This window comes from Lynx canadensis, chromosome B4 (assembly GCF_007474595.2).
Source record: "Lynx canadensis isolate LIC74 chromosome B4, mLynCan4.pri.v2, whole genome shotgun sequence".
Taxonomy (NCBI): Eukaryota; Metazoa; Chordata; class Mammalia; order Carnivora; family Felidae; genus Lynx; species Lynx canadensis.
The window spans coordinates 121579090-121867447 of NC_044309.1; the positions used below are offsets into that span (position 1 = coordinate 121579090).

A 288358-nucleotide genomic window follows, 5' to 3' on the forward strand; every position below is an offset into this window, starting at 1 on the left:
CATTGTGAAGCAGTAATGTGAGCAACCCCTATGTAAATACCCATTTTAATCAGAAAATATATTTACACATTATCGACTAAGATATTTTATGTAAAAGAAACCTGGCATCTCTGTAACGTCAAGAAGATCATATCCTTATGTGCGAACCCAATAAACAACTGTCTGGCAAAACTAATTGGTGTGGGCCCCTGCAGCCCAGCTGCTTGGTCTGAACTCCAGGACAGCAACTAAACTGGTTGCCTAATTCACTCATTGACTGATTTTGCCAAGTCAGGGTCAAGTTTGTTAGGCTTTGTATAAACATTGCCTAAAAGTGACTGTAAAGTATCCTTACAAAATATTGGTTCCCAGTCATGACTCATGCTCTCAAATATATTTTGTACTAGATAATGTTATTTTTCTACATATGACCTCTTTAAGGGTACTCATGCACCACAAAATTCCAAAAAGGAAGAAAAAGTCTATTTTGAAATGACAAAGAGCAAAAAATGTCAGAAGCTGTCATTGCTATTACCTTTCGTATAACTTTGTTCTAATTTTGTTTGAATTTGACTTTATTAAAGAAAAATTATATGTCACAGGAACTTACCAAGAATTCTTTTTGGAAACTAAACATTTATTAAATGTTGTAAAGGATCATATTTATTTACTTACTTTAGAAGAAAGCTTAATGAATGTTTCATCTAAATTAATACAGAAATAGGAGAAAAACCCACTAGTTCCAAGAAACATTGGAACAAGGTAATATATCCTTAGCCACTCGTTTTTAATCTTTCAGAAAAATTCTATTCAGCTCAACAAATGAATTATTGAATGTCTGATGTGTACATGGCACTGTGATGAATTCAGCTAGAACCCAATGATGAATAATCCACTTCATGCCTTCAAAGAGTTTATAATGTAGAAGACTAGTAAACAAAGGGGAAGACATAAACAGGGAAGACAGCAGGTGTAAGAGATCCCTATAAGGATTCAGAAGTTGGATAATGTGGTTTATGTATTTGTTATTATCCATGTATGTATCACACTAGAATGAACTATAGGCCATGCCACATGACTTTATTTTTCTAAATCAAATTAAAATATGAGCTCTCCACTAGCTAGATGAGCTCTCCACTACCTAGTGAAATTGAGAAATTCTCTCTGTCCTGTTCGGGGGTCCTACCTCAGGCCCTGGGTCAGCTGGAATATTTTCTGTGCCTAGAAAATGGAGAGAAGGAAAGTCTCTCCATTTTATTCCATACTGGTGGAATGTCTGTGTCCAACCCACTATGGTCCACTCAAAGACTCTGAACTTCCTGGACAAGTGTGGATATAAGTGTGGACCTCTAAGGCCATAGCTTCACTATTTACCTGCTACTTTTAAAGATGTTCTTTGTGGGAACACTGGACAGTTCTACCACTTAGTACTAGCCTTGGACCTGGGCAAGAGGGAATTCTACACTTTCAAGAGCCTCACTCTGGCCCTCCTCCACCCATTAATTCCCTCCACAGGGCAGGAGGGCCACAAAGCCAAGGGGATGTGCCTACTTAGAATCCTTACCACATCCTCCTTATAAACTGCACCCAAGCTAACTTTTAGGGAATTTGTGGGCCTTTTCCCTGAGTTCAAACCCCCTAAAAATAAACACATGGCCAGTTTATGCACATTGAGGCTCAAAGGTTAGGACAGAGACACCTATTTGCCAGGAGGCAGGGGTGTGGGGATGTGACTAGAGCTTGTGCATGAGGTGGGGCATCTGCTCATGTGGGTCTAAGAACCCTCCTGGTGTGGTGCTGGAAGGAGCTAGGATGTAAAGAGTGGGGAGACTGGCAGTGGGTCACCATATTGTGGCAAGTATCTCTGAAGAATCTGACAGTTCTACAATTCAAACCTGGCCTTCCAAGTCATTATGGATTCAGCTCATGAAGACTGGAGAATACAACTAGTTTATTAACCATCCATTAGCTTCATTTATAACTTCTAAGTATTTATGTACATGAGCTATAGAAGTTAGGAGTAGCCAGTCCTCAGCATTACCTTGATTCCAAAACCAGACAGACTCCACTAAAAAGAAGAACTACAGACCAATTTCCCTGATGAACGTGGATGCAAAAATTCTCAACAAAATACTAGCCAACTGGATCCAGCAATACATTAAAAGAATTATTTACCACAATCAAGTGGGATTTATTCCTGGGATGTAGGGCTGGTTCAATATCTGCAAGTCAATCAATGTGATACATCACATTAATAAAAGAAAGAATGAGAACCACATGATCCTCTCAATAGATGCCCAAAGATAAATCAAGGAATCGATCCCATTTACAATTGCAACAAAAACCATAAAATACCTAGGAATAAACCTTACCAAAGAGGTGGAAAATCTACACACTGACAACTGTAAAAGCTTATGAAAGAAATTGAATAAGACACACAAAAAATGGAAAAAAAAATTCCATGCTCATGGATTGGAAGAATAAACACTGTTAAAATGTCGATACAACCCAAAGCAATCTACATATTCAGTGCAATCCCTATCAAAATAACACCAGTATTCTTCACAGAGCTAGAACACACAATTCTAAAATTTGTATGGAACCACAAAAGACCCTGAATAGCAAAAGCAATCCTGAAAAAGAAAACCAAAGCTGGAGGCACCACATTTCCAGACTTCAAGCTGTATTACAAAGCTGTAATCATCAAGACAGTATGGTACTGTCACAAAAACAGACACATAGATCAATGGAATAGAAAAGAGAACCCAGAAATGTACCCACAAACATATGGCCAACTAATCTTTCACAAAGCAGGGAAGAATATTCAATGGAAAAAAGACAGTCTCTTCAGCAAATGGTGTTGGGAAAACTGGACAGTGACATGCAGAAGAATGAACCTGGACCATTTTCTTACACCACACACAAAATAAACTCAAAATGGATGAAAGACCTATATGTAAGAGAGGAAGCCATCAAAATCCTAGAGGAAAAAGCAGGCAAAGACCTCTTTGACCTCAGCCACAGTAACTTCTTACTTGACATGTCTCCCAGTGCAAGGGAAACTAAAGCAAAATTGAACTGTTGGGACCTCATCAAGATGAAAACTTCTGCACGGTGAAGGAAACAATCAGCAAAATGAAAAGGCAACCAACAGAATGGGAGAAGATATTTGCAAATGACATATCAGATAAAGGGCTAATATCCCAAATCTATAAAGAGCTTATCAAGGTCAACACCCCAAAAACAAATAATCCAGTGAAGAAATGGGCAAAAGACATGAATAGACATTTTTCCAAAGAAGACATCCAGATGTCTAACGGACACGTGAAAAAATGCTCAACATTGCTCATCATCAGGGAAATACAAATCAAAACCACAATGAGATACCACCTCACTCCTGTCAGATAGCTAAAATTAACAACTCAGGTAACACCGATGTTGGCAACAACGCAGAGAAAGAGCAAACCTGTTGCACTGCTGGTGGGAATACAAACTGGTGCAGTCACTCAGGAAAACAGTGTGGAAGTTCCTCAAAAAGTTAAAAATAGAACTACCCTATGACCCAGCAATTGCACTACTAGGTATTTATCCAAAGGATACAGGAGTGCTGTTTCGAAGGGGCACTTGTACCCCAATATTTACAGCAGCACTATCGACAATAGCCAAAGTATGGAAGAGCCCAATGTCCATTGACAAATGAATGGATAAAGAAGATGTGATATATATGTATACACACACACACACACAGTGGTATGTTATTTGGTGTTCAAAAGGAATGAAATCTTGCCATTTTCAACAATGTGGATGGAACTAGAGGGTATTATGCTAAGTGAAATTAGAGAAAGGGAAATATTATATGACTTCACTCATGGGTGGAATTTAAGACACAAACAGATGAACACAAGGGAAGAGAAGCAAAAATATGAAAACAGGGAAGGGGAGAAACCACAAGAGACTCTTAAATACAGAGAACAAACTGAGGGTTGCTGGAGGGGTTTTGGGTGGGGGGATGGGCTAACTGGGCAAGGGGTATTAAGGAGGACACTTGCTGGGTTGAGCACTGGGTGTTATATGTAGGTGATTAATCACTGGATTCTACTCCTGAAATCATTATTGCACCGTATGTTAACTAACTTGGATGTAAATTTTAAAAAATAAGTTAATTTAAAAAAAATAAAAGGAGTAGCCAGCCCTGAACCACCTCTGTTTCCTTCCCTGTATCTCCATCCAATTTCTCTCCCACTCCAGCCTTTCCCCACTCACCAAACTCCAAGTCTGACCCTCCATCTCCTTCCTCACTTAAGTTTTATAGAAGAGAATTCTAGAAATACAAGTTTGGTCTCTTTTTCCTGGAAGTAGGAATAGAATCAGAAATAATAATACCAGTACCAATTCTCCTATGATATTAATTGAACTCTAGATTGAACCCCACATTTATTTTATTTTTATTTTTTTTATTTTAGAGACAGAGAGCATGCACAAGTGGGGGGAGGGGGCAGAGGGAGAGAGAGAATCTTTTTAAAATATTTTTTTAATGTTTATTTATTTTTAAGAGTGAGAGAGACAGACCGCAAGCAGGAAAGTGGCAGAGAGAGAGAGAGAGAGAGAGAGAGAGGGAGACACAGAATCCAAAGCAGGCTCCAAGCTGTGAGTTGTCAGCACAGAGGCTGATGCAGGGCTCAAACTCGAGAACCATGAGATCATGACCTGAGCCAAAGTCGGACACTTAACCGACTGAGCCGCAGAGAGATAGAGAGGGAGAGAGAGAGAGAGAGAGAGAGAGAGAGAGAGAGAATCTTAAGCAGACTCCACACTCAGTGCAGAGCTTGAAATGAGGCTTGATGCAGGGCTCAATCTTAGGATCCTGGGATCATGACCTGAGCCAAAATCAAGAGTCAGAGGCTTAACCAACTGAGTCACCCAGGTGCCCGTGTTTTAGTTCTTATTTTAGCTGAGCCATTAATTACCATCCTTGTACCAAAAATTCAGGTGCTTGCTACATGTATATATTTATAAAATCCTTTGTTATTAAACTTTGATAACTTAGAATGGACTAGAGAAACAAACCACTTGATGAACAACCAACTGCTCTGGTCTGAGGAACCTATGGCCTAGCTGAATATTTTTCTACTCTCTGGAGTAGATTACTAGGAACAAAATACCAGAGAGGCAGCAAAACAGTTAAACACTCCCAGAGAAGTCACTCAGGGTGGCTTGGGGCACTGGCTGACTCTAGTCATGAAAGGAAAAAACATCGCACTCGAGCGCATAGTCCACCATAATTTCTTTCACTCCCAAGCAATAGCTTTAGAAAGCATCTTTCTGTTCTTGGTAGATAAGCACTTACACAGCTATCCACAGGCAAGAGGCTCCCTCCCTTATTCCTGAACTCTCACCTTCATCCTAGTCTTGGAGCCCAAGAAAACATTTTAAAGACATTACATACCAATTTTATTGGCGTGTATATCGGCTTTTTTTTTGTTTTGTTAATGAAAAAATAAATAAATAAAAAAGAACTAGGGGTTACCAGAAACACTGTGGCAAGGAAAGGAACCATTATTTGGACTCTGTAAGGCATCTTTCTTGGATGATTAGGACAAGGGGTAATTGGAAAGAAGCCATGTTGCAAAATAAACCAAAACTGATTTGGAGTCATGTGGTCATTTGGAAAATTCCAGACACTAGAGACCCAAGTAATGTATCCCCTGAAGTGCCATTGGACTGGTCATCCCAGCCACACTCCTGAGTGTCCACTGGGGGTCATTGTCCATTCAGTTCCCATTCCTGCCCTGGGGAGGTACCGCTGAGCTGGAGCTGGGTTGGGTGGTAGCAAAGACTGCCAGGAAGAGGCAGAGCATCTCTGCACAGGGTGACTTTATTCACTTGTCAATAGCTCTTAGTTAGGGTTCAACAAACATTAGGTAGCAATAGTAGGAGTTCCTTGGTGAGACAAGTTTCTCCATGATTGTTGAGTCCTCATAATAGCAAGCATGGACTCTGAACCAAAGTGTCACCAAAGTAGTAACTCCACTCTCTGAGGAAGTTAAGCAAGAGTGATGGACAGATCAGCAGGAGGTGGCAAGAAGGGGCTTGGTGGAGGGCAAGACCAAGAATCAACATCAAACCAGGGGGAGAAAGGGGCGCCTGGGTGGCGCAGTCGGTTAAGCGTCCGACTTCAGCCAGGTCATGATCTCGCAGTCCATGAGTTCGGTCCATGAGTTCGAGCCCCGCGTCGGGCTCTGGGCTGATGGCTCAGAGCCTGGAGCCTGTTTCCGATTCTGTGTCTCCCTCTCTCTCTGCCCCTCCCCCGTTCATGCTCTTTCTCTCTCTGTCCCAAAAATAAATAAACGTTGAAAAAAAAATTAAAAAAAAAAAAAACAGGGGGAGAAAAGGAGAACCAACACATTATTATTTTCACCAAGGGAGGGGAAATCAAGAGCAGTGAGATAAAAATGAAGCCAGAAATAACCTCACAAGGCAAGGAACTAAAGAAAGGGGAAATGGCAAAGAGAAAATCAACAATAAAAAAAAATTAAAAAAGAAAAAGCACCTACTTCTGTGTTTTACAGGCATTATCTCAGCAGTGGTTTCTTAACCTGTCCCCCACCAGCCTCCCTATTCCTCTTTGCAGAAGAAAAGAAAACCTTGGACAGAACCTGAGAGCATAGCCTGAGACTACCACCACAACCCCTTGTATGCTTACCCATTGAACTTTATGCACATGTTATATTCTTCCTGTGATATAGGAGTTTATTTTAATACAAAACACTTTTTTATTCCCAGATCTTCCAATGGATGTTGTTCCAGACACACTGTCAGGGAGCTAAAGGTGTCCCAGTTCTTGGAAGCATGTCATAATCTTAGAAAAGCCTCATCAACAACCAGCAGCCAACACCTTCACCAGGGACCAACAAGTGGATCTCAGTTCCACTGGTGAGAACATTATGTAATGAGTTTTAAATAAATATATACATATATATGTAATATAATATAAAATCAGAAATATAAAATAAAATACAAAATCTTAAATATCTATCTATCTATCATCTAACTCTTCTTTGTCCTGGAAAAAAACAGCTTTAAACAGAATTAAGCGAGCCAAACTGGTCTTTCTTTTCTTGTTCCTTAACTGCCCTGAGTGCTTTCTCTCTTTGTTCTGCCCTAGCCCCCTTCCACCTGGGGTTTAAAGGGCTTCTTCAGAGCAATGCCTATACCCAAGCCTTCTAAGAGTGGATGTTGCACTTGAAATGTGGTCTTGTGACCAGCAGCATGGGCATCATCCAGGAGCATGTTAGGAAAGAAAACTCAGCACCATGCACTCTCCACATCTCCTCACTTGGAACCTTTATTGTAACAGGATCTCCAGGTAAGTCCTGTACCTGTTCCTTCAGGACAGGTGTGGCTCCAGCCCTCTTTCTCTCTAGCTCCTTATATGGATATTTATTTGGGGCCATTGTCTCTCACCTGCCCAAAAGAAAGTCAGTCTGATAAAAGTGTCCCTCCTAAGGTATTCCTGATAACAACCTAACTTAACACTGACATGTGACCTAAACTGTCACTCCTAAAAGCCCTAACCGGAAGACAGGAATAACTCTTAGGATTTCAGGCATCCTAGACTGCTGAAGAAGGAATTTTTGAGGAAGAACATTCCCACTACTGCTCCTCAAATCATATTGTGGAAAAAATCTTAAAGCAGTAGGATGTGAACTCAGAAAAGGTTAACAAATTAAAAAGGTTAAAGGATATAAAAAAAGAGTGCTAAGAACTGTCTCTGAGGGAAATCAGTTTCCTTAATCCTAAATTGCTTTCACAATTTCAGATAAAAGCACAATTACAACATCTCAGGGACTATATTGTGAAATATTGTTTTCTGATTTCGTTCAGGAAATCAAGCATTTGTAAAAGAAGAGAGCAAAGGGTTTTGGCAACCTACTATTAAACACTGCATGTCTGCTCATGGATTTTGTAAGGTATCATAGTTCTATAAAGTACGGACTTTAAAGTCTCAAAGTACAAAACTATAAAAACATAAATTAGATCAAAGCAAGTAAATGAAAAAAGAACTGCAGAACCATACTAATCTTTATAAATACTCCATCCTATGAGTCTAAACCTCTAAACACACAGCTTGACTCCCTAAATGATAACATTCTGCTACACCCCAAATCTAGCCAGTGATTTCTTTTTTTTCAAGTTTATTTTTTTATTTTTGAGAGGCATGGAGGGGCAGAAAGAGAGGGAGAAAGAATCCCATGCAGGCTCCCCGCTGACAATGCAAAGCCTGACAGGGGACGTGAACCCACTAATGGCAAGATCATGACCTGAGCCGAAATCAAGTGTCTGAGGCTTATCAGACTGAGCCAGCTAGGCAACCCTAGCCAGTGATTTCTTGATTGCAACCCATGCCTTTTTCCAAACCAATGGAAATCAGTGGCTTTTTGAAGCCGTTATATCACAACAGATGCACCTGATCTGACTACATGAGACTATGTTACCTTTTGTGGGAAGTTGGCTGAGATGCTGAGGAAGGAGTTTTGAAATGTAAATGAAAGTTACATACACAAAGAGAAGCAGCAGTAAAACCAAGATATCCTTTCTCTTTTGGGAAAGAAATTCAGTTTAGCTAAACAATCAAGTAAAAATTTGTGGACCTATTGTACTGTGAATATGTTAAGATGTTACCATTGGGGGAGGGTAGGTGACGAGTACGAGAGACCCCTCTGTATTATTTTTGCTACTTTCTGAGTCTATAATTATTTCAAAATGAAAAGTTTTTTAAAAGCATGGATGTCTATTGAGTGCCAGGTATTGAGGAACACACTCAGTGCAGGAATGTGATCCTAGTACTCTATAAGCTGGGTGAGAGGTAGGTTGGTATATAAGTAAGTGACCAAAGACAGAGTGGAATACAAGTACAAAGGCTCTGGTTGTGTGGAAGCAGGAGAGGTCAAACTGGAAGAATGTGCAAGGTCATCTCAGAGAAGATGGAATTTAAGCTGAGCCTTGATTGGCGGGCAATGTTTTAGGGGTAATGAGGGATGGAAGGTACTCCCCAAGCCCAGGGAGAAAATCAGGACATGAGAAAATGCTGGGTGTGTTTGGCAACAGCTAATGAAAGTTGGAGCAGGAGACTTAGAAAGGGAAGTGAGGTTAGAGGAGATATTTGGGAGGTAAGACTGGAAAAGTAGATTCAGTCTTCAAATGCCAAGCTAGGGAGGTTGGACTTTACCAAAGGCATCTGAGCAAGGGAATTCTTCATCAGTTTCAGTATTTAAATAAAACCATTTTTTACATAATATCTAGAATGGCATAAAATCTACATGATATATAGAAACTGGACAGTTGAATATTGACAAAAATATCCATCTAAGTCCAATATTTATATATGTAATTTAGTAGGTGGCATTTAGCTATGGTTAGCAGTATAGGCTCTGGAATCAAACTATGTGGTCTTGAATCCTGGTTTTACCACTTTTCTAGTTGTGCAGTCATGGCAAGTTATTGAACCTCAGTGGGATCCAATGACAAAAATCTGCAAATGGGGATGAGAATCATACCTACTTCATAGGATTTTTAAAATATTAAATGAAATAACTCCTGATGCTTAGAACAGAGCCTCACTGGAGCTCATAAATGTAAGCTACCATGTTAGTTCAAAAATGGAAAACTTGTGAACATCAATCACTATGTGATAAACCATGATAATCAAAGGAAGCCATGATTCAAGAGGTGAAATAATAGGAAATCTCTAATCTACTTTTCTTTGACATTAGACAGGTAGGCCTTAATAGGTCTTGAATTCATTTGAAATTTCCAAAAATTTTCCCCAAAAAACAAGGGTAGAAAGCAGCTTAAGAGTATGAGTATTAGAGAAAATGTGCTTTTAATTTTTTATTACTTTTACTCCTTTTTGATGATATAATATTCCACATTTGCAAAGAAAAATGATTACACATATATAGCATAAATAAAATAAATACCATGTTCCTACTACCTAGTTTAAAAATTGTGGCTGAGAGGGGCGCCTGGGTGGCTCAGTCGGTTGAGCAAACGACTTCGGCTCAGGTCACGATCTCGTGGTCCATGAGTTCGAGCCCCGCGTCGGGCTCTGTGCTGACAGCTCAGAACCTGGAGCCTGTTTCAGATTCTGTCTCCCTCTCTCTGACCCTCCCCCGTTCATGCTCTGACTCTCTTTGTCCCAAAAATAAATAAACGTTAAAAAAAATTTTTTTTTAATTGTGGCTGATATAGCAAAAGGGCCCTTCAATATCCATTTTCCAACCTTTCAGTAATAACAGAAATTATTTACCGGGGAAAATGGTGAGCCAGCTAAAGACTACGTTTCTAGCCTTTCTTGCAGCTACACATAGCCATGTGACCAAGTTTTGGCCAATAGGATAAGAGCAGAAGAAACAGGTACAATTTTAGGCCACGCCCTAGCAAGGAAAAGAGCACAGCTTCTCTTTTTTCCCATTTGAATTGGTTGGAACTTGTGGTTAGTCATTTTTGACTACAAGGACAAGGGGCAACATCCTGAGGGTGACAGACTAATAAAATGGACCTCTAGAGCTTGTTTGGAGGTTCTAGCAGGGGATCGCAACTACTCCTATACCCTTGACCGAAGAATGATCCTCCTGTATTGGGGAAGGTTGTCCTCTTCTACAGAGTGCACAGCTTCAGGAGGGATGCACATGGAGCAGCGAGGGAAGAAAGGGACACCCGCCTACCCAGCCAGATAAGCCGAATCAACCCTGGTGATCAATGGGGTGACAGATGTCACAGCCAGATCACCATCACGTCCTAATAAAATGGAAGGAATCAGTGTTCCTGACACTTTGGAGTTGCCATACCAGCCCAGAATTGCCTGACAATAGGTGAGAAAAATACTTAGACCATGGGGTTTTGTATCCTAATTAATATAATTACCAATACTTTGGAATCAATCTGTGTGCCCTCCTTCTACAATCCCATTTCTGGAATTTTATATATCATTTTTTTTCCTTTTCTTCATAGCTTTTGTCACATATGTACATATTCCTAAATGCAAAGTCATACATGTTTTTGAACTCTGTGTGAATTAAATAAATCATATTATGTGCATTTTTTCTGTAACTTGCTTTTTTCCCATCTCTCAGTATTATACTTGTGCAATTCATGTTAATAAGTGTAGCTATGGTTTATTAATTTTCTACTGCTATATTAAACTTGCTGTATAATATTAAATTGTGTGAAAATACCTCAGCTTATCCATTCAGTATTGGTGGACATTTAGGGTATTTATAGTTGTTGATTATTGTACAAATATGAATATTCTTATACCTATCTCCTAGGACACATGTGCAAGAATTTCTCTAGGATGTACTCCTGGGTCAGAATTGTGGTGCTAGAGTACGTGCATATTCAACTTTACCAGATAATGCCAGATTATTTTTCAAAATGGTCCCCTCCTATTCCTCCTTGTTCATACTTGCACTCAAGGCCACGTGATTAAGTTCTGGGCTAGTGGGATGCATGTAGAAGCGTTGTTTTGGAATTTTAGAAAAGCACCTTATTTTGCTGGCTCGGCTGAGTGGTATCCAACTTTTTTTTTTTTTCACTCCCTTTCTCTTTCCGTCTACTTGAAATGCAAATAGAATAGGTGGAGCTCCAGAGGCCATTCAGAACCAAGTGATGACCTTAAGGTACAAGTCAGAGGATGTTAGAGGAGAAAGACAGAAGAGCCTGAGTTCCTGATGATCATGAGGCCACTGCAATTATAGATTTTTATGCGAGAAAGAAATAAACTCTTATTTTGTTTATGTCACCAGATTTTGGGGATTTTTCTTACAGGTATCTGAATATAAGCCCAGTTGATTGTTTTTCTGTTTCTTGTTAATTTTAGGAATTCTTTATATAATCTGGGTAGTAGTCAATGTGGATTTTATTTGAGGGAAATACCTTTTCCTGGTTTATGGCTTGTGTCTTTTCATTCTCCTTTGATGTTTTGATGTGCACTAGAAATTATCTGTAATATAGTTAAATTTATTGATGTGAAAAAGGATTTCTCCCTGGATTTTTCATGGCATTGATAAATTAAAAAAACAGATGTCTCCAAGTTTACTGTACATAAAACCAGCATAGTTAAAAATGGATCTCTGTCATTCTAATTCCTTTCCTGCATTTTTCAGCACTTTTTTCTTCACATGAAAGATTAGGAGGTATATACCCAATGAATGGTTTGGTCTATAGACACCTAAGGCAGGGGTCACCAAACTTTTTTCTGTGAGGGACCAGACTGTAAATATTCCAGGGTTTGCAGGCCCGTGTGGTGTCTGTCACAACCACAGAACTCAGCTTTTGAGTGAGAAAGTAGTTTAAACAATATGTGAGGCATAAACGTGGCCTTATTTGTGACACTGAAGTTTGAATTTCATATAATTTTGCATCAAAAAAATTCCTTTGATTTTTTTCAGCCATTTAAAAATGTAAATACCATACTTAGCCCGTGGGCTGTACTAAAACAGGTGGTGCGCTGTTAGTAGTTTGCTGACTCCTCTCCGAGGTGTCATAATGTGAATCCTGCGGGACAAACTGCATCTGCTGATACATGTTTCTTAACACACTGTCTTGAAAGCAGTCTCTGAGCTTGTTCTATGCCTTAGAAAATTGCATAAAGATCAGAACCAGGAAGTAAAAAAAGGCAAGAGGGAGGCTTATCTCAGGCTGTGCAATGTTTATGGCAGGATGTCCCCTGTGTAAAGAGGTGCATTGTGAGGTAAGGGGCTGGTGAACTACCATTGTGTGGCAAGTGTGCTCAGTCCACTGTATAGTGAGAGGACGCTGCCTGGATCCCTGTCCTCTATCGCCAGAGAAGGCTGCGTGTAAAAATGCCCAATTAGGGGCGCCTGGGTGGCGCAGTCGGTTAAGCGTCCGACTTCAGCCAGGTCACGATCTCGCGGTCCGTGAGTTCGAGCCCCGCGTCAGGCTCTGGGCTGATGGCTCAGAGCCTGGAGCCTGTTTCCGATTCTGTGTCTCCCTCTCTCTCTGCCCCTCCCCCGTTCATGCTCTGTGTCTCTCTGTCCCAAAAATAAATAAAAACGTTGAAAAAAAAATTAAAAAAAAATGCCCAATTACTGGTACTGGATGCTCTGAAAAAAGGGCATTTGGGTTTCAACCATTCAGTCCCCTTGTTAGCAAGCCTTTTCAAGTCCTGATTTTTCCTTTCAATATCTTGGTCTTTGAACCCACAGCGAGAGTTCTATAGAGCTAAAGGGCCCCTGTTCTTTGGGTTGGAAGAATTGTTTTTGTGGTGCGTTTATCAAGAAGGACCTCTTTTTGGACAGACAGATGGGGCCATGAGGCCGGTGACCCAAGATGTGCAAAATCATGTTCTCACACAACCAACCGCCCTCCCCTCCCGCCAGACTCCACACGCAGCGACGTCCTTCAGTAGTTAGCCAAAGGCCAGGGCACACCCACACCAGGAGAAAAGAGTTGTGCACAAGACCACAGGTTAGAGGAACCAGCCTCTAACTGCCCAGCTAGCGAGGAGTTTTTCCTCACGGGAGCCCGACCAGACATCCTTGGAGAAGAATCGAACTTTAGAGGCAGGTGCATCAGCCCCTTGGGGAAGTCAGGGCCCTTGCACGCCAACCAGAAAGTTACTGTTGGCGGGACCCTAGTGGTGACCTGGTGGCCAGCGAGAGCCGGTCCAACCCTCCCTGACACCTCGCCGGACTCTCCCCAACCCCTCCCCCAGGTCCTCTCCCCGGAGGCCCCGCCCTTACTCCACCCCCGCGGTCGCAAGAGCGGCCGGGCCGCTCTGGGGGCGGGGGCCCCCGGGACCTGAGGCGGCCCCGCCTGACCTCGACCTCGGTCGAGCGAGCCCGACTGGAGAGTCCCACCCGGCAGCCACAGGCCCCGGTCCGCAAGCCCCTCCCTTCACCTCTCCCCGCCCTGGCGCCGGGCACGGGCCGCGCTCCCTCGAAGCGGCAGGGCCCGCAGGCGGCCATGGCGGCGGGCGCCGGAGCCAGGCCGGCGCCGCGCTGGCTGAAGGCGCTGGCGGAGCCGCTGAGCGCGGCGCAGCTGCGGCGGCTGGAGGAGCACCGCTACAGCGCGGCGGGCGTCTCGCTGCTCGAGCCGCCGCTGCAGGTTTACTGGACCTGGCTGCTCCAGTGGATCCCGCTGTGGATGGCTCCCAACTCCATCACCCTCCTGGGCCTGGCCATCAACCTGCTCACCACGCTCGTGCTTATCTCCTACTGCCCCACGGCCACCGAGGAGGTAGGGCCCACCTCCCGCCCGGCCGCGGAGGAGGGACCCCCAACTGCTGTCCCGGGAGCCCCGATCCCCCGCCCGAGACCCGCCCGAGATGCCCCGCCGTCCCGCAGCTGGAGGTGCCCGGGAGAGCCGGGAGACCCCCGCGAGGCTGAGCCTCGGGGGTGGGGGGGTGGGGGTGGGATACCGCCACTGCCCCGCGCTGCGTCCGCCCTGAGACTCCCCGGGCCACAGGAGGCTGTCGCGCCGCTACCCTAACCCTGCGTCCACCCCGAGCCTCCCGGGGCGGCGGAGGGGTTGTCAAGGTCACTGCTTCAACCCGTTATGCACTCAACCTCCCCCGGGCCACAGCAAGCCTGCCTGCCCGGCCTCCATCCCATCCGGCGCCGAGCTGTGGGATGGGCAAGCTGTCGGTTACTTTGCACACTGGGGACTGAACGCCCCCAGTCTCTGTCCTTCCTGTCTGGCACCAGGGCTTGAGGTCGGGTTGGCCAAGCCGGAGTTACCCTTTGGACACTTTTATAATCGTCTGTTTCTCACGGTTGTGCTAGTGATCCTGAAATTACTGGTAGCACTGATCAAAGATAAGTTACTCCCAAGAGGTAACTTCCACTTTGCCTCATTGACCTGCAAAACAAACTAAGGTATTATTAGCAGGCGATAATCCTTATTATCACGACCCAGGGGTCACAAAAGCCAACAGATTTTGTTAGCAATGCGTATTTGACATATATCTGAAATAAGAGTAAATTAAAAAAAAAAAAAGTAGATAACGTGGGCTTTGGACAAGTGTTAATCAGAAGCCCCCTTGGGCTCAGTGTGGATGGGGTAGGAGGCAAAGGGGGTTCACTCCCATTTGTAGCTTTAAGGCATAGTACATGAGATAAGTATCACATTGCACATTCTGTGACACAGCTTTCTTGTCTTTTTTCTCCAAATAGTGAAATCCCTTTTATAATCCTATTTGAGTATAGGTTCTATGGGGAATTAATTCAAGTTGAAATTGGATAGCAGGAATACAATGGAAATATTTTATGCCTTCCATACTATCCGTCCATTAAAAAAATATTTAATGGAGCCTACATTTTAAACATATCTTGCCGATTGATGGTTATGTTTATTACATATGAGTTCTTGGCAGATGTTTCCATTGTTATTCATTTCCATATTGTTTGCAAAAAGTAAGTTTCTTTAGTTTTTCATTTTTGCAGTCTGTTTGCAGAATTTCCCAGTTGGTGCACTGGATTTACAAGTGGAAGGTTTGAGTTCTCATGGGGCTCCACAGCACCATAGAGATAACTGCTGGTCAGTTTTACCACATGTGAATTAGAAAATCATACTTGCCAAACCAATTTTACAAGGACGCAATGAGAATTAAATAATACATTACCTGCAGATAAATGTAGAAAAAGGTAGTTTACCCAACACAATTAAATATATTACTCAACACATTAAAAATACCACTATTATTAAAAATGTCCTGAAAATATATAATAAAATTTAGTTTTTATTGGGCCTAGATTTGGCTAACCGCATTTGGATGTTTCTGATACTTGCCAATTAAACTGTGAACTTGTCAATATTATTAACTTTAGAAGCATTTGTTGAGCACTTACAAAGAGCAGGACACATAAACAAGTCTAATAGATTATGTTTAGGAGGGTCAAGAGGGGCTTGATGGAAGAGGTAAAATTATGATTAATTAATTTTAGGCTTAACTGCCTTTAAAAAAATGGTGATGGTGGGGGGAAATCTCAGACAACTTAAAAAAAAAAAAAGTGAAAAAATCAGAATGGCCCTAAAAGGAGGCGTAAGGGTTAAAATAATAAGGTGAAACTGACAAGAATTTCTGAAATGTAAGTCATTAGATCCTGTAGGTGCTTGTAAGAGGCTGAAGCAGTGAGGGAAAAAAACCATTATAGGACTGACATTGTGTATTTGGTAAAATCTCAGCAATAGCAGGAAAGAAGCACAGTAGTTCAGGCTGTTTTGCTTTCAGGTCACAGAACTTGTATGACAGGCCCTGACAGGATTCAGATCTAAGTCAATCTGACTCCAAAACATATATATATATTATATATATAATATATATAATATATATACACATATATATTTAATATATATTATATATATTATATATATATTTATATATATATCATACGTATAGTATATTTATATAATATACATATTCAGATCTAAGTCAATCTAACCCCAAAACTTTCATTTATATATATGTAATATATATATTATATATTATATATATTATGTATTCTACATAGATATGTATATAATATATAATATATATATATAATCATTTACCACCACCTTCTGGTCCAGAGTTCCTGCCTTTCTGTATGTGGTATGCAGGAAAAATTCCTTGTGTTTTATATAAGATTTATCAGGTATGTAAAATGCTTTTACATCAGTTGTGGCCTTTGTGTTTTATGTCTACCCAAGGAGGTTGGCAAGTTTTTTCCCTTCCTACAATAGCCTTACCACCATTCTAGCATTTCTTCTATCCATCCATCCTGAAGTAATAGTAGTATATACATTTTTTATTAAGAGAAGATTGAGGCCCAGAGGGTTAAGTGACTTTTACCTGGCATGGAATGTGTTTTCTGATTCTTAGTCTTAAGAATTATTAGTGCTTTTTCAAACTTGACAGATTGCTTCCAGAAAGGCTCAGGGAAAATACATAAGGTTTTTGGATTTAGATACTTTGGTTTATGTACCCATATAGGATGTAATCCTACCCGAATAGGATTACATATATGTAATGCTGACTACATTATCTATATTAATAATAACACTTCATCTAATTTTTACTACTGTTAATTTCTAGGCCATAAGTGGGGATGAAGGGAAATTAATAGAAAAAAATTAAGTGATTTATATTAAGTTCTACAGTGGTGTTCTGAACTGCATATCATGTCACTGTTTCTATTTTTTAATTTATTTTATTGCTTTGTATAGCTCCTTTTTTTTTTTTTTTTTTTTTAATGTACTCTCAAGTTAGTTAACATATAGTGTAGTCCTGGCTTCAGGAATGGATTCCAGTGATTTATCACCTCCATATAACAACCAGTGCTCATCCCAACAAGTGCCCTCCTTAATGCCCGTCACCCATTTTTCCCACCCCTCCATACCCCCTCCCCCATAAACCCTCAGATTGTTCTTTGTATTTAAGAGTCTCTTAATGGTTTGCCTCCCTCTCTGTTTTTATCTTATTTTTTCTACCCTTCCCTTATGATCATCTGTTAAATTTCTCAAATTCCACATATGAGTAAAATCATGTGATATCTGTCTTTCTCTGACTGACCTATTTCACGTAGCATAATACCTTGGAGTTCCATCCACATTGTTGAAAATGGCAAGATTTCATTCTTTTTTTCATTGTTGATAGTATTCCGTTGTATGCATATACCACATCTTCTTAATCCATTTATCAGTTGATGGACATTGGGCCCTTTCCATGATTTGGTTATTGTTGATAGTGTTGGTATAAACATTGGGGTGCATATGCCCCTACAAATCAACACTTCTGTATCCTTTGGATAAATTCCTAGTAGTGCAGTTGCTGGGTCGTAGGGTAATTGTATTTTTAATTTTTTGAGGAACCCCCACACTGTTTTCCAGAGTGGCAGCACCAGTTTGCATTCCCACCAACAGTGCAAGAGGTTCCCCTGTTGTTTCCTGAGTTGTTAATTTTAGTCACTCTGACCAGTGTGAGGTGGGATCTCAGTGTGGTTTTGATTTGTATTTCTCTGATGATGAGCAATGTTGAGCATCTTTTCATGTGTCTGTTTGCCATCTGGATGTCTTCGTTGGAAAAATGTGTATTCATGTCTTCTGCCCATTTCTTCACTGGATTATTTGTTTTTCAGTTGTTGAGGTTGGTAAGTTCTGTATAGATTTTTGATGCTAGCCCTTTATCTGATATGTCATTTGTAAATATCTTCTCCCAGTCCGTCAGTTGCCTTTTAGTTTTGTTGATTGTTTCCTTTGTGGTGCAAAAGCTTTTTATCTTGATGAGGTCCCAATAGTTCATTTTTGCTTTTATTCCCTTGCTTTGGGAGACATGTCAAGTAAGAAGTTGCTGCAGCCAAAGAGGTTGCCGTCTGTTTTCTCATCTAGGATTTTGATGGTTTCCTGTCTCACATTTAGGTCTTTAATCCATTTTGAATTTATTTTTGTGTATGGTATAAGAAAGTGGTCCAGGTTCATTCTTCTGCATGTTGCTGTCCAGTTCTCCTAGCACCATTTGCTAAGAGACTTTTTTTTTTTTTTTTCCATTGGATACTCTTTCCTGCTTTGTCAAAGATTAGTTGGCCGTATATTTGTGGGCCCACTTCTGGGTTTTTAGTTCTATTCCATTGGCCTATGTGTCTGTTTTTGTGCCAATACAATAGTGTCTTGGTGATTACAGCTCTATAATACAGGCTAAAGTCTGGGATTGTGATGCATCCAGCTTTGGTTTTCTTTTTGAACATTACTTTGGCTATTCAGGGTCTTTTGTGGTTCCATACAAACTTTAGAATTGTTTGTTCTATAGCTCTGTGAAGAATGCTGGTGCTATTTTGATTGGGGTTGCAGCCACTGTGTCTGTTAAGGAACTTTCCACTCCAGCCAAATTGAACTACTTGCTACACCAAGGATTTCTCTTTGTTTTGTCCCTCTCTTTTCTCCTTCCTTTTCCTTCCTACTGTCCTGTTTCCATCTGTCAATGCCCAGTTCTAACATGACTTCCTTATGAAATTTTTCTTCCTTCTCTGGAGTCAAATCAACCACTTAATCTTCTAAACTCCAATAAAAACTACAATAACAACTAACATTTACTGGGTATTAACTGTGTACCAGGCATTATTTTAAGGTGCTTTAGCCTGTTTTCTCATTTAATCCTCTCAACAACTTTATGAAGTAGTACTATTATTATCCCCATTTTATAGATTATGAAACTGAAGGGAATTAACCTCTTCTATGTAGGTAGCTTTAAAAAAATTTTTTTTAACGTTTATTAATTTTTGAGAGACAAAGTGCAAGTGGGGTTGAGGTAGAGAGAGAGAGAGAGAGAGAGAGAGAGAGAGAGACAGAGAGAGAGAGAGAGAGAAACTGAAGCAGACTCCAGGCTCAGAGCTGTCAGCACAGAGCCCCATGAAGGGCTCTAACCCATGAACCATGAGATCATGACCTGAGACGAAGTCAGACACTTAATCGACTGAGCCATCCAGGAGCCCCATGAGTAGGTAACTTTAAATGGAAACCAGCTTTCCAAGCTAGAAAGCTATGCTTCAACCACTGGGTTTTATAGGTTTCCTGTGGAACTTCTCCAATTTTTTTGCTTATGTGTGTCCTTACTGAGCAGGACAACCTACCAACTTTAAAGTTCAGAGATTGCCCATTTGTACATTCTGCACTGCACAGCACCTTGTATAAAGCAGAGGCATGGTAAATATTTGCTAAATTATTGACTGCATGAATGAAATGTCATCTTGGGAGGTAATGTTTTTCTACTCTTATTCAGTTCAAGCTGGTCTTGGAATAAATACTTATCAGTTTGGCCTGGGAATTTTAAGAAGAGTAAGCAAGAATTAGGGCTACTAGAGAAAACAGAAATTGAATTGCCCCCTCCTCACCTCAATGAAGCATTTCTATCTGAATTTTACTCTGTATGGAGTCCTTGGCCCCCATTCCTTGCTACCTAATCCTAAAATAGGATCACAGACTTCTACATAAAGGACTTTAGAGCTTATTTAATGCCATTCCTACATTTATATATAAGAAAACTCAGTGATTTGAATCTAGTTCTTTAGGCTCCAGCCTAATAACATTCTTTATCACAAAACACCCATACACTTACTTTTGACTGGTATAAAGTGTGGCTCCATTCTCTTTTAAGCTTACTTGAGTAAATGTCGGAGACACATCAGTGTCTCAGTTAAGAGTAAGAATTATAGGGGTGCCTGGGTGGCTCAGTGACTCTTGATTTCAGCTCAGGACACGATCTCACGGTTCGTGGGTTCAAGAACCATATTGGGCTCTGCACTGGTTGTGTGGAGTCTGCTCAGAACTCTCTCTCTCTCCCCCTCTTTACCTGCCCCTCCCTCATGTGGAGACGCCCTCTAAATAAATAAATAAGTAAACAAACAAACATTAAACAAACTTAAAAAAAAAAGAGTAGGAATTATAGCAAATAGGTACCTATTGGTCAGGGAATTAATACATTTATTTTATTTGTGATGATAAAAAGTTGAACCAAAAAGGAAGTTTTTCTGAAGAATCAGAAAGACTTTAAGAAATGGTTTATTCCCTCTATAAATAATTCAGATTATAGTTGCCTTTGCTTTGTAAAGGGTTATTTGTTGGGGAATATTAAGAAAAGGAAAATAATCTTTAGATTCCTATTCAGACATTTTTTTTAAAGGTTTTTTTTTTTACGTTTATTAATTTTTGATAGAGAGACAGAGCACAAGCAGGGGAAGGGCAGAGAGAGAAAGAGACACAGAATCCAAAGCAGGCTCCAGGCTCCGAGCTGTCAGCACAGAACCTGACATGGGGCCCGAACCCACAAACCGCGATATGATGACCTAAGCCGAAGTCAGACTCTTAACTGACTGAGCCACCCAGGCTCCCCTAGACATTTTTTTAATTGGGTTTGGTTTCTTTGAAATCTAGTGTTTTCTTTTTTCTTACTTATCTCCCTCTTTTTTTTTTTTTTTTTCTTAATTTTAACCAGCTCAATAAAATCAAGCATCATTTATTAAGGCAGGACTCTTGTAAGGGAGTGGCCTCCCTTACTAAAACAAAATATAAACTCCAATTCCTTTCAGGATTTGAAAATTCTAGAATCTGGACAGGGACTAAAGTGAGGCAAGCAAGTACTCGGGCCTCAGGATTTAAGGAAGCACATGTATGATCCTGACCCTGGGGGTAAATGCAAGCCTCTGCTTCTGAAGCCTGGATGCCTCACTTTCCTCACGGTAGAAGGAGCTTCTAATTGCCTTGGGGTTTATCCTTCTGATTCCTAAGGCTTGCCTTAACTTGATTCCCAAGGTATATAAGCTCTTCCTGTTTTAGACTTTTGACCTGGGCAGAAAGGCTCTGACCATTTGGGTTTTGCAAAGTTAAAGAACAGAGCAGATGTTAAAGCACCCAGTACAGTGGATGTTGATAGATCTGACCCCAGGGAGTCTCTTCATATCCCTCCTCCTTCTTGTTCCCCTGAGCACAGTGAGAGGCTGGCATTTTCAACAAGAACTCTAGTAAGTACTGAAGAAGGCTTAAAAAAAATAGGGAAAAGAAAAAGGACTATTCCCCAAAATATGAAAAGAAAGAAATCTACATTTCAAAGTACAAATTTCTGTTGTCATGAAAGAACCCTTTGGTCCCAAAGTGTTGGTTGAACTGCATTTGTATAAGCTGCTGGCTTTCCTTCCCCCATTTTATTACCCGCTTCATTCCCTGAAAATAGGTATACTCTTCTCAAATGCTGGCCCCTAATCAGAGCTGAGGCCTGAAGGTCTGGGTTGAAACCAGAAAGCCCCCAAGGCCCTTTCTGATTGGCAATGAGAATGATCTTACCCTTGCTGACCACCAACTGCTTCTGGAGCCTTGGAAGCCTCCCTTGGGAGCCCTCCCTCTGTAAACAAGGAAGTGCTCCACCAGCCAGAGGCACACAGTAAACAGTCTCTTAATCCTCCTTAATCACTGTTAGAACAGTGTCAGACTAGTAGTCTGTTAGAAATTCCATGAATTTTCTTTTAAAAATCCACTTTTTAACACCACACTAGCATTACATTTTTCCACATGTGCATGATCTGTCTTCTAATTTTCTTTCTTCCTACCTCTTATAAATGCACTTTTCGTTTTTATGGAGAGAGAGGTCAGTTGCTCTTTTGATAATTGAAATCTCCCTGTTAGCATCTGATCCAGTTGTTACTGATTATATAATACCTTTTGCATGTGTCATCTCACACCCAAGGCCATTTAAAGCAAAGAGGTAACTTTTTCAAGTATAAAAATTTATATAAATAGGCATTATATAGTTCCAGTATTTCCTAGATTTTAATTTGGGAAGATTTTTACTTTTGTGTATTACCTATATATACTATTTTTTATTTACTATTTTTCTTTCCATCAGCTTTAAATCACTTTTTAAAGACATGGACTCGTTCTAAGCCTTAATATCTATAAAGTCATAGATTTGACAGCTATGCTAGCTATTTTTCAAATATGTTAAAATATTTCCAAAATATATTAATATAAAGTCATAAATATTAGAATGAAAAGTTGACCCATGAATCATCTAAAAGTGTCTTATGTAGTATCAGTAATAACAATAACAGTAATTAAAATTTGCTGAGCTCCTTCCACATGCTGGGCACTTAACACTTTCCGTATAATTCTTTCTTTTTTTTTTTTTTTAATTTTTTTTTTTAACGTTTATTTATTTTTGAGACAGAGAGAGACAGAGCATGAACGGGGGAGGGTCAGAGAGAGAGGGAGACACAGAATCTGAAACAGGCTCCAGGCTCTGAGTGGTCAGCACAGAGCCCGACGCGGGACTCGAACTCACAGACCGCGAGATCATGACCTGAGCCGAAGTCGGCCACTTAACCGACTGAGTCACCCAGGGGCCCCTGTAATTCTTTCTTTGATCCTCACAGTGAGACAGGAGCAGTGATTATTTTCATTTTTCATAAAGGGAGACTAAGGCACTGAGAGGTTAAGTAACTCATCCAATTCACTCAGCCAGTGATGAAAGCAAGGATCTGGGTACAGGTAGAGTCTGGGACTCCACACTTCTAACAGGTGTGCAAGAACAGCCCGGGGCATGAATTCTTCCCTTTGGAAACTGTTTTACCTGATAAGGAACAATTAGATCATCTAGTTATTTTAGCTCCTGTGGTATGGACAACAGATTTTAAAAACAGACAACATGTCTCATATCCTTGAGAGGATTATATTCTAATATGAAAGATGGGACCTTGGAGACTATCTAGTCTAGCATTTTCATTTACAAAAGACCTAAGGATGTGTTCCAGAAAATCAAGTAGTTTAAGGTCCAAGCTTGTAAGTGAAGTTTGTCCAGTGAGCAGAGATGTGCTCACCGATCACTTTCTAATAAGTCTTTTCTTCCTTTTCCTGATTCGTGTGTGCTTATTTAGATGCATGTATCAAAAGAGGATAAATTGGTTTATATGTGAGTGTTCCCTCTGACCCAGAGTTATTTTTAACGAGAACAGTTGCCATATGATCTGGTTCAGAACTCTGGTTTCTCTAATTATAAAATGAATAATAGCATCCTATAATTTAAGTAACCGAAAAAGTAAAATTTCCCACTTACTTTTATACAGCTGTTTTTTAGTGGTGTTACTGAAAAGCAATTTAAATTTATTAGTGCTTTAATTTAAATGACTAAGGGTTATGATTGATTCTTAGTAATTATTTTTGTTTTCTAGAATAAACTTACATAATAATTTTTAATGCAATAATGCAAGATTCATCATTAATGAAGTTATTACTTAAATTGTGATATAGCCACATCATTGAATACCATGTTGTCATTTACAAGAGTAATGTAGGTCTTCATGGTTTACCTGAAAAGATTCCTATGACATACTGTTAAATTCTGATCCTAAAAGATATTCTGATCCTAAAAGTAGATATTATGAAAATTACAGAATTTAAAACTTTACATGTTAGGAGTTTAATATTACCTGAAGAAGTTCTACTTTGGGGAATAGGTTCCTTCTGTAGTAGTTTTTTGATAAGTTGCTTATGACTTTATAATGCATAATCTAAGCCTGACTTTTCCATGCTTATGTTTAAAATTTTTGAAAATAAGTTCACATGAAAACCTGAAATGAATTGGGGTGGCTCTTGTAGATCCTCCTTACAGAAGACCCAGAGTCTTCTGTAATTACACCTGTTTTGAGGACTCCTGGAAGGAAGGGTCATCCTGTTCCTGGCCAGTGCATCTCTAACCTGGAGCTGGTTTTACAGAGATAACAGGTTAGAAAAGAAGATGACAGTTTGCAGCCTATTTAATAGCTTCCAGCTGGGGGTGGAGGTGATGACAGCAGGGAAGAGAGAAGGTAGGTTAGGTCCCTGTGGCCTTGGGAAGACTGGAAAGGAGTGAACCAGGTACTGGGGACCAGTGTGCCTTTCTGGGCTTAAAAGGAAGGAAGTGTCAACATGGCTCACAGCCATTTCCTAGGGCTCACTGCACTTGAAATTGGATTGTGTGAGCAGGAAAGTGCTTCTTAGCAGGTTTAAAGAAATAGGTAGTCAGTGAAGTAAGAATTCATGTCTGTGCAGCCTGCAGCCTGATGGATCCCATAGCCTGGGGAGGTCGGAAGACCTGATTCCTGGACCATCTGGCCACTCATCTGGATGGGACTTCGTCATCCCTTCCTAAGTTTTACTTTCCGTCTTTAATAAAGAGAACATGGTAACTGCCCTGTCTCTGTGGATTGCTGTATCAAATAAAATAATGCTGAAAAATGCCCTTTGTTGTACTGTTTTAGATAATGTTATTACCTTTCCAATCTGATCTCTTGGTCCCAAAACAGGGATCTGGTCACTGACTCATGAGTAAACCTTTCATTTTCCAGGCCTCAACCTTCGTTTCTGCAGAGAGTTCCTCTCTCTTTTTCTTGTCTAAATTCCCCTGCACTCTTACCTGTTTAAGCTCTAAACCTTTAATTCTTCTAGTATCCTAATGACGTATCTTAAACTAGTGAACCAGTCTTCCTTTATTTTTTCCAAATGAGGGGCAGAATCCACCCCCAACTGTCGTGTCCAGGAGTGAGCGAATTTATTTCAGTATGGATTTCCGTTAACACCTTGACCTTTCAATTTGCCTGTGGCCAGTCTCCCAGACCAGAGGTCAGAATTAAGCTTTTAATGCTTAATTGGACCTTGGCTCCAGTTGTTTCAGTATAAGAAGGTTCTGGGCATAGAAGGGAGAAATGGAATACGTCTCAGGTAGATGATGCACTTTGAGAAGTCTGTCATTTAGGGGGAAAGTATTTGGTGGAAAATAGGTGATAAAAAAGTGACTTTTTATGTCATTCCAGAAATTTTAATAATTTCAAGTTTCCAATTTTACATAGATTTGAAATGTCACTTCTCTCTCCTTTGGTTTTCAAAATGAAAACAATATAATTTTTCATAGCAGGAAAAAATGGGTAAGAATTTGCTTATTTGAAAAGTCACTGGGATTGTTCTCTGCAAAACACTTTGGGATTTTTTCAAAAAGATTCGAGGTGGTTTGTTTTGTTTTGTGTTTTCCACTCTTGTACTGTCAAGATGATTTAGCAATTCTCTGTTTTTTTGCCCTCTCTTAATTATTTCACAGTTTGCAGATAAGCTTTTAAAACCATGCTAATCAGAACTGAATGTGACATTTAATTTTTTAATTTTTTATTAAGTTTTTTAATTTTAATTCCAGTATGGCTAACATACAGTATTATATTAGTTTCAGTGTTATGTATAGTTTCTATACATTACTCAGTGCTCATCACGACAAGTGCACTCCTTCATCCCCTTCACCTACCTCACCTGTCCCCTCATCCACCTCCCCTCTGGTAACGCTCTTTGTTCTCCATCATTAAGAGTCTGTTTTTTGGGTTGTCTTTTTGTTTTCCCTTTGTTTATTTTGTTTCTTAAATTCAACATATGAATGAAGTCACAGTATTTGTCTTTTTCCAACTGACTTATTTCACTTAGCATAATTCTCTCTAGCTCCATCTGTGTGGCCAGTAGCAAGATTTCATTCTCTTTTATGGCTGAATAATTTATATATATATATATATATATATATATATATATATATATACACACACACATATAATGTATGTATGTATGTATATATAGTTATTTATGTGTATATATATGTACACACATATACACATATACGTATATACACATACCATATCTTTTTTATCCATTCATCAGTTAGTGGGCACTGGGCTTGGGCTTCTTCCATAATTTGGCTATTGTAAATAATACTGCAGTAAACATCGGGGCACATATATCCTTTCAAATTAGTGTTTTTGTATTCTTTGAGTAAATACCCTTACTGGGTCATAGGGTAGTTCTATTTTTAATTTTTTTGAGGAACCTCCAGACTTTTCCACAGTGGCTGCACTAGTTTGCATTCCCACCAACAGTGCATCCTCACAGACACTTACTGTTTCTTTGTGACATTTTAATATGCATATTCACAGCTCAGGTTACTTCTATTCTTAAATTTTTTCTAATTTATACTGTTTTTTTTTTTTTTTAACTAGAAGAGACTTGATAAGTCCTTTTAAGCAATTAGTAGTGTAATCGTTAATACTGGGCATCTAATATTAACAAATAATGAAACTTCTATTAAAGTTAAGTTCAAAGTAAACTTCTATTTACTTAAAAAGATTGAAGAATAAAGTAGCAGGTTGATTGGATATTTGTAGAATTACCACATAAACCATACATAGATTGGTATATTAAAACTTTTATTTGCCACTAAAAGTGTACAAAACAATTTAATGAGAATAGCTAACCTTTACTGAGCACCTACTTACAGTGTGCCAGGCTCTGTTAAAGAGCTATCTAAGAATTTTTTATCTGATACAACTGTAAGGATTATTCACATCTTACATGTGAGTACCCACAGTTTAGAGAGGTTAAGTGATTTGCCCAAGGTCATCTGGCTATTAAATGACAGAGTCAAGGGCTCAAACACAGATCCAACTTCAAAGCCTTACTTCTTAATAATTTTGCTATACTTCCTCCCCTAAGACATAGAAATCTGGCTTGACCATTGCTATCATCACACAGGTCCCTGAGGAAGAAGAGTATATTTATAAAGTGTGAAAGAAAAGAATGGTCATTTTAAAATCTCTTTTTCTCTGTCTTCTTCAAATTGAATCATTTCTATTCATCTGTATTCAACTTTACAGACTCTTTCCTCTCTCTCACTATTATCTATGCTTCTATATATGATGTTTCTGTTTTCCTCAGGCTTCTGATTATCATGTGCCTTGGTGGGTTTTTAAAAAGTATTTATTCTGTTGTGTTTGTTGAGCTTGTTGGATACGTGAGTGTATAAATTTCAAATTTGGAAACTTCTCCAGCCATTATTTCTTAACATTTTTTATGCCCAACCCTCTCTTATCTCCTCTGAGACTCCAATAAAAATATGTTAGAGTGCTTCTGTTGTCCCACTGGTCACTGGTACCCAGATCAATTATTTGTAGTCTTTTTTCTTTCTGTGCATCATTTTTGATAGTTTCCATCAGTATTCTGCAAGTTCACTGATCTTTTCTTTTGTGTTGTCCAATCTCATCCAGTACATTTTACATTTCAAATACCTTTTTTTCATATCTAGAGGTTTCACTTGAGTCTTTTATATTTTCCTTCACCTTCTTGAACATGCAAAACGTATTTATAATAACCTTTCATGTCCTCATCCAGTTACATCTGATTCCATTTTCTGTGTCATTCCTAGGTCTGATTGTATTGATTGATTTTACTATTAGTTGTAGTTCATATTCTCCTGCTTTTTGTATGACTGGTAATTTTTGTTTGTTTGTTTGCATGACTGGTAATTTTTTATTGGATGCCAAACATTGTGAATTTTACATGTTTGAGTACTAGATTTTTTTTTAATATCCCTTTGAGATATTGCACTTTGTGTTGGCTGTAGTTGAGTTACATAGGATCAGTTGGCTTCTTTTGAGGCTGGACTTTATGTCTGTTAGGACTCTTCCAAGAGGCCTTTAGTCTTGGGCCAATTTCTCCCCAGTGCTAAGGCAATACACTTCTGAGAACTCTACCTAATGTATTACAAAGTCTTTGTGTTGTGCCTCGAGGGAGCATGAAAAATTTCCAGCTTTGTGTGGCCTTCAAGAATTATATGGCCTTGGGGTGCCTGGTTGGCTCAGTTGGTTGAGCATCTGACTTTGACTCAGGTCATGATCTCACTCACAGTTTGTGAGTTCGAGCCCCGCGTCAGGCTCTGTGCTGACAGCTCAGAGCCTGGAGCCTTCTTCACATTCTGTGCCTCCCTTTCTCTCTGCCCCTTCCCCACTCATGCTTTCTGTCTCTCTCTCAAAAATAAATAAACATTAAAAAAATTTTTTTAATTAAAAAATAAAAAGAATTATGTGACCTTATACTGTCCCATGGTTCCTTCCTTGGCCTTGGTTAGTAGTTTTATCTCATTTAGGCACAGGTCACTTCTCAGCCAAAGACTCAAAGATACCCTTCTATAGATCATGTGTCCCTCTTTTCTCTGATGCTATGCTCTACAGATTCTAGCTGCTTTGACCTTCCAGAATTCGGCTACATTTCTCCTCAGCATAACAAGATCACTGGGCTCTGTTCAGGTTCCCATTCCTGTACTGTGGTCTGAAAACTGCCTGTAGGTACTAAACTAGAGCACTGTTGGGCCCACCTCATTTGTTTCCCTCTGGCAGGGATCACAGTACTGCACTGCCTGCCATGTCTAAAAATTTATTGCATTTGTTTTATTGCTTTTCTAGTTGTATAAGGTGGGGACATAGATCCAGTCCCCTGACACTCCATCATGAATGGAAGCACAGGTCTGTGATTTGTCTTTAAGATCTTTTTTCCTAGCAAAAACTTACTGAATAATTTCAAATCAAAAACCATATATAAATCATATATTGAAAGAGCTGTGAATTAGGAACCAAAATCAAGGTCCTCATCCTTTCTCATTTAACCGTGTGTTTCTCACTCTTTGGACTTCTGTGTCCCTCTACCCAGATGACCTAGAACAATTCATCTGATTTCTCAGTTTGGTTCTCACCTGTCAAAGGAGGCTTATGAATGGTTTTTATAATACCCTGAGGTGATATAAGGTGAGAACACAAGAAAATGTATCAATTGGCTTAGGTTGAAATATTTTCAAACAGAAGCTAGCTTGTTGTCACGTACCAGTATTTATTATTCACGTTTATCTTTAGGCACCATATTGGACATACCTTTTATGTGCACTGGGACTCTTTATCTACCAGTCACTGGATGCTATTGATGGGAAACAAGCCAGAAGAACAAATTCTTGTTCTCCCTTAGGGGAACTTTTCGACCACGGTTGTGACTCTCTTTCCACAGGTAAATTAGCGTTATTAGTGAAGGTTTTTCCCAATTTTGTTGTTGTTGTTGTTAATAATGGCTTAAAAACTAACATGAACTGAGCTGTTTGGTCAACTTTTTGGATAGGCATACATTTGGGGGCAAATTTTCACAGTGTATTTTGAAAGTATGTTCAAAAATTAATTTTGTTTGGTGTACCTTATTGTGATGCCAAGGTTACATACCCTAAAACTCTGTATTTCTGAACTCTGTATCTCTGAATGAATAATGGCAATTATTTCATTAATTATTTTTAATTCTTAATGGTTCTTAAACCTTGTTTCTTTCAGTATTTATGGCAGTTGGAGCTTCGGTTGCTGTGCGCTTAGGAACTCATCCTGACTGGTTGTTTTTCTGCTCTTTTATTGGGATGTTCATGTTTTATTGTGCTCACTGGCAGACTTATGTTTCAGGCGTATTGAGGTTTGGAAAGTAAGTATGTTTTTTAAGTTGTACATTTTTAAATATAATTCAATTTATTTTCACAATCTGTTATATTTTATTTATCCATAAGGAGAACAATGCTTCAATCAGGAATTTAAATTATCTTTTAATTTATTAGAGCATCCATAAATGCTACAGCTTAATTTAAGTCTTGCAGGGATTCTGCATGTTATAAATAGTTATGTATTTGATAGTAATTTTATTTCTTTCTCCCTTTTAGTAGCTTACTAACTCAAGCTTACATTATACAGGAGAAAGAGAAAAATAAGGGACCTGAGTAAAAAGTACTTAAGTAAACAGCATTTGACTTACATAATAAAATAATGAAATATGGAATCTAAGGGTCCTTTTTGGTCAAATCTTCATGTGCCCAAAAAGGGGCACCCCTTACATCAGTCACCAACAAGATAACTGTGAGACTGTTCAGTTGTGGTAGACAATTGATGAGATAATGTAAAAGCACCTTGAAAATGTTAGAGATAAACATCAGATGATAAATATGCCTCTGATGCCTTTCTTAGATACCAGGAAATAGTGCCGAAAACAAGAATTAGATTCTGTTTTCCTCTTTCCCATCAGCTCCCTCTCTGCCTGATCCTTCAAGAACTATCTGCCGTTGGCTCATTCTCAGCTCTTCCTTTCCGCATCTACTGATTCTTTGTAACCCCACTTTATTGCTGCATAGGAGAAACAGCCATGGAAAACAAAAACAAAAAACCTCTGATGATACTAAAAATATCATCAGGAGAAGCCCAAATCTATGAATCATGTAACAGAGGGAAGGCCTTAGGCAACTCATCACACTGATTCTAAATTATGGAATAATTGTAGTACCACCTAGTGCACTTGCATGTTTCAGGCACTGTTCTAAGTGCTTTACATGCATTAGCTCATTTGTTCCTCACAGTACCCTGTAAGGGTATTAACTCCACTGTACAAATGAGGCAGAGAGATTCTGTAACTTACACTGCTGTTAAGTATAGAGCCAGGATTAAAACTCAAGTCTATTTGACTCCAAACCCCACACTCTTAGCGACTGTTGTTCAGTTCCCTGGGACCAGCAATGTATTAGATTCTGTGGAAGGATACAAACTGCATTTTTAAAAAAAATTCCTGTTTTAGGAGCTATATAGTATAGTGTATCAAAGGGATGATATAATACTTCTGTGACACTGCTAATACAGTCCATTGCCAAGTGTAAAATGACTTGCGCTAGGTTTCCATAAGCACTGAAGAAATCCTACGTAAGGAAAAGGTAATTGTAGGTTGAATTAGTTTAAGAACACTTTTATGGAAAATCTGACTCTTTTGCTGATTCCCTATCTACTGATCAAGATCCCAAGGATCAAAAATCCTGGTTAAAAATTCAAGGCAACTATGGAAAATTAATCTGTATCTATTTATAAATTAAGATATGTTAAAATAGAAAAGTAACTTTGCAAAATCTAATGCATTTTAATTTGCCGAGCTTGCTATGGTAAACTAGAGTAATATAATAATGCAGTGTTCTGGTTAATTATTATTATTGTTGTTACTATTAATGACTAACTTACCTTTTTAGCTTCCAACGTCACTAAAAATCTTTCTGAAATGAATTAGTTCATCTTGGCCTAGATGTAAATTTTACATTCATTTGCTATTGATTGAGAGTCTATTGTGTGCCCAGAACTAGACATACCAAGATGAGTTACTTGTGGATGGACTATGCCAGACAGATGGGAGTAAATCTAGGCAGAAGCATGAGGAAAGAAAGTACTCAGAACATTAGGGAAATGGCTATTTCCTCCACCACGTAGAGGAAAGGAAATCCTGCAATGCTGGGGCAAGGCTGGAGGGGTGGGGACAGCCATTTAAAATACTAACACTGGAGAGATGCCTCAGCAGGTTAACCATCCAATTCTTGGTTTTGGCTTAGGTCACGATCTCTTGGTTTTGGCTTAGGTCACAAGCCCTGCATCTCTAACAGCTAACAGTATAAAGCCTGCTTAGGATTCTCTCTCCCTCTTTCTTCCCTTTCCCCGTTCATGCTGTCGCTGTCTCTCTCAAAATAAACAGGGGTGATTGGGTGGCTCAGTCAGTTAAGTGTCTGGACTTCAGCTCAGGTCATGATCTTGCAGTCGGTGAGTTCAAGCCCCATGTTGGGCTCTGTGCTGACAGCTCAGAGCCTGGCGCCTGCTTCTGATTCTGTGTCTCCCTCTCTCCTTCTCCTCCCCTGCTTACTCTGTGTGTGTCTCTCCCTCTTTCAAAAATAAATGTTTAATATATATATATATATATATATATATATATATATTTAGTGTATATATATATGTATATATATATATTTAGTGTATATATATATGTATATATATATGTATATACTAAAAGAAAATAAATAAAATACTAACACTGGATTGCAGAGATCCTAGGCACTATAGTTTATCATTTGGTCAAAGTAAAAATATCATGGAGCATTGAGGAGGATGATGGTTCAGCTTAACATTACAAGAAGGGTCTATATGTAGCACATCATGCCTTTAGAAATGTTTACAAACTGTGCCAGTATCAATGGTCTGTTGGCTAGAATGGATTTCCTGAAAAATTGTCACTGAGAGACTTAATTTTTTTTTAATTTTAATTTCAACATAGTTAACATATAGTGTTATATTAGTTAAGGCACATCATATCTAGTGATTCAGCAATTCTGTACATTAGTGCCCATCATGTACTTTTTTTAAAAAATATAATTTATTGTCAAATTGGTTTCCATACAACACCCAGTGTTCATCCCAACAGGTGCCTTCCTCAATGCCCATCACCTACTTTCCCCTCTCCCCCACCCCCATCAACCCTCAGTTTGTTCTCAGTATTTAAGAGTCTCTTATGGTTTGTCTCCCTCCCTCTCTGTAAGTTTTTTTCCCCCTTCCCCTCCCCCATGGTCTTCTGAAATAAACAAATCATGATGTACTTTTTAATCCCCATCACCTATATCACCCATCCCCCCACCGTCCTTCCCTCTGGTAACCATCAGTTTGTTCTCTTTAATTGAGTCCTTTTTTGGTTTGTCTCTTTTTTAGTTTGCTCATTTGTCTTATTTCTTAAATTCTACATATGAGCGGAATCATATGGTATCTCTCTTTCTCTGGCTGACTTCTTTCACTTAGCATTTTACCCTCTAGCTCCATTTATGTTATGGCAGATGGCAAGATTTCCTTCTTTTTGTGTAAGAAGTTGCTGCAGCCAAGGTCAAAGAGGTTTTTGCCTGCTTTCTCCTCGAGTATTTTGATGGCTTCCTGTCTTACATTGAGGTTTCTCATCCATTTTGAGTTTATTTTTTTGTCTGGTGTAAGAAAGTGGTCCAGGTTCATTGTTCTGCATGTTGCTGTCCAGTTTTCCCAGCACCACTTGCTGAAGAGACTGTCTTTATTCCATTGGATATTCTTTCCTGCTTTGTCAAAGATTAATTGGCCGTATGTTTGTGGGTCCATTTCTGGGTTTTCTATTCTGTTCCATTGATCTGAGTATCTGTTTTTGTGCCAGTACCATACTGTCTTGATGATTACAGCTTTGTAATACAGCTTGAAGTCCAAAGATTTCCTTCTTTTTTATGGCTGAATAATATTCTTGTGTGTGTGTTTATCTCATATCTTCTTTATCCATTCATCTATTCAGAGACTTAATTTTTATAGTATTTATATTATTGGAATATAGAAGAGAAATGTAAATGCTATTCTACTTGTAGCTGTTTTCATTGTTATTTAAAAATATGTGGGTTTCAGTGCAAATATGAATTTGTTACCTTGAATTAGATCATTTAAACTATAAAATGTTAATAAGTATTTTTAACTATAATTTTTAACTCTTAAAGATTTTTTTTTTTAATTTTTTAACGTTTATTTATTTTTGAGACAGAGAGAGACAGAGCATGAACGGGGGAGGGGCAGAGAGAGAGGGAGACAGAATCAGAAGCAGGCTCCAGGCTCTGAGCCATCAGCGCAGAGCCCGACGCGGGGCTCGAACTCACGGACCGCGAGATCGTGACCCGGGCTGAAGTCGGACGCTTAACCGACTGAGCCACCCAGGCGCCCCACTCTTAAAGATTTTTTTAGTCAGTGGCACATTAGTTAGTGTTTTCCTTAGCACAATATAGACTTACAGTTAAAATCTGTCTCTGTACTAATGCTTGTCTTGTGGGATAAGGCATATCTTATTTATAGCACATTTGCTCTCCTGTAGCAAATATTTTGTGTAATTCAATAGAGCAATGCTTAAAGCTTAATCTTAAATCCTAAACCATGTCCAATGTTCAGTTGTATTGTGTCCTATTTTGTTATTTACATGTGAACATTTAGACTTGGTGTTAATTTTTTTTTTATTTCAAAAGCATGAGGATTTCTATATGGTATTGGGTTCATTTGTCAAAAAAATTACAGTAAAGGACTAGTTTCTACCCCTACCCTCCATCCATGGTGGACTAATAACATGCAATTAAAAACTAAAAAACAAAAACAGGCTTACAAAATACCATCCTCAATATTTCATTTAACTTAACAAATGCAAAATTACTCTGTCAAATTACCACGGAAGTTTTTAAATGCTTAGTCTCAATTTCTCCCCTTCACTCCTTGCAGACTGGTAACTAACCCTAGATCACACTTTCAATAGCACTGTTGTAGACTGTCCTTCATGATAACAGTTTGGGGATTAAGGATATACTTACACAATATCCCCAGGGTCCATCTTTCTTGGATTTTTAGTATTTTTTTGGATCCAAATTTTAAAAACTTGGACCCATTAATGAGTTCTCATTGTAAACTGTTATACAGAATATTCTTTTATTTAAATATATTAGGCATAATATATTTCTCAAGCTTCAACTCTTTCTTCATAGTTCAAATATTTGAGTATTTGGTGAGTGATTCTCTCTTTTTATCATATTCTTTCATCTTTCTTGTTTCTAGACTCAAGAACTGTCATTAAGGGAGAATGAAACTTTGAGTTTAATATAAAATCTATGATATGATGATGCATATGTGAAACCCAGGTTCCTAGCTCAATCCTCGTATGTGTCATTTAGTTCATTGAGAGAAAATTTATTTTATAATCCCTGCCATCTTTCCTAGTTGCTTCTGGTCACTAGTCATACCCTGGGGAAATTATGGATAATTTAGTGTAATTCTACCCCTGTTACTGGAAAAGAGCACAGAACTCTGGTATGAGTTGTAAGTATAGTGGGAAGAGAGCTTGGCTATGAACTCATTTTCCTATAGCAATTGTCAGCTGTTCCAGTACAGGCATGGAAAAATCATTTCAGTTTCCCTTTCCAAAAAATAATTTATTGGAATAATTTATAGCTCATAAGACTCACAATAGATGCTCAGTGTTAGTACTTTTCTTCTTTTTACTCTACAAAATACTACATGTTATACTATTATGTTTACATTTTTGAGCCAACTTGACTATTTCTCTACGCAGCCTGGAGGCCTTGGTTTGCCTGCCACTGATCTTACCAAAAAAACAAAAAAAACTGGCTACCATTTTTATATTTTCCTTTTCTTTGTGGGTTGATGTTCAGTTCACCTTCTCCTCTTAACTGCCCCCAAGTAACTTAGTCTGGAAGTCTTCTTCCCTGCCTGGTTTTAATTTATCATCTAATCGACCACGCTACATGTCTTATATTTGCTGAGCAGTAAGTATTCCCGTAGCATCTGAAGACTCCAGGGCATCCAAGCAGAGACGTCAGGTAGGTAGACAGATATAGAAACCTGGAGCTTAGAAAAAATGATGTGAATTTGGAGATAGGAATTTTGAGGTCCTTAGCCTATAGATGGTAATCTAAGTATAGATAAAATCGTTCAGAAAATCTAAAAGGAGAAAAGATGTAATTATGGAAATGGTAGCATTTCAGATGTGGAAGAAGCAGCAGTCTAGGAAAGAGCATGAGAAGAGTTTCTAGCAAGGCAAGAGAATCAAGAGAGAGCATGGAATAAATAAGAACATAGCAAAACATTGAGAAAGGGAATGATCAGCATTTTAAAGACTGCAGAGAAGTTACCCAAGATATTAACTGAAATGTATCCCTTAGATTCGATCAATTGAAAGTCATTGTTTACCTTAAACAATTTTAGTAGAATGGGGCCAAAAACCAGACGACAGTAAAAAAGCAGCAAATATGAAGAGGAGGAAATTACAAATGTAGACCACTTTTCAGTTAGTCTGTTTATGGAGCAAAGGAGAAGAGGGGTCAGTAGCTTCAGAGAATGCAGACTAGAGACTGATGTTGGTTGGTTTAGTGGACTTTTGTTTTTTGTTTTTTGTTTTTTGTTTTTTTAAACTTAACATGTTCATGTAGGGGAAAATGTCTGTGGAAACCAAAAAACTATAATGACTATTAGTAACCTAATATTAGAACAGCTGTTTGAATTTTCCCTACTTTTTAAGTGAAATTCACTTGGGTGTTTAAGAATTTGTCCTAAGTTACCTGGTTGTTTTTATATTATTCTAATTTTTCCTCATTACAAGACTAATACATGATTGTTATTTAAAACTTCAAATGTTACAGAAGTACATGAAGTAGAAAGTAAAATCCTTCTGTAATTTCAATGATAACTGCTCTCAGCAATTTTATACATGATATACAAGCTTTCCCTCCCCCATGCATATCCTAATGTTTACCTGTATATGAGCACATACTGTTCAGTGTGCTCAGTTCAACAGTGTGAATTGATAATTCAGTGATAGACCTAAAGGTACAAATAAGCTAAACTTATAAAGATTCTTACATATTTGATATTTAACATATGGTTAACTGATCTTCATATTCGGGAATTTTATTTACAAACATCTTTTCTATTCTTTGTGCTTCCTCTTTAGAGTGGATGTAACTGAAATTCAGGTAGCTTTAGTGATCGTCTTTATATTATCTACACTTGGAGGAGCAACAATGTGGGACTATACGGTAAATCTGAATATTTAAATTTATATTTAAGTACTTTACAAATATTTAGGAAAATGCATTGTTAATTTTCTTTAGAAATTCTTCACATTGTAGTTACTAGTCATACCACTTCTTAACCTTTTTTCCTTCATTTTGTAATTTTACTATCCCTATATACCTTATTATGGCATTTTTCCCTATGCACGAATATATTATCACATAGAAGAAAATGACCCCATTGCCCTAATACAAAATTTAACACGCTAGTTCAACTACCTTTTCCAGACTAAAATTTATCTCATAAAACAGATATATGAAAGAGTAAATTCAGTAAAATATTTCATGTTTGAAACTTGTCCCTCAATATCAGGAAATAAAAGTTAATAATTTGCATTTTTTATAATCTACTATGAGGTAAAGTTTCCCATATTAAGGAGTGTTTTTATTTTCTGCTTGGTTGGCCTCAGTGTTTTGGTAAAAGTTGACTCTCAGGAGGCCACTGGGATAAATTCATGCTTTGCATAGAAAGAGAATTTATGAAGAAATAAATGATTCTATCTTTACAACCTAAGTCCATAACAATGGCTGACTCACAACCTCATGCCCATAGAGTTAAGAATAAGAAGGATAATATCAATAGCTAACAAATAACATTTACTGAACACCTTATGTTCCCACAGTTTAGCATCACTGTGACCCTCGGTACAATACATGAAATAGATACTATCATTATTTTGTTGTATAAATAAGTCTTAGAATGATTAAGTAATTACTCCAAGGACACATAGCTAGTAAGTACTGGAATTAAGAAATCAAATTCCAGACTCTAGGTTTTTAGTCATATATATATATATATATATATATATATATATATATATATATACCTCCGGAACAAATAGTAAGAGATACAAAACTAAACATACTCTTACCATAGGATCCAGCGACTGTGCTCCTTGATATTTACCCAAATAAGCGGAAAACTTGTGTCCACACAAAAACCTGAACATGGATGTTTACAGCGGCTTTATTCATAATTGCCAAAACTTGGAAGCAATCAAGATGTCCTTCAGTAGGTGAATGGATGAATTATGGTACATGCAGGCAATGGAATATTATTCAGTGTTAAAAAGAAAGCACTATCAAGACATGAAAAGACATGGAGGGACCTCAAGTGCATATTACTTAGCAAAAGAAACCATCTGCAAAGGTGGCTGCATATTGTATGATTCTAACGATATGACATTCTGGAAAAGGCAAAATGATGGAGACAGTGAAAAGCAGCAGTTGTCAGAGTTTACTGGAGAAGGAGGGTTAATAGAAAAAGCACAGGGGATTTTTAGGGCAGTGAAACTATTCTGGCATGATACTATAATGGTGGATATCTGTCATGCATTTGTCCAAACTCATGGAATGTATATACCATCAAGAGTAAACTGTAATGGAAGCTACGGACTTTGAGTAATAATGTGTCAGGATAGGTTCGTGTATTATAACAAATGTTAACACTCTGGTGGGGAATGTTGATAGTAGGGGATACCCTGGGGGTTGAGGGTAGAGAGTATATGGGGACTTTATGTATTTTTCATACAATCTTGTTCATGAATCTAAAGTTGCTCTAAAAATTAAGTCTATTAAAAAAACAGTAAGATTTCTCTAAGGCAGTTAATTTCAGAATTGCCAGCTACAGATCATAACACTGGGCTCAGACTTGGGAGCATATTTTTAAGTAGTGGTACATTTCCTGAGACATTCATATTCCTTCTCATCCTGTAAGAATGATAGAATCAAGGATATGCCACTATAGGCCTCTCAAATATACTAGAGGGATGCGATGTGTCTTTTATGTTAGCGGCCCAGCTGGTTCCCGTAAAAAGGTGAATGTTGACCTAGAGCAGTTGGGTTATTTATTAAGTCAGATGTGGTTGTCTTAAATTTAATTCTGATTTAGTTACAATGGGGAAGAATTTAATTTAATCTTAAAATCATTTCATTCAATGTTTTGACAATACCATAGGAAGAAAGCACACCTGCTTATTCTTACCAACAAGAATACTTATTTTAGATGTAGATTTTCTAAATTTGTTCATCTGTAGTTTCCACAAATGTTAGTATAAATTTCAGTCTATTTTCAAAACACATTAGCCTATAGCTTTTGGCAATTTATTGTTACTGTTTTTTAAATCCTTTGCTGCCTTTGGAAGTTTTCTTGAACAGCAAATTGACCAACAGGTAAATATACTGTTAGAGATTTAATCCTGGATATTAACTACACAAAATTCTTGCATGCACACACACTGTGATATTTGTCACATTCATGATGCAGATCATGGTGTCTGACTTTTCCTGTGATGCTACCTTTTAGAGGTACTAAATTCAAGTGAACTATCATTTTTCATGTTTAAATCAGATGAAGGCTTATGAGATTAAATATTTCATCACAGTTATGTAAGTAGACTTCCCTGAATTTGGTGGATTCATTTTTCACTTAATGAATAAAGCCACTAAAAGAAAAGTGACCACTTCAGGCTACATCTAGGAGTTAAGGCTTGCTTATACAAGAAAAAGGATAGCCTATTATACAGGGCCATATGATAATGTTTCTTTACTATTTAACAGGAAAATAAATTCTATTTTCTTAATGATTTGTTTCTTTCCTCTACCCCTAAAGATACCCATTCTAGAAATAAAATTGAAGATCTTTCCAGTTCTTGGAGTAGTAGGTGGAGCAATATTTTCCTGTTCAAATTATTTCAATGTTATCCTCCATGGTGGTGTTGGCAAGAATGGATCCACTATAGCAGTAAGATACTAATTTCATCATCATTTATTACTAATTTTATTCTAAATTTTATTATTAACCAGATACAGAAATACTAAAAATATGCTGGTGTTCCAAGAACAGGGAAGGGAACTATCTTTCTTTTTAAGCATGTAATACAAAAGCACTTTAAAACATATTAACCAATAAAGCATTTTTCCTCTTTTCTGAAGCCTTTTTCTTGTAGACTTTTCTGACATTCTATTTAATCATCTACTGTCTCATTACTGGACATAATTAAGAATTTCCATTCTCAGGGAATGAGTTCCTGATTTAATAGCGGGAAAGTTGCCAAAGGTCATGGCTTCACATACAGGGCAATTTATTACTCATCAAGTAAATTTTAGTGAAATTTCACTAAAATTTATTTTTGAAAATTATTCTACTATTGGAGCGCCGGGGTGGCTCAGTCAGTTGAACGTCTGACTTCGGCTCAGGTCACGATCTCACGGTTTGTTGGTTTGAGCCCATCAGGCTCTGTGCTGACAGCTCAGAGCCTGGAGCCTGCTTCAGATTCTGTGTCTTTCTCTCTCTCTGCCCCTCCCCCACTTGTGCTCTCTCTCTCTCTCTCTCTCTCTCAAAAATAAACATTAAAAATTTTTAAAAATTATTCTAATATTTTAAAAGGTAAAATTTTAAACCTTAATTCTTAAGTTGAATAGGTACACCATGTGTTTCTGTTTTTTTACATTTTTTTAAATATAATTTATTATCATATTGGCTTATGTATAACACCTAGTGCTCATCCCAACAAATGCCCTCCTCAATGCCCATCACCCATTTTCCCTCTCCCCCACCCCTCTGTCCACCCTCAGTTTGTTCTCTGTATTTAAGAGTCTCTTGTGGTTTGCCTCCCTCCCTCTCTGTAACTATTTTTCCCCATCCCCTTTGCTCATACTATAATACTTTTGTATTTATTTATTTTTTTAATGTTTTTTAATGTTTATTCATTTTTTGAGAGAGAGAGACAACGTGAGCAGGGAGGGGCAGAGAGAGAGGGAGACACAGAATCTGAAGCAGGTTCCAGGCTCTGAGCTGTCAGTGTAGAGCCTGACACGGGGCTTGAACTCACAAACCATGAGATCATGACCTGAGCCGAAGTTGGACGCTTAACCAACTGAGCCACCTAGGCACCCCATGTATTTATTTATATATATATATTTTAAACTTCAGTGCTTTTATGTGGGAAAGGGTCAGAATTCCTGCCAGCTTTTTAAGCAAATACAATATTTATATTTTTAAAAAGCCATATTGTCATCTTTAAGATAAACATAAGACGATAAAGGGGCACCTGGGTGACTCAGTTGGTTAAGCCTTTGGCTCTTGATTTCCCCTCAGGTCATGATCTCACAGTGGTTCATGGAATCAAGGCCAAGTCTGCACTGGCAGTGCAGAGCCTTCTTGGGATTCTCCCTATCTCTCTCTTTCTGTCTCTCAAAAGAAATTAATAAACATTAAAAAAACAAATAAACAACCTAAGAAGATAAGTACTTAGTCCAGTAGGACAGAAGACGTCATCTTCTGTCAAAACATTGTTGGAATGCCTTTTTAGAATCATTTGAGCTGTAACTTACTCTCCTTGATTTCCTTGGTATTGTAGTTCAAAATTTCTGTCCTTTCAGGATAGATTTGATTTTAAGAAAAAAAAAGAAAGTGATATGGAGCCAGATTTAATAAATAAGAGTAGTAAACGTGAAATATGACATTTTTAGTAAAAAAAAAGTCTCATTCTCTTAAATGACTTATAAACTAGCTCTCAAGACAATTTCAAAGGAATCCACATAATTCATAAATTATCAATATTTATGAATACATATTATGTACATAATTCAAAACCAAAATATAAATCATATAGATACATAAGTCCTGATATGTTTGGAAAAATTAATTTGTCGTTTTATGAAGTGTTTTCTTCAGTTGATCTCAGGACAGCACTGTGCATGAGGTACTTACGAATACTTGTTGCTTGACCGTGGATGATAGAGTACTACCTGGAACATGAATTCCACTAAAGAAAATAAGATTTAGTCAGGATCAATGTCTACTTTAGAGAATATTTTATTAAGAAATAATTGATTATATTTTGAAGGAAGATAAAAAATCAAACACTATAGCTAAGAAGTGGTTGATTTCTAACTCTTAAACTGGTGCTTTTCCGATGGTTTTAGCAGCAGATTTTCTTGAATAAAATCCACAGAACCATAATACAGATAAATGCACTATTTTTTTTAGTCTAAATTTTGTTTAGGATAAGCAGTACTGAGAGAATCCTGATTCACATAGGTAAAAATGTAATGGGCTGGATTTACAGTGTTACACAAGAAGACATTTGCAGTCTAAATGCAAAAAAAGGTGAGGGTGGGAGGTGTTGGTATATAGAGAGACCAGGGCAGAATTAAACTCTTCCTAATCAGTGGTTAAAATATTTTTTTAAAATTGGTAGGTTGGGATGCCTGGCTATCTCAATCAAGCATGTGACTCTTGATCTCAGGGTTAGAAATTTGAGACCCATGTTAGATGTAGAGATTATTTAAAAATAAAATCTTGGGGTGCCTGGGTGACTCAGTCAGTTAAGGGTCTGCCTTCGGCTCAGGTCATGATCTCATGGTTCGTGGGTTCGAGCCCTGTGTCGGGCTCTGTGCTGACATCAGAACCTGGAGTCTGCTTCAGATTCTGTGTCTCCCTCTCTCTTTGCCCCTCCCCCACTCATGCTCTGTCTCTCTCTCAAAAATAAATAAAAAAATTTAAAAAACAAAATGTTAAAAAAATAAATAATAAAAATGGCAGGCTAAGCTTTATTCCAGTATCTGGACAAAAATATGTTAATTTAGCAATCCAAATGTTGGATTTTTATTATGCCTTCAGCATAGTAAAATTTTGTATAGAATAGATCATATTGTTACTTTTTAGTGGTTGTTAGTTTAAAATGTGTGGTGTATATAAAACTGAAATCAAACATCTGTGGCACTGTATTACCTCTTTGTAACCCTATAGTTTTGTGGAAGTTTGAAGGCACAGTTAAGATCTACATAGTCCTTTAGGCCATGGACATCATTCTCCCTTCTTTAGGTCTCTAATTCTTAACACAAAATAGATATTCAGAAAATGTTTGCACTGTGATAAATGTAGTGCTAAAATATAATGCTGATTTTCTGATTTATCCCTTAGGGCACTAGTGTTTTGTCACCTGGACTCCACATAGGAATAATTATTATATTGGCAATAATGATCTATAAAAAGTCAGCAACTAATGTGTTTGAAAAGCATCCTTGTCTTTATACCCTGATGTTTGGATGTGTCTTTGCTAAAGTCTCACAAAAATTGGTGGTAAGAAATTAATTTATATTTCATGGTGTAAATAATGTACTTGGTCCTCAAATACAAAGCTGGAAAGTATTCCATACAATGGTTAGGTTTTTAATGATGTTATCATTACAATAAATAGCTATTCATGTTCTAAGTAAAACTGTGAATGAGTTAATGTTATATTCAGGGAGATAATTTCCTTTCTGTATGGTAAGTCTTTTAATTATCTGTTTAGCTGTAATTATCAACTATAACTTTTTGATATCAAGGAATTTAAATATTGGGAACTTTAACGAGCTACCTAGTCATGAATTTGAGAAGTTTTAGAATCAGTATTTCCGGATCAAATGTGAGATTAAATGGTCTCTTTATCTTTGTCTTAATAGTGAATTAAAGTTATGATTCTGTCCTGAAAAGTAAAAGCTAAAATATTTAAAACTTAATAGTGAAATTATTTTGTTTACTTTTTTATAGATAGCTCACATGACCAAAAGTGAACTGTATCTTCAAGACACTGTCTTTTTTGGCCCAGGTCTTTTATTTTTAGACCAATACTTTAATAATTTTATAGACGAATATGTTGTTCTTTGGATAGCAATGGTAAGTTCTTTTCTGCTAAGATTTTTATTTATTCTTAATAGATGTCAGATAACCCTATGCTTAAGAGTCATTTCAGTGAGATAGCAGATAGCCTCACTGTGTATACTGTAAATGTTTCTGAATATTAAAAATATACTCCTTTTAAGCCGTGAATCATTTTTGTGTGTGTATAGAAATGGCCCACATTATCTGGAGATCAGGCTTCCAACAACTTAAATCTTTAAAAACACAACTGTGTACCTTAAAAATATATTTTTCTCCCCTACCAAAAACAATACAAAGATGTCAAAAATGATTTCACTCTGCCCTGAGAACTGCAAATACTTATTAAGTGTCTGACTTTCACTTAATCAAGCTTGTTAGAATTATACCGAGCTTATAGCAGGTAACTGGTAAATTAGATGGAGTTAGTGTTAGCAAATGTGGGCACTTATTGCATCAAGAACTGTCAGCTAATAGTGAAGAAACAAAATAGAAAAGACAGTATTACCAAGTATGGGATTCTGGGACCATTTTGTGCTAGAATTAGGCAACCTGATGTACCTGTATGCCTCATGAGGACAGTGCATAATTTATATCAATAATGATGATTCATCAAGCAAAGGTTAAATTCTCATTGTCTACATTCTACTTAAGAAAGTGGTATATACGTAATACATATATTAGTTTCTATTCAAAATGATTATAAAACATAGAATTATGGTGCTTAAGAGAGAAGTTCTAGCCATCTGAAGAAAAGAAAATCACTATTGTTAACACCTTAATCACAAACATGGATAAAGGGAGCATTATTCAATTTTTTATTTTATTGAGATATTGTCTTTATGGTCTTCAGTTAATAGTGGTTCTGAACAACTTTGCTGTATTTTCCCCTATCTCTGGACCTCAGTGACTTTCACCTAATTGTTAGTGATACATAAACACATATTAAAGTGTGCTAAAAGAAATCCTTCAGTGAATCTCTTGGTAATTTGAATAATTTACTGTATTTGTTAGATTTAAGCATTAAAATATTATCTGTTCTGTGCATGGACCATAGTACATCTGATGATCCTTATACTATGTTCTACAGTATTATTTTTTTTCTGGAGTAAATAGCTTAATACCCATTCATGGTCCATTCAAAAATCTTTCATTTTTTAAATGGTAGTGAGATGTAAATCTTAATCCTCAGAAGTTTTTCAGGCAATAGTCTAAAAAGTGTTAAAAAATCAGAATAATTTTCTTTAATTTGCTATCCACTATACATATTTGTAGGGCTCCAAAACAATCTAAATTTTTAAAATAGGGGGTAATTATTCAAAATATCCAAAAATTCAATGTAGGGTTTCTTTTACTAAAGTTAAATATACATTGCCAAATGGAATTGTTAATGTAATTAAAACATCAGGTGTTAAAAATTCAAGAACCATGTGCCTGGCTGGCGCAGTCAGTAGAGCATGAAACTGTTGATCTAAGGGTTGTGAGTTCAAGCCCCACATTGGGCATGGAGCCTACTTTAAAAAAAAAAAAAAAAAAAAAAAAAATTCAGGTACTTATTTTGTCATGAGTTGGCCTGGTTTATGCCACTGGTAGAGATTATGGTGATGAAGGCAAATTGAACTTTTCTCTAAAACACTATGTCGATCACAATTAAAAAACAACAAAAAACACTATATGATGACATATAGTTTGGTTGTGGACCAAACAAAAACATAAGGTCCTTGCTTCAGAGACAAAACGGTCAGACAGAACTTTTCAAGTAAATGATATGGGAGATTTTCCCCTCATGGGTGAGAATTCCCTCTCCACTAGCAGAGCTGTGAGCCTCCTTTCTCTGAAAGGAAGCATTTGCCCCTGGTCTCTGATAAACTTTTCAGAGTGTGCCTTTCTCCTTAATTTTGTATTCAACACAATTTTGTATATACCTCTCCTCAACTATTGTGTCTTTTCCAGGCCTTTATTTCTTAAAACCATCTCAAAGGAAAAAGAAATGTATATGATGGGATGATTTTATTAAGTGACTAATAGTCCCTTCTAATAGAAAATTTATGACTTTGTTGCATAGCAGAAAATTGAAAGAATGTGGAGTCAGAAGACAAGTTCTGTTACTTTCCAGCTTTTGTATTTTTGTCTAGGTCTTTTACCATTCTGAGCCTGTTTTTATAACTGTGAAATATCCTGCATGTTCCAGAGGATTATAGTGAGGTCCAAATATGAAATATATGAAAGTACTGTAAAATGTAATTTTCTCGTTGAAGAATTTAGGTTAAGGTTTGAGATTCTGGGGGGGTGGGGTAGGGAAGGGGACAGAAAAATAACTGCTGCTTCAGAAAAGATAGGCCCTAATCCATTTTTTTTTTTTTGCTTCCAAAGGTCATTTCTTCATTTGATATGATGATGTACTTTAGTGCTTTGTGCCTGCAAATTTCAAGACACCTTCATCTAAATATCTTCAAGACTTCATGTCATGAAGCACCTGAACAGGTTCACAAGCATATTGACTAATAGCCCAAGGAAAAGAGGAGAAGCAGTTAGGGGAACCTATGAGTGAAGGAAATTCCCCTTTGCAGGAGGCTAGTATACAATAAATAAGGTTATATTTGAATGTAAAACATTAAGTCCTGTAGATTCCATTATGTTTATTTCAGTTGTAAAGCCCTCACTGTATATCGACATTTTTGATCACAGGTATTACCAGAGTATTACAATATATTAGTTAAAAAGAAAGCCAAAGAAAGAAATTTCAATTTTCTGAGGATAAGAAAGTAAACCACTGTGGTTCTAAAGATGAGTCTCTTTATCTCAGAAATCTTTATCAGATACTTTGGGTTTTCATTGCTAAGGGATTACATAAAAATTTAGGACTTGGGGCACCTGGATGGTTCAGTTGGTGAGGCAACTGACTTCGGCTCGGGTCATGATCTCGCAGTTTGTGCGTTCGAGCCCCGCATCCGGCTCTGTGCTGACAGCTCAGAGCCTGGAGCCTACTTTGGATTCTGTGTCTCACCCTCTCTCTACCCCTTCCCTGCTCACGCTCTGTGTCTGTCTCTCAATAATGGATAAACGCTAAAAAAAAAAAAAAAAAAATTAAAAAAAAATTTAGGACTTAAAGGATTTTAGCCATATTAAGGGCAATGCTTACTTTAATTGCTAAAAATTGACAAATGAGTTCATAATACCATATAAGTTCATGGATTATAATACTGTAATTATTGAGTCAAATGATGTTATGATTTTTTTTAATTAGCCATTTTTCAAAAGAGGTATGTTAACTACTGTTGTATAAAAAGAAATACTTGCTTGCAACTAGAATTTAAATGGGCTACTGGAATTTTCTATAATTTGTATTTACTAAAAGGAATTTGTCTTACCAGTTCAGAAAACAAATGAATCTTTATACATTCCTTGATATTCTGAGTTAAAATTAATTTTCACAAAAAAGTGGACTTTAAACATTCCCTTTTATGAATCATTAAACAGCAGCTAAAGCACAGCTGACATAAGAAAATTAGTAATTTATGAAAACATGGCAATATCTTCCCTTTAAAATTTCAGCAAAATTAACCTCAAATACACATGGGCTCATGATAGGGAGATGATATAATTATCAGTTGTCCCACCACTAAATACATTATGTACTAATTATCTTTCCACTCTCACTTAAAAGCATTTATGTTGCTCATTATGAAAATTAGAACTATTACAAGGATTGTTGTGATTCACACTCCCATCTTACCTTATTTTTAATTTTATCCAACAGTCTATAGACCTTAAGCCATACGATGAAATAATCAAAATTAAAGGAGTAATGAACACATACTGTGTCTTAGACAATAAAAAGGTATATTGAAAAAATAGTGAAAGGGGATTATTCTTTAAAAGGAAAAAAATATGTAAATTACGTACATAGAAATCACTCTGGAGTACTTATTTTGCCTCTGACTATTGGTAAACTTTTTAAAGTGTTTGGATAGGACTTTTTAAAGTGTTTGAATAGTACTTAAGATTTACATTCCAACTTTGGCTTAAAAGGGAAGTCCTTTACAAAATGCAAAAAAAAAAATTGGAACTGTCTCCTTAGATAATCATTAATTTTTTCTTGTATAACTTATCACAGCTAGAAAAAGAGAATCAGTATTTTAGGCTTGGAAAATCTTAACTAAGGTAAAAGTGGGTAATAGGGGTAAAAATTAGAATTTAAAACATGGAAAAACAGGAGAAAATCACTCCTTTTCCTCTAAGGGCATATTTTTGTTTTGACTGATTCAATGAAAGCAATTTCAGCAAAAAATAGTAAGTTTAACTTATTTCAAACAAATGTGAAACAATTTAATGTGTTTCATATGTTATGCTATGTTTAAAAAATGTGTATTTTTAGAGACAAGGTATAAAATCAACTGTTCGTTTGGAAATGAATGTAATCAAACTTCTATATATTTACTGAATATTAAAACTGAAAAACAAAATATTTTCTAGGCAACTTAAAGACAGATGTGAAGCATTTAAACCATAAGTAATTAAGTATGTTAGATATACGTTTAATCGTTACTAAGGGCATGTGTCATTTAATTGTGGACCAAATCCAATTAAATGGCATTTTGATGTTTTTGTGGAAATGACATATTCACAAATCCATGTCTTAAAACTGATTATTTATAGATCTTGTTTGGTTTTCTTAATAGTTTTTAGCAGTTTAATTTATTTCTGAACACAAACTTAGGTTTCTTTTAATAAATTTTATAAGTCAATAGAATAGATTTTCTTTTGAAATCTTAATTTCATTAGAATTGGTTGTGCAACTTACTGAGTATACATGATAGGATGTATATATAACATAGATTTTGTACATTTTTTCTTAAGGAAGAACAATTTAACCTTTTATGCTTGTGCTTTCTACCTTTTGGGACTAATGCAGATACACTGAAGCCAAAACCTGAAATTAAATCATTTTTATTGCTAAAAATTAATTGACAAGTGTTAAAGAGAAAAATTCACAATTACTATTAAAGAACTGAAGGCTTAGTATATATAATTTAGGAATTGCTACTACTCACATAACTGTTCAGCTTTATGTGAAGGTTAACAGAAAGGGGTTCTTGCACTGAAGCTAAAGATTAACACGATGTATTATTTTAAACTAGAATTTTTAAACCACTCTAAACAATTACATTCTTCTTAGCTAATGTTATAATTGTATCATATCATTTAGGTTCAAGTTCTTCCTTCAAAGAGTCATCAGAATAACATGGATTGAAGAGACTTTCGAACACTTGCCATCTCTTGCTGCTGCTGTTATGTGAAAGGAAATATTAAACATTTGTTTAATTTTTAGATAAGTGTTATACATATTTCAGCAAATAAAATATTTCAGTGCTTGCATTAATCCTTATTTTTTCTCAATTTAAAATATAGTGACTTACAGTTTCCATCATAATTTTTTTTTGCAACATAGCCATTTCTTTTCTAAGTTCATTTTGTGCGCCCGTAAGTAGATTATCATGATTCTTTTCCAAGTCCTCCATACTCTAAAACGCAAAAGGCTAGTTCAGTTACCACCACTTTTCATCTCAGATTCTAAACTTGTATAATTAGTATTCAAAAGTAGGATCTTCAGGGGTGCCTGGGTGGTTCAGTCAGTTAAGTGTCCGACTTGGCTCAGGTCACAATCTTGCAGTCAGTGGGTTTGAGCCCTGCATCGGCCTCTTGTGCTGACAACTCAGAGCCTGGAGACTGCTTCAGATTCTATGTCTCCCTCACTCTCTGCCCCTCCCCTACTCGTGCTCTCTCTCTATCTCAAAAATAAACATTAAAAAAAAAATTAAAGCGGTGCCTGGGTTGCTGAGTTGGTTAAGCATCCCATCTTGATTTCGGCTCAGGTCATGATCTCACAGTTCATGAGTTTGAGTACCATGTTGGGCTTTGCACTGGCAGCACAGAGCCTGCTTGAGATTCTCTCTCCCTCTCTCTCTGCCCCTCCTCTGCTCACACTCATACTCTCTCTCAACATAAATAAACTTTAAAAAAATTTTTTTAAAGGTAGGATCTTTAAATAATGTGCACTATTTATCTAAATAAAAATTTTCTAAGTAATAGAAGAAACCAAGACATGCACTAAAGGAATAAAAAGCATCAGACATGGATCAAATGTTATTATAAGAGGTACGACAGTAGTGTATTTTACTCAAAATAACAAGTTAATGAGCTGTTAAGGTCAAAATAGAACCAAAAAAAAGAATACCATAATTTTTAAAATTTCTAATAAGCTTTCAAAATATCAGGTAGTTATGTTATTATATTATTATGACTAATAGTGGGGTGTGAATTTATTAGAGGGAATAAAATGATCTATAATATACTTTTTTCAATTTATGAGAAACAAATTATGTTATAAATCTTTACTATTCATCTAACAAACAGTGATCTTAACTCCTACTATATAAAAAGTACTATATTAAGTGTATGGAAAAATTTAGAAATAATAATACATGATCACACTCTTATCACAGTAAGAAGAAACATATAAACAATGCAAAATTTTGTAACAGGAATGGAAATGCAACTTGCTATAGCTATGTAGTAGAAAATACATGATTAATTCCAATTTAGTTGTCAAAAGAATACAATTTCAATAGAGAAAGAAAAAGTAAAAGTATTTTAGGGCAAGAGCATAAGCATAATGGAAGTACATAGTGAGTGAGTTCAGAGAGCAATTATCTGGAGGAGTGGGAATTACCAGACAAATGTAGTAATTGAAGCATAAAAAGAAGATAACATTATGGGCTGGGGTGGGAGGGAGATCTTGAATACCTAAGAATTGAAAATGAGAAGTTACTGACTTTTTCAAGAGGGAAAAGATGTTTTGGGAAGATAGTATGACAGACCTATGAAGGGTAGTTTGAAGAACAGAAAGATCAGTTGAGGTTTAATAGTATAAGCAAAGAATGATGAGGTTGTAAACTAGGATAGTAGCACTGGGAATTGAGAGAAAGAACCACTGCAGAAGCAAAAATTACAGGACCTACTAATAAATGGATGTGAAGAATAAGGGAGATGTAGGAATCAAATATAATACTAAAATTCCTAATCTAAGTGTAATATTTAGTGATAAGATTTTTTTTTTAATTTTTTTTTCCACGTTTTTATTTATTTTTGGGACAGAGAGAGACAGAGCATGAACGGGGGAGGGGCAGAGAGAGAGGGAGACACAGAATCGGAAACAGGCTCCAGGCTCTGAGCCATCAGCCCAGAGCCTGACGCGGGGCTCGAACTCACGGACCGCGAGATCGTGACCTGGCTGAAGTCGGACGCTTAACCGACTGCGCCACCCAGGCGCCCCTTTAGTGATAAGATTTTTTTTTTTTTTTTTCTTCTCAACGTTTTTTTTTTTTTTTTTTTTTTTTTTTTGGGACAGAGCGAGACAGAGCATGAACGGGGGAGGGGCAGAGAGAGAGGGAAACACAGAATCGGAAACAGGCTCCAGGCTCTGAGCCATCAGCCCAGAGCCTGACGCGGGGCTCGAACTCCCGGACTGCGAGATCGTGACCTGGCTGAGGTCGGACGCTTAACCGACTGCGCCACCCAGGCGCCCCTAGTGATAAGATTTTTAAAAAATCTAGTACTTCATCTACCTTCACCAATTAGCAAATGGTTTTTAGAGTGCATTAAAGCAAGCTGATTGGGATCTTTTTTAAAAAAACGTGTATTTATTTTTGAGAGAGCGCAATTGGGAGGGGGGCAGAGAGAGGGCGACAGAGGATCCAAAGCATACTCCACGATGACAGCAGGGAGCCCGATGTGGGCCTTGAACTCACGAACTTAACCATGAGATCATGACCTAAGCCAAAGTCAGACACTCAACCAACTGAGCCAAGGTGCGCCTGATTGGAAACACTTTTAAAAATAACTTTGGTGTTCATACATATTAAACTTCTTTAAAAATAATTGTTTTAAACTATTTTACTAGTTTATTCAGAGCATCCCAATTCCTTTAAAAGGGGTGACATTTTAATATTTGAACAAGATTATCTAAAAGAATCCCCCACATCAAAAAAAAAAAAAAAAAAGTACGTGCAGGATACCAATGAACTATGAATTGATACTAAAAAAATATGTATCTGCATGAATAAGAGGGCAATGCCACAAACCACAATTTGCTAATATGCATATGTGTCGGCTAATTCTCAATCCACAAATTTTTAATCAACTGGCTTTTTCATTCTATTCTATGAGCCATCTCTTACAATTATAAAATGGCATATAAAGCTATTTTTAGTCACTGTAATAATCCTAAAAGCAAATATACCATAAAGCACATATATAATACAGTAGAAAATAAGATATTCCTCATTTTCAATTGGGTACTTTCTATTTAGCAAATATTAGAGATACAAAGATAAGTAAAAGACTACCTAGAAATAATTAATGGACATTCTATTTTTAGTTAAGATAGAACTATTACTAAAGTTAATAAAGTATGAATTTTATGCATAATATGTACATTTAGGTAAAATTCCCAATTCACCATTTCCTGTTTTTAATAATCCCCACGATAACATTAGAGTCTTGAAATGAAAATATATTTAACACTTGTAACAAAATGGAAAGTAAGAATTTAAAATATGTAAGCAAAATTTTTCCCTTAAACTTAGAAGGAAAAAATTATCTTCTATTTCCAAATATAATGTTATATAAGAATGTATTACATAACCAAATACAACAGACCTTTATGAACTGCTCATATAACTGTCTAATTGTTTTCAGTCTCTGGTTCTGAACAATTCTAGATTGTTGAAAAGCCTTTTGTTGCTGTCGAAACAGGTTCTACAAATGTAAAAGAAAAAAATTATAACAATTTGGATAAAATTTAAAATTTAACAAAAAATAATTCTGCATTAAATTTAAAAGGTATAGTTTTTGAATCAACACCGTTTTAAGGGGCACCTGGGTGACTCAGTCGGTTAAGCATCTGACTTCGGTTCAGGTCATGATTTCATGGCCCGTGAGTTTGAGCCCTGCATCTCACTTTATGCTGACAGCTCAGAACCTGGATGGAACCTGCCTCGGATTCTCTGTCTCCCTTTCTCTCTGCACCCCTCTCTCAAAAATAAACATTAAAAAAATTAATCAACACTGTTTTAACTATTATTACCAAGTTCACCACCATATACAACAATAATGTAGTAAACCTAACAGCCATTGAGTAGGAACACTTAACAATACACAAAATATGTTTTAATTCTTGGTGCTTTCAGTATCACCCTGGCTAATCCTTCCAATAATTTTGATTTTTCAGTTTCTTGGCCTACTTTCCACCAATGGTTTTTTGTCTCCCATTCTACTTTAGCCATTCATGCACATACTCATACCCTAGATTTTGTAATTGCCAGTATCTGCAACCTCTACACAGTATTAACAATAGCAAACTTCATAGTAACCATGTGTTAGATACTACTCTGAACTCTTTAAATTCAACTTTCCAGCTACCCTGTCTGTAGCTGGTCATGACTTCAGAAAACCCCACACTTATATGCTGGCAGGTCTCACTTTAAATCATGATCACTGTGATCACTAGCCTAAATTGGTCCTTAACGCTACTTGGAAATTACATTTTCCTAGTCTATTCACTGGCCCACTCTTCAGGCAAGTATTTTATACCTTCTCATTTGACTTCAAAAAGCAACTTCTTTTCTACCATCCAATGACCTTAATTATTTCACTAAATAAACAGAAGTAATCCAAAGAGAACTTTGGTCCCCATCACCATATCTACCTACACAACTACATCTGTGTTCACATACTCTACCTTATTTCCTATTTTTAAGGATGAACTATCCTTGTTCTCTGCTACAGCCAACTTTTTCACATGTCCCAACCATTCTAAAGAATTTAGCAATTGTCCCCCTCTTTCAATTCCTTATTTTTTCTCAAGATTATTCTTATCAGCACACAAACATGTTGCTCTTTCTCCATTCTTAAACAAAAAACCACACACTATTCCTTTTCTACTCAGGCTACCACCCCATTTCTATCTTTCCTATTCTCTCTTATTCTCATTCCAGTCAACTTTTTGTCCTCTCTTTTCTACCAAATCATTCTGATCAAGAACACCAACAACCTCCACATTGCCAAATCCACCCTATGTGGCCTATAAGTAGCATATGACAAAGTTTATCCTCTCTCTTCAAAGGCTTTCTTGACTTCACTTGGAGTCTTTTTTTCTACCTATTAGGCCACTCATTCTCAGTCTCCTTTACTGGTTCTCCCTCATCTTCTTGAACTCTAAACACTGAAGTACCTATTCCAGAGCTCAGTTCTTAGACTTACTTCTCTTTCACATTTACAATTGCTCCCTTGGTGATTTTATCCAATCTCATGGTTAAATGATGTATTTATGTTGAGAATTCCCAACTTTGTAAGTTCAACTCATGTCTCTTTCCAGAACTCCAGACTCATATAGCAATGGCCTACTGAACACATCCCCTTGGTTGTTTCGTGTTAACATTTCTAAAACTGAGCTGATCAACCAACCCCTAAGATTATTTAATATGAATAGTACCTTAGCTCTTAAATAAGAAATGTGTGATAATTTTATAAATGAAAGAATTAAATACAAGGATAGTTAACATAGTTATATATGGGAGGGGCTCACTTCCATCTCCTATAAAGATGGGCATGTAACAACAGTCTAGTCATGAAAAGTAAACCATGTTTTAACCATAATGACTCATTCAGGAATGGGTAAATAATGCAAACTAGATCAATGATATTCCTCCAATGGACTTTTCTTTCTGCAAATTATTGAGAAAGTCTATTTTAATCCACTGAGGTTACTAAACTTGTAGCAAGTTTACAAATGCAAGAAGCTATCTTGCTTACCACACTGAAAGAGCCTATTAAGAGCTCGAGACAGAGCCCAAATGACACTATGTAAACAATCCTTCCTTATACCCATCCTGCTATGCCTGAAACCAAACTACTCCTGGACTTCTTTTATATAAACCAATGTTTTTTGTACCTTGACAATTTCTGTCACTTGGAACTGCAAGAATCACAACCAATACAGGAACAACAGCTTTTATAAATACGGTGTGTACCCATAATTCTCTGGTTTACCGTTCAGCAAGGCCAAAACACATAGCCAGCATGGGAAGTGAAACCCAGCTGAGTGTTACGGATCTACTACACAGCTAGGCTCTCCATTCCTACTTGACACTTGGTTATAATAGACTATAAAACTAAGTGTGATACTAACAGCTAGTTTTTCTTCTTGTTCCTCAGCTTTCTGCACATCTATATCCCACTGATGAAACAAAGCCAGAAATTGCTGAGAATACTCTTGATTAAGCTTCTGCCTGTAAAACATAAGAATGAGTATTATCATATTTCATACCAATAATAGAAAAAACATTCAAAACAAAACTGATTTGACATAATTAATACTACAATAAAGGAAGGAAATAATGGCTCCTTAAATTTTCAGATGTGAAAACAAAAAGTAAAATAATGATTTATGCTGATTCTAGAAGTATTTATTTTCCTAACCAGCTGACAGAAAATCCCTCTTGTATGCTTTAGTTCTTAAAATCTATGGAAGTTTTATTATATATACAAATTTTCCAGAAAACTTCATTTTATCTCCATGCAGTTTATTTCTCATTTTCTCCAACTGAATATAGTTTCTGATATGATAAACAGATTCAATGAAGTTACTATGTTTATCATATAAGATTTCCAAATAGAAATATTTCACTTAATTTTTCCCCATTTTGGTATGACAATGATTTTGTAAACAGTAACATTAAGCCATCAGCTAAAATATACAGATTATTTACAATAAGATTGATATTTTTCTACATTGTTAAATAGGTAACTATCACAAGACTCATAATTTAGATGACATTTACTTTTTATTCAGTCTGTGAATTTATAGAATGAATATAAATAACCTTTATAGTAAAAAAAACTCAATGGTTATTTAAATGGAGAAAAAGATAATCATTGATTTCTAGGAAATCATCTGAAGTCTATGAAGGAGTACGGTTATAAGACTAAAGAAAGGACTTAGAAAAGTAAAGCCAAATATATTTTTTACTAGAGACAACAATAAATAGAAAATGATAGTACTTTTCATAATTTGCACCAATGGATACTAAGAAATGATACAAACACTGTGTCTGTGAAAACCAACAACCTTACCTTTGTTCTTGTTGGGTTTTCCAAACATGTTCAATTTTCTGGTTACTAGTCTTGAGAGAAGCCTTGGTATACATTTCTAGTCTTTTTCTCTTGGCAAGGAGAGCCTTGTTAATGTCAGCTTCATTGAAAATAAATACTTATTAAAACTTAATGTTGATGAAAATTATTTTGTTGCCACATGTTCAAATTAAATAGGGGTACAGTTGGTTCAACAGTTTTGGAAAGACATTTAAAATTAAATCTTAAAGTATAATATTAAAAAGCAAGACTGCTTTTTTTCTAAGAAAACTTTCAGCTATTACTATCCCTATTCTGACTTTCCTAACTAAATTTTTTAATTTAGAGATGATTTAAAAAAGCTAAACATGAAAAATAGATATCTCCTAAAACATACCTCCAAATCTTTCCAGCATATTTTGTACTTCACCCCTGTGAAATTACATTAAAAAGCTTTTAATTAAGGATCAAAATATCACACACCCAGTATTTTACATACAATAGTTGCAGACTTTTCTTTTTTTTTTCTTTTTTTTTTTTAATTTTTTTAACATTTATTTATTTTTGAGACAGAGAGACAGAGCATGAACAGGGGAGGGGCAGAGAGAAAGGAACATACAGAATCTGAAACAGGCTCCAGGCTCTGAGCGGTCAGCACAGAGCCCGATGCGGGGCTCGAACTCACAGACCGCGAGATCATGACCTGAGCCGAAGTCGGACGCTCAACCGACCAAGCCACCCAGGTGCCCCCCAAGTAGACTTTTCTTAAAGTACTTTATATAACAGGCAAAATTATTTTGAGCACATCACCCCATATCTTCAAATATTCCTGCAGAAGTCCTTTTCTTCCCGTGCTTATCAGTTACCGGAGTCTTCCCTGCATTGACAATAAGAAAGAAAAATATTTTCAAAACTAAGTATGCCATTTTTCATGGTAATTTTTCATGGTGTAGTATCTTAATTTTGAGGCCTTTTAGGATTTTTTGCCAACATTACTGTTTAAAGCAGACATATAAACACAGTACTTTCTCTGCAGTTTGGATGCAATTAAATCAGGATCCATGACCATTTTATAGGAACAATTTTGCAAGTCTTCCCGTCTTAATGTCATAATAGGCCAGGTTTTTACTTACTTATTTTTACATATTATATTTATTTATGCCATAAATGTTATATATTTTATTTACCAATCAATCAGACATCTGGAGAATAATGACTGTAAAGGCAAGAGATGCTGTGTAAGCTTTTCTAACTCCAAATGAGAAACATGAAGCACATCAAAATGCTTTACAAATAAAGTTTTATTATCGTTTAAAATGTAGTGCATTCAAAACAAGTGAAGTACAGGACATGGTCACTGCCCAACAATATTAGATATACTGTACCTTCAGTGACATCCTCCTCTGAACCACTCAGATCCTTTTTATCTTCTTTCTCAAAGTCATAGGCTCTTACCACCTGATTCTCCACTGATGTCTTCCCAGATTTCCCTGTATGCTTTCTTCCAGATGGCACCATATTTGGTTGTTTTCTGACTTTTAAAAAATAAGTCTCTCAAACCTTCTGAGTCCAAAGACACCATTTAAGTAAACCGGTAAATTTCAAAATTAGCGCTATCAAATAAAGATTATCTTAGGTGAGTAACATATGGGGAGTCTCCTCACTTAATCTGTTGGCCCGAAAGTTAACAAAGAAGATAAAGACAGCGTCGACGGTGAGTTTGCACCTGAGGACTGAGATCTGAATTTTAGTCCCGCTTCTGCCGGATTCTGGCTAAATTCGGGCAAATCTAGTTTGTGCATTTCAGTCACAGAGCGAAATTGTAGTTGTTGACAGGATCGGTCGTGAGCATGCCCCAAAATAAGTTTACAGCAAAATAAATATAAAATAAAAACGTTCTGCAATCTGTGCCTCGGAAAATAACAATTCCACCTAAGATTTTTCACAACATAGACATCGAGGACAAACGAAGAGACGCCCTCGGTTCATTTTAATTGTTTCTGACGGGTTTGGGGCGGGGACGAGGGAGGGATGCGCCCACAGACAAAGGCCCACCTCCTCCCCAGAGATAAATGTGCTCAGGGTCTCGAGACCTGTCAGAACCCACTCAGCCCGCGGCTTTCCACCTGGCCCTAGCCTGCTCAAGGCCCTGCCCTCGGTGAAGTTCACGGACTCGATTTTTCCGTCAGAGGCCCCACCCAGGTAGTGCCAGTCGGAAAGATTTGCCTCACAAATTAAGAGTAGCCCCTGGCTCCTTCTCCCGCGCTAGACAAAATCTTCCCCTCCTCACCCCTGAAAAAAACCCCAATGGCCGATGACCACAGATATAGGTCTTTCTACGGGTGTCCCCGCCACTCCAGCATCCTACAACCCAGCACCTCACCTGAGGTATCCGCCTGGCTGTCGCGACGTTCTTCTGAGGCAACTCAGAATTCCCGCGGGAGAAAAGCCAAGCGACCCTCGTCTGGGGGCGTCGCTGATTGGCTGGTGGTAGCGCGCATGCCTATAGAAGGCCACAGGTTCCGCCCCCACGGGCAACTGACCACGAGACTGCTGACCCAGAGTGCCTTGCGGGCGGTAGCCTGCGCGTCTAGTATGGTTGAGGTATGTTCTTTTCTAGTTTTGATTTTTAATTTAAGTTTCAAATTTTTGTAGTATTTGAAAATTGCAGAAGAATATGTAAGTAATGAAACATGGTTAAACACCATGTCATTTGTGAAGTAGAATTTTACCAGAACCCTTGAAATTTCTTCAGGATTGCCTTACCATCCCATCCCCCACCATTCCCCTTTCAGAGATTTTTTTTTTAATTATCCCGAATTTTGTGTAAATCTTCATCCTCCTGTTTTCTTATTTTGTTGCCTTACATATGTGCCGTTAAACTTGCTTGGTTTTGTTTGCGTTTGGGCCATACAAAAAAAAAGAAAAAATTGTACCGTATTCTTTGTAATATTCTGCGTCTCTTTACATTATGTCACTAAGAGAATCTATATTATTAGGTGTAGCCATAGTTCTTTCATTTTCACTGCTGTATAGTATTTTATTGTGACTCAGTGCTCCATAGTTCATTCCATGGACATGTGGATTGCTTTCAGAATATAGCCTGTATAAACAATGTCACTATGAAATTTTGATCTACATATATGCTAAAGTTTTCGCAGAGAATCTGGATGTGAAGTTGCTGGGTCATAGGCTGGATGACATTCAGTAATGGGGAACTGGTTTCCAATTCCACCGACAGAGTTCTCATTGTTCAATATACTCACCCCTTGGAATAGTCAGATTTTTTTTTTCTTTTTTCTTTTTAAGTTTATGTTTGGGAGAGGGAGTGCCAGCAGGGGAGGGTCAGAGAGATAGGGGGACTGAGGATCCCCAGCACACTTGGGGTTGACAGCAGCAAGCCTGATTTGGGGCTTGAACTCAGGAACCATGAGATCATGACCTGAGTGGAAGTCTGTCTTAGCCAAATGAGCCACACAGGTACCCCTAGAATAGTCACATTTCTTAATTTTGCCATTCTAGTATAAAATGATATTACTTTGGGGTCTTTATGTCTCTGTAATTACTTGTAAGATTAAGCTCTTGTTATGCTTATTGGCCATTTGCATTTCCTTTTCCATGAAAATCTCTTATTTGGGGTTTTTAAATTGATTTATAAGTCTTTATATATACCAGACATTAATCTTTATGACTGTTTTCTGTATCTTTTCAAAGAAACACATCTTTATCTTGAAGTCACAAAAATATAAAGGTTTTAACGTTTTATTTTTTAAGTGTTTATCTAGAATCGATTTTTGTGCCTAGTGTCAAGGTAGAATCCAGTTACTTTTTTTGCCCTATGTGGAACCCAATTTATGCTTTCCCTGCAACAGCCATGTTTGTATGACAGGTTTCTATATGTTTAGGTGTCTGTTTCTTTATCCTGTTCCACTGGTCAGTCCCTCTATACCTGTGCCAAAAACAAGAGTTTTTCATCATTCCAGCCTAATTAAATCTTTGTTGTCTAATAGGGTAAGTCTTACACTTTATTTATTTTCTTTAGGAGTATTCTGTGTATTCTTGAACTTTTGCTTTTCATGTAAACCTTAGAATCTGTTTTCCAAGTTCCATGGTGAGGGGGTGGGGTGGCGAATGTTGGATTTTTATTGGAATTGCAATGAATCTGTAGCTCAGTTTGAGTAAATGGGAGTCTTCTGTGCTTGAATATAGTATATTTTCCATTTACTTAGAACTTCTTTAATATCCCTCAATAAAGTTAAGTCTTTTTTTGTCTGTGCAGGGTTTGCACTTTAAATAGATTTATTTATAAATTATACTTTATTGTTATTTTGTTCTAACTGCTGTTGTTTAAAAATCCAGTTGATTTCTGATATGATCTTATATCCAGCAACTTGCTAAACATTTACTGCTTCTAATAATTTGTAGAGGCTGAGATTTTATAATCATATCATCTGAATAATGACATTTTTGTTTCTAATTCTTAGGCTTTTTTTTTTCCTTCCTTTTCTGACTGCACTTGCTAGAATGCTCAGTACAAAGATGAATAGAAGCAGCAATACTGGACATTCTTTCCTGTTTTAAAAGTTATGATTCTAAGATTTCCATTAAGAGAGATTTTGTTTGCTTGTTTTGTAATTCTGTTTTAAATCATGAATGAGTGCTACATTTTATTAAATTATTATATCTATTGAAATGATCTTTTCTCTTTATTTTGTTAATGCGGTGAATAAGATTTATGTTTTTTTAATGTTAAATCTACATTCCTGTGATAAACCCAAGTTGATTATGATGGATTAACTTTTTAAGCACATTGTTGTTTGGTTTGTACAGTATTTTGTGTCCATTTTCATGACTGAGATTGGCTTGTAATTTTCTGCCCTTATCTAGTTTGGAATCAAGTCTAGGTACATGGCTTACTTCATGTTACCAAGTTTTTGTTCAAATGCTACTATTCATATCAATGAGGACTTCTCTGCCCCTACTTTTAGATATTATAAATGCAAACTCTGCACCTTATTTCGCCTCTTTCCCTATTCCCCTTCCCCATGTACCCTTCTCCCAACACTTACCATTTTTTATTGTAAAGGTAACTTATTTACTTTATTGTCTCCCCCAACCCCCATTAGAATGTAAACTCTGAAGGGCAGAAAGAATTGTATATAGTGTGAGGAACAGATCTAATTCCATCTGTTTCCAAATATCTATCCGGTTATCCCAACATCATTTACTAAAATGTCAACATTTTTCCCCCACTGATTTGAAATACTGCCTTTATTATCACTGCCTTTACTTATTTCCATAAGGAGTGGGTCAACATCTGGATTTTCTGTTACATGCCATTGGTTTATATACCAGTACCACACTGAATTACAGACACTTATGAGTATATTTTAATATTTGATAGACCAGTTCCCCCATGGCTATTTTTTTAGAGTTTTTCTAGTTATTCTTACATTATTTAAATATGAATTTTAGCATCATCTTATGTCTAAGAAAGAAAAAACCTTGACTTTTTAAAGTTTTTTTTTAAATTCCAATTAGTTAACATACAGTGTGATATTAGTTTCAGGTGTACAATACAGTGATTCAACAATTTCATACAACACCAGGTGTTCACCATAGCAAGTGCACCCCTTAATCCCCATCATCTATTTTACCCATCCCCCCACCAACCTCCCCTCTGGTAACCAGCAGTTTATTCTCTATAGTTAAGAGTCTGTTTCTTGGTTTGCCTCCCTGTGTCTTTTCTTTCCCCTTTGCTCATTTGTTTTGTTTCTTAAATCCTGCATGAGTGAAATCATATGGCTTTGTCTTTTTCTGAATATTTCACTTAATTGTATGACATTGCAGATGGCAAGATTTCATTCTTTTTTATGGCTGAGTAATATGTATATATTATATTGGCACATTTTTTTAAGGGAGAGAGAGAGAATATCTTAAGCAGACTCCACACCCAGCATGGAGCCTGATGTGGGTCTTGGGTCTTGATCTCACAACTGTGAGATCATGACCTGAGCCAAAATCAGGAGTGGGATACCTGACCGACTGAGCCACCCAGATGCCCCTATACCACATTTACTTTATCCATTCATCAGTTGATGGACAGTCCAGCTGCTTCCATAATTTAGCTATTGTATATAATGCTGCTATAAACATCAGGGTGCATGTATCCCTTAGAATTAGTATTTTTGTATTCTTTGGGTACATAGTAGTGCAATTACTGGATCATAGATAGCTCTATTTTAACTTTTTGAGGAACCTCCATCCTGTTTTCCAGAGTGGCTGCACCAGTTTGCATTCCCACCAACAGTGCAAGAGGGTTCTGCTTTCTCTACATGATTGCCAACACCTGTTGCTTCCTGTGTTGTTGATGTTAGCCATTCTGACAGGTGTGAGGTGATATCTCCTTGTGATTTTGCTTTGCATTTCCCTGATGATCAGTGATACTGAGTATCTTTTCATATGTCTGTTGGCCATCTGTATGTCTTTTTTGGAAAAATGTTTTTCATGTCTTTGGCCCATTTACTTATTTTTTATTTATTTCTTAAATCTTTATTTATTTTTGAGAGAGAGAGAGAGAGAGAGAGGGAGACACAGAATCTGAAGGCAGCTCCAGGCTCTGAGCTGTCAGCACACAGCCCAATGCGGGGCTCAAACTCACGAACTGGGAGATCATGACCTGGGCCGAAGTTGGCCCCTTAACCAACTGAGCCACCCAGGCACCCCTTTGGTCCATTTTTTTTTTTTTTAATTTTTTTTTTCAACGTTTATTTATTTTTGGGACAGAGAGAGACAGAGCATGAACGGGGGAGGGGCAGAGAGAGAGGGAGACACAGAATCAGAAACAGGCTCCAGGCTCTGAGCCATCAGCCCAGAGCCTGACGCGGGGCTCGAACTCACGGACCGAGAGATCGTGACCTGGCTGAAGTCAGACGCTTAACCGACTGCGCCACCCAGGTGCCCCATGGTCCATTTTTAAATTGGATTATTAATTTTGTGGGCTTTGAGTTTTATAAGTTCTTTATATATTTTGGATACTCTTTATCAGATATGTTGTTTGCAAATATCTTCTCCCATTCTGTAGTTTGTCTTCTGGTTTTGTGGATTGTTTCCTTCACTTTGCCAAAGGTTTTTATTTTGATGAAATCCCAATAGTTTCTTTTTGCTTTTGTTTCCCTGGTCTCAGGAGACATATATAGAAAGAATTTGCTATGGCCAGTGTCAAAGAGGTTACTGCCTATGTTCTTCTATAGGATTTTTATGGTTTCAAGTCTCACCTTTAGGTCTTTCATCCATTTTGAATTTATTTTTGTGTTGGTGTAAGAAAGTGGTCTAGTTTCATTCTTTTGCATATTGCTGTCCAGTTTTCCCAATACCATTTGTTGAAGAGACTCTTTTTTCCATTATATATACATATTCTTTCCTGCTTTCTTGAAGATTGACCCAAGAGTTGTGGGTTCATTTCTGGGTTATCTATTTTGTTCCATTGATCTATGTGTCTGTTTTTGTGCCAGTACCATACTGTTTTGATTACTACAGCTTCATAATATAACTTGAAGTTCAGAATTGTGATGCCTCCAGCTTTGCTTTTCTTTTTCAAGGTTTATTTGGATATTTGGGGTCTTTTGTGGTTCCATACAATTTTTTAGGATTGTTTGTTCTAACTCTGGGAAAAATGCTGTTGGTATTTCGATAGGGATTGAATTAAATGTGTAGATTGCTTTGGGTAGTATAGACATTTTAATAATATTCTTCAAATCCATGAGCATGGAATGTTTTTCCATTTTTTTGTGTGTCATCTTCAATTTCTTTCATCAGTGTTTTATAGTTTTCAGAGTACAAGTCTTTCACTTCTTTGGTTAGGTTTATTCCTAGGTATCTTACTGGTTTTGGTGCAGTTGTAAATGGGATTGATTCCTTAATTTCTCTTTCTGCTGCTTCATTATTGTTGTATAGAAACACAACAGATTTCTCTATATGTTTTGTATGTGGCGACTTTACTAAATTTGTGTATCAGTCCTAGCAATTTTTTTGGTGGAGTCTTTCAGTTTTCTATATAGAATATCATGTCATCTACAAATAGTGAAAGTTTGACTTCTTACTTTCCAATTTGGATGTCTTTTATATATTTTTGTTTTCTGATTGCTGTGCTTAGGACTTCCAGTATAATATTCAATAACAGTGGTGAGAGTAAACATCCCTGCCTTGTTCCTGGCCATAGAGAAAAAGCTCTCAGTTTTTCCCCATTGAGGATGATATTAGCTGCGGGTTTTTCATATCTGGCCTTTATTATGTTGAGGTATGTTCCCTCTAAACCTGCTTTGTTGAGGGTTTTTACCATGAATGGATACTGTACTTTGTCAAATGTTTTTTCTGCATCTATTGTAATGATCATATGATTCTTCTTTTTTCTTTTAAGTTTGTTTGAGAGAGAGAGAGAACGTGCAAGTGAGGGACGGTCAGAGAGGGAAAGAAAGAGAATATGAAGCAGGCTCCATGCTGTCAGTACAAAGCCTGACTCGGGGCCCGATCCCATGAACCATGAGATCATGACCCAAGCTAAAATCAAGAGTTGGATGCTTATGGGGCGCCTGGGTGGCTCAGTCAGTTAAGCGTCCAACTTCGGCCCAGGTCATGATCTCATGGTTTGTGGGTTTGAGTCCTGTGTTGGGCTCTGTGCTGACAGCTCGGAGCCTGGAGCCTGCTTTGGATTCTGGGTCTCCCTCTCTCTTTGCCCCTCTCCCACTCTCACTTTGTCTCACTCCGTCTCTCAAAAATAAATAAATGTAAAAAAAATAATTAAAAAAAAAAAAAAGAGTTGGATGCTTAACCAATTGAGCCACTCTGCCCATATGGTTCTTGTCCTTTCTTTTATTAATGTGGTGTATTGATTGATTTGTAAATATTGAACCATGTTTGCAACCCAGGAATAAATCCCACTTGATCGTGGTAATTTCTTTAATGTATTGTTGGATTTGGTTTGCTAGTACTGAGAATTTTTGCAGCCATGTTCATTAGGGATTTGGCCTTTAGTTCTCTTTTTGAGTGGAGTCTCTGGTTTAGGTATCAGGGTCATGCTGGCCTCGTAGAATGAATTTGGAAGTTTTCCTTCCTTATTTTTTTGAATAGTTTGAGAAGAATTTGGTATTAACTCTTCTTTCAATATTTGGTTCAATTTGCCTGCAAAGGCATCCGGCCCTGGACTTCTGTTTCTTTGGAATTTTTTGATTACTGATTCAATTACTTTGCTGGTTATCAGTCTGTTCCAAGTTTTCTGTTTCTTCCTGTTTCAGAAAAACCTTGGTTTTTTATTGGGATCGCATTACACTTACAAATTTACTTAGGAAAAAAATGAAATCTTAATGATGTTAAAATGTTCCAACAAAGAACAAGGAATGTCTTTCCACTAGTTTAAGTATACTTTTGTGTCTTTAAGAAGTATTTTAAAGTATTTTAATGTAGGTTTTGAATGTTTCTTGTTGTGTGTTCCTAAATATGTTGTCTTTTTTGTTGCTAGTATAAGTGAAATTTATTTCCTCTTTCATTGTATAACCTAACAGATTATCTTTTGTGTATATGAAGGCTTTTGGGTTTTGCATGTTACTTTTATGTCCTGCCACCTTGCAGAATTCTTTTCACGTTTGAGTGAGTTTATTCACTGAGTCTTTAGAGATCTCCAGGTATTTTTCATGACATCTGTAAATAGAGAGCATTTTATTTCTTCTGATTCCTGTCTTTATTTTCTCTTGACTCTTTCATTAGCGAAAACAGTGTCAAATGGTTAAATAGTAGTTAAAACAGTGTCAAATAGTTAAATAGTAGTGGAGGTGGTGGGCATTTTGTGTTGTTCTTTACCTTAGTAAGAATGCCTCAGCTATTTTCCCATTATTAAGATGATGACTTTACAACTGTATTTTTATTTAAAATGAGTGTTAGATTTTGTTAGAGGCTCTTTCAAGCATCCATCAAGATAATCATACAATTTTTTCCTTATGCCTATTAATATAAATTATATTAAAATGTTTGCTAATATTACTTCATCTCCGTATTCTTAGAATAAATCTTACTTGGCCATGGTGTGGTATTTTCTTCTTGTAATATTGAAGTCTGATCAGGTTTTCTGCATTAACATTCATAAGGAATATTATTTTATAATTATCTTTTATGTTGCTGCAATTATCAGGTTTAGATCATGTTATACTTGCTTCATAAAAAGAATTTAGAAGTTTTCCTTCATTTTCTATGCTCTGAAACAACTGTGTTGGGATTCTTTGGTTCTAAATGCTTTTTTTGTAAATTTCTTTGTAAAATCTGAGCCTCGTGATGTCATGCGAAGTAGCTCCTTGATAGTTTTCTTGATTTCTCTTATGGAAATTGGTCATTTTAAACACTTGTCTTTATTAAGGTCAGTTATAGTAAACTGTCTTTTTCTAAGTAATTCTTGATGTCATTTAGTTTTGTAAACATATACATAGAGATGTATAGAGTAGTCTACTTAGATTTTTAAATTTCTGCGGTATTATTTCCTCCCTGTTCCTGTCTGTTTTGGGATTTTTTTGGTTTGAGTTTTGTGTGGAGTTGGATTGTTTTTGTTTTGTTTTTGTTTTCCCCTATTCCTGGGGTTTCTTTGTTTTTTGTGGATGGTGTTTCTAGCTCAAGAGCACCTTCTTCTGTCAGTATAATGAAGTGCAGTTTCTTTAAGTGATAATAACGTGGGAATGAGGAGGTTTGGTTAGGTGACTTGTTTAGCTTTTGCTTCTGCAGGATGTTTAATTATACCCTTCTAACTTTCTGGTATCTCCAAGGGTCACCACCCCTTCTTTATTATCTGATTCTCTCTGGAAGCAATGGGGCCCTGAGGCTGCCACCACTACTGGGTCATGCTTACCTTCAAAACCTAGCTGGTACCATGAACTACCAAATCCTAGGCCTGTGTTCTGTATTTTGGCTCTTAGTATTAGACTTTGTCTTGCTCGACGTTATTCTATCTTGTTTCATCTACGTGTTATGCTCCCCAGCCCACTTTTGTGTAGTCTTTTATGCCTCCCCTGCGCAGACTTATACCTGTACCTGTACTTATACCTGGGCTCGCAGCAATGGCACAAGCTCTGTTGGAATTTGTCGTTTCTCTACTTAGAGAAGTTCATTGTATTCTCTGTCTCCTGGTAATGCTGAAGGTATGGGTTGTGTATGATTTTATTTTCACTCTTTTGTTATCTTATGGTTCTCAGAGAGGATGTGTGGAGAGATTCACGTTCAGGGGGTCACCATTAACCTCCATATGCCAAATTCTCTCCTAAATCTTTCCTTGGTTTTTAAACATCACCAGGCTTAAAAAAATAACTTTTATATTTTATTGATCTTTTCTATTAAATCTTAGTTTTCTTTCATTAATTTTTGCTATTTATTATTTCCTTATTTCTATTTTCTTTTGTTGGTCTCTTTCTAACTTTTTCTGTTGGATCATTAACTTGTTTATTTTCAAGGCTTCTTTTCCAGTATATTCATTTGAGAGGATAAATTTCTCTCTATGTGCCCGTTAGCTGAATCCCACAAGTTGTGATAGGCAGTATTTTCATTACTATCCGGTGCTAAGTATTTTAAAATTTCCGTTATGAGTTCTTCTTTGACTCATGAGTTACCTAGTATGTTTTTAGACTTTTAAACAAATGTAGTTCTTCAGTTTTATCTTTTTTATTGAAATATTCTAACTTGATACCTATAATCTGGATCATACCTGTGATTTGAAATGTGTTACCACTTGCTTTATGACTTAGCACAAGGTCCATTTAAAAAATTATTCTAGGGGAGCCTGGGTGGTTCAGTCAGTTAAGCATCCAAGTCTTGTTTTCGGCTCAGGTCGTGATATTATGGTTTGTGAGTTCGAGGCCTATATCGGCTCTGAGCTGACAGTGTGGAGCCTTCTTGGGATTCTCTCTTTCTCCCTCTCTCTCTGACCCTCCCTCATTTGCTCTCTCTCTCTCTCCCTCTGTCTCTCAAAATATATAAATAAACTTCATAAAAATTATTCTACGTGTGCTTAATAAGAATGAGTAAGTCTAATTTAGAGATGTTGAGTTCTAGATATGTCCATTCAATCAAGTTCACTAATCGTGTCATTCAAATCTTTTATGACCTTGCTGATATCTTTGTCTCCTTGGTCTAGGAATAATGGAAGAATTATTGGATATGTGTTAAAATATTCTACATCAATAGTGGATTTGTAAATTTCCCTTATAGTGCTGTCAATTTTTGATTTTTGTATTTTGAAGACACTTAATTAGGTACATATATGTTTAGAATTCATCTTTCTGTCAGTTGAAACTTTAATCATTATGTAGTGACCTTAATAATGCTCTTTGTCTTAAATTCTATTTTGTTTAATATTAATAAAATGTCCTCATGTTTCTTCAGTATTTATCCAGGATATCTTTTCTCATGTGTTTACTTTTAAACTTTCTACATCCTTTTATATTTCATGTGTATCCCATTGTACATACCCATTTTTGTTTGATGCTATAATGTTTGGGAACATGTAGGCTGTTGGCTGGGGTATTTCAGTTTTTCTCAAAGTGGGCTCTCCAGGAAGCTAGTTCAAGCCCATCCACATCAGTTCCTAGGTTCTAACTGAAGCCAAAAGAGAGCAAGCCCCAAGGCACAATCATTTTCAAACTTCTGCATTTGTCCCATGTCCCAAAATTATTCAAACGACCAAGCCCAGCTTCAAAGAGTGAAGAAATAAATTCTCCCTCTTGGTGGGAGAAGCAGCATAAATCTATACTTACAGGGACACAGGCATTATTGTATTCATCTCTGCAAATAAGTTATTACAAACCTTTGTTTTCTATTTTGCACCTCCCTGTATCTCTGCTACAGTGTGGGCAATTATATATTTGGTTAAATCACTATGTGAAATGCAAGCAAATACAATTCTGAATGATACAAAAGTGCATAACTGAATTTTTTTTAACCCAGTTTGCATTAGCTAGGGTAGACTATTACTGCAACAAATAAAACCAAGTATGTATAATGACTAAAAAAAAAAGTTATTTCTACTATAACTATACTGGGAAAGTAAATAGGTCCTCAGGGCAGCTTTCATGTATGCAGGCATTTAGGGACCCAAACTGATGGAAACTCTGCCATCTTCAACTTGTGGCTTTCAGAGTTGCCACAGAAGTGGTCTCTATCCCAGCCAGCTAAATAGGAAAAGAATGGGGAGGAGCACCAGGTAGAAAGTTTTTATGGGCTAGACCTGGAAGTGACACACATTATTTCTGCTTACATTTTATCACCTAGAAAATCAGTCACATGTTCACACCTAACAGCAAGTATAGTGTTATTCAAGGAGAAATTAATAAAAATGGTTTAAAACATGACATGAAAGTACAGAACAAAATTAAATTAGGCTCTTCCACTTGTTAACCATGAGACCTTGGGCAAATTACTTGACCTCTCTAAACCTGTTAGTCTTCACTAACATAGGGGGAATAAAAATAATAGTATTTATCTCATAGAAGCTTGGATTTTAAAAAGTGAAATAAGGCATAAAAATTCTTAGTAAGCACTCAATAGTATATATCAAGTACTCAGTAAATACAAGTTATCAACATTACTAATATTATAATGGGTACTTGTTGAGTCACTGGTATACTATTTCCTGAATATCAAACATGTGAGTGCCTACCAGTGCCAGACATATTAAATAACATAGAAAATTTTAATCATAAAAATTGATGTTTTATTAACAAATGCAGATTTAGGGATAGAAAATATGAGTTTTTTTTTTTCAAAAATAAGAGTTACTTAGAACATAAAATGTTACAGGTCATTCTGAGTCTTTAAGGAAGTAGTTCTCAAAAAAAGACCTAAGAAGCCCACAGGTAAACAAAAGCAAGACTGCTTGCATAGGCTGGTTTGAAAGGACCCTGTGGTAGTTACTGCTCTCACAGTCTTTTTTTTTTTTTTAATTTTTTTAACGTTTATTTATTTTTGAGACAGAGACAGAGCATGAACGGGGGAGGGCCAGAGAGAGAGGGAGACACAGGATCTGAAGCAGGCTCCAGGCTCTGAGCTGTCAGCACAGAGCCCGACGCAGGGCTAGAACTCACAGAGCAGGAGATCATGACCTGAGCTGAAGTTGGTTGCTTAACCGACTGAGCCACCCAGGCGCCCCTCACAGTCTTGAGGCCATTCTCTCACATGTCCCATCTCATTGCACCTGTAATAGGCAAATGATACGATTTTATTAAGTTTAGTCAGGTGACACTTTGCATATCAAACAGAACAACTTCCTAGACATCTCTTTAACCAGGGAGCTCTTTCCCTCCAAGTCCGCATAAGAGGGCCTCATAGCAGCTATCCGTTCTCTCCCACTATCTCTCTTGCTTGCTTCCCCACTACACCTCTTGCCAAGTTTTCCTTTTTCCCGTTGCCTTGGATCTTCCCTTTTGGGTCACTCTATTACTTTCTTTAGTAAACAAGATAAGTTTCTCATGCTTCTGTTGTATTCACCCTGTAACTGCAGTCACCAAAACAAAGGACCCTCCTTAGAAGGTTTGAAAAGAATAAAATTATACATAACTAGTTAATAATTTTGCAATCACAGCTAGAATAAAGAGCACAATTTGGAAAGTTAATCTTTTAGGCAGATATCCCAAGCATCCTTGATATCCTTCTTGGTCTCCCTGTTCATTTACTGAACACGGTGATGTTTGGCACAATCTTCTCACCTTGACTCATGCCCTCATCCTTTGACCTCTCAGTTCCTTAAGGTCCTCATCTAAAATGACCTGGCCCTGCACTCCATTCAAAGACTCCATTCAAAGTCCCCCAACTCTTATGGCCACACATGAAGCTGTTCTACCCTCAAAATTCCTGTCAGATATCTTACCCTCACACCAATCAATACCTCCTACCTCTCCAGCTTAGTCTCATCTGTTTCCACTATAACAGATATATATATATATATATATATATATATATATATATATATATATATATAACTATAACCTGCCAGTCTCATCCAGACTTTCAGTCCGTTACTGTTTTACTTTTCCTTTTTCCATTGGCCCTCCTTTTGTCTTTGATTCAAATTCCATCATTTTAGTCAGTCTTTTGCAAATAACAACCTGTGCTTTCACTACATTTGTATGGCAAAATGTTATTTCTGCAAACAGCCAATTGCCTTTCTTTGTACTACCTACCCTTGCTCCAGTGCCTCTGGGGAAAATTAACCAAATTAACCAAATTAACCAAAGGAGCAAACTTGTAGCACTTTTATTTATGAGTTCTAGCCTCAGTTGGGCCCTCAACATTGCCCTAGATTCTCCCATTTCCCTGTAGCAATTCATTGTCCCCAATTACCATTTTAAAGCCTTTTCTACTCTACTCAGCCTTCAACACTGTCACCCCTCTTTCACTTAGTACTTAACCCTCCTCCTTTTTTTTCTGAGGGAATATTTCACACTGAAACCTCCAAAATTTTTCCATGAAAGCTACAACCTACCTACATCTGTGTCCATTCTTTCCTCCTCTTAGACTAGAGATGTTCGTCCTGTGTTCTGAATTCCATGGCCTCTTGTGCTCCAAGAATCTTACATTAGCCATTGTTTCTTTCCCTTTATCTGCTCTATCCCTTCCCATTAACATTTACAAATACTCAAATCTCTCCACAATTTAAATTCCTGGGCCTTATTTCCAAACAAACTGTTAGTCCCCTATGCCTTCCTTTTAGCATTCCAGATTCAAGAAAGAATTATCTAAGCTTATTGCCTCAAATTCCTCTGCTTCCATATACCCTTTAAAATACCCCAACCACCTTTGGCCCTTTCCTCTTTAAATTGGTGCTCACTCTAAAGTGACCAGTGACCTCCATGTCAAAGGGATGTTCTCTGGTCCTCATCTCATTTGCCTCTCAACAACAGGCAAAACTTTTAGCTACTTTTTTTCCCTCCTTGTCTTCCTTTGGCTTCTCTTATTCTCTTCTCATTCTGGCAACTTCTCAGTATCTTTGATAACTCCTCCTTCTTCAGTGGACCCTCAGATGTTGTAGTTCCCCAGAACTTGGTTTTTCTCAGTTCTCAATTTGTATTCTTTCTCTAAATGTTTTCATATATACCTGTGGCTTCAAATATAAGAGTTTCTCAAAGTGTGGTTTATGGGCCAGGCTATGTCAGGATCACTTGCAGAGGATGAAGTGGGGACATGTTGTGGTAGGGGGGTGGGATGGGTAGAGGAGTGTTAAAATGAAGATTCTTAAGCCCCATGTAAGGCCTAACAAATGAATAACTCTGTGGGTGGGGACTGGGAATTTGCATTTTAAATAGTTCTCCAGGTAATTCTCATACCTGGATGAAAGTTTGGAACCACCGGTGTGATTTGCCACATTAACAAGAACAGCTCAACATCTCCATCTCGTGTCTTACTAACACCAGTGCCTTATTTTTTCAAACGTTAGGAAACTTAATGATGTGAAAAACAGAAAGGAAATAAGAAACAAAAGATATGAATGAATTACCTGCCCTCTGAATAGCCAAGATTAGATTATGTCCTCTTTTGGCTTTTCTAGCTCCAAATGAGAATTCCTTTATATTCAAGTTTCAAATTTTAATCCTTATCCAACTAAATAAAAACATAAGGATTGGAATGACTGTTTCATTCATTACACAGTCTCCTAAAATGGAACCAAGGGTATTTTATGGATTTTCAAAGTTAGCTTTCTCTTTAGTTAGCTAATAAAACGCATTCTACTTCCCAGTAAGCATTTAATATGGGTCATTAAAATTTTACCTAAAATTTATTGTTAAATTGTTATCTTAGTTTAAAAAGTAATAAATATTCATTGTAAAACAACTTTTAGAAGATAATTATGAAGGAAATGAAATTCACTTGTAATCTCACTACCAAGAGATAATACACAATTAAATTTTAGGTATTTCATTTTTTCTGTGCATAAATGGATTTTCCCCTGGATAATTTAAAAATATTTTTTGACTTTTGTATCCGCCTTAATTTGCAATTAAACTCTGCAAACTTTTTCCTATTTTTAGCCATATATTTTACCACTTGTATCTAAATTTGGCAAACAAAGGCTTCAGGGTTTTATTGAGTTTGATCACACTTTGATTGCCTAAAGTCCCAGATAAAATTCGCATATAACAACATATTAGTTTTAGATGGATAACAGTTTGATATTTGCATATAGTACAAAGTGATCTCCACAGTAAGTCTAGTTACTGTCACTATGTAATTGACTCCCTTCACCCTTTTCACCCATCCAAACCACTTCCCCTCTGATAACCACCAGTCTGTTCTCTGTACCTATGAGTTTTGTTTTCCATATTCTACATATAAGTAACACCATATGATATTTGTCTTTCTCTGATATCTCACTTAGCATGATACTCTCAAGGTCCATCCATGTTGTTAACAAATAGCAAGATTTCCTTCCTTTTATGTCTGAACAGTATTCCATTGTATACATTCCATTGTATGTCCATCAGTGGACAGTTAGGTGTCCATATCTTGGCTATTACAAATAATGCTGCAGTGAACTCAGGTAATTCTTAGAAGACCACATTAATACTCCTCCATGTATATCATTGCGCATTTATTCTAATTACCTGGATTCCTGACAAAATGTCCTCTCCTTTTCTTTAGCAACCAGTGGTGTAGAATCTTGTCAAGGTCATTTGAAAGCCTAAATATTTCATCCCTTGGTTCCTTTTTCATTGCTTTAAAGAACTAAGGCGATATAGTCAGTCTCTTAGGAAACTTCTCATTAGATGAACGACTGATGATGGACTCCTACCTTGACGTAGGAGTAGGAGTTTAATGGATAGATAAGCAAGGAAAAGACAGGTCAACCAATAATATTATCTGCAAGGGTACAGAGGCATAACAGTGCACAACATGTTTGGGAAAATGCAGTGTGGCTGACAGTGTGGGCAGAGGTGAGGCTGGCAGGGGAGGAAAAGCAGATCAGAAAGACAACGTAGGACCAATTGTGAACCATACTAACCATAATTGTGAACCATTTAGGGAGTATTATGTGGCAGATACTGTACTGATGCTTTGCAAACATTTCTTTGAATCTTTCCAATAAAAATTTTATAAGGTTCACTGTATTATAATCAATTTTTTCTAATTTTTTTAACATTTATTTATTTTTTATTTTTTTTAATATATGAAATTTATTGTCAAATTCCATACAACACCCAGTGCTCATCCCAAAAGATGCCCTCTTCAATGCCCATCACCTACCCTCCCCTCCCTCCCACCCCCCATCAACCCTCAGTTTATTCTCAGTTTTTAAGAGTCTCTTATGTTTTGGCTATCTCTCCCACTAACCTCTTTTTTTTTTTTTTTCCCCTTCCCCTCCCCCATGGGTTTCTGTTAAGTTTCTCAGGATCCACATAAGAGTGAAAACATATGGTATCTGTCTTTCTCTGTATGGCTTATTTCACTTAGCATAACACTCTCCAGTTCCATCCAGGTTGCTACAAAGGGCCATATTTCATTCTTTCTCATTGCCACGTAGTACTCCATTATGTATATAAACCACAATTTCTTTATCCATTCATCAGTTGATGGACATTTAGGCTTTTTCCACAATTTCGCTATTGTTGAGAGTGCTGCTATAAACATTGGGGTACAAGTGCCCCTATGCATCAGTACTCCTGTAGCCCTTGGGTAAATTCCTAGCAGTGCTACTGCTGGGTCGTAGGGTAGGTCTATTTTTAATTTTTTGAGAAACCTCCACATTGTTTTCCAGAGTGGCTGCACCAGTTTCCATTCCCATCAACAGTGCAAGAGGGTTCCCGTTTCTCCACATCCTTGCCAGCATCTGTAGTCTCCTGATTTGTTCATTTTGGCCGCTCTGACTGGTGTGAGGTGATATCTGAGTGTGGTTTTGATTTGTATTTCCCTGATGAGGAGCAGTGTTGAGGATCTTTTCATGTGCCTGTTGGCCATCTGGATGTCTTCTTCAGAGAAGTGTCTATTCATGTTTTCTGCCCATTTCTTCACTGGGTTATTTGTTTTTCGGGTGTGGAGTTTGGTGAGCTCTTTATAGATTTTGGATACTAGCCCTTTTTCCGATATGTCATTTGCAAATATCTTTTCCTATTCCATTGGTTGCCTTTTAGTTTTGTTGATTGTTTCCTTTGCTGTGCAGAAGCTTTTTATTTTCATGAGGTCCCAATAGTTCATTTTTGCTTTTAATTCCCTTGCCTTTGGGGATGTGTCAAGTAAGAAATTGCTGCGGCTGAGATCAGAGAGGTCTTTTCCTGCTTTCTCCTCTACTGTTTTGATGGTTTCCTGTCTCACATTCAGGTCCTTTATCCATTTTGAGTTTATTTTTGTGAATGGTGTAAGAAAGTGGTCTAATTTCATTCTTCTGCATGTTGCTGTCCAGTTCTCCCAGCGCCATTTGTTAAAGAGACTGTCTTTTTTCCATTGGATATTCTTTCCTGCTTTGTCAAAGATTAGTTGGCCATACTTTTGTGGGTCTAGTTCTGGGGTTTCTATTCTATTCCATTGGTCTATGTGTCTGTTTTTGTGCCAATACCATGCTGTCTTGATGATTACAGCTTTGTAGTAGAGGCTAAAGTCATTGATTGTGATGCCTCCTGCTTTGGCCACCTTCTTCAAAATTACTTTGGCTATTTGGGGCCTTTTGTGGTTCCATATGAATTTTAGGATTGCTTGTTCTAGCTTCGAGAAGAATGCTGGTGCAATTTTGATTGGGATTGCATTGAATGTGTAGATAGCTTTGGGTAGTATTGACATTTTAACAATATTTATTCTTCCAACCCATGAGCACGGAATGTGGTTCCATTTCTTTATATATCTTCTTCAATTTCCTTCATAAGCTTTCTATAGTTTTCAGCATACAGATCTTGTACATCTTTGGTTAGATTAATTCCTAGGTATTTTATGCTTCTTGGTGCAATTGTGAATGGGATCAGTTTCTTTATTTGTCTTTCTGTTGCTTCATTATTAGTGTATAAGAATGCAGCTGATTTCTGTACATTGATTTTGTATCCTGCAACTTTGCTGAATTCATGTATCAGTTCTAGCAGACTTTTGGTGGAGTCTGTCGGATTTTCCATGTATAATATCATGTCATCTGCAAATAGGGAAAGCTTGACTTCATCTTTGCCAATTTTGATGCCTTTGATTTCCTTTTGTTGTCTGATTGCTGATGCTAGCACTTCCAACACTATGTTAAACAACAGCGGTGAGAGTGGACATCCCTGTCGTGTTCCTGATCTCAGGGGGAAAGTTCTCAGTTTTTCCCCATTGAGGATGATATTAGCTGTGGGCTTTCCATAAATGGTTTTTATGATGTTTAAGTATGTTCCTTCTATCCCGACTTTCTCGAGGGTTTTTATTAAGAAAGGATGCTGAATTTTGTCAAATGCTTTTTCTGCATCGATTGACAGGATCATATGATTCTTATCTTTTCTTTTATTAGTGTGATGTATCACGTTGATTGATTTGCGAATGTTGAACCAGCCCTGCATCCCAGGAATGAATCCCAGTTGATCATGGTGAATAATTCTTTTTATAAGCTGTTGAATTCGATTTGCTAGTATCTTATTGAGAATTTTTGCATCCATATTCATCAGGGATATTGGCCTGTAGTTCTCTTTTTTTTACTGGGTTTCTACCTGGTTTAGGAATCAAAGTAATAACTGGCTTCATAGAATGAGTCTGGAAGTTTTCCTTCCCTTTTTATTTTTTGGAACAGCTTGAGAAGGATAGGTATTATCTCTGCTTTAAATGTCTGGTAGAATTCCCCAGGGAAGCCATCTGGTCCTGGACTCTTATTTGTTGGGAGATTTTTGATAACCGATTTAATTTCTTCACTGGTTATGGGTCTGTTCAAGCTTTCTATTTCCTCCTGTTTGAGTTTTGGAAGTGTGTGGGTGTTTAGGAATTTGTCCATTTCTTCCAGGTTGTCCAGTTTGTTGGCATATAATTTTTCATAGTATTCCCTGAAATTGCTTGTATTTCTGAGGGATTGGTTGTAATAATTCCATTTTCATTCATGATTTTATCTATTTGGGTCATTTCCCTTTTCTTTTTCAGAAGCCTAGCTAGAGGTTTATCAATTTTGTTTATTTTTTCAAAAAACCAACTCTTGGTTTCGTTGATCTGCTCTACAGTTTTTTTAGATTCTATATTGTTTATTTCTGCTCTGATCATTATTATTTCTCTTCTTCTGCTGGGTTTGGGGTGTCTTTGCTGCTCTGCTTCTATTTCCTTTAGGTGTGCTGTTAGATTTTGTATTTGGGATTTTTCTTGTTTCTTGAGATAGGCCTGGATTGCAATGTATTTTCCTCTCAGGACTGCCTTCGCTGCATCCCAGAGCGTTTGGATTGTTGTATTTTCATTTTTGTTTGTTTCCATATATTTTTTAATTTCTTCTCGAATTGCCTGGTTGACCCATTCATTCTTTAGTAGGGTGTTCTTTAACCTCCATGCTTTTGGAGGTTTTCCAGACTTTTTCCTGTGGTTGATTTCAAGCTTCATAGCATTGTGGTCCGAAAGTATGCATGGTATGATCTCAATTCTTGTATACTTATGAAGGGCTGTTTTGTGACCCAGTATATGATCTATCTTGGAGAATGTTCCATGTGCACTCGAGAAGAAAGTATATTCTGTTGCTTTGGGATGCAGAGTTCTAAATATATCTGTCAAGTCCATCTGATCCAATGTATCATTCAGGGCCCTTGTTTCTTTATTGACCATGTGTCTAGATGATCTATCCATTGTTGTAAGTGGGGTATTAAAGTCCCCTGCAATTACCACTTTCTTGTCAATAAGGTTGCTTATGTTTGTGAGTAATTCTTTTATATATTTGGGGGCTCCCGTATTCGGCGCATAGACATTTATAATTGTTAGTTCTTCTTGATGGATAGACCCTGTGATTATTATAGAATGCCCTTCTTTATCTCTTGTTACAGCCTTTAATTTAAAGTCTAGTTTGTCTGATATAAGTATGGCTACTCCAGCTTTCTTTTGACTTCCAGTGGCATGATAACTAGTTCTCCATCCCCTCACTTTCAATCTGAAAGTGTCCTCAGGTCTAAAATGAGTCTCTTGTAGACAGCAAATAGATGGGTCTTGTTTTTTTATCCATTCTGATACCCTATGTCTTTTGGTTGGCGCATTTAGTCCATTTACATTCAGTGTTATTATAGAAAGATACGGGTTTAGAGTTATTGTAATGTCTGTAGGTTTCATGCTTGTAGCGATGTCTCTGGTACTTTGTCTTACAGGATCCCCCTTAGGATCTCTTGTAGGGCTGGGTTAGTGGTGATGAATTCCTTCAGTTTTTGTTTGTTTGGGAAGACCTTTATCTCTCCTTCTATTCTAAATGACAGATTTGCTGGATAGAGGATTCTCGGCTGCATTTTTTTTCTGTTCATCACATTGAAGATCTCCTGCCATGCCTTTCTGGCCTGCCAAGTTTCAGTAGAGAGATCTGTCACTAGTCTTATCAGTCTCCCTTTATATGTTAGAGCATGTTTATCCCTAGCTGTTTTCAGAATTTTCTCTTTATCCTTGTATTTTGCCAGTTTCACTATGATATGTCGTGCAGAAGATCGATTCAAGTTAAGTCTGAAGGGAGTTCTCTGTGCCTCTTGGATTTCAATGCCTTTTTCCTTCCCCAGATCTGGGAAGTTCTCAGCTATTATTTCTTCAAGTACACCTTCAGCACCTTTCCGTCTCTCTTCCTCGTCTGGAATACCAATTATGTGTAGATTATTTCTCTTTAGTACATCACTTAGTTCTCTAATTTCTCCCCTCATACTCCTGGATTTTTTAAATCTTTTTCTCAGCTTCTTTTTCCATAATTTTATCTTCTAGGTCACCTGTTCTCTCCTCTGCCTCTTCAGTCCATGCTGTGGTCGTCTCCATTTTATTTTGCAGCTCATTAATAGCATTTTTTAGCTCCTCCTGGCTGCTCCTTAGTCCCTTGATCTCTGTAGCAATAGATTCTCTGCTGTCCTTTATACTGTTTTCAAGCCCAGCGATTAATTTTATGACTATTATTCTAAATTCACTTTCTGTTATATTGTTTAAATCGTTTTTGATCAGTTCGTTAGCTGTCGTTATTTCCTGGAGGTTCTTTTGAAGGGAATTCTTCCGTTTCGTCATTTTGGATAGTCCCTGGAGTGGTGCGGACCTGCGGGGCACTTCCCCTGTGCTGTCTTGAATAACTTGCGTTGGTGGGCGGGGCTGCCGTCAGACCTGATGTCTGCCCCCAGCCCACCGCTGGGGCCACAGTCAGACTGGTGTGTGCCTTCTCTTCCCCTCTTCTAGGGGCGGGATTCACTGTGGGGTGGCGTGGCCCGTCTGGGCTACTTGCACACTGCCAGGCTGTGGTGCCGGGGATCTGGCGTATTAGCTGGGGTGGATTGGCAAGGTGCACAGGGGCGGGAGGGGTAGGCTCAGCTCGCTTATCCTTCAGTGATCTGCTTCGGGAGGGGCCCTGCTGCACCAGGAGGGAGTCAGACCCGCCCCCCCGCCGGAGGGATGGATCCACAGAAGCACAGTGTTGGGTGTTTGTGCGGTGCAAGCAAGTTCCCTGACAGGAACTGGTTCCCTTTGGGATTTTGGCTGGGGGATGGGCGGGGGAGATGGCGCTGGCGAGCACCTTGTTCCCTGCCAAGCTGCGCTCTGTTGTCCGGGGCTCAACAACTTTCCCTCCCATTGTCCTGCAGCCCTCCCGTTCTCCGAGCAGATCTGTTAACTTATAACCTTCCAGATGTTAAGTCCCGCTTGCTGTCAGAACACACTCCGTCCAGCCCCTCCGTTTTTGCAAGCCAGACGCGGGGGCTCAGTTTTGCTGGCAGGCTGCCCCTCCGCCCTGGCTCCCTCCCGCCAGTCTGTGTAGTGCGCACCACCTTTCCGCCCTTCCTACCCTCTTCCGTGGACCTCTCATCTACGCTTGGCTCCAGAGAATACATTCTTCTAGTCTTCTGGGGATTTTCTGGGTTATTTAGGCAGGTGTGGGTGGAATCTAAGTGATCCGTAGGATACGGTGAGCCCAGCATCCTCCTATGCCACCATCTTCCCAGAAGCCTTCTTCCTCTAATTTTTTTTTTAAAGTATGACAGCTTGCCTTCAACTTAAGTAACCCAGGAAATTGATCTTCCACATGTACCCAAACTTTATTCTGTGAAGCTAGTGTTTTTGTCACCCCAGCACCCCTCCCCTCTTTCTTTTGGTAAAAGTCTCCATCTGCCTGTCTATAGAAGTAGGCACAAATCACAGTAACTCCTCTCCATCAATGTTTTCTATACTGGAGCCAGAGAGGAAACTTCCTGCCTCTATGAGAGATATGAGCCAGGAGCTGCCACGACCCCACTATTGGGGAGAAATGCTGACATACAAGGCAGGGATGGGCTGTGTTGAACAACAGTCCTGGCAGGGTATCTGTCTCCTCCACCCTTGTTTATCCCTTAAGTGGGTTGTTCTTTTTGAACCTTACAGTCCCTTTTTGTATCTTAGTGGCTAAGAATTAATTTTGGAGACACTTGGGTCAAAAGCTGATGCTGCCACTTAATAGTTACAGACCTTGAGCAAGCCACTTAAACTAGTTAGGTCCCAATGATAACGTAGGGATGTGGGGAGGATGAAATGGGATTATGAACATAAAGCATTTAGCACACACAATGTGTTTACAAAGATGTAGCTGTCATGAGGGCAAGTGGAAGAAGGAGCAACTAAGACTGACAAGAAGCTCCTTCACCTCTCCTGAGACTTTGTACTCCATGAAGTTGGGATTTACTTGAAAATATATCAACAAAGAAAAACAAAGAATAGCTCAAACAAATGTGGCAAAATCTTGGTAACTGTTGAACAGATCGAAGTCCTATGCTAGACTCTACTTTTAAATTTTTTATAATCTTTTTTGAAAAAAGGTCCATTGAGATGGTCATGCAGTTGTCAGTCCTGCTGATGTAAACTGTACTGATTTTCTTTTTTTGTTTTCGGTTCTTTTTTTACTTATTTTTAAATTTATTTTTTTTAACTTACATCCAAGTTAGCATATAGTGCAACAATGATTTCAGGTGTAGATTCCTCAATGCCCCTTACCCATTTAGATGAGCCCCCCTCTCACAACCCACCAGTAACCCTCTGTTTGTTCTCCATATTTAAGAGTCTCTTCAGTTTTGTGCCCCTCCCTGTTCTTATATGTTTTTTGCTTCCCTTCCCTTATGTTCATCTGTTTTTTATCTTAAAGTCCTCATATGAGTGAAGTTATATATTTGTCTTTCTCTAATTTTGCTTGGCATAATACCTTCTAGTTCCATCCATGTAGCTGCAAATGGCAAGATTTTGTTCTTTTTGATTTCGAGTAATTCTCCACTGTGTGTATATATATATATATATACACCACATCTTTTTTATCCATTCATCCATCGATGGACATTTGGGCTCTTTCCATACTTTGGCTATTGTTGATAGTGCTGCTATAAACATTGGGGTGCATGTGCTCCTTTGAAACAGCATACCTGTGTCTCTTGGATAATATGCCTAGTAGTGCAATTGCTGGGTTGGAGGGTAGTTCTATTTTTACTATTTTGAGGAACTTCCATACTGTTTTCCGGACTGGCTGTACCAGTTTGCGTTCCCAAAACCTGTGCCGATTTTCAAGTGTTGGGTCAACCTTGAATTTCCTGAGTGGACTCAGTTTGATCAATAAAAAGAGTTGTTCCCCTTTGAAGGATAACTGAATCTGGCTTAGTTTTCATATGGGATTTTTTTTTTTTTACATTAATTTGTTCTTGAGAGACATAGCACGAGTGGGGGAGGGGCATAGAAAGGAGACACAGAATCTGAAGCAGGGTTCAGGTTCTGAGCTGTCAGCACACAGCCCGACGTGGGGCTTGAACTCACAAACTGCAAGATCATGACCTGAGCGGAAGTCAGATGCTTAACCCACTAAGCCACCCAGGCACCCCTCATATGGGATTCTTATAAGATGGTGTGTGGTTTTCCTCTCTTATGGTAACTGAGCCAGGCTTTGTGTTCACCTCAACGGATGAGGTTAGATGGTGTTTCCTTTGTTTTCTACCACCTAGATTTTTGTGGGATCAATGCTGTTTTTCTTCCTTAAATATCTTGGCCTGAGTTATGATTACACTTCCCTTTTAAATCCTTGAGCTGTTACTCATCATACTTTGTATGCTTTTTGGTATATGTAGATATAATTTTAAAAACACTCTTGGGGGCACTTGGGTGGCTCAGTGTGTTAAGCATCCGACTCTTGATTTTATCTCAGGTCATGATTTTGAGCCCCACATCAGGCTCCATCAGGGGCTGCTGGGCATGGAGTCTGCTTAAAATTCTCTCCCTCTCCTTTTCCCCCTCTCTTGCTTGTGCACTCTTGCTCTCTCAAAAAATAAAATAGTTTCAGAGAAACAGGGTAGGCAAAAAAATTAATTTTTTTAAATGAGAATATGTATAACTTTCTTAGCTAAGGGCAATGTAATCATTTCATCCCAATGAAATGGGATGAAAAACCTCACCCCTGGTCTAGATAGCAGTCCTTTACACACACACTTTCACCCTGCCATCATCACCAGACATTACCAGGTAGGAGTCATTTCCCAGGCACTGTGCTGGGTATACTACATCTGCTATTTATTTTCATCATCACCATAAGTCTCTGAGGTAAACCCCAGGTACTGCCTCCCACATTTTAGGAGAAAGCTGAATTGTAGCAAACAATGTCCATCAAATCCCATATACTTCTGACTACATATACTTCTGACTGTGAGATCTTAGACAAATCACATAATCTTCCTAACTCTGGTGTCCTTGATGATAAAATGCAACGGGTAGTCCAGGGAGTCATTTTGAAAATTTTTCCTATCAAGGCTGAGAGTTTGGAAGCATCAGCTTGGGGTCAAGCAGGATGAGGAGCTTTCCTTCTATATTATACACTAGTCTTCGGTAGGATTTCATTTGAATTAATGGTTCTGGGGCTTTAAAATTTTTGAAACTCATCAGCTTCTGAGGTTCTTCCACTCTAATAATTCTACAGGACCATTTAGATGAATGGTTCTATGAATATTCTAGGATTCTGTTTTCTATCACATTATCTGTTATGTTCTTAATTAGATATGGACTATTCATCTAACTACAGAATCTCCAGTACACCCATTCATTTCTCTATAATTTTTCTATAATAAATTCATGTTTAGAATACCCAGATACATCCTAAATTTTTACTGTATAATAAATCCCATTTAGAACTTATTTTCCCCCCTATAAAAGGACACTCTCCAGTATGTTCTAGTACTACCTTCCTACACTACTTTCCATTTATTATCAGTAGTGTTCAGTAGACACTGATACACTGTACAAGCACTCAAGTGATTATGGACTCTGGATAACAATAAACTCATTCCTCAAAGATTTAAAAATCAAAGCATCAGACAAAATGTAAGTTTTTATGAGATTTCACATTTTGAAATACATAACTCTTATAGCACAAACACTGTATTTACAAGTTTTTTTTACAAAATATGTGTGCCATTTTGAAAGAATACTGTTGAGATCATGATCTAAAATACCTGTTAGAGTTCAAAAAGGATTTATGGAATCTGGTCTCCAGAAATCCACCATATAATGATATAAATAAAATAGAGCTGAACATCGGGGCTTACTCATACATAAAAATACTAGTTCTCTATCCCAGTGGTCAGCAAACAATGGCCTGTGGGCCAAATTCAGCTGGTGGCCTGTTTTTGTACAGCTGCAAGCTAAACATGGTTTTGACATTTTTAAAAGTTAAAAAAAAATAAAACACCTAAACAATAAAGAAGAATATGCAACAGAGATACATATGGCCTGCAAATATTTACTATGTGGCTTGTTACAGAAAGTTTGCTGACCCCTGCATTATATGAAACCAGCTGAAAGAGATAGCTACTAGAATTATACTGAGTATTAAAAAAGACACCACTGTAATGTGCCAGTACCATCAGCATTACTCATTTCTAAAATGAGGCACTTCTGTTTGAATATGTACATTGCCAAAACATAATTACATCTGAAAGGTAGCTCTGCTACTTAATTCTAGCCCTTTGTAATTAGGCCTCCACATGAAATCACATTCTTAGGGGCTGAAGTAAACAAGCACAAAGTACTTCAGATGTCAGTCATTGATCTCCTCAGTAGTTGACCACTTACAGTCTTAAATGTTAATAAAATCCATAATTTAGGTATTTCCAGTAGGAGGTGGTATTGTTGCATTATTTAAATAACATCTATAAAAATGTGTTTAGACATCCCAATTCATTATTTTCGGAAGCAAGGGTAACTAGTTAACTTAGTAGCTACTTATTTTAAAAATAGGAAATGGGAAAAACAAAAACAAAAAAACCCAAAAATGTAAAACACAGCAAAAGGCTTTGGAATGCAAAGACTGGGTTCTCTTAGCAATGGCTCCCAATCTAGCCAAGGCTTCTCATGTGAAAGTTAACTGGCAATGGTTGCTATGGGAACTCAGTAGCTGTCTCTTGTCAGTGAGCCTTTTCAGTAAAAGAATGATGGGTCCAGGAGCAAATGCTTTAAAAGTAAAACCAGTCCAGAGCTGCTCAACACACAAGTTTTCCATGTCTTGGTTAAACAATTACTGGTCAGTAGGCTATATTCACACCACAAAACAAGTATTGTACTGGATGCTTTTCCTTCTTCAGGCCAAGCTGGCTGATGTCACGAAGACATCTCTGTGATGCCGAGTTTTAAAATGCTCAGTGAATGCTGAGGTAGATGATTTTCAAATGAAGATCTTCTATACCCTGATTCGATCGAGACTAGCTTCTTTCTGTATCCTCCTTCTCGGAAATACCTTCCGCTTTAGTGCAATTAACTAGATAATAAAGACAAAATAAATTTTCTCCATGTCGACACATGTTAAATTCTGATAGTCATATGACCTTAATCATTTCTAGTCTTCTACATAAAAAAAAAAAAAAAAAAAGCAAACAAGTCTCCATCATTCCTCCCCAAAATAAAACCAACTACTACTTTTGTTATAGAGTCAATATGCCTAGATATGTGCCCACAAAATATTTAAACCCACAAGGATTAAAATTATTTTGGCCCAGCTCCACTATTTAAAAGACCTATAACCACAAATTTTTACATAGTGATTACCAAGCATATTTATTTTCAAGATACCTGTTTGTCAAGTCTTTCTAGAAACCTGTGTAGCTTATTAAAACACTGCCTCTTGATCTGAAAATGACTAAATGTCAATTTTTTTTTAAAACCCTGTATTAAAATCCTATCACTTTCCCCTTAAACATAGCAATATCATTTGAAAATATAGATAATACCTAATTTGTGAAATGGGTTTTAACACAAATTGCTACTTTGTAAATTATTGGCTTAGAACTTGGATAAATACTTCTCATAGAAACCATTTATCCAGGGTGCCTGGGTGGCTCAGTTGGTTGAGCGACCAACTTCGGCTCAGGTCATGATCTCAGTTCGAGCCCTGCGTCGGGCTCTGTGCTGACAGCTCAGAGCCTAGAGCCTGCTTCGGATTCTGTGTCTCCCTCTCTCTCTGCCCCTCCCCCACTCATGCCCTGTCTCAGAAATAAACATTTAAAAAATTAAAAAAAAAAATTTATCCGTGATACATCTGAAATAAAAAACCTGACCCCCATCATAACAAAGTGTCAGTGAGAAAAACAAATGTGTTCTTTATGGTTTCAATTTGGGATCATACTGTCTACCCCTCCATCTCAAGGTAGAAGCAGGGCTTTGCCCAAGCACAGGCCACCACGGTTTGAGTGATGAGCTGGGACTGTGGGGCAGAGGAAGCAGCAGCACTGGCTGGTTTGTTGGGGAGCGTGGTAGAGGTTAAGGAATTTGCTTCAAGTAGGTAAAGAGCAAGGAGACAAGACAGGATTTATTCTTCCCTTTTCTCCCTCTTCCTCTCTAGTTCCCTGTTCTCTGCTGGTATAAATGACACAGATGAAAGACTGGCCCTCTTGTTCCTTCCCACTGCCATGAACTGTTCCTTTGAGCCGAGATGCCTCTCCTTCCCCATCACAGGCAGCACACAGCTGACTCCTACGTTCCTCATTGGACCTCTGTTCTAAAGCAGGAACAATTTTTTTTGAAGATTTTTTTCTAAGATTTTTACCCGCCAGGAATAATGGCAACAAATATCAAGAACAAGATTTACTGGGATGCAGGTGAAGATTAAATAGCAATCCTGTTCAACTGCCCAATCTCCATTTCCTCATTTCCTTCCATTTGCTGCAGAATGCCCATGCACTGCTTATTCTAAGGTTCTCAATACTTCAGCCTCTTCCTCCTTCTCAGTTTATGTAAACTCAGTGCAAGTTTCCCATAAGTGACAGCTAGAAAATCTCCACTCAACAGTCACCTCAAATGAAGGCTGAGGTGAGGTTTGCATGCCCCAGTAAGTCAGGTCAGCCCAGACACTGTTCCTTTTCTTCTTCAGCCCTTTCTGTTTAGAGCATTGCATGCCTACACCAAATAAGGATTCTTTGATCCCTTTTTACCTCACAAACCTCCCTTATACTCCTGAAGGAGTTGTGTGCATGCCTGCATGGAGAGAACTCCCAGCAATTCAAAGGAAATGTAACTGAGAGAAACACAAGCACAATGGGCACTGTCTACAGAACACTGGGAGACCTGAAGATAAGACACTGTGGTGGTCACCTTTTAGGAAGGTTATAAGAAAAAAAATTGGAAACCCATACAAAATCAGTATCAGATGAGGGTTCTAGGTGGTTTTTTGGTTAGAAATACTTAGATATTTTTTGTTTTAGCTTGATGTCTACAAGTTAATCTACTGAGTTCCAGGTAAAAAAGAATACTCATAGTGTATCCAGAAGGTAAACGAATAAAAAGCTATTATGTTTGTTGCCTGAATATTTTGAAATATGTTTGACATATCGACACCTGAGTGATATGCCAAAAGAAATTAAAATTTTCTTGTTGTAAATTAATGTCACTTACTAAAAGAATCAAATATTCACATATTAAAAAACAGTTTGATCCCCACATAAAATATGTAACACTTACCTGTTCGGCAAAAAATGAGAATACAGTAAACATAATCAATGTTGCTAGTACACAATGAGTCCAAAACTTCAATTTGTCTCGATATGCTCTCCTATTCAGAGAGAGAGAAAAAACAAATATGTTTGTCTTACAGTCTTTGGTTTCTGTGCATAGTTTCACTGTATTAGTTATATGCTAGTTTACCAAAAAGTCTTGAAACACAAAATCACTGGAGGCAATTTGAAAATGTTAATACAATGTACGTTTCCAACACGAGTTCAGATTTTTCATTATGTCATGGTAAACATTATATCTGAATTGTAAAAGTTATCCAGGCAGAAAAGAGGACTTCAAAAGAAAATTACTTCTAGCATTTAGAATTTAAACAAAAGCACACTTTCATTTACTTTTATTTATTCATTCATATCCATTTCTTCATAGTCACTCAGTCAATACTTCCTGTGGATACAGACGGATGAACAAGATGAAGTCCATGCTCTAAAGTGTTTACCGACCTGGGGAGTCACTGCCCTGCAGATGAACAGCCATCACACAAGATGGACCCAAAAATGTATTATCAAAAGCAAAGTCTTGGGGAAAACAGCATAATGAAGAAAGCACCTCAGGGATGGTGACATTTCATTCAAGCCTTGAAGCAGAGAGGGAAAGCATTTAGCTGAGTAAGGCTGTGAGCATCAGCAGAGTCAGATTAGCAAGCTGAGTCCTGCAGAATGAAGGAAGTCAGGCCTAGGGGGCATCAGGGAGAGAGCTAAGCCATGGCAAGGCAGGTGGGCATAAACTGCAGGTGGTCTGGAAAACCATGCAATGGGGTTTGGACATAATACTCTAGTGGGAAAGCATATGAAATGGCAGGTGTGTGTCTGTGTGAGAGAGAGAGACAATCAGGGTGAAAAAGGTGGCCATCTGAAGTATGCATGTCAGGTGACCAGAGGTAACCAGCCAGGCAGTCACATTAGTCTGGGTATGAAAACCTAGTGAAGGGCAGTGAGAATGAAAGAAGCAACAGAAGAGACAATCTGAGAGTAGAAGCAACTGGACTTGGAAATAGGATATTGGGGATAGAGGCAGTAAAGCACAGTTTCCTCATCTGTAATTTGGAAATAATTTATTATGAAGATTAAACATATGCTTTTAACATAGGCTTGTAAGATATATTAATGACTACCAAATTTAGGCCTTTGCACTGAGTTCAGAACCTCATTTACAGTTTGGCAGTGGATGTCTCTACTTCAAGTCCCGTATTGATAGTGGTACATCTATTTTTCCTCCTGTATTTCCTACGTCTCTTAATAGGATCACAACCAATGCAGTCAGTTCTAATGTCTACAGTGTCATTCAGAATCAATATGTAATTTAAAGAGCCAAGAAACCACAGACTGTAACACAACTAAAAAATTGTCCCAGCAACCAGAGAACCTTAAAAGAGCTGGAGGTTTCCTCAGTCACATCCACCAAGCACCTACCATGTGCTAGAGAGGCACTGTGGACTCAAAAAGAGTAAGACACCATCTCTGCTCCTGAAGTGGGCTCACAGTTTACCAGGAGAGACAAGTGCACCCTATCGACTGCTGTACAGTGCAGAAAGTGCTGTACCCAAGGAACAAGAAGAAAGCCTATCAGGAAACCAGAGAAAGGTAATAGGGGACACAGGAGCACGATGTCATGAAAGGAAAGAGAAAAAGTAAAGTTTCTAGAAGGTAGGATGGTGTTGGTGCTCAGCAGTGAGAGATGATCCAGAAGTGGAGCAGGATGAGGAAAATGAAGCCCCCAGATCAGGGAATTGAAAAAAGGTCCTACACCTCATTTATCTCATTTGTATAGCACAGAAATCAAAGTCCTCTCAAACTACTCTTAAGCCCACTCCTTTCTCACTCAATTAGGCCCGTGAAGATAAATTAAGTCACAAACTGGATTTGGGGAAACCATCCAGAAATCTCTTTCCTTTGAGCTAAAGGAAAATAAAATGAGGAGAAACCATTCCTAGAAGACAAGACCCACAATTTAGTAATAACTTCTCATTTCAAAAATAAAAATATATAAATATTAGCAATCTACATGCTGTCTCACTTTCCCAACTCCAAGACACCAAAGCATTCTAGTTGCCGAGATTGCTAATTTTCTCTCTACAATCTGTCCCAATTCTGTCTACTGCTTTCTCCTTATTTCCTGAACTGTGTGTCCTTGCTTCACACCTTGACTGTTTCATAACTACTAAAATGCTTAGTACTTGTATCCCTGCCTCCAGTTTCTAGACAATACTGCCTCACTCCAAACAACTTCCTCACCAGTCCAACCCCATACTATTAGTTATCTTTCCAAATCATGAAGTCTGATCACTACAAACATCTAAAAAAATTTCTCTGGGGAGCCCCATTCTCTAAAGAAAAAAAGCCAAAAAAAAAAAAAAAAAAAAAAAAGCCTAATTCAGATACAGCCCTTCACAATCTCTCCCTTCTCTCCAAAGCACTCTATTTTACACCTCTGTGCCTTGCACATGCCATTTCTTCTACCAGGAACATGCTTTCCTACCTGGAAATGTCCTTTTCATAATTCAAAACCAGGTCCAAATGTCACCTTCCCCTAACAGAATTAGCTACTCCCTCATCCAAACTCCAGTAGCACTGAACCATGCCACAGCACTTGGTATCACAACTGTTTGCCTGCAGCCTGTCTCCTTGAAGGGACTGTGAATGCCTCATAGCCTGGTACCTACCATACTCCTTTCGTCTATGTATTCCTAGCCCTGCATGGGGTAAATAGTAGTAAAATAAGACATGAAGGAAACATTTATAAAATAGCTTTGGATTACAGTGGAACTGGAGGGTTGGAAATCAGGCTGGATTTACCACTTCTCAGCTACTTCACCTTGAGCAAATCACTCAGCTTCTGTTACTATGTTCTCCTCCCATACAGCAGGTACTCAAGAAATAGGGTAGCTATTCTTATGGCAGAGAATGAGGCTCAGCAGATGTGCTTGGCCAGTAAGCTCAATAAAAACTTTTAAGTGTATTTTTCCAAAGTAACTATAGATCAAATAATACGTTAAAGAAATTTCTTCTCTCTAAAACACACACACACACACACACACACACACACACACACACACACACACCATATGTGAACATGAGACCTTACCATTCCTGCAGCTCATGCATGTGGAGGAAACGGTTTCGATACTCCCTTGGCAGCTCAAACTGGGATGGTATGGGGAACATAGACTCATAGAAGTCCCTGAGAACAGCTTTCACTGTCTGGGCATCTTTATGATTGTGGTCAATGTTGTCATTCAGGCAAACAAACTTCCTAGAGATAATAGAGATCTGGGGTTATTGGTTATGGTAAGAATGATCTTGACATAATAAAACAAGAAATGTAGGTTCCAAGTATATTTTAAATGAACTCATGTTCCAAGCTGTTGCATGTACTGATATGATTCTCTGGGAGCATAATATCCTATAAAATTTTCTTTGGATATTCCTCACCTATAAAACAAAGAAGAGCTAGGGAAGATAATCTTAAAAGTGCCTTCTAGCTGTTGGGAGTAAATTAATTTAATGATTTCTGTTTAGCATGTCCCCAGTTAAGTGTTTAATAAATGTAGTTTACTGACTACAGCATTTTTGTTGGCAGCCAGGGGAAAAACTGTTAAGCACCTAAAAGCAAGTTCTCTAAACTGCCACAGTTATAGTACTAAGAACAGTGACATAGATATTATCTTATAGCTATAGATTCTGTGAGTTTGATGACTTCTTAATATATCTCCAACGAACCTATAAGATACTACTGTTCTAGCAAAAAGCACATGACAGATGCTTCCCTACTTGTTTCAAGTTCCCTTCAAGGCAAAGTCACCCACTGAAACAGTAGTCAGGGATAACACCAGTTTTGAAGTACTTGTGCATTTTAAAATAAAAAAAAGAAGTAACAACAAAAATACCCCCACCAAATTTTAATAAAGCTCTCAGATTCAACTACCAATTTATAGGAAAAACAGAGACCTAGGAACATGTTAAAGAACTGAGACACACACACACACACAAAGAACTGAGACACAATCAGAGAAATCCTAAGTAAGGAAAACTACAGAATATATAACTGGATTTCTTCGTATACACACAAAAAATTATATGGCTAAGAGAGGTTGAGGGAAAACCTGTAGATTTAAATGCAGTGAATTTACTTGATACCACTTCAAATCAATAAACTTAAAAAACATAAATGCTTAGAAAAGACAACTGGAGAAATGTGTGCACTGACCAGATAGTTTATCATATTAAGGAATAAATAATGATATTTTGGTTATTTTCAAAGAGTTGTTCTAGGGGCGCCTGGGTGGCGCAGTCGGTTAAGCGTCCGACTTCAGCCAGGTCACGATCTCGCGGTCCGTGAGTTCGAGCCCCGCGTCGGGCTCTGGGCTGATGGCTCAGAGCCTGGAGCCTGTTTCCGATTCTGTGTCTCCCTCTCTCTCTGCCCCTCCCCCGTTCATGCTCTGTCTCTCTCTGTCCCAAAAATAAATAAACGTTGAAAAAAAAAAATTAAAAAAAAAAAAAAAGAGTTGTTCTAATTTAGAGAAATATATATATATATAAATCTGGAGATAAAATGATACAGTGTCTGAGATTTACATAAAAACAATCAGGAAGTGGTAGTAAAGGAATGATGTGTTTAGATGAAAGAACAACCATAAATCACTTCTTACTGAAGATGAGTGATGGGTGAAAGTTCATTATCCTATCTACTCTCTAAACTTGAGGATTGCTTTAAACTAAAGGAGTACTAAAAAGGCAGGTTAACAAAATAACAATGCATGAGCCTTGATTTAATTATATCCTGGATTTAAAAAAAAATAGCTATAAAGGGCATTTGGAGGCAACTAGGGAAATTTGAATATAGATGATCTATTAGGTGGTATTAGTCACCGTTAAGGTTCTCAGATACATGTTAATGGTCTTTGGTATAAAGGAGAATGGTTTGAGGGTTCCTGGTGGCTCAATCGGTTAAGTGTCTGACTCTTGTTTTCAATTCAGGTCATGATTTCAGTTTGTGAGTTTGAGCCCTGCGTCGGGCTCTGCTCTAACAGTGTGGAGCCTGCTTGGGATTCTCTCTGCCACCCCTCTTTGTCCCTACCCCACGCACGCACATGCTCCTTCTCAAAAATGTTTAAAAAATAAAAATAAAGGAGAATGGTTTGGCTTTAGAAGATATGTACTAGAATAATGAGAAGTAAAGTATATGGATGTCTGAAACTAATTTTCAGATGGTTAAAAAACCATCCAGTAACAAAAACAAAACCTGTGTGTGTATGTGTGTGTGTGTCTATGTATGTGTAGATAAAAAGACATCAAGCAAATATGACAGAATGCTGACAATTTTAAAATCTGGGTTAAGTATTTATGAGATTTATTGTACTATTTTTTTTTCAATTTTTCTGTATCTTCAAAATTTTTCAGAAAGTTGGGAAAAATGAAAGAAGAAGGCATGTGCATGAGACAAAGTGGGGGTGGATACAAGTAGCTAAAGCAGACCCTGCTGGGTGCCCAGCAAACACCACCCCCTTTCTTCCAAAGAGAATTTGCATTTTGTTCAGTATTTCTCTCCCCATGAGCTGATTCAAAGGGAGGCAAGCCCACTTCACCCCCGAGGCAGCTCCTGACTCTACATGAATCCCTCCTCTTCACAGTCAGTGACTGGAGTAAAAGTGGAGGGACAGCACAAAAGGGGCAGTCCCTTTCTGCCTCAGAGCATGGCTCCGTCTGCAGGGCCATCTAGAATTACTGTGGCTGCCCTATCTCCCGCCTGAAGATGAAGCCAAAACAAGCAGGAGGGCAGCAGAGATGAGGAGGCTGGAAGAAAAAGCCTGGATTCAGCCTAGCCCAGACTCCTTGTTAATGGTGCAAGTGTGTCCTTAAACTTTCAGTCAGAATACTGGTTTTCCACTCCTAACTTAAAAATGAGCACACATAGGGGCACCTGGGTGGCTCAGTCGGATGGGCAACGGACTCCAGCTCAGGTCATGATCTCGTGGTCTGTGGGTTCGAACCCCACATCGGGCTGTGTGTGGACAGCTCAGAACCTAGAGCCTGCTGCAGAGTCTGTGTCTCCTTCTCTCTCTTCTCCTCCCCCCTTGTGTTCTATCAAATATAAATAAACATTAAAAGAAAAATAAATGAGCACCCATAAAAGTAAAACAAAGCAAATCAAGAGTTAAAAATGGTAAGACTGTTCAAGGTCACAGGAGGTATCTGGGCCGGGGAGACACTAAGCCTGGACTGCCATGTGTCTTTCTAGTTAAAATCCTGTCTCTTTAAGTACTGTGTAGGTCTATGAACTGCTCATCCAAAAACTTTCAAACTGGCACAAAGACATAAAAGTATAAGGTACAACTGAAAACTACAAATTCTCACATGGTATTGCTATAGATAACTAAATGACTGAGAGAACACACCAACAAATGGGAGAAGCAAAAAGCAAGTATTGAAATTGGTTTTTAAAGTTATTTTTAAAACTTAGGGCAGGGCATTCCAGTCAGAGGGAACAGCAAATACAGAGAGCTGCAAGCCGGGTGATTATTATGATGGCTTACTGTTTGCTTGGCTTCTGGGAAATACTTGTTATTCTGCAGGAAGTATTGTACCAAATTACTGAATATACTAAATAAGCATTAAAGGTGTTTCCATTTTTCTTAAAATTCCCATTTCTGCCCCCACCCACAACCAGGAATGAGATTTTCAGAAAAAAATACCATGGCTTTAAAATGTCTAGAAATTTTATATCTTCTGATCATTTATAAATAAAATCATAATATAAGGAAACTAAAGACTTACAAAAGCATTTTAAAAGACTCAGGTGAGACATACTCAATTTTCCTGGAAAAAAAGACCTTTTTTTCCTGATGAAATGCTTCCCACTAAAGTTCAAAACTCAAAAATGCAGGTTTTAACCAATTTTTATCAAACTATCTTAGGCAAATGTTAGGGTGCCCAGGCTGGAAATTTTCAAGGCTAATATAAACCTGAACATTTATTCATCCCCAAGGAATGACTGAAGTTTACTGGATTCATTTTCACATTTATGAGAACATTTCTTTTTCCTCAGAAACTAATCTGAACTTTACTTTGAATTAAAAAGTCTAACTGCCAAAACAACTTTTCTAGAAGCACCTTTTTAGAAAGGCTACAAGAGTCCCAGCTGTCTGGCCTCACTCCCCACAATGGAGCCCACGGCTTGGCCTCACTGAATAGCTTATGTCTTAGAAGTCCATGCTAGTCCCTGTGCCTGGGGGAACCCTATCTCAACTCGCAACTGCTTTCTCTAGCTCAAACTCTACTTCACCATTAGACCTTTCCATCTACTCCAAACAAAACAAGCCACTTCCTTCTCTTGAGTCCTACTGCCTTTTTTTTTCCATGTTTGTTTGCATAATTAAAGGTAATTGTTTAAAGTTACGGGAATTCTCTATTTTCTGTTCAACTCTGCTATGAACTTAAAAAAGTACTCAAAAAAGTTTATGGGTTAAAAAAAAAAAAAAGTACCTGGGGTTTTTCCTTATATCATCCAACTGGCCAACCACATGAGAAACATTGGTACGAATCATTTTAAAAGCAATTTCTTCTTCTCCCATGATTTCAAACCTAATTATCAAAACATTTAAAGAGTTTAAATATTTATATGGGAATAAAAACAAAATTTCAATAAGAAAAGTAGTTTATAAAACTTTAATAGTCAACATCCTGAGAATGACTTAACCTTTTGGTATTACTAAAGAAAACAATTTCACATAAATTTTAAAAGGCTTAAGAGATAAACTATTGTAAAATTATGAAAATACCAGACTCCTACAATTATTCTTAAACAGAGAAAATGTACGTACTACTTACCTATATTTGTTTTTGTCCTTATATGCTTTGTGGATTTTATCAGTTACTGGTTTACAGTTGGTTACTAGACTCTTAGTGACTGGTGGCTATGAGAAAATACAGACATTGCATCAGGCCAAGACCAGGGTGAGGCAAGTGAAGCACTAACCTCATTGTAAAATTTAAGGGGGGAGGAGGGAACCAAAGGCTCAGTAATAAAGACAAATATTTTAATCCAATATTTGAAAAATACCTAATTGGCATGCTATAGCCTACAGGCTAACTGCCTGTTTTTGTAAATTTGTTTTTAATCACACATTATACTATCTGTTAAAATAGTCTCATAAGTTATTGTTACAATTTTTTTTTCAGAAAGAAAAATTTTTAACAAGCTGTTATGAACTGGTCTACATGATACTCATAAGCTAACCTGTCATTCTTAAAGTCTAATTAGAAAATAACCTACATGTAATCAGTTACTTACAGTAATGAAGCCAACATCTTGCTAAGAGTTCACTTGAGTAATGTTAACTTATATTGCCAGTACAACTGGTACTCATGCTCCAAGCAGTTTATTTGCATAAGCCTCAAGACTAACTTATAATCGTTAGCAGACTTTACTTAATTCTTAACATACAAAGGATATTTATTTGTTGATTCTAAATCTCATGCCAGAAAGCTGGCAAATACTGAAATGCTTTGCTAATAAAGGAAAATGTATGCATTTCAAAAGGGAACTAAAATCTCTCAATAATCTTTAATTGTGCCTGTAACAACATAAGAATAACTGCTTTCTATCTGTAAATCATATTCCTGAGAAACGTGCAAATTCTGTGTAAGTGCAGGGGTTTGGTAACTGTAAAGTCTTACTAAGAACCCAAAGTTTATAAGCTTTAGAAAGAAAACTAGAGGAGGAAAGACAGACAGTGAAGGACAGATACAGAAGTACAGGTGAAGTCCTGAATGAGTGTGAACACAGAATATGCCACCAGCAAAACTCTCTCAAGTATTTTCACTGGCTGTCTTCTGCTATACTTAGTGAACAGATGTCTGGTTACAGAATATTAGCAACCAATCTCAACATTAGTTTATCATCCACTAGGCAGAAGAAAAGCAAGATATAAACAATTCTGGATTATCTGGACTACTGTTTTCTACCAAAGATAAATACAGAGCCTGCTTCTACTGTTTAAAGTATATTTTCTGTTTTACATAAAGGAACTCATGCCACTTACCAGATTCGGATCATAGTAGGCTTCCTGAGTTGGTGGAATACTGCTTAGCTGAGTGATATTAGCAGGAAGCATTTTTGAGCAATTTATTAGCATGTGTTCCAGACCTGTTAAATCCTAACAAAGCAAAATAAAAGGATAAACCTATGTATAATGCAAGTAATAACTATGATTTAAAAATAAAAATTATGTAAATGTCTCCAAAACTTCTTTAAATGCTATCTTCTGGGCACCTGGGTGGCTCAGTTGGTTAAGTGGCTGACTTCGGCTCACGTCATGATCTTGCAGTTCATGGGCTCTGGGCTGATAGCTTGGAGCCTGGAACCTGCTTTGGATTCTGTGTCTCCCTCTCTCTCTGTGTTCCTTCCCCGTTCACGCCTGCCTGCCTCCCTCCCTCTCTCCCTCTCTCTCTCTCTCTCAAAAATAAACTTAAGGGGCACCTGGGTGGCGCAGTCGGTTAAGCGACCAACTTCAGCCAGGTCACGATCTCGCGGTCCGTGAGTTCAAGCCCCGCGTCGGGCTCTGGGCTGATGGCTCAGAGCCTGGAGCCTGCTTCCGATTCTGTGTCTCCCTCTCTCTCTGCCCCTCCCCCGTTCATGCTCTGTCTCTCTCTGTCCCAAAAATAAATAAACGTTGAAAAAAAAATTTTAAAAAATAAAATAAAAAAAAAAATAAACTTAAAAATTTTTTAATTTAACTGCTATCTTCAAAGAGAGTCTGACTAGATGATTCTTGAAATAAAAACACCCTAGGGGCGCCTGGGTGGCACAGTCGGTTAAGCGTCCAACTTCAGCCAGGTCACGATCTCGCGGTCCGTGAGTTCGAGCCCCGCGTCGGGCTCTGGGCTGATGGCTCAGAGCCTGGAGCCTGTTTCCGATTCTGTGTCTCCCTCTCTCTCTGCCCCTCCCCCGTTCATGCTCTGTCTCTCTCTGTCCCAAAAATAAATAAACGTTGAAAAAAAAAAAAAAAGAAATAAAAACACCCTAGAAAAAACAGAATGAGATAATACAAACACAAATATTTCATCTTCATCTAGAAGTAATACATCTTGGACTGTGAGGCTCTATTTTACACAGGATGGTCAGTGGAGTGCCCAGATGGGATGTCCTGTGATTAGATTCATTTTGGCACTCTCCATTAGCGACTCTCTCACTCCTGGGACTAGAGGATGCCGTGACACTGGGGATTGTGCAACAACCTAGGCCTGGCTGAGACATAACTCCAGTTGGCCACACCCAAAACTCCCGAATGAACTTGTCACAACAATCTTATATGCAGGGACAGTCTGGCTCTTCTCCAGATAATACAATAGCAATGCATAAAGCCTAAAAACATAATCTCATAAAATAACCTCAAATTTGGTTTAATTCTGGCACCAAAAATGGGCTAGTTGTGAACAGCTTCATTACATAATTAAGAGAATTACTTTTACCTGCATTGTACTGAAATATGTAAGAGAAAAGGGGAAAGTTTAGGGAAAAAAATACAACACCTGTAAACTTAAAGGCAGGTCATGAATTCTGGTAGCCAGTGTTCGGATTTCTCTGTCAGATAATACACCAGATTGGTCTGTATCAACTTCATCAAAAACTTGAGATATATTCAGTGGCTGAACTGCACTCATGAGATAATAAAAATACGAAAAGGCAAACTGCATATCCTCAGAATGGCGCACTTTGTGAAATGACGTCTTGTCAAATTCCTCAGGAAACCTGCCCAAACATAACATATATAGTGAGCTCTGGGCATTTAAAAAATATATATAGACATTCATCTACATTAAAATATATTCTAACATTTGTGGAGTTAGAATCTTTTTCTTTCCTGCTTATTTAGGTAAACCTTCAACACATCAGTCACCAAGTATTAGAGACATACATGTAGCACAGCGAAGTGTCAATTTTAAGCAGACTTAAAGCAGCTCTGAGCGTGTGCAAGCAGCTCAAACAATCAATACTTACATATCCTGAAGCTCTTGCATAACGATTCGGTCAATCATGTGAGGCATGTGAGCAGGGACTTTCCGAGATGTGAATCCAAACTTGCTGTTAAGAATTTTATTTACATATCGGAGGGAATCTGCAAATGTATCTTTTAGTTGCCTCCCAGTATGTCTGCTATCAGTGTAGTATGCTAACTGTGTCTTCAATGACTCTTCTTCCTGGAAAGAGAATTCCATGTAACACAGCGCTGTGTTTAGTGCACAAGTGTATACTCTGTTAACAGATAAAGGTACTATGTTATATAACTAGCCACTAACAATGGCAAATGAAATGAGCGCTAACAGGTCACTTTAAGGATCCTAAGTGCAGAACTAGATTTCAGTGAAAGTAACACCACTATTGGCTTGTGAACAACTGTTGTATGATACAGTTCTATTTATAGGGTATTCTTCAAGGATAAGCATGAAATTTTATAGCCAATTCAATGCAATATTTAGAAAATGTATTTAAAAAAAATTTGATAGCACTTTGTTTAAAAAAAAAAGGTTTATGATTTATTTTGGGAGAGAAAGAGAGCACGAGCAGGGGAGGGGAAGACAGAGAGGGAGAGAGAGAGAAAAAATCCCAAGCAGGCTCCACACTGTCAGCATGGAGTCCAGTGTGGGGCACAAATTCACAAACTATGAGATCATGACCTAAGCTGAAGTCAAGAGCTGGATGCTGCTGAACCAACTGAGCCACCCAGGTGCCCCTGATAACTTGATCAATATCAAGTTATTTCTACTGATGACACCAAAGCAGTCAGCACTTGAGTTCTGAACACAAAGACTAAAAAACTGTTTTGCCATCTTAATAGTGTTAATATTATAAATCATAAAGAGCCCTGTCAAAACCAGTAAGAGGCAGAACTAAGTGAATGGGTAAAGAATATTTGCAAAATATATGAACACACTTTATGAAGATGAAATATTTTTGCTTCTCAAACTGGTAAAACAAAACAAAACACCATAGACTGACATTAACTGCTGTTTGGCTAGCCTGTGGAGAAACAAGCACTCTTGTACTATACACTGTGGAAGTATGAAGCGGTACAGGGTTTCAGAAGGACACAGTCAAATTTAATTGTAACACAGCAATTCTACCCACAGAAGTAAAAACTTCCTCCAGAGTAAGATACATGTACAAGAATATTTATTGCAACACTATTTGTTAATTGCAAAACAAACAGAGCTATTAAAAAACAATGACATTGGCATGGGTTTGCTCACCACTAAATCAACAGGCAATGGCAGAGCGATATAAATAGTGTCATTTCACCATTGCAAAACAGGTATTATATAGTTTGTATGTTTGCATATCTATATAAAAATACCGGAAAAGTATCCACGAAACTTTTCACAGTGATTATTTCAAGTAGGGAGGTTAAGGAAGGAAAGATGCAGATCTTTCCCTTTTTCATTGTGTATTTTTTGGATTGCTTGCAATTTTTACCACTAGCCTGCAACACTTTTGTAACTTAAAATAAAGGGGTTGCCTGGTGGCTCAGTCAGTTAAGCATCCGATTTGGTTTCGGCTCAGGTCATGATCTCACGGTTCATGTTTTCAAGTCCCCACATTGGGCTCTGTGCTGATGGGGTGGAGCCTGCTTGGGATTCTGTCCCTCCCGCTCTCTGCACCTCCTCCACTTGCTCACTCTCTCAAAATAAATAAACATTTAAAACATAAAATAAAGAAAAGGGCTTGGAAAAGTGAGGAAATCATCATAAGCAAGAACTCCGCAGTCCCTCACTCAACAATTAGTAAATGACTACTGTGTCAGGAACGAATACTTTCCAAAGACAATGAGATTAATAAGTTCCCTTCTTCATCCTCTTTTTCTCCCAGCTGGACATCTACTCATGACTGTGCTCTGCTCACGATCCAGCTTAGACCACAGTGTTTTTCTTGGTCAACTCTTACACACCTTTAAAAGGTCAGCTTATGGGGCACTGCCTCACGATGCCTCCCCCAATACTCTCAGTGGAGTTAAAGAATTTTTCCCTTTGGACTCCTTGCCCCTACCTCAAGAGACCCCTATCACTTTGCTATAATTATTTACACACAAATCTGTCCTCCCAGCTTGCCCCCTGAGACTCCATGAGCTGTGTTCTAATAGTCTTGCATTCCCCAGCAGTGACCACAGTGCCAGCACTTGGCAGATGTACAAATGACACCATGACACCGTGGAGGCCGTGGTACAGGAGGGTGAGCACTCAAACTTTGAGGCTTGGCTCACACTGGAAGCTAATGAATATATCTGCACCTTGGGGTATTTTCCATCAGTGAAATTGGAGAAATATTAGGTCTGGCCCACACAACATACACAAAAGCATTTTTTTTTTTGAAATCACAACCTGCCAAGTGAAGGTAAGGTACTATCCCTGTTCCACTACTTACTCGGGGCCTGCTCCTGGCTAACTTCCCAACTCATTCACTCTAAGGCTGTTTCACTCTAAACTGTAGCATGGGGATCCTGACAGTAGATAACCTTATAAGGTATTTTTATGTTAAGGGTATTGGGACAATTATATTAAACGACCTTAAAAAAAAAAAAATTTAGTCCAATGGTTGGCACAGGAAGTCCTAAATAAATGGCACCTATTATAGTTATTACTCACAAGGTTATTTATTTCTTCCTGAGCATGGGACGCAATTAGGCTGGATGTAACTTACATCAAGAAGATCTTGGAAATATTTTTTTTTCTCCCATGGCAAAAAGCCCAGGTAACTGTCTGCGTGATGCTGCAGTTTTCTGCCAGGTAATACTTCATTAACATCGATATAATTGTTCACATTTTCCTCCATTCTGTGTTTCTCTTGTTCTTTCCCTGTGATTTTTTCTTTTGCCACCTGGTCTTGCAGTGGAACAATTCGAGATGAGAGTTTTTCTTTTGACACACTTTCGCCTCTTACTTCTTGGATCAGAATTTCAGATCTAAATTTGCCTTCCATTTCTAAGTCTGGGGGTGGATTCTGACTCTGGTAGTGGCCATTCACTTTTACTGTTGCTGCCGGAAAAGTTGACTTCTGTAATCTTTCAAATGTTCCCAAGCTATATGGCAAGATGCTTTTGTGAACCTGTTTTTCCAGTGGGGCCTCTACACTGTCATTTCTTTCATCTGTTATTATAGCTTGATTTCTTTTTATTTTAGCATCTGGTACGTTCTTCAGAAATGATCTCAGCAAAGCTGACTTGGACAGGTTGTACCCTTTCACAGTGATGTCTCCACGTTCTAGTTGCAAATCCAAGTTACTGAGACTCAACTGGGCCTCTTTCGGAAGGAGTGAAATATTCACTTGGGGAATTTTCATCTCCACTTGGAATCTTCCTGTTGTGTTGCCATCATGTCTCTTGAACTTTGGAAAACGTTTCTCTTCAGGAATATCTTCAAACAGGATTTCTGCCTCTGGTAGAAGTGTCGTGGGGCTAACCAAATTTTGGTAAGATTTCTGGGTTGTAGAATTCACTTTGGGTTCCTCTCTCGTGTCAACCTCTACTATTATCTGAATTTTGAACTCTTCATCGTTTGTATTTTGAAACGTGAGATTAAAATGTATTGTGGTTGCATTCATTCCACTGTGCATTATGAGGTGGATGGTTTTCCACTTATTGGCAATGGAAGCATGTCGAATTATTGGGTTGTCGCTATAGGCACCTTCAATTCCTCTTTTGGCTATTTCTGCAAAGCTGAAATAAGGCAGGCATTCACCTTTTGGAATAACATAGTGAGTCTGGTTTGGGAGAAGTGTTACTTTATACAATTCATGAAAATGATCTAGAGGAAAAAACACAAACATGACTTTAAAAAATGAGGCATTTTCCCCTCCTTTTCCTTTAATTCTGAGGGTTTGAGTCTTCACTTTCTAAGAATGACTTTAAATTGACTTCAAAATAGTCAAACATTCTAACACAAGAGCTGCTGTTATAGGGCTCATTTTACTATCTGAAGCAATCACTATTAACATGAAATGCAGAGTCTAACTTACTATAGAGATATGGCAAATTTCAGTGATGAACTTTCAGCTTTGTGTCCATTTGAAAAAGTATGACATTCTGCCCAAACGACCACCACTGATAAGCTATCAGCAAGATCCAGGGGCACGTGGGTGGTTCAGCTGGTTGAGCATCCAACTCTTGATTTCAGCTCAGGTCATGATCCAAGGGTTGTGGGACCGAGCCCCACATCAGGCTCTGTGCTGATGGTGGAGCCTGCTTGGGATATTCTCTCTCTCTCTCTCTCTCTCACTGCCTCTCTACCCTGCTTGTTCTCTCCCTCTATCTCTCTCTCACTCTCTCTCAAAATAAACACTAAAAAAAAAAGATCCAATATTCATTATATTGGATTTAGTACGTTATAAGGTCTCTTTTTATTATTTCTAAATTAAACCTTTACTATATATTTTCAGCAAAGGTATATCTGCTTAGTACAAAATCAGCCAGACTGGTGCAATAGCAGGAAAAGCAGCAGCTCCACTATCTACTATTTTTTAAAGATCTCTTACTTTTCACTTACTGCTAGTTTGAATGCAAGGATGGGTGAAGAATACATAGAGAGTAATTAGTTTAAATAACAACAATACAAACTCCCCTCTACTCATCAAGGATTTTGATCCCCTTATTCTAAATATGTTTTACGGCAATAAATATACCTTGCCCACAGTCGCCAGCATCAAACCCACAGGACAAGACATTGCAAGCCTGGTCACAGAACTTATCAGCAAGCCAGGAATTAGCACATCCTTGATTACAGTAAGAAACACTGTTTAGACCTCCGCCAAACTGCCAGGGCTGTCCAATTCCAATACTCCCAGTACCCCCGCCTCCTGCGACGTAGCGACTGCCGCCACTGTTACCTGTAGAGGAAGGAAGAGAACAGGATCCTGCTGTGCTTATCATCTTCAACAAAAGTTTCTCTTTCTCAATAGTGCTATTGAGATGAATGCCTACATTTCAGCCAGAAAAGGTTCACCCAGATTTCATGTACCTTAAGAAGAAAACAAACTGAAAAGGGGACATCACTTGCCAGAGGATTAGGCATGGGATGACCAGGCCTTGGCACTTACTAGCTGTGCAGCCCTGAAGTACAAACTTGCTCCAAGGGGCGTGTGGGGGGCGTGTGGAGGTTGTGTGGAGGAGCAGGGAAACAGGAAGAGGTTATTGAAGACTGACTGTCAGAACTGCCGAAACATGTCCAAATATGGGTGCCAATAATCACTACCAAATGTTAATGTTCTATTAGGGGCTGAGTTCTCTGGACTGCACAGATCCACCGGGTATGTCTGCATCCTCTCATTGCAGCTGCTTATATTTTTCAGTGCATCGGATAGATCTGACCAGACTACAACTTAAAGCTTTGCTTTTTCTAATACTCAACACGTTTCCAAATCTGTTTCCGCATGTGGAATATGGGAATGATACCTGTGCACATATTCTCTCTTCCTTAGGTGACTAAAAAAATTCAAGTGGATAATGGAGAATGCTTTATAAACTGAAAGGCAATCAACAAATGTAAAAACACGTTATTATCAACAAGTGTAAACATAACCATGTAAGGGGGATGCTGAAGACAGAAGATCTTTATTTCTCTTTAGTTACTCCCTAACAGCAAGCTGCTGCTGAAAACCACCAGCTGTGAGCTCCTACAAGACTGAGTCAGAGTGATTCTTGCTCTTGAGTTTACATAATTAAGGCTATTCCTGATTCTCGTATTTTAAATAATAAAAGGCATTTTCAAGTGCAGGGCCAGCATGGAAATATGCCCTCAACAATGGAGAATATGAAAAAACTGATCTACATGGGGACACTAGCCCTACTATCTCCAGAATCTATGGATTACTGATTGTTTTCATACAAGCAGAATGTTTAAGTCACTGTACATACTCAATAATGACTAAGAATGAAAAACCGTTCAGGGGTGCCTGGGTGGCTCAGTTGGTTAAGTATCTGACTTCGGCTCAGGTCATGATCTCGCAGTTTGTGGGTTCAAGCCCTGAGTCGGGCTCGCTGCTGTCAGCATGGAGCCCGCTTTGGATGCTCTATCCCCTCTCTTTCTGCCCACCCCAACTCTCACTTGCTCAATCTCTCTCTCAAAAATAAACGTTAAAAAAAAAAAAAAAGAATGAAAAAAGTCCATAAACATGAACAAATTACATGTGAACACACCCTTACCAGAGCAGTCACCACCATCCCAATCACAGGCTGAATTATTACAAGCCTTGTCACAATAGCCATCTTTGATCCAGGAACCCGGGCAGCCCTCAGCACAGTTTGGCACAGGCCATGTCAAATAAACCTAGGACAAAGCCAGAAAGAAAATGGTTTCTGACACGTTCCAATCTCAAAGTAGGATTCCTTTTAAAAAACAGAAGAAGAAGAAAAGGAAAAAAAAGAAAAGAAATTGAGTGAGCCTCTAGAAAAGGTTACAATTTTCCCTGGGCTGTCTGCATCCATGTGGCATACATTGCATTAAGTCTGCAGGTACCTGCAATAGTTTGCAAAGTCCTCCTGCTCTGTTGATGATTCTTACTAAGTACATTTACTCTTTTCCATTACTCAAGGAAAGCAGACAAGGACTCAATTCATGGGTTAGTTTTTCACATGGTCTTACAATGTATTTTGAAATAAAATAGCAACATGTCAGGCTTGAATGTGAATAAAAAACGTGACAAAGCAGGTGGAAAGTATATCATACAAGTCACTGCTTTTCTGTTAACAACTGTCATTAACTCCCAAATGTGTTTATGTATAATCTTGTCCCAAGGCTGAGAAAAGCAGCAGATGGAACTCTCAATATCCTTACGTCTGTGCATAAGGTCCTGTGATACATTATCAGCACAGTGTTCTGAGTTGTGAACTCACCTGCTTTCAAAATGAGTGACAAGGTACAAGGTTACTTTTTTTTTTTTTTAATGTTTATTTATTATTGAGAGACAGAGAGACAGACCATGAGCATGGGAGGGGCAGAGACAGAAGACAACACAGAATCTGAAGCAGGCTCCAGGCCCTGAGCTGTCAGCACAGAGCCTGACACGGGGCTCGAACTCACAAACTGTGACATCATGACCCGGGCTGAAGTCAGACACTTAACTGACTGAGCCACCTAGGCGCCCTTATTTTTTTTTTTTTTTTAATTTTTTTCAATGTTTATTTATTTTTGGGAGATAGAGACAGAGCATGAGCAGGGGAGGGGCAGAGAGAGAGGAAGACACAGAATCAGAAGCAAGCTCCAGGCTCTGAGCCCTCAGCACAGAGCCCCACACGGGGCTCGAACTCATGAGTGGTGAGATCATGACCTGAGCTGAAATCGGACACTTAACCGACTGAGCCACTCAGGCGCCCCACAAGGTTACTTTTTAAATTAAATTAATTTTTTAAAAAATGCACTCCATGCCTCTGCGTGCTCCATCTACTTGGAGTGTCTTTCTTCATCTAGTTAACTCCTATTTGTTCTTCAAAGTTCACTTCAGTTCAGATGGGAATTAGTCTCTGGCCCGGATTTCAGCCTCCTGAACTCCCACTCTTCGCACCAGGGCATACCTGCCGGCACGGAAATCGCCGTTCAAGGCCCTGATTCTGTACGTCTCCACTGCCGAGCCGCAGCTCAGCGTGGCAGCCCCACAAACACAGAGGAGGCAAGTGAACAGGGGAGGAGAGGATGAGCACTCTGGGGCAGCATAAACAGCAACAGGAAAGTAGCTTTGTGCAGTTAGCACTTCCACCTGCAGGGTTCTGGCACTTAAAATTTTTTTTTTTTTTCAACGTTTATTTATTTTTGGGACAGAGAGAGACAGAGCATGAATGGGGGAGGGGCAGAGAGAGAGGGAGACACAGAATCGGAAACAGGCTCCAGGCTCTGAGCCATCAGCCCAGAGCCTGACGCGGGGCTCGAACTCACGGACTGCGAGATCGTGACCTTGGCACTTAAAAGCTTATGACTAAGTCTCCAACTCATCACTGATTCCCTCCAACAGCGCCACAGGTGTACTCCTAGCTTCCGCACTTTGCAGACAGGAAACCCACATCTAGTCACTGGCCCAGGACGGTCCTCAACCGTTGCTCCGGGCTCTGTGCTCAAAGCCACTTCCCCATCATGCCTCTCAAAGCCAGAGTGAGACCACTGCCTTAAATGAAATTTTATCCATGGCTGTAAGCAGAAAAGTGAGCTCACTTTTATCCTGGCCATTTTGCTGATGTTCTAACCACGATTTCATATTTCATAGTGACTCTACTTTTTTCTGCTGTTATTGTAATAGAATAATTTAGAACGTGGGTTCTAGGTGTCTGACAGGGCAGAAAAGTAAAAAACTACTAGGGAACAGTTTTTGTACTCCCAAATTATTAACTCTCCTGAGCTTAGCACTCAAAACTGAATACAGTAGTACGCATACTCGATGTCCTGACCTACTGTTTATAACTTCTAAGTGACTTCTAAGCTAGGCATCCCTTCCTCTTAGGCACTCACCTTCTGACCTTTCGAGTGACTATAAAAATCATCTGGCCACACATCCTTCCCAAACATGACATCGTCGTTCAGATAAATAAACTTCTGGGACAGCCCTTCGATGCGATGAATGTGGCTTTCAATAGCAGGTGAACTAAAGGTAGGCAAGTGGCTCAAATTTCGAAAAACATCCTTTTAAGCAAATGACGACATAAAAAGGCAAGAGAAAAAGAGGGCGGATAAGAATCGTTTGGTTTTGGTTTTGGTTTTGGTTATGGGAGGAAGGAAGGGAGATGAGAAGAAAAATGAAGGGGATGCAGGTGGGGAGGGGGAGGGTACAGGGAATGAAATGAGGGATAGGTAAAGGTGCAGTGAGCAACAGAAAAACCACAGCCTTGTGATACATGGAAAGTCATGGACCTGGTGTGTGACTATTGTCACTCGAGGATTATCAAGGTTCAGCCAAGAGGGAATCTGCCCATTGGTGACAATGAAAATATTCCGAACCCATGGAGCATGCCTCTCAATGGATCGCAGGGAGTATCTCAGCTCTTCATTATCTTCAAAACGGCTGGCAGAAACATCTTCATCCTGCTTAGACTGAGAAAACCATTTCACACGTGAAGATGTAAAATACCACTTAAGTCATACCTTCTCCTCCTGGCTATCCCTCTGCCCAATCTGCTCTCAGGCTCTGGCAGACTTTTAAAGACCAAGCCCTACATTTGAACTTTACAAAAAAATGCGAAACACTTGGCATATTTAAAACAACAACATAAGGGTGCCTGGGTGGCTCATTTGGTTAAGCATCAAACTCTTAATTTCAGCTCAGGTCATGGGACCAAGCCACACATCAAGCTCCACCAGGAGTGTGGAACCTGCTTGGGATTCTCTCTCTCTCCGCCCCTCCCCACCTCTAAATAAATACATACATACATACGTACCCAACTTTTTTTTGTACTTTTTAATTTTTTTTAAGTTTATTTATTCTAAGAGAGCTAGCAAGTGTGTGCATGAGTGGGGGCACAGAAAGAGAGAATCCCAATCTCACAAACCCGTGAGCTCATGATCTGAGCTGAAATCAAGAGTTGGACACTTAACCAACTGAGCTACCCAGTTGCCCCCTTTTGCACTTTCTAAAGAGAGAAGTTTCTCGGATCTGATTCTAGGTCACTTCGGTTAATGTTAACCAATGGCAGTGATTGGAAAATTAGAAAAGTTCCAATCAACTCCTCTCTCTGGAAATCCTCTTCCTTCTAATATAATGACTTACAAATCTTTAACAATCTAAACCCTTGATCCAGGTTCATGCCTTACCTGGCTGATGGCACTCAGGTCCCACAATAAATACGCAGGACTTATAGTCAGTTCTTTTCCCTCAATGGTCATGTTCTTCTTGGTCTGCTTATTCAGTTCTTGGAAATCTTTGGGGTTATTCAGTTTCAGAAGTGCTACACTGGCCTCTGAATACAACTGCAACTGTAAAATAACAGAAGGGTTACACGTAGAAAAACTCAACCTCAAAGAAGAGACACGTTTGATCCCAGTTTGATCTTTAATCTTTAAATATATACATAGTGTATGATGCATACTTAAATATATTGTATATATATTTAAAGATTAAATGTATCTCTTTATATAGATTATGAACTAGTAAGGCTATTATCACCAAAAGAAGACCTGAACAGGCCAGACACACTTCCCAAGTGAACGGAAGAGACCAGGCATGTAAAGCAGAGCGAGTGGTGGAGTTGTGGGAAATGGGACATTTCAGGGCCATCCACAAGCTGCAGCCACTGCTCAACATTGACAAGTGCGGCCAGATCCTGAGACACCAGGATCCCCGAGTGTTGTAAGAAATCTCCCCATTTTTCAAGGCTGACTCGAATGTTTTTGATGGTCATGCTCTCAAACAAAACACAACTGGTCACCAATTGTGACCTTTGTTCTAGAATATTACCAATCTGCTTCTACTGGGAGAAACCTGCAAAGTAACTGCCCAGACTGGCAGAGAGCACGCCTGTTAGCAGGGCCTCCAATCGGCTTCTGTGCTCCACATTTAAGAGGAGCACCTTTGACAGGACTGACTGTAGGACTTCCATAGGAAAAGCGCTTTTGGGGGCAAAGCTTTCAAAGAAATCATGTCTAAGGGAACATCACAAACATCAACATGTTTTACAAACAGGCTTTCCCACCACTACCAGAGTCCACACCACCCTTGAGCTGTTTCATGTTCTAACTCTGTATCATTCAATTTCCTATGAAAAGAGGCTTTCAGACCTTAAAGGGTAGGGAGGATTAGAAACTACTAATCTTGGAAAGCAAAACCTTCTGCCCAACTGACTCTTCTAACAGGGCCAGTTCCTTAATTTATGGCATCCTTTATAAAACAGAGCAAACATAAATCATTATGGGCTCATTTTGAACTCTTGTATATGCCACATGACTATATTTACCTCATCTTTCAATGTTTCCTCAGCTTATTTATGCCAAAAACTAGAAGCTAAAGTTAGAATTTCATTTATATTTTTCCCCTTAACACAAATTGTGTGTGGGTGTATGGGCATGTCCATGCACAAGTGGAAACTGTCTTCTGACAGATTACTTTCTTCCATGCTAATGGCACCTGGCATATACTAAGCACTCACCGAAGGTCAGCTCCCACTGCTGTCATATCCTACCTTGCTATGTGGTGGGACAGGTAGGAGGCAGGGCAGATATTCTTCTATCCGGACATCTACCGAGTCTCACTGCCCACCCCAGCCTCCCCTACTCCTCCCCTCCCTCCCTCACTGCCTCCCACAGCACCTCTGAGGGCTCCCTGGAATATAAAATCACCAAATGTTTATAAATGTAGTGTTTTAACATTGGGTAAATATCCTTATCTTAATCTCTTCTATCCGAAATGATTGTAGTCTGGGAAACCATTCTGAAATTTCATAGACATTTTCCTAATTAGAAAGATAAAAGGTAAAGAGCTTCAGGAACTATTTACATGTTGAAACATGTTGAAACATGTTGAAACATGTTGAAACATGAAGCATGTTGAAACATGGTGAAAAAGTTGGGGAGGAAGTATCCTCTGATAGCCACTAGGTGGCACCCTAATCCTGGACACTTAATTACTTCTGCAGGGAGACAGGAGGTGGTAAGGAAAAGTGGGTGTAGTAAGTGCCCAAGGCTGGAGTTCCTAGTTTGGGCAACTATGGGCAACTGCCTCCATATATAGCTTCTTATGTGAAACTATCATTTCCTCTAAGTTCTTTAAATTATAAGTTTCTCAAAGAGAGAACAACTTCTACATCCACCCACTGCAGACCCACAACAGACATTTCTTTAACCTGATGGAGAAATAAAGGTTTGTTATTTTTAAGCCAGAGATTTCAGGATGTTTGTTTACTATAGCATTATCTAGAATAATGGATTGATATACCTATACATGGTGGCATAAGGTTAGGGGAAAAACATGCCAACTAATATAAATGAAAAATAAACTCATTCCAGTAATTAGACAACTCAAGAATTTTCTAAAACTAAAATCAGTTCCAGAGTTGTTTGTTTAATCTACTGAAGTGCCTACTTTAGGAATAAAACAGGCCAAAGGGTACTATCCTTTAAAAGAGCAGGTGCATAAGGTAATTTCAGGGAAGTCACTAAAATGGGCATCAATACAGTATTACAATAATTTACTGTTACCTTGAATGTGCCTTGAATAGAGGTTTGAGGGAACAGAGTCCAGGTAGGACAATATGCTGTTCTCACCCCACCCGCACTGTCCTTCCTGTCGGAACAAACACCCTGGTCAGCCTTCAAGGATCTGTACAGGCTCTTAGTCTTTGAAAACTTCTCTCATGTCTCTAATCCACATAGACCTTTCCTATCTCTAAATGCCAACCCGAAGCCTCTGCCACTCTGCTCGATACCAAATATTACACTGTCTTGTCTTGCTGCTTGAACACTTCACATGCACACATACTATCTCCAAAACATGATTCTAAGTAGCTTGAAGATAAGTCCATGTTCTCTACTTCTTTTGCACACTCACTCAGCAACCAGTAGTGCTGAATCATAAGCCAAATGGTAGAATGTACTTGAGAGCTTTGGGAAGATTTTTCCACATGCTCTAACATATGTTAAAGAAGTGAACAAAAAAATCAAAAAACAAGTGAAAACTCCACTATTAGTAAAAATGTCTGAAAATACAGAATGATTTAGAGTGAGCTAAAAATAAAGACCAAAGGATAATCTCATTTCCCAAAAGGTGAATTCTGTGTCCATCATGTACAAAAATTCTACAGATAAAGGGTTATTAATCACATCAAACTAGAAAGCTTTTAATAGAAAAGATTTATTTGTAAAACTATAGGCCACATAAAAGTTTTAATGAATTCAAATCTATTGTTCTGCAACTGCAACTACATTCAACCCTACTTCCCCTCCTCGGGAGTGAGGAGATTCTGGTTTTGCTCTAAACAGAACGATAAATGCAAAGTTGTACGTATATGACTATGGTACCAAAACCCAAAGTGACTTCTTAGAATAATCACACTGCTCAAACATTTCCCTTTATATTCCAGGCCATGGTACACGGCAGGTATGTTCTCAGTCACAGCATTTCTTCTTGCTCATGCCTTCCACAAGCATTTCTGGAGTGGGCCCCTAGGTGCCAGGCCCTGTGGTAATCATGAGGGGTACACAAGTGAACAGGCAGTGCCTGTCCTGGGCACTCATGCCCAGGCAGGGTCTGAAGGACAGAACCGAGCCCTGGGTGACTCAGAGGCCACAGGCCTACCTCAAGTCCTCCTGGAGGACCCTGGGAGGGCAAAACGGTCCAGCTCGTTTAGGTCCTGAAGTCCAGTGTCCAATAGCCCTCTTCTCCCACATGCCACAAAGCACCTCTAACATAACATGCCCTAAGCTAAGCTCTGGATTCCCTTTCCAAAAAACTTGCTTCTCCCATGGAGGCTCCAAATGTGGTTAAAGCCATCACTTCCATCTTCACTAGTAACATCCACTTCCCCTTTCATTTTTCCTTCCCTCTCACCAATGGCTAATAAGTCACTAGGTCATGCTGAGGATTTCTTGCAGATGTTTTTGGAACCATTCTCATCACTGGCACCATTGCCAAGGCACTTGCTGAACCTGAACATCTTGCTGGGCTATAGCCACAGTGGCTGAACTGGTTTTTTGCACAGCCTCATCTTGCTTAATCTCTGCCTACCATACCTTCACCTATTACATTCCTTAGAAACAGATTAAGTGTTCCTGGTTGCCCCCTGTCTCCAGGATAAAGTTCAGGCACCTTAACAGGAGGTCTTTCTCAATCTGGCCTCAATCTCTTTTCCCCTTTCTCAGCACCAGCAAAATCCCTGCCTGGTTTCTAGCCTCCGGGAACCAGCTGCCTTGGTTTTCAGGAAACCATTGACTTATAGGCCTCCAGTCCTTTGCTCAAGCTGTTCCCTACTGTTGGAATGGTCCTTCCCCCTCCCTTCTCTGCCAGGAGAACGGCTGCTGTGTTCAGGGCCCAGCTAAGATTCCTTCTATTCTGCAAAGCCTTCCTTGCCCCAGTACAACTAAAGCCCAGGTGTTCCTACAACACTGTATAAACACTTACTTGGAAGTGATCACCCCCAAAAATTATTTAAATGCTTTTATTCACTCAGTGATCCTTAGCACACTCCCTGGCAAACAGCAGACATTTACTAAAAGCTCACACTCTAAATGGACTGGGAACCCAGTGACAGGAAACTTCATTCTCAAGGTATTCATAATAAAACCAGGAAGAGGAACCTACAGAAAAACAGTCACTCGAAGAATTGGCCTCAACTGCTGATACACTCCTCTTGTTCCCCTTTGTCATTTTCTCTTTAGCCTACAAAAACCAGAAGTTCTAATCCCTGAAATTGATCGCATCAGGAAAATGACCTGTGATGAATGTTGTGGGTACTCAGCCTGACCCTCAGAGGGGGTGATAGCCTCCACAAAGACAAGTCTGGGAGTCCAAATAAAGCTCCAGCTGGGTGAATGAATGGTGGAAGGGGGTATCATCATGCACAGAGCACAGAGCTTGCTGGTACTCCTCGTCCAATTCAAGTTACTCCCCCGCCCTACTTCTACCTGCACACACCACTCCATACCCAAAATAGTTTGCTGAAGGGTTAACTGCTACTTGGATTGGCATTCTTTGGTGGCACACACCCATCCACCAACAGACGCACCAAAAGCCGTCAGCACTGGTGAGCACCTGCAGCAGCCAAAGAGCAGTGGGGTGGTCAAACCCGAGTGGAGGATGGAGATGTATCATGAACCTTCTTTCCTTTAAAAATGTATTACACTTGGAATCACATAAACAGATTCAAGAATGTCATTCTTTCTGCATAAGGAAGTTGAGCTAACAGTCAGAAGTACAGCTACACGTGTCTATAATTCTCGAACCAATAGCTTGGAAGCCAAGAAGCTAAATAAACATCGGGGGAAACGAATGCTAATCTATGCTTTTATCTGTCCAAATCAGTACGAAAAATAAGTGATGGGAGAAAAACACATGCACAACAGTGAAAAGAGGGATCCCTCCTTCCCACCACACACATAAATTGGCTACAAATGATCAGAGACTTAAACATAAGACTTGATACCATAAAACTCGTAGAAGAAAACAAAGGGAAAGATCTCCTCCATAGCAATCTTGGCAATGAGTTTCTGGAAGTGATGCCAAAAGCACAAACAACAAAATAAAAAATCAATAAATGAGACTACATCAAACTCAACAACTTCTACACAACAAGAAACAATTAACAAAATGAAAAGAAAACCTAAAGAATGGGAGGAAATTTTTGCAAACCATATATTGGATAATGGGGTTAATATCCAAAATATAAAGACCTCATACAGCTTAACAACAACAACAAAATCCAATTTAAAAAGGAGAAATAAATAAATAAATAAACAATAAATTAGAATGAACAGAACTAAGTAGACATTTTATGAAAGAGAACATTAAAGTGGTCAGCAGACATGAAAAGATGTTCAGTATCACTCATCATCAAGGAAATACAAATCAAAACCACAATGAGATACCACCTCATACCTGTCAGAATGGCTACTATCAAGAAGTCAAGAGACAACAAGTGCTGGCAAGGACGTGGAGAAAATGGAACCCTTGTCCACTCTTGGTGGAAATGTAAATTGGTCCAACCACTATGGAAAACAATATGGAGGTTCCTTAAAAAATTAAAAATAAACCTACCATATGATGCAGCAATTCCACTTCTGGGCATATATCCAAAGGAAATGAAAACAGGATTTTGAAGAGACATCTGCACTCCCATGTTTATTACAGCATTATTCACAATAGCCACGATATGGAAACAACCAAAATGCCCATCAACAGGTGAACAGATTAAAAAAAAAAAAAAAAAAAAAGATGTAGTATATATACATAATGGAATATAATACTATTCCATTTGGCCGTGAGAGAGGAGGATATCCTGCTATCTGTTACAACATAGATGGACCTAATGCTTAGTACATTACACTAATAAGTGAGGCAAGTCAGAGAAAGACAAATTGTATGTGGAGTCCAAAAAAGTCAAACTCATAAAAAACAGAGTAAAATGGTATTTACCAGGGGATGGGGGACTGGGGAATAAGACCGATGTTTTAAAACACAAACTTTGCAATGAGTAATAAAGAAGCCAGAGAGAGCTAATACACAGTGTAATCAATATAGACAATACTGTGCTATAATTATGTAGTGATAAATACTGCTACCATGGCAATCATATTACAATACACAAATGTATTTAAAGTAACATATCATAGGGGCACCTGGGTGGCTCAGTCGGTTAAGCGGACGATTCTTGGTTTCAGCTCAGGTCATGCATGATCTCACAGTTTGTGAGATTGGGCCCTGCATCAGGCTCTTTGCTAACAGCGTGAAGCCTGCCTGGGAGTCTCTCTTCCTCTCTCTCTGCCTCTCTCCTGCTCGCTCATTCTCTCTCAAAATAAACATTAAAAAAAAAAAAAGTAACATGTTGTACACCTTAAATTTACACAGTGTTATGTCAAACTTTTTCAATTTAAACAAAAAAAAAAAAAAAACTTAGAGGAAGGAGGAGTATCTATTTTTAAATAACTGAAGATAAGTAATAATTCAACCCTGATCTAGCTGCACACTACCATATTTCCAGGTACCATAAAAAAAAACTTAGGAGAATATGAAAAAAAGAAAGAATATAAATATCATTCTATTACCATCGCACTTACAGAGGTGATGTAGTATATCTTAAAACAGTGGTACATTTATGGAGAAAAGAAGTTAAAGGGAACTTTAGGGGTGGGGCAGGGTATAAAAAATATGGTCAAGACAGGAACTCAAGAACTCTCCAATCACTGCTCTCCCCCGCCACTGCTTCCTCATCTCTACCCTTTCACCTCTAAATTGTTAAACGACATCAATAGAAGGAAGTAAGAATCAGGAACCTAACCGTGGCAGAATTTAAAGAATGTTTCCTTGCAAAATCAAGAAAACCAGACCCTAAAAATTTCTGAGCCCAGAACTTTATGCCTTCTGTTCTAAGAAAAAGGCATTCATGTTTCATAACCCAGAATGTTTCTGACAGAACCGCAGGCGTCTTGACATAAGGTCAAAAGGAAAGAACACCCACACAATAGAGCAAGTGGCTTGAAAACAATAAATGTTAAGGAAAAGGCATGTCTTGGGTCAGCCTCCAGAGTCAACCCTAACAAATGGCATCACAGCATTAAGAGTTAGGGGTGCCTGGGTGACTCAGTCAGTTGAGCATCCAACTTTGGCTCAGGTCATGATGTAGCGGTCTGTGGGTTCGAGCACCATGTTGGGCTCTGTGCTGACAACTCAGAGCCTGGAGCCTGCTTCAGATTCTGTGTCTCTCTCTTTCTGCTCCTCCCTGACTTACACTCTCTCTCTCTCAAAAATTAATACATGTTATAAAAAATTTTAGAAAAAAAACAAAAACATATAGAGTTAATAGGTACAAGTTCTAAATACGTTGGTGGCTCAATTAGCTACTAGTGAAGAAGGCTTTCACGTTATCAAAATTCCAAGTATCTGACGCATCCTCCCTCTATGAGTGAAGGCTCTTAATAAAGGCTCAGGCTGCAGTCCCTATCTACTTACTGTGAGTTTGACCTCCCCTACTCCCTCCTCTGTGCTTCCATTTCCTTGCACTGTCAGCTCCACCAGGGCTTTTGTCTGTTTTGTCTACTGCTATACTCTCAGCAGGTGTAACAGCACCTGAGACACAGTAGGAGCTCATTTGTTAAACAAATGAATCATGTTTCTGTCTGGGAATCCAGTAAACCAAGTAAGACTCTGCAACTTTTGCCCAAATAAAAAGAGTAAGGATCTTCCATAAAGAAAGACAACACTGTGGCAGAATAGAGACCTGCTCTGCTTGTGACTATCAGCTATGCTAGAATTCAAATGGACCACAGAGAACAGTTGGGCATTACATGAAATGTGTTATACTCACTGCTCAGTTCCTATGCTCTTACCAGTTTTATTTTAGAAGAAAGAGTTTCTGGCAATTTTGTTTTTAGTTGATTTGTTTCCTTGAATGTCAGTGGAAATCCACTCAGGAAAGCCAAATCTTGCATTAGCACTAACCCAGGGACTTCTTTATCCGTGGTCTAAAATAAGAGAGGGAAAAACACAACTCACTCTCCACACCATATGGCTGGTAAAAACTTACAGCTGGGAAAACTAGTAAAGATTTACTACATCTATCTACCAGCTTCAAAATCAGAACATTACAGTTACTTAAATCGGCACTCATTAATACTTGTAAGCTAGGCTAAGAGGAAAAGTATCAAAAAGCCTCTCAAGGTAAAACAGCTTTATTACTTATACTTTTATTCTAACCTACTGTATAAATACAATTGATTTAAAATAACATACCAAATAGCCCCTCCAAACTGTCTGTTTGCTGTTTCCTTTAAACATTCCATTCTGGGCATCTTCAACTACAATAAAGAATACAATAAGCAAGCACATTCTTAATGAATACTACTATGATATCTGCCAGGACACTACAAAGCATTTTGAGACTGTATAGCAGACTGTTATATGGTCTCAAAAATAGGTAGCTGGGGGAAACAAAATTAACCCATCCAACAAAAGGGGAATGATGTAATACCAGTGTGCAATTAAATGCTAAATTTTGCAGTGCTGTAGAAGAGATTCATACAGGCAGCAGAAACATGAAGACGACAGATTGAGAGAATCGCAGATGTAGGAGCAAACATCGACATATTTAATAAAAAATAAAAAAAAAAGAATTATTTGGCACAAGTAAAACATTTGGGAGTGGTGGGTACTAGGAAAAAGGGGTAACCAGAAGAAAGGCCCTTGAAAGCCACGCCAATGGCATTATGATTAACAGCAGGGAACCACTGTAGGTCCTAGGGTTCCCTCAAGGGTGACAATTAATTCCTAAAATTCATCAGGTAAGGCCAAATAGAGCAGATTAAGTTGGAGGGTGCAGAGGGGCGATGACACAGCCCAACTGGGAGAGGGTTCTAAAGTGACAGGGACAAATGAGATCATCAGCTTGCTGCTGTCATCTGGAGATCCCAAGGATCTTGGAAAACAGGAGAGGTCAGAAGGCTGTCATCTTCAAAATGGGCATGGAAAGCAGGGTCTGGCCTGTCAAGATAGCTGTCGATCCTGGGAAAGAGTTTCAGAGGTACCATAAAAATAGAACTGGTGAGCAATGAAAAAAATCAAAGCCTTTGCAGTATACGGTTAATCTTTAAAGGAAGCACTGAGCACTAAGAATTATGAGTTCATTACAAATAAATTTATCAGATATGCACCTGTCTCTTTCTGTCTCTCTCCTATGCTGGCAGATCAGAGAACTCTGAGAGATGTGGTATGTCATCTGTGCACAATTCCAGCAAGGTAGCTAATGACATCTCATGTCATCTCTATGGACATAACAGAGACTTAGCCTAGATCCTAAGTTCAGTGGATTATAACCAATTCTGACTGAAGACTGAAATTATAAAGCCACAATTAACCTAGAGAGAGGTTTCGAAGATCGTGCCATAGGTTTGTGTTGTTCAACAGTCTTTCAAGGTTTTGGAAAACATAGAAGGCATGCTTCTATGAAATGTGTGGATTTACATAAAGCCAACAGAGAAGTGATTATCCTGGATAACATACTAGGGGTTCCCCAAAGTTCTTATTTGGAGCAATGAGTGAGACCTAACAAAATGAAATCTGCTACAAAGGTTAAGACCTTTAAGCTGGTACCAAAAACCAACTACACGAGCATAAATTAAGAAGTATTGGAGCATTAGCATGGATTGTTTCTTTAGAAAGACAGGTGTTTTAGTCCAGGGCAAGTTCAGTAAGAGTCAACAATGTGCTGTGGCCATACTGAATTTCTACTGTAATTCTGTGCTTGCTTGCTTGATTAATTTACTCACTCATTTATTTAATAGAGAGAGGGTGCTGAGTGAGGGAGGGGAGGGAGGGAGGGAGGGAGGGAGGGAGAGAGAGAGAGAGAGAGAGAGAGGGGTCCATGAAGGTCAGAGGGAGAGAGGGAGAGAGGGAGAGGGGGAGAGGGGGAGAGAGGGAGAGAGAGAGAGAGAGAGAGAGAGAGAGAGAGAGAGAGAGAGAGAAGGAACTGGGGCTCACCGAAAGCGGGGCTCTATTCCCCACCATCAACCCATCAGGAAATCCTGTTAGGTTGACCTTCAATCCAACCTGTTCTCTCCACTACTCTGATCCAAGTCACCTTCCCTCTTGCCTGAATCTTGCCTGAATGATTCTATCTTTGCCTCTCCTCAGTTTATTCCCACCACAGCAGCCAGACTGCTCCTTTTGGAACATCAGTCAGATCAGATCACTCCTGTACTCAAACCCTCTAATGACTGCTCACTGCACTCTGAGTTAAAGCCAAAGTCCTCACCATGGCTGCCAGGGCAGACCCCCTATGTTCCCCATTACTTCTCTAGGCTTATCTCTTGCCCCTCTCCCTTGTTCACCCTATTCCAGCCACACCAGCCTCCCTGCCAGACACACTCCTGCCTCAGGGACTTTGCAGTGGCTATTCCACTTAAGTGAATCACTCCTTCCCCATATATTCATGTTGCTGGTCCTCCCACCTACTTTAAATTTTCACTCAAAAATCACCTTCTCAGTGAGTCTGCCCCTATCACTTGATTTCCCCTGCTCAATTTTTCTGTACACCAGTTGTGTCCTACAAACTATATAATTTATTTGTATGCTGTATTTGTCTGTCTCCTTCTGCCAAGAGGTAAACTCAATGAGGGCAAAGATTTTTGTCTCTCTCTTCACTGCTTCATTTTCAGCACTGAGAAAAGTACCTGGCACAGAGTATGCACTCAATAATAAATACTTACTGAATGAACAGACCCACTCTCTTTGCAGACTGAACCACAGTGGGGAAAAAAAGGTTCTATTCTACTTGGTACACTATAAAAGTAACAGAAACTAAAGCTCATTCTGTGAAGAACAAACTAGAACACAAGCCCCTAAGAGACAGCTAAAGGAGTAAGAATGAAAAGAAATGTCACATGGGAAAGGGAGTATATTACATTAGTTCTGTAAGATCCCAAAGGGTACAAATTTAACCAGCATGAGAAAGCTACAAGGAAACACTTTATAATTCCTTGTAAAGGTCAGTGTAGTCAAGAGGTAAAGTGATCTATCACAGGAGAAAATTCAATTCCTATAGATCAAAGGGAATAAGCTTAACTGGAAAAACCACTTTGCTGAGGAAACCCAGGCCCAGGCTACAGGGCTACACTGTGTGGCTGTTGAAGTACTGTCCACTCGATAGGGTAGCAAAGTCATCGGAGGGGCAGAAATGACGTATTTCATAAAGAGAAAAAAAGTCAACAGTTTTTGATAATTAACTGAAAAGAGGTTAAATGAGATAAATGGAACATCAAATGTGGAACAAATGTTTTATCGAGATCAGGGTCGGCATTCCATGGCCAAAACTTAACCACTGCCTGTTTTAGTACAGCCCCAAGTGAAGGACAGTTTTGACATCTTAACAAGGCTAAATGTTAAATACTTATATAAATGCCTACATAATATCCTCCAGTTTGCCTCTTGGCCCATAAAGCCCAAAATGTTTATTATCTGATCCTTTAAGAAAGAATTTGGCAATCCTTCATCTAGATAATTGAGGATAAAGAATGTGTCTATGGCGCACTAGAAATATGAGCTCCGTGAAGGTAGGAATGTGTCTTTTTTGTTCTCTGCCATTTCCCTTTTTCCTGGAACAACCACAATGGCCCAACAAATCTTTACTCAACAAATGAGTAAGTAGGGCAGGCAAACAGAAACCCAGGTGGGAATTCAAAAACAATGTTTAGAAGACTATAGTTTAATACAGATTTTATTTATATCAAAATTTACAACCTCTTAAGTCTTTACTATGTTATAAAATTAGCAGAGGAAAAACCCAAGACTCTCTCCATAGATATTATAACTGAATTATTATAATTCTTAACATAATGTCATTCCTTTTTCTCTTCAGATGGAATGTTATCAGAGACCTTAACTATAGTTACTTAAAGAACAAAGCTAGGGGTGACTGGGTAGCTTAGTCGGTTGGTTGAGAATCTGATTTCGGCTCAGGTCATGATCTCACAGTTCATGAGTTCAGCCCCGCATCAGGCTCTGTGCTGACAGTGTGGAGCCTGCTTGGGATTCTCTCTCCATCTCCCTCCCTCGCTGTCCCTCCCACACTCTCTCTCTCTCAAAATGAAATACATACATACATATATACATACATACATAACAAAGCTGAATTTAGCCAAACAAGAAAACAGATTAATTTGCTATAATTTGTCCAAGATTATCCCTTTACTTTCCCTATATATTTAAACTGTAATTTAAAAACAAAAATATTTTATACAAAACAGTTCAGAAACAAATCTATAGCATAAAGGGGACGATATCTATACTTAGAAAGATTAACTTGGAAACTTGAATTTCCTTTCAAGTTACAAATACCTCATTAAGTACCAGGAAGATTGTGTGATGTTAGATAATGCTCAGGACACAAATTGGTAAGTGATAAGGTTTCTGCTCGATTAAAAAATTAGATGAAAATACCATAAACTCCTGCACAACCAACAACTAAGTTGTGAGTCAGGTGACAAGTACAGGGTTACAGAAAAGTCAAAATAAATAGAATCACTGTGAATGCACTGCTCGGGATCTTCATGGAGACAGAACTTGAGATGGGGTGGGAAAGAACAGGAGATGGGCTAGGAGGGAAAGGGGACCAGGAGAGCAGCACCACGTGTGATGACAAGGGCAGCCTCGAGGAGATGCTGGAGGGCTGGAATGTGAGGAACAATGGGCAGAGTCAAGGCAATCAAAGCTGAGTCCTGAACACCAGGGAAAAGGATTCTCTATCGTGTGAAAAACAAATACTACGTATTGTCTTCAAAAAAGGAGCCAACCAATAAAATCAGAGCTTTCTGGTTTATTTACAGTTATATGCAGGACAGACTAGAGAAGAACTTTATAGGTAGGTAGGCAGAGCAGCTAGGCGGCTATCACTGGAGCCTGTGTGAAGAAATTGGGTCTGGTGTGGGGGAGGTGAGATGAGTAAGAAAGGGGAGAATCATTTGCAGAAAGCAAAAGTAATAGGGTGAGGTCAATATACTGGTGATGGAGGATAAAAAGCAAGAACACATCGAAGATACTTCCAAAGATTTAAGCTGGGAGGTATGACACTGAAAGAATGGGAACTTGAGACTAGGCCTCAATGCTATAAAGGGAATGTGACAGCTTTCATTTTACACAAGTGAAAAACATAGAGCCTCTAAGGAGAGGGTATCAGTGCAGAGGAAGCATGAGAGACAGCACACCAGAGGAGACACAGGCATGGGGCTCAGCAACTCAGTGGCCAAGTAGGAGGATAGGATCTCTAGATGCAGGTATTGTTCTAGGCCGGAAATTACAATTTCAATTCTATTATCTAGCCAAATCAACTGTATAACCAGTTATTTCAGGACGTAAAGTAAGAATGTTCCAGGTATGTTCTGTCCATACTGTAGAAAACAACCTTGCTGAAGAGTTATATGGTGGTAATAATAATAATAATAATAATAATAATAATCCTCCACAATGACTCAGAGGCTAGAGAATAAGGTTAATCTATGTATCAAAGTTAAGGTCCTGACCACAGCACAGAAAGACAAGTGTATTACACAGAGTAAAATGTATGCAATCCCTTTCTGAAGTTAGGGCTGAAATACAGCGGCAGCTCTTCTGCCTCTCTTGTTATGTTTTTAGTTTATCGGACACTTCTTTAAAATTGAATCATGTCTGTTCCATTCAGAATTTTGTTATTCAAACTGCCAATGAGAACATGATTTTCAAATACCCATAAGGTGATCTTACCATTCTTAGTACTGTCGAAAACAACAACTGAGACATTAGTGGAAGGGTTTTTTGGTTTTGCAACGTTGAATACGTCACTGGCAGAATGAAAAGAAGGATAAAGAGATGGCAGGTCCTTCAGTGTGACGCTGGCTGGCAGGGCTGGGTCCAGGACGAGCATTGGCACCTTAATGCAGTATGTCAACAAACATTCCAACTGCTTCTCGCTGGAAACAAACACCAACATGCTCACAAACGTTCGTGAAAATGTGATCAACACTAAAAAGCTTGTTGGTACTACTAAATTTTGCAGATGTTTTTCTAGATCCATAAAAAAATCATAATTTTTTAATAAACAAAGAATTTTTATCTCAAGAATAGAAAAAGAGAGCAAGTAGGACATAAAATTATTAAACAAGTACAGCTCTCAAGCTTTCAAACTCCTATTAATATGATTGTCACCAAAATTTACTAACTCAAAGGTGCACAAGAAACTAAGCATTTCATTACTACCATCTTAAAGATTATTCATAATTCCAGTGAAGCCTATCATTTGGCAGAGCAGGAATAGATAAATTCTGTTTAACAGAGTATCATCCTACCAGATACAATTTATCAATTCTGATCAGAATACAATAAAGTACATTCGAAAGACAGGACACCAATGGAAACAACAGCAAATGTGACAAGGTTCTAATATGAATGTATAAGGTATTTCTATCTAAGTGTAAGGAATGCCTAGAATAAACATATTACCTAAATCAACAATGGACAAAACACGACTAGAGAATTCACAAAGAGAGAGCTATGACTAATTAAGCAATATATAAAATTGTCCAACCACACTAATATTTAAAGAAATGCAAAAAAAAAAAAAATGAGTTATCACATTTTATTTACTAAATTAGCATTGCTCAAAAAGTGGACTCAATGTTACTGCAAGCCCAGTAAACCTATCCCTTTCAAACACTGCTGGTGTCACTGCAGATGGGTGTTCCCATTTTCTCTCTGGAGAAACAATTTCATAGTATATGTGTGTATATTCATAGTATATGTGTGTATACTCAGAGCCATAAAAACTTACACATATGCTTCTACCTCAGTAGTTCACTTCCAGGAATCTAGTCCAAGTAGGAGAAGAGAAACAAAACAGGAAAAACAAACCCACATACAGAAAATGCCACAGACCCAAATATAAGATTGCAAACTATTTACAATAGTGAAAATACAGAAGTGCCTAATATTTAGTAAATTATAGCACAGTTACTTTACGGGATATTATACAACAATTAAAATTGATAAGTAAGAAGCATGAAGATAATTTATGAACATAGCTGTGTAGATTATATACAATTTTTAAAGCAGGATACAAAATTGCACAGAGATTACAAATTACAACTATAAATATATGCACAAAAAGGGAATAAAAAAATGATCACAGTTTGTTGAATGGGGGCTGTAGAAGTATCTTCTTTTCACTCCTCTCAATCCTTTGTAACATGGCATCATTACTTTAAATAATTAAAAATTTTATTTATGTCATTTAAAAATAACAGTTTTAACAGTGGTATATTTATAAATAAATATATAGAACATAAAGAAATGATTCAGAAGGTACTTCTAAATCTCAAAATTCCTCAGGATCATTTCTACAAAATAACTCTTTTATTTTAAAACTAATGGTTAAGTGAGAAAGTGCCATTAACAGAGATTTCTGCTTGTCAGTGAGGCAGTTTTGTTTTAAGGACCTACCAGAGTCTGGTAGGATTCAAATCACAATAGACACATCTGATTCTTGGCATTGGGCTAAATCCCCTTCCCAAGTCCTTAAATATAAGACATACAACTATGACAGCTTTTAAAAATAAGGAAATATATAATGAACACACAATTGAATGATGGATATAAATCCTATAAATGAAAACACTGGGTATAAGTTACACATTAAGTGGACCAAGAGAACAGCGCACCAAGACAGATTGATGGAAACAGCAGAGCAGAAAAACCTTACATCCAAAAACCTAACCCATCCAGAAACAATAAAGCTTTTGTTAGCTACAACCCAAACAAGAGTTCTCAATCAACTATGCCTCTGGCATTGCAAGATTTCCCATCTAAAAGAGGCAATTAATTTGGGGGTCAAAAGCTAGCAGATGAGGGATTAAACAGGAACAATAAACACAAAATACTGTATATCCAACAAAAAACAAGTAAGAACCTGGAAGTTTCACTTCAACTTCTATTCCTAAGAGGAAAATCAAAACACTTACCTCTTCTTGGTTGGTTCTGTTGCGTTCTTCCCAAGGATTTCTCTAATGAAAGCAAATATATTTCATTACATATTCATGAGCTAGTACTAGTCCTAAATGTGAACAAAAGGTAACGAACAACAATGATTTTCTTAGTTACTCCACTGGACTAACTAGTAGGTTAGGAAATACAATGCTTACAACATTTAATATGCATAATAAATTTTAAGTTTCAATGAAATATGCTCAACAATTATTATCACATACCTCCCACAGTAACCATGAAAGGTGACTTAAGCTTTTACATTTTACTACTAAAACATGGTACCAGGCTGCCAAAGTTATTTTCATGCACTGGGAAGGTATCCTATTCTCTGACACAAAGAGAAAGAGAAAATTTGTTGCAGTGTAACATGGCCAATGACCTGCAACTGGGGAGCACCCATCATATTTATGAAGAAATGAATGGAGAAATGGAGAAATTCTCAGAAAATGCTAAGGAATCAGAGGGGAAGTTATATCAGCCAGATTTTTAGCTCTTAAGGCTCTCCATTCAAGTACATTGTACCTTTCTCAGATAAAAGAACTAAAATGATCAAAATTCCACATATAAAAAAATTAGCAGTTTCTAATTCCATATTGTATGATTTAACATTAAAAGGGGTAAAGGGAACACGCTTTGTACTGTATTTATCAAACGGAAAAAAGTTAAGTCTGTAGGCCTGTTTTATTTTCAAGGGAATAATGGGTCTTACCATGAAACTTTTTTCCATAATAACACCTTATTTCATGAAGGTATCACACATGGGACTCAGACTGAGTAAGCAAGAACCCGTGGGAGACTCCTTTCCTTTCAGGCCCTCAGAGAGCAAGGCATCACTAGAATAGCACAGTCATAAAATGGCCATCTAACGAAGTGGCTGAGTCCTCACTGGGTACCAAGAAATAAGGGTCAGACACATGGGTGACAAAATCTTGTAATGGCATGAATTTGAGATGCAGGTTTTTGTTTTGATTAGCACTGTGAACATCACCCTACCTTCTGAAATGCACTGTTACTTGTGTTCATAGAACTTTGTGTGTTGTTGTTTCTTTTTAATTCCAATTATTGTTAGTTTTTTTTTTTTTAAAGTTCTATTTATTTTGGGCGGGGTGGGGGGGGGAGGGTGAGCATGTGTACATGCAGTGGAGGGGCAGAGAGATACAGAGAATCCCAAGCAGGCTCTGCACTGTCAGTGCAGAACCTGATGTGGGGTTTGATCTCACGAACCATGAGATAATGATCTGAGCAGAAATCAAGAGTCAGATGCTTAAATGATTGAGCCACCCAAGCACCCCAGAGTGTGTTTTGTTTTTTAAAAATCCATTTTACCTCATTGCTTTCTGCTCCTCCTCCATCTGTTCTCGGACTTGCTGTAGCTCCTTCAGTAGTTCAAGATCTGTGCCATTCACCCAGGTATAAACCACGTCGATTGGCATGGGCAGACAGAGCCTAGGGCAAAGCCACAGGTCCTTCAGCTTACATGCATTTTTCCAATACATTTAGGAATAAGAGTACATAACAGGACTTAAACTCAAAGATTATGAAAAAAAATCAATGAAAAGGTAATCTAGCCAACTGTATCACAGACTTGCATGACTTCAAGCTGGAGCTGGGAGACGACTTGTTGAAAACTTTCTCTGCAAGATGCACGCAGATAATTTCTGCAGTTCTGCATCATTTAATTCTCACAACCACCCTGTAAAGAAGCTGCCATCACTCCACTTCTAAGACCGTCAGGAGGTCCCAGAAGCTCAGTTTACACTGCTACATGCTCAGTTTGACAAACAAGGGTGTTGCAATGCAAATGCCCCCAAACAGAGAAATTAAAAGCAAAACAAAATTACCAAAAAGGAGTTATCCAACAGTCCATAATGAAGACCTAGCCCTATTTAATGCTGCAGTCCTCCTATTCCCTGCTGCCCCAAGCCCAGCCCCTCCCAACCCTCCTCACCCTGCCCTGCATTTTCTTGTCTTCATAGCACTGACCACCTTTCTAACATATTAAATAATTAACTTGTTACCTACACTGGTAATTGTATGTGTCCCTCCCCCAGAATATAAGCTCCAAGAGGGCAGGAAACTTTCTTGTTTTGTTCCCTAAAGTACCCAATCAATTAGAAAAGTGCCCAGCATACAGGCACTCAATATTTGTTCAATGAGTCTATGATATATGTGAGACACTAGCACAGACCTTCCTGATACTGCTAAAGTTTTTCCTTATTATCTTTTCCTCAAAATAAGGAGTGAGGCAGGCATCTAATTCTTGAGTATCCCACCTAAGCCTCATGTTTGTGTTCTGTTCAGGTTTTTTTTTTTTTTTTTTTCATTTTTCAACGTTTTTTATTTACTTTTGGGACAGAGAGAGACAGAGCATGAACGGGGGAGGGGCAGAGAGAGAGGGAGACACAGAATCGGAAACAGGCTCCAGGCTCCGAGCCATCAGCCCAGAGCCTGACGCAGGGCTCGAACTCACGGACCGCGAGATCGTGACCTGGCTGAAGTCGGACGCTTAACCGACTGCGCCACCCAGGCGCCCCTCTGTTCAGGTTTTAACCCTGCTGAAAGCTCTCTTCCTCTTTCTTTTACCAACTTAACCAAATCCTCCCCATCTTTCAGGTCTACTTCAGATCTATAATATAGTAGTTCATTATGACTCGTAGGCAGGTGGCATTTCAGCAAAGACGTGAAAGAGAGGAAGCAAGCCATGTGAGTAACTAGGGGAAGAATGGTCCAGAGAATGGGAACACCATGTGCAAATGTTCTGAGGCAGACACCCAACAGGCACAGTCAAGGAACTAGAGGCCAGTGTGGCACAGACAAGGGGAGCAAGAGGAAGAGCATAAGAGAAGATGGGGGTCCAAGAGGAACCAGGGACCCAGAGCTTCACAGGAAATCAGGAATCACCTCATACTCAGGCATATGTGATAGCTGAGCATCTACCAACCCTCCCGTTAATGTTCACTACTGTCTGCAGAATAAAATCTAAACTCCTCCATAATGTGCCCCTTGTGCTCTAGACACTCCAATTGCTTACCCAAGCAGGGTAAGACTTGCAAGCTTTTGCACCTTTGAACATGCCTCTCCCACTGTCTAAAATATCCTCCTTCCCCAATTGCCCTCTTCCCTCACCTCCCACAAAGAGAATGTACTGCTTACCACACAGTTTCCATTGTACTCTGTACTCTAAGGAACTCTTAGCATACTATGTTGTACTAGTTTTTATGCATGTCTATCTTCCACTAGATGGAGTATCTCTAGGGCAGAAATGGTACTATGCATTCTGTGCTCTGCTTCAATTACTTCCTCTCTTTCCCATATCTTCAGACTCTCTCCTCACCATAAGTAACAGTACACAAAAGCTTCCTCAGCTAGGTTTTTTAATCGCATTTATTATACCAATGGTTCTCAAATGTTAGCAGGCAACAGAATCACCTTCGGGCTTGTAAAAACAGATAGCTGGACTCCATCCCCAGAGTTTCTGACTCATTAGGTCTGGAGTGGGGCCTGAGAACTCACATTTCTAACAAGATCCCAGGTAATGCCAATGCTGCCAGTCCAGAAATCTGAGAAATAATGATTTATATGCAGGTTGTAGTTCACATTTTTAAGTTAAAAAAAAAAAAAAAAGCTTTCCCCACTAAAATGCCAATTCTATATGAGGTCAGTGAGTTTCTCTTGTTCATCACAAGATGCTTAAAAATAGGGCCTGGTACATGAATGGGATTTAACATATACTCATTGGCTAAATTAAAACTCTAAGTTCATTCCCTCAACATATAAATCAGTCTTTTGTGGAAGGAAGGAAGGAAGGAAGGAAGGAAGGAAGGAAGGAAGGAAGGAAGGAAGGCCGGTCTTGTATTACCCACATCTAAATTATCCAAGGTCATCTCACTCTCAATTTCTCAGACTAAAAATTAATTTGAAAAAACTGCTTAGATGACCTATTTTTTAAACTTTTTTTTTTTTAAAGAATTGCACTTTCCAAAGCTATCCTGTAAAAGTAATCACCTGCTATTAAAGATCTTTTAATAGAATCAAGAGATATCCATACATGTTCATTTGGGGAAATAATTACGTATATAATGGATTGATGTACTGGCTCTTCTAATAAGTTTGTATTACAAGATCAATTTAATTCTCTGGTGTTAAACTAACAAACTAAGGAGATCGTGTGATCTGCCCCAGGTCAGTGAGTCAGTTGTTTTTCTACTATTAGACATGGCCACGATGAGTTTGAGTCTTTATTTCTGACCACAAGACCACTATATCTAAGTTTCCAGATGAAAGAAAGCCTTTATCTTAGAGTTGAAGACTAAATAAGTCACCTGTGACTCAGAACCAAAGCCATGGTGACAGTAATACAGCTTTTATTTTAATCAGTTTGGTTTAAGTGAATACACAGGCACTATGACATGTAAAGGATACTACGAATGTAGTCCTTTGGTTCTACATTCTATAAAGTAGGTATGAAAACTCAGAACTTAAATGGTATCTTAGTGCCAAAGAGTTGGAAGAGATTTTACACTTAATCTAATACCTACATTTTAGAGATGACAAGACTAGGCCCAGACTGACTTAATGCCTTATAATTAGTAGAAGATAATTTACATATTCACTTGTTACTGACATATAGAATAGACTTTTCTTTTAAAGGGGCACCTGGGTCGCTCAGTCGGTTAAGCATCCACTTTGGCTTAGGTCATGATTTTGCAGTTCATGAGTTCCAAGACCCACACTAGGCTCGCTGTTGTCAGTGCAGAGACCTGCTTTAGATCCTGTCTCCCTCTCTCTCTGTGCCCCTTCCCCACTCATACTCTCTCTCTCAAAAATAAACATTAAAAAAAATTTTTTTTCAAATAACATTAAAAAGACTTGCAGAGAAACTGGCAAAATGATGAAAACTCCCTATAAACATTATGGTATTTTAAAATGTATTAGAACATGTGATATGTTATATATGATCTGTTTACTTGTCATCTTCAAACTTAGGCAATTTTGAGATATCCTTATATAAAAACCAAACTATATTTTAATGCAATCTAAAATTAGGAGGAGAAATATTTAACACCCATACACAAAATTTTTCAGAAAGAGAACAAGAATGGTTGATTAAGACCGCTGACCTCAATATCTGGATTTTCTAAAGCTACTTTTCCTTCTAAAATTTGGATACTCCTTCAGGGCAGGGATTCATGCAACTGCACCATCAGCACCTAGCACAGCATAAGGCACAGTAGGTCGAGTAGATGCTTGATAAATATTTGATTTTAAAAAGACAATCCATTTTGAGCTTTTCTTAGGAAAATCAGCTAAAATGAAAATGAAGAAGTAGGAAAATTGTATTTCATCAAGAATCCGTAGTATTCTCCGTAGTCACCAGACCTGCAGCTTCGGTACCACCAGTAAACTTGTTAGAAATGGAAATTCTGTGAGTGCCTGTAAGACCTCCAGACACAGAAGCTCTGGGGGTGGGGGAAACTGTAGCTTCTCAAGCTTTCCATGGCATTCTGCTGCACACTAAGGTTTTAAGAACTGCTATGTGAGAGAAATGGTTCTCTACCAACTTTTTACTTTCCAGACCCTTTACACTTAAAAATTAAGGATCCCCAAAAACTTTTGTTTATAGATTGTAACTATTCACATTTGCCATATTTGAAAATGAAACACTATAAAAATACTTAATTCATCTTAAAATGTTAACATGAATAACTTTTTTAATGAAAATAATACTCTCCAAAACAATAAAAAAAACAGTGAGAAGAGAGGCATTGTTTCACTTTTCTGCCAATCTCTTTAATGACTTAGTAGAAAAGAACAAGCACCTTGGATCTTCTGTCTGCAATCTGTTCCCACGTGTTGTTTTGGCTGAAGTGTATAAAGAAAACCCAGGCTCACACAGACAATGTAGCTGGAAAGGGGAGTTGTATTTTAATAGCCTTTTCAGGTAACAGCAGGTTTTCTTCTTTGATCCTACCAAAATAAGTGGTAGCTGCTTAAAAATTCGTTGCAGTGTGGAATGTGAAGCCACATTAAAGAACTTTTTGTGCTTTTACACCAAAGTCCATTGGTCTTTCTTACACTTTGAATGACTTTTTTACCCATGCAAGATTTTGTAAACACCTGTAAGGATCCTGTAACAATGTATTGGTTATCTGGAAAATAACAGCTTACTGAGTTATACACATCTGCCAAATGGTGACATATTTCCTTAATTTTCCTATATAATATTAATGAATGTGATTTTTGTGGACAATGCCACATATCTATCTAATCAGAGAAGTCTTTATGATATGTGAACTGTTAAGCTCACAGTGATAGAAACAAGTTTTCCCAAATTCTAATTTACATTTGAAAGCTCAAATTTTATCACTGGCAACAGATACTATTATTCATTTTCCTTTAAGAGACAGAATTGCTTTGTTCACTGTCAAGAAAACATCTGTCAAATGACCAGTGTGAGTAATCACACCGTCATCTCTCAAGTTATGACAGTGGTGTCCCATGAAACAGAAGGGCTGGTCTAGGTTGCAACTCAACCACACCAGGGTTTCCTCAAGACAATCACCATACGGTCAGGTGCATTTCATCACACAGAACATTAAAAAGATGTGTGGCCAAAGGGTCAAGATATAACCAAATGAATAACTTTTAGTGCTTCAACAAGAACATTTTTAAGTGAAACTAACTTTTATCTTACCCCTGCAAATATAGGGTGGTGAAGAATACAGTGATTCATGCTAAGGTCTGGCGATCTTACCCAGCACTGCTTTTACACCACCAGTGCAAATGTCAGCACAGTACAAAAGGCAAGTAACACCTTAGAACTCTTATAAAAAATAGTTTGGATTTTGCAGACCCCTAGAGTCTTTGAAAACTATCTTTAAGAGATCCTAAGAAAAAAGCCTAGAGTTTCCCTACTTCACTAATTACTTGCTTACAAGCCATTCTCCCTACCACACTATGAAATTCTTTACCACAGATAGTTATATATCAGTGTCTAAAACAGAGTAAGGCTTAAAGATTCCTTTTCTGTTAAAGGAGCAAATTGAGGGATGTCATTCACACATAGGGCACTGAGCAAAGAGTAAAGCTTTAGTCAATTCAAAGAATCCCATAGCCCTTCCTCCCTAAGATGGTCAGGACTATAACAGTGCACACATCTAATTAGCACACTAATTTTAAAAAACACTTATTTGATAGAAACCACATAGGGACTCATAAAAAGTGAACAGAGGGACAAGGAAGTACTTCTAAGCAGGGAGCAAGGGCTCCAGAGGAATTGGTGATGCAGTCTACAGATCCTCAGATAACTCTGAAGGTGAGCCAACCGACACCAAATGTAGTTATTTGCAGTTTCGTTAGGTTTTCCGGTTCAGTGAGAGCAGAGGGAAAGATTTATGAGAACTATCCTCAGGGGAAAATGGACAGTCAGGATCAAGGGAGGTTTGTGGTTATGGCCTCTGACATTTAGACTCTGGTCTAATGAGGTTAACTACCCCTGTTAGCTACCCCACATTTGTTCTGGTCACCTACTGCTCTTAGCCTCATAACGACTGGCTATGCACCATTACAATGGAAAAGAGTCAATAGATACTGCATAAAATGAATAAAAAAGGAGAGAACTCCACTTATTGTTTTAAAGTTAGAATGATGATTACCAAAAGAATCATTAACAAAAATTTGTTAACAGGGGCGCCTGGGTGGCTTAGTCAGTTGAACGTCCGACTCTTGATCTCATGGTTTGTGAGATCAAGCCCTGTGTCAGGCTCTGTGCTGACAGCATGAAACCTGCCTAAGATTCTCTCTCTGTCTCTCTCTCTCTCTGCCCCTTCCCCACTTTCTCTCTCTCTCTCTCTCTCTCTCTCTCAAAATGAATAAATAAACTTAAAAAAATCATTAACAACAGTTCCTCTGGATGAGGGGAAATTCAAAATGGAACAGAGAGGCTTAACTTTTTATTTTTATGTACTGTTTGAACTGTTTTCAACCACAGACATAAACTGCTTTTACGATATAAAACAACTTAAGCACTAATTTTATAGACAAAAACCAAAAAGAGCCCGTGCAAATCATTTTAGCTGCAGGAAGGGAAGGAAGATGTGGGGAAAGATTGAGTCCACTCTGAGGTCTGTCTTACGAAGGAGGAAAAAAATCTTGAAGGAAAAGGTTGAAGACAGCATCTAAGAGTGGCTGCACCAGGAAGCTTGGCCTTAAAGAGAAAAAGACGCAACCTGTAAGGCTTGCTCCTCCTCACAGTGAGGCAGCAAGATATGGTGACCACAGGGGTAGGTAGGGGGTCAATTCCAGTGGCTTCCACAGAATGGCTCTGGTTAACAGAGTGAGGTCAACAAGAATATGGGCCAGGGCTTGGAACAGAAGACTACTGGCCAGAGTAGCCAGCTAGTTTCCTCATCCTGCAGGCAGATTGAATTACCTTTACCTCATAGAACTAGGGCAATAATAAAATGAGATCGTGTAACTCAAAGTACTCAATAAACCACAAGGCAGGATTACTCTTTGGGAATCAGATTTTTCAACCATAAAATGTGAGGACAGACTACAAGGTTCCTTCAGATAGGAGTAGCCTTGAATAAGTTAAACCATATCTACACTTGGAAAGACCCCCCCCCCTTCAACCTGAACTGTTACATTTAAAGCAAGAGTGAAATCGTGACTCATCCTCTAAGTCCAAAGAAACTACTCTCCAAAACTGATTTCTTCTTACCGATTCTGAAAGGACTTTCCAGCAATATTGTCTCTGTAGGAATCAAACAAAACATGGTACTGATCCCGGCTCCATTCCAGAACCACCTAGGGAAAAAAAAAAAAAAGGAAACAATATTTTCTCTGCATCAAATACTAAGAGTATATAACTTTCATTTCATTTCAATTTCACTAAAAATCACTAAAGGAACAGGTAAAGCAATTTAAATTCATCCATTCACCCAATGCCAACTCATGTATACCAGACACTGTGGTCGACCCAGATAAAAAAGCTACACAGATATATAAAGTTATACAGATATATAAATAAAAGCTATAGTTACTGGCCTGTGGAAAGGGGAGGGAAATCAAAGAGATTTAAAAGGATGCAATATGAGAACTGGGTCTTCAAGAATGAGTTCACCGGGTAGGGAGAAAAGGACAGCATCACAAGAGCAGGTTCCGAGGCTGAGAAGCAGCAAGGATGAGTTGTTTCAGGGCAATGGTGCAGTTGGCTTTGGCTGCAGCAAAGTGGAGTAAGTGGAGAGAATGGGGCTGAGAAGGGAACAGGCCTTGACTGTGTTGTGCCCTGTGTGCCATGGGAAGCAGAGGCACTGAAGGATTTTCAAGCAAGCGACACGATCCATCCAAAACTTTGGAGACTCTCCTCAGAGCACAGAACAAAGCTAAAACAGAAGAAATTGACAAGATATGAAGCCTTACTATCTGTGAAGTTTCAGCTGATGACCTTGCCGAAGAGTTCAGGAGAGAGCGGAAGTCTTTAGATCGGAGCTCCCTCATGTCTGCACTTGAAATCTAGAAGCCAACCCAATGTGCCCCATTTCTTCTTCATTCCCTTCACCACAAAGGAAGCATCCTTCCTCCTTGCAAACATCACATCTCTGTCCACTTGCTCTGGATCTCATCAACTCATCTTAAGACCTTGCCTGCTCTCTCTTTTCCTCTCAACAGGCATATTCCAGTAATCTCAGGAAAACCTTCCCTTCACTCCACACGCTCTGCCAGCTGGTCCCTCTGTTCCAAATTCTTTCAAGGGCAAATGTCTTTAGAAGGTCACCTCCTAGGCTCTATTCACCCTTTGGCCTATTCCAATATCACTTCTGCCCTCGCCACATCAGTGGTCTTACCAATGCCTCCATGTTGTCGAATCCAGTGACATTTTTTGCCATTTCTATCTTAGTTGGTAGTGGCTGCCCAGTTCCTCCTTATTGAACCACTTGGTTTTCCTCCCATCACTCTGGTGACTCCTTTTCAGTCTCCCTTGCCAGGTCATCTTCTTCTATCTGACCTTCAAGTGTGTCCTCTCACTCTATTCCTCTTCCTGGAATGTCCTCCTTTCTGTGAAGGCTTCTTCTGGCTTCCTTCCCACGCTACAAATCCTAGGATGTGTGGCCCTGCTACACTCACATGACTACAGGGGAGCCCAGTCATTCAGATTCCATTCCAGCCAGCAGAGAGGAGAGATAGGGAATGAAATGCTCTTCCATTAAAGAAACTTCTTGGAAGGGGCACCTACCACTTCTGTTTTCACTGGCCAGAATGCAGTCACATGGCAATATGTGGCTACAGGAAAGACCTTGTGAACCCATGTGCCCAACTACAACTGAACATTTCTTTGCATGGTATTCAGGCTTTCAGCATCTGGCCTCTGCCTATCTTTATAGACTTACTTCACTGGGCTGTTTCATAAACACCATAAATACAACTAATAACCCTCCCATCACTCAAGGTACTGATTTAAAAACTTAGGGTCTAATGTGCCTTGTACTGGGTTTACAAAAAGAAATAAGGTAAGTTCCTTGACTTCAAGAAACTATAGCCAGTGCTTAATAGAAAAGTTTATTGCTGACTACAAGTGCACTGAAGGAAGACACTTAAGACTTCCCTGAAGAAGCAATGTTAACAGTCTTAAAGGATGAACAGGAGTCTGATGGCAGTTCAGCTGGGGGACAGGGAGTATGTTACAGGGATCTGCTACCAGACTGAATGCGGCAGTGAAGAAGAAGAGAAGCAAAGGTGATTGCCAGGTTTCCAGTATTTCTACTATGAGTGACTGAAGAGACAATGGGACCACTAAATGACATGGGAGGAACAGGTGTAGTGGGGATGAGAGCTGGTAGGATTCCCATTTTAGTCATGGCAGATTTGAGGCCGTATGTGCATACAACTGGCCTCTCCAACTGGACTGGAAATTCCAAGAGGAGGGGCAATGAGCTCTACTTTAGTATCATACATAGCACCAAACTATATAGCAGGCATATAGCTATAAAATGCCATCTTCCTTGCTAAATACAGAATACATATCTATTTTTAATAATATGATTGTATTGATTTGGATCAACTAATTGAGCTCAAACTGAAATGACTCTCCATCAATATCCCTATGTAGTTGCAAAAGGACAACCAGTATATCTATTATTTTTACAAAACAAACCACAAAAAATGAAGCTCAGTATCATTCCTCTTGGCTAGCAGGGCTACCTAGAAGATGGGAAGATAATATCAGAGAAAGCACACTTCACAAATGGCTGAAAAATTCTGACACGCCATGTGTTGACACAACGTGCCTTCCTTCATCAGATAAATTAATCTCACCATCTCCAAACCACTTTGGTGTATTAGAAAGAACAGCAGCAGCAAAAGGTCCTTATCTAATACACTGAGGAATGCTCCTATCAGCCCAGAGTTCTGCACACTGTGCTCTCAGGGGAGATAGTAGGAATGCTGGGTTAGGACTCGGGGGACACAGGGTTTCATCCCAATTCTGTCACTTTTATGAGACCTTAAGCAAGTTCTCTGATCTGTTTAGGCTGTTTCTTCATCTCTTTTACATTTTGTGAAGTGGGTCTGACCAAACCATCCTTGAAATACCTTCCAGCCCTAAGAACATATGACAGAAGGAGGCACAAGGCTGTGTGACTGCAGTGTGACTGGCACGGTTTTTTCCCTGCACCCACAGGTAAACACCACTGGGACACTATGTCTCTTCTCCTCCTGTCTTCGGTCTCCTCTAGGTCTTTGGTCCCAGGACCTAACCATCAACATTGAAACCGGATTCTCTTCCATCATAACCATTTCCCTTTTCTGCTTCATCCCAACCATCAACTACACTCTATTATGGAAATCTTGCCAAATTCTTTAAGTGAATGAGTAATGTGCTAATGGGGGATCAAAAAGGAGCCTTGTAAAATGAAATAAAAATCATCTAAGGGCTAGCATCAGATCATTTTCTTACACTATCAAGGATGGAAAAGAGTAGAAATTTGAATGGGCAGTTAACAAATTATTTATTGTGGGGTAAGCTGTACAAATATAAACACCTTTCAAACAACAAAGAAGCCAAAATAGACTTAAGCTTGCAATCAGAACTTGTTTTCAGCCATTATTAGCAATAAACAAAAGACCAGAGGAAAAGGCTGGAGAAACACTATACTGTAAAATCAAGTCCATTTTCGTCCACAAAGCTTCCCTATATTCTTTAGCCCAACCTGAATGCTTCCTTCTCAGAACTTTAACTTTTGTCTCAACTGCTTACTTGGAAATCAATTACTCACTGCCCTTAGCATTGCTTGCCTTAGAATCCCTTAGCTTTTTTGTTATTTACCAACCCCCTCAAGGTAGCATCTTATCAGACTAATGGAGTTAGAAACTGCTTGAGGGTAAAGAACTACTTACAATTCTACTTATCAATTCATACCCAGCACAATTCATTATATACCATCTTTTTGTTCTTAAGTATTATCTGATTACAGCAGGAGTGGCAGAAGACTGGATTTGGGGATAGGGGACACCTCCAGGGGAAGACCCTTCCAGTTCTTCCAGTTAGCAGCCGTGTAACCTTGGGTGCTCAATTTCCTCAACTATGAACTAACTACAAAGTGTATTTCATCAGTCTGCTGTGTCGCTGTAGCAGAAGAGTGCTTCTCAATTGACGTGTGTAAACAAAAGGCACGAGGAAGGTACCAGGCATGCTAGAAATCTTGGGTAAAAAAAGCGTATCTTCCTGAACCATCATTTTTATAATGGTAAGACATTTAAAATATTGTATTGATAGTAATACAAACATTTTATGGAGGAAATTGATGTGATTTTTACAGACAAAATGTTGGCCTTCAAAAAATTTCCTACTTACCGTTTTGAGCAATCCCCACGTCCCCCACCCCCCAAATCTCCTCTCTACACTATTTTCTTCAAAGTATTTACTTTTTTCTGCTATTAAAAGTAGTTTGTTGTAAAAGTTAAGACACAAGGAACTAAAATAATATTTATTAAAATACTATATGAGCTCTGAAATACCATAAAAACAATGTATTATTAATAAAGTATTGTAAAAAATCATCTAAAGGTAGTTTCTTCTACTAGCTTACAATATTTATTACTTTTAAGACTCTATTTTAATAATCCTGGCATTCAAGGTACTCAAGATCAATTGTTGATCATTTTTCACAAATTGCAGCCAAGATTAGTCTTAACGATCACTGAGAAGGGGCACGTTCACGCGTTCACCAAGCACCATAATGCCAGGTGCTCCTCCCCACTGAATCCCTGCAACAAGGTACTGTAAGGTAGGCACTTCAATGGCTCATTTTCCAAAGAGAAGCTCCAGGCCACACAGCAATGTATGATGGGGCTGAGACGTGAATCAATCCAAGTCTGGAGTCCATGATCCTGTTTAGCTTTGCCCAGGCTCTCTCAGCCTCACCAGACTGCCTCCTCTGTTGCTTACTTACACAGAGCTAGCTTTGTCAAACACACATTTATAAATGTGGTCATTCAACCAGTTCTGAAACTGGTATGTTTACCATCCTTAATTCAACGACCCAAATCTGTTTCCCGTGCATGTTTCTAAATGACCACAGTCACATAATAAATTTATGTTTTTCCCCAGGGTTTTTAGAATATCTAACAGTCCTTTAACTGGCGTGTGCACACAAATACTAAAATTTTTAGATGATGAACTTTTTATTTTTATTTATTATTTTTTAATGTTTATTTATTTTTGAGAGAGAGACAGAGAGAGCAAGCAAGGGAGAGGCAGAAAAAGAGAGAGAGATGGAGACACAGAATCCTAAGCAGGCTCCAGGCTCTGAGCTGTCAGAACAGAGCCCAAACACGGGGTTCGAACTCACGAACCGTAAGATCATGACCTGAGCCGAAGTCAGATGCCTGACCAACTGAGCCACCCAGCTGCCCCAATCATAACTTTTTAGAGTTATAAAACTGATGCGTGCTTTGGTTGAAGATTTTTTGTCACCACAGAACAAGTTCAAATGCATGCCTGTGGTGGAATAATAGTTAATGAGACATAAACTCCATAATCTTTTGTATCAGAGGAATTCCCCAGTTAAGGAAAACAGGAAGGTTATTATCCAGAAGAGAACTGGCATACAGTGCAATGATCATAAGATTTACATCAGACACATGAGTTTAAATCTGACACTTATCAATAAATGCTCTAGGGCATGTGTCTACTCTCAATTTCTTCTTTTGTACAATGAGGGAATTAATGCCACCTATTTCACATGATCTGATGAGTAAATGAGATGTGCAGATCATACAGCGCTATACAACACCTCCACGCAAATTGTTCATCGGTTCTTGCTGCAATATAATTTACCTGTTTAAATATCTGTGTAAACTTCTGTGAGCAACTCAAAGCCACGAACTTGATCTCTTTATCATTTTTTTCACAGAACCTTGCTCAGTGCCTCACATAAAACCAATAAACATTCTAGAATGAATAAATATGGCTACTAGTTTTACAAGGCAAACATCCTAGAACAGTTTACATGACATGGTGTCACTCCAGGACTTTCTGCTTTCAGATTTCATTCCAGGATACTCAAGGTAAAAGCTAAAGGCTAGAGTTAATAAAGAGACAACAGTAGGCTAGGTACACAAGGGTATAAAACTCTCTGTAAAAGCAAATATCCCTTCCTCAATTTTTCAAGCATAGAAATGTGACCTGTTACCCTGTAACACTTAAAATGTAGGGGCTCTCCAACCTCAAGCAGTAAGAACCCTTTGTAACACTGACAGAGCTTTTCACATATCAATAATAATACTAGAAGTTTATAATATTCTAAAAAAAAGAAGTTTATAATATTCCTAGATTACATGTTCTTCATAGTTTCTGAAAAAAATTTATTTTTGTTCATTAAAAGGTAGTAAAAGAGAGACAAGATATTCTAAGTTTTATCTTTTCTACTAACCCTCCTCTCCTCCTTGATAGCAATCAGGAAGTCAACCTGCTCATCACCATTCCGACTGCTATGAAAAAATACTACAGACTGGGTAGCTTGTAAACAACAGAAAGGTATTGCTCACAATTCTGGAGACTGGGAAGACTAGGATCAAGGCACCAGCAGACTGGGTGTCTGGTGAGAGCCTGCTTCCGGGTTCACAGACTGCCTTCTCCTTGTGTCACCTTCCATGGCAAGAGGGGTGAGGAAGTTCTCTGAGGTCTCTTTATAAGAGCATTAACGTCCACCCTCATGACCTCCCCACCACCCACCGTTAAAGGCCCCTCCTGCTAATACTATCACATTGAAGATAAGGCTTCAACAGTATAAATTTTGGAAGGACACAACCACTCAGTCTATAGCATTTCCCAATGCAAAGTGACTAAATTAAAAGATTAACCCATTTCTTATTAGGAGTTGAATGGTTGTTAAAACTGGGTGACTTCTCCCATTTCACATAGAGGAAATGACCCAAACCCAAGACGTATGACCATTATCTACTCAAACATTAATTAAACTCAAGAACACTTTTCTAGACCATTTCTACATTCTTTGAATCCTTCACAGAATTAGACACACAACATATATTTGTTACACATTTTAAGGAGCACAAGATAGAAATCAGGCCTCTGACCTCAAAGAGTTGACATCCCTGTTAAGGACTAATACTTACATGAAATGATTTAGAAATATTTACTTATAAATAAATAACATTTAGGAATATTTCAGCTTTTAAATGAGTACAGATTAAAACAGATTACTGTCAGGGAAAATGATAACCAAAGACAGGGTTAATCATGGCAACTTAACAAAATCTCCTTTTCCTAGAAGCAAAAACAGATTTTTAAGGAAATGAAGGAGCAGACAGAAAAGGAGGACTGTTTGCCACAGGGATAGAAAGGTGGGCAACATCATGGAAGAAACCATATTAAAAGGCAGAATTAAAAATGTTAAACCTTTTGATAGTAGTTCACTGTAAAAATTTATATCTAAAGGGGAAAAAAAACCTCCTACAACCACACTTAAATAAAATGAAAAGAAAAAAAAAAAAACCCTACCAAAGAGACTTTCAAAATGTATTCAAACTGACTTTCTGGGATATACGTAGGTTTACTTGTTTTACTGGTCAGAGTTTATAGAATCACAGAATTGTATAGGATGGACTTTAAATCCAGTGCTCTACTCTGCAGCCAGTGTGTGAATCTCTGTTATAATGTCCTGGCAAACAGTTATTCTACCTATGAGTTTAGACCTGCACTGCCCAAAACCGTATGCACTAGCCACATATGGTTAATTTAAATTAAGACTAAATAAAATTAAATAAAAATTTCAGTAACTTAGTCACACCAGCCACATTTCAAGCCCTCATTGGGTTAGTGGCTACCATATGGGACAGCTCAGAATTATAGAATACTTCCATCATGCACAAAGTTCTATCGGACAGTGTTGTGGCCATTCAATCCTTAGAGTTAAACAAGAGTCACACAAGAAGGCCCCAGTTTTGTGATTTTAGACAAGTCACTTAAACCTCTTTCAGTGCCAAATGTAAAATTTAAGTAATACCTTATTCTATAAGGGGTTGTTGCAAAAAACAAGTGAACAGATGTATAATCTATATATTCTGACAACTACAAAGTACTATAGGAAATATATTAAGACTATGAAAACACATTGAATTTATTTACTCCCTCAAAGGGCTTAAGTCTGCTGGGGAGACAAATATGATACAAATAATTGTAACATATCACGTGAAAAATGTAACCAAAATATAAATGAAAGTATAGTCGAACCTGGTAAATATTTCCATTATAACTATTAAACCAGCGGCACCTGGGTGGGTGTGGCTCAGTCGGTTAAGCATCTGACTTAGGCTCAGGTCATGATCTCACGGTTCTTGAGTTTGAGCCCCATGTCAGGCTCTGTGCTGACAGCTCAGAGCCTGGAGCCTGCTTTGGATTCTGTGTCTCCCTCTCTCTCTGCCCCTCTCTCCCTCTTTCTCTTTCTCAAAAATAAACACTAAAAAAAATTTTTAAGAAAATCTATTAAACCAGAATCCCAAACTCATCAAATTAAGGTTTTTTTTACTTTTTTTGGCAAAATTAAATACAATTTTAATTTACATTAAAAAGTTTAGTAAAATGAGTAGTTTCACAAAGTATCTGCTTGTGATAATTAATGCACTCGCTTCCATCAACAAACAAATTTTATCTCATACTATTAGCTAGTTATAAACATTTTTAAAAACGTGACAAGAAGAGATCTCTTTTTATGAGTATGAAGTACAGAAAAGTCATAAATAAGTTGAAAAGTATGTCATATATTTTTAAACAGCTGCAAGGCCATTTTAAAAACTGCTCCCTAGGGGGCGCCTGGGTGGCGCAGTCGGTTAAGCGTCCGACTTCAGCCAGGTCACGATCTCGCGGTCCGTGAGTTCGAGCCCGGCGTCAGGCTCTGGGCTGATGGCTCAGAGCCTGGAGCCTGTTTCCGATTCTGTGTCTCCCTCTCTCTCTGCCCCTCCCCTGTTCATGCTCTGTCTCTCTCTGTCCCAAAAATAAATAAACGTTGAAAAAAAAAAATTAAAAAAAAAAAAACTGCTCCCTTCAGGAGAGGCAATTAGCATCATGTATCAAAGGACCAAACAAAATGTCTTCTGTTCTGGTTAACGCCACTTCTAGATATACATGCCAAGAAAATCATCATAGATGTACCTAAAGACCTGAATAAATATGACAATGGCCATTATTACTTAAAAAATAAAACCTGGACACAGTACTTTAACACTTAAACATAGGTAATCAGGAAAATAAATTATGGTACAGTCATACAAATATTATAAAGCTATTAAAAATCATATTTTCAAATAATTATAAAAATTAGTAACTTAATTCAGTCAATAAATACTATGTGGTACCATTCTAGACTCTGAGGACATAGCAATGGCCAAAACAAAGCAAACAACCTCATCAAAGGATAAAGTGTTTGATAAAATATCATGTGAAAAAGCAACAATCAAAACTAATCAATCTGAAGCATGATTTCAGCAAAATGGCAGAGTAAGCAAATCCAATCTCCCCCCTACCCCCCAACCCCCGAAACACTGAAAAACAAGCAGACGTTGCCAGGACGAGTAAAGAAATATTATATGAAATGTCCATGATATAAAATATTCAGAACAGGCAAATCCATACAGACAGAAATCAGAGGTTACCTGGTCCCTATTACTGCTTAATAGTTACAGAGTTTGTTAGGGGTGACGAAAAAGTTTTGGAAATAGATAGTGGTGATGGTTGCACAACAATGAAAATGTAATTAATGCTACTGAGTTGTACACTTAAAAACCGTTAAAATGGTAAATGTTATGTTATTTGTGTTTTGCGACAATAATTCAAAAGAAGAACAGTCACTACAATACTCCCTACAAGAGTAATAAAGGAATGCTTTGAATAACTCTAAGACTACAGGTCTGACAACTTAACTGAAATGGACCAATTCCTTGAAAGACACAATCTACCAAAGCTCAAACAAGAAACAGATAACATGCATAGGCATATACCTATAAAAGAATATGACTCAGTAAGTAATAACTTTCCAAAACAAAGCACCAGGCCCAAAGAGGTTCACAGGTGATTTCTACCAAACACTTAAGGAAGAAATTATCCCAATTCTCTACAATCTTTTCCAGAGAACAGGAGAGGGAACACTTCCTAACTCATCCTATGAAGAAAAATATTACAAATAATATTTCTCATGAACATAGATATAAAAATCCTCAATAAAATACTATCAAATCAAACCCAACAATGTACAGAGAGAATTATATACCACAACCAAATGGGATATATTCTAGATATGAATTTTTGAATCCTCGTTCAACATTCTAAAATAGTTAATGTAACCCATCACATCGATAGGCAAAAGAAAAATCATATGATCATAATAGGTGCAGAAAAAAGCATTTGACAAAACCCAATACCTATTTTTGATTTAAAAAAATGTCAGCAAACTAGGAATAGAGGGAAAATTCTTCAATTTAAAAATACTATTTACAAAAGACCTACAGTTAACATTATACTTGATGGTGAGAAACACAAAGCTTCCCCACTAAGATCAGGAACAAGGCAAGGATATCACCCCTCACCACTGCTTTTCAACAACATATTGAAGTCCTAAATAATGCAATAAGGCAAGAAAAGGAAATGAAAGATATAGATTGAGAAGGAAGAAGTAAAACTGTCTTTGTTGACAGATGACATGACTGTCTAGAAAATCCTACAGAACTGACCAAAAAAAAAATCTTCTGAAACTAATAAACAATTAGTTACAGGATACAAGGTTGCAGCACACAAAATTAATATACAAAAATCTATTGTTTTCCTATATAACAGCAATGAACTAAATGACATTTTGGGAAAGGCATAACTATATACACAGTTTAAAAAAGTTTTAAAAATCACTGATTGCCAGTGGAGAAGAAAGCAAGCACTAGGCATAGTGCAGGGCAAGGGCATTATCAGGGCAATGAAACTATTCTGTGTGATAGTGAAATGGCAGATACATATGACAGTACAACACAAAGAATGAATCCTAATGTAATGGAACCCTAATGTTCAATTTATTTTTAGTTAATAAAAATCTATTGGGGTGCCTGGGTAACTCAGTCAGTTAGGCATCCAAATCTTTCAGTTCAGGTCCTAATCTCACGGTTTGCAGGATTAAGCCCCACGTTACACTCTGTAGACCACCTGGGATCCTCTCTCTCTCTCAAAATAAATTTTTCAAAATGTATCTATGTTGGTTCATCAATTATAAAAATGCACCACACTGATGCAAAGTGTTAAAAATGGGATAATACACTGGGGGAGAGGAGGTATGTGGGAAATCTCTGCACTTTTCATGCAATTTTTTCTGTAAACCTAAAGCTGCTATAGAAAATAAATCCTATTGGGGGTGCTTGAATGGCTCAGTCGGTTGGGCATCAGACTTCAGCTCAGGTCATGATCTCACGGTTCCGTGAGTTCGAGCCCCACATGGGGCTCTGTGCTGATGGCTCAGAGCCTGGAGCCTACTTCGGATTCTGTGTCTCCCTCTCTCTCTGCCCTTCCCCTGCTTACGCTCTGTCTCACTCTCAAAAAAAAATAAATAAATAAACATTAAAAAAATTAAAAAAAAAAAGAAAAGAAAACCTATTAAATTATCATGATGGTTAATTTTATGTGTCAATTTGACTAGGCCAGGGGATGTCCAGATATTTGATCAAACATTATTTTGGGCATGTCATTGAGGGTGTTTCTGGATAAACTAACATTTGAATGAACACACTGATTCAAATCAGTTGAATTTTATTTAGGCATCAGTTGAAGGCCTAAATAAAATTAAAAAGCTGAGTAAGAGAAAACTGCTTCTGACCTGTTTTGAGCTGAACGCCAGTCTTTTCCTGCCTTCGGATTCGAACTGAAACATCAGCTCTTCCTCAGTCTAACGCCTGCCAATTTTACGACTGGAATTATACTATCAGCTTTCCTGGTTTTCAAGCTTTTGGACTCAGACTAGAACGACACTATTGGCTCTCCTGGGTCTCTAGCCTTGCTAAATGCAGATCTTGGAGACTTGTCAGCCTCCACAATCGTGTGAGCCAATTCTAAATAATAAATCTATTTCCATACACACACAGACATACATCCTATTGATTCCGTTTCTCTGAAGAACCCTAATATAAGTACACATGTATATCATCTAAACCTATATACTTTCCATTAAGGTTGAATTTCGAAACTGATCATTGCAGGTGACCTTACTATATTTAGATACTAGGACAAAGTATTTCTGCACTCTACTTCTTGGTGCCAGGCTCTATTCTAGGAGCTGAGGATACAGTGGTAAATAAGACAGAAAGGTTGGATAAGACAGAAACCCTGTTCCCAGAGCTTACATTTTGGTGGAGAGAGATAAGACATTAAATATACAAATACACACACACTTTCAGACTAAGTACTGTTTAAAAAAGAAAAGGGGAACTATCATAAGGAATGAGCTGGTGAAAGAGGCTACTGTAGGCTGGGTGGTAGGGAGGGCCCATCTGAGAAGGTGCTACTGAGCTGAGACCTGTAAGACAAGAAGGAGCCCGTCACATGATGGTCTGGAGGCAGTCCTCTCCAGGCTAATGGGACAATAACGCAAAGGTCCTAAGGCAGAAACAAATTTAATGGGTTTAGGGAATAAAAAGACAGTGAATACACCAGATCTAAGTCTAAACCTCAGAAAGGTCTGCAGGTATCCATCTGATTTTTTGTGCCCTTACCACCGTCTTGAGAAGAACACACCTAGGCTGGCCCACTGGTCCCAAGAGGAGGAAGGAAAGTGGAGCAGAGCCCACCAAATCCAACCCAGATCAGCCAGCTCCCATTTGTCCTGCACATCAAGGGAATGTTCTTTCAAGCCAGGGGATCAGCAAAATTTTTTCTATAAAGGGCCAAATAATAATCATCTGCATGGCCCCTACTTTCTTCAGGATGAATCCATATTCTTTCCCATCACTCAACAGGCAAGTCCTAACCTGGCGGCTACTGCCTCTCCAGCTTCAACTCCCAGTGTGCTGCAGCCCTTCAGAACTTCTTTTGTTCCTGCAAGATGATAATGCCTCTCAAACCAATGCCTTTACACCAAGGGCATCCTTTGCTTTTGAAAAAGGGGGTCGGGGGAATTCCCCTTTCTTCCCTCAGCCATCTCCTTCAACATCAAATTCAGATGTCACTCTTATGTCTGAGAAACACCCATTCCTATTTCTTCAACTTAATCTGTATATCTGCTTGCCCATCTCCCTGTCTAGAGCGAGTTCCTCAAGAGTAGAAAGAAACTGAACCATCTTTGTGTCTCTAGTAAGCAGAAGAGTACCTGGCCCAGAGCAAACACTTCCATAAATCTCTGTCGAATAATCAGCTTCAAAAAATTTGGTTTTATCCAATTTGGAATTAATCAGAGATAGAAATGAAGTTAATGGAATGAGGTAATGAAGGGGATGGGGAGGTATATCCAGTGGGAAAAATAAACTAGAACCTAAAAGAAGAAACAATTTTAGGAAGCAATTTTAAAGTGGGCAATATCCCTGCACAAGTGTGACTTAGTCTATAACATTTTTGAAAGATCACTTTTTTTTCCTGCTTAATTTAGTGCAAAGTATGAATCACACATAGGCTGACTAATCACCTGCTAAAGATACTGCATGTGGATCACAAGACTGGAACGATCAATCTAAAGGACAATAAGAGATATTAAAAGATATGCATAACTCATCAATGCTACACTTGATTGTTACATTTTAGGAGGAACCAGAGTAACATGCATTATCGTAAAGCACAGCTGTATTAAATTAATGCACTTGCTCCCTCTGTTTTCATATTAACCATAATAAAGAAATTGTGAACCTTTCTGCTCTGTCCCTAAGGATTAATATACTCTTCAATGGGACCTTGGGCACCAGACCAGAAGGTAGATCTCCCGTTGCTCTCTTCATTGAGCCTCGTGGCCAAGGGAAGAACAATCCTGGGATGGGACACATGGCATTTACTGAACACCTTGTACCAGGCACTGTGCAAGGTGCCTGATAAACGTTAGGCATGTCATTTAAACCATCCTTCCTAAGGCTCGATCACAATCACTGAGTAAAAATAAAATTTTATAAGTATTCATTCAACAAAGCACCTATTCATTCTCATAGCCTCTATAGATAGTATCTGGGAGAGATGAACTTGTCTATCTTGCTCACTTTTGTATCCCAACATGGCAGCAGAGTATCTGGCACATAATCCAACATAAAGACCAGACAATTTTGGCTCCCAAATCTCTCCAATCTGTCCACTTCTCTTAACATACCCTTCTACCAGCCTTGTCCAAGGCTCCTAAGTGCCCTGCAGCCATTCTTGCTCTCCCTCTAATCCGGGTTTTTCCACTTTGGCAGTATTGACATTTAGGACCTGAAAACACGTTGTTTGGGGGGCTATGCTGTGCACTGCAAGTTCAGCAGCATCCTTGGCCTCCACCCACTACCTGCCAGTACATAATAACCTTGAATGGCATCTGACTGTTCTCAGAACACCTAAATCCTGAACACCTAATCTTCCCAAGTGTTGGGAAGAGGGTGCCACCAACTGTACCAGTGTCCCCCAGATCCTCGCTTTCTCTTGCTCTCTACCCTCCAGCTACTTAGGCCTCAATTCACCTTCTCAAATGTACCCCAACTTCAAGCCCTTCACATTGTTTCCAGGGCCTGAGCACTACTGATACTTGGGGCTGGATAATCTTTGTGGTGGGGGCTGGCCTGTGCACTGTAGGATGTTTAACAGAATCTCTGGCCTCCACCTACTGAATGCCAGTAGCACGAACCCCACTCTACACCCCATCTGTGACAACCTAAAATGTTTCCAGACATTGCCAAATGCCTCTGGGGGCAAAATCGTCCCTGGCTAAGAACCGATGGCCTAGAACAGACCTGCCCACCTCTGTCCTCTGCCTCAGCAATTTTGACCCTTCAAAGTTGAGCTCAAATTGCATCGAGAAAGCCTCTCCTGACCCAGGAACCAGACTAGACACTGCTGGTCTCTCCCACAACCCCCTCTCCTGCTTATAGCCTTTCTCACAACTGTCATTAAGAAGCATTTAATGTCTGACTGTACAACCAGAATATAAACTGGTCCTCTGCTGGAATCTGTCTGCTCTGTTCACTCTCCATGCCCAGGGGCCCGGCACTGTGCTCAAACAAAGAATTTACTGACTGAATGAATGAATGATTCTGGTGTTCTGCTGGGGCGCAGGGACTGCAAGATAAGAAAGGCAATGTCTTTGTGCTGAGGATGCTGAGTACAGAAATGGCAAATAGGTTTCATCTCCAGGGCAAACTTGATTGAGTTGTCAATCAATTGTAAGTTGAGAAAAATCTAAGTTTCTTCTGAGGCACCAAAAGACCAGATACCTCGTTCCAAAATGAAGAGTTGAAACAAGAGGCAGTTTCTGGAGGAGATGGTTGAAAACTTATCCAAATTGTGGTAGAAGGGTACAGATTAGGAAGCTGCTGGCATTCTGCACATCCGTTCCACCTTATCTAAAGAGGACAGGTGGAAAATCTCTCCATTCACCTCAAGCAGGAAAAGGGCTCAGTGAGACCACCAAGATAGCCCATTACAGATCCCTGCGATTGGGAGGATGCCACATCCGACTCACACCTGAGAAACAGAAGGGCTGGCCGGCTACCTGCACTGAGGGCAAGGAAGAGGTTGCTGCTATGCTGGAGCCAGCCCACCCTCCCTCACTTCGAGCTGACAGGGTTCAGGATATGCTACCCCCAAATATGGCACATTGGCTTATTGAATATTTCAAGCTGAAGGGATCTGAGAAGCAGCAGGTGCAGGAAGGGTTTTCTGACCTTCCCCTGAAGCAGGTCATCAGACCCTCTGTGAGAAACGCCTTACCTACACCTGGAGGAAAGGAGCATCCTTATCTCGGAAGAACAAGTGATGCCAAAAGGAACCTGAACGAACAGGCCTCGTGTTTCCCCATCCTACTACACTTAGCTCATACTCATTTCTCTCCTATCACGTTTTTCCCAAACTCTCCACTCTTCATCAAACCTGCAATAAAAATACTAAGCTTTAACTGCTTCTTTGGGTCTTTATTTCCTTATGAAGGCTCCCACAACATGTAATACTTATATTAAACAAACCTGTATGCTTTTCTCTTATCAATCTGTCTTTAGTTACAGGGGCCCTAGCCAAGAACTTTAGAAGAGCAGAGGAAAAAGATAAATTCCTCCCCTACAAAGCAAAGCGTGTGGGTCTCCATGCACCAGATGAGTGCCATGCACAAGAGAATACCTGCAGAGGGGCTCCTGGGTGGCTCAGTCAGTTAAGCGTCTGACTTCAGCTCAGGTCATGATCTCACAGTTCGTGGTTCGAGCCCCGCGTCGGGCTCTGTGCTGGAAGCTTGGAGCCTGAAGCTTGCTTCAGATTCTGTGTTTCCCTCTCTCTCTGCCCCTCACCCACTCACGTTCTATCTACCCTTTCTCTCAAAAATAAATAAACATTTTAAAAAATTAAAAAAAAAAAAAAAAGAGAGAATACCTGCAGTGGGTCAACTTAGATCAGGTCCAGAGCCCCAAAAAGAAAAGGACAGAGACTGAGATGAGAGGCTTACGATGGCATCAGACTCCTAAGAACCAAGGAAGGCATAAGCAACCAGCCTAAATGAAGACGCATTTGCTCTCATCAGAGTTAAAGCCAGTCAGGGCTCTGAGGGTGTGGTCTCTGAAGGAGTGCGTTGAAAGCACTCAAGAGGGAACAAGCTTTGACACCTGGAAATTCCAGAGCTCTGGCACCTGTTTTGCAAGGACTTTCCTGCCCTCACTTCCTTTCCTTCTTCTAGGTGCTCCAACCTCTTAGGGTGCTGACCCCTAAGAGGGGCCAGAAACAGGCTATGGAGAAAGAGAAGCACCAGATGAGGAAAGAGAAAAGCATCCCACTGTGCCTCATCTTCCTTCCTCAATTGCAGGCTTTCTGCCTAGAGCTTTCTGTCAAAGGGAGACAAAGCTGCCAGAGCCGGGGAGGTAAGAGGCTATGAATTCAGCAGGCTCAAAGTTGCTGAAATGACATTATGTTTTATAACCTGAAGTGACCACAAGACTTTTGGTTACCTAGAGTGACAAGAGAAGGCTTAGGCCCACCCGAGTTTTCGCCCAGAAGCAGAGGCAGAACCAACCCCACAAGTTAATATAAAGTGCCAGCGGGAGACAAAAATGAAGATACTTGCTACACATCAGTTGTGCTCATTCAACATGACAACTGCTACACACCCATCTCGCAGTTGTGAGTTCAAGCCACACGTTGAGTTAGAGATTACCTTTAAAAAAAATCGAATCTTTTTATTTTTTATTTATTTTTTAATGTTTTTTATTTATTTTTGACAGAGAGAGAGAGAGACAGAGCATGAGCGGGGGAGGGTCAGAGAGAGAGGGAGACACAGAATCCGAAGCGGGCTCCAGGCTCCAAGCCATCAGCACAGAGCCCGACACGGGGCTCGAACTCACAGACCATGAGATCATGACCTGAGCCGAAGTCGGACGCTCAACTGACTGAGCCACCCAGGTGCCCCCAAAAAATCAAATCTTTTTAAAAAAGGGAAACAACTTTTACATCTTTTAGAAGAAGGTAAAGGGCTAAGAGCTATCATAGTCACAAGGTCAACATTAAATGCCCAGGAAAGGAAATGGGTTTTGGCTCGAGGCAGTGTCTAGGCCATCTGTTGCTCCAGCCCTTCGCTTGATAACAACCTCATGATTTCCCTCTGGGGAAGCCCCTCTCAGTTCACATGGTTCATTTAAGGCTGACTATGCCACCCACAACCCTCACTCTGGGGGTGATTCAGATGGTTAACAACGGCATAGCAAGGGCACTCATTCTGTGGTTGGGCAGGCCACCCTGGACCTAGCTGGCACTAACGAGAATGAAACCCTCTTTTTGCTAGGGTTACTCAACTAGCAGACTAGAAGCTGGAGTTGCTGGCAGCAATCTCCTCCCATATGGGCAGCACTAGCCTGAGAACTAAACCAACAAAGCTGGAGAACAGGGACATAAATGAGATTCCTGATGACATCATGTGAGCACTTCTATCCAACCCAACCTCTCTGTGAGGGGGGATGGGCAGAGAGAGGGAGGGAGACAGAGAATCCCAAGAAGTCTGCACACAGTCAGTGCAGATCATGACCTGAGACAAACCAAGAGCCAGATGCTTAACTGACTGAGCCAGCCAGGTGCCCCCAAAACTACCTTTTTTCTTTTTTTAATGTTTATGAGAGAGAGAGAGAGAGAGAGAGAGAGAGCGAGCGAGCGCGCGTGGGCACATGAAGGGGGAGGGGCAGAGTGAGGGAGAGAGGGACACAGAATCTGAAGCAGGCTCCAGGCTGTAAGCTGTCAGCACAGAGCCCAATGTGGGGCTTGAACTCACAAACCGTGAGATCATGACCTGAGCCTAAGTCTGATGCTTAACCGACTAAGCCACCCAGGCGCCCCTACCTTTTTCTTAAGGCAGGTCTGAGTCGGATTCTGTCCGAAGTGCTGCTAACAAACACCTGCAGCAATTTTAAACCACTAATAGTTCAAAAGGAAAAAGTTTGCCTCCTTGTAAAAAATTTCACCTTCCTCTAGGACGTTTCAACCCATGGTTTTCTTCCTTTCCTCTGATTTTCTAAGCAATTACTGTGTATCTATTCAGGCATTCAATCACTCACTTCCTTGTACTGTTACTCATATATATAGCATGGCCTCACCTCAACTAGACAAAGATGGCCAAAGATGAGCTATAATTCTTTGTCTTTTCTAGAACCTTTTACCATACAAAGTACAATCAGACCAATTGTGTCTGAGAAATCAAAGGTAGCTAGAGACAGTCTGAACATCAGGGTAGAAATCTTATCTTTATTGTAAATAAATGAGTTTGAAGGGACGTTTGTTAAGCTCACCCCAATTAATTCATCCATCCATCTAGCATCAAGTATTTAGTCGGCACCAACTGGGTACCAAGCACTTCCTAGGTACAAAGAATATAGAGGGACTAAGAAAAGGTCCCTGCTTTGACAGCAGGACTGTGTATCTTTCCCAAATCCCACAAAAGAAAGAGACGATTTAAAAAGGCTCTATGTGGCCAAGGCATTTTCTCTGTAGTGCCAACTATGTTACATTATAGTTCATGCTTTCTCATGGGAAGCACTCTATAAATGTATATTCATAGAACATTAAAACTAAAATGGGGGTCTTAGAAATTTTGATATTTTAAGACATTATTTTTAACAATGAAAGCTTTCCTCACCCCAAAACAAATCCACAGGAGATAAGATAACAAATAAGATGGCTGCCGCCAGCCCAGGAGGCATCTAGAAGTAGTAACAAAGCAGGGGAAGTAACAAAGCACTTAGGTCACAGTTTATCCAGGAGCTAGAATCACGCCAGAGGCTGTCTTCCAATTCTCAGGCCAGGTCCCTTTGACTCCACCTATTTGTTGCCTTTGGCAAAGAAAGAACACACTCAAAATATATGTTTAATGAGTGAACTAATCAAATACAAACATGGTAACTAATTTCTTTCTTGAAATGGAGCCAGGATGAGAAACTGGTCACAGCAGCTGAGCATGACTTTGGCTGGACCCAGTTTTCAACCTTCTTTTTCGCTGAACAGTAACATCTCACTAATCCAAAATGGTAGGAAGGCAGACAAGCCAAAGGGAACAAGCAGGCCAGGGGAAAACTACCCACTACAGGTAGATTCCATCTGAATCTGCTTCCTCATGAAAGTTAATTTTGGGGTATTTACTTGTTTCCATAAGGAAACAAGGAAGTGGTATATTTCATATACACACAAACCACACACACACATGCAGATACACACATACACACTCAACAGTGATTTACAAGCTTCTATTCGCAATCCTGAAATCCAAAAAGTTCTCAAAAATTGAAGACCTTTTTGTACCTTACTTGGCAACAAAATCTGAGCTGAGCTGAACTCATTTGGTGGCAAAACTTGGCCTAAACTGACCTGAAGCTATTTATAGTCTTTATTGTCCTGAGTGAGATTACTCCTATGTTCACTGTAAAAGATACTAATGTTTAATTATAAGGTTAATTTAGTAGAATTTTCAGATATGGAATTGTGGATTTGTATATAAATGGTTCAACAAATAATGATGGCCCTGAAATAATAAAATTTTACCTCAAAAGCACATGTTTTAAACTCTATGTAGTAGCAACCAACAGAGGACAAATATTTAAAATCAGAAGTTGCTAAGCTAAAAATGATCTTCAGAGCATAGTAATCTAATCTAGTGTCCTCATTTATAGATAAGGAAACTGAGGCTCCCAGAGCCTCATGATTTGTTCAATCAACTAATTTACAACAAACAAGCTCCTATCTGCTACCCTCACCCCAAGGCAGTGCACTGCGGTGGTTATTAGTCCCCATCCTGAGGGCCCTCCCTGTGCATTTGGATCTAGCTCTGCTTTTGTTTGATCAGAGTTCCCAAGAGTTCTCTAAACAGTACCTGGCTCAACTTAAAGGGAAAAATTTTTAAATACTGTTATGTGTTAATACTTCCCTCCCTCAATTACATTTTCCTTCCTCAAAATTTGGATGAGTGTACAAATGGCTCATCAAAAGGTAGCAGCCAATACCACTTCTACCAAGAGGTGGGAGAAAGATATTAATGAACTCACAATTAACAAGGACCATCTTAGTCCTTTTATCCACTGCAATTAGCAAAGTTATTAACAAGTTGGTAACATTAACTGTATGATGGTAGTATTCTATTTCAAGGGCTTATTTCAAAATAGTTGATATCTTAAATATTTTGAAACGGCATAAAATAGTTGATGAGAATAATAACAGTAACAATACTTACTACCATTTTTTTTTAATGTCTATTGATTATTTTTGAGAGAGAGAGAGACAGACAGACAGAAAGAAAGGGAGACACAGAATCCAAGGCAGGCTCCAAGCTCTGAGCTGTCAGCACAGAGCCCAACGGCACACTTGAACTGCAAGATCATGACCTGAGCCAAAGTCAGACGCTTAATCGACTGAGCCAACCAGGTACCCCCAATACTTATTACTCCCATTTAAAGAAAGTCTGCAATTACTAGGAACCTCAAGCAGTACCTTACATAAGAAACCTTACTTAATCCTATCAACCTTGCAAGGAAGGTATTCTTATCTCAATTTCAAAGATAAGGAAGCTGAAGTTCAAAAAGGTTCAGTATCGTTTCCAACATCATACAAAAGGACAGTTCAGACTGTGAAAGACCAGGAAGAGTAGTACAAGCTCTGGAACCATATAGTGCCTTGATTTAAAGTCCAGCTCTGCTATGAACTAGCTGGAGTAATCTGTGCAAGTGCTTCACTCTCATCACCTATAAAATGCGCATTATAATATTACCCATATCTCAGGGGTGATGTCATGAAGATTAAATGAGTTAACTAACATATGTAAAGCAGTTAAGAGAGCACCTAGTATCTGGTAAGCCCTATCTACTAGCTATCATCATGATCATTAATACAAGCACTAGCATTCAAACCCTGACCTGCCCAGATCCATGGCTTTCTTTTCCACTATGCTGCAAAAATTGTACTACAGGGTTATCTGGCAGGCTCAGTCGGTAGACCACACAACTCTTGATCTCAGGGTTGTGAGTTCGAGCCTCACACTGGGTATAGAGATTACTTAAAAACAAAATCTTTAAAAGAAAGAAACTATATTACAGGCAATATATTAGTGGCATTAGACCAGCTGTCTCCACCTCCCATGCCTATTCTTCGCCTCTTATTTCTTTCGTCCATTCCAAACTCTAAGGTTTGTGACCATTTCAAAGCTGACAAGCGTCTTTCTTTTGGTAAATAAATAACCATGCGTGGAATACAGAAAATGAAAAATTCTAACAACTGATGCCTTTAAGTCACCTTCACACTGCAGGGGTGTTAGTAAATAGCTAACTTAAAATTACTCGGGGCCAAAAAAAATCTTCTATCAAGAATAAGACAACTATGCATAGATATATTCACTGTATTAAGTTGCAACATATGGAACAAAGATAAAACAGCAGGTGGTATAATAATTAGGTGTATATTCCACACTTACAAGTCTGGGGCACTTTCTCACCCTTGTTAAGACTTATTTTAATTTAATCTGGAAAGTTCTCTAGAACAAGAACTACTAAAAGTGTACACTTGAAATCATGCCACATAATTAAATCATTCACTCATTACACAAATATTTAGACTGCATATTCCGGCAGTACCTGGCACAGGTACCCTGCATCAGGATTACAGTATTTCAACAGACAGCACCTTCTCTTAAGAAGTTTACAATCCGGGGCGCCTGGGCGGCTCGGTCGGTTAAGCGTCCGACTTCAGCTCAGGTCATGATCTCGCGGTTGGTGAGTTCGAACTCCACGTTGGGCTCTGTGCTGACAGCTCAGAGCCTGGAGCCTGTTTCAGACTCTGTGTCTCCCTCTCTCTCTCTCTCTCTGACCCTCCCCCGTTCATGCTCTGTCTCTCTGTGTCTCAAAAATAAATAAACGTTAAAATCAAAAAAAAAAAAAAAGAAGTTTACAATCCAGCATGCGTACAGACCTTAAGCAAATGTAGACTGTGGTATTTCTAAAAACCGTTCTCTTAATTTTAAAATCTTCTGCAACCTCCTACCCAAAAGGGGGGCAGGGGGAGGGGAAGCGGGGAATAAATATTAAAACAAGGAAACAGATTTCTAACAATTTGAAAATACAACTTTTCTCTGAGTTGCTATACTTATTTTTAAACATGTTCTCTAAAATCATATGCATGTGCTCTTCCAGTTCTGACCTAACCAGTCTCTGTACACTTGTTTATGATGAAGAATACCAAATTAGACTGTCAGTAATGTAACTATCCAACCTAAACCAAAGGGTTGTTTCATTCAAGAAAATATTTCATCTACATATCCAGAGAGGCACAAAATCTATTAAACTTGGGTGTTTCCATCTCCCAAACCTGTTGTGTGGACCCTCTAAAGAATTTACAGAGTCTAACTGAACTACTTTATTGCACATTACCTAAGGGCAGATCAAGAAAGGCCTGGCTTGTGTGATTCCTATTCGGAGTCTAAATTATTAGCATATCCCATGACCCAAGGGCTTGTGTTGGCTCCCAAGACACTGGGTGCTGGAGTTTAAGACAGGGCTTCCTGGTCAATTGAAGGGGCCCCAGCCTCCAGCTGATCTCAGGATAGGGAAGAATGTCTGAGGCTGCCAAGAGATCTCTCACATCCGTGTGTGCACATCTACCAGTAGAGCCTCTACAGGCTAACTGGTGATGTCCCCAATAACAGAGCAAAAGTGCAAAAAAAAAAAAAAAATTCCCTTTCACAAGTAAGTCTTTAAATTTGGGGCCACTACCTGGTCCTCACTGCAAATTCACGTGCAAAGAAACACACACCCCTTGAAGAAAGTTATGAAATCCGGAAAGAAACGAGATTAAGAAAACAAAGTGCCTTTGTCAAAAGTGAAAAGATTAGAAGGGTGACTGCAGAGGATTAAAACTGTAGGAGGGGCAGGGAATGAAAATTTTGGAGAATTCAGGAATAGGAAAAGACACCGACTCTGGGTCCCGGGAGGGGGCTTCGGGGAGGACGACAAGGCCCGAGCGAGAAAATCAAATAACTTGGGGGCCCCGAAGAAAGCACCTGGAGGGCACAGGAATCGGTAGAACGAGACCCTATCCCCCAAACCCTGAGGCGGACGAGATCTGGATCCCAGATGCTGAAACTGGAGCTCGGGGAGATCTGAGTTCTAGGAGCCTCCGGGGGAAAAGGCAGGCTATGGGACATGTCCCCAGAGCTGCAGGGAGGATGGGGAGGCAAAAGGCAAGCGCGCCTGGGCTCGGAGCGCCCCGGGGTCGTGCGGGTCCAAGGCGCCCCGGCCCGGGCTCCCGCGCCGCTACTCACCTCTCCGAATTGGAAGGCGGAGACGATGGTGACAACGACGCCCACGAAACAGACGTAGAGCCCATACCTGTGGGACAGGCAGGTATAGGTCTGTCTCTGTAAGAGCTTGAGCAGCATCACCCCGGCCGCCGCCACGCCACGCCACGCCCGGAGCAGCCACAGCCGCCGCCGCCTCAGCGAGCCGCCATTCAGCGGCCCCAGCCCGGCCGCCACGCTCAGGTCACAAGGGGCGACCGCCACGCATTGCTGCTCCGGGGATCGACGCCCGCTCGGCTCCGCGCCGCGGCCGCCGCTTCCGGGAGCCGGGAGCCCACGCCCTCGGCACGGCGGAGGCGGACCCGCGGCCCGCGAGGCGGCCAGCGCCGCCCCGGTCCGGCCCGGCAAGAGGCAAAGGCGGAGGTGGCGGCGGCGGGGCGGCCAGCGCCACCTGGCGGGCGGAGGGGCGGAGGGCGGGCGAGGGCCCTTCCCGTCCGCGCGTGCGCAGCGGGCTCTCCGCAGGCTGGGTTGGGCTCTCAACCGAGAGCAGTCCCTGCAAGATCGGTGTGCCACAGAAGGCGTTACGAGTGCTTGTGTACACAAACCCCTTTCTGCATTTACAATAATTGGGAAACTATGGTAAATAATTTTTACGGCGTTAAGAGGAGATGCTGTATGGGGCTCCTTTCCCCTGTCTCCTTAACTATATTGTTTGAAAGAGGAAATCTTTGGGCTAAATGTGCCCAAACCCAAATTCAATTCATTCATGTATTCACTGAGTGTGTAGTGAGTGTCCCGTGCCTGGCAAGTGCCTGGTGTCGGGTATTCAAGAAAATGAAGTAGACCGGGCCGCTGTTGCCGGAGAGTCTGGCTGGGGAGATAAACACGCAAAACACTGACTACAAAAAAGTCAAGATAGAAATCGTGCTAAGTTATAGCAGGGGAACCAAGGCAGTGGTGGTCAATTAATCATGCTTTGGCATCAGGCGATTTCCAAGAGGGCCTCCCCTCGGTACCTCTTATTTGAGAGAGATTTTTCTTTTTTCCCAGTATACCCTGATTAATATTATTTTTGTCTTGATCTAGTCACCCTGGAAAACAGTGCACTCAGCCAGTGTTGCCATCATTTATAGCATTTTTAGAATTATCTTCAGAACTAGCTTAAGGAAACATTCAAAATATGCACTTAACTGAATGGTCGATGGAATGAACAGACTTGCAAAAGGGTTACCCTCGCTCCAATCCAAGGTAAGGCTTTTACACTTTTTAGTCAATTCTTTTAATCCTGCTTTAGGAAAAGTTGATTACATGCCATATATACATGACAAAAATTATGGCAGTCGTGTGAGACACATAGTTCTGAGGTCTTTTCAAGAGTGGGAAAAGGTATAAAACCATCTAGCATTCAACAGGATTCTGTTAAGGTGTTTGTTTCCACAATGGTGATGGCCAACGTTTACTTAGAATCCACTGTAAGCAGGGTTCAGCTAATCCTCACAACAACCTTATGAAGTACATAGCATTATCATCCCCCATTCTACAGATGAAGAAATTGAGGTACATGAAATGAAATAACTGGCTAACATCACACAACCAGTAAATGACAGGATTGAGATTTGAATAGTATACTTAGGCTGAAAAACAGGGCTAGGAGTAGTGAGAGGTGAGTCCTACAAGTGCAAGGTCAGACAGATTCTGTCTTCATTTAAAATTGACATTTTGTTTTTGGTGGATATTTTGCGTTAATTTTGATCTTTTTAAATACAGTATTAAATATTTCATCTTGCTTAGTGAATGTTTGGCTTTCCCTTACATTTTGCACTGAAGGCAAGTGTCTCACTCTCTTAGTCCCGGCCCCTAGCCTTGGCCCTACCTAGAAGTCATGGGTCTAAGGAAGTTTGTTTTGATGCATGATTTTTTTTTTCCCCCTATCTCTTTATGCTCCAACCAGAGAGCCTCAGGGGTGTCAGAAGTATTGTCGAAGTCCTTTCTTCTAGAGAACTCACTCTTGCCTGCTGTCTCTTTCCTGAGCCAGTATTATTGAACTTGAGTAAAATAAGTGTTGGTATAAAATGATACATCTCTAGTACCTACCTTATAGAGATATTAGGGAGATTAAATAAAATAATGCATGAAAGCACTTAAGTGCCTGGGACATTTTAAGTTTAGAAAAGAAATAAAAGTTAAGAAAAAGTTATAAAATAAGAAAAGTTAAGAAAAGAATATTTAGCTTTGTTCTAATTAAGCAATGCCTTTTCAGCAGGAGAATGATCTAATTAAATATGCTCTTCCAGAAGATTAATCTAGTAGTATGAAATTTGTGGAAACGATTTTAAACTATCAGCATCTGAGCAGTGGAAAAATTACGCATTGGCATCTCATTTATCTCAAAATCTCTTATCTGTCAACCTAAAATAGCCAGAAAAAACAAGAAAACCATAAGACTGCCAGGAACCCACTGAAATCCAGGAGTTTTCCTTTTAAGCGAACCCCTCAGTCCTCTCAAAATCTAATAAATGTGGTTCTCAGAGATCTTGTTCTCTGGGTTCTCAGTCCCTGGCAGATTGGTGTGGGGTGGGAGGGGGTGAGGCGGAATTAAGATATCTGTTTCCTGTTCTTCTCCCAAGCAAGAAGTAATTTTAACAGATGATATTTAAATTTAACAGAGTTAAGAAGAGAAAAAATATTTTTTAAAATTTTTTTTTTTTCAACGTTTATTTATTTTTGGGACAGAGAGAGACAGAGCATGAACGGGGGAGGGGCAGAGAGAGAGGGGGAGGGGCAGAGAGAGAGGGAGACACAGAATCGGAAACAGGCTCCAGGCTCCGAGCCATCAGCCCAGAGCCTGACGCGGGGCTCGAACTCCCGGACCGCGAGATCGTGACCTGGCTGAAGTCGGGCGCTTAACCGACTGCGCCACCCAGGCGCCCCAAAAATATTTTTTTAAAAAGTCAAATTGATTCAAAAAATATAACCACCTTGGGGCCAATAACGTAAATAGAGGCAAGAAGAGAGAGATATAGTGGAGGCACCAGTATCTCCCAGAGAGTAGGATAATGGGTGATACAGTGGTGAACCCAGTCTTTGAGAAAAGTTCAAGAAATGTTTTGTGTTCATTTATTCATCATTTATCAATGAACACTCTGCTCTGGACATGTAACCAGGCCCTGAGGGTACCTACTAGATACCTATAGGTCTTTCCTGGATTTTACACTCTAGAAGGACAAATAGGTATTAAGTTAGTATTGTGAGGGGAGCTGACTTAGCCTGGAAGATCAGGGAACGCTTCCTGGAGGAGATGCTGACACCAAAGCTTGAGGACTAAAGGTGAGAGGCAACATTGGCACGTTGAAGGCTCTAATCTAAAGCAGGAGGGGCTGGAGAGGTTGGCAGGGACAGGAGGGCCATAGTAAGAAAAAAGGACTTAATCTTAACATGAACAAAGAATTTTGAACAAAATAAAAACTGCAAAGTGACATGATCAGGTAAGAATTTTAAGAATCATAACTGTGGTGTTGAAAATGTACTGGAGGTGACCCAAGGAGCTTAAATGGGACCAGGGGGAGTAGAGCTATCAGATAAAATACAGAATAACTTTGCTCTCCTGATCTTCATTCCCACCCCTCACCCCACGAGAGGAGGAATGTACCTGACTGGTGAGGCTGAAAGGAATTGAACCAGTCTGCCAGAGACAAGAGTTCTGATCCACTATCTGCCCAGCATAGGAGTATGTGTGCCAGGACCTGAGCAAGAACCTAGGAACTCAGTCTCATTCAAGAACGAAATATCGGTTGCCCACTTGTCTGCAAACGGAAAACAACATTGTCCAATTAACTTTATCAGTACTAAAGCTAACACTTTGGTCTCTAGCTGTCTGTTTCTTGCACAGCTTTCTCAATTGGTTCAAAATTCAAGAGACAAGGAAGAATGCTTTTACATATTGGACCCTAAAACACCAACCATCCTTGCGTGAGTCTCCTTTGGCTTGGCCTTGATGAAAAATGAACAATACAAGGAAAGAGTCTTGTACAAAGAGGAACCTCCTGCCCTGGGCCTACAAAACATACGTGTCGTATATAAAGATGGTGTACTTAGAAGGCCTTACCTTGAGCTGCTAAGAATATTGAACCTAAACAAAGAGCTTTAACTAGCAGATTAAGCCAAGTTAAAATAACTCCTGATAAATCTGTATTTAGCTGAGTCCTTGCCTTATTCAAGATTAAGAAAATGAAATGTTTGGGGGTGCCCTGGTGGCTTAGTCGGTTAAGCATTCAACCTCAGCTCAGATCATGATCTCGTGGTTCATGAGTTCAAGCCCCATGTTAGGGTCTGTGCTGACAGCTCAGAGCCTGGAGCCTGCTTCAGATTCTGTCTCCCTCTCTCTCTGCCCTTCCCCCACTCATAGTCTGTCTTTCTCCATCCCTCGAAAATGAATAAACGTTAAAAAAAATTTTTTTAACAAAAAAAAGATAAAATGTTCACATTGTGAAATGCTTTTACTCTATTTTAAGCTTTAGACCTGAAAAACTTGCTTATTCCTAGGAAACATATTTTGATTTTTGCCCCCTTCCTCCTTTCAGGATACATAGTACATGTTCATAAAAGATATGCCTGTTGTAAGTGACCTCATCCCTTTCTTTATTTTAAAAAAGAAAGCCAGGACAGTTTCTATTTTTTTTTGAAAAATAGAAAATAAATAAAATTATTAAGAAATTTAATTGTTGGGATGCCTGGATAGCTCAGTTAGTTGAATGTCCCACTGATTTCAGCTGAGGTCGTGATCCCAGGTTTGTGGCCTTGAGCCCTGCTTTGGGCTTTGTGCTAAGCATGGAGCCGCTTGAGATTCTCTCTCTCTCTCCCTCTCTCCCTCTCCTCCCCTCCCCCTTTCCTGCTCACATGCATGCTGTCTCTCTCTAAAATAAAATTTTTTTTAATTTAAAAAATTTAATTGTTTCTGAATTTCAGGAGCCAAAGCATAATATGGCCCACTATTTATTTTTTATGAATTCAAATACATCCCGTATTTATAAACAAATATACATAATGTTCACATGTGTAACTATACTTCATTCTATTTGCTTGATATTTACTTGTGGGTGTTTTGTGTGTGTGTGTGTGTGTGTGTGTGTGTGTTTTATCCACAGAATATGGGCATCATAAAGGCGAGAGATTTTTCTAAGTTATTCATAACTATATTCCTACCCATGGCATTGTGCCTTGCTGATTGTAGCCAAGCAAAAAAATTTATCATATGAGTCAACGTATTTTGCACTGATAAAAGTACCAAGTATAGAATTGGCAGCTCTTGAAGTTTTGATGAATTGGGGACAGCTGTTTGGCTCAGTTGGGTAGAGCATGTGACTTTTTTTTTTTTTTTTTTTTGCAACACTTGATCTCTGGGTCTTGAGTTCAAGCCCCACATAGAGCTTAAAGTTTTGATGAATTGAATTGAAGGAAACTAGAATGTCATGGAAAACAAGCTTAAATTTTGAGTAGAACTCACTTTTAAAACTATCTGGACCTGGATATTTTTGCTATGGGGGACTTCCAGAAATGTACTCAAATCATCTAGGTTTTAAAATCTGTTGTTTACTGTGATTTACTTTGTTTCATCTTATGTATTCTTTGTATTTTCTCAATTTTTTCCTAATTTTTTTCACTTACTCTTTGGCTCATCCTCTCTTTTTCTGTGGTTTTCTATTTTATTGATTTATGCCTTTATCTTTGTAATATCCTTTCCTCTTATTCTCTGAATTTGCTCCATTGCTCTTTCTCAATTTTAATACTTAACTCAATATTTTTTCAGTCTTTATTGTTTTTATTAACATTTCAAAACTATAAACTTCCCTTTAAATGCTAATTTTATTGCATCCCATAAGTGTTGGCATGGAGTGCAGGTGCACATTGGGGTTTGGGGCTCCACTGTGGGTGCTGGGCCTGGACACACAGTGTCCACATCAGGAAAACCAAGACAAAGTGGCTCCAATCCTGGGCCAAGGCAGTAACTGTGCTCTCTGGGCATGCACGGCTGGGCAGAACATCACTGGTGTCCTCACATATTCATACCCAATCCATCCATGCAGCAGGTGGAAAAAAAGCAAGAACCCTCTTCATCCTGTAAAAATCCCTCTGACACCCTCTGCTGGCAAAGGTTAACATCATAATCACTACAAAGAAATGTCTGAATCCAGTCTGGTATCACAGAGCAGGTGATGAAGGGGTAAATTCAGAGCTGAGAGGCAACAATTGACACTCGGCACATCCCTGAAACCGGGGTTCCAGATGTGGTATAGATCCTCCTGATCAGATGAATTCACAGAAGGCTTGAATCTGGGAAGGAAGGGAGGAGAGAGGCAGGGGAAAAGGTACCTATTTTTGCTAGTGAGCTAATGAAGATGTATGATTCTGAAGCCAGCGCTGCTGGAAGTGACTTCCTGCCTCTGCAGAAGATGTCCACCCCTGTTTTTGCTGGCGGAGTCAGCAGCTTCCCATGGCAGCTCAGTTGGGCTGAGGTTTGTGGAGCTCTTCCTACAAATCCAACCTAAAATCTCTTTGTTCATCTCTGGTAATAGTTGATGGGTGAATCAACTGAATCCCTTTCTATTTAAAATAATGAGGATTTTTTAGTCTACAAATAATCTGACCGAAACAAGGTAAGAGAATGGGCTTTGTATGATATCAACTCTGGAATTACTTGAGGTTTCTTTCCTTGCCCAATACATGATCAATTTTTGCAAAGGTTTTCAGGTTTACTCAAAAAGAATATACATCCCCTTCCTCCCCTGGCTCCTAATTACTTCCCTGTTTAAGTTCTCACAAGCCATCCATTGAACAATAGGTTCTAAATATTTCCCAGGGTAAATATCAAGTGCACCATGATATATTTTGCAGAAGCTACCTATTTGCAAAAGGTAAATCTTGCCATTACGTTTGAAAGTTGGATCTATTTTCCTGGTCTCCAAGCCTTTGGGATTTTCTGATGTCCATGATTTTTTTTACTGGTTTTTAGTTTTCTGCTCCCTAGAGTCATGGTAGTGAGCACTCAACATGTAGATTTGATTATCTATAAAGATTGGTTATCTAACACATTGCAATGTTAACTGATTAATCAGGAAGACTTTCATCTTGCACCATATGCTTTCTAGAAGAATGTCAGGGGTACTCTGATATCTTGCTACAGTGCTTTGGCAAATGCTCTAAATTTATTATAGACGCTGTAAACAATCTTTTTTTTAATATGAAATTTATTGTCAAATTGGTTTCCATACAACACTCAGTGCTCATCCCAACAGGTGCCCTCCTCAATGCCCATCACCGGCTTTCCCCTCCCTCCCACCCCCCATCAACCCTCAGTTGACTGACCCCCCCATCAACCCTCAGAGACTCAGTTTTTAAGAGTCTCTTATGGTTTGCCTCCCTCCCTCTCTAACTTTTTTTTCCCCTTCCCCTCCCCCATGGTCCTCCACCAAGTTTCTCAGGATCCACATAGGAGTGAAAACATATGGTATCTGTCTTCCTCTGTATGACTTATTTCACTTAGCATAACACTCTCCAGTTCCATCCATGTTGCTACAAAAGGCCATATTTCATTCTTTCTCATTGCCAAGTAGTATTCCATTGTGTATATAAACCACAATTTCTTTATCCATTCATCAGTTGATGGACATTTAGGCTCTTTCCATAATTTGGCTATTCTTGAAAGTGCTGCTATAAACATTGGGGTACAAGTGTCCCTATGCTTCAGCACTCCTGTATCCCTTGGGTAAATTCCTAGCAGGGCTATTGCTGGGTCATAGGGTAGATCTATTTTTAATTTTCTGAGGAACCTCCACACTGTTTTCCAGAGCGGCTACACCAGTTTATTTTCCCACCAAAAGTGCAAGAGGGTTCCCGTTTCTCCACATCCTCTCCAGCATCTATAGTCTCCTGATTTGTTCATTTTAGCCACTCTGACTGGCGTGAGGTGATATCTCAGTGTGGTTTTGATTTGTATTTCCCTGATGAGGAGTGACGTTGAGCATCTTTTCGTGTGCCTGTTGGCCATCTGGATGTCTTCTTTTTTTTTTTTTTTTTTTTTAACCTTTATTTATTTTCTTGGCACAGACAGCGGACGGGAGAGAGTCAGACGGCAGGCACAGAGTCGGAAACAGGCTCCGCGCGACGGGCACGGAGCCTTATGTGGGGCTCGAACTCGCAGACCACGAGACTCGACCTGAGATACAGTCAGACGCTCAACCAACTGAGCCACCCAGGCGCCCCATGGATGTCTTCTTTAGAGAAGTGTCTATTCATGTTTTCTGCCCATTTCTTCACTGGATTATTTGTTTTTCGGGTGTGGAGTTTGGTGAGCTCTTTATAGATTTTGGATACTAGCCCTTTGTCCGATATGTCATTTGCAAATATCTTTTCCCATTCCGTTGGTTGCCTTTTAGTTTTGTTGATTGTTTCCTTTGCAGTGCAGAAGCTTTTTATCTTCAGTTCATTTTCACTTTTAATTCCCTTGCCTTTGGAGATGTGTCGAGTAAGAAATCGCTGTGGCTGAGGTCAGAGAGGTTTTTTCCTGCTTTCTCTAAGGTTTTGATGGTTTCCTGTCTCACATTCAGGTCCTTTATCCATTTTGAGTTTATTTTTGTGAATGGCGTAAGAAAGTGGTCTAGTTTCATTCTTCTGCATGTTGCTGTCCAGTTCTCCCAGCACCATTTGTTAAAGAGACTGTCTTTTTTCCATTGGATATTCTTTCCTGCTTTGTCAGAGATTTGTTGGCCATACTTCTGTGGGTCCAATTCTGGAGTCTCTGTTCTATCCCATTGGTCTATGTGTCTGTTTTTGTGCCAGTACCATGCTGTCTTGATGATTACGGCTTTGTAGTAGAGGCTAAAGTCTGGGATTGTGATGCCTCCCTTTTTTGGTTTTCTTCTTCAGTATTACTTTGGCTATTCAGGGTCTTTTGTGGTTCCATACAAATTTTAGGATTGCTTGTTCTAGCTTCGAGAAGAATGCTGGTGCAATTTTGATTGGGATTGCATTGAATGTGTAGATAGCTTTGGGTCGTATTGACATTTTAACAATATGTATTCTTCCAATCCATGAGCATGGAATGTTTTTTCCATTTCTTTGTATCTTCTTCAATTTCCTTTGTAAGCTTTCTATAGTTTTCAGCATACAGATCTTTTACATCTTTGGTTAGGTTTATTCCTAGGTATTTTATGCTTCTTGGTGCAATTGTGAATGGGATCAGTTTCTTTATTTGTCTTTCTGTTGCTTCATTATTAGTGTATAAGAATGCAACTGATTTCTGTACATTAATTTTGTATCTTGCGACTTTGCTGAATTCATGTATCAGTTCTAGCAGACTTTTGGTGGAGTCTATTGGATTTCCATGTATAATATCATGTCATCTGCAAAAAGGGAAAGCTTGACTTCATCTTTGCCAATTTTGATGCCTTTGATTTCCTTTTGTTGTCTGATTGCTGATGCTAGCACTTCCAACACTATGTTAAACAACAGCGGTGAGAGTGGACATCCCTGTCGTGTTCCTGATCTCAGGGGGAAAGCTCTCAGTTTTTCCCCATTGAGGATGATGTTAGCTGTGGGCTTTTCGTAAATGGCTTTTATCATGTTTAAGTATGTTCCTTCTATCCCGACTTTCTCAAGGGTTTTTATTAAGAAACGATGCTGAATTTTGTCAAATGCTTTTTCTGCATCGATTGACAGGATCATATGATTCTTATCTTTTCTTTTATTAATGTGATGTATCACATTGATTGATTTGCGAATGTTGAACCAGCCCTGCAGCTCAGGAATGAGTCCCACTTGATCCTGGTGAATAATTCTTTTTATATGCTGTTGCATTCGATTTGCTAGTATCTTGTTGAGAATATTTGCATCCATATTCATCAAGGATATTGACCTGTAGTTCTGTTTTTTTGCTGGGTCTCTGTCTGGTTTGGGAATCAAAGTCATGCTGGCTTCATAGAATGCGTCTGGAGGTTTTCCTTCCCTTTCTATTTTTTGGAACAGCTTGAGAAGGATAGGTATTATCTCTGCTTTAAATGTCTGGTAGAATTCCCCACGGTGTAAACAATCTTTTAAAATTTTTTTCTAAGTTTATTTATTTATTTTGAGACAGAGAGCACAATCAGGGGAGGGTCAGAGAGAGGGAGAGAAAGAATCCCAAGCAGGCTCTGCACCGTCAGTACAAAGCCCGATGTGGGACTTTGAACTCACAAACTGTAAGATCATGACCTGAGCGGAGATCAAGAGTCAGACACTTAACCGGACTGTGCCACCCAGACGCCCCGTCACTGTAAACAATCTTAAAGAAACTCTATGAATCAAAATAACATCAACCAGTATAGTTAAGGGCACCAAATTCTAGAGTTTACTGAAGTCCAGATGTCACAGTAGAAGACTAGTTAACTGATGGCTCTGACACATCAGGCTAAAAGAGTTAGGCAATGGCCATGGTATGAATCTCTGGAGGATACCAAGGTAAAGGATTAAGAATTATTAGGGTTAGAGTAAACAGAGGAAAGCTCAAGGAAAAGAATAGATTTACTTTGGTCTTCTCTCATCAAGTACAAACTAGCCGCAGGTTTCTCTCAGTTGCTGCACTGTGAGGTGCACATGAAACAAAACAAATTCTAAAAGCCACAACTGTCAACGTGGACAGTTCCCTTCCTCTCTAGGGCTGATAGGCTCTTTGAGTTCTTAATTTGAAGCAGTGGCATCAAAATTACAATCCAGATAGGGTAGGACTAGTTTTCCTCATGCTTCACATCTCACTTCATATTGATCTAGATTCAATAGGTAAAGTCGTTCTTTCTGGATTTCTTTTCACTTCATAATGTGCAGATTTGCTAGGTAATTTTAAGAATGTTCCTCTAGTTACAAAACAGATGAACCTAAAGGAAGGGAAGCAAAAACAACATAAAAAACAAGGAGGGAGACAAAACATAAGAGACTCTCTTAAATACAGAGAACAAACAGGGTTGTTGGAAGGGTTATAGGTGGGGGGATGGGCTAAATGGATAAGAGGCATTAAGGAAGACACTTGTTGGGATGAGCACTGGGTGTTGGACATAGGGGATGAATCACTGAAATCATTATTGCATTATATGCTAACTTGGATGTATATTAAAAAATAAATTAAAATGATATATATTTTTAAAAAAGAATGTTCCTCTAGTTAAGCTAGAAACGTGCTTTCATGTCAAGACAAATTTATCTCAAAAAGTCATGGTCAAAACTTCTGTGTCTGTTGAGCAACCATGGAATAATGTTTTTGTTTCCATTTCCATTTACTGCCTTAATTATTTTTCCTCAATTTCCTTGAATATTCCCTCTTTAGCTTTTTTAAAGAAACCACATTGATTGTTGTATCATTTATATACCATAAAACCGACCTATTTTAGGTCAACAATGATTTTAGTAAATTTGTAGAGTGATTCAGCCATCACTGTAATGGAGAATTTGAATTTAGAATATTTTCATTATCCTAAAAGTTTTCTTGTACCTGTTTGCAGTTAATTCTCACTCTCACCTTCAGCCATAGGCAAACACCAATCTGCTTTTTATCTCTGTAAATTTGTCTTCTCTAGACATTTCTAGAAAATGGAATGGAATCATACAATATCTATGATATCCAGTCCTTGTGTCCACCTTTTGTCACTTAACATGATGTATTTGAGGTTCATGCATGTTGTAGCATGTATCAGTAGTTCACTGATTTTTATTGTTGAATAGTACTCCATTGTATGCTTACCACATTTTGTTTATCCATTCACTGGTTGATGGGCATTTGGATGGTTTCCAGTTTGGGGCTATTGTGTGTAATCCTGCTATGAACAATCAATCACATACATGTCATTGGGTGGACCTATGTTTTCATCTCTCTTGGGTAAATATGGAGGAATGAAATTACTGGGTTATATGGTAAGTATAGTTAACTTTTTAAGAAACTGTCAAGCCATTTTCCAAAGTAGCTGTACCATTTTATATTCCCACCAGCAATGCAGGAGCATTCCAGTTCCTTCTCATCCTTTCCAACACTTGGCACTGTCTGTCATTTTAATTATAATCACTCAGTATAGTTTTGATTTGCATTTCTTTGCATTTCCCTGATGACCAATGATGTTAGCATCTTTTCCCATCATTATAAGCCATTTGTATATTGCCTTTGGTGAAATTTCTATGCAAACTCTTTGCCCATATTTAAATAGGGTTCCTCTTTAACCTTTGAAAACCTGATTTCTATTCTTACTCCTATTAAAAATGCCCTCATGGAAATAATCCAGTAGTGTTTTAAAATTTGTCTTCTCCTTGACCCTATTGCAGTATTCAATAGTGTCTTCATTAACCCTTCTTGAAATGTCATCTTACTTTGGTGTTCAGGACAAATAGGTTTTTTTTAATTTAATTTTTTATTTTTTTTAATTTGCATTCAAATTAGTTAGCATATAGTGCAACAATGATTTCAGGAGTAGTTTCCTTAGTGCCCCTTACCCATTTAGCCCATCCCCCCTCCGACAATCCCTCCAGTAACCCTCAGTTTGTTCTCCCTACTTATGAGTCTCTTACGCTTTGTCACCCTCCCTGTTTTTATATTATTTTTGTTTCCCTTCCCTTATGTTCATCTGTTTTGTCTCTTAAAGTCCTCATATGAGTGAAGTCATATGATTTTTGCCTTTCTCTGACTAATTTCACTTAGCATAATACCCTCCAGTTCCATCCATGTAGTTGCAAATGGCAAGATTTCATTCTTTTTGATTGCTGAGTAATACTCCATTGTGTGTGTGTGTGTGTGTGTGTGTGTGTGTATATATGTGTATATATATATATATATATATATATATATATATATATATACCACATCTTCTTTATCCATTCATCCATCGATGGACATTTGGGCTCTTTCCATACTTTGGCTATTGTTGATAGTGCTGCTATAAACATTGGGGTGCATGTGTCCCTTCAAAACAGCACACATATATCCCTTGGATAAATACCTAGTAGTGCAATTGCTGGGTTGTAGGGTAGTTCTATTTTTAGTTTTTTGAGGAACCTCCATACTGTTTTCCAGAGTGGCTGCACCACCTTGCATTCCCAAGGACAAATACTTTTTTGATTCTTCTATGATAATTGGTTTTTTTTGGTTAATAGTCTTCCTCTTGCTCTAACTGGTCCAGTCTGCATGGACTAGACCTATGCCCTCTGCTCTTCTCCTTCTACATTTTATTCCATGGCAAGTTATAATATCTTTAAGGAAATGTCTAAAAGGAAATGAGATATTTAATAATGTTTTAAGGAAATGGAGTTATCAGAACCTGTGAGGGTTGGAACTGTTGAAGGGGGAGCTGCCTGATAGGAGGTGCAGTAGTAAATTGGAAATGCGGCCACTGTGAGAAGGGATGCAGCCAAGCAGTGAGGGAACAGGAAAGAAACACCCCAAACTTTATCTATTTCCATCCTTTGATCTTATACTAGTGCCTCCCATTGGTTGAAGCCAGCGATTAGGAGAAGCTTGGTAAAGCCATCTATGGGGTCAGCAAAGGGTACGGGAAATGACTCCAGGAGCAAATGGAGAATAGGGGACATAATGTCTTGTTGTTCCTTCATATTCAGAGTCTAAAACAGATGACATCATCTTAGTGCCTAAATCATCTCCCTGTTTTAAATTCTGTGCCCGTTAGGGGTGCCATTACCCTCTCGGTCTCCCAGGCTGGAACCTCAGAAAACACTACAATGCTCAATCAATCTCTTCTGCTCATAAATTCTGTATCCCTTATTTGGCATTAATCACCTCACTGGTTTGAACCAGACTACTGTTAAGATCTTCTATAAGTGTGAGGTTGCATGGTTTTATGGTACTCAACATTGCATCATGATTTCATTGAAATTCTCAAGTATGTATTTGTGTCTTGAACAAGACTATAAGCATTTTTTAGGGCAGGGTCTGTTCCTGATACTTCTTCAAATTCTCTCTGGGCTCTATTAGGTTCTATTCTATTAGGTTCTGTTCTGTTAGTTTAGAGACTCAGCAAAGGTTTGTAAAACGAATGAATGAATGATTCAGACATGGTCCTAAAATCTGTCTAAGTCACTTGTCCAAATTACAGATTTTGACAACAAAGAGTCAGCATGTTTCACCACTAAGTGGCATCATCCTCAATGATAATTTCCAAAATGGCCCCATTCCAGGGAGCACATCAGTAAGGCTTCAATGATCATAGTAGCAAGAGTATGATAAGAACAGAACCTGTTGATAAAGCTATTCTCTTTCTGGTGAAAAATTACCAATGGATTACTGTCTGTGCAGATAAATTGCTAAAAAAATATGGCTAAGAATCAAATGTGTTTGCTTTGCTTTTCTATGAATTGTAAATTGTTTTTGTTTTAATTAGAGTTCAGTTTTCTTATCATGAAAAGTGTTGTATTCTTAGTATAGAATAGGCCAAAGAAGACAAAATCTCTTATAGCTCTTCCTGTTGTTTTTGTTTCTCTATAAACGTTTCACCTTGCTTTTTTCTTTTGCAAATTGACCTTTACTTTTTATTGTTCCAAAATAATTCATGCTTACAAAAATAAGAACAATAGAAGTGTATATAGTAAAAAGTTAAAGACTTTGTTCCCTTGAAGTTCCTGCTGCCACTCCCAAGGGGTAACCATTGTTAACATAGTGATGCATATTCTTCCAGACTATTTTTTTTTTGCAGATTTAATTTTTTTTAAGTTTCAGCACGTTTTATTAAAATTCAGTGTAAATAATATTTCCTACCTGGTCCCTCTCACTCCACCACTCCCCTTAAATGAATCGCAAAGAAGTAATCATTTGTTGCCAGTTTGCTATGGATTCTGGTTGTCAACACTTAGGCATTTGGAAATATGTGAGGACATTTGTGGTTGTCATAGTGATTAGGAAGCTCTGTGGCCCGTGGGGGACAAAGTGCTCAGATGTTAACAACTGTGGAATGCCTAGGAGGGTCCCACAAGATAAAACACTTTGTTCCACTTGGAATGTCACAAGCATTTCTGCTCAGAAACCCTAAAGATCTCTTCCCTACTGAATATAAACACACACACACACACACACACACACACACACACAGAGCCTTTTTTTCATTCAAAAGAAAAGCTAAACGAATTGGACAGTAAACACTCAAGTACCTACCACCTAGATTCTACTCTTGACGTGTTGCCTTCACTCTTTTTCCCACAAATCTATTCAAACATGTGCCACTGTCTATGCCAATTCCTATTCAACTATCCATTTTTTAAATGTATTTCAAAATAGGTTGCAAAGATCAGTATACATCATCCCTAAACATTTCACCATTAAGTTGTCTTTTATCTTTTTAATTGAAGTTTGGTTGACACACTATGTTACATTAGTAAATGCCTTTTTTTTTTTTCAACGTTTATTTATTTTTGGGACAGAGAGAGACAGAGCATGAATGGGGAAGGGGCAGAGAGAGAGGGAGACACAGAATCGGAAACAGGCTCCAGGCTCTGAGCCATCAGCCCAGAGCCTGACGCGGGGCTCGAACTCACGGACCGCGAGATGGTGACCTGGCTGAAGTCGGACGTTTAACCGACTGCGCCACCCAGGCGCCCCAGTAAATGCCCTTTTAAAAATCTTCTTATACATGGTGATCTACAGCTTGCTCTATAAATCTATCATGAATCATTCAATAACTCAATATTTTTATTGAGGGTTTACTATGTGTCAGATACTATGCTAGGCCCTGGGGTTACACTGATGAGTAAAACAAATACAGTCCCTGAATCATGGAGCTTACTCTAATAGAGATTTTGAAACTTTCTCCCTAATAGTAGTAATAATAATAATTAGTAGTAGTATAACAATATTATAGCAATGTATAACAACATTATAACAACAAAATAATTATCATTATTATAACATAATAAAATTTTGTGTTTGTTATGTGCACTATATTCTTGACATTGCTCTAAGTATTTTTTTTTTTTTTTGAGAGAGAGAGAGAGAGAGAGAAAATGAGCTGGAGAGAGGGTCAAGGGGTGAGAGGGAGAGAGAGAATCATTTATTTTTATATATTTTTTATTATTTATTTTTGAGAGAGAGAGAGAGACAGGGTGCCAGGGGGGAGGGGCAGAGAGACAGGGAGACACAGAATCTGAAGCAGGGTCCAGGCTCTGAGCTGTCAGCACAGAGCCCAACATGGGGCTTGAACCCATGAGCCACAAGATCATGATCTGAACCAAAGTTAAACACCTACCTGACTGAGCCACCCTTGTGCCCCAAAGAGAAGGAGAGAGAATCTTAAGCAGGTTCCACACTCGATGCAGACCCCCATATGGGACTCAATCTCACAATCGTGAGATTGTGACCTGAGCCAAAATCAAGGATCAGACACTCAACCAACTTAGTCACCCAGGTACCCCTAAGTATTTTAAATATATTAACTAATTTAACCTTATAAAGTAGAACAGTTATAATCTTCACTTTGCAGATGATGAGACTGAGACACAGAAAGTAAGTAACTTGCCCAGGATCACAAAGCTAGGAAATAACAGAGCTGGAGTATAAACCCAGACAGCCTAGCTCCAGAGTCCACAGGCTGTACCACTACACCACTGCCTCTCCCATATTATCACCATGTTAATAGTATATGATCTACCCTATTCTTTTTTCACAGGTGCATAATATTCCTCAGAATTAATTTCATGCAATGTATTTAATGAATCCCTTACTTTGAAAATAATTTTTCACTGTCATATTTAATGACACAGCAAATATACATGTTCTTAAATTTTTGTGTATGCACATATTTTGGTTAAATATGTAATAGAAGTAGACTTGCTGAGTCAAAGGTATGCACATTTTAATTCATTTGATTTGATTTGATTTGATTTGATTTGATATTATTTTTTTAACAGAGTGTGAGCAGGGGAGAGGGGCAGAGGGGAGAGAGAATCTTAAGCAGGCTCCGTGCTCAGCGTGGATCCCAAAGCAGGGCTGGATCCAATGACCCCGGGATGATGACCTGAGCCAAAATCAAGAGTAGGTCTCTCAAATGACTGAGCCACCTGGGCACCCCTACACATTTTAATTCTAATAGATATTGGATAACTGCCTTCAAAAAATGTTACACCAATCAGGTGGCATTTGAGAAACCTCACTAGTGTTTTAATTTTACTTCTGTAATTACCATGCAGATGGAGCAAATTTCTCCCCTCTGGTGCCTAGACTATAAAATATTTATGAGCGTAGTGTTTTCATAGACTTCCAAACTCCCTTCAATCACTAAATGTTAGTCTATAACTTTACTATGTGTGATGCTTTTGAATGAAACCAATTGTAAGGGTGTCTTCCTTCCTTCCTTCCTCCCTCCCTCCCTCCTTTCCTTCCTTCCTTTTTTCTTTTTGGTCAGGCCTATTGAAATAAAATTTACATACAATGTAACTAACCCTTTTAAAATGTACAGTTCCATGAATTTTGATAAAATGTACATTTTTATAACCATCACCACAATCATGGTAGAGGATTATTCCATCACCCAAAAAAGTTCCCTCATGCCCCTCTGAGGTCATTTCCTACTTTTACCCCCAGCCTGTAGACGTCATTGATCTGTTTTTTGTATCTGTAGTTTTACCTTTCCTAGGATGTCGTATAAATGAACTCATCTGGTATATAGCTTTTTGTGTCTTTTTGTACTTACATTCATGTTGTTTCATCTCTCAGTAGTTATTTCATGTTTACTTCTGAGTGGTTTTCCATTGTGTGGTTTGTACCATAGATCAGTTCACCAACTGAACATTTCAGTTGTTTCTGGTTTATTGCCATTATAAATGAAGCTGTTGTGGGCATTCTTGGATAGATCTTTGTGTGGACGTATTCACTTTCCCTTGCATAAGTACAGAAGAATGGGATGACTGGGTCATATAATAAGTGTATGTTGAACTTTCTGTGATATTGCCAAACTGTTTTCCAAAGTGTCTCTAACTGCATTCCAGTTGACAGTTCCTTCAGAGTTCCAGTTCCTTCAGAGTTTCACCAGCAGTTGGTAATCTACTGGATATGTGCTAATGTCCCATTGTGGTTTCCATTTGCATTTCCTTATAGAGTAATGATGTTGAGCATCTTTTCACGTGCCACCTGTATATTTTCTTTAGGAAAGTGTTCAAATCCTTTGGCCGTTTTAAAATTGTTTTTTTACTATTGTGTTTTGAGAGTTCTTTTTATATTGTGGATACAAGTGCTTTATCATATATGTGTTTTACAAATATTACCTTCTAGTCTGTGCCTTGTTTTTTCATTTCTTAACAGTGTTTTACACAAAGGAAAAGGCTTTGGTGAAGGCCAATTGATCAATTTTTTCCTCTTGTGGTTCATATTTTTGGTCTGTCTTGAGAAACTTTTGCCTAACCCAGATTTCTCAACCTTAGCACTATTAGCATTTGGTGATGGATAATTCTATTGTATGTGAGGGATCCCTTGTGTATTGTACAGTGTTTGCCAACATTCCTGGTTTCTACTCATTAGATCCTAGTAGCAATTCCCCATCTAAAGTTGTATTTGCCAAAAATGTATCCAGACACTGCCAGGTGTCCCCTGGGGCCAAAATCACCCCTGGTTAAGAACCACTCGTCACTTCCAAGATCATAAATATTTTCCTTCAACACTTCTAGAAATTTTTTTAGGTTTAGCTCTTATATTTAAGTCTATGATCAATTCTAAGTTAATTTTTGTATATGGTATGAAGCACAGTAGTTTTTTTTTTCTTTTTCTTTTCTTTCTTTCTTTCTTTCTTTCTTTCTTTTTTTGGTATATTATTATAGCACATTTTGCAGAAAAGACTTTGTTTTGTCCACTGAATTGACACCTTTTCAAAAATAAGCTGGCTTTTATTTGTGGGTCTATTTTTGTTTTCAATGAGCAATAATCGCGCCTTGGATAAACCTCATTGGCTACCATACTGCCACTGTGCAAAGCCTGTGGGCCTATTTTTGGATTCTCTCTTCCATTCCATCAAACTTCATGTCTTTCCTGACACAGATACCATACTCTAACTTTATGTGAAATCTTGAAATTAGATAATTTGAGTCTTCTAATTTTGTTTTCTTTTAAAAAAATGTGTTGACCATTTGGATCTTTTGATTTTCCATAAAATTTTAAGTTTTATGGAAACTTGATTTCTACATAAAAAGGGTCTTTGGGATTTGGGTTGAGATTACATTAAATCATTAGGTCAATTTAGAGAGAATTACACCTTGATACTAGTGAATCTTTCAATTCGTGCACATGAGACTTTTCTCCAGTTATATAGACTTCTTTTGTTTTGAATTAAATGCTGTACATGTTTTATAGTTTTCATCTTCTCCATTCTTTTTTCAATCTCAGATCTTTCTTCTGTACTCATTGTTTTTTCTGAAATACATTCTTTCGATGTTGCTTTAGTGAGAAAGTCTAGTGGTGATAAAGATTCTCAGTTTATCTGAAAATTCTCAATTTATCTCAAAAGAGTTTTCTGTAAAAACTTTGGAGCTATTCTTCCACACTCATCTAGTTTCCTCTGTTACTGTTTAGAAATCAGTAGTTAAGGGTGGGTAATCTGTTTTTTCTGTCTGGCTGCTTTTAATTTTTTTTTTTTTCTGTCTTTTTTGGTGTTCTGCAGTTCCAATGCTGGCTGTTGACATTTTTAAGGCATTTAGTATTCCCATGCAGAACCCTGGAATGTTCTTCCATGTATTTATTTCTCTTTTTTAAAGAATTAGTTATTTTGAAATTTTATACAAATCTACCACCAAAACCACCCTTGTTATTGAGTCAGCTATTCCCTTATATGAAGTGTTACCTTCTCTTAGGCACCACGTTGGTCTCGTCCAGGAAATCTAAACCCAATTAAAACCCTGTTTTGACATATGACACATTATATAACATCAAAGAAATCTAGATTCTAAGAAGAAATATTTGTAAGTTATATATGTTAAATGTGTGCTCTACCTGTTAAATTAAAACCTTAAAAAAAAAAAAAAAACAACACAGGAAACCATCCTATGATAATGCTTCAGATCTCCAAATATCAGTGTCAACTCCACCCCTGCGTTTGATAGCCCTCGAATACCTTTTGGAATTCCTCTTTCTCCAGTACACAGCCACCATGGTAGATGGCCATATGTCCCCTTGAGGAAGGACTGGGAGAATCATTATAGAATGCTCCTGTGGTGTGGTTTCAGGGTTCCTCCTCCTGGGGACCTGGCCGCCTCTTCTGTCAACCAGGACTAGATCTGATAACTGACTCAGGCTCAAGAACTGGGCAAAAGATCATGACTTCCTAGTGGATGACCACCTTCATTTTGTCAAACACAGTTTCTTGACAGTATATATCTAGCATTAAGCACAGGGATTGACACATAGTAAGCCTCAAAACATATTTGGTATATGAATGAATGATGTTTTGGTTTTCCTAGATATAAAAGTTTAGGGTGGTATACATACCTCAGTTAATCAATTGATTACTGAAACTTTTACCTTTCATTAAGTATCCTATTTGACTTACAGGGAGAAGATAGAGAACTCCTCAAGAGAAGAGTCTCTGGAATCAATCAGTGTAGATTTGATAACGCATCCCCTCTTACTATCCCTGAGCCTCATTCTCTCATCTGTAAAATAGGTATAATAATAGCCTCTCTGACCCATAATAGTAGGTCCCTTTCATTCATAATTGATCTAAACATTTTCACTAGTCTCCACCCTACTTGGTTGGAGGGAGAAGGGAAGCAGTAAAATGGGATGCCACAAGAGTTAAACTTGCCAAGTAAAGTTATCTTAGTGTGTGCTGTTTAAACTGTCTCTTGCTGGGTAAATATTCAATAATCTAATCTGTAACTCTACATCAAAGCCATTTCCTCCTTCCTCCCCTTCTTACTTTTCAGGGTGTCTGAGTTCAATGGGAAAAGCCGTGTACCCTCTTAGCGGGAAGAAGAAGTCCTTATGTCCCAAAGTGGATCTTTCTGTAGGCTTTGAAACGTTTGTTGGTCTTAGAGACCCTCCTCAAATTAGTATCCTAGATACCAATCAATGTCTGTGGAGACCCTGGGGACATTTGCTGTTGGAATGTGCAGAATTTATTTATTTATTTATTTATTTATTTATTTATTTATTATTTTTTTTTTTTAAATTTTTTTTTCAACATTTTTATTTATTTTTGGGACACAGAGAGACAAAGCATGAACGGGGGAGGGGCAGAGAGAGAGGGAGACACAGAATCGGAAACAGGCTACAGGCTCTGAGCCATCAGCCCAGAGCCCGACGCGGGGCTCGAACTCACGGACCGCGAGATCGTGACCTGGCTGAAGTCGGACGCTTAACCGACTGCGCCACCCAGGCGCCCCAGGAATGTGCAGAATTTAGACTATTGGCCTGTACTCCTGGTTGGACTGGGCCCAGTGATCCACAAATGCTGACTTGGCCCGACCTTAGAGAACTCAGGCATTTTCTCTGTCAGACCTGTGGCAGAGGTTGCCAAGTCACTTCTTGCTCCTACACCTCTTTCCCCGTGGTGGCCCAAGGCAGGTCACCACTCAATTACCTTCCACTTCTAAAAGTATATGAAAGAGGGGGGATTTGGTTCCATCCAAGCCATCGAGGGAGGCTCCTTCTGTCTCGTCAACTATTGTTGCGTCCCTGTGTTGCAGGATCTTTTACCATAATACCTGGGATCCGTTGTCTCACTGCTTTGAAGAATGAAGAGATGGACACAAATGAGCAACAGGCAAGAGTTTATTAGAGTATAAGATTAGAAAGGAAGAATAGTAGGAAAGCTTTCTTTCCGGAGAGGGGACATTCAAAAGTGAATGCCCATGCTATAATAGGCAAGGGTATTGTAAGGGGTTTTATAAGGGGTATTCTAAGGGTTTTATAAGGTTTTGGTTAGCCGTCCCCTGCCCCTGTTCCCTCTCAGGTCCCACCCTTATTGGCCTAATAGCTCTAGGTTCTGGGAGATCCACTTCTGATTGGCTCAATTCCATTGTATGAGGGGTGGCCTAAGGCCATACTCAGGTCTTTTTGTCAAATTCCTGAGGGAAACCTGTGGGGGAGTAGGTGGGATTCATTACATTCTTAAGAGGAAACTTAAGCCTGAGGGGGTTTGCTGTGGTCAGACACGTATGTCCAATATATGTGTTTTTCCCTACCCAGGGACCTCAGGTCCTATCCTTTCCTTCTCTGCCTATTTTATCCTATTTTTTTCCCCAGTCATATGAGGGGTGGTCCATGGCCATATAATTCCTTGTGGGTCATATGTTTTATGGCCTACTACTTATTTTTAGTTAGGTCTTTTGTCAAATTCCTGAAGGATGCCTAAAGGGGAGTAGGTGGTGTCTGTTACATTCTTAAGAGGAACCTTACCCCTGAGGGGGGGTTGCTGTTGTCAGACATTCCCAGCCTTGTTCCAAAATATGTGTTTTTCCCCACCCAGGGACCTCAGAGCCTAGTCTTTCTGTCTCTGCCTATTTCATCCTATCTTTTTCTATCATACCTGCAGCCACTCTGAGTAGGCCTAGGGACACTCTTGAGTGGTGTTTTCTCCTTTAAAAAAAGCCAGGACACCTTTGCATTTGGTTTATCTCCTCACTGCAAACCATGGTTTCCCCTTTGTTAAAGAACAGAAATTCAACTGAGTAAATTTGAATATCTAATTAGCCTTATTTAGTGATTCATGAATGGGAAAGCATCACATCTAGCAAGTAGAGGGGAGTCCAAGGAGCCATACAAAATAGAAGGTTTTTATAGGAAGGAGGGTGGGACAAGAATGTTATTAGCAGGAGAAAGGATTGTTGCAGGTAAGGTCACGGTCCATTAGGGAGAAAGGGCAGGAGTCTTACTAGGTAGATTACCTCATTATTCCTTTGGAGAATGGAAAGAGTCCATGTGACAAATTACCTCATTGGTGTTATCAGAAAATACCTGACTGATTAGTTAAGACTTTTATTTCTGGGAGAGGTTGAAACTACTAGAAGTTTAGGTAGTAAGCCCCTGTTTGGAGATTTAGCCTAAGTGACACCATTTTGGGCCTGTAATTTTCTTTTAACACCTTTTTTTTTTTAAGTTTATTTATTTATTTTTGGTGGAGAGGGGCAGAGAGGGAAAGAGAATTCCCAGCAGACTCTGGGATAACTAACAGCGCTTGGTGCGGGGCTCAATCTCACGAACTATATCATGAACCATGAGATCATGACCTTGATCGATGGGATTTTGGGATGTTCGTGGGGGTTTGGAGCTGACAGCCAAGAAAGAATTCTTTAAGATGTCTTTGGTGCAAAAAGGTGATTTTATTAAGGCACAGGGACAGGACCCATGGGCAGGAAGAGCTGCACTGGGGTTGTGCAGAGTGACTGCTTATACACTGTGGAGTTGGGAGAGGTAAAGTCAAGAGAAAGTTTCTTAAAGAGATTTTCCTATGCTAAATAGGATTTACAGTTTATTGGAGGCCTAGGTATTGTCAAGCTAAGGTTGTTTTTCCCTCTAGCAAAGCATTATTAAGATAATAGGGAGTTCCTGGAGATAGGCTATTGATAAGATTGCCTTTTTCTTGTAATTTACTAAGATATTTGTAAACTGATGGAAACTCATCAGTTTAACTGTTTGTTTTCTGTCCTTTCCTTTGTCCTTGGGGAGCCAGGAGTGTCCAAGAATATCACACATATCCCACCTGGCAGAGGTGGTGGTGAGGGGAGGGTTGGCTTGTGCTTTGCTCTTAGCTTGCCTTATGCTCCCTCATCAACCTGAGCCAAAATCAAGAGTCAGATGCTTACCTGACTGAACCTTCCAGATGCCCCTTTTTAACACTTTTCTAATCAACTACAACACATTGAAGTTTCAGCAGGGAGCTTGGGCTGTGTGCCAAGCAAGGGTCTTGATGTCTAATCTCTTCTCCCACATCTTCCACAACCTGTACCAGTAGACAACAGGTGGCTTCCCAAGAGTACCCTTCTTCCTGAAGAGCATCAGAGTATGCCACTGCATATGGAGTATTTTGAGCTAAAGGCCATTGAGAAACAGCAGATAGAGGAAAAACTCCAAAATAGAATATAAATTTTCCTTTTGTAAAGGACAGCTACATTTATAAAGGAAATTTCCATTTGTAAAAGGAAGCAGGACAGAGGAATACTTCACAACTCTTACCAACCTGCAAGCACTCAGTAAATCTGCATAGCAAATCTTACTAAACAATCTTCCCTAACCATACTTTACCAGGTCACCTTATAACTTGCATTTTCCTTACCTCCTCTCATCCAAAAGGCCCAAACCCTGTTTCCTTTGTTTAGCCTAAAATGGCATATAATCCAAAATTCCAAGTACCACTTTGATTTGTTTATCTGTGAGTGTCCCCATATGTCTGTTCAATGCACATATTAATAAACTTGTTTGCTTTTCTCTTACTAATCTGTCTTTTGTTAGTCTCATGTTCAAGGCCCCAGCCAGAGAACCTAAAATAGGTAGAGGAAAAACTATTTTTTCCTCTCTTATATTCCTTAATCTAAAGCTAGTTCCTTTCCCTTTCTCTGAGCCAATAAAACAGTCCAAGGCTTGAGGCACCTGGATGGCTCAGTTGGTTAAATGTTTGACTCTTGATTCTGCTCAGGTCATGATCTCACAGTTTTGTAAGTTGGAGCCTTGCATGGCTCTGCACTGACAGCCTGGAGCCTACCTGAAATTCTCCCTCTTTCTCTACCCCACCCCCTGTAAGTGTTAAATTGTAGTGTTGGGCTAACCTGTAGCCTTAAGAAATAACAGCTTTGTTTTAACACTGTAGATTAAGAGATAACAGCCTTGTCCTATCAATCAAGGGAACAAAAGTTCAAGGAAAACCAACTGGATTAGTGTTTGATTGGATTGGGGCAAGGGCATGTCTGAACTGTTTCCACCCCCATCTGGGAACTATTTCTTTGTTTTGTTCCCAGGTGATGATAAGACGATGTGGTCGGCTATAAGAACTCTGTACCTGGCTGTTCGAGACCGCATTCTGGTCAAGAGTGTCCGTCCCGATCGGTTGGCCTTGCCTCTCATTGCAATAAACTTTTTTGTGACTGTCACTGGTGCCCGTAGCATTCTGTTTTAGGAGTCGTGTGGATGCAACACTCCCACTTGCACTCTCTCTGTCTCTCTCAAAATAAATAAATTTATGAAGAAAGAAAGAAAGAAAGAAAGAAAGAAAGAAAGAAAGAAAGAAAGAAAAAGAAAGAAACAGTCCAAGCCTTGAAGTTAAGAATGTTTGTAAGAGAAGGAAACAGATTACAGAGAAAAGAACTATTTGGGGGAGGTATTTCTACAATATTAAACCAGTTACATCATCCTTTAACTAGAAAATTTGAGTGTTCTCCCACCTCACCCCTGCCCACCTTTTTTTAAATTAACTATAGAAAATGAAGAAGCTATACAATTTTACACAGCTGAGGTATAATATTTAAAATTTTAACCATAAACATTAGAGCTCAATATTAGGATGATAATGGTGATAATGACAACAATGATGGGGTTGAGGAAAAACACAGAAAACTGGATTTGGCAGGAACCAAAGTTCAGAGTGAGTGATCATGGGTAGGGGGTTGGTATGAGTTGAGCCCATAAATACGGGTGTTAGAAATAAGCCCATCAACCCAATCAAAGGAGGGATGCAAAGACTCAGAGCACAGTGAAGTGAGGCTTTAAGCAACATTCTTGCAAAAGCAGGTGTCTGATGGACAAGCATACTCGGGGCAGTTACAGCAGACAATTTATCTCCTAGCATGGAAGCCCCTTCCCTGGTTCCTCATTGGCTGAGTACTACAGAGGTTACAGCCTTATCTGGATATCGCCTATGCCCACATAAGGTAAAAAGTAGTCTGATTGGAACAAATGTACGTTCCCTGAGGTGACACAAAGACTTTCAGTCCCTTCTCCCTTTGTTCTTTAGCTCAAGCTCATTGCAAAGCCTGCAAAAATAAGCCCGTGAAACAGAGACAGGAAGAATAATCAGGAAGTGAATTGTCTAAGGTTTTGGGACTCCATTGTGTGTGGGGGGGGGGCGGGGTTCTTACATATTTCCAATAGGTTGTAAACCTATTGTTAATTAGACAGCAAAACTTTTATTTGGTATTTCTGAAAATGATTCATCTCCTTTACTTCTCACAATAGGCAGGGAAGGGGACATGTGGGATGTGCTCTTCTAGGCACTCCAAGGGCTTTTCTGTTCTGGGGTTTGGAATGTTCTGGTCATTGCAAAATGTCTTCATCAGTGTCTCAAGGAAAGGCATTAAGAAATAAACACAATGCTTGGGTGGCCTGGGTGGTTCAGTCGGTTAGGCATCTGATTTCGGCTCAGGTCATGATCTCGCAGTTCGTGAGTTCAAGCCCTGCATCGGGCTCTGTGCTGACATCTCAGAGCCTGGAACCTGCTTTGGATTCTGTGTCTCCGTCTCTCTCTTCCCCTCCCCTGCTTGTGCCCTCTCTCTCAAAAAGAAATAAACATTAAACAAATTTTTTTTAAATAATAAAAATTAAAAACAAAAGCACAGTGGGTTAAAGTTAGAGAATGAGTCAGCAGCAGTCTTGTCTATTTCTGGTTTTAACTATTGGGGTCTATAGTTGAGCAAGAGGTCTTGTTGACATTCCCTTTTCCTGTTCTCTCTCCTCTTCCATGACCTTGTTTCATCACTTACTTCCTGAACTAGGAAATCTTCAAGTTGTCTCTCCCTTGGATACGATTCCATCCTAACCCATAAATATGAGCGTTTCCCCGTTATGTATTTGTGTACTTCTGTACCTATCATCTTAGAATAGAATTCTGAACCTACTGCCTTTACTCCTCAGTCCAATGCAATCCAACTTTTATTTGTACCACTGTGCTGAAATATTTTTTAATAAAGATTGTCAATGACTTCACATCTTCCCAAACCAATCTTTCCTCTTCTCATGCTGGATTTCACTACAGCATATACTCCCTTGATGATCTCACATATTTTAGTGGCGTACCACCTCCTGTCCACTGATGCCTCCCAAGTCAATCTCCAACTAGCTATCAGTTGTCTTCACCTAGGTATCCTACAAGCATCTTATTCATTAAACTGTTGTATATCTAAAACCGAACTCGTAATCCTCCATATTTCTTGTGTTCCCTGGCTTAGTTAAGGGTTAATATGCCCTGAGCTTCTGCAGGAGGAGACCAACCCCGTCTCCTCTTCAGTTCTTGTTATTCCATTCATCCAATTGTTCACCAAATCCCTTTTCTCCATCCACAATCCACTGCCTTACATTACTTTTTTGCATTTCTTAGAAAGCCCCACCTGTCATTAATCCCCAGTGATATCTCTAGTCCACGCACCCAGAGCCTGCTGAAGTTTTCACCAGAGACAACAAATCTGGTAATGATATCTTCTACTCACCTTCTCCTCACAGGTTGCTCCCAGGTTGTGTCCAAACATCTTAGCATATTAACGGAAGACCTTTCACAATGTCATCATCGCAATCTTCCCAGCCTTATTTTCATGTGTTCCAGTCACCATAGACCTCTTTTCATCCCCCAAGCAAACTAAGTTCATTTGAACTCTGTGACTCTGACTTCAGACACTGAGTGTTCTCTTTATTCTTAATCACAAAACACAACATCTGACAAATTGTATCTCCTCAATCAATGTTTATTGGATGAATTAAGCACAAATCCTAGATGGTTGGTTCTTCAATAAGATATTGATTTTTAAGTAAAATAATTATAAAAGAAATGCCTCCTTCAAAAAAACTACTTTCTTTTTTAATTTTTTTTTCAATATATGAAATTTATTGTCAAGTTGGTTTCCATACAACACCCAGTGCTCATCCCAAAAGGTGCCCTCCTCAATACCCATTACCCACCCTCCCCTCCCTCCCACCCCCCATCAACCCTCAGCTTGTTCTCAGTTTTTAAGAGTCTCTTATGCTTTGGCTCTCTCCCACTCTAACCTCTTACTACTTTCTTTTTTGGATGGGGGAGGCAAATAATTGCCTGGTGTCCTGATTTTTCCATCATTATCCCAGCCATGTTCAAGTCTTGTGTAATTCATGTCAGGCTATCAAACTGACAAAGCCTTCCCCACTCTTCTGTAATATTTTTACTGTGTAGAGAAATTTATTCATGACATCATAGTAAACATGAGTATCATACCTCAGTTTTTCCATAGATAGTGGTAACTAAAGCATGAACTGCACCTCATAATAAAACCCGATGTAGGACTGTTGCCATAAATAGAAATTTAGATTAGTTAAACTGAGAAAGTCAGGTCATATGAGTTCCTATATTTGCAAGTTAATTTAGAAAGTATCAAGGGGAAGGGAGAAAAAAAAAAACCTCTTAAAATTTACAAGAAATTCTCACCCTCATTGTCAAAATGGAAATTCCCAAATTTCTCCCATGTGTTCTTTCTTCTTTATCTCTGGTAGCATAAAAACACCTACCAGAAAATATTCTGAAACTGAAGAAGTATCTGGTATCATTGCCCAAACATGTAGTAACTTGTAATGATCAGTTATCTTCACTAACTGGTATCACTCACACGAAAGCCTCTGGTTTTTCTCCCTTTGAGTACCTGAAATTTCTAAACCTTTGCCGCAGCTTTGATTTCTGTACTCAGTGATACGGGATTAATAGCACCTCTTAAGAGATGTGAATATGTTGATGGTACATATAGTTGTATACACAGTTGTATAAAGCTGTTAAGCTGGTACAATTAAGCTGGTATCAAGCATGTATCTATAGACTTTGTCACAAAAAGCCATTTATTTATCATTTATTTTGTGTCAGTGCTTGGCACTGGAGATACAAATAAAGGAGATTCATTTCCTGCTCACAAAGAGTTTAGAGTCTAGTGGGTAGACTGACAAGTTAACATCGTGGACATTTAGTTGAATATATAATAGAATATATAATAGAAGTAGCCCAGAATGTTTTTGAATGCATAGGAGTGGCACAGAGGTCAGACCTTGGGAGTATTAGGGGAGACATCCTGAAGCAGGTCACTGCTGTGGTGAATCCATTCATCAAATAGTCATTAAACTACCCATGTCAAGCGCTGTTCCAAGCCTGTGAATATAGCAGTGAAAAAAGCAGAAAGTCCTGTCCTTACGGAGTTTACAGTTTTGGAGAATATCCTGAAGGAAGTTTTCCAGATGAACAATCTAAAAAGAAAATGAACAATTTGTCTTTAAGGATTCATTATGCACAAGTGAGTATAGTTTAGGCACTAGAAAAACCTGGCTCACTTTGTAATTTCTGTCCTATTCAAAATGTGTTGAGAACATGTTGAAATTTCCTGCCTTTGTATACAGACGGGTGACTGCTTTCTGTACTTGGGAACAGGGCCCAGAATGCATTCACAACTCAGGGGTCCCTGCCATAATAAAGACACACACACACACACACACAGAGTGGGCCATTCACACAGCGACCAAGACTGAGTCATGACATCCCCATGGTGACAATATCCCTGTGCCAGAAGCAGGAATACAGGGAAGGGATTCCACCTAACCCCTAACCCCAAGAGCATATTTTAAGTTTCTTCCTGATCATAAAAAGGAGACAACTTATATATAGTGCTTTTAAAAGAGATGGTACATGTTGGTATGTGTGCCCTTTTTTTCCAAGCAATGGTAACACATTCACTCCGATAAATTTATTGGACTTTTTCCAAGGGCTCTTGGAAGAACGATGGTGACATGCCACTTGGGTGGAAAGATCCCTATGCCACTGCCATGCATTGAAAAACATGCTATTTTAATTCTAAATGTATTGAATTGCAGTACTTCTTAGTCACTTTAGTTCTCCTGTGTTTATTGTTCATAGCAATGTTTGTTAACCTCTACCTGACTCTGTGAATCTGGAAATACCATGTAATGTCAACCTAGTTCAGATGAGTTAGGGAAGGTGGGAGACTCAAGTGAAGTAGATGTATATCCTAGTTAAGATAATGTGAGCTTCTAGAGTAGAAAGACCCAGAAATCTTAAAAGCTTCAGTTTCTCATGAAAAGGCCCAGAGGAGTCCTTCTTAATGGTGGGGTGTGGGGGTTTGGGTGGAGTGCATTGCTTCACAAAGTTGTTCAGGGACCTAAGTTGACAGTCTCAATCCATAACATGTGGCTTCCAAGGTCATCATGGGCACTGACATCTAGCCAGTTGATGGGGGAGGAGAGAAAGTAAAAAAGGCATACTCACTTTTTCACCCCCTGTACTGGAGAATGACTCACATCTTCCATTGGCAAGAACTAGTATGATCCCACCAGGAGGAAATGAAGTCCATGTCTGAGAAAATTCCTTCCCAGCAAGAGCTACACAACGAAAAAGGAGCAGGAACCTTCTTTCTAGGTGAACATCTAATCATTTCTGCCACAATATATGCTTTCTGTTTTTACAATATAATTTAGAAAAGCAATATGATCGTCATAAGGTGACTAATGAAGTGTGAGGTTTTAAATATGAGATCTTAACATTGATCTAGGAGTAAATAAATGTAACTTTTAAACTTATTTTGGAATAATTTTACATTTATAGAAAAGTTGCAGAGGTGGCAAAGAAATTGAGATGATACATGACCCATGTGCTCCTAATAGTAACATCTCATGTTACCCTCAGCTATGCTACAGGCTTTGTCCAGATGTCTCCAGTTTTTCCACTAAGGTTCCACTAAGTTTTCTGTTCCAGGATCTAATTTGGGGTACCATATTGCATTTAGTCATCATGTCTCCTTTGTCCTAATATGGGACAGTTTTTCAGTCTTTTATTGTTTTTCATAACTTTGACACTTAGAAGGTACTAATCAGGTATTTTATAGAATGGCCTTCAGTTTGTTTTCTTATGATTAAACCATGGTGTGGGTATGGGTCTGGGGGAAAATACCACAGAGGTGATGTACCTTCTTCTTATCACATCGTATTGTTGTATGTGTATAATAATATATAGAGTATTAATTTATTACTGATTTATTATCAACTCTCATCACATTGTATTATTATATGTATATAATAATATATAGAGTATCAATCTATTACTGATTTATTATCAGGTTAACTTGGGTCATCTGGTTAATGTGGTATCTGCCAGATTTCTCCTCTGGTAGAGATACTTTATTTTTCTTCCATACTGTAGGCTTCAAAGGCACATCACTAAGTTCAGTCCACATTCAAGAAGAGAGGATACTGTGAATTTTAGAATGGAGAAATAATTCAAGTTTTTACTGCCTGTAGGTAAAAATATATACAATAAATAAAGACATGGTGAGGAAAATGGGATTTACAGTGCTAATTTTTATACTCTTTTATCTGGTATTAAAGAGCTGAGTAATGACAAGTGACCAAGTTGCTGAACTGTAATTTTTTTTTGTTGCTTTTGCAAAAAATATGCTATATTTCTAGTAAAATAAATGGCTGTAATGCAGTACCCCAGCTTCTTCTTCTAATAATGATGGACTAGGAAATTCAGACAAATGAAAAATCTGGGGAAATATAAAAACATCTTCCTAGAAGTATCAAAGATTTTGGGGCGCCTGGGTGGCGCAGTCGGTTAAGCGTCCGACTTCAGCCAGGTCACGATCTCGCGGTCCGTGAGTTCGAGCCCCGCGTCAGGCTCTGGGCTGATGGCTCGGAGCCTGGAGCCTGTTTCTGATTCTGTGTCTCCCTCTCTCTCTGCCCCTCCCCCGTTCATGCTCTGTCTCTCTCTGTCCCAAAAATAAATAAACGTTGAAAAAAAAATTAAAAAAAAAAAAAAAGATTTAACCAAATTATGAGGAGTTTTGGGGCCAACATCCCCCAAAAGAATAGAAATCCAGAGAAGTGAGCCCAGCTCTGGGGCTGTGTTTGCTTAGGGACATCTGTTATCAGGAGAGGCCACTGAGCAGGGCTTTCAACTACCTTATAGGTTATGGTCAGGGTAATAAGTCTTGGAGGCCAGGGCTATGGAGCTGAAGGAATGGTGAAGAAGAAACAACCAGCCCTCATATATACCACAAGTCTGGCTTCAAGCTATCTGGGTGGATAGAAAACCTCAAGCCCTAAAATGATATTCAGATGATGCTGAATAGCAAGTGTCCCTGGTGTAAGTAAGAAGTAAACAGAATACTCACTGGAGAAAGCCAGTATCATTTAAGACCTAAAATGATTTCTAAAAATATTTCTAAAAATAATTTTTCAAATACAATATCTAATATTCAACTAAGATAACTTAATATGGTGCCTGAAAATGGGAACTCCAGGGATATAAAAGCACACTTTAAGAGGGAAACCAAAAGACTGCAGTTTGAGTTTGTAAATTATCATTACTTGGTAGAAGAAATAAGCCTCTTAAGCAAATTTAGCATATGCAAATCCAGATTTACAAAGGGGATATATGATGGGGTAATTTACAAGAGGATACATTATAGTATTACAAAGGTGGTATTTAGAAAAATGAATTTATACTCAGTTTTCTAGGAATATGGCCTATCAGACAACTGGGGACCTGAGATTTAGAGACACCATAAAGGGGACGTGATAACCAATATGGGAAGTATTAGTTGTGGCTACACGTAAGAGAAAATTCCCTAAATAACAGTGTTTTAAGTAAAATGGAAGTTTATTTCTCTTTCATATAAAAGAAGCCTAGAGCTAGATAAAAATCAGGGCTGCCTCAGCAGCTCCATAATGTCAACAGGAACGATGACACCCATCTTTTTGCTCCACTGTTTTCACTTACAGCTTCTTTCCTCAAGGTCAATGACTGCATAGTCCAAGATGGCTGCTGGAATCTAGCCATCCCATTATGTTGCAAGTCAGTTTCCCTTGAGCAGCCTTCTTCTATCATATAACACTTATATGTTAATAAGTGGACAGAACCAAGTCACACGGCCACCCCTAGCTGCAGGGGAAGCTGGGAAATGTAATCCTTTTGTGTGGGGGCAAAATGTGTCCATTCTAAGTTGGGGATTTATTACTAAGGAGAAAGGAAAAACGGATGCTGCACTGGGTAGCTAGTGGTCTCTATCACAACAGTGAAATAAGGGATCAAAACTTTAAAAGGAAGTATGCTAAAGTCTCAAGTAGTATTTCATAGGTATTATATAACATTAAAAATATAGACAGGTAATATATAATGAAACTGTTACACACAGGTTATTAGAAGCAATGAAATTGATACAATACTTTCAAATAATTTAGGATGTTTACAGATTTTAAAATGTTCATCTTGCCCTTTGGCACAGCAATCCCACTCATGGAAATTTACCTAAAGGAAAAAAGAAATACCGAAACAACTGAGATGCTTGTAGAATGTTATTTAAAATAGGGGAGTACTTGGATTAATACACATGCTTAGTATTGGGGGCAGTGAAGTATAGTGCATTAATTCAATGGACAAATATAGAGTAATGAAAACCAGTAACCCAAAAATTATAATAACATGGAGTACATATTTAATACATAAAGATAATAAAGCTACAAATCTGTAATTACAACTTGATTTTGAATATTCCTATGAGTAAGAACCAAATGATAATTAGGAAATTGGGAAAGTTGACTTGTTGGCAGAGAATTGTAGATGCTTCTCTATAGATGCTTCTTATTTTTACTGTTAAATAATATTGTGTAATATTTTGAAATTTTTTTCAAATCCAATGTATTAATAAATACTTACATAATAATAAAAGATAACTGCATATATCATAAGGAGTTTCTAAAATTTTAGAGCTTTGGAATTTGAAGAGTGAGACAGTTCCTCACAATGGATAGGGTTACAAGTTTTTGAGCCACATAGATCTGGATTCGAATTCTGCATCTCCATTAACTAGCTCCATGAATTTGAGCCTTATTTCCTCAGCCATAAAAGGGAGATGATACCTAAGTGCTCATGTGAAAATTATTTAGATCAGGAAGCATACTTTCAACAAATTTTGGTCACCAAGGAAGAATGTCTTCATCTTCAAAAGATCAGTCTAACCAGATCCTTACTTTGAGTCAGTGTGGCTTTGACAGAGAGAAAGTCAGGAATTAATTCAAGGGGAGAAGCACAACTTTCATTAAAAATCCTAAAGAGGGCGCCTGGGTGGCTCAGTCAGCTGAGCATCTGACTTCTGCTCAGGTCATGATCTCACAGCTCATGGGTTCAAGCCCCATATGGGGCTCTTGTGCTGACAGCTCAGAGCCTGGAGCCTGCTTCAGATTCTGTGTCTCCCTTGCTCTCTGCCCCTCCCCCACTCGTTCTCTCTCTCTCAGAAATAAATAAAACATTAAAAAAATTAAAAAAAAATCCTAACAGTGTAGGGAAGGGAAATTATTTTTTTTCTCCTCTTTTAGGTTCTTGGCTGGGTCTCTTTAATAAAAGACAGATTAATAAGAGAAAGACCAAATTTTATTAATATGTATATCTCATATACAGTTGACCTTTGAACAATGTGGGGTTTGGGGCACCAACCCCCATGCAATCGAAAATCCATGTATAACTTTTGACTCTCCAAAAACTTAACTACTAATAGTCTACTGTTAACTGGAAGCCTTACTGGTAACATACACAGTCTATTAACACATATTTTGTGTGTATAGATATAATATACTCTACTCTTACAATACAGTGAGCTGGAGAAAAGAAAATGTCAAGAAAATTGCAAGAATGCACCGCGCTCTATTCTTCAAAAGAAAAATCAGCATGTGAGTGGACCTGTGTAGTTCAAACCTATGTTATTCAGGGGTCAACTATATATGTGGGAGAAACTCAGGGATGGGTAACTCAAAGTGGCAGCTAGAACTTTGTATAGCATCTTAACAAGGGAACAATCAACTTAGAAATAACAGGACAGAGGGAAAGGGTTTTAGGCTTTCACGGGCAGAAACTGTGGGAAGGTAAATATATGAGGGGAAACCAATGGAGCAAAGTTTGCAGATTCTTCTGGTGGCACTTCTGGGCTGAGTTTAGAGCTGTCTCCAGCAAAGGAAATTTATATCCTGCCTTTAGACAGAAAGGAGGAGTGTAGAGAAATTTTCCTGCTTTTATTGCTGCTTAATTGCCTTCAGCTCAAAATAATTATGTCAAAGAGGCATGTTTTGAAGTGACATATTCTGATTTCCTTCACCAGTAAGGTTGTTTTCCAGGACTTTTGCGTTCCTATCATAAACTTTGCTATTCCAAGGAGAGTGTGTTTCATGAGGTATGGTATGGAAGGCTTATAGAAAGGAAAGCAACACTGTGCTTCTCAGAGCTGCTTGACCCCATATGAAGTATAAATGGTCAGTTATAGTTATATACCTGTTTTAAATATATGCATCTATACGTACTTATTTTAAAAAACAAAATATCTATTACTATTATTGTCAGACAGTTCTTATTGTGTTTGTATTAACAACGACTAGCCAATTGGGTTGCTTAAGCAACCATGAGCAACGAAAGGATAAGGTGATCAGTTGAGTTATATTTAATGTCATAATTTCTCTGCCTCAGGGAGGGTATTTTAAAATCAGAGAATCAGGGGCGCCTGGGTGGCTCAGTAGGTTGAGTGTCTGACTCTTGATTTTGATCTCATGGTTGTGGGATCGAGCCCTTCAGTGGGCTCTATGCTGGTGCATGGATCCTGCTTGGGATTCTCTCTTTCCCTGTCCCTTCTCTGCTCGTGCTCTCTCTCTCTCTCAAAATAAATAAATATACATTAAAAAATAAATATACATTAAAAAAATCAGATGAATCAGTAGTAGAGTAGGGGGAAAAGGAGATCATAGGGAAAGGGAAGGAAGACCAGGGAAGAGAGTGGTTTACAGAAAGCAGAAACCAAGGTGCGGATGTAAGGGGGGTTACCATGGATGACAGCTCTTCTGATTTTTAAAAGCCTTAATTTAAAGCCTCTGTTTTATTCAACGTGGTGGCCACTCCTCCCACAGCCACAATGATCTGAGATACAGGGCTGTCCATATTCCTGTAATTTCCTCACTACCACAAAGCAAAAATGAAGACAAAAAGTGAAATAAAAATAATTACCAGGGCTCCTGTGAGATGGCCTCTTTGCCCACCTCTCCATTCTCTGCTTTACACTTATGTGAGTGCTTTTTCTAGTTCCATAAATATAAGCAACACCACTCTACGCATTTTCTCTTATTGCTTCCTTGGCCTGGAATGCTACTCTCCCCTTTCTTTGTCTGGTTAGCAATCTTTTACTTTCGAAAACTCTAATATCATCTGTCAGGAAGACTTCCCTAATACCTTTCTGAGCGCTGGCCTGCCAGTTCTGCACATGCCTCTTTTCCTTTTTAAAAAATATTCTATGTAATATTCCATGTAATTTTATTTAATTTTGATGTCAATCTCTTAGGCCCCATGGTACTATTTAATCTTTGCATCCTGTCCGCTAGCAGGGTTTGCACCCAAGAAACGTTTATATGACTGAAATGAACCCACGTTTGGTCCCCATAAGACCCCATGACCTCCGACACAGACCCCGGGTTCAGAATCTATAAACTATCCCTCAAAATCACCAGGGCTCACAAGTGCCTACAGGACACAAATTCTTTTCGAGGTGTTTGAAATGTATGAGGTCCCCATTACTCATCTTAGGTCATGGCTCCCAGCGTGGGCTAACCCTGATCCGTCAGCGGGGAAAGGGAAATCTAACTTCTAGGAAACACTCCAGGTCTGCTCTAGGGGAAAGCAGAACTGTGACGCACAAGGCGCCGCTTCGGGCCCCGCTTGAAGTCAGTCCGACCTGGACTCCCACGGGCCCCTCCACGCTCTAGGTTTCCTTGTGGGCAGCATCCAGGTGGGTGTCACGTCCGTGCCCCGTGAGTTGGCGAACGTCACCGTACTTCTGACCCGACCCCTGCAGGCAGCAGCAGCAGCAGCAGCAGCAGCCGCGGGATGGGGTGGGTGTCGCCTCGCGGGGGCCACGCTCTCCCCCCCGCGACGGGCAGGTGGCCGTACCACGGAGGGGAAGCCCCTGGGGTTCGAGGCCCAGCATCCCGGAAACCCCGAGGGAAGAAGGAGGGCCCGGGAGGACCTGATCGTTTCTCCCGAGTTGCTCAAGAGCTGCGGAGGCCGGGCCGGCTGGGACGGCCCCGGGCATCCCCGCCCTCCCGCGCCGACCCCCGCCGAGTCCGAACCAAAAGCGAAAGGAGTCCGGCGCCGCGAGGAGGTCGCCGCGCGCCTCCAAGCCCGCGGGGGCCGCCGTTTTGTGACTTCACCGGTTTCGCAACAAGCCCGGGCCGCCCGCGCCCCACCCACCCCCGGCCGGCCGCCTCGCCGCCCGCCGCCTCGCTGGGCTCTCCGCGCCTTCCTCCGTCCGAGGCCGGGCCTGCCCCGCCGTCGCGGAGCCTCCCGTCCCGCCGCCGCCTGCGGGCCAGCACGTGCGCGACTCCCGCGCCCCGCGTCCCGCGCCGCGCCCCGCTAGGCGCAGCGCCCTCCCGGCGGCGGCGCGATGCTGTGCTTCCTGAGGGGAATGGCCTTCGTGCCCTTTCTTCTGGTGACCTGGTCGTCCGCCGCCTTCATCATCTCCTACGTGGTCGCGGTGGTCTCGGGGCACGTCAACCCCTTCCTCCCCTACATCAGGTGAGGGCTGGGCGGCGGGGGCCCGGGGCCGGGCAGAGAGGGCGGCGTTGTCGCTGCGGCGGCAAGGGTCCCGACCCAGCCGTCCCGCGGACAGACCCAGGTCCGACGACGGAGGGGAGCGCGCTCCTGGCGGCCGGGACCGGTAGGGAGTCCGCGGGTGCAGAGCCCGGCGGTTCTGACTTTACCCTGACACTGAACCCAGTGGCGTCGGGAGGGGCCCAGGACAGACGGTAGAACTTCCGACGGACTATGGGACAGAATCCCTGGAAGATGCTTCTTGGGCGGTATTGAAGGAAGAATGGGTCCTGGTGGATGCCATTTATTGAGTGTGTAAGAGGCAGATCCAGGTGTGTGCTAAAACATCTTACATGCTTCCTTCGCAGCATCCTCGTGATGGATGTCCGACTATTTTTCATACAAGGAAACCAAGTTTAAGCAGATGTTGAAATATCATCAATATGACACTGATGTCACAGTTAGAAATGATGGAAGTGGAATTCACGCCCAAGTCCGTCCCATGCCCAAAGCAACACTTTGCCATTTCCAAGGATTTGGGAGTCAGGCTTAAGCATTTCTCGATGGAGCTGCCTAAGATCCCTTTGGATACTGCACCCCCAAAGTCAGAGCCCTCAAATTATCAGCAGCTTATGACATCTTTTGTGTTGCCATTGTACCATTTTTGTTGTTATTTGTTTTTTGGTTTTTGGGGTTTTTTTGGTGAGTTTTGGCCTCTACCTTTCTTGAGGGTCACTTCGTTGGTGCCCGGGAGGTCTTGATCCTTTTCAAATGCCTCCCAGCTCTGTGCCTAGACCATGGCAATGGGCATTCCTTAAACATTAGAAGGATCCATCTTTATCCAAGTGGTGTAACCTGCATTGGTTGGTGAGGGAATAGTAAAGTTGGTGACAACCAAGGTTTGTTACCACTTGATGGTTATAGAGATTGTAGGGCCTCTCCCTCCTGCAGCCATGCTGCGTGGTGAGCAACGTTCTGTTATGTTTGTGGCCAGGAAGGGGAAACAAAGAAGGTGAGGCAAGAGAAGACTAGAGTTTGAAGCAAAGAAGAAAGCAATGTGGAGACTAGTGCAGAAAAGCAAATCTGCAGTTAACGGTGGTTTTGCCCACTTAAGAAGTGTTCCATGCATCAAGGAGACTTTCCCATCAGGCCTTGCACCCTGCGGAAACCTGGACTTGGTTTCTCATGGCTCATCTCAGTCCCACATGGCATTGTCTGGTTTCTCTTGATTCTAAAGTGGGATAGATCCTCTTGGACTCCTGTAAAAGGGAAGAGTTTCTCTCCCTACAATGCTTTTTATTGAGAAAATAGTAGCTGTGTTTGTCCTGGATATAAAGGTCAGGAACAGATAATATTTGGTACTTATTGGTGAAGGGGTGAGAGGCAGAGCTTGAGTCTTTGTGGAGATGTCCGATGTAGTTGTGATTCATAGCACCCCAAGGTGAACTTGAAATGGAAGACGTTCAGAAATGGGGAAATGATGGGGCGCCTGGGTGGCTCAGTCGGTTAAGCGTCCGACTTCAGCTCAGGTCACGATCTCACGTTCCGTGAGTTCGAGCCCCGCGTCGGGCTCTGGGCTGATGGCTCAGAGCCTGGAGCCTGCTTCCGGTTCTGTGTCTCCTTCTCTCTCTGCCCCTCCCCCCTTCATGTTCTGTCTCTCTCTGTCTCAAAATAAATAAACGTTAAAAAAAATTAAAAAAAAAAAAAGAAATGGGGAAATGAGCTGACAAGGCGAACCACTTGTGAGATGCTCAAATCACAGACAGTCCAAAGAGCAGGTGTTAAATTCAACAAGGAAAGGAAGCCTTCAGGAAAAGCAGGTTTACAGGAGAAAAAGGCTGAAGATGGTCACCTTGTTGCCGGAGCCAACAGCCACATGTGCTGGGGCAGGGGGTGGGGGGCGGTTTAGGTTGTCTGCTCTCCTGCCTACTTGAGCAGCTAGAGCACTAGATCATCTCTGTCCCTCCTAGAAAACTAAGTCATTGAGGCAAAGGCAAGATTTAGATTAAGAGCAAGAAGTGATGGGAATAACACCAGATTTATCCATTTGGCCCCAGCAATGTTCGATCTTATCTCTTATCTATAACTTATCTCTACTGTCCTTGTCTCCTATTTTGCCTTACCCTCATTCCCTCCACTTCCCTCCAAGCACACTGGCCCACCTTCCTGTGTCTTGATCATGTCAGGCACACCACCTCCTCATGACCTTTGCCTTGACTGTTCCTCTGCCAGATGGAGTACCTTCCTCCAGGTACTGTCAGGCTTTCTCCTTTACCTCCTCCTCTGTTCAAATATTGGTAAGCCTATTGCCCTATTTAAAATTGCATGTGGGGGGCCTGGGTGACTCAGTCGGTTAAGCATCTGACTTCGGCTCAGGTCCTGGTCTCTCAGTTTGTGAGTTCGAGCCGCGCGTCGGGCTCTGTGCTGACAGCTCAGAGCCTGGAGCCTGCTTCGAATTCTGTCTCCCTCTCTCTCTGCCCCTTCCCCACTCATGCTCTCTCTCTCAAAAAGAAATAAACATTAAAAATAAAATAAAATAAAATTGCACGCTAGTGTTGCTGATCCCCCCATCTCGTCTAATTATTCACCATAGCATCATCTATCATCTTGCAACAAACTATATGATTAACTGATTTTTTTAATGTTTATTTATTTTGAGAGAGAGCAAGTGCGCGCATGAGCAAGGGAGGGGCAGAGAGAGAAGGAGAGAAAGAATCCCAAGCAAGCTCCCTGCTGACCTGCTACAGGGCTCAAACTCACGAATGGTGAGATCATGATCTGAACTGAAATCAAGAATCGGTCTCTTAACTAAGCCACCCAGGTGCCCCTTAACTTTGATTATCAGTCTTCCCTCACTGGAATGTAAGATCCATGAAGGCTTTTGATATTTGTTGAATTCATATTTCTTGGGCATTCGCTATTGATATTTTTATTTTTCCCCCCTAGGGCAATATCCCTTTAGGGATGATAAGGTCATTGGTCATTGATCAGTGATATGGATGTATTCAGGATGATCCCCTTTTACATGATGACATTGTTCAACCAATCTGATGTCCTGGAATTTCTTAACGTTGAACACTTTAAGAGCCATTGCATTTTAAATAAGAACCATAATCCTGGGAGGACTGCTTTCCAATATGACATTCAAACTCAGCTTTCTCATCACAAATCTTCTTGTAACATTGTTATTCTTCAGCATATTGGTTAAATGAGCAAATAGCTCTTAGACATATAGAAAGATGCTCAGCCTCATGAATGGGATAAAAATTCAAATTAAAACTCACTGATGTCATTTTTCATGATTGGATCAGCAGAAAACTAAATGTTTGATAACATTGGTATTGATATTGGTGAGACTTAGGGGAAACAGGCTTTCATATGTGCTGGTGGGAATGTAAATAGATTCAGTCTCTATGGAGGCACTTGGCATCTATCAAGATGACAAAAATATATCTGCAAGGGTACTTATAGCATTACTTTTAATAACAAAAGGATGAAGCAATGCAGATTTCCATCAGGGAGGACTGGCTAAATAAATATGGTTTATCCAAAGAATACCTCAAAGGAAAGCCCTCTCTATATAGAATACTCTTTTTTTTCTTAATTTTTTTAAATTTGTTTTTATATTTTATTTATTTTTGAGAGAGAGAGAGACAGAGCGTGAATGGGGGAGGAGCAGGGAGAGAGGGAGACACAGAATCTGAAGCAGGCTCCAGGCTCCAAGCTGGCTGTCAGCACAGAGCCTGATGTGGGGCTCAAACTCATGAACCGTGAGATCATGACCTGAGCCAAAGTCGGACACTTAACCTAACTGACTGAGCCATCCAGGCACCTCATCTTTTTTTTTTTTTTTTTGAGAGAGAGAGAGACAGAGTGTGAGCAGGGAAGGGGAAGAGAGAGAAGACAAAGAATCTGAAGCCGGCTCCAGGCTCAGGGCTGTCAGCACAGTGTCCCCCATGGGGCTTGAACTCACGAACCGTGAGAGCATGACCTGAACCAAAATCAGATGCTTAACCGACTGAGCTACCCAGGCGTCCCTAGAATACTCTTTATAAATTAATACATTGGTATGCAAAAATCTCCAATACATTGTTACATGGAAAAAAGCAAGATGCAGAGCAAAATATGCCACTATTAGTGGGGTGGGGGGTGAGAGAAGTTAGAGGGTGGAGGGAGTAATAGTGTATGTTTGTATTTGCTTGCATAAAGAAACTAATAAAAGTGGTTTGTGTCTGATCGAGGGAGGAGGTCCTGGTCACTTAGAGTTTAGCAGTTGGAAAAGAGAGTGGGAATAACACCTTGTGCCACCCTTTTTAAATTAATCCTCTTATTTTGAGATAAATGGAGATTTCCATGTAGTAATAAAACAATAATAAAGATCTCATGTGTCTTTTACCCAGTTTCTCCCAAACGTAACATTCCCATACCTGGCATGCCTTATTTTATGTATTTATTTTTTAGCCACATGGCTTGGTTTCCTACCGAAAATCGAATTAGAGAGATGTGATTCAAACAACCACTAAATTTAACAAGCTGGAATAGCATAGTGCAATGCTTCTGTATTATGAAACTATTAATGCAAAGATATCAAAACTGAGGACAAGTTAAAGTCAACCTCAAAGGATTAGTTTAAATTTTTACAAGGCCACACCCACATTCTTGAGCACAATCGTGCTTAATTTGTTATAGTTTCTTACATTCCCTTTGTAACCAAGTCTCGCAGGCTATAGTGAATCAACTTTACATATTAATTCCTTCCAGCCAAGAAAGAAGCCACTTTCTTTTATTTATTTTTTTGTTTTAAGTGTTTATTTATTTATTTTGAGGGAGGGAGAGAGAGAGAGAGAGAGAGAGAGAGAGAGAGAGAGAGAGAGAAGACAAGCAGGGGAGGAGCAGAAAAAGAAGCAAAGGGAATCCCAACCAGGCTCCATGCTCAGTGTGAAGCCTGGCTCAATTTCATGACTGAGAGATCATGACCTGGGCAGATATCAAGAGTCAGATGCTTAACCACTGAGCCACCCAGGTGCCGCCCCAAGCCACTCTCTTTTACATCTTCTTTGGCCTGTGTTTCATGCTTCCAGAGTATTCTCTAGCTCTTTATTTTCAGAGTTTTGCCAGTTCTGCATCCTGGTTGCTTTTTATTAACCTAATCTCACTTTTTGTGCAAGTACTGTTTGCTGAGTAGATTGTGGCCTTTGGCCACTCCCATTGTTCCTCGTCACGACCACAAACCTACTCAGGGGTTGGTGGCAGAAAACCGGGTCACCTAGAATTAAGTCACCTTAAAAGGGAGACCAAAATGGCATAGTAAACAAAGGAAAAGAGGTTGGGTATTTAACTCCAAAAATGAATCTAAAAATTAGGGAAATTATTTTACCTTTCACTTGGTTAACAATCACAAAATTTAGGTCATAATCACAGGTGCTAGTTCTAATAATGAATAAAATTCATTATAATGAACACATTTTGTAATAACAAAACAATGAAAGGACAAAATTCTTATAATAAACAAAAATCTTAAAATGATTCGGGTGTGGATTTTTTAAATGAATCATATATACTTTTTCCAAGAATAGTCTTATGATTGTGTGTTATAAAGTCCTTGATTTCACTTTTGTCTTTTGAAGGGACATATGAAGAGGTTCATTTTTGCAGAAATGTTTTATGACTTCAGTTTCCCCAATGACCATTCTTTTTTTTTTCCAGTGACCATTCTTAATCTGCATGTAAGGAAATTGATCTTGATTATTGTGTTTTTCATACAAAATATGTTTCATGAGGGTAGAGATTTAGTTTGTTCATTGTTGCTTCCCTACCATGTATGACAGTGTCGGACACGTAGTAGGTGCTTAGTAAATATTGGTTGACCACCAAGATAATTTACCCCAGATGGGCCTGCTTTAGTTGTGCCTGTTAATCTTGTCAGCTTCCCTTCAATTGTTAACTGATTCTGCCAGTGCTCACTGTTCATTAACTTGGGCTGCTGTTCTAGCTGTTCTCCAACACGATTTCTGTCAACTTCATGAAATTCTGCATGTTTTACAGTATTTGCAAGTGTAGTTTGACTTACATTGTTGAATATTTACTATCTTTGATAATCATACAGAGAAAGGAGCATAGCGTGGTGGGTAAGGGAACAACTTTGGAGCAGGCAACTTTGGTTAGAATACAACTCCACCATGTGTCCCAACTATAGGACCTTGGATTGGTTAATTGAATTCCCTCTGCTTTTCTCTGGGTTAATAATAGCACCCGCCCTCATAAGTTAACATGTGAACTCACTTAGAACTCATTAACACCCTGGTCCAAGAACAAAAGTTCTCTGTAAGCACTTAATATTATTAGTATTATCAAGGGACCAGTCCACAGTAGTCTGGATAGATGCTAGTGTTAAGTAGGAAGGGACATTTGGTTGAGGGCTAATTTTATAAGTAGTAGGCTTATTTGTGATTATAGCAGAAGTTTTCTTTTTTTTTTGATTAAATTTAATTTTTTAAAAAAATTTTATTTATGTAGGTAATCTCTACACACAACATGGGTCTCAAACTCACAACCCCGAGATCAAGAGTTGCATACTCTATCCACTGAGCCAGCCAGGTGCCCCTGTAGTAGAAGTTTTCTTAACCAACCTCTATCAACTTGCTGGGTTAACTGATCACCTCATTCTCTGAAAAATACACTGACCCGAAGCCACTGGTCCCTGAAAGTCTTTCCCAGTGCTGACCACTCTCTGGGTGTCTTGCTGTCTTCTCTCACCTGTTTTTTTGTATACTTATTTAATACCTGCTGTGTTTGTTCCCAAATGTGTTTTGCCAGATATATATGTGTGTGTGTGTGTGTGTGTGTGTGTGTGTGTGTATATGTATATATATGTATGTATATATATGTATTCACACACATATAAATAAGTATATGTATTTTATATATTATTTATAAAATAAATAAAAAAATATATATTATTGTAATTGTGTGATTTAACTCAACCCATATAAACTGTTGGTCTGTAAATGCAAAAAAAAAAAAGAAATCTAATTTAAAAAAAAATTTTTTTTTTAAATTTTTTTTTTTCAGCGTTTATTTATTTTTGGGACAGAGAGAGATAGAGCATGAACGGGGGAGGGGCAGAGAGAGGGAGACACAGAATCGGAAACAGGCTCCAGGCTCTGAGCCATCAGCCCAGAGCCTGACGCGGGGCTCGAACTCACGGACCGCGAGATCGTGACCTGGCTGAAGTCGGACGCTTAACCGACTGCGCCACCCAGGCGCCCCTAAAAAAATTTTTTTTAAGTTTATTATTGAGAGACAGAGAGAGCAGAGCATGAGCATGGGAGGGGCAGAGAGAGCAGGAGGCACAGAATCTGAAGCAGGCTCCAGGCTCTGAGCTGTCAGCATAGAGCCCAACACAGGGCTCGAACCCACGAACCGCGAGATCATGACCTGAGCCAAAGTCGGGCACTTAACCGACTGAGCCACCCAGGCGCCCCAAAAGAATTCTAATTTTTAAGAAAACTCAGTTGAATGCTTTGGGAAGATTCAAAAGACATAGGTTGTCAAAAAATTACAGTCTGTTTAGTCGTGTTTATGACAAATGTAAAGATTTACAAAAAACGATTAAAAAAAACCTTAGGATTCTGCACTCAAATTGCTTCAAAAGTATCTTTAAGATCTCCTCCCACTTTAAAGAGACCATAGCTAGAAATGCAGTGATTCATGGCAGATGTGGCTCATATGCCAGGAAGACACACAGTGGAGTGGTACTCACATAACAGTCTTGGCCTATGTCAACAAGTATGCAAATAAATGTACATACATTTATATGCTTGTGGCGTGTGTGTATCCACATAATTTTTATTTCTACCCACATAATTTTTGATGACTTTTTGCCTAAATAGCTTTTTTGCTTGCTAACTACACTGAATTTCAGGCAATGGTGACTTTTGCTTCCATTTCAACCAAAAAAATGGGGGCTGGGATAATAAATAATCAGATAATGAGGTCTGTGTGTATAAAGGCACATATTCTGACATGATGTTAATGATACTTGAGTCTTTACAGTGGAGTGATTATTACTTCATAGTATCTCTAGGCCATGGTGTCATGAGGATGAAAAAGCAGGCTTGCCATTGAAAATTTTTAGCTAAAAAAGTATCATCCTTGAAATGATAATTTATAGTTTCACATTTTCTTCAAAAAAAGCATTACCCAAATTAGTTAATCCTAAGCATAGTAAGAACAGTGAAGATCCCAAACTTTCACAGCTCCAGAATTAATTGAGGGGATGGATGCAGTTGTTCAGCTTCTGAATCAACTATAAACATGTAATTTTTCCTCTGTTTAAGTTTTCCACTGTCATTTGATGACATAAAATTCTTTTTTTTCCATTGAAAAATAAAGTTGTGAATGTTTTTCTTCTGTTATTCTCACTTCTAAAACGTCAGTAAAGTATTGCTCAGAAGTCCGACCTCTGCAAGGTTGACAGCTTGTAAGGTCTCAATTTCAACTTAAAAAATAGAGAGTGCTCTACTCAACATTTCTCTTTACCTGAAAGTAATTACATTTCAGTCCATTAAGTGTATGTATTGTAGACATAGTGCATGCCAAGGTAACTTACTAAAGGCTCCAGAAGAAATAGCTGATGCAAACCTGGCTGTAGATATGTAGCACCGTAAACTCACATGGAAATGATAGGTTTTCATAAAAAGAAATGTAAGTGGGGCTCCTGGGTGGCTCAATCAAGAATCATCTGACTCTTGATTTCGCCTCAGGTTATGATCTCACAGTTATGATATTGAACCCTGCATCAGGCTCTGTACTGATAGCACAGAGTCTGCTTAAGATTCTCTCTCTCCCTCTCTCTCTGTCCCTCTCCCATTCGTGCGCAGACATGCATGTGATCTCTCTCTCTCTCTCTAACATAAGATTCACAGCAGAGTAGAGTTCCTAAGTTGTGTCCATTGAAATTAGCTCTAGGGGCACCTGGGTGGCTCAGTTGGTTAAGCATTCAACTATTGGTTTCAGCTCAGGTCATCATCTCACGGTTTGTGAGTTTGAGCCCTACATCGGGCTCCGTGCTGACAGTGTGGAGCCTTCTTGGGATTCTCTGTCTCCCCCTCTCTCTGCCCCTCTCCTGCTCTCTCTCTCTCTCTCTCTGCCTCTCTCTCAAAAATAAATAAATAAACCTAAAAAAAATTTAAAGAAATTAGACAGCTCTAGATGCATGGTTTGGTTTTCCTATGTACTATCCATGTGACCTTGAGTGAATTATTTTTCTAAGACTCAGCTTCCTCATCTTTAAGTTGGAGATAATAAGTACTTTCCTTATGAAGTTGTGAAGACGAAATAAGATGTGCCTGGCTGAGTGTGAGTGCTGAGGAAATGTTAATTTTAAAATTTCTTATGTAATATTAGTAGCTGTAATAGAAGCAGGGGTAGTTTTCTAAAGACTCCTCTCGGAAAACTTCCCAAATCTGATGTCTTATCACCTCCGGTTTCATTACCATCCTGGTCTGAGCCACTCAGACCAGAGTTTGTCATCTCTTGACAAACTACTGAAATAGCTTTCTAACGGTCTCTTTGGTCCATGCTTGCCTCTCTACAGCCTTTTCACAACATCCTTTAAAAACATCAATCAACTTCATATCACTTCCCTGTGCTCAGCTCTCAATGGCTTCTCATCAACTTAGAATAACAATCAGAGTCCTTACCGTGACCCTGGGCTCTCCGTGATGCCCTCCCCCATATACACACATGTTCTTGCTCACTCCCCTCCAGCCACACCCGCTTCCTTGCAGCTACTGACATATTGCCACCTTAAGGCCATTGACTTTATTGTTTATCTGCTTGTAAATTTCCTGGCCCAAATATTCCATTTCATCCAGACCTTTGTTCAAGTAGCCTTCTCAGATTACTCTGTCTCAAGTAGGCAGAGCACCACTCTCTCTCGGTTTTCTTATCCAACTTTTCTTCATAGCATTCATCACCCTGGACAGTTTTTTAAAACAGATCTTACCTATTTTTTTTAAGTTTATTTTTATTGAGAGAGAGAGAGAGAGAGAGAGAGAGAGAGAGAGAAAGTGGGGGAGGGGCAGAGAGAGAGGGAGACAGAATCCCAAGAGGTTCTGTGCTGCCCGATTGGGGGCTTGAACTCATGAACCATGAGATCATGACTTAAGCTGAGGTCAAGGGTCAGATGCTTAACCAACTGAGCCACTCAGGTGCCCCAATTTAAAAAAAATTTTTTTTAATGTTTATTTATATTTGGGAGAGAGACAGAGGCGTGAGCAGGGGAGGGGCAGAGAGAGAGGGAGACACAGAATCTGAAGTAGGCTCCATGCTCTGAGCTGTCAGCACAGAACCCGACGCGGGGCTCAAACTCACAAACAGTGAGATCACGACCTGAGCCGAAGTTGGAGGCTTAACCGACTGAGCCACCCAGGTGCCCCCCCACCCTGGCCTTTGTTTTAAGAGAGAGAGAGAGAGAGAGAGAGGGAGGGAGTGTGAGAGAGGAGTGGGGGAGGGGGCAGACGGAGAGAATCTTGAACAGGCTCCATGCTCAGCATAAAGCCAACACAGGATTCGATCCCTCAATCTTGGGATCATGAACTGAGCCAAAATCAAGAGTGGGATGTTCAACCCACTGAGTCGCCTAGGCACCCCCACCCTAGACTATTTTTGTTGCCCTCCACAGAATGTAAGTTCCACGAAGGAGGGACTTTTTCTGTTTTATTTGTCACTACATTCACCATGCCTACAAAATTGCCGGTTGGGTTGAAGGCAATCAGTAACTCTGTGTTAAATCAGTGTGTCTTTGAATTTTTTGTTAGTTGATAAGCTTCTTGAAGGTTAGTTATGTTTTTTCATCTTTGTATCGCCATCACCTGGCACCATTCCTGACCTCTAAGAGATACTTAACAATTAAAAAAAATGTTGTGAACAAAGAGGATGAACAATTAATAGAAAGGGGAACAATTTGCATGTAGGTGGGGTGAGAAGAGAGCAAGTTGTTTGCTTTTATGAGTAAGAAACTCTTTTCGAGTTTAAAAATGGTTGATATAGGGGCACCTGGCTGGCTTAATCCGTAGAGCACGTGACTCATGATCTCAGGGTTGTAAGTTCGAGCCCTGTGTTGGGCAGAGAGATTAATTAAAATAAAATCTTTAAAAATAAATAAATAAAATAAAAATGGTTGATATAGCTGTACGGTGCCTCCCACTCTAGAATAATCATGAGCAAACACAGCTGCTAAAAGTCCTAACAATTAAAAATATCTAATAAAATGTAATGACTTTATCACACTTCTTTCCTTCAAATGTTATATTTAAATATTGTGAAGATAAAACAAGTATGGTCTCCTTTTTATTGGTGCATTTAGTGTCTTCAGGTTCTAAGTCCTGATCAGTTTACCAAAAATGGGCCTAGAATTTTAGGGCAGTCTAATAAACCTCATTCTGGGCAGATCATTTTGTGCATTATCAGCATGTCAGTTCCCCAGATAAACCGTGACCCCAGACTTTGGAGTGTAGCTCGGCTTATATTATCATGTAGGTCTTCTTTGCATTGTTTTCACTCCTCTCAGCATCAAGTGATTATGCCCTGGTATAGCATCATAAATTAGTCTGGAGAAGGATATTAGACAAACAACTTGGAATTTTCCATGGTGAACTTAATTTGTAGAAATGTAAATACAGGAAATGTAGATGTAAACTGAATACTTAGACACAATCCTAATCTAGAAACAACCAGCTACACACAACAGCCTAAACAGCTTCTAAGCCTCATGCAAATGAACAATTACTTTCTGTGCTGGTTGCAGCTTCCAGGAAGTGCATTTACAAGGAAGCATGTGAGGAGGAGCTGGGACCTGGCAGGGCCAGAACTCTGTTGCTTAAGTCATGAGGTACAGGACTATGTGGTGGGAATTGGGTGGGGAGACTATCAGGTAGGGTTGGGAGGTAGTTGGTTTCACCTCTTACTCATTCTCCAGTTTCCTGAATCCGTACCCAAGTATAGCTGTGCTGACCACTACCTCTGCCTTTGTGCAATGAGATCATTTAGTTTGAGCTTAAAAAAATAAAAAAATAAAAATGAAAAGAGTCTACCCATAGTTTCTCTTGGTACCCCTTGGTGTTACACTCATCTGGATTCTAATATCAGGCAGAAGATGTGATGCAGTATTTATTAATGATGTCACATATTAGCTCAGAGACTGAAAGACTTAAAAGAACACTTTTTTTTTTATGTTTATTTTTATTTTGGGGACAGAGAGAGACAGAGCATGAACAGGGGAGGGGCAGAGAGAGAGGGAGACACAGAATCGGAAACAGGGTCCAGGCTCTGAGCCATCAGCCCAGAGCCTGACGTGGGGCTCGAACTCACGGACCACGAGATCGTGACCTGGCTGAAGTCGGACGCTTAACCGACTGCACCACCCAGGCGCCCCTTAAAAGAACATTTTAAAGTAAAAGAGCCTAGCGGCGCATGGATGGCTCAGTTGGTTAAGCGGGCCAACTTCAGCTCAGGTCGTGATCTCACAGTTTGTGAGTTCGAGCCCCGCTTTGGGCTCTGTGCTGACAGCTCCGAGCCTGGAGCCCTCTTCGGTCGGATTCTGTGTCTCCCTCTCTCTCTGCCCTTCCCCTGCTTGCACTCTGTCTCTCTCAAAATTGAATAAACATCAAAAAAAATTAAAAAGAACAAACCAAATAAGTATATTCCTTTAAAATTTTACTGGATAATGTCCCTAAAAACATGAAAATTTAATTAAGAGTAAGAATTAAAAATGAAAGATGGGGCGCCTGGGTGGCTCAGTTGGTTAAGCATCTGACTTTGGCTCAGGTCATGATCTCACAGTTTGTGGGACTGATCCCCACATTGGACTCTGTGCTGACAGCTCAGAGCCTAGAGCCTGCTTCGGATTCTGTGTCTCCATCTCTCTCTATCCTCCTCCCCCACTCACAGTCTGTCTCTCTCTCTCTCAAAAATAAATAAGCATTAAAAAAAAAAGAAAATATAAAGTAAAAGAGCCTTTCATTTTTATTAATGATAATGGGCAACCACTACTATTTTTTTTAAATTAAAGTAAAATTAACATACAGTATTATATTAGTTTCAGGTGTACAATATAATGATTCAACAATTCTGTGCATTCCTCAGTGATCACCAGTGATCTATTTTGCCCGTTCCCTCACCCTCCTCCCCTTTGGCAACCACCAGTTTTCTCTCTGTAGTTAAGTTTGTGTTTTTGTTTGTCTCTTTTTTCTTTGTTTGTTTGTTTTGTTTCCTAAATAACATATATGGATGAAATAACATGGTATTTGTCTTTCCTTTATTTATTTTACTTAGCATTAAAGCTTCTAGGTCCTTTGATGTTGTTACAAATGGTAAAATCTCATTCTTTTTTATGGCTGAGTAACATTCCATTTTGCATCATTGTGTGTGTGTGTGTGTGTGTGTGTGTGTGTACCACATCTTTATCCATTCTTGTATTGTTGGACACTTGGACTGCTTCCATATCTTGGCTATTGTAAATAATGCTGCGATAAACATAAGGGTGCATATATTTTTTTGAATTAGTGTTTTCATGTTCTTTGGGTAAATGCCCAGTAGTAAAATTGCTCAATTATATGGTAATTCTATTTTTAATTTTTTGAGGAACTTCCATACTGTTTTCCACAATGGCTGCACCAGTTTACATTCCCACTAACAGTACATGAGGGTTCCCTTTTCTCTACATCCTCACTAACACTTGTTATTTCTTTTTAATTCTAGTCTTTCTTACAGGTGTAGGGTGATTTCTCATTGTGTTTTGATTTGAATTTCCATGGTGATGAGTGATGTTGAACATCTTTTCCGTTTGTATGTCTTTTTTGGAAAAATGTCTATTTAGGTCCCCAGTTTTAATCAGATTATTATTATTTTTTTGTGTTGACTTGTATAAGTTCTTTATATATTTTGGAATATTAACCCCTTATGGGATATATCATTTGCAAATATCTTCTCTCATTCAGTAGGGGGCCTTGTTGTTTATTGATGGTTTCCTTTGCAGTGCAAGAGCTTTTTTTGGGGGGGTAGTCCCAAGTAGTTTAATTTGGCTTTTATTTTTAAAAGTTCTTAGAAATGTCAGGGTGCCTGGGTGGCTCAGTGGATTAAATGTCTGACTTTTGATTTCAGCTCAGGTCACACACAATCTCATGGTTCAAGAGTTCAAGCCCCATGTGGGGCTCTGTGCTGACGATGCAGAGCCTGCTTGGAATTCTCTCTTTCTCCCTCTCTCTCTCTGCTCCTCTCACTGTCTCTCTGTCTCTCAAAATAAATAATCTTAAAAAAAGAAAGTTCCTAGAAGTGTCACATTTTCGTTTGCTGCTTAGACAGTTTTCTTGAAATATCTTGAGCAAAATTTCACCATATGTAGTTAGGTACTGTTTTGTCACTTAAGGGAAATAAATCACAAACTGACCATTCTTACCTGATAGATTGGGGGATTTGTGACTCAGATTGTATCTAACACATAGTATGTGTCCCTTAAATATTTTGTTGATGAGCAGATAAATTTCATGGTTGTTTGTGGAGCCAAATAAAAAAAATTTTTAAAGATGGTTGCATTTAATCAAACAATGGTTATGAATGTGGTGCATTAATATTTTACTCCCGTTTTTGTAGTATGGTCACTGCCTATGTCGTAGTGCGAAGTTTAGGAATGTAGGCCCATTGATACTCACGTACTGATGGTAGGTGCTGTGGACTCAGTAATCCTGAAAGAAAATCAGATTAATTATGGTAGTAAATATTTGTCAAAAATGTTTTACAATTCAATTACGGTATTTAAGGAATTACGAGCTCTTGCCTAGTTTACACTTTCCTGGTGTACAAGAAGGGCATGATGATCTCTTTTCATTACCAACATGGTTCATTCCTATGGTGTGCTGGAGCCAGCTGATATGTGCTCCTGGGAGCCAACCGTGTATATTTCTTCCCAGTTCAATGTTTAATAACCTACATTTTGGTAGCTTGAACTTTGACTTGTTGGCAGTATTTACACCATGGAAATTGGCCTATGCTACAAATCAGACTCCCTCCGAGCAAGTTGTTAAACATTTACCAGCATACCAGTGTTCATTCTCTACCCCCACTGCCAATCCTTCTAATTTCTTCATTCCTTGCCTGCTTTAGAGCACAGGGGAGACAGGGAAGTCAAGGAGTCAGATATCTGGATTGTATTAAAAACAAAATTTAACTGAACAAAAATTTAAAGATCTTATTAGCTTTATTCATGGATTCATGAATCAGGCAGCATCCAATCTAGCAGACAGAAAGAAGATCTGAGAGGGTGCCTTGGTGGCTCAGATAGTTGAGCTATCTGGCTGTTGATTGCAGCACAGGTCTTGATCTCAGGTCATGAGTTCAAGACCCGAGTTGGGCTCCATACTAGGTGTGAAGCCTACCTTAAAAACAAACAAACAAACAAACAAAAAAAACCAACCAGAACTCTGAGGAGTTGTACAAAATAAAAGACTTTTTATAGACAGAAGGGAGCAGGAACAAGGAAGTTATACTGGGCAAGAAGCCAATTGGTTATTGCAAGGTTACTTTCCTTACACAGGAAGACAGGGGTCTTATAAGGCAGATTATGCAACTTGCTGTTCAGATGATTCCTGAATGACTGGTTTAAGATTCCATTTCCAGGAGAGCTGAAACTGTAAATAAGTCTCAGTTTGGTGACTTGGGGCTTAGCATGAGCAACTCCATTTTGGGTCTATTGTTTTGTGTTTAATAATTAGAATATAGATTCCTCTCCTTAATAACTCTGTGACCTTGAACAAGTTCTGTAACCTCTCTAATACCAGTTTCTTCCTTAGTAAAATGGGGTTGAAATAAGACTTACCTCAAGGGTCACCTGGGTGGCTCAATTGGTTAAGCATCTGACTTCAGCTCACATCATGCTCTCACAGTTTGTGAGTTCAAGCCCCACATTGGGCTCTGTGCTGACAGCATGGACCCTGCTTGGATCCTCTGTCTCCCTCTCTCTCTGCCCCTCCCCTGCTTACACAGTCTCTCTCAAAAATAAACATTTAAAAAATCATAAAATCTCACCTCAAGATTTGAGGATAAAAAGAAATGATATATAATAACCACCTAACAATGTTTGGTCCATAGTAAATGCTCAGTAAGTGGTATTTATTAGGTTTGGTTTTTTTTTATTATTATTATTATTATTGCCAGTACTGATAGTCATTCATTCATTCAACAAATACATATGGAATAGCTATTTACAAAACACTTTTGATTCTCCCTGTATGGTTTTAAATGTACAAATGAATAAGAATAAAATACCACCTTGAAATTCTGACCTTTCAGATCACATGTCTGCTGTTATGTGGATTGCACATCTGGGCCGTTGACATATGTCTTGGTTTGCTGTCAGTGGACAGATAGTTCCAGAGTCTGGTCAACTTATCTCCTGTTAGGGCTCCTTCTTCCCACCAGCTACCTATCCTCATAAATATCTTCCTCACTCCTCCATTTCCTTGCCTTTCTTCACAAGTAAGCAGTCTTCCCGGCATGCGGCAGCTTACCTCTCAGGTCTGTGATCGCAAGTACTCTTGCATAACTCACCTGGAAGCTGCCTCTTTAGATCCTGAGGCCAAGGACGGAAGGCTTGACTTCTACATGAGATTTAATCTTTGGGCAAAAGTGCTGCCGGAGGGTATAAGCTGTCTCTGCCTTCTTGCCATTACAGGTTCGGTCCCCTTTTCTTCCCCACTTTGTCGTGCTCAGAGGGACGTCCCACACATGGTGCAGTGTTCTCTGCCTCAGCATTCCTTTGGGGAGAAAAATGGTTATTTAAATGGCAACGTTAGATTCTAAACCCTCCAGATTCCTACAGGTGCAAGTGGCACTGAGATTGAAATCATTAGGAATAGAAGTATTTGTTGTAAGGGGGAGTATTCGCCTCTTTATACTCTCCAAATATTAAGTGTGCACAAAACTTAGATTCCTGCTGCCTTCTGCACACGTGGGCTTCTTGTGGGATTTCTCAAATAATTTGAAGTGTGCCTTTCAACATGATCAGTTTTTCAGTACTTATATTTCAGAGCTGTTTTAAAACACGGAAACACTTAAAACTGGTATGAATTGTTTCATGCTGGGAACTCTTTTGCCATCAGTTTTAAACTGTTGCTTTATGGGAGCAGGTTGACAGTGTAAAAATGTAAACTTTGGCATGAATGAATAGAAAACAGAACACGTTCAAATGCTACTTTCCAGATCATTATTTTTTTCCAGCTTATTTAATTGATTAATTGATTGCACCAGAAAAATGTCTTATAGAAACTATTTTTTATTGAAATACTTTATCACAATTAATATATTCTTGATGCCTATTGTTTCCATAAGGTTCTAATAGGTATCAGTGATATTGCTCAGCTTTCCACCATTCTGTTTTCAGCAGTGTAAACTCTTGTGGATAAATCAAATTGTTAAAAAAATGTACATGATGTGTTTATGTATAGTTACAATCCAGATAGATTTTTCAAACTTGATTTTAGATTTCTTTTTCCCAAAATAGTCACATTCAATTCTTATTGAGAATGAACACACATCAAGTTTATTGAGAAACATCACTACCATTGACTTTAAATATTTTCTAGCTTTTTATTTTTTAAAAAAAAATTTTTTTTTTCAACGTTTATTTATTTTTGGGACAGAGAGAGACAGAGCATGAACGGGGGAGGGGCAGAGAGAGAGGGAGACACAGAATCGGAAACAGGCTCCAGGCTCCGAGCCATCAGCCCAGAGCCTGACGCGGGGCTCGAACTCACGGACCGCGAGATCGTGACCTGGCTGAAGTCGGACGCTTAACCGACTGCGCCACCCAGGCGCCCCTTTTCTAGCTTTTTAAAAAAAATATTTATTTATTTTTGAGAGAGAGGGGGATAGGGGCAGAGAGAGGATTCAAAGCTGGCTCTGTGCTGATAAGAGATAGCTCAATGCAGGGCTCGAACTCATGAACTGCAAGATCATGACCTGAGCTGAAGCTGGATGCTTAACCAACTGAGCCATGCAGGTGCCCCAGTATTTCCTACCTTTTTATGATCAGAAAAAATTACTTAAAAAAAATTTTTTTTTTACCGTTTTTATTTATTATTGAGAGACAGAGAGAGACAGAGCATGAGCAGGGGAGAGGCAGAGAGAGGAAGAAACACAGAATCCGAAGCAGGCTCCAGGCTCGGAGCTGTCAGCACAGAGCCCGATGTGGGGCTCGAACTCACAAACTGCGAGATCATGACCTGAGCCGAAGTCGGACGCTTAACTGACTGAGCCACCCAGGCGCCCCATGATGGGAAAAAATTAAATGTAATCTCTCAAGGTAGAAAAATGAGTTTTAGATTTTTCAGAGCCAAAATGAGAATACTTTAGAGCAAAATTAGACCAAGTCTTTGGAATTCAAAGTGGCTGAACACCCAGAAGAAACACCCTATAAAACCTGCCAATTACATGGTCTGAACAGAATTCCTTTTTAATAATTCAGAAATTTCTCTTTGTCAGTGATACAGGAACAACACCTCCAGAAAGTGGTATTTTTGGATTTATGATAAACTTCTCTGCATTTCTTGGTAAGTATGCAATAATTCTTATGAAAAATTCACAGTCTCAAGTGAAGTAAAATGTGTCATTTACAGTTTGTATATAATTTTTTGTTATTTTTTTAGCAGACTTAATTTTTTAGAACAATTTTAGATTCACATCAAAACTGAGCAAAAGGTAGGGATTTCTCATATATGCCTTGCCTCCCACCCTGTGGCCTCCCCCACTATGACCATCCCTGAAAAGAGTTGTACTTTGGTTACAATTGATGAACCTACATTGACACATCATTATCCCCCAAAGTCCATAGTTTACATTAGGGTTCTCTCTTGGTGTGTATAATTTTTTTTAAAGTACAAGCTTTGCAACTAGAATTTTGTTCTACTTTGAGAAACTTAAAATGACTGGAAAGTTATTTATGGCCTCATTTATAGAACTATTCTTCACTTCATCTAGTAATGTGCCACAGGATTTTGAAATGAATTTTAAATGTAATTTGTTTATAAATTTGTGATTTGTATCCCACGCATTTGTGAAAGCCAAAGCACCTAGTGTACAAGCTAATGTTTCTCAGAGTGGGTACTGAAAGCCACTTACCTGAAGATCATCTGGGATGCCAGTTAGAATGCATGTTCCCAGGGAAAAATGCAGATCTACTCAGTCAGAACCTGTGGGAGTGGGCTGAAGAATCAGCATGGTGGTCAAGCACTCTAGGGGACTTGGATATTTACTATAGCTTGGGAACCCCTGACAAAGGTGTTGTCTGACCCGTAAGAGAAAAGGAAAAAAGGTGAAACAGACAACACTTTGTCTGCAACTCAGGTATGATTGTTCCTTTCAGTTCCTCAAATGCAACTGAGAATAGGATACAATGCATTTGATAGATAGATACAGTTGATAGGATACAAGCCTCTCATGAACCAATCAATATAATGACTAAAAAACTTAGTCTACTATGGGGAAATCTGGGTGTATAGATGTAAGATGGGGGGCTCTTTCTCCTAGTCCTTTCATAAGCCCTTACCTTCTGGAACAATTAGGTGTTTCTCAGGGGCCTATCACGTAACCAATACTTTCTACCCTCCTCTACTGGTGCAGGGTGGGAAAGGGCAGAGGCACGGGGGAACCCTAGTGACTTGGCATTTTTGGAATTTGTTCATCTTACTTGGTAGAAAGTTTCACGTGTCATTCATTTGTGGTGTTCTCATCCCGAGGTTTTGGAGGTGAGCGAGGGGAGTGTAGAAATAGGAGTCAATCAATCTCAGTGTCCTTTTATGCCATCCTTGCCTAGAGTCCAGATTTAGAAGATGGAGAGATTATTTCATCACTGGCAAGCAATAAATATGGCCTTTTGCTTCTAGACAAGGCAGAATCTGTCATGAACATCTTTGCTTACAATAGTCTATGATAAATGATGAGCTTTTAGCCTGCTTTTTAAATTTCAGCAAAAAAAAAAAAAAAAAAAAGACCATCACACCATGTCAGTACATTGAAATCTACTTTGTTCTTTTAACACATGCATGATACCCTTCTCATGGGTATATTATAGCTTATTTAATCCGTCCCCTCTTGTTAAGCATTTAGGCTATTTCTGACTTTGCAATTTACAATGCTCAAGTGAATATTCTTTTTAATACATCTTTGCATATTGATGTAAGATCTTCTATAAGGTAAATTTGTTGAGTAAAAGTTATTACGGATCTAAAATTTTGATAGCTGTCCATGTATTCAACATTCATTTAATAAGTGCCTACTATGTGGTAGGCTCTGTGCTTATGCTTAGTGCTAGGGCCCCAGCAGCAGAAAGACAAGGACCCTGCTGTTATGGAACTCATGTATAGTAAAGTTTATTTATTTTGAGAGAGACAGAGACAGCACGAGTGTGGGGAGGGGGGTGGTCAGAGAGAGAGAGAGAGAGAGAGAGAGAATCCCAAGCAGGCTCAGCACTGCCAGCCCAGAGCCCCACAAGGGCTTGAACCCATGAAGCTGGGAGACCATGACTTGAGCTAAAACCAAGAGCCAGACGCCTGCCCAAGCCCAACTGACTGAGCCACTCAGGTGCTCCAGAGATTATATGTTATTGTGACATTACTCTCCGTAACAATAAGTGGTATTTGATTAATTGGTAAGGTCTTTGGAAAAACATACCCTTTGTACCGTCCTCACACCATTCACAAGAACCAGTGACAATGAAAGAACTAGCCATGAAAAGCAACACTGTAAGATAATTAAGTTATAGGAAAATCCTTTAAAACCTGAGGATGGAAATGCTTTAAGCTTACACAAAACCCAGAAGCTAAACAGGAAAGAATTGATAGATTTAGTAGATAAGAAATTAAAACTTCTAAAAAAAATTAAAACTTCTAACTGATGAAGGATACCAAACAAACCAACCAACCAACAAACAAAAACCAAAAACAAAATTTAAGACAGACCAGAAGAAAACTTGTAATATTTATAGCAGACAGTAGACTAATGTCTACTACTAATGTTTAAAAAGCAACTGCAGGGGCACCTGGGTGGCTCAGTTGGCTGAGTGTCCGACTCTTGATTTTGGTTCAGGTCATGACCTCACAGTTCCTGGGATCAAGCCCCACGTCGGGATCTGCACTGACAGCATGGTGCTTGCTTGGGATTCTCTCTCTCTCTCTCTCTCTCTCTTTCTCTCAGTAAACATTTTTTTTTTTAAAAAGCAACTACAAATTAAAAATGAAGGGGCGCCTGGGTGGCTCAGTCGGTTGAGTGTCCGACTTCGGCTCAGGTCCTGATCTTGTGGTCTGAGAGTTTGAGCCCCGCATCGGGCTCTATGCTGACAGCTCAGAGCCTGGAGCCTGCTTCGGATTCTGTGTCTCCCTCTCTCTCTGCCCCTCTCCCGCTCATGCTCTGTCTCTCTCTCTCTCTCAGTCAAAAATAAATAAAACATTAAAAAATTTTTTAAAAAATGAATAGACAAACTCAAGAGAAAAATAAAAGAAGTTTAAATGCAATTTTCAGAAAAAGAAATGCAGATGACTGGTAGACATACTGAAAGTTGCTCAATCTCACTAATGATCAGAGGGATGCAGTTTAAACCAACAGGTTGCTGATTCTCATTCATCAGGTTGATAGCAATTAAAAAAGCCATTAAAAGGACTTGTAAAATTGCTTTCAAACTCTGCTGTGAGAGTGTAAACGCTGCCATACAGTCTTGGGGCAATTTGCAGATACTTCTTGGCATTTCAGTTGTGCACGGTTTTTGTTCCGGTAATATTGTTTCTAGGAATTCATCTTTCAGAAACACTGAAAGCATGCCAAATACTTGTGTACCAGGCTGTTCACTGAGCATTCCTTGTAACAGGAGAAACAGAGAGACAATGTAGAAGTCGAACGTTAAGAGAATGATGAAATAAATATATACCGTGATGAGACCCCTAAAAATGTGGAAGTAGACTTACTTGTACTGACATGGTAAGATCTCCATGGTGACTTATCTCAAGTGAAAAAGAGTAAGTCACAGAATATGTGCACAGTAACATTTATGTGAAAAAGATAACAGGCAAGTTTGTGTGTGATGATACACACAGTGGGGAGAGTGAGTTGGGGTGAGGAAGGACAGGGTGGGTGAGTGGGAGACTATGGCAGTTGGGAAACTGAAATACAGATTTTAAAAACACAAGGCAAAACTTTCCCTGTGTTTTTCGTTCTAAAAGGTCAAATAATAAAAATTCACCAAAGTGCCCTTCTTTTTCAGGTGCAGCCACAATGTACACAAGATACAAAATAGTAGAGAAGCAAAATCAAACCAGCTATTTCAGCACGCCTGTTTTTAACCTGGTGTCGCTAGTTCTTGGATTGGTGGGATGTATCGGAATGGGCATTGTAGCCAATTTCCAGGTGTGTCCTGAAGTTTTTTTTCTGTTCTTGGGGATGATGGAATATGTGTGTGTCTGGAGTAGAGAAGCAGGAACACAAGGGGCATGCTTGTGCCAGGAGAGTTCTCAAATAGTTGATGAGTTTGTAAAAGTGGGGATATTTTGCTTCTTAGAAACACATCTTTATCGTTTGAAAGTCAGTCCTGCCTGGTGCTTGGGAGAGGGTGGGGTTCACATTTGCACACCTATGAGAGAGCGTGTTTCACACGATGTTCCGACTCTGCATTGCCCCATGTTACTAACATGATCTGATGGGTGGGGAGAGCGACTTTAGTCACTGTAATAGTTTCATAAAGAGTGTGAAAGTATTTGTGTATATGAGTGTGTGTGTGTGTGTGTGTGTGTGTGTGTGTATTTACCAGTTCACAGAGCAGCTCCTGATCTCTTCCCTTTGCAGGTGAGGATATAGGTACGTGAAGGTGAAATCATATGCTCAGGGTTACTCAGCTCATTCATTACAGAGCCAAAACATGGAGCAAATGAACTTATATGGTGACTTCTGTGGAGTCTGCTTGATAGATTCCTACTGTGTTGAGTGTTTGAAAAAAACCCTACTAGCTTTGTTCTAACTTGTAGATACCTGTTCATCCCAAGGTCTCTTTCAGGAAGGCATGTGAGCTATTTGTCCAAGGAGACAGTATTTAATATTTTTAAAAAATGTGTTGTATTTCAAATTCGTACTAGTTATAATAGTATCGTGTCCTAGGGTTATTGTAAAGGGTCCCATGAGATGTTGCAGAGTAACCAGCAGGCCGTACGTGGCAGCCCCTGGCCATCATTAGAGGCTAACACCGAGGTGGTCCTGTTCCCCCTGCCCCTGTTGTTTCTTTGTGGTGGCACAAAAGAAGTTACTCCAGGAAGACTTGCTTCTGCCCAGGAGGACTCCTTTAACTTTTTTCCCACCAGAAGTGGGCCGATCTTGTGTGGTGCTGATATTCACAAAAAGGTGTCAACCTTGGCTGCCAGCCAGCTGCTAAAGTACACGTCCGTGCCCAGAAGCTGCAGTACAGGGCCGTTGCACCTGCTATGGGTCTGCGAGGGTAATAACCTCGGGCCTCCACCTGCTTCCCATCCATTTGCTAATGCCCCCTCCTGCATGAAGTCAGACCATTGTCAGAGAGTCCTCTGTCTCACCTGCACCACATGGCCTCATAAATCACTTTCTTTGCACTGCACATGGGGGATGCCATCTGTCAATCAGGGGACAGAATAAAGTGCTCCAGGAAAGTTGGTGCTGTGTTGTGAAGGGTGAGGTGGCAAACACCCTTCCTTATATTGCATAGTATCTCCAGGACACCCTGTGGGGCAGGGATGGTCTCCCAAGCCTCAGGGCTGACGAGTTTTCATTTTTGGACATTATAAATCCATTTTTGGACATATTTGTTGTTTCCGTATTAACACTGAAAGGTCGGTAGAAAGGTGAGAGGCAGGTTTGTAGCCTCCCCAGAGCAAGTGTAGAGGGCTTCATTGAAGGAATTGTGTGAATACATTTGCTTCTGGCTCCATTTACTTTGCTACCCCTCTTGTCCCTTTATGGTGAAATAAGACAAGGGCTGCTATACATGATTGCAGGTGACATTGGTCACATGGTGGAGACTCTTGCTTTATATTTTATGCTTGTATGCTTTTGGTTTTTCACGACAATTTTTTTTTTAATTTTTTAAGTTTATTTATTTTGAGAGAGACAGAGACAGCATGAGCAGGGAGGGCAGAGAGAGGGAGAGAGAATCCCAAGCAGGTTCTATGCCCCCAGGGCATAGCCCCACATGGGGCCCAAACCCACAAAACCATGAGATCATGACCTGAGCTGAAACCAAGAGTCAGACGCTTAACCAACTGAGCCACTCAGGTGCCCCTTTTCATGACGACATTTATTGAAAATTTCCTATGTGATAGAATTTATGAAAACATCCAGTACTCCTATCATGCTAGTAATGACCTCAGAATACAGGTAGTAGCATTTTCCTCATTTGCCAGTGGAGAAATGGAGGCCCAGAGGGGTTAATACTTGCCCAGGATTGTCTGAGCACCAAAAGGCAGAAGTGCACTTTGAATTGAAGCAGTCTGTCTAGAGCCTGTGGGAAAGAGTTAACTCCATTGCCAGAATGGGTAAATCTCTGAGAGTGAAAGCATGTACACAATTCACATCCCTAACACCAGAAAGCATGATGGGGAGCAAAATTAAAATGGGGGGTGAAGGGAAGATTTGGAATGATATAATTGTTAGTAGATTGTTGGATATGAATTATTCGGTGGGGAATAGTAGGCACTAGATGATATCCTATCGCTTTATTCTCCAAATAACTCATGGTATAAGCACCATAGCCATCAAGTTTTAAACCAGAAAGGCAGACTTTAGAAAGAAAACTTAGATGTCAGATAATTGAACTTGTGGTTCTCTTTAGGGTTTCTATGAAGTGATTACATCTTTACAAAAACCAGAAATAGAATCTTAAACTTTCCTGACAGCAGTGTGTTTGCCTTGTCATTGTTCCCATAAATATATCTTTACAACTTCCTTGTTTTATATCCTGTAATTCATTTTCAGCATGCCAACCTGAGCTGTTCCTTCCAGAGGAATTGGAGGTGTGCAGGCAGGAGAGCACTGGCTATCTCTGGGGGATTTGCTTGCGTAGGAGTAAATTGTATTCGTCAGAAGTTCCCAGAGCTCTCTGTCCTGAGCTGGTAGGCAGAATGGCAACTTTTTGGTGTGTCCTCACCAATCTCTCTCAATGCTTTACTTTCCTTCCTTCCAGAAATTTCCTTTTTGGAAAAGTTGTTTTCCAAGGTTTAACCCTTTCAACTTTCTAGTTTTCTCTATTTTTACTATCTTTTATTGTTTTAAATGTTTATTTATTTATTGTAAATGTTAACTCATTTTTTGAGAGAGAGACAGAGCGTGAGTAAGGGACGGGCAGAGAGAGAGGGAGACACAGAATCCAAAGCAGGCTCCAGACTCTGAGCTGTCAGCACAGAGCTTGACATGGGGCTCGAACTCACGAACTATGAGATGATGACCTGAGCCGAAGTCAGACACTTAACCAACTGAGCCACCCAGGTGCACCTCTATTTTTTACTTTTTTAAATTAGTAAGAGAGTTTCAAAAAAGAGGTCCAAAAAGGGTGCTGGGTTTTTATTTTAGCCTCTATCCACAATTCATGCCTCATCTGAGAATCATTTCACTTCTAAAAGACCTTTGATGCGAGAGTGTGTACTCCACAGCGGAAAAAGCACCTCCCACATACGACCCCTGCAGAGTCAAGGACCTTTTGACCCAGTAATGTCAAGGTTAATGTGGGGGTTTGTGAGGGCCCATGAAGTTTGCAGATTAAGATCCTAAAGGATGTGTTGAATTGGCCAGGGTTTAAGAAGTGAATTCCCTGATAGTGTAATTGGAGGAAACAGAGTAAGTTCAGGATGTTGATTTACTTAGCAAAAAAGAAAGTAGACAGTGGAAAGCATCAGGATTCTCAGAAGATTATTCCTTAAAAGGACTCATTAGCAGTGGACATCTTGCCTTTTGTTTTCCCTTGTCCTAATGTGCCTAACATTCGAGGTGGGAGGAGAGGATCTGTTTGTCTTCATTCTTTTATTATTATTATATTTTGGTTTAATATTGTTTTTTCCCCAGATTTACTGAGGTATTATTGACATATAACCTTGTATTAGTCTAAGGTGTATAACATAGTGTTTGATATATGTATATATTGCAAAATGACCACTATAAGTTCATCAACATACATTGCCTCACATAGTTACAATTTTTTTCTTGTGATGACAACTCTTAAGATTTACTCTCTTAGCAAAAAAAAAAAAAAAAAAAAAAAGATTTACTCTCTTAGCAACTTTCGAATATACAGTACAGCACTGTTAACTATGCTCACCATGCTGTACATGACATCCTCAGGCCTTATATCTGGAATTTTCTATGTTTTGACCCCCTTTTCCCCACCTCCCCCCCCCCACCTCTGGCAACCATCAATCTGTTTTCTGTATCAAAGAGTTCAGTTTTTAACTTTTTTAAGATTCCACATATAAGTGAGATCACACAATATTTGTCTTTCTCTGTCTGACTTATTTCATTAGCATAATACCCTCAGTATCCATCCATGTTGTCATAAATGGCAATACTTCTTTCTTTTTTATGGCTTAATAGTAATTGGTGTGTGTGTATCACATTTTAATTATCCATTCATCCATTGAGGGACACTTAAGTTGTTTCTATGTTTCGCCTATTGTAAATAGTGCTGCTATGAACATGAGCATGCAGTTATCTATTCAAGAGAGTGATTTCATTTTCTTTGAATTATTGTTATTTTTCATTGTACTAAAATAATTGGCCATCTAAACCATTTTTAAGTGTACAGTTGAGTGATTTTTTTTTAATTCTTAAAGTACTTAAATGTCTACAAATTTTTTAAAGGGCATAGAATGTGTTTTATTTTCTATATATAACTTTCCTAAATCTGTATGCCATGCTAGGTATCCTAGGAATACAAAATCCATACCTAATAAATGAGTAATTGATAGGCCATGTTGCAAAATGTCAGTGCAGCCATATTTTATTATAACATAAATCAAGTTGTGGATTTTCCCTTATATTCCTAGGTTTGATACCAGGAAATAAATTTCCCTGGCAAATAAATTTGAAAGTGGTTTTTCTTTCTTTTTTTTCCTTAAAATTTTTTTTTTTTAATGTTTGTTTTTGAGACAGAGCATGAGCAAGGGGAGGGATAGAAAGAGAGGGAGACACAGAATCTGAAGCAGGCTCCAGGCTCTGAGCTGTTAGCACAGAGCCCGACGTGGGGCTTGAACTCACAAACTGCGAGATCATGACCTGAGCCAAAGTCAGACGCTTAACTGACTGAGCCACCCAGGCACCCCTGGTTTTTCTTTTTTTAATCTTCTTTTCCCATGTGGAGAATAAAGATTTGATATCAGTTTATTTTTGAACAGATGAAGAACACCTGTTCTTCAGTTCTGGGGAAGCCTGGGTGACCCATGTCAAAGAAAAGTCTGGGAGGGACAGGGTGTGGACAGTGGGGCCAGCAGGAGTCTGGGGCCCAAACCAGGCCCTCTTGGACAATACTTTCACTTCCCCCTTTGCAAAGCTCACATCTTCAAGTTCAACCAGAGACTCTGTCGTTCAATCCAATATCATAGTTATACCATAATTGTGCCCGTTGCACAATTAAAAGGAGCCTAAAGTGAGCTCCTTGAATGGTCTATCATGAGCATGTTCGGGATCAATACCAGACTCTTTGCCTAGATTGGATGTAAGGGTGCCTTCTGGTTGAATTGGCTGGTTAGAGGATGTAGGGGTAGGGCCTTGACTTGAACCTACCTTGGCATGGCAAGGGCAGTGTCTTTACTTAGATTTGCATGTGCATGTGGGGAGAGACAAAGAGACTATTGGGGAGCAGGGAGCCTGAAAACCCGAAGCCACCCTTGGTACCTTCACGGAACCAGTTGCATGCTGTTAAATGAAATTCATCATATAATTTTCACTGCAAACCTGCAAGGCAGAAATTATTATGCCTATTTTACAGATACAGAGACTGAGGTTATAAACTAACATCACAGAACCCAGTGGCAGAGTTGAAATTTTTTTTATCCGGTTCTGCCAGACTCCAGAGCCCACCATATTCAACTCTCCCCCCTCGAAGGCAGATATCACTTTGTCCCTGTCCAGCATGCCCACGTTTGCTGTGGAACAACTAAGGGCATTTACTGCAGGGTCTGGAAGGCTTTTCTCTTGGTAGTCTTCTGCAGGCAGTCACATTTTCCAAGGAGTGGTGGGTGCATCTGTGGCTTTGAGTGGACCAGCGTGGGTGGGTGCGTGGGCCTACTGCACGCGGACTCACGTGGAGTAACACCTGTTTGTGACTCTCTCTCCAGGAGTTAGCTGTCCCTCTGGTCCATGACGGCGGTGCCCTTTTGGCTTTTGTCTGTGGTGTGGTCTACACACTCCTGCAGTCCGTCATCTCTTACAAATCGTGTCCCCAGTGGAACAGCCTCTCCACGTGCCACGTGCGGATGGCCATCTCTGCTGTTTCCTGCGCAGCTGTGGTCCCCAGTATCCTTTTGCACATTTGTCAGTGTCTTCGAAAGCTTAACCCTTCTCCCTCGCCCCCAAAAAAGTATGAAAAAAAAGGAAAAATTAACAGCCCCATTTCCACATGCTTCAGAAGAACAACTGGCGGAAAAGTGTAAATCATTAAGAAAATATTTCCACATTGTGTTGTTATTTCAAAAGAATCTTTGTGGGGAATGGTGTGCAGGGAGAATGGAAACATGTCCAAACACTTTAGTCTGTTTCCTTTCCTCCCAACAGGGAAAATTTCATAAGCCATGTGAAAATATTTATTTTTCTTTGTAGTGCTTGGTCAAAGACACCAAATATTGATATTGTACTTAAAGTAATAGCCCTGTGAAGTCCCAAGGGGCTGTACTCTGCCCTCACCCTGCACGTAGGTGATTCATTAGATGGTCTGACTTACTCATCCATGTTAAGAGGTTTTAGAAAGCTCTCTATCATTTATTTCTAAATCACTCGAAATACACTTAGCCTTCTCTTGTTATCACTGATGCCAGTTTCAAAATGAAATCTCATTCCATTTTCATATTCCACAATGTGAAAAGAAAATCTGAATTTTTATGCTTATGCATTCTGATTTAGAGGGAATGAGAGCTTGATCTTTCTCTCTTTCTTTCTAGAGCTATTTAACAGAAAAAAAAAAAAAAAAAAAGCTGTGTCTTTAAGAGGTGGAAAATTCCCCGTCTTTCAAAATACCGTCTATAGTCCTATCAGAGAAAACTGCAGAGGCATCAAAAAATGTTGATTCCTGTCAGATTGTAGAAAAATAGAAAACTATTTAATTAGTGGAAACTTTGTTAGTCTGGATTGAGTTGTATAAAGTGGGCAAGCTTGAGTAAAAATGCACCATGTGCTTCTAAATATTAAGCTCTGTGATTCTCCTTTAAAATAGAAGCTATACAAAATGTACAGTCTAAGTATGATTTTGGGTTTCGTTTTGTTTTTTTCATCTTAGGGAAGGAAATTTTTGATTACAAAATTTCTAAGTACAGAGGAAGCAAATCCTAGTGTTGAGAAATTTAAACAAAATACAGACCCTTGTTCCAGAGATGGTTCCTTCTCGATTCTTTGTTCTATTTATGGATTGAAGACACTCATGTTTGTCTTCAAATATAACTACTTTTAGCTTGTGTTAGTTGTAAAGTATATAGAAGTGTTTGTAGTGTTAAAACCAAAGTTCCTTCCTTGCTTCCAACTTTGGAGACACGTCTCTAGATGGTAAAATTAGAGAGAATTTTAGCAGAATAAGGCTTTCAACCATCAGAGTTTCACACACAAATAGTTCCCATTTTTAGGCAACTCCAATGAGCCATGCCAAGGGACAGCTTTCCCACAGAAACAGATCATGTCCCTGTATTAAATGAACTTGAATGAATTCATCCATATGAAGAGTTCTTTTGTCTTAAACATTAGCAAGGTATTTATATTTCTTTACAAAGATTTCAAAGCATCTTTGAAATGCCCTTGTCTCTCCTTACTACAGTATTTCTGTGAAACACCATCATTTTACTACTGAAGAAACTGAAACAGAGAGTGAGGCTGGTTGCTAGGATCTTGCTTCTAAGCCCTTCCTGTGAGACTATCCATCCTGCACCTGGCTTCTAAAGCTTTCAAAACCTTCACAAAATCACTAACAGCATAAAGCCCAGGCTCCTTTTCTTGAGACCCATAATTTGAGACCTCATTTTACGTTGTTTCTTCTGGACTTGCCTGCTTTCTGTTCTCAGCTTTCACCCGTTCTCTTCTACCTGGATGGATTATCTTCCTCCACCTTGTTTTCTAGAGCCTAGCTGTCCAGTATGGTAGCCACTAGCTACATGAGGCTACTGAGCACTTGAAATGTGGCTGGTCCACATGGAGATGTGCAGTAAGTGTAAAAACCACACTGATTTCAAAGATTTAAGAAGAAAGAAAAGGAGAATATAAAATACGTCACGTTACTTCTTTATATTATTGCATGTTGAAATGATACCATTTTTGATATATTGAGTTAGATAAGATATATTATTAAAATTAATTTCATTTGGTTTTACTTATGTATTAAGATTTATTTTTATTTTTTTTTAAATTTTTTTATTTTGGGGAGAGTGCATGCTCAAGTGGGGGAGGGGCGGGGGGAGAGAATAGGAGAATCTTTTTTTTTTTAACTTCATTTTTTATTTTTTAAAATTTACATCCAAATTAGTTAGCATATAGTGAAGCAATGATTTCAGGAGTATATTCCTTAATTCCCCTTACCCATTTAGCCCATCCTCCCCTCCCACAACCCCTCCAGTAACCCTCTTTTTGTTCCCCATATTTAAGAGTCTCTTCTGTTTTGTCCTCCTCTCTGTTTTTATATTATTTTTGTTTCCCTTCCCTTATGTTCATCTGTTTTGTTTCTTAAAGTCCTCATATGAGTGAAGTCATATGATTTTTGTCTTTCTCTGACTGACTAATTTCACTTAGCATAATACCCTCCAGTTCCATCCACATAGCTGCAAATGGCAAGATTTCATTCTTTTTGATTGCCGAGTAATACTCCATTGTATATATATATACCACATTTTCTTTATCCGAGAATGGGAGAATCTTAGGCAGGTTCCACACTCAGCACAGAATCCAACGTAGGGTTCAATCCCATGATCCTGGGATTATGACCTGAGCCAAAATCAAGAGTCGGACGTTCAACCTACAGCCACCCAGACGCCCCTAAGATTTTATTTTTAAGTAATCTCTACACACAGCAGGGGGCTTGATTTCACAACCCCGAGATCAAGAGTCACATGCTCTACTGACTGAGCCAGCCAGACACCCCCTCATTTGTTTTTTTTTTTAGGTTTTTTGTTGTTGTTTGTTTGTTTGTTTTTTACTGTGGCTACTATAGTAGAATATTTTAAATTACGCATGTGGCTGGCATTAATTTCTGGGGTGACTCTGCTCTAGAGAGCTCCTCAAGCCTCAACTCAGATTAGGCTCAACTCAGTGAAGCCTTTCCTGACCCCTCACACCCCATTCCACTCTGAACTCATCGTTTTCCCTCTGAGTCATCGCTGTGCCCTGTTCTTTTCTGTCTTAATGCAGCACATTCCCTGGGCTTCGTCCGATAAGGCTGTGATGTTTCCAAGAGCTGACACCAAGTCTGTTTTTCCAGAGTTTTCTCTATCTCCCCCTTCCTCCCCACCAGCATGGTACCTGATGCACAGAAGATAGGACTCAAGAACAAAGAATTAAGAGACTTTTAAACTATTAGAAACAGATATGGTAATGACATGATCAGAGAATCTTCTATGCTTTCTACTCCTTTTATTTTGAGAAACTGAGAAGTGTTAAGAATTGCAAAATATTGGGGGGGTGAGGAGGGCAGGGAGAGGAGATGCTGACTCTGTATTCAGAGGAAGTTCTAAACTTGGCATTGACTCTAAGCTTTGAATTCGTCTGTTTGCAAAAGCATTTTAAGAGCATCTCATCTCTAGCCTTCTCTTTTGCATTCTAAGCTCCATCAGAATGGCTGTCCCCGCCTTTGTGCAGACAGTCAACGGAGGCTCTGGCCTCAGTCCTGGGCACTGTTTGACTGGCCTCTCAGGGTATCTCCTAAGGTCAGAGGTAGGACATTATCTCTTTGATTTGTACACCCTTTGGGCCAGGAAGGAAGGGCTCTGCTTATACCTGATTACTTGATGGGAAAAGTCTGTTTTTTAAAGACAGGAGTTTGAATCTTTACCTTGTTTTTGTAGACGAATCTTGGTAGTTTGTGCTGCTTTTGTACCTTGAAATGTTAATCTTTCCTTACAGCTGTTGTCTTGAAAATAGTATTTTAGGGAAAGAGTATTTTTATTCAATACTTTTATTTAGGGAAAGTAGTATTTTAGGGGAAGAGTATTCAAAAAGAACATATCTGGATGGCGGTGTCAGTCATTTTGACAAAATTTAAAAAGCAGAGTAGGCCATAATGTAGCCACAAATTAAAATTTTACTATATGTAACTGAAAAGGTATTGCTAAGGAATGACTGTATTTCCATCACAGTCTAATTTAAGGGTTGAGATTATAAGAAGCTGATATAACTGGTTTGATTACAGAAATGTTGGTATTAATATTTTGACCCTGTGTGATGATTATTAGCAGAATAGTCTTAACATTCAAAGACCTGGTTTTTTTCTGGACTTTCCTTAACAATCTCCTTTTTTTAGTGATCGCCTGTGCTTCACTAATTTCTATAACCAAGCTGGAATGGAATCCAAAAGAAAAGGTAAAATTTAACTCAGTATGATTGTTGAACGTGGTTCCTGGGATTATTTTCAAAATTTTGAATTCCTAATTGAATTTCCTAATCAAAAGAGGTAGGGTAGGGGGTCAGTATGAATTAAGGTGTATGGAGGGCAGAGGAAGCAGAGAATGTTAAGCAGAAAGGATGAGATCAGCTCCAGCATGGAGGGTAGTTTGTTTCAGGATGGCGTGGAAAATAAATGTGGTTAGGGCTATATTTGCAGGAGGGGAGTTAACGCAAAGTTTTTGAATAGGCAAGTACGTGGAAAGAAGATTAGCAGGGAGATATTAGTCAGAAGCAACCCTGGGATGAATGGATGAGGAGAGAGCCCGGAGTTAAGGTGGCAGGAAGAAGGCAGTTCTCTAGCTTTCAAATCAAGATTCGCCTAGGGGACTCAGCAGCACTCATTGTCAGGGAAATGAAAATCAAAACCACAATGAGATATCACCTCGTTCTGACACCTGTCAGAATGGCTAAAATAAAAAACACACGAAACAAATGTTAAGGAGGATGTGAAAAGAAAGGGACCCTCATGCACTGTTGGTGGGAATGCAAACTGGTGCAGCCACTGTGGAAAGCAGGATGGAGGTTCCTCAAAAAGTTAAAAATAGAAGTACCATATGATCCAGTAATCATGCTACTGGGTATTTACCCCAAAAATACAAAAATTCTAATTCAAAAGGATAGATGCACCCCTATGTTTACTACATTATTTACAATAGCTAAATTGTGGAAGTGGTCCAAATACCCATTGATAAATAAATGGATAAAGAAGATGTGGAATATATACACAATGAAATATTACTCAGCCATGAAAAGAATGAAATCTTGCTATTTACAACAACATGGATGGAGCCAGAGAGTATATACTAAGTGAAATAAGTCAGAGAAAGACAAATACCATATGATTTCCCTCATATGTGGCATTTAAAAAGCAAATGAGCAAAGGGAAAAAGAGAGAGAGAGACAAACCAAGAAACAGACTTTTAACTATAGAGGATAAACAGATGATTAGCAGAGGGGAGGTGGGTAGAGGAATGGATGAAATAGGTGAAGGGGATTAAGAGTACACTAATCATGATGAGCACTGAATAATATATGGAAATGTTGAACCATTATATTGTACACCTGAGATTAATATAACACTATATATTAACCATACAGAAATGAAAATTTAAAACTTTTAAAAATGGAATGAAAAAAGGGGCATCTGGGTGGCTCACTCAATTGGTTAAGCATCTGACTCTTGATTTCAGCTGACAGTTGTGAGATCAAGCCCCGCGTAGGGCTCTATGCTGACAGGTCTGGAGTCTGCTTGGGATTCTCTTTTCCTCTCTCTCCGCCCCCTCCTGCTCATGTGCGTGCGCGCGCGCGCACACATACACACACACACACACTCTCTCTCTCTCTCTCTCTCCCTCTCTCCCTCAAAATAAATAAATAAACTAAAAAAAAAAGGAAATAAAAAAATTAGCCTAGGGTGGAAGTAATATGGGGAAATATTTAATGGGTACTGGCAAGTGACAAATGAGAATAGAAGGACATGAATCAAAGAAGACTTCCAAGTGTTATCTTGGGGAAAGCAAAGAATCTGTCCCCATAAACAGAGAGAAGTAGGGTCCTGAACAGGAATAAATGATTCCATGGCCGGGGGCAGGTGGGGACTGGGTGGTTTGTTTTTAGAATTGTTGAATCTGAGGCTGTAGTGAAACATTAAAGAGAAATGTCCAGTTATTGTGAGGGACTAGACTGGGTGGGGGGCAACTGGGAACCATCAGGGCACAGGGTAGAGGGACTGGTAATTTCCAGCCCAAATGTCAGAACACCTGGAATTGAAGGTTTGGAGTTGAGATGGACTCATGCCATTGGCTACTCATAGTGGTGGCTCATCTAAATGCCACTTGGGAACGAATGATGCCCAGGAGAGGAGAGTTAGTGGGAGAATGGCAGTTTGTTTTTCAAGGACCAGGGGAGTTACCGATGTTTTTCAAAAGGCAGTTTCAGTAAAATGTTGGTATCAGAAGCCAATTGCAGGAGGTTAAAGAAATGGTGAGAGGGATGGTTCATTCATTCATCAGTCTAGTGTTTGGAGGTGTGAGGAAAGGGAGAAATAAGATGGTGGCTAGAGGGCCAGTGGGATCAGTGGATTTTCCACAACAGAGGACTGGGGCATGTGAGGAAGCCTGCAAGAGACAACAGAGAGACTGAAGATGGGGAGGAAAATAATGATCCAGACACAAGTTTTAAGAAAGTCCCTTCTGAAAGCCAGACCTCACAGCCAAGCAGCTTCCGGTGTATTTTTACCATTCAGCCACTGGGGGGAGGCATTTCACCACAAATCAAACAAACCAGCTGCTGGGAAGGATTCATCAGAGTATATATATCCCCCAGGCAGTTGAAAATTGTTTTTTGTTTTCTCTTCTATCTTAAAAATATGAAAAGTACCACATTTTTGTTCACTCCATAAATTACCATGCTATGCTTGTGTTTCTTTCTGTTCCCAATATCAAGGAATGCACACAAAACCCTTTGCATTAATTCACTGAATGGAATAATCAGTTAGGTACTTCCCTAGACTTCTGTGGAGTGCGTGGGAACTTTATAGGACATTCCTGTGCATTGACTTACTTGGTAGGGAGTGTAAGAATTATAATATCATTGTCTCATTTTATTTTATTATTAAAAAAAAAATTTTTTTTAATGCTTACTGCTTACTTATTTTTGAGAGACAGATGGAGCCTGAGTGGGGGAGGGGCAGAGAGAGAGGGAGACAGAATCTGAAGCAGGCTCCAGGCTCTGAGCTGTCAGCACAGAGCCCGATGTGGGGCTCGAATTTGTGAGCTTCAGTATTATGACCTGAGCTAAAATTGGATGCTTAACCAACTGAGCCACCCAGGCACCCTTATAATATCATTGTCTTATTAAAAAAAAAAAAAAAAAAACAGTTTATTTATTTTGAGAGTTGGTGGTGGGGGACAGAGGAGGGTCAGAGAGAGCAAGAGAGAGAGAATCCCAAGCAGGCTCTGAAGCACTGTCAGCACAGAGCCTGACATGGAGCTAGAGCTCCCGAATCGTGAGATCATGACCTGAGCCGAAGTCAGACGCTTGACGGACTGAGCCACCCAGGTGCCCCTAAAAATGCTTTTAAAGTAATTTACCGCATTTAAAAATCAGGAGAGATCACATACACAAACACACAAACACAGGCTTTTTTCTGAATCTCTCAAAGCAACACTGGAGTCACAGTTTCCTATTTGAGGAAAACGGAATTGAGCCGATGAGGAGTGGGCTCTCAGTCCTCCCTCTCTTTTTGCAATCATCAGTTCCATTTATTTTTATTAATTCTCTGGCCCACATAGGAGAAACCCCCAATTAAAGCCTTCCATTCTTTCATCCCTGCCCCCAATAAGATAGTTAACGTGTAGATGTCTCATTAGCCTGCGCTTTGTGGCTGTGTTTACCTTACAGTGTTAAGCAGAATTAGGTTCTAAACGGACATTTTGTATAGTAACAGGAAATGTAACACCAAGTGGTGACAGCCAGTCTCCTCCAGGTGCGAGAGCTCATTCTGTTTAACAAGGGCCCAAAGGCTGACTAGATAAGATGTTTTTAGGCATGCCTTTGAACTTTGGGATTCCTTAGCAGTGGGAGAGCAAGTCATGCCTTGAATGGAAAGTTCTTTCTTCCCTTGAGTCCAAATATGTTTCTCAGCCATTTTGTGGCCCTTATTCTGCCTTTTGAAGTGTACAGACTAGGTCGTAAAACCAGAGTGTACGAGAGCCCCAAGAACTTTTGGGATAATTGCATTCACATTCTCATTGGGCAGGTGCCCTCACTGGGCAGGTGTTCATCTCCCTGGCCTTTCACTGCCTTTTCTCAAGGGGTTGATTTATGCTCATCAGACAAGGTTTTCATCTGGTCTGACCAGCGTTGTATTTCAATACATACAGTATGGTGAAGGTATTTAGGCTAAATTCTGTTTCTTTATTGTTGCTGTTAGGATTATATATATCACGTAGTGAGTGCAATCTGTGAATGGACAGTGGCCTTTGGTTTTATTTTCTACTTCCTAACATTCATCCACGATTTCCAGGTAGGTATTTACCAATTCAAATGTTATAAATTGCTGACAATTAGGATTAGGAGAAATCCATAGAACATTTCTTACACTAAAAAAATAAAAATTGAAAAATTGAAAAAAATTAAGAAAGCACTATCTGTCTTTTTACCCTTATGTGTTTGAAAAACATGTAAATATTAAGGGAAGCATCTTTAACAGCTCTCCCAACAATGAAATTCTCATATGTCCTCTGCCACTAGATGCCTATAGTCAGATATCTTGGTTATTAGCTTTTTGAAGGCCTCATTTACTAGTTCCGAATAATAGGAAATATGTCCATTTAATAAACAAAAATTTGTTGTGGAAAATGTTCCCAAGGTAGAGAGAAGGTAGGACCTTATCAGGTTTGGCAACAGGGAAGATCTTACATTTTGAAACAAGTGAATTCTTAGCTGAAAGGATATAGAAGAAAGCCAAGAAAACTCTTTAAGACCCAACTCGAACTCTGCAGAAACCATAGTGAGGTCATCTCTGAAGGGGTGGGGCAAAGCTGTTGGGAGTCCATAGCTGGCACCAATGTACCTCCTTTGAAACCTTTTTCTTCTGTCTTTAATAGAGTGTCACCCTAAGGATATCCACAGAAATCAATGATGATATTTGAAGAAAGAAGAATTATATGTCACTCAGTGAAAGTCGCAGGCAATTTCTGGAAGTGGTACAGAGGAGGGTCTTAATGCTGCCCTGTGTGGAACGCATCTGCAGTACCTCCGGGACTTGAATTTCATTAAGAATTCCCAATAGTTGTACTATTTCCAAAGGTATGTTTTCATAGTGAGTGTAGAGCATTTGTGACATCGTAGCAATGTTTTTATAATTTTCTAAGTAGACACTTTTTTGTATTAACAAATTCATTACAGAGAAGATAAGGTGTTACAGAAAATGGACAGCTCTTGTTTTTGCACAGATTCTGTTTTGTTTTCTTTGTGTGTGATTGGTGCGAATACACTAAATAAGGAATTCACTAAGAAGTAAAATCAGGGCATATTCATTTAAAATTTTTATTTTTAGAGCATGAACTAATTTTATATCACGAGAACACTTACAAAATTTGATTTATCATGATCGCAATGATTTAGTTAATAAATTAACACTATCAAGGATACTCTGATTTTTATGTGAACTAAGCAAAATGCTTCTGCTGAAAGGCCTTACTATCTCTATGCACCTTAACTCTAAGTGAACACAGAAGACCTCAGGTTTTAAATTCCGCCCCCCATGGGCCTCCCTGCCCACAGAGCCACAGTGTTTACCCTTGCTGCTGACTGACATGCCATAGTGGGCCTAATTCCAGGTGGGATGAATTCAGCAAGGCAGATTAGAAAAACCTTAGAACAACCAGAAAATGGAAACAAGCACCTGACAAGAAAGCCTCGTTGGATTCTGGATCGTTGTCCTTGCTGGATGAGCAAGGATGGAAAGTATCTCAGGGACGGTTTGTGGAAGAGATGGATTGTGGGAAGACCTCTGGTTAATACGAACCCTCCACAAAAGCCAAGCTGTGAAAAGCATTAAAAAGACCATTTGTAAAGGCACCCTTTGTTGTAACTGGCATAAATTGATATATAGTCTGACTCAGAAGCTGAAACTCACATCTCGAATTTATTTCATGGCAGTAAACCTGTGGAAGAGCATGTAGATCTGAGAGAGGAGAGGGGAGAAGGTAGAGGGTGCAGTTTATTTGATCCTTCTTTTTATGCCTGTAGCTGGATGTTTGCATACCTCACGAAATGTGAACCTGGTCCTTTGTTAAGACCTACACGACCTACACGCTCCACCGTCTCACCCAGATCACAAATGACAAATGAAAAGCAAATCATTCCAGAACAAGAAGCGGGCCTTGACATGTTAAGGCTTAGGTTTGAAAACTGAAGAGAAGGCCTTCCTTCAAAGACCCTCCAGACCACAAACCTCCATCTGGCGAAGTGGGTCCAGACCTTGAGTTCATTTGCCAGGGCCAGAACTTGGACAGCCTGGGAGGGAATCCGGGAGCGGTGAACACATCATGGCTCTTCAATAAATATTTACCGAGTGAATGAAGCAGTCGGCCACCTCAGCAACAACAAACTGTGTTGCCTGTATTCAGCAGTGAGAACCTGATAACCACGTCTGAGTCTGTTACAACTTGTCGTGATGCTGTGGGTCCCCATAGTAACACTGGAACTGAAAGACTGACTGAAGCTCTGGCAAGCATTCATTATCTTGAAGATGGGGGGAAAGTGTCACATTCCTGTGCCGTGAAACCTGTAGGAGAATGAGTCCTCAGCTGGGACTCACTTTGAACAGACTTTTCTTATCTGCACTTCTCATGATGCATTATTATTCTTCATGTCCGTATCTCTCCGTGAGATAGATTGGCAGAGTATGTGCCTTGTTTATCTTTGTAAATCAGGCGTTTACCAGGATGCCTCCTGGTACACAGCAGGTGCTCAATAAATACTCATGAATGCATGAATGAATGAATGAGTGAACAAGTGAAGGAATGACTAGGGGTATTTGTAGTGCTGCATAGTGAGATTTACACTGGTTTACTAGTTAAGTGATAAACAAATGGTCTGTATCACTCAGTAATGTTGACTGTTTTGCTTTGCATACTGTAAACATTTCAGTTGTTTGGGCTTCACGACCCTATGCCAACTCTCTTCAACCTGGACAGTTACCACCAAAATTGTTACATGGGATAGACAAAACGGTACACCTGGCTTGCCAAACTGAGAATGCCAAAAATCACTCCAGACAATCACATTCTGCTGGTTCCCTGAAACCCCTAAAGCTGGTCTCATCCACATTTATGGTATTATTTCTAATTTCCATGACTTTGCATTTCCTTGGCCCTCTTGGCTAAAAGAGTAGAATAAAATGAAATATTTCTTTATTTTAGCAATTTGTGTTTCTGTTCAATTATAACATGTTGACTAGGTACTACCATGAAGTGTCTATATCCAGGGAACAATTCTAGCTCCACTTGGACTCTATAGAGGTAGAATTTAAACTCTATGTTTTCTTAATTCTTACAGCTTTGCATGTGGGCACAGTGGTTCATCTTTGTAGAGACTCAAACATTAGTATCAGAAGTTCATATCAGTCTGGACTCTTAGAGTTGATGGTGCCAGAAATCCAACTCAAATTTGTGGAGGGAGAAAGGGGCATCTGTTGACTCAAGTGACTGAGAAGTCCACGGGTACAGCTGGCTTTAGGGATGGCTGGTCTGAAAGTGGCACCAGAACTCCATTTCTTCTCTCCCTTTTGCAGCTCTGCTTTTTCTCTCTATTGACATCATTCTCAGGCAGGTTTTCCCCCGGTGGAAGTGAGATGGCTTCTAGAAGCTCCAGGCCTACAACCTGTCCAGCAGAAAGAGAAGACTTCTCAATAGTTCCATCAAAAGCCTGGGAGTTAAAGCTCATTATCTCTGACTGGCTGGCTTGGGTCACATGCCCATGCCCAGCTCAGGGAAGTATGATGCTCTGATTAGTCAGCCTTGTGTCACCTGTCCACCTCCGGACAGGTCAACTGTGTCTGAGATGCTGGGCTGATGGTGGGTGAAAGTTGTTTTTCAGAAGAAAGGAACGGGAAATGGATCTGGGACAGACACAAAGCAGTAGATTCCGTCATGGAATTAAAGCTTTCCTCCAAACCCCCACACCAGATGTCTTGGGTGGTACCACACGACAACTTGTTTCCAAGTAGAGCAAATTATACTCGCTGACAACCTTTTCAGGTTAAAAAAAAAAAGTAAACATCAGCCACTTAGGTAACAAACAGGCCTTGAGTTAACTTCAAAGTTATGTATTTTCAAGCTTTTTGTGTTTTTATTTCACCCCCATGTGTCTGGTCAGGCAGTCAATTATCACATTTCTCAGAAGAGGAAACTAAGGCAAAGAGAAGCTCTGTGATATGCAAGAGGTTCTACGGTGGGATGGCAACAGATCCCGGTCTGGGACCCTTGTTTTCCTGATTTCTGATCAAGTGGGTCTTTTTCTTTCTTCCTTTTTTTTTTTTTTTTTTTTTTTTAAACACTAATGGAGGATTTCACAGAAATTGCATTTCACAAACCAAATTAAGTACATCAGTGTTGTGCCGTGTTTGGGTTTCCTAACATCCCTTGCATGTGGCATTGTCCCATGTTCTCATTCTTTTGCTCAGTTGGAGACATGCTGGTGTGGTGTTTGGGCCCTGGAATGAGGAAGGGGGAGCGGGAGGGAGATAAGTGGCATCCCATTCTCTCCCACTCCCTGATTCTGGCAAGTCAGTAAGCCCAGCCGTCTCCCCACACACATATTCTTGGTCTGGCTCTGAACGCCCGGCATTCTCAAGGCCGGAATGTCATGCATTTGCGTCCTGTCTGTTGCATAAGAGAGCAACCACAGCCTCAAGCCCTGGAGGAGAAGCTTCTGGCTCTCCTTGGTCACCCCCAGGAGACTCATCTTCTAAAGTGAAGGGCAGCAGGATGCCAGACCCATACTGGGGGGTGGCGGTGACTTCCAAAATCGATGCCCAGAAAATGCTGAACGAGGTACCAACCATCTGCTCTGAGAATTGAGCCAGGGTGCCATCACACACATAGTAAGCCCACAGTTAGTCCCTCGGCAGTGAGGAGTGCTCTGTGCCCCACTGTCCCCGAAGCCAGCTCTACCTCTGAACTCTTCGGTTACAAGAGTTGACAGAGTCTTTTGAACTTCAATAAACTTGATAAGGATTTCTGATGCATAGCCCTGTAAGAGCCCTGACTGATAGGCCTTACCATCCTGGGGTGGAAAGATAATTTCTAGATAAGTGGGGATTCAGCTGCTCCCATTCCCAGCCCTTACTTCCTGACCCATTTGTTATTTAAAAATTTTTGAATCAGTAATAGTATTCAGGGGATTCAAAAATCAAAACAAAATAAAAAGGTATTCTGTGAAAAGCCTTTGTACTCTTCCTTTATCCACACTTATTCCATACACCTCTCTTTTTGCAGATAGCCACTTTTTATGAAAATACAAGCGGAAACACTTTTTAAAATGTTTCCCTTTTAACTTCTGCCCCCAACGTAGCATACTGTACCGACAGCTTTGAGCCTTCCTTTTTTTGACTAAGCAATGGGTCTTGGAGATGCTTCCTTATCAATACAGAGAGCTTCCTTATTTTTTTAGTTGGTTCTGTGTTACACCTGCATTGTATTCCATTGTGTGGCTGTGCCATCATTTATTTAACAAGTCCCCTGTTTGATGAGCTATCGTCTGGTTCCCAGACTCCTGCATGACCTTGTACATACATCATTTCATGCATGTGCGAGGAAATCTGTGGGAGAAATTCCCATAAGCGGGAATGCTGGGACAAATGGGAACTGGGTTTGTAATTTGGCAAATATAGTCATCTTGCCTTTAGAACCTTTTTACTTGATCATTTTTTTTTTTTGTTGGGAAATCGTTCCAACTATTTTACCCTTCCTTCTAAACTGAGGATGCTGATTGTAAGTTCACCTTTGCAGGGGTGAGTCAGTCATTCATCGACAGGCACAGATGTGGATTCTGGGGTAGATGGTGTGGGACAGAGGCAGGCTGACCGGGTCACTGTTCTTCTACAAACACTCTCCCTCTTTGTTTCCCCTTTTTATTTAAGCACCTAAGGCAGGGAGGGCAAGGCTGTTTGCTCCCCTCTCTGTGGACAGCAGGACTCTCTTCTCTCTCCTCCCCAAAGGCTCCGCCTCTTCTCGTTTTCATGGTCAAAAGTGTCTCCATCTCACTTGGGGTTTTCATTGTCATCTTGCACTTTTGTCATTGCCTCTTCTAATCTTGTGCTTTTTCTACCCACTTTCTGGCATCTCTTTGAAGGGCTACTATTCACTTACACTTTCTTCTGAGAATACTTTGCTTTTATAGACCTCAGTCATCAATCACAATATCCCTTTTCCCCTTTCTGGCAGACAGACTCATGGCTGAACACCAGGGAGAATTCACAGATCCTTTGGCCCTCCCTGACCCCTTGGCTTGGTGGTCATTGTGGAATGGCCCAGGTGGGTGGGGGATACAGCAATGCAGGAGCCACAAAGAGAGAGAGGAAACTCCAGCTTTGAGAAACTGAAAAAAACTTATTTAGAAATAATAGGTTTTAATTTTTCCTAAATGTACCTTTTATGCTATTTTTTAAATGTTTATTTATTTTGAGAGAGAGATGGAGAGACAGAGAGAGAGAGAGCGTGTGGGTGGAGAAGGGGCAGGGAGAGAGAGAGAGTGAAAGAGAGACAGAGGGAGAGAGACAGAATCCCAAGCAGGCTCCGGGCTATCAGCGTGGAACCCAACATGAACCGTGAGATCATGTTCTGAGCTGAAACTAAGAGTCAGATGCTTAACCAGCTGAGCCACCCAAGCAACCCCCTTTTATGCCATTTAAAATATTTACACGTTTTACTTTAAAAAAAATTTTTTTTTCAACGTTTATTTATTTTTTGGGACAGAGAGAGACAGAGCATGAACGGGGGAGGGGCAGAGAGAGAGAGGGAGACACAGAATCGGAAGCAGGCTCCAGGCTCTGAGCCATCAGCCCAGAGCCTGACGCGGGGCTCGAACTCACGGAGCGTGAGATCGTGACCTGGCTGAAATCGGACGCTTAACCGACTGCGCCACCCAGGCGCCCCTACACGTTTTACTTTTTAAAGTGGCTTAGGTTCACAGGAAAACTGGGTGGAAAGTACAGAGCTCCCCCACCGCCCACCACATGCACAGCTTCCCCCACAGCGTCAGAGTTCTCTGGGTCTCTAACAGCAGCAGGAAACCATAACGGTCTCAGGACTTGGGGTCCTGGGTTCCAGGTCTCTTGCCCATCAGAATGATATTGGCACCAGTGATAAGAATGCCTGGAAGACAGACTTCACCTTCGTGAGTGATCCTTTTGCTCAGGGTCGGCCCAGAGGAGCAGGTTCCTGGTACCACCCAAGACATCTGATTTAAGGTGAAGAGTGATGTATTTAGAGCTGGCCAGCAATTTGACAGCTGCTAACATAACCTTTAACACGTGTACTAAAATGAATCCTGAGCTTAGTTCAGTCTGTCATTTCCTCTTAATACTTGAAAAGTCACAGTTTTGTTTGAAAGTTCCCTCAAAAGGCTCTCGAGGGTGAATTTACTCTTCCGCTTGACTGCACTTGGAACCCTTAAGAGCCACCTTGAAGTTGAAACTGGGAAAATCCCGGGTTTCTCTGGCCAAGAGAAGAAGAAAAGGTATGTTCTGAGTTTTATTAAATAATTACCTGGTTGTTGACATGTTGGGGGAGAGGGGAAAAAGCTGAGGTGTTGGCAAGTGTGGACAGAGGTTAGTAAGGATCGTGGGTCACGTGGCCTATAAATGAGAGAGAACATTTTCGTGTTCAGGAGATGTGTTGTTCTGACTCAGTTAGGTAAGCCTTAGCGTCGCACATCATTATCTGGACTCTAAATGACCATGCTCAAATGTGATCCAGGGCATCCTGAAGATCGTTGGCTGTTGGGAGTAGACACATAGGTGACTTGAAGGGAAGCGAATGCAGAGAAACAAAACCCAGAATTAATTGGCCATTTTGACTTCCCATCTGCAGTTGGTCTGAGTGGCAGATTAGGGCAGGTTTCCTAACAAATTGCTCCGAGACTAACTCTGTTCAGAGCTTCAGGAAGAAATGTCGTTCTCAGTTTGGCGATCCCTTTGATCGGTATTCTCCAAAACTCCAACCATTTGTATGCCTCCTTTGTAATTTTTTCATGCTAGTAAATTACTGCAATTTACTTAACACTTTTCAGTGACTTGCTATATGACTTAACTATATTTTAAGAAGAAACTTCTCCCACTGCTTCTCCTTCTGGCTGCCTAGCTTAGTAAATGGTGTTAACATCCACTGGGTCACCCAGGGCAGAAACTTGAGAACCATATCCTAGACTTCTTACTCTGTTCCCTACCCGACCTCATATTCTAATAAGTTTATCTCCTATGTACAGGGTGAACAGATGGTTTAGCCAAACCAGAGTATTTTGGGGGAATGAAAGGGACACTATTGGCAATTGTACCTAGAATAAACTGGATCTGTCTGAAGCAATTGGAATGTCTGATCAACCCATCTCTATGGTCTTTAATTCTCTTTCTCCTATTTCCACCATCACTACCTTGGTGCAGGCCTTCATAATCATTTGCTTAGACTAGTACAGTAGCTCACTATTGTTTCGTTGATCTCAGTCTTGGTCCTTTATAACACATTGCACATACACATGTGATATATATAACCTTCTTGAAATCCTTTAGTGGCTCCCCATAAATCCCCTAGTATGGTCTGTGAGGTTCTTTACAGATCTGGTTCCTTTTTATTTTTCCAGCCTGTGAGCTCATTAACTTATTCATTTGTCGACATTTACTGAGAGTTACTCTGGGTTGGCACAATGCTAGGCTACGGAATATGACAATAAATAAGACGGGCTCTGGCCTCAAGGTATTTACAGTGGAATGGAGAAACAGCCAAGGGAATACTACTGTAAAACGTACTATGGAGAAGCACTACACTCTTTGATCTCGTTGCTCTAAGTGCGGTTCGGGGACCAGCAGCATGAACATCACCTGGAAGCTTGACAGCAATGCAGAATTTTAGGGCCCTGCCCCAGACCCACTAAGTCCAAATCTGCATTTTAACAAAATGCCAACATGACTGGAGCGCACGCCGGTTTGCAAAGCCTGGGCTGTGTGACCAGTTGAGGCACCTGGTTCAGATCCCCAGGGATAATCATGCCTGGAGGGAGACCTGGAGGAGGAGCCAGTTTGCTGAATGGAGGCAAGGTGAGAAAAGACACAGAGTGGAGGGATTCGCCTATGCTGTGGCACAGAGAGGAAGAGAGAATATACTGTTGGGTGGGAGTCACAGATTTTTCAGTGTTTGGGAAACACAGGTTGCAAATGGGAGCCTTAGCTAACTCAGAGATACCCTTATTCAAGGGAAAAAATGATCAATTTTAGCACCTCCATTTCTTCTTTGAGCCCATCTGGAAACAGTGATTTAGAAGAAATACTTTGATTCAGAGAGACAGCAGGATAGAGGTTACCAGGCCTGGAGGGAGAGGAGAATAGGGAGTTACTGTTTAATGGGTAGGGAGTTTCTGTTTGAAGTGATAAAAAAAAGTTCTGGAAATGGATAGTGGTGATAGTTGCACAACATTGTGAATATACTTTAAGGCCACTGAATGATATACCTACAAATGGTGAAAGTGGTGATTTTTTTTTTTCTTCCCCAAAGTTTTACTTAAATTTAAGTTAGTTAACATACAGTGTAGTATTGGTTTCGGGAGGAGAATTTAGTGACTCATCACATACAATACCCAGTGCTCATCACAACAAATGCCCTCCAGAGTACCCATCACCCATCTAGCCCATCCCTCTACCCACCTCCTCTCCATCAACCCTCAGTTTGTTCTCTATAGTTTTTCTTTTGTTTACTTAAATCCAAAAGTGGTGATTTTTGTGTTATGTATATTTTACCACAATTTTTTAAAAAATGAGTACTGTGGAGTCAAAGGAGGCTTAATTTCAAGTTCCAGCCTTGCCAGATCCTGGCAAGTCAGGTAACTTGTTGGAAACTCAACATGTTCATGTGTAAAATGGGCCAGATGATGGTACCTGCCTCATAGACTTGTCATGAGGATTCATTGGAGCAAGACCTGTAAAGCACTGGGAGCTTGTTGGCTTATCTTTGGGCCCATCCTTAGCACAGGGCCTGGGATAGCCAGAACTCTGCAGTGCAGCTAGAATCATTCCTTCCTTCCCATTTGACTGAGGAGGTGGTTTTCTACTCTGGCTGCATGTTAGAATCACACGGAGGGAATCCAGGTGATTCCAGTGTGCAGCCAAGGCTGAGAAACTCTGCAATAGAAGTGGGTCACAAACTTGAGTGTGCATCAGCATCACCTGGAGGGTTTGTTAAAACAACTCCTGGTCCCCATCCCCAGAGTTTCAAGGTTAGTAGATGGGGACCAGCCTTTCACTTTATCATCTGCCTAGTGGCTCTTTCCTTTTGTTGGCAGAGTTTGTACCATTGCACTCACTATCTGACCTCTTCCAGGTCCATTACTCTACTCCAGCTTTTCTTGAAAACATTTGCCAATAACCTTTCTCATGTCTCAATAGTCCCCAACCTGTCCTGGCTTTAGACACAGTTTACCATGTCTCAAAATTCTCCTCCTCTGAATTCAGAGACGTAGTCTTTGCATTTTCTTCTTCCCTTCTCCCTCCCCAACTTGGAAGCAGGGATTCCCATGTGACACTCCCATGACCATATTCTTGGGTCCCTATATTTATCCCTTAAAAAGAACACAGTCTTGGAAATGAGACAGACATGGATTCATATCTTATGCTTGGGCAACTCGAACACTGAGCCTCCTTTTCCTTTCCGGTGAGTTATGGGTAAAGATAACAGCACCTCTATAATAATACATTCCTGACACAAAACACCCAATTATTAGTTATTACAGTGTGTAACCTGGGGTGCCTGGGTGGCTCAGTTGGTTAAGCATCCAACACTTGATTTCAGCTTAAGTCATGATCTCACAGTTTATGAGTTCGAGCCCTGCTTCAGGCTCTATGCTGACAGTGCAGAGCCTGCTTGGGATTCTCTCACTCCCTCTCTCTGCCCCTACCCCCCTCAAAAATAAATAAGCTATAGTGTGTCACTCTTAAGAACATGGCAAAATCGTGACTTGAAGACAACTCCGAGAGTAGTGGAACTAACCCATGGGGGGATACAGTAAGGGCTTTACCAAACCAGGATTTACCAAGGGGCAAGGAATGGTCCTAACCACAGATTTTCCAGAGGACCTGAGAAGACAGGGAGGTGACAGATGGGATTTGACAAAAGGAATGGCCAAGAAATTCTCTGTGACAACATTAAAATGTGAGCCTATGGGCTGGTCCACGCACAGGAAGGATGTTATTAATGGTGCTAGCACGGGCTATGGAATGGTCCCAGAGAAAATCCACAAGGGAATTTTAACCCCATCAATGTGGAATTCAGTCCTTTTGCAAGAAACAAGATGATAAAGAACCTGTTACAATTTGCATCATTTATTATAGTTGTGTGCAAAACATGACCACGGGGTGTTACACAGAGCTCTTGTTACAAGATGAGGGCTCTGAGTGCTGTTTCCCGTCGATGATGTTATTCAGCAGGATGGCTCACATGTTGAAATTTGAAACTCTTTGGGTGAAGAATCCCTCTGCAGGCTGTACCAGATGTTGCTTGTGTAGCTCCCCAAGCACAGAAAGATGAGTTAATCCTCGAATTATTCTGAACTTACATCAAACTCAGAGGCTTTGATCCAATGAGCCATGGCAATAAAAAACAAGGCTATCAGAAGAGCTGTGGGTGGTAGTCCTGTCTCTGAGAAAGGAACAGGGCCACTGGCTGACGGCTGCATTCCAAAAGGCCTCCAGATGCAGAGAGCCATGAGCAGAGGGCCTGACTTAGTGTGATGTTGTGAAAATCCTGCACTTGAAACACATGTAGTCATAAACAAAAACTTCCTCACCCTCTAAAGACCCTGCAGAAGTATCACCCCCTTCAACATGCTTCCCCTGGTTCCAGGCTCACTGATCCCACTTACCTTCTTTTATCCTCATCATCCATAACACGTAGCTTGACACTTGGTTATTCTACAAATACACAGTTTTCTCTCCCCAGTTATATGGTAAGTCCTAACTTACCTAACCTAACTTACCTTACCTAACTTACCTAACCTAAAGGTCCTAAACCAAATATATATATATATATATATATATAATAATTATTTTGTATTTTTGTATTTCTGAATGCCTAGCAATCTTAAGAGATACCATCGTCATCTTTTCATCCCTAAATCTGGCACAGCACCTGGCACGTAGCAGATACTCAGTAAGTGAGTAAATAGGTACTTATTACATGAATGGAATTGATTGATAGCTAAGTTGAGTTGGCAATCAATAAGGGAAGATATAACAGGCATTTCTTGTTTTGTTTGCCCAGCACCTCACCCCACCCCCTTTCTTCCAGAAGTTTCCTCTCCCTGATCCCCATCTTTGTGGTTCCCACAGGATCTGCTATGTTGTTTCATGACCCCGTGGAGTTTACCTGACTCGAACTGCTTCAGTGAGTCCTTGCGTAGAATTTTTCAACTTGGAACCATAAAGAATGTTAAGATAGCTTTTTTTTTTTTCCCTTTTCCTGATGACCAAAGCTATGAAATGTACTGTTAGCGAGCTCTTTGCCCCCATGTTTTTCACCACATGAAGAAAGCTGATCATTAGTTTGCATGAAGAATGAAACTAATGAAGAGAGTGAATGGACAGACAGAGACAAGAAGAATAAAAAGGAAACCTGATGGTTTTGAGTTCCTGGTTTCAGTTGTTCCCATGCCTCAGGCACATTCCTGTCTCTGGGTTTCACAGAGATCACATTATCCCTTATAATAACCCCCTCTTTTGCTTAAATGAGTTTGAGTTAGGTCTCTCTGTCACTGGTAACCACATAAGTCCTAACTAATACAGAAGTCCCTGCTTTGTGGTAGACACTCCATAAAAAAGAATGGATGAATACCACCTCATTAGGCCAAATTATGATGTCTTACAAGCAGGCATTTTTCAAAACTTCCCATCCTTATTTGTGGCTTTAATACATATCTCTTCGATACCCCTCCCTCTACCAACCACCCCCAGAGATAGCTCAGTTCTGAATATAGAGGAGGCACATGCTATACATGGCAGCTAGTTTCTGGTGAGTTGCTTCTTCGTTTTTCATTTTCAATGACAATTTAATCCATGAGTGCATTTGTTAAGAATCTAAGATGTTTGGGGCTGCATTGCCATCTGTGCATGATGGAAGACATTTGTAACAACTTTCTGAAGTGCACAGAGAGTGATGGGTTTCGAACAGCAGCCATGAACTCAACATGAAAGGATGGTCTTCACGAGCAAAGGGAAAGAGCCTTTGAATAGCTCCATGGTAGACAAGATGGTACTAGAAACTTCCTGGTGTCCACATTTTCTGGACTTCAGATTCAGGCACATGGCCCAGGGCATATGAGGGAATTTATGGGAACAATGGGACAGCTTACTTGGTGTTGGGTCACCAGCTCAGTAGCTCTGGTCACCATATTTATAGAGCTAATCTTTAGCATCAAACCTTTCTCTAGACAGGCCGGTCTGCTTACCGCCACACAAATGGCCATGTGGGTTTATCCTTAACACATTTTCTCAGAAAACTGGTGCCAGATACCTCTTCCTGCCTTACTTCCTGTCCTTTCATTCATATCAAACCCATCCCCCAAGTGCCTCTGTCCCATCTCCTCCAGAAAGGACTGTTCTATCTAATCTGCCACACGTGACATTTTATTCATCCTAAGAATGGCATGTACCATATAACCTCATATCCACACTCCCCTACTCATGAAAAACATCACTAATTGAAATGGGTGCTCCTTCCCTCTAAGGCTGGTAGGAACATCAGAATTCTTAACATAGAACTTGAGGCAGACAGTACAAGCTCAGTGTGGTTTGTAAGCAGCATGAAATCTAGTTGCTATCTCTGATCCATCCCCTTATATTGTTATTTGAGGTTTTGGGATGTACCTTTGTAAATTTATATTTTAGTTACTATACAGTGCAATATTGGCTTCAGGAGTAGAATTCAGTAATTCATCATTTACATATAATACCCAGTGCTCATCACAACAAGTGCCCTCCTTAATACCCATCACCCATCTAGCCCATCTCCCACCCACCTCCCTCCATCAACCCTCAGTTTGTTCTCTATCACTAAAGTCGCTTGTGGTTTGTTTCCCTTTCTTCTCTCTCCCCCCATATGTTCATCTGTTTTGGACGTGCTTGTTTTCTTTCTTGCTCCAATATAGCAGCAAATATTTATTGAACGCTTATATGTGCTGGCATTGTGCTAACCATTTTACGTGTATTTTCTAATTCAGTCCTCAAAACAATCCTGTGAAAGTATTAGTATATAATACCCTCAATCCTGTGAAGATATCTGCATTTTATAGGTGGGGAGTCTAAGTGTTATATTTATTTGTTAAATTGGTTTTTTATTTTATTTATTTAGGTTTATTATTTTATTTTTTAATTTACATCCAAATTAGTATATGTTAAATTGATTTTTAAATAAAAATTGTATATATTTACAGTGTACATGATTATTTGATACAAACACACACACACACATATAATGAAATGGTTACTGCCTTCAAGCTAATTAACATATCTTTTCCTTTCATGGTTACATTTTGTTGTTGTGAGGAGAGCATCTGAAACCTACTCTGTTAGCAAGTTTATAATATTTGTTACAGTATTATTAAATATAGTCACCATGGTGTACATTAGGTTTCTACACTTATTCATCTTACATAACTGAAAATTTGTACCATTTGACCAACATCTTATTTCCTCCACCTCCTGTCCCTGGTAACCACCATTCTATTCTTTGCTTCTATATATTCAATTTTTTAATAAGTGACATCATTCAGCTTTTTTCTTTCTGTGTCTGGCTTATTTCACTTAGCATAATGTCTTCTGGGTTCAGCCACGTTGTTGCAAATGTCAACATGTCTTTTTGAAAGGCTGGACAATATTCCATTATATATGTCTCACAGTATTTATATATACAAATACATGGCGGTTTCTTTTAAAAAAATTTTTTTTTAAGTTTTAAAATTTGTTTATTTTGAGAAGGAGACAGAGAGCATCCCAAGCAGGCTCTGCGCTGTCAGTGAGGAGCCTGATGCAGGGCTCGAACTCACCAACTGTGAGATCATGACCTGAGCCAAAATCAGAGGCTCAACTGACTGAGCCACCCAGATGCCCTATATGGCAGGTTCTTAGTCCATTCATCTGTTGATGCACACTTAGATTGTTTCCATATCTTGACTCTTAAAGATAATAAGTAACTTGTCCAAATACACGCGGCCAGAATATGGCAGAACCAGAACTTGACTTCCAAACATTTGCTCTTAACCAATGTGGTGTATCATGTTGCTCTTCTTTGTATCATCCAACTAGCGCAGAGCTGTGTGCATAATAAATATTTGTTGAATATAGGGGCACCTGGGTGGCTCAGTCAGTTAACCTTCTTACTCTTGGTGTCGTCTCAGGTCATGATCTTACAATTCATGAGATTGAGCCTCACGTTGGGCTCTGTTCTGCCATCGCAGAGCCTCCTTGGGATTCTCTCTCTGTCTCTCTCTGCCCCTCCCCTGCTTGCTCTTTCTCTCTCTCCCTTAAAATAAACATTAAAAAATAAAAATAAAATAAAATAAATATTTGTTGAATATAGGGTTTTTATAAAACAATAAAGTTTTTCACAAGAGACAGAAATTGAATTGAAAATACCAGAAACAAATTCTCTAGCGAGAGTTGGAGCATTCTTGAAAGGAGCCTACTTCACTTTCCCAGTATCCTTGGCTAAAGGCAGTGCCCTTCCCCAGTCCACAAATACACATGCTTTATGAAAACAGAAGTGCTAAAGATCAACTCTGACAGGGGTGCTCTAGGGAAGAAGCCCCTCTGGGAGCTTGAGAACCTCCCAACGGATCCTCAGGATGGCTCTGCTAACCACCCAGTCACTGGCACCTCCCTGGGGCTCAGTTTCCAAATTTGCAGAATGATTCGTTTAGACTGGACCACCACTACCCAAGTGTGTTTCTTGGAATATTGGCTCTACAAGAAATTCAAATAAAAAGTAGTTGTATTTTCAAGTGCTAATGGGAAATTGCATTTCTCCTTGGGAGATACATAATCCATATTAAAGGGTCTGAGTAGTCCAGCAGGAAAGAACCTGCCTATTTAACGTTTACTTAATGGCTATTTAACTTCGCATTGCCTAGTCCCCTTTGGTTTCACATAACTGCTAATATATTTCAGAGCTAATACACTTAGGAAAAAAAAAAAAGAGTTAAATATTTTCTAAAGCTCCTTCGTAACATTCTGTAAGTCTCTAAAGTAATATAACTTGACTATAAACTTCCCTCAGTGAATTAAAGATGGAATCACACCGTTTCAAGTTTTTGGGATTTCTTTGTCAGAAACGTTGAAAGGGTGTTTAGATGACCTATCCAGGTTTAGCAGTTCAGGCTGCCCTGTGTGTTTCCTGAAGTGGACAGTAGGGGGCACTAGTGGACTGCAGTAAAGGCCACCCCTCCAACAAACCCCAGAAGAAGCGGCCAACTGAAGTAGCAACCAGCCCAATTCCTTTTCCAGCTGAAAGGAAAGCTGCTGAGAGCTAACTCCTCTCCCTTTTGAGTCTCTCTCTTTCTCCTTTAGAGGAAATACTGGGATCGAATCAGGATAGATAACATTGTATGTGTGCCCTTTACCTTCAGAGATAGAAATCATATAAGACAACTCTTTTCAACTGCTTTTCATTGATTGTGTTCATTTTGGGGCAGCTACACTTGACAATGGAAGTTATTATTGGACTAAACATAGAGCCTCTGAGTTGAAAAAAGGAATTCTTTCCTTCATCAATTCTCTCATCTCAAAAAAAAAGAAAAATGTACAGGTGAAGAAAAGAAAAAACTTTGTTCAGATGTAAGTTCTTTTTTAATTTATATTTTCTCTCTGAACTTCGGGTGTAAGGCTTACACAGGCAAGTGTAAGAGGCTTGGGGGGAAATGGAGATACATAACTTTTTCCCACTTATCGTTGTCATTTTCCTGTGAAGTAGAACAAGTCAGGCAAGCCTCCTTAACCTGGGCAAACACAAGAGATTGGGGTGATCTGCTCTAAGATGATATTGTCATTTTTCCTACATCCTCCCTCATTGTTAACTCCCTGCTTTCCACCCCCCATGCTATCCCTGCAAGAAGTCCCCCTCTTAGGAAAGAAATGTTACATAGACTTAAAAAACGTTTTCTTCATGAAAAAGTGCAAACACAATTCAGGAGTATAGCCTACAGAAAGGAACAGAAGGCAGAAATATTACTTTTCACCGGTAGAAATTCTCTGCCTTCTGGCTTAGAGGAACTTTGAGCTTGAAAGTCCTCAGCATCCCCCTCAAACCCATCCCTTTATTGTGTACTCCAGGGGCCCCGAGACCCCAGGCCATGCAGGGAGGTGTACCAGCTGGCCGATGCCTGTCGTTCCAATGGCCTCCTGCTGGATCCCAGTCCCAACCCTTTAGGAGATAATAGGTGCTCATCTCTGTAGGCAGCAAAGTGCACCAAGCAACGGCCACACGCCACACTGATTGTATCTGTGGTGTGGACTGTCTTGTTTGTGACAACACCATTCTTGCCCAGTGAGAACAGGGGAGAAAATGGCAGGTGAGAGGGGGCTGCTGGGCCAGCAAGCAAAGCCTGGTTTGTCTGATTTCTGACCCATCTCTACTACTCACCTCTGTCAGAAAGTAATGCTGGGAAGAGCTCAGAAGCTCAGTAAGCAGTTTAAGCTCTTTGGAAAATTCCTAGTGCTTTGAATTCCAGGAAGTACTGAATCATAAAGTCACAAAAGAGGAAAGGATTCATGAGAAAAGGATGAAATGAATATGTATTGAATGCCTCCCATATTATTGGATGTATTTTTCAACTTCATAGTCAGAGGTAGGCATCCTGTGATCCTTTCTTTATGTGGAGGGGGGGAAAAGAGGATCCCAGAGGTGGAGGAGGTGGGCCCAAATCACTGGGTTTATAAGCTAGGATTTGAACTCAGGTCTGTTTTCACTGCTCAGAACCATTATACCTTTACTCTTTGTGCTCACCTCCTGTTTTCTACCAGGGTGATGCTCAGACCATATCCTCTATGTGTGAAAGATTTTTTTCCTACACTCTTTTCAAATCTGCACAGATAACAGTATTCTGCAACATTTGTGTCTGCCTTTCACAATCAGCGTGAGCAAGTTCTTCCTAGCATCTAACTTACATACCCCCTAAATGCAGTGAGAGCTACTGGCCCTGCCCTCAGGGAACATGGAAGAAAGATGGCTACAGCATTCCAGTTAGCAGCAGCTTCCCAGTCCTGCTTCCAAATTGCTTCTGTTAAAAGAATCTGCAATTCAAAACACATGCCCTGTCATGAAGCCTCACCCTGTCCCAGATGCTTGACTCCTGTTTGGTCCCTCTTATTTTTTTATTAAAAAAAAAAAATTTTTTTTTTTTTGTAGTTTATTTTCTGAGCGAGAGAGAGAGACAGAGAGCAGGAGAGGGGCAGAGAGAGAGACGGAGAGAGAGAATCCCGAGCAGGCTCCACACTGCCAGTGCAGAGCAGGATGTGGGGCTCAAATCCATGAACCATGAGATCATGACCCGAGCTGAAATCAAGAGTCAGATGCTTTACCTACTGAGCCGCCCAGGTGCTCCTCTTTGGTCCCTTTTAGAGTGAGCCTGAGGGGCAACTGGGTGGCTTAGTTAAGTGTCTTTCAGCTCAGGTCATGATCTCATGGTCCATGAATTCGAGTCCCACATCGGGCTCTGTGCTGACAGCTCAGAGCCCGGAGTCTGCTTTGGATTCTGTGTCTCCCTCTCTCTCTGCCCCTCCCCCACTCGCGTTCTGTTTCTCTATCTCTCAAAAACAAAATAAAAACATAGAGTGAGCCTGAAACATCACTCAGAATCAGGCCCCAGATCGCAACAAGGTGGATCAAGGCTTTTCCCGTACTCCCACTGCTGTGCTGAGGCCCTGGGCAGATCCTTTTTTTTTCAAAGTATGTTCTAGGGCTAGAATTTTTTGTGATCACATACAAAGGCTTACTTGCATCCAAGCTGTGAGGGACCAGAAAGCAAAGTTTCTTACACTGGGAATTTGGGTACTTTATTCTTTACAAATAAAAAAAATCTAGCCTGGGAATCCCTTTGCAAAAATTATGTGTTTAGGGCATGATAGGAATGCATAGCACTACAACAACTTGCACTTAAGGTTTGTGGGAAAGGAAGGGAATTTGTAGGTAAGAGACCTGGGTGTGAATCTTATCACAGCCCCTTAGTAGCTGTGTGATCTTTGCATGTTAGCAAACCTCTCTAAACTTCCATTTTATTCTCTATGGAATGCAAGTAATAATACAGAACTCATAGGGATGTTGGAAAGATTCCTGTAAAGTGCTTTATAAAAATTTTAAAGATATTATTATTAGCACTGTTGCCATTGCTGCAGCACTAAAAAAACAAGCCTACCTCTGATTCAAGGGAAGAATAACTTTCAATCTTGCTACCTTGGGGCACACCTTTGTTCCAGATGTAGATTACCTTCCAGGCTTCCCAGATTTCATGTCTCATGTGTGTTAGCTCATTCTTACCTGGAAGGCAGATGGTATCTTTAGCATCCTCGTTTTACAGCTGGGGCAAAGAAGTGAAGCAAATTACCCATGGCTGTGAGCTAATAAGTGATAGAACCTAGGCAATCTCATTCCAGAATCCAGCTCCTAAGCACTATGTCATTTAAGATGCATTTTGGATATGAGTAGCAGAAACCCAAAATAACAGCGGCTTAACATAGAAGTTTATTTCTCTCTTTTGTAAAAGTCCAGAGGTTGACGGTTCAAGACCAGATTAGAATCTTGGCTCCACACAGTGCTCAGGGCTCCAGGCCCCTTCTCTCTTCTAGTACTCCTGATGTCTGGGAATAATGTCTTGTCCCCAACATCCAAAATAGGTGCTAGAGTTTCAGCCACTACATACACATTCCAAGCATCAGAATGGAGGACGGGATAGGATAGAGAAGGGATAAAACACATGCCAGTTATGTATTGCAGATTGTTCCTGGTTGCAGCCATACGACATTTCTGTTTACTTCCCATTGATCATAGTAGCAAGGGGGTTGGAAAATGTAGTCATTATTCTGGATGGCTTTGTGGCCAGTTAAAAACTGGAGATTTTATAGTTTGTGGGTTCCAGCCCTACATTGGGCTCTGTGCAGACAGCTCAGAGTCTGGAGCCTGCTTCAGATTCTGTGCCTCCTTCTCTCTGCCCCTCCCCCACCCACACTCTGTGTCTCTCTTTCAAAAAAAATAAAAAACATTAAATTAGGAAAAAAACTGGAAGATTTTATTACGGAAAGGGGAGAGGTAGTCAGAGGTTATGTGGATGTATGGAGGAGGGGGAGGAGATAAAGCTGGAGAGGGGACAGGGACTGGGTGAGGAGGATTTACCAAGAGCCTACAGTTCACCACTCTAATCGCTGTGTTATTCTCCAATTTGAACAGGTGACAAGGGAAGGCAGGGCTGTCCCCTGAAAACCACCAGTTATGGCCACTGAATGGCCCTCTGAAGCCCCATAAGAGGCATTCCTAGAATACAATGCAAGTGTCCGCCTTGGTGGTAGACTTGAGGCTGCTTTCTGTCTGAGACCCATTAGTTCATTAGGTTAAAATGGGGGTGGGTGGCTTTTGATTCATGTCTCCAGCAAGTCCAGAAAGAGGAGGTGGGGTAAGAGGACACTGGGACAGAACACAGGCCGAGTAGCACTTGGCTGGCTTCTCTAAACCTCCAGAGAGATCCTGGATACCACACACTGGAAAGTAACTTTGTTTCCAAAATCCTTTCCCATATGCTATTTCTCTTGGAATGCACAATAAGATTGTGGTAGGGGTTGTTTTGCTCCCTATTTTGCCAATGAAGAAAAGGAAGTCAGAATCCCCCTGTGATATTCAGCAGGATGAGGTCTTAGAAACTGTCTTTTCACAAGAGTGCCAGGTAATTCTTATGTTCAAATAACTTTGAGAAACACGACACTCAGGGCGCTGAGTGATATGAAAGGGTCACATCTAGGGTGGCAGATGAACCAGGAAACCATAGACTCCATGATGATGTTGAGTTATGTCTTTCATCATCACTGCTGTATCTCTACCAGCACATTGTAGGTACTCAGTAAATACTTGATGAAAGAATGAATGGAGACGAGTTTAGGGATCCAGCCTTTCTTGGATACCATTTCCTTTAGTGCCATGGAATAATCCTAGAATGAGCTCACATTTTTCATGCTTAGTGCTGACAAGGTAGGAGACAAATGCTATTAAAACCTCCATTTTAGAGATAGAAACTGAAGTTGAATGACTTTCCCAAGGTTACATAGATAGCAAGCAATAGAACCAGGATTCAAACTCAGGCTCTCAAATATCATGCTTTCTTGTTTCTCTAATAGAGAATAACTATTCCATGTCAGTAGATTTATCACAGCTCAAATCATTCCCCATGAAACAGAAAAAGTCTGTTCTATAGATATAAAACAGTTAACCTAATACACAGATGTGAGTCCTGTCATTTGACACCAGTGTTATAGAAGAGTTCTACTCTGCTTCATATACTCCTTGCTAACATTGAAGTGCCAAACTACATTGGCGGAGAGGAACGTATATTGACCTCCAATGTTTACTTTGCTTGTGAGCACACATCTGTTTTTGTTAATGGGGATGAGGGCAATCAGAGCAAACTCTCAGAAGCAGACATTCTTGACATGGAATTCACTCCCAGTCCGCGAAGTTTTATCATCCTTCAGGCTTGAGAGCAGGTTGTCAGTTTAGACAGTGGCCTGTTGAACCTAGAAGCTTCTGGACTCTTCAGTTCTTTGAAAAGAGGCATTGTTTTTCCAGGGCCTTTAGCTGAAGTTGAATTGTAAGGAGATGTGAGATTTTGTGTTGGAGTAATTACATCCAAAAAAACTCCAGGTAGACTTAGAGGAGTAAAACAACTTGCGGGGGGCGGCGGTGGGGGGGGGGCATCTAACAGCTCTTCTGTTTTCCAGCAACAAATTCTAAGTACAAAATCTGACCCCTTTCCCAATTTGCCTTTGCAGGGGCCCCCCATTCCTCTACTTTTTTTATCCACTGCCCCAGCTGTAGCATGTGTGGGTGAGGGGAGGTTGACCACATTGGAAATGGTTTCCATTTCCTTCCTTTGCTGACATTCTTTTATAGAAGACACAACACACAGATTGCAAAGGCAAATGTTGCCTCATAACATGTTTGGCATCAGCGGCCTTTGTGTGCTTTCTTGCAAGTTCTTCATTTGTCTTAGATGCAGGCAATGTCCTTGCACCCACTGACCACCATATCATGGGAGCACATAGCCCAATGGGTGCTCGGTTAGTGGGTTTCACGAAGACTGCTTTGTGACTCAGCTGCCTTACCTTAAAAGAAGTTGTTGACAGGACTACATGCTCCTTGGAGGCAAATGACTGTGACTGGGTTTGGGGATCCACCCCACTAACCCAAAGGATGAGAACAGTTGTCAATTCATTGACTGTTAGAAGATATGTCCCATGACATCTGGTGGAAATGGGAGGTGTGGATACAGAGGGCCTTGAAAGTAAATCTATCCATGAAGTTCATAGTCTGTTCATAGTCTGACTTTGTATTGCTTTTATAACTCACTAAAAATGTTGTGATTTCCTTGATTACAGAAGAAATGTGATGGCTTATGGTTCGATACTCTAAATGTAATTTCATAGACTTTGGACATTTATATTATGCTTCTAACACTTACATTGTTCATCTTTTGAGATGTCTGCTCATTCCATTGGGAAAAGCTTTATGTAATATGTACATATAGCCTCGTGTCATCCCAGACACCTCCCTTCACTTCCTACTCCCCACATGCCACACATAAGCTTTCTCAAGTTATAACTCTGCCAAATAAAAGGAACTGGAGATCTGCATCCTGCTTTTCTGTGATGCTAACAGAATGTGATACTGGGCAGGCAACAGGTGGCTAAAGATTTGAGCAGAAGGGCACTTGCATCCACTCTAATGCCTCTGAGATAGTTGGACCTGAATACGGTATGTGTTAAGTGTGAAAACTGGACACGACCTTCAAGGCTGTGGGAACCCAGATGGCCTCACCCCTTCATAAAGTTTCCCCTGCACCTAGCTTGGAGGGAGATAAGGCACCAGCACAGAGCCTCACCACCTTTATGATGCCCAGCCATGGCTTGAAGTTCCCTACCATCTAAGCAAAGGAAAAGAAACTGGGGAAAATGCCTGGCATTGAGCTTCCTCCCAATTTTGTCCTGTGTGGCACTGAAGTTGGATTTAATTTAAGATAGAAAAATAAAGATATCTTATCAGCTACACTCTGAGTACTGTGTAAGAATTATTGACGGTTAATATATGTAAGACAAAGTGAACCTCAATCTGCAAAGAAATTCAAATGAGATCTTTCTCCCATTAGATTAGCAAAGATGCTTTTATTGATTTTTATTTATTTATTTTTCAAGGTTTATTTACTTACTTTGAGAAAGAGAGACAGAGCGAGCAGGGGAGGGGCAGAGAGAGGGAGAGAAGGAATCCTAAGCAGGCTCCACACTGCACAGAGCCTGATGCAGGACTCGATCTCATGAGCCGTGAGATCATGACCTGAGCTAAAATCAAGAGTTGGATGCTTAACCAACTAATCCACCCAGGCGGCTCACAAAGATGCTTTTAAAAGCCCACACTTAGATGCTGAATGAGGGTGAAGAGCAATGGGTGTGCTTATGTACTTTCATTGGACTTATAAATTAGTATAGTCCTTTGGCTCTTAATTGGGTCTTTATTAAGAGGCCTAAATTTTGACAGCAATTCTTCCACCAATCTACCATAATGAAATAATCAGTAACTTGGGTAAACTTTATACACAAAGATGTTCATGGTAGTTTTATTTTTAGTTATCATGAAGGTGATATGATGCATTAGGTAACAATGTGACACTGATGATAAGAAAATGGTTAAACATTATGGCACATCTGTAAGATTTCATACTGAGGTAGTCATTAAGACTTTTAAAAAGATATCATGGCTCCTTCCCAGATGAGATTAGATATAGACGTGTACAAGTCAGTTCTTGTTGTATAACACATCACCTCCAAATTTGGTGGCTTAAGATGTTCTCAAAATCTGGGAATTGGGTGGATGGATGGTTTCTCTGGTCTAGGCTGGTTGGAGCTTGATGGCTGAGAATGGCCTCACTTATATATCTGGGATTGCTAAAACAGCTGGAACAGCATGGCCTCTCTCTCCATGTGTTCTGCCATCCTCTGCATCAACCTTGGATTGTTCTAAAAGCATTGAGACAGGCACCTCGGTGGCTCAGTTGGTTAAGTGTCCCAACTCCTGGTCTCGGCTCAGGTCGTGAGATCAAGTTGTGAGATCGAGTTTGTTCTGCACTGACAGCACAGAGCCTGCCTCGGATTCTCTCTCTCTGCTCCTCTCCCGCTCTTTCTCTCTCAAAATAAATAAACTAAAAAAAAAAAAAAAAAAAAGCATTAAGAGAGATCAAGCCTCAATGCACAAGCATATTTTAAGCCTCTGCTTAGATTTGTTACTGTCCCATTGGCCAAAGTAGGTTACATGGGCAAGCTGAGTTGAGGGATAGAGAAGTAGACTCAACCTCCTGATTGGAAGATCTGCAAGATATTGTGTCCATTTAAAAAATATGCCATGCCACATGACTTGATTTGGATAATAAAATGTGAAAACTTTGGGGGAAGAAGCTGTAAGAGCCAATGCATTCTTTCCTATATTCTCCTTTCCTTCGTACACAATAGCCAGATACACTTGAGATGGTAGCTGATCTACTTGCCTTGGTTCCAGAATGATCAAGATGAGCAGAATTTCCATGCCAAATTGCACTGGCCATATGGCTTGACTAAGAAATAAACTTTTGTGGTTTGAAGCTATGCAACAAAATTACCTTTTTTTGTTATTGTTACAAAACCTAGCCTAGCCAAACTAATACAATAATTGTACAGGAATTAAAGTGATATATATATATATATATACACACACACACACACACACACACACATATATATACAAATTTTTAATGTTTATTTTTGCGAGAGAGAGAACAGAGCACGAGCAGGGGAGGGGCAGAGAGAGAGGGAGACACAGAATCCAAAGCAGGCTCCAGGCTCTGAGCTGTCAGCACAGAGCCCCCTGTGGGGCTGGAACTCACGAACCACGAGTCAGGTCCTGACGTGAAGTCGGATGCTCAACTGACTGAGCCACTCAGGTGCCCCTAACGTGATATTTCAAAAGAATGATTTGGGGGCACCTGGGTGACTCAGTCCGTTAAGCATCTGACTTTGGCTTATGTCATAATCGCACAGTTCATGAGTTCAAGCCCCTCCCCTGCTCTCTCTCTCTCTCTCTGAAGAATAAACATTAAAAAAAATTTTAATGAAAAAATAAAAGAATGATTTTTAATGTAGGAAGAGGTTCATTATAAAATTCTGTATCAACCAGCAGCCTATAAAGCAGGTATATACTTGTATATGTTGTATAATCCTAAATTTGTGAAAACAAGTAAATGCATAGACACATTGCCTGGAAGGAAATACATCAAAGTGTTAACAGTGGGATTATAGGCAATTTTTATTTTATTATTTCCTGTGTTTCCCAATTTATTTATCATTAGTGTATCTTATCATGATAGACAAAATTATTTTTTTTTTCAATCACTTGCCACCCTTCCCTCTCCATCATCAGGTCATTTACTGTGCCTCCCATGAGAAGATTTTAGGTCCCTACCTCATTGGATTTGGATTTAGCCATGTGATGTGCTTTGGCCAATTAAATGTGAGTAAACTTGGCATTCACCATGTTGGAGCAGAAGGTTTAAGATTCATCTTGAGGTTTGGCCAGTTCTCTTGCTCTTTCCCAGATATGTCCCATGTAGGGACTGCTCTTTTGGCCTGGGTCCTGAAGTGAGAAGACAGCAGAGCCTAGGGTGTGAGGTAATAAAAATATGTATATATGGATCCCTGCTCCTGGTTCTTGCAAAGAGCACCTAAAATCTTATAATTCCCTAAGTGATTGAAGCACTGGCAGCACCTTTTGTTTCAATATTTGGTCTTTGATCCCCATTCCTGACATTGAGCTCCTAAATACCTTGGAATTTCCTAGGTGATAGCAGTGTCTTTGTTCTATGAGGTGACTCTTGGTGGGGGGCTGGTCACCAGAAAGACGGAGCCATGGTTAGAAGCTTGGAAGAGGGGAGAAGGGCTAGAAATGAGTTAATGATTGATCATACCCAGATGATGAAGCCTCCATAAAAAATCTCAAAAGTATGGGGGTACAGAGAGCTTCTGGATCAGAGAACACTTGGGGCACTGGGAGAGTGGCATGCTCAGAGAGAGCATGGAGGTTCTGTGCTCCTCCCCATGCCCTTATCCATTCATCTGCATCCTTTATCACATCCTTTTATAATAAACTGATAAATAGGAAGGACACTGTTTCCTGAGTTCTGTGAACCACTCTAGCAAATTAATTCTGAGGAGCGGGTGGTGGGAACCTTTGACCTATACCTGATCGGTCAGGAGCCCAGGTGAGAACTTGGACTTGTACTGGCATCTGTGGCGGTGGCAGTAGAAGTGGTCTTGTGGGACCGAGCCTTCACCTGTGGGATCTGATGCTGTCTCTAGGACGATAGTGTCAGAATTGAGTTGCATTGTAGGACGCCCAGCTGGTGCCACAGAATTGCTTGGTGCAGGAAGCCCCCCCACATCTGGTAGCAGAAGTGAGTGTGGTGGTGAGGATAAAGGGAGACACACAGCAGGAAGGGCGAGTTTTTCCTACTCACACAGCCTGGCGAAAATCTTAGCCAATCTCAGGCTCCAGACAGCACGAAGAAGAAATAAACCATTGTCTTGTCAGTTACTGAGATTTGGGGGGTTTGTTAACACAGCAAACCTAGAAAAATTCCTTTTTTACTTTAAAAGACATACTTAAAAATATGGCCATCAGTTACTCGTAAGTCACCAAATTCCAAGTCCGACCTGTACACCATACTGCTTTCTTCTTTATCCCACGCCATTCTCTCTTTTGCCTCCCCTTTCAGTTACAAGGTAGACTTCTACAAAGACACGTTGTCCTGAAACAAAAAGATCCAAATCTGCCCCAGTCCTCTTATAAAGGCACATTCCCATTTGCTGGGGATGTACCAGGGTTGCCACACTTTTGAGCCCAAGGACAGGTGAGAAAGTAGCTCATCTTTTCTTTAGTAATATTTTAGCTCTGGCAGAGAGTATGGCATGATTCAGAAAGTCACCAACCAGCACAGAATTTTTGTCATTCCATATTAAAATAGGAGTGTTTCATCCAAAACCTGACTGGGGGGTATTCATAAACCACATGTAGAGGGGTTGATCATTTACACACAATATACTCATTTCTTCAAAGAAAATGTGGTTTTCTTATTTTTCTAGAAAACTACCATCCTGCTGAGTAATAAGGAAACTTAGATTTAAGTACCTCAGTGTCTGTTCCCTGTCTTTCCTCCAGAATGCTTATTAAGTACACAGATTTGCTTATTGTATGGCTGTGGTGGTGAGCAGGTGGGAACTCAGATCCCCGCTATTCCTTGGATCTTCACTGTCTTCGAAGAAATTATTTCCTGGTGTACCTGGTTATGCCTTGCTTTGCTGCTACCTTCTGTGGACATCTGGGGCTAGAATACTCCAGGTCTGCTGTTTCTCACCTCAGTCAGGGCCTGGAGTCCTGGTTAACTTGCCTCATCTCAGTTTTCTGGGGTTGCCTATTTCTTTGAAGTGTAGACGGGATTTCCATTTGAGTTCCAGCTCAGGTGATCTGCCCTACAGGCCCCACTTTGGTAACTCTCCACTGAGTTTGCCAGCAACACCATCAACTACCTTCTGTGTCCTTCACTGGGTCCTTAAAGGACTCCTGGGTAATCTACATGCTAGATGGGAGCTGAAGTTGCCTCACCTCATGTGGCAGCCCAGGCTGGTAGAGGGGGGCACTCTGTTTCATTCCAATTGCTACCCTTGTGCAGAAGAGGAAAGATACGAGCTAGACTTCCTGCCCTTGGCCTTGGGTGAAGGTCATGAAAGGAAGTGGGCCACAGCCCAAAAATTGGAAATGAGGGCTCTGTGGGCTCCTCAAACCAGAACAAGATTCTCTCCTGCTTCTCTGAGAGCCATGCTTGGGCCATGTTTGGGAGCATATTTCCCATCTGTTTTTCATTTCCCCAGCATAGAATGTGGGAGGCCAGGATCACACAACATTCCCTTCTCATTCCCCAGATGCCTCTGAACTCTCTTCCTTGGATTTTTTGTTCCAATCCATGCTGAATTACTTGAATGGCTCCCAGCACACACCATGCCCTTTTATCCTTCTGAGCCTATGCCTGTGCTGTTTTCTCTGCCCAGATTGCCCCTCTAACACTCATTTCTCTTGAAAACTTCTACTTCTCCCCCAAGACACTGCCCAGGATTCTTCCTCCAACATGCTCACTTCCCTCTTGGCAGTTTGTACCACGAACTTCACTAAAGAGATATTTTGGTGTCTGTCTTCATCATGAGAGCTTAAGGCACTGAGGCTCAGGGATCCCAGGTGGGACATCTTTGTTGTCCTGATGGCTGGCACAGAAAACGTGTTCAATGAATGTTGGTTTAAAAAATTAAATCTTGGTAAAGGGTGAAAAGTGTATCTTTCAGCATGTGAATCTGCAATTATCTCAAGGTAAAAAGATTTGGTTAAAAACACCTTAATGAGAAAAACCAATTACTCTTTAAATCTCCCTGGCTACCCACTGGGAGAGGACCAGAGTTTAAAAATCCAAGGTCTTTATGAAGTTGTCATTTCCAAATGGGGGATGGATAGCTCAAGCTATTAGTAGTCAGGTGTCCTGTACCTCACTTGCCCTCAGAACAATCAAGCCCTGAATGGCTTTGAGGGAAGGTGAGACACCGGCCAGCACATACAAATTATAATAATTATAAAAAGGAGCTCTCTCAGGCAGAGGAATTGGGAAAAATCGACTCCTTTTGGCTTCCTTCCTCCAGGAAGCTAAGAGAGGTGTATAAACAAGCTAAGAGAGGTGTATAAACCCAAGTTAAGTATCCCCTCCCTGCTCCAGCCCTGCACTTGTGTGTAAAGCCTAAACTGAACACAGCAGCCCCAGCCTGAATATTTCCCTAGGTTTGCCATCTTACTTCAAAGGGCCAATGGCTGTGTTTCCAGGCACTTGGACTGCTTGCTCGTGTTGAAACATTACTTGTGGGTATAAATATATTGTGGGTAATATAGATATATATATGTTCTGTTAACTTTCTTAGACGAATCAGTGTGAGTAAAAAGTGGGTTGCTTATTCTCCACAAAAATTAGTACATTAGTTCCCCTTTAGTGAATATCTCCTCCTTTTGGGTTTGTTCCTAGCGCGAGTTCTTATCAGATACAGTCATCTGTGGGGGCTTTTTTCCCTGAGGAGTGAAAGTGAGGGTCTAGAAGCCAGCGTGGGCCCCTTTATGAGTGGCCCTCCAGGAATTTACTAATCTAGGCAGAAGTATGCATTTTATACAGTATGCAGATTATAATCTGCCACCTAGAGTTGCAATGCTGTGACAGTCTGTCAAAGTCCCTTCTTTCCTCAAGTGTCTCGAAGGGTATTGCATCCTTACTGCCTTTGAGTTCTTTTCCATGAGACTGTGAACTACTTGTGCAGAGGGACCTTGAGTTCTTCACATCTGCATGCTGGCTAATTTCCTGGGGCCTGATGCTGTCATGCCAAAGTGGCAGACACACACCTTACTAGTGATGTGCAGCAAGAAGTGAAGTACGGTTTATTGGAGAAACTTCCACCTTAGAGGCCGCAGAACCCTGGGCTGCCATCATCCAACAGAGAGATGTGTGCTTGACTGACCAGGGCTGAATGTCCCCCCGGGAAATGGCTCCAGGGAAAGGACCTTGCCCTGTACTGCTCTATGGATTTATAGGAAAAGGATGGCAGAGAACATATGGTATATGTTTTTTGTAAAATTTCTTTCAATGTTTATTCATTTTTGAGAGACAGAAACAGAGCACAAGCATGGGAAGGGCAAAGAGAGAGGAGACACAGAATATGAAGTAGGCTCCAGACTCTGAGCTGTCCGCACAGAGCCTGACGTGGGGCTCAAGCTCGCAAACCATGAGATCATGATCTGAGCCGAAGTTGGATGTTTGACCGACTGAGCCACCCAGGTGCTACCATATGGTATATGTGGGACAGAGCCTCCAGAGATTAGCCTCTGGCATCAGCCTGTTCTTCCCTCAAGCTAACACAGACCTGCTAAACCAGCCTCTTGCTAAACTACCAATAGGATGGTTGAGATTTGTCTCTCCTCTGGCACCACATAGGTAATTTAGAATACAGTAAGCGTTGGATTAATAGGACTGCTATTGTTAGGAGCATGTTCATGTTTATTTCATTTAAATTTGTTCTCCTTCCACACACTAGTTGTGGTAAGGCCCCTTAGAGGTCAATGAGCTGGGCGGGATCTTGGGGAATTTTCCATGCCTGCCCTCTTAATAGGGAAGGGGGTGGGAAGATTGACTAGAGAGGGTTCTTTTTGCACCTACATCCCCAGGATGGAAACCAAGCAAACTTCTCTTTCATGCTGGGTAGAAGACAACCTCTGGAGAGGCACAGGAGCAGAGGAAGCAGGTGAGCAAGTGAGCACAGCTTTCTTCCCTGCAGCATAGCTTGGGCAGAGTAGCCCCCAATGTGCCCAGAAAAACCTTATGACTATTCTGGGAGAGATCTCGTTAGGTATGGTAATCATGTTGTCTCAGCCAAAACATCAGGGCATTTGACAGCCATATGATAACTGCTGAGGGCTCTTTTGGAGATAAATGTTTGAAATCAGGCCTGTCCCAAGGGAAAGACAATCCAGGATCTATCAGAAAGATGGGTTTCTTATGAGCCAGTAAGGCCCCAGAATCCCTGGGGGTTCTAGATCTACTGCTCTGGGCTCAGGGATGATGACGGGGGTTGCACCTTATGGGGTCAGAGATGTCAGGGCTCAGGTAGTGTGAAGGATCCTCACCACAAGGGGGCTGGCAACTACCTTCCTGGGGAGGAAGAAGCTGCATTTCCTTCCATGAGCAGTAGGATGAACTGCAGATTTAGAAGGCAGAGGATGTGGTTCTGAGCATTGGGCAGCCCTTTCTTTTTCTCCCCCTCAAACTGAAGAGACTTCCAGGGTGGGATGAATCCGCAACTTGCCAGTGATGGCTGGTCCCATGAGTTTGCTGTGTCAAGAATGAGGAAACTTACCCTTCTCTGCTGAAGGCCAATGTAGCTCATCTATTACTGCTGCTGCTGCTGCTACTACTACTGCCGGTTATTAACCAGGAAGTTTGCAAAAGTTGTACAAAGATTTTTTTCACTTAAGCCTCAACAATAACCCTATGAGGTAAGTTCTATTGGAATTTAGGAATCTGAAGTGAGGCCACATAAACTGTTCACGATAAAACAGCTTGGAATTGTATAGTCTGGATCAGAACACAGTTCAGTAGGACTCTAGCTTCACTATTGCTTTGTTATGCATGTGTCTCAGATGTCCTAACAACAAGTAATCTCTGCAGCCAAGATATCTTCCTTCAGAAAGTGCCATGTGGCAGCAATTTTGTTTATCCTTTTCACCACTGCAGTCCCAATGCCTCGGCCAGTGCTTGGCCCATCATCAGCACTAGATATGTATTTGTGGAATGAAAACAGGGATGTGTATGTAGCAGCAAGACAGAAGTTTGTACAGAGCCTCAATCCTAAAGTAAGCTATGAATCATATTCCTATACCAGGTTAAGGGAAGGAAGCCATGGGCCATCAGGCTATTTGTGCCTTCAGTATTTCAATTCAAAACGAGAATTGTTTTATGATCAAAATGAATTATCCTGACATTCTTTCACATCTTATCAGACTCTTCTTTATTCAAAATGTTGTTGGTACTATTACTTAATAAACTGGAGCAAGCAATAAATTCCACTGGTCTACAGAGACTGCGGTTGGGTTCCCAGTACCAAAATGATTTTGATTATTGAATTGGCATATACCCCTAAACATTCCTAAATCAGTGGTTGGCAGCGGCAACATTCTGAGAGAAAGAGAAAAAAACAGTGCGCGCGCACACACACACATCTAGCAGCTTCAAAGCCTCTTACACACTAATGGATTCCTTATGGTTTACATGGCTGTAACTGTGAAAGAGGACAAAGAACTAGGAAGAATCTTATTTCTTTAAACAAAAAAAATTTTTTTAAATATTCCTTTGAAAAGTCAATTTTTTCTGAGGAGAGTAGGGGAAAAAAAACCTAACATAATGGAACCCTTAAAAACGTGTGTCGGCACCACAATAGGAAACCAGAATAAACGTAGGCAAGGCAAACACATGAAGCCAAATGCAGAGTTCATCTGCACTCCAACAGCAGACGTAGATGGAGAAAACAACAAGTAGAGTAGAGTAGTAAGAGGGAGGATGCCAAGTCATAGTAAGAGGGGGTGGAGGTGGGAGTGTAGTAGGGGGAGGAACATTCTAGAATTCAAAACAACAGACTATTCATATCATATTCCTAAAATCTGTATAATGAAACCTGTTTATATTATCCTCAAATTGATTGTTCAATGTTCAAATTTCAGTGTCCCAGCCAATGACCCACCAACAATTTCCTTGTTCGTAACATTTTCTTTTCTTGGTCCCTTGAAAAAATAACAAATGAGTTTCTCCATTTATAAAGCTGCTCTGAAATGTCTTCTTACGTCATGGAGGCTGGAGGTCATCTTGGGACACTGGATAGTAACAGGGGCCCTTGGGCTAGGGAACAGGAGGTTTTGTGATTGTGAAGCAACTTCTGATCCCATTAGCTGATGGTTGACTGACATTTTGGAACAGGATTTTGCAAGGGACTAGGGAAAGGAAAAGAAGGAGCATGGGAAGGAGGCACTTAAAAGATTGAGAAGGCAGGAATGAGCTGAGTGCTCCCAGATTTAAGGAGGACTTTATTATTGGACACAGATCTGTGGTAAACTTTCAGCCAGAATCTCAGAGGCCTGGTTTGAGGGGCCTAGTAGAGGCTTTCTTATCAGCATTGTGCTGTCCTTACCCAGCAAACTGGCTCTGTGAGGAAAGATGCAGTAACATCTCATTTACAAATTAAGCAGTAATGTATATAGATAGTGGTGAAGCCCTTCCTAGAGGGCTAAAGGTGATATTTTAGGAAAAAATAAGAGGCAGTGGCTGGAAATTATTTCTCTGAGAAGTGATATAATCTAAAAAATAACTAGTTTCATGAAAGGTTTATCTATATTCCTTGGTACTATATTTGTAATAGTTATTGGAAGTGAAGGACTTTTGGGGATATTCTTAAGTTTTTCTCATTGTTATGATCAGAGGCAGAATGTTGGTTGGGTCGAAGAGAATCTGGCTGAATATGTAATTTCTCACTGAAAGCAGAAATTACACTTTGAAAGATGTCAGGAAGCTCCTCTGTCCAAAATGTGTGGAAAAGGAAAAAAAAAAAAAAAAAAAAACGTCATATAGCCCACTTTGAAGCCCACTTACATTATGTCCTGGCTGTGGCACCTTGGATAAATTAATTTCTGAGTCTCCACTCCCATGATAAGGGTAATGATATGTGTTAACAAGTTTTCTGTCAAGAGCAAGGGAGATCATATATGTTAAAGCCTAGCGTGGGAACCTTTAGTAGGTTCCCAAGAAATATTAGTTCCATTTATGTCCTATACTTTACTTTTCTCCCCTGCCCTCCCCCACCTCCTGCACTCTGGTTCTTGAAATCTTTTAGCCAGTGACAGAGCCTTCCTTGAAGAATTAATATAACTATATAATATAATTAATATAATAATAATGATAATTAACATAACATAGCATAACATAAGTAAGCAGTTAGCATACATTTAATCTCATTCAATGCTCAAAACAATCCCACGAAATAGGTGCCATTATTAACTCCATTTTGCAGAGGAAGAAACCAAATCTAAGTAGGGTTAAATACTGTTTCAGGGGCGCCTGGGTGGCGCAGTCGGTTAAGCGTCCGACTTCAGCCAGGTCACGATCTCGCGGTCTGTGAGTTCGAGCCCCACGTCAGGCTCTGGGCTGACGGCTCGGAGCCTGGAGCCTGTTTCCGATTCTGTGTCTCCCTCTCTCTCTGCCCCTCCCCCGTTCATGCTCTGTCTCTCTCTGTCCCAAAAATAAATAAAAACGTTGAAAAAAAAATTAAAAAAAAAATACTGTTTCAATGATCTATTTCTATACAACAAACTACCTCGAAACGTAATGGTTTGAAGTAATAATCATTTTATTGTGTCGTGATTCTGAGTTGGCCAGGCTCAGCTGGGCAGTTCTGCTCTACGTGATGTTGTATGGGGCTACATTTATCTGGAGGCTCAGTGGAGCTAGAACATCCAAGATGGCTTGCTCACATGGCTAGCAATTGGTGCTGGATGTCAGCTGGGAGCAGAGTTGAGACTGTCTACCTGTGGACATCCATATTCCTCCACTGTCCCTCCGAGGATGGCAGCTGGATTCTTAAGGAAACCTCCAGGAGGGAAGGAATGGAAGCTCTCGCTTCTCTTAAGGCTTGGGCTTAGAACGTCACTTATCCCATGATCTGTTGGTCAAAGCTGTTACTGGCCCAGCAAGATTTAAGAGAAGGAGAAACAAGGTTTATCTCTCAGTGGAGGAGTGGCTGGGGTGGGGGGAGGGGTGGGAAGGGAAGGAGTTATGGCAGCTAGGATTGGAGATGATCTACCACAAACACTTTACCCAAAGTCACAGAGCTAGTGTCAGTGTCAAGATTTCAACACATCAGTCTGACTTCAGAATCCATGTGCTCAGCCACTAGGTCATACACATGACAATATACAATTAAATGCCAATGTCTATGGAAAGCCCAATGAGTGCAATATAATTTCAGAGGAGAGATCAGTATAAAATTAAGAACTCTAAAGACCCTAAACTGAAAAGAGTACTCCTTTTGAGTCCCCCTTCCCAGACAATGAAGAATAAATGTTATTTCTTGAAATGTCACAAAGGTTACATATGCTAAAGTTAAAATAAAATCTTTTTAGATTTTTCCATTTCAAAATTCTATATACATTCATTCAAGCTGAGATGTGTGTGTGTGGGGGGGGGTAAGGCAGGAGTAGGGGGTGGGATAGCTGAGACCCCTGACTCACAAGTGCTGTAAGCACATGCTTAGCTTGCCCAGTGAGTAACTCATGCCTGTGGAGGGGGGGGGGGGGGGCGGTCCAGAGGCCTAGAGTTGGCAGGGAAGCTCCAAGGAGAGATAGAATTTAGCTGGCTCCGAACTCTGATTAGAATTTGAATAAGAGAAAGAGAAAGAGAAGGAAGGAAAAATATGATTAAGACATGGAGTGGGGAATGAGCACTGAGAAGTAGCTAGGGGGTTGGAGGAAGGGACCAGGCTGAAATAAAAGAGTCTAGAGTTGGAAATGGGAAGGCTGATTGGCAATTTACTTGATGACCAGAGCTAATTGGCTCCCCATCTTCAGAGGTATCCCAAAGTAGCACTGAGAATCAGACTACAAAGAATGAAGATCCTCATGAAACCTAGGCCCAGCTGTGTAAACTCTGTTTTAGCCTTGGCCTTGCTGAAGGCAGATGCCTGGAGAGCCCAGTTGGGGGCTGGGTTGGAAGGATACTGCTTGAAAAGCTCCCCAGTGGCTGATCCAGAAACATCCAGACTCATACCACTGTCTCACTAGTTTGTTTCAGAAAGGGACTAAGGAGCATAAAGCAAACCCAGTCATCGTAACCCATCTGATAGCACTCTCCAGAGAGTTTATTAACCTAAATTTCTCTTATATTACCTATCTACCAGGACTTCCTGGTGAAGTTAAGGACTTGGGGACCTTTTTGAGCCATTCTGAGCAAACACCATCTTCAGATTATTTTCCTACCAAGGTGGCTTCTATCATTTTCATTTGCAAAACCTTCTCTCTTTCTTCACATCTGAAAGAAACCCAGTACGACTGTTGTAATTTTTTTCATGTAAATTACAAATATTTAGAACCTCTGTCAAAAAAAAAAAAGAAAAAAAAAGAAATAAAAGCAGATGTTTTCCCTTATCCTGGCCCCAAGTAGTACCACATTAAAAAACAGTATTTTCAAGTCTTGCTAAAAAGTATCTCAAGAAAATAAACATTTGTTGAATGCAAACAAGAATAGAATACGGCACTTAAAAAAATTTTTTTTAATATTTATTTTTGAGAGACAGAGAGACAGAGCATGGGGACAGGCAGAGAGAGAGGGAGCTGGTTCCAGGCTCTGAGCTGTCAGCACAGAGCCCGACGTGGGGCTCAAACTCAGGAACCACAAGATCATGACCTGAGCTGAAGTCCGACGCTTAACCAACTGAGCCACCCAGGTGCCCCCAGAATATGGCACTTTAAATATTAATATAGAATTCAGAGCAAAGGAGTCTGAAGCCCAGAGAGACTGAGTGACCTGTATAAGGTCACAGAGTGAATATACAGCCAACTCAGAATCTGAACTTCATTCTCTCAAGCCCTAGCCTGAATATAGAAAGCCTAGTTAGGGCTTTCTATATTCTACGCAGAAGATGGACTGCAAAAGGAACCTATCCTAGTTTTGGACTCAGTTTGCAAGCCTCAGAATTTGGATCCCAACCCCAACTGCAACAGAGTTCAGAGATGCCTGGAAAACTTTTAAAGCCAAATCCAGCAACCTCTGCTCACTTCTCATTCTCACTGCCTCCATGACATTTGGTGCTGCTGACTGTACCCTCCTTGAATTCTCTCCAGCTCTGGCTCAAACTCATCTCTTTCATCACTGGTCTATCAGCAGGAGCTCTTCTTCAGAGTTGTTTTTCCTTTTACATTTCATTTCTGGGCTACTTTTTCTTTCTGTTCTACACCAGTGGGTCTCAGTCAGGGATATGTATCAGGATTTCTTGTGCAACCTATTTAAAATTTGGAAGTAGGGGTGCCTGGCTGGCTCAGTCCGTAGGGCATGTGACTCTTGATCTTGGGGTTGTGAGCTTGAGCCCCATGTTGGGTGCAGAGATTACTTAAAAATAAAATCTTACAGGGGCACCTGGGTGGCTCAGTCGGTTAAACATCCGACTTTGGCTCAGGTCATGATCTCATGGTTTGTGAGTTTGAGCCCCACGTTGGGCTCTGTGCTGACAGCTCAGAGCCTGGAGCCTGCCTTGGATTTTGTGTCTACCTCTCTCTCTATCCCTCCCCCACTCACACTCTGTCTCTCTATCTCTGTCTCAAGAATAAACATTAAAAATTTTTCTAATAAAAAAATAAAATAAAATCTTAAAAAAATAAAAAAAAACTTGGAAGCATATTAGCCATAATTTGAAAAATCCCCTCAGGTGACTTTGATGGACACTCCTGTAGCAAAGAGTATTTTTGAAATATGGCTCCAAAATATTTCCCATCCCACATGCCCTTCTGCGATGTGACCATGCCATTTTCCCCATCAAGAGGTGGAATCAATTTCTCAACTTCTTGAACATGATTAGGCCCTGTGACCAATAAAATGTAACAGAGTAACACTGTGCCAGTTCTAGGCATGGTCCTTTACGGGGCTGGTAGCTCTAACTCCTGCCTCTGTAAGAAGTATCATCAAATATCCTGAGACCACCATGATATGAGAAACCCAAGCCATATGGAGCACCTCAAATGATAAGACCCCATGTGTGGAGCATGGAGACACCATGTATGAGTGAAGAACCATCCTGAAAGTGGATCCTCCAGGCCCAGCCACTATAGTTAAGACCACGTAAAACAAAACTATCTAGCTTACCTAATCCTTCCTCAAATACTGACCAACAAAATAATGAGCAAAATAAGTGGTTGTGTTAAGCTTTGTGTGCTGGTTTATTGTCTTACTCAGTGATAGGTAAGCCAGACCAATCTCTCCCTCCACATAAACACACAACCTTGTTAAGAAACATTGCTCTGTACTGTCTACCAGGCCTATATGATTTCAGCCAATACCATGAGCTGACAGCTCAGAAATCATCTCCCCTCTGTCTGGGTATTTATATAGATGATCTGCTGGCACCTCAAATGCAATACATACTAAACTGAATACATCATTTCCCTTTTTAAAACTCCTGTTCTCTTGCAGTGAATTGCCCACACTATCTTCCACATCACCTTGGAGTATTTTTTCACTCTCTTTCACCTGGGGTAGCCAATAAGTCACAAAGTCCTTTCGTTCTTTTCTTCATATCTACTCTGTCATTGTTCCAGTGAGGTCTTTATCGTCTCTCAGCTGTAATGTAGTAGTGATCTCCCAAGTGATCTCCTTTTTACCATTTCTTCACTTCATCTCCCACATCATGGCCAGAATGATTTTCCTAAAACAGGAGTGGGCTCACATTATTTCTGTTCCCCCAAAACAACAATAACCCAGAACATTTACCAATAAAACTTTACACTTCTCAGTGTGGTCATCAACACCCTTCACTACTGAGCAATAAAGTAACTTCAACTCACATTCATTACCTCCTTGTCTCAGTATAACTCCTGGCTACCTGATCTACCAGTTGCCTTTCCAGAACTCTGGGCTCTGGATGACTCAGTCTGGAATACCTTTGCTCTCCTTTTTCATATGTAGAAAGTCTTTGTATATCTCAAAGCCCAGCTCAATTTTCATGTTTTTCTGGATGCAGTTTTGGGTTGTTCTTTTCCCCAGGGCTGTCACATACAGATGTGCAGATTGTATACTATACAACTCTAAGGAAAGACATTCACAATGACCACAACGTAAATTGCACCTCCTAGAGTTGTATAGTGCACAACTTACAACAACACATAAGTAATTATTTCATTCTCTGCACTCCTTAGACATGGTTCTTTATTTTGTTCTCTTAAAAATACTTTAATATTTTATATATTAAAATATTATATATTTTATATAAAATATTATATATTTTATATCAGTGCCTATATGCTAGGCACTGAGTAAAGACCACAAAGATGTGTTATGAGATTTTGGTCTTGAGAGGCTTAAAGTTAGGGCAGACAGGTATATAATCAAATGTATGCCAAAAACACTTTCACCTCTATTTTATCCTTAATTTATCCTTCCCCATTTTAGGGTTGGTTGAGAGCTCTATTTTAGTGCAAAATTCTTAGGGGCAGAAGTCATGTCTTATTTATCATAGCCCACAATGAACACTTGGCTTTGCACTGTATAGTGTCTCAGATAACGGTTATTAGATTGTATCAGATGTACCAGTTGTAACAAGAACAACCATTTATTGGCTCTGTACATGGAACAATGCTAACCCCATAATGCTGGATGAGGTTTAAAAAAATGTTTTATTTATTTTGAGAGAGAAGGAGAGCGAGAGTGAGAGTGAGAGAGAGAGAGAGAGAGAGAGAGAGAATCCCAATCAGGCTCTGTGCTGTCAGCACAGGGCCTGACCTGGGGCTCGATCTCATGAACTGTGAGATCATGACCTAAGCCAAAATCAAGAGTCAGACGCTTAACCACCTGAGCCACCCAGGCCCCCCATTTCCTTTCTAAATGGGCACTCAGCTAGACTGCTTTTCCTAGCTTTCCTTGCAGTTAGGTGCATACAGCTGAATTTTGGCCAAACAAATGTGGACAGAAAGTGATATGTATCTAGGCCTGGCCTATATGAACTTTCTGCTTAATTTTCCACATTCTTTTTTCCACCTGAAGCTTGGTGGAGAGTACTCTGATGATCTAGAGCAGGTGGCACTATAAAAAGGAATGAGATTGTACCCTTGAAATATGATCATTGGCTGACCAAGAGTTCTTACATTATTACATTATTGCATGAGGGAGAAATAAACCTTTATTATGTAAAGCTTAAATTTGGGGACTGCTTGAGTTTAACTTGCCTAATACAAATTCTAAGTTTAATGTAACATTCTCAGACTGATCATGACTACCTACATTTCAAGAGTACCCAGTAAAGAAGATTCTAAAATTGCATTTATCACCCCCATTTAAGTATAAACCCTCTCATCTCTGTCATCAGAAATAATGGCCTTGTTCAATCTCTCACTTTTGTAATATTCAAAATACATGTGATTGGAATAATACCAAACAACTTCTTTTAAAATACATTTCAATAAGCCTAGAGAAAACTCTTTGGTATAGAATTTGAAAAGGCCTAGAGATCCCTGCCCCTGGTTAGGACATTGCTTGTGCCCTTCACAGCAGGCTGCTGCTGTCTACTGACGTTGTCATGAGATGGGAATACTGATATTCAGGTCCACTGTGTCTTGGGAAAGAAATAGCAGGGCCTATGCTTTGACTTCCTCAATGCCTCAGAGCCAGTTTGCCACTTGTCATAACTCCATGGTTTGTATTCCTGTGACAAACTTACCACTTCTTGTTTTGGTTAAAAAAAAAAAACAACACTCTAAGAGAGAAATGAGGCCACAAAATTGAGGAAGGCCCAATGCACACCTTTTTTCTTTCATTTACTCAACATACATTTTCTAGCACGTATTATATTCACAACACTGTGTGTGTGCGGGGAGGGTAGTTCAAACAAATATAATAAACAGATCTGCTTTGAGGGACGTTTTTAGACTGTTGGTATTTGACAGCAAGCAGCTATTTGAAAGACAGTATAGAGTAGAAACAGAATCCATCAATTACTGTGGTTTAAACTGGGCACCCACTTACGCACTTAAGTTCAGTTTCTTCCTCTGTCATTTTTGAGGATCGTTGAAAGAATTAGAGAATTCCTTAGCATGATGCCTGGCAAATAGTAGGTGATAGCTCTTCTTACACAGGGAGACAACGCACACACACATGCCTAAACAGTTGGATATTCAAGAAATAGCAAATAATTGGCACAAATAAGAAAAGTTGGATGAGTTTGGAGGTGGGACTATCACATTGGGATGAATGGACAAAATAAGTTATTAGTTTTACTTAATTAAGGCTTTCTCTTAGAATATTTCTCATTTATAATCTAATGTGGATGCTAGATCTAAATGTAAAACTCTCATGCAGGAATCTCCAAAAAAGGTATAAATGGAGAGAGGATTTTTTTAAGTTTATTTATGTATTTTGAGAGAGAGAGTGTGTATGAGAGCACGTGTGAGTGAGGGAGGGGCAGAGAGAGAGAGGGAGAGAGAGAACCCCAAGCAGGCTCTGCACTGTCAGCGTAGGACCCAAGTTCAACCCAAAGGCTTGAACTCACAAACTGAGATTATGACCTGAACTGAAATCAACAGTCGGATGCTTAACCAACTGAGCCACCCAGGTACCCCAAGGAATTTTTTATTCCAGAAGAAAAGTTCCTGTATTAGATGAAAAAATTCACAACAGTACTGCTGACTTACACCTGTGTGTGTGTGTGTGTGTGTGTGTGTGTGTGTGTGTGTGTGTGTAATAGGCATGCTACATACATGAAGGATAAGCCATAAAAATTGTTCATATGTTCAGGAACAAAGAGTTATAACATAATTTGTAAAATTATGGAGATCCAATGTTAGAAGAGGATCTTTCAATCCAAACCATTCATTTACAATAGAAGAAACAGAGTCAAAGAGATAACTTGTCTAAGGCCACACAAGTAGGATATTGTGAAGCCAGGACCTGAATCTTAATTTCCTAGATTTCTATCACAATGCTCTGACTACTAATTCCCTTGTCCTTAAGGCCTAAGAAGTAATTCTATGCTGCCACTGGATAGAGCTTCTCAGAGGTCTTAGTTTTTAAGAGTGAATAATTCCAGTGAAGACTTCCCAGTACTATGGGCAGAGGTCAGGCTTGAACAAAAACTCTATGAAGGATTTCACAAAATAGTTAAAAATACTTAAAATAGCCCTCATTTATTGAACCCTTGCTTTGTGTCAGACACTGTGCCAAACACTTTACATATATAATTATTTACTTAAATTTTCATTCATACATAATGTATGTCAGGCATTTACACTATGTGCTAGGATACAATAGTGAAAAGACATGCTTGGTTCTTGAGCTCATGGAACCTAGCTTTCCCCATAACAGAAATTCCATAAGATTTGTTTGTTTATTGCATCCATTTACAGGTGATAGAAAAGGCCCTGAGAATAACAATGATGGCATCCATATATTGACCACCTGCCCCACACCAGGCACTTTTCTGAGCACTCTCTGAATAAATCTGATCAAGAGCTCTATGAGATAAAAAACGGAGGCATAAGAAGCTACAGTGACTGGTGCAAGGTCACATAGGTAGTAAGAAGTGATCAAGGATTGGAATCAAGACTATCTGATTCCAGTGTCCATGATTTTAACCTCTATATTATACTGACCAGTTGGATTCCTGCTCTTACTTTTTCCCCCCAATGTTTATTTATTTTGAGAGAGTGTGCACACACAAACAGAGAAGAGGCAGAGAGAAAGAGAGACAGAATCCCAAGCAGGCTCTGCACTGTCAGCGCAGAGCCCAATGAGGGGCTCAAACTCACAAACCATGAGATCATGACCTGAGCCAAAACTGAGAGTCAGATGCTTACCAGACTGAGCCTCCCAGATGCCCTTCAAACCTTTTTAAACAATTTTTTATGTTTATTTGTTTTGAAAGAGGGAGGGAGAAAGAGAGAGAGAGAGAAAGAAAGAGAGAGAGAGATAGAGAGAGAGAGAGAGAGAATATGAATGTGAGTGGGGGAGGGGCTGAGAAGGGAGGGAGAGAGAGAGAATCCCAAGCAGGCTCTGTACTGCTAGTGCAGAGCTCCATGTGGTATTCAGACTCACAAACCGTGAGATCATGACCTAAGCCAAAATCAAGAGTCAGTTGCTCAACCAACTGGGCCACTCAGGCACCCCATTTGAACCTAGAGATTATTAAGAAATAGAGGCTGCTGGTAACAATATTGCTGGATCTACATTCAGACAAAACTATGTATTTTTCTGAGGTTGGGTTGCTTTATTTAAATATAGAGACAGCAAGTATCTACCTAAATCTTCACACTCCTGTTAGAAAAAGACAATTTCTTCAGAATTAAATGCCAACCATAAAATTTATTGTGTAATAGAATTTACCCATCCGTTTAAGCCATCCTGTTGCAAGGTATAGACATACTCCTTGAGACAAAAAGCAGACTTGAACAATTTTCATTTTCACGTAAATTCTATTAAAGAAGAATAAAATAGTGAAATTGCAAAATTTCTCCATTCCCTTCCACCATATGGGTTTCTTTGAGGTTTAATAATATTATAAATAAAGCAGCTTCGAGATGAAATACAAAAGAGTGAACAACAGTCTAAAAACATTTTGAAGAAGCAAGTATTATATCCCAGTGTTGCCAGGCTTTCAACATAAGTAAGACAGAAAACAGAGAGAGAATTCTCATTTGTTCTATCAAGAAAGCATAAATATTGGCTTCGTATTAAGCCAACCTCTTGCAGCTGTACACCAGCTCTCAACTATTAAAAAGATTCTTAAATTCCCAGGGAAACAAAAATCAATTTCAGCCATATAAGTCTGTATATAAATCTATTGTGGTTTATTCCAAATATTTTCTCATCAAGGAGTTTGGAACAAAAATTTTTTTGAAAGAGAAATTCTCCAGTTCACCCATTACACCATTATAAATATTTGAATGACTTCCAGTCACTTTGCCTAGAAAATCTCAATGTTTGTGTAGCATGCCAATGACAGCTCAGCAGCAATGTCAATACTTTTCATTATTTGGCAAGACAACCACTCATAGCAATAGATTGGAATTCTGACTGCCTTTTTCATATATTATATTTCACTTTTGTCACAGCACACAGGATGTTTACTCTTGCCCTCTCGGCAAGATACTCATTTCTGAGCTTATATTAAAAATCTATTTTATCTGTTAAAGCTTAGAATGAGCTAAGTGTTTACTGTTTTAATCCCAAATCAATGTGTGTAGTCAGGTCTTGAAAGAATTCCAATCACTGTAGCCCTTGTTCATATTTTAGATGGATAATGCTATTGGGTTGTTTTCCTTGGGCTCAATTTACATATTCTATTTGTGGGAATTATGGACACTGGTATGGTGACTATAGTTCAAACAGAGCAATGGATGTGTTATTAATTTTCTGGGTTTGGTAAGAATCTGTACTGGCAAAATGAAATATACACATTTATTAAAGTTTTGTGAAACAGAGTAGAATGGAGACATGCTTCTCAAACTTTAGAGTGTTTTAGAACCTCTTGGAGAGGTTCTATAATCAGTGATTCTGATTCAGTAGGTCTGGATGGAGTTTGAGATTTTGATTTCTTTTTTTTTTTTAATTTTTTTTTTCAACGTTTATTTTATTTTTGGGACAGAGAGAGACACAGCATGAATGGGGGAGGGGCAGAGAGAGAGGGAGACACAGAATCGGAAACAGGCTCCAGGCTCTGAGCCATCAGCCCAGAGCCTGACGCGGGGCTCGAACTCACGGACCGCGAGATCGTGACCTGGCTGAAGTCGGACGCTTAACCGACTGCGCCACCCAGGCGCCCCGAGATTTTGATTTCTAACAACGTCCCAGGTGATGCTGATAGTGTCATTTCAAGGACCATGTTTTGAGTGGAATAAAATGGAATGGCCAAAAGGGAAAGCAAAAATCTTGCTTTTTCATTTACAGACTTATTGATTTGGGGGTAATTTACTTAACCTATTTTGTTTTTTATAAATTTTTAGGAAGTTTTTTACTTATTTTTTTTGAGAGACAGAGAGAGTGAGCAGAAAGAGAGGGAGAGAGAGAATCCCAAGCAAGCTCCTCACTGTCAGCATGGAGCCCGATGTGGGGCTCGAACTCACAAACCGTGACAGCATGATCTGAGCTGAACCCAAGACTCAGACACTTAACCAGTTGAGCTACCCAGGCGCCCTCACTTAATTTATTTTTAAGCCTTAGTTTCCTCATCTGCCCAATGGGGGGTTTATTAAGGATTAGATAAGTCTGTATGGCACTTGACATAGTGCTGGACAGATACCTAGTATGTGTTCAATGAATAATGGCCATGGTTATGAGAGATGATACAGTCTCCTTCTCTGGGATCCAACTGGTTGAATCTACAGTGCCTCTGCTTCATATCCTAGTGTATTTGGCAAATTACTTGTTAAGTGTGTCCAGATTAGGAGTGATCTGATCAGTGAGTTAGCAACTATTCAGAACTTGAATTGCTCAGGTGGGCTCTAAAACAGTTGAATATTTTGCTCCTTGGCCTTCAAACTAACTACCATACTGGAACTTTGATTCTCTGTACTTTGGATTAGTTTTCATTTGAATTACTTTATAGTCCACAGCTCCACAGTTATGTCTTCTTGTGAATGATCTTTTTAAGAACAACATCATTTTATTTTCGAAATCAAATTCAAGTCTTTGGAGACTAATATCATTTCTCTCCATATTTTGTTATTAAGAGGCCTGGTGTTCTGCCAAGACAACATATTAATAAATTTAAGCTTGAGATTTTCATTGTCATGTGAACGTTGAAATTGGCTCTCAATTACACAAAGCAGCCAATTCAACAGGATACGGTATTGGATTTACAACGAACATGTCTGTGAAAAAATGACTTTAAAATCCCTGATTTTGTGGTTTGCTTTTAATTAGTTAAAAAGTCATGATGCACCAGTCACAAGAATCTCAGCCAGCTCAGGCTAAGTTAATTTTGAGAAATAAATGACTTGACTTTAGTCAAATGTTAATAAATGTATTTGTCTTGCATTCAACCATTTATTCAGCTGTTAATCTAGCAGTAAGTCCCATTTCTGTGGTGGGTGATGGTCTAGATGCTGGGGAAAACACTTACTTACCCCACCCTCCCAGAATTTACAGTCTAGTGAGAAAGGTAAACGCACAGTTATTAGAACCTCATTTTAACAGGTTGATAAATCTCCAGTCCTGAGCAGTTAGCAAGCTATAGAAAGTAAGCCTATTGTTTGTGTTCCTATTCAATTGCTCATAGAATCTGTTAACCATTGCCCAAAGCTTGAGGCACATCCAGACAGCACTGGATGATGTCTTCTAGAAGTAGGATCCTCCAGAGCTTCTAACCAAAGAAGAACCTACATTTCCTACAACTTCATTTGTGAAATGAACTTAGAACAAGAAAATCAAGTCAGTTTTGTAGCTTGCAACAAGCTGTTGCATAAACTCTCTAGCAAAATGACACCATTGAAAAGAGTACCAATCTATACATCAAAATGGATTTTTCTGGCTTTTCAAAAGATGCAGGGATTTACATTCATATGATCTGTTACAAACTGAATGTTTATGTCCTCACCCCCAGTTCCCCTACCCTCACTGAATTCATATGTTTAAGGTCTAACCACCAATGTGATGGTACTTGGAGATGAGGCCTTTGGAAGGTAATTATGGTTAGATGAGGTCATAAGGGTGGGACCTTCACAATGGGATTAGTGTCCTTATAAGAAGAGACACCAGAGTTTGCTCTCTCCTACTCTCCTAAGTAAGGACACAGCAAAAATGTGGCTGTCTGCAAGCCAGGAATCAGGCACTCACCAGAAACCCAATCAGCTGTTACCTTGATCTTAGACTTCCTAGCCCCAGAACTGTGAGAATAAACGTCTTTCATTTAAGCTACTCAGTCTATGGTATTTTGCTATGGCAGCCCACGCAGACTAAGACATGACTTTAGAAAGATGACAAGGATTTGTACAAAACTGTGGAAATGCATCAAACATATTTCATTTTCCCCAAGCGGGGCCCTCAGCCCATCTGCCAGGCCAGCTCTTTACCACTGCCTACACAGTGTTTGCTCTTTCTTGCCTAGAGCTGTCACTCCTCTTTGTCCTGTTTTCTTTACCAAAATGCCCTTCCCAAATCTTCCACTTCTGGCTCAGAGGCTCTAAGAAATCTTTTCCTGATTAGCCCTAGTCCTTTCCCAGGCAATCCTTCACTGCGAAGTTTGTTTCACTACACACTATTTGCATCTCTATTGTGTATTTATGTTCCTTCAAGGATGTAGGTCTTATCTCCTAAACTGGACCCTGAGCATCTCTAAGACAAGACTAGGGTCTAGACTGTTCAAATCTTTTGTGTTCTCCATTGGCCCTTTTAGAGTGTTGTGCAAATAACATGGGCATGAAACTTACTGAATGAAAATTAAACTGAATGCTGAGAGCCAACGAATGTTCTGAGGCAAATGAATCAAGAAGTGCAAGGAAGTACAAGAAAACCCTGGCTCCAGAGCCTGCTGGTGGGGGTGGGAGAGAGCCGTTGTGGATAAGTGAGCTTAATAGATGGCTGAGGATTCATCCTTTTAAACACCAAGAGTTTTAATTATCTTGGATGGAAACATTTCCAAGATATTAATCTTCCCTGCCTTCTAAAATAGTGCTCTGTAAACATAGCCTGGCTTGATGATGTGTCATTAGAAGTAGTGGTGTGCTAGGACACCGAGAAGTCTTCAGGCCCGTCAGAGATATGCAGAACTGTTTGTCCCTATTTTAAATGGCTGCAGATTGTTCTCTCTCTCTCTTTTATTGTTGTTTTGTTTTTTAGCTTTTCTGGATCCTCCCTTTCTGCTGGACTGTCCATCTCACTGATGCCCATGTGACTGACTGTACCATTTCTACACCCTGCTCCTAATTTGTGGCTTCTCATCTGAAATGAGTTCGGAAATCACATGTCCAAGCTCAGTGGTTGTTGTTATGATTACTGTTGGAGATGCTTGTAACTGAGAGCAAAGGGCTCTGTGTGAGGGCTTGCTGGGGTCTCCATGGCTACAGGGACAAGAGACAGACTCCTAGCTATTGTGAACTCCTAATACAGCTTTTCTGAAGCCTTTTTAATTTACTTCCTATTCTACTTTTCTAGTCTAGAAATATTTTTTTTTCACATAAATTAGGAATTAAATACATACTAGGTACCCTAGCATGGCCCTCTAAAATAAATACCTTGTCTGGCTTGATCACTGTTTTCTGTACTGCACTAGCACCTAGTAGGCACTCTAGGTGCTATAAAGTTTATTTATGAAATAAACTTTATAATCTCAGCAGAGATAAGATATTGATTCACATATACACAAAACAAGCTTACAAAGTAAACTATAGTAAGAATCATAACAAACAAAGTATGTACAAGGACCAAAAGATTATTTCTTGCTGGAAAATCCAGAAGGACTTCATGGATGAGGTAGTAGTTTTGACTTGGCCTTGAAGAATGGTGTCATATTTTGATCAGCAATAAGTTAGGAAAGTAAGAAGAGACAAGAACACCACAGACAAAGCCAAGATGCTACAGTGGGAAGGGTGTATATGGGATACTATTAGTACATTCTAGCTGGAGTACATGTAGGGGAGTAGGAGGAAATCACATTATAATGTTATATTGAGGTCAAAGTATGGGTGGACCTTGAACATCAGGCTAAAGAATTTGGATTTTGTCTACTAGGTGACAGGGAGAAACTGGGGGTGGTTTAGGCTGGGAGGTGACATCCTTAGAGCTGGACTTTAGAAGTCTTGGTAAGTGTTGGAGTTTAGGAGTTGAAAGGAAAAAGGGCTGGAGGTGATTTCAAGGGTATAGGTAGGAGGCAACATGGGCCTGAACTGGGATGTTGGCAGTAGGAATAGCAGAAAGGGAATGATTGGCAGAGAGGCTGCAGAGGTAGAATAAAAGGACTTGGCAACATATTTGTTGCGAGGAGTGACAGAGAAGGGTATGTTGGTACAATTCCAAGTGATGTCCTTTCCAGAACTCAAAGAGTCCAGAAGAACAGGTTTAAAGAGATGGTGTGAGTTTCACTTGGGACATGTTGGAGGTGTGAGAATGAATTGTTGATAGTTCTGCTATAAAAAGCATGAATGGGAAACTGCCCTAAAAAAGCACTAAAGAGATAACAATACTTACAAAATGAGTGCTTATGTGTACTCAGCCCCCAAAAGGAGTTAAGAGGTCCATGTCTTATTTTAAGTCCCCTCTTAACGTGACTATATTAAAAATTGTTCATTTTTACTTTCAAACAGTTTTCAAGTGTACCCTTAAAAAAAAACTTGTTTTTTTCTGAGATATTACTCTTTTTTTTTTTTTTTTTAATTTTTTTTTTCAACGTTTATTTATTTTTGGGACAGAGAGAGACACAGCATGAACGGGGGAGGGGCAGAGAGAGAGGGAGACACAGAATCGGAAACAGGCTCCAGCTCTGAGCCATCAGCCCAGAGCCCGACGCGGGGCTCGAACTCACGGACCGCGAGATCGTGACCTGGCTGAAGTCGGTCGCTTAACCGACTGCGCCACCCAGGCGCCCCTGAGATATTACTCTTGATAAGACTAGGGCATTAATGCAGTATGATGTTTGAACGTTATTGGAGGTTGCTAATGGATTAGTAGTAGCTCCTCTCTGAAAAAAGACAGCTAGCAAAACAAAAACAAAAACAAAAACAAAAAACCACCAAAAAACAAAGAAACAAAAAACTGAGAAAACTTCCCCCAAACAGAAAATGGTTCTTGACTTTGACCATCAGAAACAAAGATGTTTTCAGATTAGCAGGAAGCTCCTTCATGGAGTAAGTAGGAAATCTAGGGACACCCACTGGGTTTTCTGGAATGGATGAGTAGGGATTGACATGTGAACAAGAGGAAAAAGTTCTTTCCAGGCAAAGGAAACTATATATAAACCTGACATGGAAGAATGACAAGGCATGGTCAGGGAATGGCAAGAAGTCATTTGGCTGGGTGACATGTGGAGAGAGAATGGGGAGAGGCCATACAATAAAGGAACTAGATGAAGGTAGCTTGAGATGTGGGTTGGGGCCAGGTGGGATGGGCCTCATATGCAACACTAAAGAGTTTGCAATTTATTAGCAGTGGGAGCCTCTCAGAGGTCCACTAGGGAAGCAAAACAATCAGACATGTTTAAGCAAACTCTCTGGTGGATCTGTGGAGGGTGACTTGGTAATTGGGGAATAGAAGCAGAGATGAGGATCTTAGTGAAGTATTGTTGCAAGCAGATGAGAGGACCCGAGCAAATGAAGTTATGAGCTAAGCCAGTACTCAGCTTATAACAGGTGTTGAATGTGGGCTACTTGACAGTCTGTTCAAGTAGGCAATAGCTCTTGGCCCATCATAATTGGATGTGTCTCCCCTTAGATTCAAGTCAGCTTCAGCAGGTTGTCAGGCCAGAGGCTTTGAAGTGTGAAGCGTTGGAAAAAATTAATACGATAGCTAGAAGCCAGGATTCATTGTGGCTTCATGTACATATTAATACAGAAGACACAGAGAAGCAAACTACCACCAGATTCTGGCGGACCTGCTTCTGTAGGATGCAGAGTACCCTGAGGCATAATCATTGTGGACAGGAACATGTCAAGTCTTTAGAGGGCCTTCTAGAGTAGCTTCTAAAAAGTCCAAGGGAAAAAACGGCAAGAGCTCTCCAATGAAGAGACTCTATGTCCTTTTTAAATACAGTGAATATGTACTCCTCTATAGGATTGCTCTACCCAACATGGTAAGCAACAAGCTCCGTGTGGCTATTGACCATTTGAAATGTGAATAGTCCAAATTCCTATTTGCTGTGAGTATGAAATACACACCAGATTTCAAAGACTTAGTATGAGAAAAATAATGTAAAATATCTCATTAATAATTTTTATATTGGTTATATGCTGAAGTGATAACATTTTAATTTCATTAAATAAGATATATCATTAAAATGAATTCACTTAAATTGTGACTACTAGAAAATTTAAAATAATTTATGCAGCTTATATTATTCTGTTGGACAGAACTACTGTAGGAAGTTCACTGTTATTTTTTACTGCAAAAATAAAATAGGTCTATCTCCTCCAATTTTTCTGACCTTTTTTTCCTTTGTAGGGAAGTTGTCAACATGTGCACTAGGAGGAAACTCAAAATGAAATAAACAGGTTAATGCATTCTCATATAGAATTGTTTATCTGCCTTTTGGTGTTTCTATGGAGATTAATGCAACTTCAGGCTTCTTTTAGTGGCTATGGTTTTCTGTACAGTTTGCATGTTATAAAAATTATTTAGACAAAAAATTTGAAATACTTTATTATTTGGGCCATTAAAAGGCAAGAAGGGGGGGGGAAGACCTCATATTAATAACTTTCCTATCAGGGCAAGTTGTTCTCTGACGTATTTAAATAGACTCAACCTTTCTAAAGAAGAGGTTATTGCAAAATACTGCTCTCCCACAAAGAGCTTGGAGCCAATATCTCTATTAGAACATCAAATAACAACTGCAAATTCCCAAAAACCAGAATATTTGATCATTTTGCTTTCACATTGGTGAACAGCAAATAACTGTTCAGAAAAAGGCGTTCCTGGGTTCAACTGCGGGACCTCCAGTACACCGCCTCTTTTTTTTTTTCTTGTGGGCTAGTGGAAATTATAATGTTTAATCATAATACTGACCTTTAGCTTAATTTGCCCTAATTTTGTAGAACCTTCCGGCTTCACACCAACAACCCCTATGTATGATTCTACAAATTTGGTGTGTTAAGTTAGCATTGAACACAATGTGAAATAGCCTCAAGTATTCACTGTCAAATAGAACTGATTACACAAGGAAAACAAACTTAAGCGAGGATCTGAGACATAATGGAAAGCATCTTGCTATGTCTTGCAAGATTCTTTGCATTCAGGAAGTAAGTTTTCTTTAAAATAAAAGTGGCTCCTTTAAAGAAAGCAAAAACCTCATTCACTGTCTTTGAAGTGTGAGGAAAAAAAAAAATTCCAAAGTTAAATGAGGAGGATGAAACCCAAGGGAAAGAATTACAACCTGAGGCATGCCTGCCACAGGGAGGGTCTGCTGTGCTTCAAAGCAGTCGGGAGCAGTTTAACTCTGTATATAGATGGTCTGATAGTACTTGCTAGACAGACAGAACTTTTTGGACAGAACAGGCAGTTCTTAAATACCTGTCACCAGCATTATACAGCAGAGCAAGATGGAACTGAAAGATTCTCACATCATGCCTTTAATACAACAAAAATGACTTCTCTGCAATTAGTGAACAAGCTGTTCCTGCTCCTCTAATAGCTCCAGGAGGAGGAACTTATTTTGACTTTGATTTGTCCCATTTTTCCTGTGTACTGAGTGTTGCAACCTTATGTCAGCTAAAATCTCTTGGCCTGATAATTATAGCCAACATTGAAAAACTCCTCCCTCAAATTATTAGTATAAATAAAATGAGGGAAAAAGAAATTAAATTCAGCCCTTCCACCCCCATGTTACATCCCCTTCTGCACCTCAGAAGTTCTATGGTCAAAATGTTCTAGCCCTTCATAAAATGAAACTAAATTTCTGGTTAATAAATTAACTTTACAGAGTTTTTCTTTGCTACTACTCCCATTGCTTTATTGGCCTGTTTGGGCAGTGTATTCCATAAAGTTTAAAATAATTAAATTCTTTTACTTAAAGGAAAGAAACTCTAAAAAATCCCCTTCTTTTCCATTCAGTTTCAACTGTCTAATGGGAGATGTTATGAGACCAGTAAATATGAGAAAGACACTGTGACTTGACTATCTCATTTAGAAGAAAATTTTCAAATATCAACACATTAATGTCCCAGAAAAATCAGAAAGTGAATTTTGTGTTTTAACTTTGACTCACCAGTGAGCCTAAATAAGCAGACACATTGCTCTTTCTCATCAAAATCTGAAAAGAAATACTCAAAATCCTTTCCAAACATACCATTCTTCCGGGACTACTCTATCTTGCTAATGATAAGCCCTAGGAGTCTGGGGACTGTTAGCAAAGTGGTGCCAATTTCTTCTAGTACTTAAGGATCCAGATTCATTATTCCAAAGTGAAAAATAGATTTTATTCCAGTGAAAAAAATTCCAAGGGCAGTAAATTGGGAAATGTTCCCTTTAAAAGCAGTAATGAGGGGGCACCTGGGTGGCTTAGTTGGTTAAGCGTCAAAGTCTTGATCTCAGCTTAGGTCTTGATCTCAGGGTTGTGAGTTCAGGGCCCCCCTTGGGCTCCGTGCTGAGTGTGAAGCCTACTTAAAAATATGGGGTGCCTGGGTGGCTCAGTCAGTTAAGCGTCTGACTTCAGCTCAGGTCATGATCTGAGCCCCATGTTGGGCTCTGTGCTGACGGCTCAGAGCCTGAAACCTGCTTCAGATTCTGTGTCTCCCTCTCTCTCTCTCTGCCCCTCCCCTGCTTGCTCGCTCTCTCTCTCAAAAATAAACATTAAAAATAAATTAAAAATAAATAAATAAATAAATAAATAAATAAATAAATAAATAAAATAAGTAAAATGAAGCAGCAATAAGAAGTCACTTAAGTTGTGGCTTGTCAGGTGGCATTCTTACTCTACACAATATTGCATTTTAATTTAGGGAGAAAAATTATTTTTACTTAAAAAGGTATTTCCATTTAGGGTGCCTGAGTGGCTCAGTTAGTTGAGCGTCCGACTCTTGATTTTGGCTCAGGTCATGATCTCGTGGTTCGTGGGACTGAGCCTTTCATTGGACTCTGTCCTGATGGTGTGGAGCCTGCTTGGGATTCTCCCTCTCCCTCTCTCTCTGTCCCGCTCCTGTTCATGCTCTCTCTGTCTCTCAAAAATAAATAAATAAACTTAAAAAAAAAATGTTTCCATTTAATTCCACATTTGATTTGTAAAAAGAAAAGGGAAAAAAGTGTTTTTTTTTTCCTTTTTAGTGCTGGAATAATATATGTAGTTCTACTCTTGTCATGTCATTCTAATTTTCAAAAGGTCAAACGTGCTAATATAGGGATGAAAGAAGACCAGCTATAAAAATAATGAAGGAAGCCCAACTGTCCGTTATGTTTTAATGCAGTTTTTACAATTGAACTGAATTTACTTTACTCTTCTAAAATTTACTCTACCCTTTCTCCTGATTTAGGAGATGATTTCTCTCAAGACATTTTTTTTTAGCACTTAGCCTGGTAGCCTGAAAGTGACAGAATCAACATGCCAATACTCGCCATTTCTGAGCATTATCTATTCTCCATTCATAAACTATAGAGCTAGACCAGGGATAGGCTAAATTATTTTGGCAGATGAGGCATAGGAAGCATGTCCTCTAAGGAAAATTTAAGCCACTGGATTAGACCACCAATTGATGGGTACACAACAGATTAGAGATTCTGCTCAAGAAACTATTAGTGGATTAAGTCAACCAGAGGCAACTACAGTTTTGTAGGTCCTCATCTAAGATCTCTTTTCTTTTCCTAAACATTTTAGGAACAATATGGATGTATGTTAACCACAACAAGATGGATATAATAGAGGGTAGTCAATATTTCTGAGGAGAGAATTAATAATATTCTTGGTATATTAGAGAAATGGTTAGAATTTAAATTTTGAAAGAAGCTCATTGGGGACAATGTTGAAAGGAAACAGGACTTCATCTACTCAAGAAATATTTATTAACTGTCTACTATGTGCCAGGTTCTGTTCTTGCTAAATTTCAAGGTGCTCACATTCTAATCAGAGTTAAGGGTATAAAGGCAAAGCATTGAATTTCCACCTACACTCATGATGGAGTAATGGGGACTACATTTACCCTCCCTCCTTAAACAACTAAACAACCGGTCAAAATCTATGAAACTAGTTTTCAGACACTGGAAACAAGAAGAACAGGATAGAAATCTCTGAAAAAGAGCAGGAGGTGGGGGACAAGACAAACCTGATGAATGCCCTAGCTGGTGAGTTTCCTGCCTGGTAAGTCCAGGCCACTGCACAGAGAAGTTTGTTTATGTCCCTGAGTTGAGGAGACAGAGTTCAGAGTACAGAGGTGCCAAGGCGGCTAGACTTCATGGGGCAGAGGACACTGGAGAGAAGAAAGCTGAAGTAAGATTGAGTTCCAGATGTCTGCAAAAGGTCCCCTTGAATCTTTAGCTGAATAATAATTAGTGCATGAATTTGAGGAAACTACTAAGACTGGAGAAGAAATCCCTAGAAAGGAGCTGGTAGAGCAAACTTTGGAGCACACACAAGGCTGGGAATAGTTTATGTTCCCACTAGCCAGAGTAGAAAGACTTCCTAACACAGAAGGAGCTGAGTAGAGTCTTCAGAAGGGTATTGTCTCAATGGAAGGGTCAAATTAGCCCCAGGCTTAAAGTTATTCTGCACCCAACAAAGTGTTTCCAAGTAAGTTAACTGCATCCTATTGCAAAGCCCAGAAATATTTAAAGAATTACAAACATACTAAGTACCCTCAAAATGTTAGACTTACAATGTCTGACATTACAATTAAAAATTACCAGGCATGCAAAGAAGCAGGAACATAACATCCAAATGAGGAAAAAATCAATAGGAAGAGATTCAGAAATGACATAGATGATAGAATTAGTGGACAAAAGCATTAAAACAGCTATCATAAATACATCCCATATGTTCAAGAATTAGAAGAAATCATGAGCATGACAAGAAGAGAAATGGAAGATATCTAAAATTATCCAAGCCAAATTTCTACAGTTTAAAAGTGAACTAGTTAGGGATAGAATTAATGGAAGATTAGACATGGTTAAAAGAAAAGAGTGAATTTGAAGACAGCAAAAAAAACTATCTGAAATGAAACACAAAGACTAGACACAATGAATAGACCATCAGTGAGCTATGGGACAACATCCAGCAGCCTAACATATGTGCTTCCAGAAGGTGAGGAGAGGCAAGCGGAGATAGAAAAAAGTATTTAAAGAAACAGTGGCTGAAATTTTCCACATTTGATAAATTGCAAGCATGGCTTGAAAAAGATTCAGGGGTTCTTTTATTTTTTAATTTATTTTTAGTGTTTATTTATTTTTGAGAGAGAGTGTGGGGGGGGGGTGCAGAGAGAGGGGACAGAGGATATGAAGCAGGCTCTGTGCACAGAGCCTGGTGTGAGGCCTGAACTCTTGAACCCTGAGATCATGACTTGAGCCGAAGTTGACACTTAGCTGACTGAATCACCCAGGCACCCTGTTTCATTGCAGTTCCAGAGGGTGAAGAGAGGCAAGTGGAGACAGAAAAAAGTATTTAAAGAAACAATGGCTGAAATTTTCCACATATGATAAATTTCAAGCATGGCTTGAAAAAGATCCAGAGGCTCTTTTTAAATTATTATTACAAAGCACTGCCTCTGTATTCCCTTCAGAGGAATGTCCTCCCCCTGCTTCTCTACCTTTTCCACCTAACACACACTTTAAGCTCAGATCTCACAGCCTCCAAAAAAACACTCCCAGTCTCATCCAAATAATTTCATCCTTTCCTAAACCCTGATCCCTTTTTGACCATCAGCTGTTTGATAATTAATCATGAAATGACTGGGGGGGGAGTTCTTGCATAGTTGTTTCTGTTCCTAGCTTTTTAGTTTTATTCAACTATTTACGTCTTTATTCAACTATTTATGTCTTTCCTCCAACCAACCTCTGGATTCTGTCTCTTCCCTCTTCAGAGCATACTTTCTCCATCAATTCTCATCTTTTCCTATTCAGGCATTTAACATCTTTAAAAAAATAAAAGTTTAACAACTAAAACCCTCCCATGACCCTTCCACCCTACTTTCTTCCTAGCTGTTGTTTTGTCTTTTCCTCTTCACAACCAAGCCTCTAAAAAGATTCTTCTATTTTTCTCACATCCCCTTTCTACCTAAACCCACTGCTATATGGCTTCACCCTCACCATCTCTGAAATTGTTCCCGTCAAGGTCTACAGTTACCTATTTGCTACAAAATCTAATGGATTCTTTTAGCTTTAATCTTAATTTATTCAACAAAATATTTATTAAGTATCTGCTGTGTACCCAGGGCTGGGAATATGATGGTAAGAAGTACAAATGTCCTCTCAGAGCTTAAATCTGGCAGGAAAGTCAAATGATTGAGTAATAAGGTACAGTAAGTGCTACTTAGCATTTGTAGATGGTGGCTGCTCCCTCCCACTTGAACCATTCTTTGATATTGGCTCCTGTGATACCATCTTTTATGGGTCTTCTTATGACCATATATTCATAGACTTTGTACTGGGCTGCTCTTTCCTCACTTGTCCTATGAGTTAGGTGGTGTCTCTCTGGCTCCTTCCTTGGCCTTCTTTCCAATATATGTCTTGTTTCCTTTGTGATCTCCTCCATGTCCATAATTTCATCGACCTACTATAAATCTATAATAATCTATAATGTATAAACCTACTTCTAAATCTATAATTTCATCGCAGATTTTCCCCCTAAGTTCCAGACTTTCTCTATCTACTAAACAGCTTCACTTGGATATCCACAAGTACCCAAAATAAACAGTCTAAGTGGAATTATTACTTACCCTAAGCCTATTATCTGCACTCAAATTAGGAAATGGTACCAAGTCATCATTCATAGCCTTAAACCTTGGCATCATCTTGGATTTCTTTCTCCTTCAAACCTCACACCCAATTGGTTGTCAAATCTTATTGATTTGTTTCTAGGCATTTCTCAAATGGGTCTTCTCTCTAACCCTATAGCCAGTGCCTTAATTCAACGTTACTTCTCTTTTGGATCCAGTAGTCATATTTCCCTGCTTCTGGTCTTGGCTTCTTTCAATCAGATCCATGCAGCAAAAAGTGACCTTTTTGAAATAGAATCCAATTATGTCACTTTCATGTTTAATATCTTTTGATAGTTCTCCATAGAATTTCAGATAAAACTCAAGTTCTACATCATGGGCCATAATGACCCAATGTGCCAGCCTCATCTCTCACCTCATGCTGAATTACTTAGTTCTCTGGGTGCCCCATAGTCTCTCATACATCCTAATATTTGCACATGTTGGTCCTTCTGCTGGATCTTACCAACTTCCCCTAATGCCTCTTCATGGCCTTC

At 39.7% G+C, this 288358-nt stretch overlaps 4 protein-coding genes and 1 pseudogene across 12 annotated transcripts; 2 read left to right on the plus strand and 3 right to left on the minus strand.

Annotated features, from left to right (window-relative positions):
• Window positions 1–13766: 13766 nt before the first annotated feature.
• On the plus strand, window positions 13767–48828 carry CHPT1 (choline phosphotransferase 1). Of its 3 annotated transcripts, none has more exons than XR_003970526.1 (9): window positions 13769–14241; window positions 29211–29358; window positions 29670–29811; window positions 36676–36760; window positions 39408–39539; window positions 42726–42884; window positions 43338–43463; window positions 45819–46018; window positions 48655–48828. XR_003970526.1 is itself a non-coding variant. In XM_030323503.1 (9 exons), exons 1-9 carry the CDS (start codon window positions 13969–13971, stop codon window positions 48697–48699), a joined length of 1221 nt encoding a protein of 406 aa, XP_030179363.1. In that variant the 5' UTR covers window positions 13771–13968; the 3' UTR covers window positions 48700–48828. The 3 variants fall into 3 exon arrangements, 2 of the variants coding, with proteins under 2 accessions (XP_030179364.1, XP_030179363.1); XM_030323503.1 differs by having other exon boundaries at window positions 13771–14241; window positions 45819–45929; XM_030323504.1 differs by lacking the exon at window positions 43338–43463 and having other exon boundaries at window positions 13767–14241; window positions 45819–45929.
• Window positions 48681–58076, minus strand: SYCP3 (synaptonemal complex protein 3). The gene is made up of 9 exons (XM_030323505.1): window positions 58021–58076; window positions 57023–57168; window positions 56448–56514; window positions 56035–56069; window positions 55641–55758; window positions 54697–54796; window positions 52167–52265; window positions 48866–48970; window positions 48681–48734 (listed from the first exon to the last, which is right to left on the minus strand). Exons 2-9 carry the CDS (start codon window positions 57153–57155, stop codon window positions 48681–48683), a joined length of 711 nt encoding a protein of 236 aa, XP_030179365.1. The 5' UTR covers window positions 57156–57168; window positions 58021–58076.
• Window positions 58077–69790: 11714 nt separating this feature from the next.
• On the minus strand, window positions 69791–156667 carry GNPTAB (N-acetylglucosamine-1-phosphate transferase subunits alpha and beta). Of its 5 annotated transcripts, none has more exons than XM_030323499.1 (21): window positions 156428–156667; window positions 132679–132764; window positions 125283–125402; window positions 123932–123973; window positions 121683–121888; window positions 116184–116248; window positions 115781–115915; window positions 107564–107725; window positions 106667–106846; window positions 106268–106438; window positions 103975–104098; window positions 102456–102659; window positions 100479–101581; window positions 97785–97984; window positions 97316–97535; window positions 95827–95940; window positions 94613–94698; window positions 94268–94366; window positions 89871–90038; window positions 86736–86826; window positions 69791–69858 (listed from the first exon to the last, which is right to left on the minus strand). In XM_030323499.1, the coding sequence occupies exons 1-21, from the start codon at window positions 156542–156544 to the stop codon at window positions 69850–69852; spliced, it is 3702 nt and encodes a 1233-aa protein (XP_030179359.1). In that variant the 5' UTR covers window positions 156545–156667; the 3' UTR covers window positions 69791–69849. The 5 variants fall into 5 exon arrangements, with proteins under 5 accessions (XP_030179359.1, XP_030179360.1, XP_030179358.1 ...); XM_030323500.1 differs by lacking the exon at window positions 69791–69858 and adding an exon at window positions 83068–84540 and having other exon boundaries at window positions 106754–106846; window positions 156428–156666; XM_030323498.1 differs by lacking the exon at window positions 69791–69858 and adding an exon at window positions 83068–84540 and having other exon boundaries at window positions 156428–156665.
• An 18588-nt stretch (window positions 156668–175255) lies between these two features.
• On the minus strand, window positions 175256–175377 carry LOC115519514 (annotated as a pseudogene).
• Window positions 175378–193790: 18413 nt separating this feature from the next.
• Window positions 193791–233788, plus strand: DRAM1 (DNA damage regulated autophagy modulator 1). Of its 3 annotated transcripts, XR_003970527.1 has the most exons (8): window positions 193791–193941; window positions 212497–212564; window positions 216266–216408; window positions 222345–222522; window positions 226715–226773; window positions 230792–230884; window positions 231468–231669; window positions 232615–233788. XR_003970527.1 is itself a non-coding variant. In XM_030323506.1 (7 exons), exons 1-7 carry the CDS (start codon window positions 193811–193813, stop codon window positions 231510–231512), a joined length of 717 nt encoding a protein of 238 aa, XP_030179366.1. In that variant the 5' UTR covers window positions 193791–193810; the 3' UTR covers window positions 231513–233788. The 3 variants fall into 3 exon arrangements, 2 of the variants coding, with proteins under 2 accessions (XP_030179366.1, XP_030179368.1); XM_030323506.1 differs by having other exon boundaries at window positions 231468–233788; XM_030323508.1 differs by lacking the exon at window positions 230792–230884 and having other exon boundaries at window positions 231468–233788.
• The last annotated feature ends 54570 nt before the right edge of the window (window positions 233789–288358 follow it).

Coding starts and splice junctions, on each gene's coding strand:
- GNPTAB (XM_030323498.1), bottom strand. CDS start 156,544: ATGCTGCTCAAGCTCTTACAGAGACAGACCTATACCTGCCTGTCCCAC. Junction 97,985..100,478: donor ATTTCCAAGATCTTCTTGAT/GTAAGTTACATC, acceptor TTCTCTTTCCAG/GAAGAAGAGTCATTGAAGAC. Junction 94,699..95,826: donor CCTACTATGATCCGAATCTG/GTAAGTGGCATG, acceptor ATTTTCTCATAG/CCACCAGTCACTAAGAGTCT.
- DRAM1 (XM_030323506.1), top strand. CDS start 193,811: ATGCTGTGCTTCCTGAGGGGAATGGCCTTCGTGCCCTTTCTTCTGGTG. Junction 193,942..212,496: donor CCCTTCCTCCCCTACATCAG/GTGAGGGCTGGG, acceptor TCTCTTTGTCAG/TGATACAGGAACAACACCTC. Junction 222,523..226,714: donor CTGCGCAGCTGTGGTCCCCA/GTATCCTTTTGC, acceptor TCCTTTTTTTAG/TGATCGCCTGTGCTTCACTA.
- CHPT1 (XM_030323503.1), top strand. CDS start 13,969: ATGGCGGCGGGCGCCGGAGCCAGGCCGGCGCCGCGCTGGCTGAAGGCG. Junction 36,761..39,407: donor CAACAATGTGGGACTATACG/GTAAATCTGAAT, acceptor CTACCCCTAAAG/ATACCCATTCTAGAAATAAA. Junction 39,540..42,725: donor AGAATGGATCCACTATAGCA/GTAAGATACTAA, acceptor TTTATCCCTTAG/GGCACTAGTGTTTTGTCACC.
- SYCP3 (XM_030323505.1), bottom strand. CDS start 57,155: ATGGTGCCATCTGGAAGAAAGCATACAGGGAAATCTGGGAAGACATCA. Junction 56,070..56,447: donor GGAATATTTGAAGATATGGG/GTGATGTGCTCA, acceptor GTAATTTCACAG/GGGTGAAGTACAAAATATGC. Junction 55,759..56,034: donor TATGCTGGAAAGATTTGGAG/GTATGTTTTAGG, acceptor TTTTCAATGAAG/CTGACATTAACAAGGCTCTC.